This window comes from Ictidomys tridecemlineatus, chromosome 11 (genome assembly GCF_052094955.1).
Source record: "Ictidomys tridecemlineatus isolate mIctTri1 chromosome 11, mIctTri1.hap1, whole genome shotgun sequence".
NCBI lineage: Eukaryota > Metazoa > Chordata > Mammalia > Rodentia > Sciuridae > Ictidomys > Ictidomys tridecemlineatus.
In genome coordinates, this window is record NC_135487.1 from 123,160,871 (window position 1) to 123,409,105 (window position 248,235).

At 41.9% G+C, this 248,235-nt stretch overlaps 6 protein-coding genes, 4 long non-coding RNA genes and 3 pseudogenes across 15 annotated transcripts; 7 read left to right on the forward strand and 6 right to left on the reverse strand.

The window, feature by feature from the left end:
- Nucleotides 1-8,664: 8,664 nt before the first annotated feature.
- LOC144368734 (Fc receptor-like protein 2) lies at nt 8,665-13,369 on the forward strand. The gene is made up of 4 exons (XM_078027851.1): nt 8,665-8,746; nt 11,268-11,525; nt 11,790-12,074; nt 12,875-13,369. Exons 1-4 carry the CDS (start codon nt 8,665-8,667, stop codon nt 13,276-13,278), a joined length of 1,029 nt encoding a protein of 342 aa, XP_077883977.1. The 3' UTR covers nt 13,279-13,369.
- A 16,757-nt stretch (nt 13,370-30,126) lies between these two features.
- LOC144368402 (Fc receptor-like protein 2) lies at nt 30,127-33,465 on the forward strand. Its single transcript, XM_078027246.1, has 5 exons — nt 30,127-30,196; nt 31,067-31,185; nt 31,413-31,481; nt 33,087-33,115; nt 33,212-33,465. Exons 1-5 carry the CDS (start codon nt 30,141-30,143, stop codon nt 33,248-33,250), a joined length of 312 nt encoding a protein of 103 aa, XP_077883372.1. The 5' UTR covers nt 30,127-30,140; the 3' UTR covers nt 33,251-33,465.
- A 43,672-nt stretch (nt 33,466-77,137) lies between these two features.
- Nucleotides 77,138-82,369, forward strand: LOC144368735 (Fc receptor-like protein 2). The gene is made up of 5 exons (XM_078027852.1): nt 77,138-77,347; nt 78,037-78,318; nt 80,518-80,796; nt 81,115-81,276; nt 82,341-82,369. Exons 1-5 carry the CDS (start codon nt 77,251-77,253, stop codon nt 82,367-82,369), a joined length of 849 nt encoding a protein of 282 aa, XP_077883978.1. The 5' UTR covers nt 77,138-77,250.
- A 3,837-nt stretch (nt 82,370-86,206) lies between these two features.
- On the reverse strand, nt 86,207-103,925 carry LOC144368408 (uncharacterized). The gene is made up of 3 exons (XR_013428171.1): nt 99,584-103,925; nt 99,346-99,450; nt 86,207-87,461 (listed from the first exon to the last, which is right to left on the reverse strand). It is a non-coding gene; the product is annotated as an uncharacterized LOC144368408 (long non-coding RNA).
- Nucleotides 87,872-88,317, forward strand: LOC144368409 (uncharacterized). The gene is made up of 2 exons (XR_013428172.1): nt 87,872-87,961; nt 88,046-88,317. It is a non-coding gene; the product is annotated as an uncharacterized LOC144368409 (long non-coding RNA).
- Nucleotides 103,926-104,969: 1,044 nt separating the features above from the next.
- On the reverse strand, nt 104,970-156,449 carry LOC144368416 (uncharacterized). 2 transcript variants are annotated; one of them, XR_013428178.1, is made up of 5 exons: nt 156,383-156,449; nt 151,372-151,428; nt 149,197-149,299; nt 106,207-106,321; nt 104,970-105,887 (listed from the first exon to the last, which is right to left on the reverse strand). It is a non-coding gene; the product is annotated as an uncharacterized LOC144368416 (long non-coding RNA). The 2 variants fall into 2 exon arrangements; XR_013428177.1 differs by lacking the exons at nt 151,372-151,428; nt 156,383-156,449 and having other exon boundaries at nt 149,197-149,437.
- LOC144368412 (Fc receptor-like protein 4) lies at nt 118,301-144,493 on the forward strand. 5 transcript variants are annotated; one of them, XM_078027248.1, is made up of 12 exons: nt 118,304-119,202; nt 120,832-120,852; nt 126,952-127,203; nt 128,240-128,494; nt 128,792-129,076; nt 130,291-130,578; nt 135,586-135,699; nt 137,148-137,175; nt 138,073-138,155; nt 138,400-138,456; nt 142,246-142,277; nt 142,366-144,493. In XM_078027248.1, the coding sequence occupies exons 1-12, from the start codon at nt 119,172-119,174 to the stop codon at nt 142,480-142,482; spliced, it is 1,563 nt and encodes a 520-aa protein (XP_077883374.1). In that variant the 5' UTR covers nt 118,304-119,171; the 3' UTR covers nt 142,483-144,493. The 5 variants fall into 5 exon arrangements, 3 of the variants coding, with proteins under 3 accessions (XP_077883376.1, XP_077883374.1, XP_077883375.1); XM_078027249.1 differs by having other exon boundaries at nt 126,955-127,203; XR_013428176.1 differs by lacking the exon at nt 138,073-138,155 and having other exon boundaries at nt 118,301-119,202; nt 142,366-142,468.
- A 5,453-nt stretch (nt 156,450-161,902) lies between the features above and the next one.
- Nucleotides 161,903-162,945, reverse strand: LOC144368415 (hydroxyacyl-coenzyme A dehydrogenase, mitochondrial pseudogene; annotated as a pseudogene).
- Nucleotides 162,946-163,437: 492 nt separating this feature from the next.
- LOC144368414 (Fc receptor-like protein 5) lies at nt 163,438-172,118 on the forward strand. Its single transcript, XM_078027251.1, has 6 exons — nt 163,438-163,577; nt 165,890-165,910; nt 167,141-167,386; nt 169,322-169,576; nt 169,810-170,094; nt 171,597-172,118. Exons 1-6 carry the CDS (start codon nt 163,499-163,501, stop codon nt 171,890-171,892), a joined length of 1,182 nt encoding a protein of 393 aa, XP_077883377.1. The 5' UTR covers nt 163,438-163,498; the 3' UTR covers nt 171,893-172,118.
- Nucleotides 172,119-172,446: 328 nt separating this feature from the next.
- Nucleotides 172,447-195,345, forward strand: LOC144368736 (Fc receptor-like protein 5). Its single transcript, XM_078027853.1, has 9 exons — nt 172,447-172,543; nt 172,617-172,895; nt 176,066-176,344; nt 180,095-180,373; nt 182,769-183,047; nt 185,703-185,981; nt 188,875-191,389; nt 191,587-193,320; nt 193,398-195,345. Exons 1-7 carry the CDS (start codon nt 172,447-172,449, stop codon nt 189,183-189,185), a joined length of 1,803 nt encoding a protein of 600 aa, XP_077883979.1. The 3' UTR covers nt 189,186-191,389; nt 191,587-193,320; nt 193,398-195,345.
- Nucleotides 195,346-222,318: 26,973 nt separating this feature from the next.
- Nucleotides 222,319-222,926, reverse strand: LOC144368737 (COMM domain-containing protein 2 pseudogene; annotated as a pseudogene).
- A 12,484-nt stretch (nt 222,927-235,410) lies between these two features.
- LOC144368738 (endoplasmic reticulum chaperone BiP pseudogene) lies at nt 235,411-238,407 on the reverse strand (annotated as a pseudogene).
- Nucleotides 238,408-238,600: 193 nt separating this feature from the next.
- LOC144368417 (uncharacterized) lies at nt 238,601-241,262 on the reverse strand. The gene is made up of 2 exons (XR_013428179.1): nt 241,165-241,262; nt 238,601-239,434 (listed from the first exon to the last, which is right to left on the reverse strand). It is a non-coding gene; the product is annotated as an uncharacterized LOC144368417 (long non-coding RNA).
- Between the last annotated feature and the right edge of the window lie 6,973 nt (nt 241,263-248,235).

Genomic DNA, 248,235 nt, shown 5'->3' on the forward strand with positions numbered 1-248,235 from the left:
AGCCTCTGTTTCTTCTGTAAAACCCACACAGGTATCATTAAAACAGAAAGTAGAGAAGCTGCAACTGAATTTTCTTTGATCCCCTAGGGGTCCCCCCCAACCTGCTGTCCCCATGGAGTGCCACCCACCTGCCGGAGGCATCTTCTCCCACAGAGGGAGGGCTGCTTCCTGTGGCAGATGCTGCTGTAATGTCTTCCAAGAATCATGATATCTTCCTGCCCCTGCCTCTCCTCAGACTCCAAAACCGGATTCCCCTTTATTCTCCACCCAAGGAGTAGCAATGCCTTTTTGAACCAGCGTATCATCTACACTATTGAAGGAACTGACACTCTTCATAAAGTAATTCATAAAAATTCATATAAACCTATAAAAGACACAGAAACTCTGTATAACTCCAGCCAATACAGAAATCATTACCTGAAAGCACAAGTTTATTCTTGCCATTCTCTAATTTCTTGGAGCAAATATGCAAATGCAAGGTTTTTTTTTGAACTAGATCTCTGGGGCATGTCCTTCTTCCTCTCTGCCAGAGAGGGGATGATTGACAGCTTCCAGCCCTTCTTACGCAGTTCAAATTCCCTATCATGTATTTGGTCTGTTCCGGGTCTCCACTGTAGCTCTACAAATTAATGAATGACACTGTAGAGGATCTTCTAGGTAGAAGGGACTCAGTCTGCTTAAATAACATTTAGAAAGTGTCTATGGAGATAATATCTAGATTTCTTCTGGCGAATTCTGCTCTAGGAGTTCTCCAAACAACAGTATCACCTTTATTGTACCTCCAGAAGTATACATTTATTTATAACTTTGGGCATGACATTCTTAGGTCAAGTCTCATTCAACAAAGACACAAAATGTTGTTGCAGGCAATTAAAATTACTGTGACCACTACAACCACGACAACTATGATAATCAGGATTATGACTACTCTATTGCCATTTATGCAGCACTTATACTATGGTAAGTGATTTATATACAATATGACATTTAATTCTGTCATAGTGGCCCTCAAACCCCAAGTTCAACTACAGATATCTAGGGTTCCCTGAAGTTAACTGCACCATTTTTCAACTTTAACTGTAACTGTCCTAGTAATCAACCTCTTCAGTTGGGAAATGTGATTTATTTGGCCCTGACGTATAGTTCCTGAAGATGCTATTTGTTTCTGTCTCAACCCTAATGTGCCCCAACTTGGCATTGTTATTTTGTATCCTATTCAAGACACTGAACACGGTTCACAGAGAAGACTGTTTCTGGGCCCCTGTGTTCTTCTGTATGCTACCCACGGTGGAATCTCCGAGTTAAGGATCTGCCTAGTGGATCTAAGGGGCTTTTTTTCATTTATCTAATGCTGATTCCCTGGATATCTGTGACTCCAATCTGTCGGTAGATAAATATCCTTGGATAAGAAGTATTGTTTTCTCTCACTTTAGCCAATTTCTCCATAAAAAATGTCATTTCTACACTTACAACGTTAATCATCAAGTTGCTTTTCCCCCCAAGGAACTGTCAAGTTTCTAGTCTCTGGTTGTGGTTCTAAGTTTGCATCCAACTTTGGGTGTGTTTTCAAGCTATTTCTATACACCTATAAATGTCTACTAGCTGTCTGCCAGTTGGCAATACTCAGAGGGCTTGCTGTCACCCTTGTTTCCTACCATCTCACTACAATAGCCTTGGTCTCTGACTCATTGGTCTCTTCTCTACCTGCAACACTCCTTTTAGACCCAACCGTGAATTCTACCTCATACCACTTTGTAATGCCTGAGGAAATATAAATTCTCCACTGAAGAGGCCACATTGTTATGGATGGCATATCAGAATGAGTAAAGGACATCATAGTTTGAATAATCTGTTAAGATGTCTATGAAAATATAGGTACTTACCACCGACTCTCCACCGCCTTCCGCGTGCTCCTTCCTATATTCTCTCCTCAGTTCACTTCCCGTCAGAATGCCTTCCTGGCTGGTGAGATTGAGAGGAATGACAGACCTAGAAGCCTGAAGCCATCCAGGAGGCACAGCCTAATGAGAAAAGTGACAGCTCTGTCCCCAGGGAGAGAAGAACCTGTTCTCTTCCAAACTCTGATCGCCCACTCACCTGTGCAGAATGGCGTTGTTTGAAACACTTTGAGGGGAGAAAGACCACAAAACCCATAGCTTACTTTTCAAAAAAAATACACAAATAGCAGACTTTTTTTTAAGAATACTAGAAATCACTAATAAACAAAGTTAGAAAAATAAACATCACTTTAAATTCCATTATTCAGATATACTTACACCAACTCTTTGGTGCTTACTGCACAAGACACCTTTTCTTAGGGTGGGGTTGAGTGGTGTACAGTAACTGGATTGCACTCTGCGGCCACTTTTCCTTAAGAATATATCCTAAGCACCTGATCTTTTTAATTTTTTATTAGTTCATCACATTTATTCATAATGGTGGGATTCGCTATTGAAAGGAAAGTGACCACAACACTCAGAGCAACCAAGAGATCTTTATTGCAGCAGTGCAACCGAGGAGAAAAGAGAGAAAGAGAAGAGAGAGAGAGAGAGAAAGAGAGAGAGAGAGAGGGGGGGGGGCAAGAGAGAGACAGAGAAAGCAAGAGAGAGAGCAAGAGAGAGAAGGGCCCAGCAGGAGGGAGTTTTTATAGCCCAAATCTAATGGGGTCTCTGGGTCTGCAAGCTGCCTTGTTGGCACAAGGGGGGTTACGTGTTCGGCCTTGAGGGGGGTGGTTGAGTGTTCAGTCTTGAGCGGGGGCTTGGGCATTTGGGCTTGAAGCAAATAGTTGATAGAGAACCAGACAGAGGGTTTGAGTGGCCAGGTCCCCCTGCAGCTAGCTTTGTTTGGCATGTGCCCTGCAGACAGCTTATGCAGCCTGTCCTGCACCTAACAGCTATGCCATGTTTATACACGCACATAACATGATTTGCTCAATCTACTTCCTAGTGCCTCCCTCTCCCTCCCCTCCCCCCACCCTCCACCATTGGCATCTCTCCATGGATCTCCCCTTCATCACCATCATTATGCAAAGCATCTTATCTTGCTGTGAGATATTCTTCCACAGAATCATTTTAATTACCGCTTAGCATTCCACATGACTTTCTCACACACTTGTCTTTTAATCTGCCCTTCTAGGGGTCTTCTTAGTATTTTCTCTTTTACTATCATGAGCAAGGCCATGATAAACATATAAATATCATGGAAACATCAGCATTTCCCAAAGTGAAACTGTATTAACAGTGGGTAATAAAAGGTGAAGTGTTCACTCAGGTGTGGTGAGGCTTATGACCTAGTGACTTGGGAGCCTGAGGCAGAGGAAGCCAGCCTGGGAAAATTAGCAAGATCATGTCTTTAAATAAAATAAAATAAAAAGGGTCTCAGTGTGTAGCTCAGAGTTAGAACATTCCTAGTAGCAAAAAAAAAAAAAAAAAAAAAAAAAAGTTAGGACTTCACCTGAACCGATGACATTGAGTTTATGACTACTTCCCTATTGGTCAGTCCCTCCCTATAATCTTGTGATTTAATTCATGCTGAATACATTCCCAAACGCCAACTTGCATCTGTCTGGACACAGATGCTGAGCAGGCGGTCACACAGCAGACTCCCCCTCGTTCATGGAGGATGTGTCCAAGGACCCCCGTGGAGGCGTGCAGCCCTCATGGTTCCAAACCCTCTCATGGTTCTAGGTTTTTCCCTGTATCTACATACCTATGAAAAAGTCACATGTACAAATCAGGCATAGTAATAAATCAACATCGATGACTGAAAGTAGAATAATTATTACAATACCCTGTAATTAAATGGCCAGCACCGCTACTCGTACTTTAGAGCCATCGTTAGCTAAAACAAAGGTGACTTTAACACAAGTGTTATGAAACCATGACAACCAATTTGACAAACTAGAGGCTAGGAAGTGACTAAGGGTGGGTAATATATTCTGGACCAAGGATGGATTCATGTTTTCAGTGAGGTTTCATCATGCTCCTCAGAGCAGCAAAACAATTTAAAACTTATTAATTATTTACTTCTGGGATTTTTTTTCATTTAAGGAACGTGGAGAAGCAACATATCTTGCTAATATGTCAGTGATTGAGAGCCAGACCGTAGAGCTAGACTGCCCAGGCTGGAGTCTTGGTTCTGTTTCTACGAGAAATGGATCATGTTGTTCTTGGTCAACTTACTGCTGCTGCCGCCTGAGAGCTGTGTTCCTTGGAGAGCCACAAGTTCCTTCTTAACCCCCAAAGCAATCCTCTGAAGAGGGAGGCCCTCGGGGGATGATTCGATTGTGAGGCTGGAACTCTCATGAATCGGATTAGCGCCCTTGTAAAAGAGGCTTGAGGGGGCTGTTTCCCCCTTCCACCATGCAAGGATATACTGAAGTATCATTCATGAGGACAGACCCTCACCAGACACCAAATCTGCTGGTGCCTTGGTCTTGGACTTACCAGCCTCCTAAACTGCGAGTAATATTCTGTTGCTTATGGATTACGCAGTCTGACATCGTCATTACAGCCGTTCAGATGGACTAAGTCACTTGCCTTTCCTCGTGCTCAGGGGATGGTGCTGACTGCAGAAGCTCGCTGAAGGTCTGAAGTAACCGTGAGCGTCAGGACTCAGAACTGGGTCCCCCTCAGAGAGAGCCTTGTGGAATCAGTAGCTGTTATCATTAGTGTCAACAAGTGAACTTGCTCCAGCATTGAAAGGATCACTCTAATTCTCTCTTCTTTTTTCTCTTTTTGGCACTGGGGATTGAGCTCAGGGGCACTCAACCGCCGAGCCACCACCCCAGCCCTATTTTGTATTTTATTCAAAGATAGGGTCTCACTGAGTTGCTCAGCACCTCACTTTTTCTGAGTCTGGCTCTGAGCTCACCATCCTCCTGCCTCAGCCTCCCGAGCCATGGGATTACAGGCGTGCACCGCTGTGCCCGGCCTCTAATTCTCTGAATGCCACAGGATGAAAGATAATGGCCATTCATTGCTGGGCTCTCTTACTTCCTTTTTTGGCTAATTATACAAAACCTATTCTGAAAGGCACGTCTCATCCTGTGTTCACAGGCCCCAGATGGTGGCTGAGAGATTGCTTCTCAAACAGCTGGATCAAGCTCTCATGCTGCTGTGGACATTGCTGGTCTTCTCTGGTAAGTTCAATAATTTGAATTAGGACAGAGGTAGAAGCAGGAGGAGATTTCCAGCTTCCAATAGTTCTGAGGCTTATCAGAGCCCAGAAAACAGTGGGATAATCGAGTCTCTGTTTCCAGCTTTGACTTCAGAAGCAGATGCAAATCCGGGGCTATAGAACACGAAATGGCATAACATTCTCACCCTCAACATTCAGGGCAGGCTGCCTTGTCATTTTTTGATCATAAGTATGTGTTTTAATATCTTGGAGCTCATCGAGGAATATGATACATTCTTAAGTAAAATGTTCATGATCTCAGACCTTAATAATTGTTTGACCTTGGAATCAAAGGGCTCTAACAGAAAATACGGTCTGAGGAAAGGTATTGATTTAGACCGAGTTCAACTCTCCTGTCTCTCCCCATGTATACATTTCCTGATGAACACTTCGTGAATGTGACTGCATTGGCATGTGGCGATGCGGTGCTTGAAAAACTTGGATATGAGGGAGGGTCCTGGGGTGGGGGAAGAAGAATGAAATAAAGAAGAGAATCACTAAACACTCAATGTCCATTGGACTTGTTCCTAGCAATGCCTCTGGTCATGGGACGAGTTTGCAACTTGACTTGTTTGTTGTTGTTGTTTATTTGCTGCTGGGGATCGAATGCAGGGTCCCATCCATGCTAGACAAGGGCCCCACCGCTGAGCCATACCCACAGCTCACAGCTTGACTTGTGATCAAGGCTAATTGTATGTTTGAGGAAGACTGGATTCCTGGTTGTGAGGGAGCAGGAGAAGAGAGAAAGGGGGAAGATGGAAAGAAGATTTTTGAGCAACCTATGAGAGTGATCTTAATTTCTAAATTGTGTTTAGAAATGTTCTGTGCTAACCTCTGGCTTTTGCTCCCATTACAGTGCCATTCAGCAAACGGGGAGGTGAGTACCCTCTTTTATTGTTCCCCACCTAGGGCACATTAGTCACTGGCCACCACAGGGTTGGGCAAAAAGGACTGTGGAGACGTCCAGATGTTACTACTCCCCTGGGCTGACACACTCTGTGATGATTCACTCTCTGCTCCCACATGGCCAACCCTCCCAGGTGGGTGATCACAACACACCCCTTAAGAATCCAGGTGCAGGGAGAGAGGTGACATCCCAAAGAGGATCTACAGGCTGGCTGCAGAAGAGACTGCATCCAGAACTATCTACAGCTCCTCAGTGTTGTCTGGCTGAGCGCCGAATGTGCTCACAGCTCTGAGGAGGGTTATTCCTAGAGAAAAGCTGAGGGCTGAACACTTCTGGGTGGGCAGACCCAGCCTGCGCCAACAGTCTTGTCTGTGCTGGGTCAGGAGGCAGCAAACTTTTTCCATAAGAGTCCAGAGAGTGAATAGCTTAGGGCTCTCTGGCCACTGGCCTAACTCCTGGACCCTCTTCCTCCCGACAGAAAAGCTGATGGGGATCATATGTAAGTGACAGGGGGCCATGCCTAAGTTCCAATGACACTTTATCTACCAAAACGGGACATCCGTGTCTCACAGTCCATTGCCAACCCCTGCTCTAGATTCATTATTTAGTTTAGTTTTTTTTTTTAAACACATAGTGCTTTTCTAAAGCTGTGTGACTAATTCCATCTCGATCCTTTTGATATAAATCTGTGTTTAATAAAGAGAGTAGGCAAGGAAAACATTTTATTCTATAACATACAGAATACTAAATCGAAAGAAAGAGAGAGTTGTTCTCTTGCCTCTCCAGTGACAGGATCCAGTGGAAGGGGCTCTCTGGGCGCCTGGAAACTGTTGTGGGATAAGCAGATCTCCACTTTCACCCTAAATGGAATAGGAGTGTCCAGGGACACCTTCAGAGTCCTGGCCGGGCCTTCGTCATCAAGTCTCGTCTCGTCTCCTGCATTCATTTTGACCCACGTAAGGCCCCCCCCCCCAGTGCCGTGTCGGTCACTCTACTTCCCTTCCCACCTGTCTGGGCGGTCATGTGCAGAAGTCTCAGCGCTGAGCTGGTTTCTGACAACAGGTGGGAATCCTGCTATTACTCAGTCTCAGGGTGGCATGGAGCAGGCCGCCTGCAGTGACTCACCCTCAGCCTCTCACAGAAGAGGGCACAGTCACTTGACTTCCTGTTCCTTCCCCGTTCTCAGAAAACGGGATGCTCTTCAGAGCACTCAGAGCCCTCCCTTAAAAAAAAAAAAAAAAAAAAAAACAGGGAGGACCTTATTCAGCCTGTTTAGTGAAAAGAGTAGAAGTCACACAGCCCGAGAGGCCAGATTCAAATCATGGCTTGTTGAGAATGCATCCCTGCAAAGGGACAAAGATGGCAATCTGCATAGCAGCCGAAAATGACTCTCTCCACTCAGACCCTCAAGGTGGCCCCCTCTGCCCGCTTCCTCCTTTGGGCTCTCCCCCACCCACCCACCATAACCTGCAGGCACCACCTGGGAACTTCTCCCTCGCATGCAAACCTCTGAGAAATGTCATTTGCCTTTTGCTTTTGCTGCTGTTCGGGTGAAAAGACTTTTTTTCACAGAAATTCTTATAAAAAACAAAAATCAAAAAGCCTCTAAATAGCTTGGCCCTAGTTATACTTTAGTGGTCCCGTTTGTTTGTTCTGCTTAAGGGTTTCTCTGTTCACAGCCTGAGCTCCCCCTGCCCCTCGCTGTTGTTAGCCCAATGCGATTCTCCCTTATCCTCCAGCAGGATTCCTGTGGGTGCTCCTGCCCTCAGGATGACCGTGCTGGGTCTTTATCAATCTTGTTACCCAGCAATGGGAGAATCCATTCTTCTCTTGCCTTTGGTGAAGGGTTTATTTAGCAAAATGAAAGCGGGAGTGTCTGCCCCTAGAGAGAAGGCAAAGCCCACAGCTTCTGGGTGTGGACGTTTATGGCCTGCTGAGGTTCCTCCCCGCTCTATGAATTATTCATTTGGGGGAAGTTCCAGCCATTACCCTCCTTAAGGTCAGTTTCACCCTGCTGGCAATCACCCCAGTGGCCTGCACCTATTTCCTCCAGATTGACAGGGAGCTGTCTGACTGCAAGGAGGTGCTCCCTGGGCAATGAAGTGGCCAGTTGTGAGCTGCCCCGGGGCGCGCAGCCTGCATCTCCTTTCCCACACCTCCCCTGCTCCTGTCCATCTAGTAGTCTAACCCTCCTCGTTGCTAGAGGGTTTGAAACCCCCTGAGGAGGAACAGTCAGCATTAGGGCTTCCTCACGCTGCCCTTCCAGGGCCTCTGATCCATCTCTGTCCACCAGAGCCACTGTACCCAGAATGGACCACACGAGAGCCAAGGAGAGTCGGTCACACTTCTGCTGAGGCTTCCTAATGGCCAGGTGGTGGGCATCTGAGTAGTCCCAGCAACCCTGGGAGCAAGTGGACACAGACTCCAACACAACACAAAAGCTGGGCTCCAGCTCAATCCACTCCCTACAATGCCACTCCTAAGAGGCTGGACTCACCACCGTCCCCCTCAGGCTCCCCGTGCACACCCCATCTTGCAGACTTGAAACCCACTGTTTTGGTTGCTTTTGAAGCGCAGCCATGATATCCTCTTATTCTTCCTCGGTCATCATGGTCATCATTAGCCTCGGCAACAAACCCCTGCCCCTCAACTACCCTCATCGTTAACCGAGGGGTCCGGAGAGGCAAGCTCCGTTCTAGGCTTATTTCACAGAATCCTTAAAACAGCCCGATGAGAGGCCAATATTCTTCATTGTTCAAACGGAGGCAGAGGAAGCTAAAGTGCTCTGTCCAGACCATTCAGCAGACCTGGATTCAAAGCAGTGTGACCCGAAACTTAGCCACTGGGTCAGACATTTCTGACAACTAAAATCGCAGTCGCTCTTGACAGTGAAGCACGCTCGCTGCCCCTCACGTCCATGCGTCCCAGCTGTGTGCCCTCTCCCCAGCGGGCTCACCCTGCTGTGCCCACTTACTGGGCGAATGGCGTGTCTTTACAACCTCTAGTCCCTTCTGCTCTCTGCCCTGTGGCTAACTCTTGGGGCCTTCTGGCCCATAAGGGGTTTGAGATAATGAGTCAACTGACCCAAAGGCTCGCTCCGCAGCAGGCCTCTACCTGCGAGGCTGCCCATTGCACCATTTGTCACCAGGATCCTTAACCAATGACTCAGAATGTTTCCTCCTCCCAACAACTTTCTTTCCCCAGGAATTTTTTTTTCCAGTTTCTGAAGGAAGCGTATACTAGTGGTTTAAAAGAACGATGGATGTTTGAGGTGATGGATATGCTAACTACCCCCATTCCATCATTGCATAGCAGTAGTCCATAAATAAATCCAATTAAACCCACTTAAAAAAAAAGTTGGTCTTCTAATGCCCAACGGGTCATGATGATTTTGCTGGAGCATCCACTAATAAAGCACAAGCTTTCTCAAAGATTATAATCCCCAATTCCACAAGCTCCTGTGGCCTGCTGGCTGGGATTCTGCAGTGGTACTCTACGAGCCAACACCGCACCTTCCTTCCGCTGCACACCCAGAGACAGGCAGGCACGGTACAACCGAAGAGTGCTAAGGGGATTTTTCTTTTGCGATGCCTTAGTGATCTACCTGAAGGCCAACGTTCTCACCTATAATCCTAAAATGTAGTGGAAGTGTCACTAACACAGAACATAGTCTGGTACTGCAAATAAGTGAACTGACAGGAGGTAAGAACCTGTTTGTGGGGAGGGGTACCAGGGATTGAACTCAGAGGCACTCAATGACTGAGCCGCATTCCCAGCTCTGTTTTTTTTTTGTTTTTTATTTAGAGACAGGGTCTCACTGAGTTGCTTAGCGCCTCACCTTTCCCGAGGCTGGCTTTGAACTTGTGGATTTGTGAGCTGGTCTTAGCCTCCCAATCCACTGGGATGACAGGCATGGGCCACCACACCTCACTGGAGGTAAAAACTTTGAGATTCAATTAAGCATGAGATTGGAGCCCTTGGAAATGGGATAAATTTCTTTTTTCTTTTTTTAGATGTTTTAATTTGTTCTAATTAGTTATACATGGCAGTAGAATGCATTTTGATACATCACACATAAATGGAGTAGAATTTCGCATTCCTCTGGTTGTACATGATGTAGAATCACACCAGTCATGTAATCACATTTGTACATAGGGTGATAATGTCCGATTCATTCTACTCTCCTTCCTTACCCTCATACCACCTCCCCTCCCTTCACTCCCTTCTACCTAATCTTAAGTACCTCTGTTTTTCCCTAGCCACCTCTTCGCATTGTGAATTAGCATCTGCGTATCAGAGAAAACATTCAGCCTTTGAGTTTGGGGGGTTGGCTTATTTTTCTTAGAATGATATTCTCCAGTTCCATCCATTTACCTGCAAATGCCATAATTCCATTCTTCTTTAAGGCTGAGTAATATTCCATTGTGTATATAAACCACATTGTCTTTATTCATCTAAGCTGGTTCCTTTTAAGATGAATCTAGAAAGCCAGTGAGTTATTTTTGCCCTATGTGAGGATACAATGAGAAGTCAGCAAGTTACAGCCTGAAAGATGCACCTGACTTCAGACTTCCAACCTCCAGATGTGAGGGACGTAAATTCTCATTGTTGAAAAGCCACTCGGTTTGTGGTGTTTAGTTACAACAGCCTGAACTAAGATTCTCCTGTTAGGATTTGGATCTGGAGTATCCCCCCAAAGCTTGTGTTTTGAAAGTATGATCCCCAATGCGACATGGTTCAAGGGTGGGGCTTTTAGGCAATGACTTGGGCTCTGGCCTCATCAGTGGATTAATCCAGCAAGTGGATTAATCTTTTGATAGCTAACACGAACTGAGCAGCTTTCCTCTATGCCATATCACCATGATGTTCTACCTCACCTGGGGCCCGGGACAATGGAGTCCGTCAGCCATGTACTGAGACCTCTGTAATCTTGAACCAAATAACTTTTCTGCCTCTAAAAGTCGTTCATACCAGGTATTTTGATCACAGTGTCGAAAAGCTGACTAGCACACCCCCTAAGGAAAAATGGTATGCAATGCTTAGTAATGAAGGTCTTACTTTGCACTTTCCTCTTGTCTAAAGATGTAGCAGCTCTGCCTGACACTTCACCACCCAAGAGCAAGGTGGGACATGGGGGCTCCCTTCAGGAATGGTAAATAGAGTTTCCCTCCTTCCTTTGCAGATGGGCTGACCCTCCAGGTGCCCTCTCCTGTCTTTGAAGGAGACAGTATTGTTCTGACGTGCGGGGAAGTAAACAACAGAAAAAAACAGATAAGTTTCTATAAGGACGGGAAGAAGTTCTCCTCTTCCGATGAACTCTCAAGCTTCCCTATACAAAGTGCGCTTTTGAGTGACAGTGGCATTTATTTCTGTACCGCTGCTTCTAAGATCTTTCTGAGATGGGAAACGTCTTCAGAAAAAGTGAAGATCACAGTTCAAGGTAAAAACCTTCACTCTTGTGTGCGATGGGCTGGGCAGGAGGCTGGGGACAGAGCAGAAAGGGTATCTGGCAGGAGGAAGCTGCCCAAGTGAGGGCCCCATGTGCACTGACATAGCGCTGGCTATTTGAGCACGCAGAGGAGACACGGAGGGGAAGGTGTCTGGTCCTGAATCACCTGTTTCCTGCGGCCACTTCTCACCCAGAACTTTTCAGCGGGAACCTGAATCTCACTGCTCTTGGGACTATTGTTTTCCTTCTCTCTAGAGCTGTTCCCGCGTCCTGTGCTGACAGCGAGCTCCTCTGAGCCCACGGAGGGAAGTCCAGTGACCCTGACCTGTCAGACTCAGCTCCCTCCAGAGAGGTCACATGTCCAGCTCCGGTTCTGCTTCTTCAGAGATGGTCAGGTTCTGAGGTCAGGCTGGAGCAGCTCCCCAGAGCTCCGGATTCCCGCCCTGGCGACAGAGGACTCAGGGTCCTACTGGTGCCAGGCAGAAACAGTGAGTCACAGGATCAGAAAACAGAGCCTTCGATCCCAGATTCACGTGCGGAGTAAGTATCAGCAAGGTTGAGCCCAGGGGGGAAAGAGATGAGCACTGGAACTTGGATTTATAGTCTTTTGCTTCTCTGTGCAACGCCTGTCCTGGTGGAATGCAGGAACCCCGATAGAGACATTCCAAGTTGCGCTTGACATCGGTCTTCTAAGAATCAGGAATAGACTAAGCTTCTTATCACTTTTCTCTTCTTTATTAGCAAAGAGCAGTGGTCTGGGCACTTTAAAAAGCAAGACACCTGCTGTTCATTGGCTTTTCCAATGCCCACATGCTGGGTCACAAATCTGAAGGCTATGTGATACTACAAAGGGCTCAATGAAGCCTCAGAGAAAGCAGAGATCCAAGTGAACGGAAGTGGTCAGTGGAGAGGTTGTGATTTCAGCCTTGAAACCAAGAGTAATAGAAGAATTTTTGTTGTGATTTTATTAGAGAAAAAAAAATGCTTTTTGCAAGGGGAGGGGGGACTGATGATACCAGTGTCCCTCTTCATTTTGTGTAAAGGGCCACTGTCTGCAAAGTGACTCATCCAGAAAAAATTTCAAGCTTCCCATCTCATGAAATGGATAATTCATCACAAAATCTGTAATTAATGCTACACCAATGATATTAGCCAAGAACAATGTTCTTCAAGGATATTTCTCATGGAATCCCTATCTCTGTAGGAAGGCTTATATCATGGAGTACAGATGCAATCCCCATGTTCCCACGCCTTGCATTGGAGAGCAGAATCAGCCTATCAGCTGTTCTCAGAGACTCCTGAAGTCAGGGTCTCTCACATGTCATTTTATGCCCATCTAGGAGTCCCCATTTCCAAAGTGAGCTTGGAGACCCAGGCCCCTGGGGGACAAGTGACGGAAGGAGGGAAGCTGGTCCTGCTCTGCTCCGTGGCTGAGGGCACAGGAAACATCACATTCTCCTGGCACAGAGAGGCCACAGGAACCCATCTAGGAAAGAAGACCCAAGGTTCCTTGTCAGCAGAGCTGGAGATCCCAGCTGTGAAGGAGAGCGACGGCGGAAAATATCTCTGTCGAGCTGACAACGGTCATGATGCTGTCCAGAGCCAGGTGCTGAACATTCTTGTGAGAAGTGAGTTGTGTTCTCATTCATCTCTGCTGGACGTGCTAAAGCTAAGTCCATGGTACCCAGGTAGCATGAGGAAATCCCAGGTGGTCTCAGGGATCAGTGTTGCGAAGACAATTTGAAGGTGGATTAGCCAGATAAACTAAGTGGACATCTTTCTTGGCATGGAAGGATTGGTCTAAAATAAACAAATAAATAAATGAGAACCACAAATCACCGTATCTCTAGACAGTATCACAGAACCCATATTCTTCCAAATCTCTAGATACAACTGACCCTTGAACAATATGGGTTTGACCTGCACATTTCTGCTCATACTACAAATCTGGGTTTGGTTTGGTTTTGTTTCTTTAGATTTACAGCAATTTGAGGAAAAATAAAATCCACAAACTAACCATCAACCATGTAGCCTAGAAATATTTCAAAAAAAATTTTAAGTTAGGCATGCCATGAAGGCCTAAAATATATGTAAATAATAATCTGTTTTATTATTTACTATCATAAAGTACAGACAAAATCTTATTAAAAAGCTAAAGTTTGTCAAGACTTGCACAATGCAGGCCGGACACAGTACCATTTGCAGTGGAGAGAAATGTCAACAAATGTCAGGGCGCGGCATGATAGTAAACTTGCGTAAGATCAACTGTGGTGCCTCCTCTAGTGCTGTAGTAACTTCAGAGTCACCTGCTGGGGCCATTGCGGTGAGATCAAGTATTGCAAGTGTGCACTCAAGCACCCTGTAATTAATGCCAGTCAGCTCGTGAGCATCCATCTCTCCAGGAAATTGTGATTTCTCATGGCTCTGGACTATTTTTCACCGTATCAGATAATATAACATACAAAACGTGTGTTCATCGGTGGTCCGTTGGTAAGGTTTCCAGCCATCAGGAGACGACCCGTGGATGAGGTTTAGGGGAGTCCAGAGTGATGTGTGGATTTTGATGGCGCAGGGGTGGGCACACGAACCGCCACCTTGTTCAAGGGCAACTGCACCTTGTGGAGGAGAGTGTCTCTGTTTGGTGCGGTGAGATGTGAGAATGATAAACAGGACCCCAGGCCTGCTGCAGCCCTCGGTGGGTGTGGGTTCTGCTGCCTTTCACAGATCCTCTGACCATCTTCTTGTGCCTCTCAGTTCCAGTGTCCCGCCCTGTGCTCACCCTCAGGGCTCCCAGGGCCCAGGCTGAGGTGGGGGACGTGGTGGAGCTTCACTGCGAGGCCCTGAGGGGCTCTCCCCCATCCTGTACCAGTTTTACCTGGAGGACGTCCCCCTGGGGAACAGCTCGGCGCCCTCTGGGGGAGGGGCATCCTTCAACCTCTCCCTGACTGCAGAACATTCTGGAAACTACTCCTGTGAGGCCGACAATGGCCAGGGTGCCCAGCGCAGCGAGGCCCTGTTACTCCTCATCTCAGGTGGGCTTGTGGCCCCTAGACACTTGACATATTATGATCCATGACTGCCCCCCCTGTCCTTATTGGTAAACACTGGGATTTCAGAAGACAGGAGGGTGACGTCTGTGGTGTGTGGAGAGGGGGCAGGGGAGTCTCCGTGTCTAAAATCTGATTTTCTTTTCCCAACCACAAGAGTACAGTCTACCCTTAAATGGTCTTTTACCTGAATTTGTATCTACCTGTTGTTTTTTTTTTTAATTATTGTATTGGTTCTTTTTAGTTAGACATGATGATAAAATCCATTTTGACATAGTTATTCAAGCATGGGATCTATCTTATTCTAATTCAGATCTCAGTACCTCCCTTTCCCTCCCCTCTATTGATCTTTCCGCTTTTTACCCATAGTTACCTTTTTAATTAATTTCCTGTGTATGTAAATGATGGTGAGATTCATGTATGTAAAGGGGAAACTTGGGTCCCAGTCATCCCTCTGTCTGTCTTTTCCCTGTTCTCTCCCCTTCCCCTCATTCCCCTCTGTCTAATCCACTGAACTTCCATTTGCCACCTACCATTCCCACCCAGCATTGCGGGCTCCAGGGCCCAAGGTTTGACCTTCTGAAGCTGAAGCCCTGGTTTCTTCCCTCAGGACCTGATGGATATAGAAAAAGCCACGTCACAGCCAAAATCCTTGGGGGACTCTTAGGGTCCTTGGCTCCACCGGTGTGGCTCTGCTGTGTTATTGCTGGTCCCACAAGGCACCAGGTGGGTGTCTATGATTTCTTTTTGTTTTCCCTTTCTTGCTATCACCTTTTCCATCAATAATATAGACTGGATTTACAGAAAGAGAAGAAAAAAAGACAAAGAGGGAAAGGAAAGGAAAACTTTCTAAAAGCCAACAATTTCTTCCTGTCCTCCACAACTCTGCAAGGTCCCCTGCAGAGGGCAACACTGCCACCACACTACAGATTTTACAATGTGCCACTATTTCCAATTGTGGTCATTGGAGATAGAAATGCGGACACATTTCTCCACGCTTGAGTTTTAACTTAAAAGTCAGAGCATTGAATACAACTCCATAATTTTGAATAGACATGGTTTATACACAATAGAATAAGATAGACGTAAGGTAGATTTAAAGCAACTAAAACAATTTGGTGTGATCGTTTCTCTTTGATTGATCCATTTCTTACTAGTTACTCTGCTCTCACAAGAGCAGTGACTTCTTTTTGAATTCTTGCATCCATTATTTGAGTCATAAGGAGACAACAACGTCGCCCATGGCCTGTGGTTGATGATGGCTTTGGGTTGGGATCCCAGCTGAGACTGTCAACTAGAGCACACGCAGAAGACCTCTCTCTGTGGATTTCCTCAGAACACAATATCTTCAAAGCAGTCATATTTTTCTCATGTCAGCCTAGACTCCAGAGTGAGTGGGAATGATCTGCCACCATGTTATGGTGGGCTAGTGCCCCACAAATTTGACCCAGATGTAAGAGGACACAGAGCCCACCTCTAAAGGAGGAAATAGCAAAGAATCTGCAGCCATGATTTTAAAATTTCCACATACACCCCCACATATCCCAACCCATGACTGGAATCCACTCTCCTAACCCCAAATGACTATAAAAAACACAAACCTTCGGCTGCCCTCAAGAACCTGCAAGTGTTTTATGAAAAAAGTAATTCTCCCTGAGACTATCCTCCCCAAGTCTTATCTCAGAGTTTCTTTATTATCTTATTGCTTTATTTATTTATTTATTTATTTTCATGATACTAAGAATTGAACCCAGGGGTGCTCTATCACTAAACTACACCCCCAGTTCTTCTAATTTTTATTTTTGTTTTAATTTTGAGACAGGATCTCACTAAATAGCTCAGGTTGGGCAATAGTGAGAGGTCATATGCATGTGCTCTAGTTGACAATCTCAGCCTGTGTCCCAACCTATAGCCAGCATGCTTCTGCCTCAGCCTCCAGAGTAGCTGGGATTACAGGCATGCCCCCCTGCACCATGCTGATATTCATGCAGTCTATCAGATACAGGATAAGCACACCAGAATCTCTATGCAAACTTTTAAGCTTGTGCAAAGCACTTCCTTAGACTTATCTATTAACACCAATTAAAAGGAATTTGGGGAATTCATCAGTTAATTTTTTTTTCCAAGTAGTAAATATTTCAGCCAGTATTTTCAAGTCCAGTGGAAGTTCTATTTTTAAACAGACAACCCAAGATGAAGGAATTATGATACTACACCAGCTTCTCTGTTCCTCTCCACTGCTCTGCTCCCCATATAATTTTCTCAGGCCCTAACGCCTTTCTAGACCTTCTTTTCTTATCACTACTTTGCTTTGGGGGAGATGAAATGGTCTTCCAGGACTTTCTACATGGGCAGAGGATAACAAGTCCTTCTCTGTTTCCTCATCCACAAAATAAGAAAATAGAATCACCTAACTTAACTTCAACTGGTCCAGACTACAAAAGAGGGTATTTGTTCTTTTCCATGGTGACAGCATGGAGTGTCTGTATGAGTCTGCTTGGGCTGCTATAACAACAGCAAAAAGCATGGATTAGGTGGCTTAATTTTCTCCCAGATCTGGAGGCTGGTAAGTCCATGGTTAGGATGTAACAAAGCAGGTTTCACTTGGAGTCCTCTTCTCTTAGCTGATAGGCAGCTTGTAGGCAGCTATCATTTGCTGTGTGCTAACATGACTGCTTAGAGGAATGTGCTGGGAAAGACCCCATATTCTCTCGTGTCTCATATAAGGACATCCATCCTATTGCATAAAGGCCCCACCCTGTGGCTTCATTTAAACACAGTCACTTAAATTTAATTAAAGACTCTATCTCCAAATGTAGCCATATTGGGCTTTAGGGTTCAGCAGGTGAATTTGGGGAGAACTCAAACATTCAGTCTGTAACAATGCCCAACATAGGATTATGAGAACACCTTTCAAGCCTTCTATTGTCCCATTGACCAAAGTAAGTCACATGGAAGTGCCCAAATGCAAATGGAAAAAATAGTCTCTACCTCTTTACTGGGGAATGACAAAGTCACTTTGCAAATCATTGCATACAGAAAGATGGGAACAGACTCGGGGACATTACTGTACTGATGTAGCATGCAGACACTGGGCTGCATTTCCAGTCATAATTCTTTTTTCCCAGTGCGTTTGAGTGTACATGTGCATACCCACATGCAGCTATCTACTTATAAAACTAGGGTGACTGTTTCAGGAGGTTTCAATCTCAAGCACAAGTGGTCATGATTTGGATCCTTAGATATCTGAAATTAACATCCTGTTTCATGGTGGGAGTGAGTTAACTTAAATCACCTACTTTCATTTTTTTAATTTTCAAGTAGACAAACCCAGTTGGAACTACATGTATCCATTGGGACATAATAAAAGAAAGCCAAGGTCTTGACTGTTTGCCCCCCGAGGGTCCTTGGGCCACTATATAAATTAGCCATATTCAAATCATTAATTTTTGAGCTCTGCATAGCATTACAACACATGGACAGGAGTTTGGCTATAGCGAAAACAATGTCTTGTTTTATTTTTGTTAATCTCCTCTCTCCTAAAATGAACCACTCCTATGCTGTCCTCATAGTGGTGCAATTTTCATTTTTTTCTTTAAATCTTTAAATAAATTAGGTAACAAATCCACAGGGCAAAACATTCAAAAGATATCAAAGTAGCTGGGTGTGGTGTCTCATGCCTTTGATCCCAGTAACTCAGGAGGCTAAGGCAGGAGGATCCCCAGTTCAAGGCCAGCATGGGCAATTTAGAGAACTTTGTCTCAAAATAGTAAGTAAAGAAGAGCTGGGGTGTGGCTCAGTCAGTCTCTGGGTTCAATCCCCAGTATCACAAAGAAAAAAAAAAAACAACCCATACCAAAATATACAGTGAAAAGTGATCATTTCTCTCACTCACTTTCCTGGGTCTCTCAGTTCCTTTTCTCAAAGGCTTCCACTACCAGCAACTTCTTGTATATTAGCAATATCTTATGTAACATGCCATCTGCTATGTATAACTTAGCATATTTACGGATATGATTTGGGGATGTTGCATATTAAATACACACATAATGACTCTTCATTTGTTTGTTTATTTACTTATTTTTTGAGATGGGATCTTGCTATGTTGCCAGTTTGGCCTTGAATTACTGGGTTCAAGTGATCCTCCTGCCTGAGCCTCCAGAGTAGTTGGGACCACAGGCAAGTGTTAACCACACGCAGCTTCACAACATCTTGTTAATGACTGTGAAGTGTTTTACTTAAGCATTCATCATAATTATTTTAATGGCCTTTTAATGATGGCTGTTTAGGTCACCTCAAGTCATTTTCCATTATGCACAATGCTACATGTGTCAATAGATCCCTAAGAATAATTCTCTATAACATAAACTGACAATGGGCTGATTAAAAGAGAAGAGGTATGCAAGTTTATTATGTGCACCAGGGTTTCAGAAGAATGAAAAGTGAATAAATACACAAAAAAACAGTGAGATTTAAGAGCTTGTGTAGCCTCTTTATATGGGAGGAGGGAGCAAGGATACAGGCCACTTAGGGAGAGTTAAGTGGTTTTTAGGAAAGATGAATGGGTCCTGTTATATTTTGAGTGCATCTCCCAAAAGTTCATATGCTAGAATTTTTTATATGTTAACCCCCAAAGTCATAAGTTAGTGATATTTAATAGTGAAATAAGAGAGGCGGGGCCGTTGGGAGATAAATAGGGTTAAATGAACTCATGATTGTGGGGATTCCCATGACTGCATTAGTGACTTGGTAAAAAGAGGAAGCTAGAGACCCAAGCTAGCATGCATGCTTGCTTGGTCTTACCATGTGATGACCCCTTTCATGTTACGATGGAGCAAGAAGACTCTTAACAGGAGCTGGCACTAAGCTCCTGAACTGCCCAGCCTCTAGAACTATGAGCTAAATAAATAAACCTTTTGTTTTTTTAATAAACCATCCCGTATTTTGCTAAAGCAACAGAAAACAGACTAAGACAGGCCCTTATAAGAATAGATGATAGATGATGTGTCCTGCTGATTTCTAGTCTTGCTCTCTTCTGATAAGAGTTTATTTTTCCTGGTTTATGAAACTCCTGGGACTGATGACTGGGGTGTTCCCTTTGGAGAATCAAGGGAGTTTGGAGAAAGTTCCTCTCTGCATCCGCTGTTCACCAGGTGCTTTCTGATTGAAGCCGTTGGTATGCTAAAGAAGCACATTTTCTAGGGGCATTTCCCCAGATCCTTCAACACCTTCCTAACCTGATGTCTCTAGTGAAGCATTATTCATAGTGGTTACGCCAAATCACACTCCCACTGAGTGTACTTTACTCACTCTCATTCTTACAAATGCTTAGGAGTCATATTCACAGGAAGATAGGTTTACTCCAAAGCACCTTTCAGGAAGTCAGAGGAGAACTTTCTCTCTCATAACTCTATTTTGTGGGTCTCAGGGGCTGAGAAAACTTTTCTAAGCAAAGTGGGACAAAAGACAGGGGATATGCATATGCAGATGTAGTTAACCAGAATCTGTCATTCGAAAACTCCCTGCTCTCTGTCCTTGGCATGAGGCAGTTTCTGTTCTCAGCATGAGGAAATGCAGGTGACAGAAAAAAGTTATAGGAAGTTGCCCTTATTTTCAGAGGAAGTTTGTTTTATAAGGAGATATAAGTCCTTATTTCATGATCGACTAGCCATTCAATGTAAGTTTTTGATTTTTGTCTCCTTGTTAATTGAGAAACATTACTGCCTTCCAGTTTTGTTGTTGTGTTTTTGGTACTAAAGATTGAACCTAGGACACTTTTTACCATTGAGCAACATCCCTGTGCCTTATAGTTTTTATTCGAATCTCTCTTTTTAGTGAGCTTTCTGCGCATACCATTTTACCCCTTTGAATTTTTTTTTAATATTCTTTTTTATTACAGTATATTGTTATTATTGTTTTAATCTCTTTTTTATTCCAGTTTTTATTAGTGCATTATGAATATACATGATAGTTGTGTTACCCTTGGGATACCCAGTTGAAGTTCAGGTTCTTGATGTCCTGAACAAAGAATTGAGCTGGACACACAGAAGTAACAGAGTACAGATTTATTTAAAGTGAAGATAGCACTCCAGTAGGTAGAATGGAGGGGGCCAAGTGCAAGAGAGAAGCTCAAGGCCTCGATGTCTGGAAATCAGGGTCTTATATCCTGGCACAGGGTGTCCTCTTCCCTGTACAGACCTGATTGAAGACCTTACCCCATTTCTCCCATTGATTGTCTTATGAGATCTGATTAGAAAATTTTCCAATTTCCCCCCATTGATTACTTTAGGAAACCTAATTAGAATACTGCCCACTTGACTTCCTTCCCTCGGTCATTTCAAGATTTGAACCTGTGGCAAGAGTTGTCATGGTGATGTCCTCAGTGGCAAGAGTTGTCATGGTGATGTCCTCAGTGGCAGGAGTTGTCATGGCAATGGGTTTTATGATAAACAGGATCAGGACTTCTGTCTGGTCCTTCACCAGCTTCTTTTTAATACTCTGCCTCTGCCGTCTTGGTGTCCCTGAACCCAACAGTAGGGTTCATCTTGACATCATACATGCATGGAATATAATTTGTTCCATGTCAGTCCCCAGTACCTCCTTCCTCTGCCCCTTCTCCCCGCCCCTGGTTTCCCCTTCTCTACTCCCAGGCTTTTCCCTGCATCTGTTTATGGTTTTTATGAATTTGTTCTTTATAGTAATACAGATGGAATTCACTGTGGCCCTTTTACATAAGCACCCTGCATAATTTGATCAACCTCATTTCACTGGGCTTCCCTTTACCACCCCTACGCTACCCTCCCCCTCCTTCAATCTTCCTTCTCCATTCCTCTGATTCCCTTCCATTTTCATGGTGTCCCCCCCCGCCCCCACCCACAACCTGCTTTTATTTTGCTCTAGCTTCCACACATGGGAAAACATTTGCCCTTTGACTTCTGAGACTGTCTTACTGCACTTAACATGATGTTCTCCAGTTCCATCCATTTCATTCTTCTTTATGGCTGACGAAAACTCCATTGTGTATATAGACCACGTTTCTTTATCTGTCCATCGTCTAACAGACATCTGGACTGGTTCCATAACTTGGCTATTGTGAATTATGCTGCTATAAACATTGATGTACCTGCATCTCTATAGTATGCAGATTGTAATTCTTTGGAATGGGATAGGTGGGTAATACAGTGGTTCAATTCTTAGTTTTTGAGGAATCTCCATACTGCTTTCTAGAGTATGAAATAATTTGCAGTTCCACCAACACTGTATGAGTGTATTTCCCCCCTACATCCTTGCCAGTATTTATTATTTTTTTGTATTTTCTATGATTGCCATTCTGACTACAGTGAGGTGAAATATCAATGTGACTTTGATTTACATTTCCCAGATTGCTGGGAACACTGAACATTTTTTCATGTATTTGTTGTCCATATGCATTTCTTCTTTTAAGAAATGTCTGTTTAGTTCTTTTGCTCATTTCCTGATTGGGCTGGTTTAGGAGTATTAAGTTTTATGAGTTCTTTATATATTCTGCATATTAACCCCCTAATCAGGAGTAACTGGCAAAGATTTTCTCCCATTCTGTAGTCTCTCTCTTCATGCTCTTTATCATTTCCTTTGCTGTGCAGAGGCTTTTTAATTTAATTTGATGCTGTTTCATGTATTAATTACTGTTTTTTTTTTCTTGAGCTTTTCAGGTCTTTTAAGGAAGTAAGTGCCTACACCAATATGTTGGAGTGTCTATGTTTTCTTCTTCCAGTTGCAAAGTTTCTGGTCTAATTCCTAGGTCTTTGGTCTATGTTGAGTTGATTTTAGTGCAGGATGAGAGAGAGGGATCTCATTTCACTATTTTACATATGGCTTTTTAATGGATCACACTTCACTATTTTAAATATGGCCCATTGTTGTTTGTTAAAATGGCTGTCTTTCTCCAACATATTTTTCGGCACCTTTGTAAAGTATCACATGACTGTGTCTATGTGGGTTTGTCTCTGCTTCTTCTGTTCTGTTCCATTGGTCTTCACGCCTGTATTGGCGTGAAAACACCAATTACATGGTGTTTTGTTACTATAGCTCTGTAGTATAGTTTGAGGTCTGGTATTGTGATGCCTCCTGCATCTTCTTGCTAAGGATTGCTTTGGCTACTCTGGGTCTCTTATTCCGCCAAGTGAATTTTAGGATTTTATTCCTAGTTGTAAAGTATGTCATTGGTACTTTGATGGGGATTGCATTGACTCTTTTTAATGCTTTTGGTAATATGGCCATTTTGACACTATTAATTCTGCCTATCCAAGAACACGGGAGATCTTTCTATCTTCTAAGATTTTCTTGAATTTTCTTTCTTCAGTATTCTATAGTCTTTATTGTAGAGGTCTCTCACCTTCTTGGTTAGATTTATTCCCAAGTATTTTATTTTATTTTATTTTTTTTAAGGTTTTTTGTGAACAGGACAGTTTTCCTGATTTCTTTCTCAGCAAATTCATTACTGGAGTATAGGAAAGCAAATGATTTATGCATGTTGATCCGACATAGTGATACCTTACTGAATTTGATTATCAGCTCTAGAAGTTTTCCAGTGGAGTTTATTGGGTCTTCTAGATATAGGATCAAGTCATACGTGAACAGAGATAATTCGACTTTTTCTTTTCCTATTTGTATTCCTTTCATTCCTTCTCTTGCCTGATTACTCTGGCTACAGTTTCAAGAACTATGTTGAAGAGTAGACATCTTTGCCTTGTTCCTGATTTGAGAAAAAATGTTTTTAGTTATTGTCCATCCAACAAGATGTTGGCTTTGAGTTTGTCCTATGTAGTCTTTATAATGTTGGGGTAATTTCCTTTTATCCCTAACTTCTCCAGTGTTTTTAATATGTACAGGTATTGGATATCATCAAATGCTTTTTTCTCATCTATGGAGATGATAATGTGCCTCTTGTTCTTAACTCTATTCATGTGGTGAGTTACATTTATTAATTTAATGTATCTGGCCAATCTCACATTCCTGGGATTAAACCCACTCAATCATGGTGTACTATTTTCTTGATGTGTTTTTGAATGCAGTTTTTCTAATATTTTAATAAATACTTTTGCATCTATTTTTCACCAGGGACATTGTCCTATAGTTTTCTTGGTGTGTCTTTGGTTTTCATATCAGTGTGATACCGGCTTCATAGATTAGATTGAGGAGTATCCCTTCTCTTTCTATTTCATGGAATAATTTAAGGAAGATTGGCATTATTTCTTCTTTGTTTGGTGGGATTTGGTGAGAATCCATCTGGTCCAGGGCTTTTCTCAGTTGGAAGTCTTTCAATTGCTGCTTCAATCTCCTTGCTTGATATTGGTTTGTTTACATTTTTATATTCCACGGGTGAATTTGGGTAGATCATAGAAATTTATCAATGTTTCTTAGGTTTCCTGTTTATTGAAGTATAAACTTTCAAAATAGTTTCTCATGATCCTCTGAATTTCAGATGTATCTGTGGTGATATCTCCCTTTTCATCTCCAACTTTGTTGATTTGGGTCTTCTCTCCCTTTTTTGATTAGTTTGGCTAAGGGTGTATCAATCTTGCTTATCGTATCAAAGAGCCAACTCTGTTGCTTTGATCCTTTGTATTGCATTTGTTCTCAATTTTATTAATTTTGTCTCTAATATTAACTATTTCCTGCCCTCTACTGATTTTTTGAACTCATTTGTTCTTCCTTTATTAGGGCTTAGAAATGTAATATTAAATTATTTATTTGAGATTTTTTTTTACATACATACATGACAATAGTGGAATGCATTACATTCATAATTATCCATTCACAGCACGATTTTTTGTAGCTCTGTATATAAAATATGTTCATGCCAAATTATGCCATTATATATGAACTGTCTTTTTTTTGCATTACAATTCTTAATACACCTTTATACCACAATTTATCATATCTCTGTATATAAAGTATGTTGACACCAAATTCACATCTTCATACATGTATTTTGTATAATGATGACCATCACCTTCCACCATCCTTGTTTTTTTTTTTGTTGTTGTTTTTTTAATGTAGGCCCTCAATTCTATAATCTTTCCTCTTAGAACTGCTGTCATACTGTTCCAGAGGTCTTGGTATGTTGTTTCTCTGTTCTCATTTGTTTCTAGGAATTTTTTTTATTTCTCCTTTGATTTTGTCTATGACTCACTCCTCTTTTAAAAGTATATTATTTAATCTCCAGGTATTAAATGATTTGTTTTTATCTTGTTAATGATTTCTAGTTTCATACCATAATGGTCTAATAAAATGCAAGAAATTATCTCAATTTTTTTTTTTTTTTTTTTGGTAACCGCTAAGACTTGCTTTTTGTCCTAAAATGTGGTCTATTTTAGGGATGGTGAGATTCACTGTGGTATACATGCTCTTTGTCTATTTAGGAAGGTTTTTTTTTTTTTTTTTTTGGTAACTGCTAAGACTTGCTTTTTGTCCTAAAATGTGGTCTATTTAGTTTCAGGCTCAACTGAGAGGAAAGTGAATTTAGTTATTGATGGGTAGAATATTCTATAGATGTTTGTTAGGTCCATTTTATTAATAGCATTGTTTGGTTCTGAAGAATCTTGGTTTACATCTGGATGACCATCTATTGGTAAGAGAGATGTTTTGAAATCAGCCAGAAATATTAAATTATGGTCTATTTGATTCTTTACATTTAGTAGGTTTTTTTTAAATGTGAGTAGATGCATCGAGGCCATTTTTATTTATTTATGATGTTTTATCCAGACTTTATTCTCCTTTCATTAACTATTCTTCTAGTGAAGTTCAGCCATATGCTGGCTTTGATATTTACCTTTCTTTTCTTCTATATGAAATATTTCACTTGGTATACTTTGTAGTGCAGGCTTAGTGGTTACGACTGCTTTTAGTTTCTGTTTGTCTTGAAAATTTTTAACTTCTGCTTTGATTCTGAAGGGTGGTTCTTCTGGATATGGTAATCTTGATTGAAAATTGTTATCTTTTAATGCTTTATATATTTTATTCCAAACCCTCGTGCCTTTTAGGTTCTGGGTTGAAAAATCAGTACAAATTATAATGGGCTTAACTCTAAAGGTGACTTCTTCTTTTTCTCTTCTGGCTTTCAGAACTCTATCCTTGGTCTGCAGAGCAGGCATTTCAGTTATAATGTGTCTTAGAGAGAGTCCTTTTTGATCTTGTTTATTTGGAGTTCTAATTTTCTGTTGCATTTGGTTTTCCACTCATTCCTGAGGTTTGGATTTTTTTTATTATTCATTGAAAAGATTGTGCGTTTTTATTTTAATTTTGTTCCTTCATGGATGCTAATGATTCTTAGATTTGGTCTCTCAATGTTATCACAGATTTCTTGAATATTCTGATCTCAACATTTTTTTCTCTATCATTGACTCCACTTTCAAAGTTACATATTTTGCCTTCAAGGTTTGAGAATCTGTCTTCAAAGTGGTCTAGTCTATTAGTGATTTTTTTCAACTGAATTTTTAATTTTCAGGATTTGTGTTTGGTCCTTTTTCAGCATCTCTATTTCTTTGTTGAAATGTTCTTTCACTTTCTGTATGTTCTATCTTAGTTCCTTCCTTAGATCTTATTTAGTTCATTGAACATTTTATTTATTTATTTATTTATTTTTTTAAAGAGAGAGTGAGAGAGGAGAGAGAGTGAGAGAGAGAGAGAATTTTTAATATTTATTTTCTAGTTCTCGGCGGACACAACATCTTTGTTGGTATGTGGTGCTGAGGATCGAACCCAGGCCGCACGCATGCCAGGCGAGCGCGCTACCGCTTGAGCCACATCCCCAGCCCCTCATTGAGCATTTTAATTATCAACTTTCTAAATTCTTTTTCTGGTGTTTCCTCTATTCTGAGGTGTCCGTGGGATCAGTTATGTTGTGAGGTACTTGGGATAGCTTGCTCTCTTCATTTTTCATATTGTTAGTATTTATGCCCATCTCCTGGGATAATTCTTTCTTCTACTTTTATGGGAGGGATTTTTTAGTGAGTTGTTTTTTCTTTACTGGGTTGGCTAAAGGTCAGTATTTTCACTCATTTTGAACTTGCTACTATGTTCTGTCTCTTAACATCACATTGAGATGAGATACTGGTCCCCAGGAATTATAGCCACTTCAGAGCGATGCCTTCTACTAATATATTTAAAAAAATACTAATAATGTTCTTCTGCAACCCACTAAACTATTGTTCTTGGTCAGTTTTTTTTTGGGGGGGGTACTAGGGATTGAACTCAAGGACACTCAACCACTGAGCCACATGCCCAGCCCTATCTTATATTTTATTTAGAGACAGGGTCTCACTGAGTTGCTTAGCACCTTGCTTTTGCTGAGGCTGGCTTAGAACTCATGATCCTCCTGCCTCAGCCTCTGGAGCCACTGGGATTACAGGCATGCACCACCTCGCCTGGTCTTGGTCAGGTTTTTGAAGTAGGTTTTTTTCTTGGTGTTTACCATTTGTTTATTCTCATCTCTGATCCAAAGGAGTCAAACTTGTTAGGGGAGTCTCTATGTAGAGTTTTACTGCAGGGTTCCACTTCCCCCTTTGTAGGCATCTCAGATCTTATTCCAATGGTTCAAATTCCAAACAGCAGAGCAAATGGGATGTGCCTCTCCCCTCTACTTTTCCGTCTTGCCAAATCTTGAAAACATTATTCATTTCCTGGCTTTTATGATGCCCATGGTTTCCCTGTGGATCTTCCAGCCCAAGCAGAGTAGAGAGACTCGGGCTTCCTGAAGGGCAGCCTAGACATGGATCCAAAGAACCTGATTTATTTTATTCTTAGTATTTTGTGGTTTCTCCTAGTAAATATGTCAGCCTTTCCTTATGTAATAGTAAAAAGGCTTTGGAGTGCTTTTGACTGACTTTCACAGTGGTATTTTTGTTATACAAAAGAAATGGGTTTAGGTAGTCTAGTTTCTCAATCTCTCTTGTGTGCATTTGGGAATTTGTAACGTGGTTTAGCATTCTCCATTTTTAGATGTTAAACAAAAGTCTCCTGTTTTTTTTTGCAAAATTGTTTTGGATTCATATTTATTATCTGTCCAGAAATATTTTTAAGTATGTACTAGGATCAGAATATAACCTACTTTTTTTTTTTCCAGATAGCTACATAGTTGGTTTTATTTATTTATTTATTTTTTATTTAGAGACAGGGTCTCACAAAACTGCTTATGGCCTCACATTTAGTGTAAATTGCTAAGGCTGGCCTTGAACTCATAATCCTCCTGCCTCAGCCTCCTGAGTTGTTGGGATCATAGTCATGTGCCACCACACCTGCCTTTACGGATTTGCTTTTATACCATTTATTTCATAAAACATTCCCTCAGTGAAGTGAGACCTTTATAACATACCATGATGTTATGATATAAGAAGTATGTATTTGGTCTTCGTTCCTGGTTTCTACCCTAGAGCTTCTTTTTTATTTTATTTTTAAAAATTTTGTGGGCTTCATGGGTGTTAGCCAAGCATTCCACTACTGAACTACACCTGCAGCCCTTCACAAGAGCTTCTGAAATATTAGGGTTTGCCTGAATGATGGGAGCATTTTTTTTGTTTATTTACTCTTCTTTCTCTCTCTCTTTTCACCTTTTATTGATTCTTTTTAGTGATATATAACATTGGGGTTTATTTTGACATAATTTTAAAGGCACAGAATATAATTTGCTCTAACTTAGTCCCAAGTATTTCCCCTTTCCTATCCCTCCTCCCTCCTCCTGTTCCTGTCCTCCTACTCTAATGACCTTTCTGCTATTTGATTTTAGTTTTTTGTCTGTCTTTTGCTTTTTCTTTTAGTGTCTTGTGAATGTGCGTGACGGTGAGATTCACTGGGGTATACATGCTCTTTGTCCTTGGTTCCCGGCACAGACTTCCTAAGAGCTCTGGAATTCCCTGAGGAATAATAATAAGATGGTCCTTGGCTGAATGGGAGATGGCTACTAGGAAGATCATTCAGCCCCACCCTGGCCACTGGAGAAGGAACAGGAGGTAGAAATGGAGTTAATCACCAATGGCTAATGAATTCAATCAATTATGCATCCATTTTCTTTGACCATCAACTTTAGAAAACTTCCAGTTGTCAATTTTTTCTCTACCTCTTTGAGATGAATCGTCTCCCTGCCTCTTGCCACTTGTACCACCTAGGAATGTCTATCTCAATGATTTGAGAACCATCCATTTGAAATTTAAGCCAGAAAGATATGGCCTCTATGGCAGTACTGTAAACTTCTTAGAATTACTTTAATTTGATCTAACCATTTTGCTTTATAATTCTAAAATTCTGCTTTTATCTTTTTTAGTTACTGCCTTCTGTTTTCTCTATCCTCATTATTTTGAAAAAATTTGCATATTTAATATCCTGAGATTTATTTCCTTTTTTTTCCTTTTAAGTATAGGCAGAACTGGGTGCAGATGGCATATACCTATAATCCCAGCAATTTAGGAGTCTGAAGCAGGAGGATTGTGAGTTTGCAGATGGCCTCAGCCACTTAGTCAGACCCTGTCTCAAAATAAAAAATCAGGAGGGTTGGTGATACAGCTCAGTGATAGAGTGCCCCTGGTTTTATCCTCAGTACCAAAAATAAAAGTTATGAACACATCTAGACCTTTCCTGGTTTTGTTATGAATTACCGGTTTTGTAACAATCAGAGAATATTTATGATCTATCTACTTTGGGGAATATTTTTAAATCTCTTTTGTGAAACAACAGATCATCAGTTTCTGTTCTGAATGCTTAGATAGTAGGCTGAAGTCCACTTTAAAAATAATGTCTTCAAGAAAGAGTTGCTAGAAACATATACAAATTTCGTAGATGATTTAAAATGTCAAGCCTGATGATTGAATAATAGTTTTGTTTGGTAACAACTGTAGTGATTTTTTTTTTATTTCCCTAAATAACAGACAAATTAATTATGAAGTTTCTCTTTCTTTTAAGCCACGGGAACTCCCCATCCGTGTGGCCATCTGTACGGAGCTATTAGTCTGAGGTCCAGAAAATAGCTCCTCTGAGCACACACCTGGTACATCTATGCTCATAGGCCATGTTTCTTGTTTTGCGTCTCTCTGCAAAGATGAATGGTGCAAGGTATAGACTAATGGATCTTCTGAATGTCAATATCAAGCTTAACCCCAAGACCACTGCTGTAGGCTGAGGGTTGCAAATATTAAAACATTTAAAAATTAAGAATGGCCACGTAGAATCTAAAATGGAAGAATAGCAAAGTAAAACTAGATCCATTGACAATTAAAATATATCTTAGAATAATTAAAAGTAGTATTGTACAGGTGTGTGCCTGGACAAAGAGACAATAGAACACCATAGAAAATTCATCCAGAGATGGATTCATGCAGGAAGCTCCATAGGAAATGGCATTTCAAGTCTGGGTAGGGGGTGGGGGTGGCAGATGAATTATTCAAATAATAACTAACAGTGTTGGAATAAGGAAGCAATCTTTTGGATGAAATACAGTTGGTTCATTCTTCTATATCTTATGTCTTACTAGCTAATTATACACAGATAAGTATGCCAAAGCTTTAAGAGAAAAAGCTTCTGTTCTGAAATGAATGTTCTTTTTTTCTGGTTTTCAGGAGAAAGTTCTGCCATTAGTGCACCCAGGTGAGAACTTCCCAGTCAAAATTGTAACTCTGCAGTGCTCCCTGGATCGAAATTTGGAATACCTATGAGTTCTCTGTTTGTAATAGAGACCAAGGCTATTGGATCACGTGGTGTCTTCCTTTTAATACTCTTGTCTCTTAATACTTTATTACATTTATGCTATCAGAGCTCTGTCTTAGGGTGATCCACATGACTCCAGGTGTTGAGTTATTTAGGATTAAAAATATTTCAATTAATGTACTAACAGATATTAATGATTATCGAGTACCTATATGTATGAGTAAGTTATCATTAGATATTTAGAGGCTAAAAATATCATTATTAACTATGATTATGATTATTATCATTTGGAAGTACTGGGGATTGAATCCAGAGCCTTGAGCAACAGACAAACTAATTATAAAGTTTCTATTCCCTTGAAGCCAGAGGATCTCCTATACCCATCCATGTGCCATCTACATGGAGTTATTAGTCAGAAGTCCAGGAAATAGCTCCTCTAATCCATGCCTGATAGGCAGTGCTCTACCACTGAGCTACATTCCCAGCCCCTAGAGGGGTGAAAATATGCATAGACTAGAGTCCTATGTCCTCAAGGGATATAATATCTTATAGGAGATGTAAGATATGCACAGAGAACAAGGAAGACAAAGATAAAGTAATGAGAAAGATGCTGGTTAAGTTCTGTGAGAGTTTATAAGAGAAAAAAAATAGATCTAGGGAGAAAAAAATATGAGGAAGAGAAAGTTGTTGCCAAGTCAGAGCCAACAGTCTGTGTCATGGGCCATTCGGTCACCTGACGGGGGTGACCTGCACCTGGCTTCTACTCACGCTCTCCCCAGCCTCTTCCCTCTCTGTGCTCTCTCTCCCCAGGGACTACCACGTAGATAGTTCACTTTCTCACAGAGGTGCCGCCAGCCCCAATCCTCAAGGGTTCACCCACCCCGGCCCACTCCCGGACACGGAGGATCTGCAGCCGGAGTATGTCAATGGTGAGTCCCCACCAGGAGGGGATCTAGGGCTGGGACAGGGAGGGAAGCAGAAGAGACAACAAGGCGGTCTTGCCTCTCCAACCTCGGGAGGCCCAGTCACTCCACGAAACCAATGAGTCCCTCAGAGCCACGTGGGGGGTGTGGTCGTGGAGCAGGAGACTGGGAAGGTGTGGCTGATGCTTGAACTTAACTGTGAACCTCAGGGAACGTTTGTCTTCTTCCTGCAGTGAGCCCCAGAGGAGATGAGGGTGTGATTTATTCCCAGATCTACAGCAGCCAGCAGCCAGAAGGCTCAGGTAAGAAACTTTAGAGGGATTCCTGTCCAGTGGATGTTCCTTGGAAATGTGCATTTTGTGCACAACAGGCTGCAAGATATCACTTACCCTTGGAATGAATCAGGAAGGATCAGGAGGTACCTGGAGGCAGGCTCTTGTGGACAAACTGAACTAAAGAAAAAAAAAGCAGAAGATCTAATAATTCTTCATTTGAATAGGACTAGACAGTTAAGGAGTATCCAGGATATAAGGAAGAGAGAGGAGTTAGAATTTCTAAAGCTATCATATCCAAAGTCCAGGAAGAATTCCCTTGGTTGGAATGGGTCATTGCGAACCCTTTTTTTTTTTTTAAGTTTTCTGTTTTAATCGGTGTATATTATAATCACACATAATAGTGGGACTGAAAATGCCATATGCATACATGCACATAACATAATTTGTTTAATCTCATGCCTCATTATTTTCCCTTCCCCTTCCCTCCTTCTTCCCCATCTGTTGATCTGCTCTATTCATCTCCTATTTTTAATATTATCATCATTATTATTTACCATTATTTAAGTGAGGTATCTTAATCACACACAAAGGCGGGACTTCTTGTGGCCTATTCATGTGTAGACACAACATGATTTGGGTAGTTTGTCCACAGTACCTCCCAGGCTGGTAAATGGGTGGAGATGGAGAACATCATGCAAAGTGAAATAAGCTGTGCCTCTCTTTAAGTGCCTGAAGACTTGGGATGACTCCACGAATCACCTGATCTAGACAATTGTCACTTGGACACATAGCTTTGCAGGAACCAAGAGGACAGTTCTGTGGCAGTGCAGAGTGAGAACTTCCAGCTGTGGCCCTGAACCTGCCCTTTCTTCTGTGCTCTTAGCTTCTGACAGAGCCAGTGGCTGTTGGTAGCTTGGTTAATTTCCTGACCTGTGGTCACTCAACCTTTGTCCTCTGAACCTGTGAAGCTAGGTCCTCTGTTAGTGTGAATTAAAGTAGTGCCACTGTTGTTTCCTTCTGGGACCAGCCCAGCAGAACAGATGAAGTACAGTAGGGTCTACCGGGTGTTCATCTTCCAAGCTCTTGAGGTGTGGATCTGAATTAAGGAGAAGGAGGAGATTCAGTCCTACTATACACTTTGAAAGAAGGTGGAAAGAGACAGACAGCAGTGAGCAGACCCTGCAGCCAGACTCCAACTGCTGGGTGACTGGGATCTGTCATCCCTGAATGTGCATTAAGTATCCTTCTCTATGGTAAGGTGAACCATCCATGGTGGATTATCTAAAAACACATAGAGGAATGACAGAAAAATGAGCCCTGGAAGGATATTGTAATGGTCAGAGAAGCCAAAAAAATAAAAAATAAAATAAAATAAATCATGAGGATAATAGCTCACAGGAAGTTGCATCAGAGAGAGGGAGAGCTTTGTTAGTAAGTGTTGGTGGGGACATGGGGCTTGCAGTCTTATAGGAGCTCAGAGTGAGCAAATTTAATGGATGGATTTTACGGAACAGGAAGGGTTGGACTTCCATCCATGAAACGTAGCAGTTCTCTGCCCTGCCGCACACAGTCTGGGCGTAGGATATAAGCAGAGACCCAAGTATTCAGTACCATTTTTTTTGGCCTCCACAGCAAACATCAGGACGTCTCTGGAGAACAAGGTGAGCTAGAGCCTTTGGCAGTCCCTGCGTCTCGACTTTCTTCGCCTGATTCCTTCTCTTATGCTGGTATGTCCCACTGTTTTGTGTCTCTCCCAGGATTTCCGAGTCATCTACTCCTCTGTGAAGAAGGCATAAAGCTTGGCAGGATCAAGAGCAGATGGCTGCAAAGATAGCGCCTCACTATGGATTTGATCAGCCCCTATGCAAATGCTCAAGGCTGACCCCCTGTCTCAGCAAGAATGTGCCCCAGGGACTCTAGGCCAGCCACCTCGCGTCATGATTTTTATTCCCATCAACTTCCCTCCCCAATATTTTATCTTATTCATTAAATATTTCTTGAACTGCCACTACATCCCAGGTACTGTGAAGTCAATGATCTCTAGATCTCAAAGCATCAACGTGAAAAGACTTGAACCTAAGAGGCAAGGCCTCTCCTTCTCCTCCTTTGAAGTGAGAACAATAGAACCATCTAGGGGCTTCTTTTTCCTTCCCAAACTAGGACTTGGTCACCTTTTGCCTCCCCAGAGACCTCACTTACAAATGGAATTGTCTCTTGTTTTTGTGAGAACTTGACGGGGGACTCTGGGAGGAAACGGCAGCCTGGGGTACTTGCCACCGTGTCCAGGTTCTGGAAGGTTTGATTTTACATCAGTTTAAACAAACTAACAGGGGGGCTTACCATGTTTTGAAGTGTTCAGTGTTGTGCATCGATTCCCACAGTGTGGGCAGTAAGAGCACAGCGCTGGAGTCCTGCGGTGTGGCCCCAGTCCCATTCCCTTCCAGTCGGGCAAACTACTTGAACAAACTACTGAACCTTCTTGGGCCTGGCTTCCTCGATTTTGGATAAGTATGACCCACAGGGTTACCGTGAGGATTATGCAAACATCCATTCATTGCTTGACACCGTTTCTGCCCTATAGGTCACACTGCTGAAGTTCCTCATGTTCATGTCAGATACACAAAATGATCACTCTGCCTTCAAGTACAGTCCTAAAGCTTCCAGCTTAATTAAGAAATCTAAGTAATGAGGAACTCAAATCTAATGACTGTCAAGGGCAACTAGCAAGTTTTCACCACTTTGCTTTTTAAATGAATGTTTTATATAATTTCATGCCCTTATTTCTGTCACGGTAAAATAAGCTGCTTGGTAAGAAGAAATTTACTTGTGTTCTTGCTCATACCGTTCATCCACGGTGTAATTGGCAGGAGTAGCACAGTGAGCACAGATGACAGGTCCGAATGCAGAGTGACAATCTGTTCCAGGGAGGACAAGTTACTTCTCTTTATATAATTCCTTCTCCTGGCAAATGCAGTTCACCAACTGGAAGGATGTAGGTGGCTGTGGGCTTGGAGTTGGTATTTAAACAACTGAAAATAATTCAGAATGTATGAAGTACATAAAGTTTGTTAGAAAAAATAATCCAGAGTGATTATGGCTGTTACTATTTAATTTTTTATTGAAATGATTATAGATTATCCAGAAATTGCAACACAGTGAACCAAGAGACCTGTGTACCCTCAACCCAGCACCTCTGTCAGGTAACACCTTGAGTAAATCAATGTCGGTGTCATCCACAAAATGTCTTCAGATTTCACACATTCCACAAACACTCACTGTGCGTGTGTGTGTGTGTGTGTGTGTGTGTGTGTGTGTGTGTATGTTTCAATACAGTTTTATCCACAGTGTAGCTTTGTATAACAGTCTCCACGGTGATCAGGATTTAGAGGATTGCTTTCACAGAGAGCTCTCTGTGGCCACTTGGTCTTGTCTCCACTCCCAATCTTTAACGTCAACCACTAACCTGTTCTTCATGATTACAACTATGGTATTTCAAAGAGGTCATTTAAATGGAATCTTAAAATATACAGGTTTTCAGATTGAGTTTTTTCACTCAGCACGTGCCTTGAGAGCCATCTTCAAGTCATTCAATAATTTGATTGTTGCTATTGCTGAGTAGTATTCCACGGCACAGATCAGTCATTCATCTACTGGAGGACACTGAGGTCGGCTCCAGGTTTTGACTATTACCGATCAAACCTCTATGATCATTTATCAACAGGTTCTTACTGAGCACGAGTTTTCATTTCTCTGGGATAAATGCTTCAGAGTGATTTCTAGGTCTTAATGGCATGTGCATGTTTAATTTGGAAAGAAAATGCCAGAATGGCTACTCTTGTTCATTTCCCAGCAGTGAAGGAGTGATCTGTTCTTTCTGTATCCTTGCAGCATCTGGTCTCATTGCTATTTTTCATCACAGCCATTCTGATAGCTGTACAGTGATATCCAATTGTTGTTTTAATTTGCATTTCCCTCAGGACTAATGTTGACCTTTATATATTTTTATTACCTGTTTTTCACAGGTAGATCCTCATTGAGAAAAATATCATTCAGGTTTTTGTCCATTTCCTAATTGAATTGTTTGCTTTTGCTGTTGGATTTTGAAAGCTTTTTATATGCTCTGGATAAGTCTTTTGTTGGATATTGGGTGCCAATACTTTCTCCCAAGTCTATACCTTGTCTTTCCATTTTCATAATAGGTCTTTCACAGACCAAGAAAACTATTTTTAATTTTAAAGAGGTCATATTTATCGGGAGGCAGAGGCAAAAGGATCATGAGTTCAAAGCCAACCTCAACAAGTTAGCAAGGTGCTAAGCAACTCAGTGTCTCTAATAAAATTAGTGTCTCTAATAAAATAAAAAATAAGGCTGGGGATGTGGCTCAGTGGTCAAGAGCTCCTGAGTTCAATTCCTGGTACCCCTCCCTCCAAAAAAGAGGTCAAATTTAGTGATTTTTTTCTTGTATGATTCTTTTCTTTCCTTGTGTTTTATATCAAGTCTTAGACTCTTTACCTATTCTCAACCCACATAGGTTTTCTCATGTTTTTTTTCCCAAATTTTTATATTTTTACATACTACATTTAAGTATGTGACCCATTTTTATATTAGATATGAGGCTTAGGTTGAGGTGTATTTTCTTCACCTCTGGATGTCTCATTGCTTGAGTATTATTCATTGAAAAGGTTATCCTTCCACCTTTCAAGACTTTGTCAAAAATCACTTGGGCAAATATGTCTATTTCTGGGTTCTACATTCTTTTCTACGGACTTGTATTTTTTTTTTTTTTTTTTTGGTACTGGGGATCGAACCCAGGGCCTTGTGCATGCAGGGCAAGCACTCTACCAACTGAGCTATGTCCCCAGCCCCAAATTCTATCTTTATTACTGTAGCTACCTAGTACTTTTAGCTTTCAGTGCTGGGGATCAAACTGACATGCTAGGCAAGCACTTTACTACTGAGCTACATTCTCAGTCTTGTAATTCTCTTTAATATCCAGAAGAGCAATTCTTCCAATTCTCTCTTCCAATTTCATTATCAATTATTTTTAACAAATGCTAATGAGAAGAGTAGCAGCTGTAATAAAATAACATGTTTTCATCTCTAACATGTGCAATTAGCATGATAATGGCAGGAATATGTAGACCAAATATCATGACAGAATTATAGTAAAGAATATAGTCAAGAAGGAAAAAAAGGGGGGCATCTGTATAGGTTTAAAAAAATGGCAAAGAAAATATCAAGAGAAGAGAGGTCTCCCCTTCCAGATTATTATTCTAATTACTATTTTTATCCTTGGGTTGAATTTTCTTTTTTTTCATATCACAATTAAAATGACTGAATAAACACAAAATTAGGGGAAATATGTGTATTGGCACATGCCACACATAAAATAGAAATCACTTCAAAATATTATGCAGGTGAAAGGGAACAAATAATAGAAATACCTACAAGTATGCCTTCAGGAGCCGCAAATGGATTATGGGTCTATGAACTGCCCAGAGACAGAGGTGCCGCCCCTCTGGAGAGCTCTCAGCACCAAGGGCCCAGCGGAGATTGCCCAGTTGCCAAGGGGAATTCCTTGCTAGCTAAGGAATTTTATCGGTTTACAACCTTGGATTCCAACACCTGCTGCCCAGTAGAGAGTCATGGGCACACGCTGATAAGCCCAAACTGGGCTGTTTTAGCCCCAACTTCAGTTTGGTTTATCTTGAAGATCCTTTCTCACAGTAAATCCTTTTGATGTCTACACTATATAATAATCATGTGGCGCTTGCTTGTGGTCAGTCTTCCTCCACCAGAAGTCGGCTGAAGCACCGAGCCCCAACTTTTTCTCTACTCTTGTGTCTGTTCATCTTTTCTTAATCCCCTCATTGCCTGGTTTGGGAAACAGTAAACAGCCGTGCAGGACGTTAAATGAGAATGAAATGAGGAACGTCTCTGGTATTGAAGTCTGAGCATGGGGACTCAAGGTGAGCATGTTTCATGGGGCTGTCACGAGGTGGGTTAGTATAACCTGTACAGTTAACCCTGGGGAATTAGCAGGTATCGGGATACAAATTTAAGGTGAAAAATACTAAATGTGAACTTTAAAAAAAGAGACAAGAGGGGGCTGGGGTTGTGACTCAGTGGTAGAGCACTCATTTAGAATGTGTGAAGCACTGGGTTCGATCCTCTGCACCACATAAAAATAAATAAAGTAAAAGTATTCTGTCCAACTACAACAAAAAATAAATAATAAATAATTTTTAAAAAATGGAGACAAGAGGCCTCAAATCAATTGACCTAGACAATCACCCAATCTGTTCTTCCTAGACAATCAGGCATGAATCAATGGTTCAGAAAATCTGAAAAGAACTTCCAAGCCGGACCTGGTGCCACCTTGTGGTGATGAACTATTATTCACTATTGTTTATGTCCAACCCTTCCTGAGGAAGACGGCACACTCCCATTATTAATAGCTGCTTTGAGGGGGAACATATTAAAGTGTGCGTGGGAACATGGGTAACTTGCTGTATCTCTGTTGAGGAGTGCTTGCCCCAAACTCACCCTTCTCCCTTAAGAATCACTCATCTACCTATTTGGGGTTTGCCAGAAACCAGAGGAAATTGTAGACGTTCACAAATCCCAGGTCTGACCCAGTGACCTCTCTGATCTCAGGTGGAGACTCTCTGATGATGTCATTTGACCAATCAACTCTCCTCTAATTGCTTAACAGCCACACATATAACCTGCTTCTGCTGAAATCTCAGAGGACTATCACCTGGACCCTTGGGAGCTGAGAAGAGCTACAAGAACCTATGTGGAGTGTGTGTGTGTGTGTGTGTGTGTGTGTATTCACTATAGAAAAACTAGAAATAAGTCAGAGAGAAATAAAAATCACGAATTGTCATCACTAAGATGATTGCTATTTTCTATGCATGTGCTCACACATACATGAATATATGCTATTTAAAATATGATAGCATTTTTTATTTTAATATTATTGTTATGTTTTCATACCATTCAATATTGAAGTAAGATATTTGTGTGGTATGTTTGGATATATAGTAACTTATAAATGTCTTATTTGAGGGCTGATTTGACAAACAGTTTTGCAGCGAACCTCCTTGTCTCTAAGTCAATATTCTGGATAGCATCACTAGTTTAGATAAATGAAACCTGTTATTCTTGGTTGTTTTCATTTGTTTGTTTGTTTTGTTTTGTTTTTTGACAGTACTGAGGATTGAAGCCAGGGCCAATAGCATGCTCTCCACCACTGAGCTACATTCCCAGCCCTTTTCTATGCAAAGTCAGACAATAATTTGGCAACATTTTTCATGAGATATCCAGGGTCTATTGATATCTACTATCAAGATAAAGAACAGAAACAATCTGATTTCCAGAGAGAGAGAGAGAGAGGAGAAGGATTTCTGTTTTCTCAACAAACTATTCGAGCAAATAGAAACCAGGAAGGGGGAAGTCTTTCCTTTCTTGCTTTCTATTTAGTCAAATGTTCCAAAGAGTGGAACATCCCTGCCCCCTGTTACTTTTTGGCTAACCCTGTCAGGTCAATTGCTGGCACAGTCCCCTCTCAATGGCTGAATAAGGAGGCTTCAAGGTACTGGGTCTTTCTGTTGGTGTTCATGTTGGACAACCTGGAACAGGATCTAGGGCATCGACAGGATGGGGACCCAGCATCTGGAGATCTTTGGAACTTTCTTAGAGCCTACCTCTGGTCAAAGCCTAGCAGGGAGGCCGAGTCTCACTTTTAGTCTCTAGTCCTCCATTTGGGAACTGAGAAAATGAAAAGACGTAGATTTCCAAGAAAATATAAAAGTGATACACTTCAATTTATAAAAGTGTCTTTGCAGTGAATTTCATTCTGATCTCATAGGTAATTTTAAAAATGATGTAATTGGGATTTTTTCAATATCAAACCCTAGTATTGAAAATGACAAAATAAAAATCAACACTAGATAAAGGACCAAAATTCACCATAGGTTCTGAGACCTCTTGATAGGATTTTATTTCCTAATAGTAGACAAGAGAAGCTGGGAAATTTGTTAAGGAATTCTGATTCCTTTTCTGTGCTCAGACATTCGGTTAATTTTAGAATGAAGAAATGGATTCTTAAGCCAAAACTGACCTGAAGTTGGGAAGAGGGGACTTGCACTTCCTGCTGTTATGGTAAGACTGCAATAAATCACCGAGTCAATCTTAAAGCAGGAGACAGAACCATCTTTATTCACCAGCTGGTGGGTCTAGATTCACCAGCTGATGGGCCAAGGGGCAGGCTGCAAGTCTACACCCTCTGGGGGTTGAGTACACCTTTTATACCATAAGGAAAGCATGTTGGTACGTTAATCATAAGTGGCTGTTGCTAGGATTCAAGACCATAATCAAACATCATGAGATCTAAAATCATAAGCAGAAGGGGAAGTGAGTCAAAATGACCCTAATTGAATACAAGTTAAAGAACGACTACTAACGTCTAGACAATCATTCTCTGATAGGGTGCATTGGTCCAAGAAAAAAAAACAACAACAATTTTACATTGTATAAGAACTGCCATTTTTTGTTATGGAACATGCTAAGCAACTGCTCATGGGTACAGAGGTGGGGTGTCCCATGGGAGAAGCATTTCTTACATGGCATGGAGTCTCTGGGTAAAATGCAGTCTGTTTGGTCACTGCCCACCTAGCCTGGGCCATAACATTACCCAGTACATGAGAGAGAGAGACCCTTCTCTACATTCTATCCCTGGCTTTGGGTCTTAGGCATATCAGGTCCCTGAAGCTGTGGAAATAGCAGGGAGAATAATGAAATCTGGAGATGCTGAACATCCTGGAAAGGGGATCAGCTATTAAAGGAAAGTCAGGAAGCATAGTGTCAGTATCTGCATGATGCAGGTGTCACAGGTAAGAAGAGAAAACTTGTGGAAGAGGAAGAAAGGATTTTACAAAATCAGAGAAAGATGAAAGATTTCACATGGAAAGCTATCAAGATAAAAATCATTTGCTAAGCTAAATAGGAAAAAAATCCTAAACATTAAAGGATAATTTAGGAATATCAGAACCAAGGATAACTCTAAAATAGTCAAGAGATCACAGGAATAAGAAAGACCTCAGACTTCTTAACAATAACATTCAGTTTAAGAAGCAATGCAAATAATATTTTCAAAGTGTTCAAGGAAAAGAGTCAAACCTATTTTGTATCTATCTAGACTCTCATTTAATTCTTAGGGTGAATAAAGATATAATCTGATAGAACAAGTTTCACACATACACACACACATACACACATACACACAACACATAGAGGAAGTCTCCAGTGAGAAAAAAAAATACACACACACACACACACACACAGGAATATTCCACCAGACACAGAAAATGAGTTTCTGTATGCAAACTAGTAGGACTTCACTTGAATGAACAATGACAAAGTACATAGGATGAACACAATGAAATAAATAAAATTCTATCACTTAAACTCGAGAGTATGGTAACATGATTGAAGGGTTGGGAGGAAATCCATTAGGAGAAACAAATGCGCATCGTTATTCATTTTAGTAAGTTAGTAATTTCCACCCAAAATGAGAATAGAATGGGCAACTCTCGGAGCAGCCTAAGAAAACTCAACCTTGACCCCTGTGGTAGCGACACTGAGCTGGCCACCACCTTCTCTGAGCAGAAGGTGCCTCCCACCTACACAATCTTGAAAATCTGCCGGGGATGTCCCTCCCAAAGGCTCTGGGTCTGGCCTAACAAAAGCAGATTTGAAAATGAAAGCTGAGCCCAGAATGGAATTCACAAGCTCCGTCTCAACTGAGGTTACCAAAGTGCCAGATGGTCTGGAGATCAAGTACAGATGGACCAAATAATGTCCCTGTGGTCTCCATAGATAAGAGGACCACTGAGAACACACTGGGCCCTGACGTGACCAGGAAGACCAGTTTGCACGTGGCCTGAGGCGGCTCTGTGTTTCATCCTTGCCACCTCACACTGGGGCTCAGGGAGGAGGCTAAAATCAATACACAGGACCAGTGGGTGCTGACCGGCCGGTCAGCGATGTGGATCTTGACACCTCCCCTCTTCCGTCCAGGGTGATCTGAGGCTAAGTGAGGAAGGCTGGTTGTCTGGCTACCAGATGAATTTTGAGACAATTAAGTCCCAAGCGACCCAGAACAACTTTGTAGTTGGCTGGAAGACTGGCGAACTCTAGTTTTAGACTAAATGAAGGACAGGACAGAGTTTGGAGACTCCATCTACCAGAAATGAACAAGAAGTTAGAGACAACTGTCCATCTTCTGGACAGCAGGAGAGAGCTACACTCACTTTGGAACATCGGCCAAAAGTCAGATGGATCGATCCCCACGTCCATTTCTTAGCTAACGTGAGTAACCTCCAACGGATAGATTTGGGATACACTCAGACTCAAGAAAGCCAGGTATCAAACCAAATACGTCAGGTCTACTGACTGAATGTCAATGTCGGTGGCTACTTGGTCTACGACTGGAATCTTAAGCATAAATGAACACTGTATAATCACTTAAACTCTGTTGCAGCATAGTTACCTTCATGATTTAGTGTTTCTTTTAATGTTAAAAGCCTAGAATGCTTTAAGTATCACTCAACATCTTGAGAAACCTCCCAGTTAAAGATGATTCAACTTTCAAAAGTACAAAAATGAACCCTGTTCCACCTGTAAACTTGGGGAGCATTGGTGGTCCCTCCAGAGATGTCAAGTTTCTATTTTATCTAGAAATAGCTGCAGGTGGTAATACATAGTGACTTTGTAAATCCATATTGAGTAAATGAATAAAACTGTGACTTCTGTAGATCTGAACCTTAGCTTTGTGCCTTAACTGAAGAGCGGCTCACTGCTTCTCTGTGTGTAAAACTCTCCTGAAAGGGCTAAGAAAAGTCCTCAAGATCTATTTCTACTCCAAACGCTGAATTCATCGCTCCACCAAAAGTAGTCTGCAGGGCACGGAGACTAATTTGTTGGTGCCATTTTGCAGGCAAGACAGTGTGTGTAATGAAGCAAATAATGAAGGAATTAATTCCCTCTGATGTGGCTGTCTTTTGTCCTTGCTCCAAAGTAAGAAAGAGCCACCAGGAGCTCCAGCCACAAGCTGAGAAATGTCCCCTACCGCTGTAATAATGCAGTGACAATGCTCCAGATCTAAATTGGACTTGTGCTGAATTCTCATCATTCGATTTCTTTTTTAGCAGTATAATGGGCTCATTTTAGAGGCGTCCACCTTGTGTGAAATTAGCTCTCTTCCTTCAAATGGTGTAATTCGTAACATTTAAAATAGAACTTGAATAAAATATTGAGAACCTCAAAAAAACCCAGAAAATTCAGCTTCCAGAATGAAAAACAGTAGGCAAGGGGAAAGAAAAACAAAAAGAAAATACGAGTAGACAGAAATGAAAAAGTAAAATAATAGAAACTAGGTCCCAATAGCACAGTAATAACAATAATTTTAAGAGGGCTAAACTTAATCAAAAGGTATGGTCCCAGATCATATTTTTTTAAAAATTCAATATGTGCTTATAAATATATTTATAATACAGTACAAAATAAAACACAATATTATACCATTGCAATTCGATCTCATTCAATTCAAAACAATGCTATTTGAATTACATTGAAAATAAAACTATTTCGGTCTCTGATTTTACCATTAAAGTGAATTTTGTGTTGATAAAATTCTCCTTCTCCTAAAATTCAAATAAGTCTCATGTTTTTTCCTTCCCACTCCTAGGTGCTAGGTAATTGCATATTTAATGCTCCAATTATAAACTAGAGTGTTAAGCACAAGGTACTTAGTCAAAATTCAGGTCTGTCCCCCTTTTCTTTGCATTACATTGATCCCCCTCCTCAGTCTATATCTGTGTCACGCTGGAAGTCTGAGAGTGTGGACTGGCACGGGAGCAGGCCAGGCAGGAGAGGAGCAGGCTTCACTCATCTGAACACATGTCAAAGTCCTGAGACGCCTGTAGCAAATGTCCAGACCCAGGCAAAGAGGCTTTCACCCCCAACCCGCCCTCCCACTGTGGAAAGTAAGGAGGAGAACCCAGCACATCAGGTGGCCCACAGAAGCATATTCCCCAGTCTCCTCCGACTCTCCCCGTCCCCTTACATTCCTCAACCACATAAGGAGTTCAAGAGCCATGGAACAGATTCTCAGAATTTACTTTAAAAGTCACCTATGACTACTTGCCAACTAGTGATGGAATTTTACAGCTATTGAATCCTGATGCCTCGTCAAAGCTTTTAATAATCTGCTGACAAGGATCTGAAAATGTACTGTCTTTGGAAGTACACACGGAACATTCAAATGAATAAATCATAAATTCAATAAAAAGCCAACATTGTGTTTTCAAACCTTTATGCAATAAAATTCAAAACAGATTTAAGCCAAGAGTGAAAACCGCATCGTGTCTCGAGAAGAAACAAGAACTTACTCAAAATAGCCCTGTAGTTAAAGAGGAAATCATAAAGAGTATTATAAAATCACCAGGCTGGTAATGCAAATATAATGTGCAAGATACAGAACCCAGCCGGGGCAATTCTTGGAGAGAGTTTTATTGCATTCATTAACTTTTATTTATTGAATTAATAAAAAAATGATTAAAGTCAAGAGACCTACCATTCAATTTAAAAAGCCTAGAAAAAGCAACAATAATATTCTCCCACCAAAATGGAAGCGAAAAAAAATACAAAAATAATAAAAGGATGAAAAAAAAAGAATCATCCAAACCAGTAGCTCTTCCTCTAAAAAAAAAAAAAAAAAGGAGATAAACAACATCTAGCAAAACTTATTAAGAAGAAAATGCAGAAAAACAAAATACAGACTATTAAAGGGTAACTACCTAACAAAAGATATAAAGAGTAATCTCGTATTAATAAATTTGTGAGTTTTACGCGTGACTATACCAGGAGGTACCCTGAAGAGATTCTGATTTCCAGACACACTCTTCTCCCTTCCCTTCACACGCTAGCCGCCTTATGTCTACCTTGAACAACTAGTCAGTCATTCTTGTCAACACAGCAAAACTGTTTGTTTCTTTGGTTTTTGGTCTGTTGGTCCATTGACATGAAGAGCCCCAAACTGCCAGGCTACAATTCAGTTCCCAGATCACTGAAATCATTGAGTGGAAGCATTTTCTAAGACCTCTAAGCAAAGTATAAACCCATAGGAATGATAAGAAAATGTGTTGCCACGACACGGTTTCCAGGTGATGGGTAAGTCATACAAGCTGACATTTGGTAGAAACTAGCCCCCCATCCCCTTAGTTCTGTCATTGCAAAATAAGCTGCTAGATGAGAAGAAATTTTCTGTGTTCTTACTCACACAGTACATTGATGGTGTACTTGGCCCAGATGGTAAGTCCATATCCAGAACAACAATCTGTTGCAAGGGAAGACAAGCTACTTCTCTTCCGTTATTTGTAGTTGATTTGCTACCAGCTAACTAGCAGGAAATCTCCCTAGTCTCTACTCCCTGGAACCCAGTAGATTATTGTATTAGCTTATCTTGCATTTCTACAATGAAATACTGGAGGCAGGATAACTTTATAAAGAAAAGAAGTTAATTTAACTCACAGTTCTAGGAGATCAAAGTCTAAGGTCAGCCAGCTCTGTGGTTTTGGCTTCTGATGAGGGTCTAATGGTAGATGGCCTCTTCTCATGGTGGATGGCAAGGGTGGAAACAAGTGATCACATCCTCAAACTGGAAGCCAGAGGAAGACCCATACTTCCTTACTCTCTTCCAGTGGGCCTCAGAGATCTCCCACCTCTTAGAGATCCCACCTCCTGGGCTGGGGATGTAGCTCAGCTGGTAGAGTGCTTGCCTCACATGCACAAGGCCCTGGGTTCTATCCCCAGAACTGCCAAAGGGGGAGAAAAGAAAGAAAAGAAAAATCCCACTCCTCCTTCCATGGCTGCTTCAAGGTACTGGCCGTGTGGGCTCTTATTGGAGCTCTGGCATATTTTCCTCTCGGCCCACTTGCAGCTCTCTTAGGCTATGACAGAATCCAGCTCCTTGCAGTGACAGGACTAAGAGAGCCACTTTCTTGCTCACTATCTGACAAGGGATCCCCTCAGCTCCTTAAGGCCACTACACTTGTTCCTGCACGGCTTCTTCAATCCTCAAACCAGCAATGGTACACGAAGCCCTTATTTTTCTAGTTTCTCTTACTTCTGCTACAAATTGAGAAACCCAGTTTTAAAAGAGTTTTGACATAATTAGAATAAATCCACTTAATCCAGGTATTCAAAGTTTGGAAGCCTGATAAACCCGCCCCTTTTTTTGGTTACAGACCTCAAAGGACTCTACTGCAGATATAAGAGGGAATTTACAGTAGCGCTCACACAAATGGACCTAGAAAGTGATAGCTTTATGAACTTAGATTAATGTGGTCTCAGACTACTAGTGACTCCAGAATCCTGGCAAAAGGAAAGCAAATACGCTTGGGAAAAGGTAAGATGTAATATTCAGCAAAATGAAGATAGGCACACAAGAAAGAAGACACCATGAATAGCAATCAGAAGAAATGACAATGGACAAGTGAAATCTTTGGTTGATCAAGAAAGAAAGAAAGGGAGGGAGGGAAGATATGAATAACCCATATCTGGAATAAAAAGCAGGATGATTATATATTTTGAAATTATTACAGATAAAATCAGAGGTTAATAAATAATTTAATGCAGAAAAAGTAAAAATTAGAGGATTGGAGAAATTCCTAGAAAAATTAAACTTCTTTTTTCTTCTGGAAGGAAATTTTTTAAAATTCTGAATTTTGAAAACACTGAAATGAACTGAAGAAATACAATCCCCTAAATAGGGGTATAATTGTTAAAGAAATTATTGAGACAATAATGAAAAACCTTCCACAAAGAACACTGATGGCCCCAATAGTGATACTGGTAAGTTTTGTCAAATAATTTGAAAGAAGTCATGCCAAGCCTACACAAACACTTGGAAGTATTTGGAAAAAGTAGAAAGTTTCACAAGTCATTTTATAAAGGCAGGATAATTTTATATCAAAACCGAATCAGAACACCATGGGAAAAAAAATCATAGACTGATCTCACTAATAAATAGAAGGGGATTTCTTTTCTCTGGGGGGAAAAAAAAGAAAAGAGATATTTATGGAAAGAAAAAAATCCTGCAATTAGCATTATAGTTGATGGGAAAATGTTGAAAAAGTGCCATCAGGGATGGGGCCATGGCCCAGTGGTAGAGCACTTGCCTGGCATGTGTGAGGCACTGGGTTCAATTCTCAGCACCACATACAAATAAATAAAATAAAGATCCATCAACAATTAAAAAATATTTTAAAAAAAGAAAGAAAAGAAAAAGTGCCATTAACATTCTTAAGAATATTGCCTAATATATGATATAACAAAGTACATAAGTGTATTCTACTGTCATATATAACTAATTAAAACAAATAATTTTTTTTTTAAAAAAATAATATTGCCCAAGATTATTTTTGTTGCAAAAAGGAAGAAATTTTAAAAATCAGAATTAGTATTACTTGTAAATGATGGGATTACATATACATAGCAAATCCAAAAGAATGTGTAGATAAATTATTGAAATCAACACAAAAGTTTAGAAGGATTACTTAAAAAAATATGAAAATCAAAGGATATCTTTATCACATTAGCAAAAATAAAATGAACACAAAATATCATATGCAACATCCTGGGAACAAATTTTTACTCCTCACACTTCAGATAGAGCCCTAATATCCAGAGTATACAAAGAACTCAAAAAATTAGACAATAAGATAACAAATAACCCAATCAACAAATGGGCCAAGGATCTGAACAGACACTTCTCAGAGGAGGACATACAATCAATCAACAAGTACATGAAAAAATGTTCACCATCTCTAGCAGTCAGAGAAATGCAAATCAAAACCACCCTAAGATACCATCTCACTCCAGTAAGATTGGCAGCCACTATGAAGTCAAACAACAACAAATGCTGGCGAGGATGTGGAGAAAAGGGTACTCTTGTACATTGCTGGTGGGACTGCAAATTGGTGCGGCCAATTTGGAAAGCAGTTTGGAGATTCCTGGGAAAGCTGGGAATGGAACCACCATTTGACCCTGCTATTGCCCTTCTCGGACTATTCCCTGAAGACCTTAAAAGAGCATACTACAGGGATACTGCCACATCGATGTTCATAGCAGCACAATTCACAATAGCTAGACTGTGGAACCAACCCAGATGCCCTTCAATAGATGAATGGATAAAAAAAATGTGGCATCTTTACACAATGGAGTACTATGCAGCAATAAAAAATGACAAAATCATAGAATTTGCAGGGAAATGGATGGCACTAGAGCAGATTATGCTTAGTGAAGCTAGTCAATCCCTAAAAAACAAATACCAAATGTCTTCTTTGATATAATGAGAGCAACCATGAACAGAGCAAGGAGGAAGAGCAGGAAGAAAAGACTAACATTTAACAGAGTCATGAGATGGGAGGGAAAGGGAGAGAAAAGGGAAATTGCATGGAAATGAAGGGAGACCCTCATTGCTATACAAAATTACATATAAGAGGTTGTGAGGGGAATGGGAAAATAAACAAGGAGAGTAATGAATTACAGTAGATGGGGTAGAGAGAGAAGAAGGGAGGGGAGGGGAGGGGGGATAGTACGGGATAGGAAAGGTAGCAGAATACAACAATTACTAATTGGGCATTATGTAAAACTGTGGATGTATAACCGATGTGATTCTGCATTTGGGGGAAAATTGGGAGTTCATAACCCACTTCAATCTAATGTATGAAAATATGATATGTCAAGAGCTTTGTAATGTTGTGAACAACCAATAAAAAAAAAAAAATAAAAAAAAAAAAAAAAAAAAAAAAAAAAAAAAAAAAAAATATCATATGCAACAGTAAAAAAATTACCCAAGAATAAATTCTAGTGCATTATTACATCAAGGGACAATTACATATTTATAAAATGCAATAAGTATATTGTATTATATAAATGAAAAGAGCTATAAGAGCAGATTTTAAATGTTTGAGATGATGAGTAACCCACATACCCAGGAGACGGTCGATTGAGAAATGAGAGACGGAGATCAGGCAGAGATACACATGAGACAGTTTATTTGTCAGAGCTGACAAACAAAGGCCATCTCTCCATAGATGGAGAGAGGCAGGACAGGCTTGGATCTGGGGGCGTTTACAGGCCAGGCTCAGGAATCAGAACTGGGCGGTCCTAATGATTGCAGCTTTACTGGTATGTGGCAGTGGTGACCCTTTCCCAGAAAGGTCCTTGGGTGGGAAAATGGCAGCTGTCACTTAAAATGGCCACCCAGATACCAAGCAAGGACCTTACACAAATATACCCCACTTCACCCCATACTAAATAGGTAGTATTATTATCTATTAATTAAAACTAGATTAATTTTTAAAAAGGTACCTAAGAACAAAGGTAAAGAGACATTTAAGGCATCTACCAAGCAACTATAAAAGCATTAGAAAAAAAATTAAACAAGAAAATAAAATTTAAAGATAAGAAACATTATTTAGTGGTTGGAGTTTTCAATATAATAATCATCTCAATATTCCCCACATTGATCTATTGATTTGATGAAATCTCAGTCTTAATCTTAACACATTTAAATTTTTTATGTTTTTTATGGAATCTTAGAAGTTGACTTAAAAAAATCACATGATACCCAATTAACAAGTCAAATATTATGTCTTATGAATGATTTTTTAAAAATAAAGTTTTAAAAAAGCTCAAACCAAAGAAAATTGCTATACAGCTATAAATACAAAAGGCAAAGAGTAGCAAGACATTTTTTTTTTTACAAAAAGAGAACAAAGTGGGAATGCTTTATCATATTAAGAGGTATTTTGAAGTTACAACAAGTGGGAAAGTGGGTGGGGGTGTAGTTCAAGGGGTAGATGTCCGGCCTTGCGGGCCCTAGGTCCCAATCCCCAGCACTGATATAGGCAAGAGGCACATGGGAGGGTGGGAATATGAGGTTAAAGGGGTAATTTTACAAACTGGTCCACTGTGCCGATCCCACATGCTTTCTCCAAAAAAGCAACTCACCTGCCTCCCTGCCCAAATGAAGTCAACAGGACATGTTCCACCCCTCGGCAGCCACTTGTTCTGCAGGAAAAACGCAGGCCTGAAGCCTCCACTGTACCAGGTTACCCTGAAGAAGGGAACTTTTGTGACCCTCACGGCGACCAGATCCCAGAACCCAGGGAGGTAAGGATGATTTTCCCTGACCATAAAATCTCTAAGGGTCTCATCCAATGAGAACAGATTGCAGGGGCCAAAGTGAGGCAGAATTGCCTTGGGCTTTGCTGTGCGCGCTGGGGACTTGTAAGTCTGATTCAATTCTACTATCAGGAAAAAGTTTGCTGGCAGTTTGCTGGCAGCTGGCAGTCTTCTGGGGCCCCCTCGGCTGTGGCTCTCAACACTTGAGGGTGTCCCATTTGCCTCGTTTCCTGTCCTTTCTCACGAACTTTTCTCTTCTTTGCTAAGTCTTGCCTAGAACCCTCTCAAGGAAGAGCATGACAGTCCGGGTCAGGGCCCTCACAGCTGTGCTCAGGCTCTGTGGGCAGGTCTCCTCGGCATCCGCACTGAAGAAAGGAAAAGCAAGATACGGGCACAAAGACACAAGGATAGACTCATCAGCTAATGCCACCGTAAAGAGAATCCAGACACTCATGGCACCATGCACAGATCCAGGCTTGCGTGTACCTGTCATGAAGGACACAGGAGTGGGGAACACGTGAGCTTGCTGTAATTGATTCTGGGACCATTAGGTATGCAGATGGAGGGGGGAAAAAAAAAACATTTTAAATCTTTTCCCTACTTCATACTCAAACAACAATAAAACCTATTCCAAGAGAACTAAAAAATTAAATATTAAAAGCCGAACAGACTTTTAGATGACAACTTAATACGGGATCATCAAAATTCAGAGACAGGGGAGATTCCAACATGGCGGCGGGTGCGGAGAGATCAAGTCTCTGACCTCTTCAGCTGTGCAGGCATAGGGAGTCGTAAACAGCCTAATTCTGTTTGCTCAGGATCACTAGGCAATGCTGAACTGACGTGGATCTGGGGCGAGCTGTTTGGGCCTCTCAGAACACACACTGAACCTGGATCGGCTGAATTCAAGCTCCCGTTCGCCTGCTTCCTGCAGACAAACAGCTGTGACTCAGCACTAATCCATCCGGCTGAAACAACCGGTCAGCCCTTCTGATCCTACGGAGGTAAATGCCAACCGAGCCTTCATAGGTAGTGGCCACAGGTTTGAAACGGGGCTTGGGAGAGACAGTAAGGACCCACCCATTGCATTGGTCACCCGGCAAAGGGAAACGAACTGTCGCCATTTGCAAGAGACACCACCATGGCAGACAACTGACGTCAACAGACTGCGGCGGAGGAGATAACTTCATTGAAACCTGCGGCTACAGGTGTGTAATTCCCTAGCCTTCCCTCTCCACACATCGGGGAAACCTTAAGGGCCAATCTCAGCTCTCCTGTAAGGACCCCTCCCAGCTCTCCCGTGAGCACGGTAGCCAGACCGAGGGAATTAGAGGTGGCGTGGGACCCGCGGAGCGGGACTACCGCTCCCACCAGTGCTGACAGCTGAGGTCTCTTGCACCAGCTACCGGGGGTGTGGCTACCAGAGGGGCAGTAAAATTCGCTGAGGATTCTCAGCCCCAAGCTCTACAAACTTAGGGTCTGAGGGAATGGCAAACTGGAACAGTGTGCCCAGTCATTCATGACAACAGGGCTCCCGGGAGCAGCAGACCTGGCGTGTACCCAGTATTGTGGTGAGCGGCACCCGTGAGAGGGGCCTGGCTAGAGGAAAAGTGGGGAAGTGACTAGACACAAGAGGATGCCCTAGGCACCCAGGATTGGAGACTCGCCCAGTCTGGGAGGAGGAGCTGCTGCACAGTGATTGGTTTCCGAGTATTGATAGGAGAAACTTGGCCTGGTGGTCACAGCACCACCTACTGGAAGAGAAGTTAATCAAACTCTAAGACTGCATTTATTAGTTTTGTTTTTTTTTGTTGTTGTTGTTGATGTTGTTTTTTTGTTGTTGTTGTTGTTGTTTTGTTGTTGTTTTTTAATTTTGATTTGGGGTTTTCTTTCATTTTCATTTTTCTTTCTTGTTTTTTTAATTTTTTTTTACAATTTTTTTAAATTCTTTTTTCTTCCAATTTTAATTTTTTTTATTATTTAAACATTTTTTTTCTTTTTTTATTTCCTATTTTTTTCTTCTTTTGTCTTTTCATTTCTTTTCAATTATCTTATCTCCCCTTCCTTGAATTCTACCTGCTTACTCTCATTCTCTTTAGTGACTTTTTCCCCTCCCTTCTAATACCTTTCCTCCCAAGCATCAAATAAATTTATAGGAGTAAACAGTAACTCAGCAGTCAAACATAACAAGAAGTAACATGAGCAGCTTCAAAAAGCAAGGAAGAAAAGGAGTACAAACAATGCAGGACAGCCTAAATATTCAGGAGGACTTAGAGTCATCAGAAAAATGGTCATATAAAGAACTCAAGGAACACCTTAGACAGATGGAATGGAACCTTAAAGAGGATACGAGACAGCAAATTCAAGCAGCGAAAGAACACATTGAGAATGTATTACACAAACAGATAAAAGAAGAAGTTAAGCACCTTTATCAGGAGATAGAGATTATAAAAAAGAATCAAACCATAATCTTAGAAATGAAGGAAACTATAAACCAAATTAAAAACTCAATTGAGAGTATCACTAACAGAGTGGAGCAAGTAGAAGCCAGAACGTCAGATAATGAAGACAAATTATTTCATCTTGAAAAGAGTCTAGCCAACTCAGAAAGGCTGGTAAAAAATCACGAGAAAAACATCCAAGAGTTATGGGATAACATAAAAAAGCCAAACTTACGAGTCATTGGGATAGAAGAAGGTACAGAGATTCAAACCAAGGGAATGAGTAACCTGCTGAATGAAATAATTACAGAAAACTTTCCAGAAATAAAAAAGGAAACAGATATACAAATTGAAGATGCATACAGGACACCGAGCACACAAAATCACAGTAGACCAACGCCAAGACACATTGTTATGAAGATATCCAATATACAGAACAAAGAGAAAATATTAAAAGCTACAAGAGAAAGGAGACAGATTACATTCAGGGGTAAACCAATAAGGTTAACAACGGATTTTTCATCACAGACACTGAAAGCAAGAAGGTCATGGAACAATGTATTTCAAACACTGAAAGACAATGGATGCCAACCAAGAATTCTGTATCCAGCAAAATTAAGCTTCAGGTATGACAACGAAATAAAAATCTTTCATGATAAACAAAAGTTAAAAGAATTTTCAGCCAGAAAACCAGCATTGCAAAGCATTTTGAGCAAAACACTACACGAGGAAGAAATGAAAAACAATAACCAAAACCACCAGAGGGAAGTGCCTCGGTAAAGACAGAGGGCGAGGGGAAAAATAATCATGGAGAAACAAACTAAATTTTTTTTTAAAAAAAAAGGATAAATAATCAAACATGGATGGAAGTACAAACCATATATCAATAGTAACTCTGAATGTTAATGGCTTAAACTCTCCAATAAAGCGACATAGGCTGATATCATGGATTAAAAAAACAAATCCAACAATATGCTGCCTCCAGGAGACACATCTGATTGGAAAAGACATACACAGGCTGAAGGTGAAAGGATGGGAAAAAATATACCACGCACACGGTCCTCGTAAGCAAGCAGGGGTGGCCATCCTCATATCGAATAAAATCGACTTCAAGACTAAGTTAATCAAAAGGGATAAAGAAGGACATTATATACTGTTAAAAGGAACCATTCACCAACAAGACATAACAATTATCAATATTTATGCACCTAATAATGGCGCTGCAACATTCATAAAACAAATTCTCCTCAAGTTCAAGAATCAAATAGACCACAACACAATAATTATGGGTGACTTCAACACACCCCTCTCACCATTGGACAGATCCTCCAAACAAAAGTTGAATAAGGAAACTATAGAACTCAATACCACAATCAATAACCTAGACTTAACTGACATATATAGAATATATCAACCATTATCAAATGGATGTACTTTTTTCTCAGCAGCACATGGATCCTTCTCAAAAATAGACCATATATTATGCCACAGGGCAACCCTCAGTAAATATAAAGGGGTGGAGATAATACCATGCATTTTATCTGATCATAATGGAATGAAACTGGAAATCAATGATAAAAGAAGGAAGGAAAAATCCTACATCACATGGAAAATGAACAATATGTTACTGAATGATCAATGGGTTACAGAAGACATAAAGGAGGAAATCAAAAAATTCTTAGAGATAAATGAAAATACAGACACAACATATTGGAATCTATGGGACACAATGAAAGCAGTTTTAAGAGGAAAATTCATTGCCTGGTGGTCATTCCTCAAAAAAAGAAAAAACCAACAAATAAATGAGCTCACACTTCATCTCAAAGTCCTAGAAAAGGAAGAGCAAAACAACAGCAAATGTAGCAGAAGGCAAGAAATAATTAAAATCAGAGCGGAAATTAATGAAATTGAAACAAAAGAAACTATTGAAAAAATTAACAAAACTAAAAGTTGGTTCTTTGAAAAAATAAATAAGATTGACAGACCTTTAGCCATGCTAACAAAGAGAAGAAGAGAGAGAACTCAAATTACTAACATACGGGATGAAAAAGACAATATCACAACAGATGCTACAGAAATACAGAAGACAATTAGAAATTATTTTGAAAATCTATATTCCAATAAAATAGAAGATAGTGAAGACATCGATAAATTTCTTAAGTCATATGATTTGCCCAGACTGAGTCAGGAGGATACACACAATTTGAACAGACCAATATCAATTGAGGAAATAGAAGAAGCCATCAAAAGACTACCAACTAAGAAAAGCCCAGGACCGGATGGGTATACAGCGGAGTTTTACAAAACCTTTAAAGAAGAATTAATACCAATACTTTTCAAGTTATTTCAGGAAAAAGAAAAAGAGGGAGCTCTTCCAAATTCATTCTATGAGGCCAACATCACCCTGATTCCAAAACCAGACAAAGACACCTCAAAGAAAGAAAACTACAGACCAATATCTCTAATGAACCTAGATGCGAAAATCCTCAATAAAATTCTGGCGAATCGAATACAAAAACACGTCAAAAAAATTGTGCACCATGATCAAGTAGGATTCATCCCTGGTATGCAAGGCTGGTTCAATATACGGAAATCAATAAATGTTATTCACCACATCAATAGACTTAAAGATAAGAACCATATGATCATCTCAATAGACGCAGAGAAAGCATTCGACAAAGTACAGCATCCCTTTATGTTCAAAACACTTGAAAAACTAGAGATAACAGGAACGTACCTTGACATTGTAAAAGCTATCTATGCTAAGCCTCAGGCTAGCATCATTCTGAATGGACAAAAGTTGAAGGCATTCCCTCTAAAATCTGGAACAAGACAGGGATGCCCTCTATCACCACTTCTATTCAATATAGTTCTCGAAACACTGGCCAGAGCAATTAGACAGACGAAAGAAATTAAAGGCATAAAAATAGGAAAAGAAGAACTTAAATTATCACTATTTGCAGATGACATGATTCTATACTTAGAAGACCCAAAAGGGTCTACAAAGAAACTACTAGAACTAATAAATGCATTCAGCAAAGTGGCAGGATATAAAATCAACACGCATAAATCAAAGGCATTTCTGTATATCAGCGACAAAACTTCTGAAACGGAAATGAGGAAAAACACTCCATTCACAATATCCTCCAAAAAAATAAAATACTTGGGAATCAACCTAACAAAAGAGGTAAAAGATTTATACAATGAAAACTACAGAACCCTAAAAAGAGAAGTAGAAGAAGATCTTAGAAGATGGAAAAATATACCCTGTTCATGGATAGGCAGAACTAACATTATCAAAATGGCGATATTACCAAAAGTTCTCTATAGGTTTAATGCAATGCCAATCAAAATCCCAATGGCATTTCTTGAAGAAATAGATAAAGCAATCATGAAATTCATATGGAAAAATAAAAGACCCAGAATAGCAAAAGCAATTTTAAGCAGGAAGTGTGAATCAGGCGGTATAGCGATACCAGATTTCAAACTATATTACAGAGCAATAGTGACAAAAACAGCATGGTACTGGTACCAAAACAGGCGAGTGGACCAATGGTATAGAATAGAGGACACAGAGACTAATCCACAAAGTTACAACTATCTTATATTTGATAAAGGGGCTAAAAGCATGCAATGGAGGAAGGATAGCATCTTCAACAAATGGTGTTGGGAAAACTGGAAATCCATATGCAAAAAAATGAAACTGAATCCCTTCCTCTCGCCATGCACAAAAGTTAACTCTAAATGGATCAAGGAGCTTGATATCAAATCAGAGACTCTGCATCTGATAGAAGAAAAAGTTGGCTCCGATCTACATATTGTGGGGTCGGGCTCCAAATTCCTTAATAGGACACCCATAGCAAAAGAGTTAATAACAAGAATCAACAAATGGGACTTACTTAAACTAAAAAGTTTTTTCTCAGCAAGAGAAACAATAAGAGAGGTAAATACGGAGCCTACATCCTGGGAACAAATTTTTACTCCTCACACTTCAGATAGAGCCCTAATATCCAGAGTATACAAAGAAGTCAAAAAATTAGACAATAAGATAACAAATAACCCAATCAACAAATGGGCCAAGGATCTGAACAGACACTTCTCAGAGGAGGATATACAATCAATCAACAAGTACATGAAAAAATGCTCACCATCTCTAGCAGTCAGAGAAATGCAAATCAAAACCACCATAAGATACCATCTCACTCCAGTAAGATTGGCAGCCACTATGAAGTCAAACAACAACAAGTGCTGGCGAGGATGTGGAGAAAAGAGTACTCTTGTACATTGCTGGTGGGACTGCAAATTGGTGCGGCCAATTTGGAAAGCAGTTTGGAGATTCCTGGGAAAGCTGGGAATGGAACCACCATTTGACCCTGCTATTGCCCTTCTCGGACTATTCCCTGAAGACCTTAAAAGAGCATGCTACAGGGATGCTGCCACATCGATGTTCATAGTAGCACAATTCACAATAGCTAGACTGTGGAACCAACCCAGATGCCCTTCAATGGATGAATGGATAAAAAAAAATGTTGCATCTATACACAATGGAGTACTATGCAGCAATAAAAAATGACAAAATCATAGAATTTGCAGGGAAATGGATGGCACTAGAGCAGATTATGCTTAGTGAAGCTAGTCAATCCCTAAAAAACAAATACCAAATGTCTTCTTTGATATAATGAGAGCAACTATGAACAGAGCAAGGAGGAAGAGCAGGAAGAAAAGACTAACATTTAACAGAGTCATGAGATGGGAGGGAAAGGGAGAGAAAAGGGAAATTGCATGGAAATGAAGAGAGACCCTCATTGCTATACAAAATTACATATAAGAGGTTGTGAGGGGAATGGGAAAATAAACAAGGAGAGTAATGAATTACAGTAGATGGGGTAGAGAGAGAAGAAGGGAGGGGAGGGTAGGGGAGGGGGGATAGTAGGGGATAGGAAAGGTAGCAGAATACAACAATTACTAATTGGGCATTATGTAAAATTGTGGATGTATAACCAACGTGATTCTGCAATCTGCATTTGGGGTAAAATTGGGAGTTCATAACCCACTTCAATCTAATGTATGAAATATGATATGTCAAGAGCTTTGTAATGTTGTGAACAACCAATAAAAAAAAAAAATTCAGAGACAATGTCTTAAACAAGATCGCAAAAATAAAGGAAAAGATTGACAAGTTTGACTGCGTTAAAATTCAGAACTTCTGTTTATCCAAAGGCAGGAGAAAGAAAGTGAAAAGGCTGTGTAGAGAAGGAGAAGATATTTATATTACATTAACTCAACCAAGAGTTTGTACCCAGAACTACAAGTCACAAAGAGCTACAGACCCACAGAAAAAAAGCTAGACAGATAGCTCAATAGAGAGGACCAAGCAAGCACTCCACCCAAGAGCAATTCCACCTGTAAAACTGTGGCCGATCTCACTAAAAACAAGAACACAAAATAAAATGAGAGTGAGATACCACTGAATAGGTATGACCGTCAGAGAGTAGGACATAATAAGCAGGCAGCGAGGGAGATGAGCCCATAGGCACGGCTCTGTGGAAACATTCCAACCACCAAAACCCTTTGACCCAGAGGACTGGAAAAGGGGGAGGCAGGCCTGACCAGAGTGGGAGCTACAGAGAGTTCCAGACTCAACAGCCGAAAGAACACACCCCTCAGAAGGTCACAGCATGACCAAGAACAAGTCACCTTCCAGATGCCTAATTCTCATAAAAATTAGGCAGCTCCACCAGCCGGGTACATGAAGGCAGGTAGGGAGAACAGGCAGGCAGAGCGGGAGATGGAAAGGGTGGATAAGGAGGGCAGATGTCAGGACCACCGTTTGACATGTTTGACAAGTGTCTACCATTTGATGTGCTCCAGCCTGAAAAGTCTTAACTGGACTTCTCCAAAAATTGTCACCATGGCTGATTTTAGGACTGTCAGCAAAAGAGTCTCTGTAGATAAACTTCCCATTTTCGTGTTTACTGATTTTAGGACTGTCAGCCAAAGAGTCTCTGCAAAAGAGTTCAATGTAGATAAACTTCCCATTTTCTGTTTACTTGGCCACTGGCCGGGAAGATACCAGCACTCCAGGTGCTGGACACCCCTTACTAGTTTTTCACAAACGTATCCAGTAGAGTACTTTGAAGAAATGTGCAAACAAGGCCTGTGGCCTTGAGCTGGGCTTCACAGAGATGTCTACATTTTTAAGATAAGTTACAAATGGGCTCCATGGTAACAGCTGGCAGAGAGAGGAAAGGAAGGGAAGAAGAAGCTCTCCCCTTCTCAGGTGTTGTCCTTGAAGAGTTAACTTGCCCAGAACAGTGAGAGAAAGAGATGCTTTTATGTGAACTTCTACAGACTGGGAAATTCTGAGCCCCTCTCCTTACATGCTGGGTATAAAACTCTGAAACTCCCTGAACTCGGGGCTCAGGGGATTGATTGATTACAGCAGAAGCTGTGCCCCCTGAACCTGGCTGCAGCCAAATAGAACTGTTTCCTGCTACCTTCGGTGCCTTGCCTTATTCCTACAACAAGCCATCAAATAACAATATCTGTTTCTCCAAAGGGACCAAGAACTCCATTCTTACAAAAAAAAGACAACTGTGCATTTCAGCCTGAGCACACACAACAATTAAAATCTCAAGGACAGGTTATAAGGGAGTTAGCCAACTTCCCCTGTGCACCCTTACTCTCCATGGGGAGCCTCCTTACACCTCTGAACCCTAACCTCTGTCTTTAATGAATTCCTGCTGGCTTACTTCAGCTTTCAGGGTGTTCATTCTTCCCCTCAGGGGAACAGGTTCTGGATCCTGATTTCTACCAATAGCCAAAGCCCCTAAGCCCAGCAGCTCCTCAGCAACCCTCTCCCTGCCCTGTCTTTGTGGGAGTCTGGTTTCTTTTCTTGCCTGAGCAAGCCTTACTCTTTCACACTCACTCGCCATCATCTGTGGATTTCATTCTTTGAGTTTGAAAGACAGGAGCCTGGAAAGGGATCCCTGGTGGCAGGCACTGCTTTCTGTGGAGCTGAAAAAGCTGTCATGCAAACAGGCCCTGCCAGCCAGGATCGGAACAGCCCAACATCCCGTGTCACCACCACACAACAGGGGGAATGGCTTTAATTGACGTGGAGCAAGATGAACTCAGCTCAATATAAGTGAGGTCAACCTCTTGGGAAAGCATATAGGCACCGTCTACTGAAGTGGACATGCATATATATTGTCCTTATAATCATCTATTCAATTTCGGTATGAATGTGTGCTTATGTATAAAATGTTCACAATATCTCTATCACTGCAATACGCAGAAAATGTGAGTCCATTCAAGTGGCCATAATCGAGGAATGTATGAATAGCAGAGTGACACATTCACAGTGCAACTTCATACAGCAATAGAAATGACAAGCTGGAATATGTGCATGGATAAATGTCATGAACATAATACTGAGTGAAAGAAGCAAAACAGAAAAGAGAGTGAATTGCATTGGTATAAAATTCAGAAACGGGCAAAATTAAAATACTGTTTAAAGATGGGTAACAAAGTGAAACCAGTCTTGAACATCAGGATCCAGTCCTGATTCCCCTGGTGTTGAAGATTAAACACTGGAGAAACACCCAGGCAAGAGCAAACAGTTTTATTTAGAAACAGAACGGGATGGGGAGGGGAAGACAGCCAGGCTCCTCCAGAGAGGAGGGGGTCCAGAGCTGGTGCCTGCAGAAGTGGGGGTGTCTGTCTTGTCCTTTATAGATTTTAGGTTTCCTTTCTTTTTCTCCTCTCTTATCTTGCCTGCGTGGCCGAAAGGGCAGGAAGAGACCCATGAGGGGGTGATTGCTTGTGTTGGAAAATGTGACCCTTCCCCTCCCCCCAGAGGTTGTTAGCAACCAGGTGATGGGGAAGTGCTATCTACCATTTCCCTTTCCATGATAGTTAGCTGCTTTCCATAATTAGCTCCCTGGTCTCAAAAGTGAAGCCATGTTACCATTTTACCAGGTAAAACACAGTAAGGGAGGGCATTGTGATAGAGAAAGAGTAGGCAAGGCTTCCAAGGTCCTGCTAATACCTTATTCCTCTATCTTAGTAATGATTACATGGGGGTTTGTTTTACAATAATCTGTTAAGCTGGACACTTTTGTTCTAGGCATGAGGTAGGGGTGTGTGTGTGTGTGTGTGTGTGTGTGTGTGTGTGTGTGTGTGTGTATGATATTTAGCAACACAAATTATTCTTTAAAAAGAATGGGGATGTGGCTCAAGCGGTAGCGCGCTCGCCTGGCTTGCATGGGGCCCAGGTTCCATCCTCAGCACCACGTACCAACAAAGATGCTGTGTCGGCCAAAAACTAAAAAATAAATATTAAAATTCCCTCTCTCTCTCTCTCTCTCTCTCTCTCTCTCTCTCTCTCTCTCTCTCTCTCTTCTCTCTCTCTTAAAAAAAAAGAATAGGTCAAAAGTGAAAGGTGGGGCTAGGGTTACGACAATAAAAAGACAAGTAGAGTTGAGTGTAATTCTATGAGACAGCATAACAGGACTGCTTGTCACTCTCACTGGAATTTAAGTTCATCCACTAGAATGTTATTATCCGCTTTGTGAATCAAGGAGGGAGGGAAATGTACAAAGAAAAAAGAGGAAGAGAGAATGGGAAGTCGTCAGGAGGCCAATTTGAGTGAGTGGGGGGACTTGGAGACTGCCCCCTGAGGGACTGAAGTGCCTTCGGAGCCCCCCCCCATCAATTTAACAGTCCCCGCCCCAACCTGTTGCTAAGGTAACCCTTCTCAGGAATTGCCCCTCCTACGTTGAATTGTAAAGGTTGTTAATCAGTTTGTCCTGGGCTGCTCCATCCTGCCCCACCCCCTTCACTCAGCCCACCTGTGTCCCACCTTTTGGCCATCCCACTGAGCTTTTCCTGTAATCAAGAAGGAGAGAGATCAGGGGAAGGGGGCCGAGAACAAAGGAAGCCTAGGACACATGAAAAAGGCAGAACCCCTCGCTTCTTGGGATACCAGCTATGGCCCCCTTCTCCCTCCTGGGAGAGGCCTATGTTACCCCTTTTGAAATAAACCCTACTTCATATTGGGTTTGCCTCAGAGTGCTTCTCTAATGTTCAAACTTCAACATGTGGGGAAGCAGGACTCGTCACCAAAAATTGTTGTTATCGGTATTAAATGATTAAACTGTATTGATTATTAAACTTTGAATTGTATTGATTATTACAAATCATTGGATTGATTATTAAACTTGCAAATATTGTTAGGAGGAGAAGATGGGGTTAAAATGTCTTGTGTTATTGAAACTGGTGTTTGGAGATGAAACTCAATTTCATGCTTTGCCAATTTCCTTCTGGTTTCTTGTCTTGCAAATTTGAAAAATAAAATCCACGGACAATAATGGAAAGGAAGAGTGAATGATATAGGATTTATTTAAGTAAGAAAAGATAGAACTCCCCCCCATGTGGGAGGAGGCCAGATGGCAGAAACACCCACCCTGGTGCCCTAGCTTAGGGGCTTGTATGGTTCTGGACAGAGCTCAGAGTGTTATGCTGGAATTCGGGACCCCCCAAAGACCACCAGAGACCAAGATCGATGTAAACAGCAAAGAGGTGTTTATTACGAGCTAGCTTGGTCCTCCGTGTGCACACAGCAACTGGTGACGCTGAGAGGCCCCGAGCCCAGGGTTTGCAGCAGTTTTATAACACTTTTTACATACATCATAGCATCTCTTAGCAGGTCATCACACACCATGGGAAAATTGTAAAACAACTCTAAAACATGGTTAGCACATTCACTGGTGGGAACAAGTTGGGTAGGGGTGATTGGTTAGTACAAGAGGGGGATTCATTTGAACTGATTGGTTTAAGCCAAGAGGGGTGTTCCTGCTGAACTATAGGGTTTCCCAACACCATAAACTACTGGGAGGGTCATCTGGCATCCCAGGTATTTCCCTGTCTCATGCTGATTGGTGGCTGCTAGGGGATTGCTATGGGTCCCCACCTAGCCTGACTGAGTCAGGGACACCTGGTGCAGCAGATCTCATTTGTAGATAAACAACCTTGCAGGATGGGAGTGTGCCTGGGAGTGCTCTGTGGGTCTTTCCAAGGACAAAGGTCATGTCCCTTCCTTGGACAGGCTTTGCTCTGAGGTAGAGGCTGGTTTTTCAAGAGTGGAAGCTGAGGGGCTGCCCTAAACCCATGACCTTACCTTACCGGCATCAAGCATGGAGACTGTCCCCTCCCCTGGCCTGTCTAGCACTGAAAGGGAAGTGACCACAACACTCAGAACAACCAAGAGATCTTTATTGCAGCAGTGTAACAGAGGAGAAAAGAGAGAAAGAGAAGAGAGAGAGAGAGAGAGAGAGAGAGAGAGAGAGAGAGCAAGAGAGAGCAAAAGAAGAGACAGAGAAAGCAAGAGAGATAGCAAGAGAGAGAAGGGCCCCACAGGCGGGAGTTTTAATAGCCAAATTCTAATGGGGCTCTGGGTCTGCAAGCTGCCTTGTTGGCACAAGGAGGGTTAAGTGTTCAGTCTTGGGGGGCGGTCTCAGTGTTCAGTCTTGAGCGGGGGCTTGGGCATTTGGGCTTGAAGCAAATAGTTGATAAAGAACCAGACAGAGGGTTTGAGTGGCCAGGTCACCCTGCAGCTAGCTTTGTTTGGCATGCCCTGCAGACAGCTTACTCAGCCTGTCCTGCACCTAACAGGCACGGGCTAACCAAATCTGTGTATGTATGCCTTTTGCTCCACCTTATCCCCTCTGCAGGCCAACTAACCCTACATATGCATATCTTCTGACTTTTTTTGTCTACAAATTGTAAGTAGTTCTGTGGGTCAGGCCAGAGAAGTAATCTAATTGATAAAACTATGTCAAGTTCATTTTCCTTTTTCCACTTCTGCCTATTTCTTATGCAGGTGGGTGGCTGAATCCAGCCAGCTGAGATCCAGGCAGAGCTCCTAGGCTCGGTTGCCAAAAACCCAGAAATTATAACTGACATTCATGTTCAGGGATGGCTCTGCTCCTGTGGGCATCCTCATGGGACTTCTGATGGGCAGTGATGTAGAATTTTCTAAGAAAATTCAGAGGAAAAAAAAATGTTAATTATATGACATCAATGTCATTTGAAAAATTCCAAACCCATTAAAACTTTAAATCAAATTATTTTATTTTAAGACATCAAAAGCAATCATAGTACCTACAGGCCCCTGATTTCTTTTTCTTTCTTTCTTTTCTTTTTTTTTATATTGGGGATTGAATTCAGGGGCATTTTATCACTGTGCTACATACTCAATCCTTTTTATTTTTTTATTTTGTGATCAGATTTCACTAAATTGCTGGCCTCATCCTCCTGTTTCAGCCTCCCCAGTATCCAAGATAACAGGTGTGCAACAGCCACCATTGTTTCTGGGGAAACAGACCAGTGGGGGGGGGTGGGGCAGGGAACCAGACCAATGGAGAGAAGGAGAACCCCGATCTTTATTTTACATCAGGAACTCATAGGAGAATCTGAGTCCGGATCCACTTTCTCACGACATTTTTTTCTTTAAAAAAAAAAAAGATTTCTGATCTACCGGACTAAAGGCCTGAGGTGGGGGCGACTCTAACATAAAGCATGCTTACAGAAACAGGTAAGAAGAAATGGCTCTTTTTACTGGCAGTGATTTAACAGCTGGTTTCAAAAGGGAGTAGCCAGCCTCCTAGAGACAGTTACTTACAATCCAAAAGGTAGGGACCCCAGGTTAGTGAGGTTTCCTGAAGAAAGTCTCTGGAAGGGCAGGAGAACTGACCCTCTCCCCAGGCATTTGTTTGAGCCGATGTTCTTAGAATTTCATTTTGCAGCTGAGCCTGACTTTGCTGTTTCACCACCACCCTCAGCCTGGCTCCTGGTTTCTTATTCTGGTTCATTTCGGCTAAGAAGGGCTCCGCACCTGAATGGAGCTAAGGTTGTTTCTGCAGTCACTATTTCCATAACAGAGATCCATGCACCTATTAGAAAAGTCATCAAATTCTTGGTTTAACTTCAGAAAAATGCCAGTCATTTGATGCCTGTCTACTGAACTTTTTTTTTTTTTTGTAGCAGGGATTGAACCCCGGGGCCCTTAACCACTAGCCACATCCCCAGCCCCTACTCAGAGCCTTTTGAACTTAAATACAACCGTGAGACATCTCCCATTTCAAGCTTGATATTGACAATAAGGGTTCACCACGGGGAACTGGGTGGCCACCACTTCTTTGTGCCCTTCTTTTCAGCTGCATCTATTCAGAACCTCTTTGTTTTCACTTCCTCTTTGAGTGAAGTGCTTCTGACACCTGGAGTTTGAGCTCTGTGGACGATCTCTGAAATATCAGAGTGTCTGTACCCTTGGGCAAGCAGAGGGGCGATGGGTTGGTCTGGATCGCACTGTTCTCATTAGCCAGCCTCCAGGGGGATAGCTTCACCTTGCCCCACTCTAGTTTCAGTTAGGAAATATATCTCAGCCCATTCCTGCAATGAAAACGCAGGGTGAGTTTCTGAAAACTCCCAGTGAGGCCCGATCCTTCCCAGTGCAGAAACATGCGCTCCCTTTTGAATTCCTTGGGTGGATCAGCCACATTCCTGTGCAGCATGAGCAGGACTGCATGCCCATCTAAAGCAACGACACGACCTCAAGGCTCTCTGTGATTCTTTAACTATCTTCTACCCTTGAACCCAGAAAACACCTCAGGAATTCAAGAGTGCTTCCTCTAGTGTGCTCCTGGGACCTGAAGGCGGGGTGAATTGGGGGAGACGGATAATAGGGATCCTTTCAGGGCTTGGCCCCGTAACAGGGTCCACTTTATGCTTTGACTATAGACAGCCCTTGCTGCTCTGCCACTGTGACTTAAATGGACCAGTTTCTTTCTCTTCCTCTCTGCCTGCTCCCCAATCTCAGGAGAAACCTTTCTTTCCCAGCCTAAGCGGTTATCCGACCTTAAGCACACACCCACCATCTCCACTAAGTAATTTAAACTTTGGGGAAGGCACCAGAAGAGCTCAGAAATGACTACCTCCCAACTTAACCAGTGAATGGCAGCCCCGACCGACCGAGAACCTGTGGAATGCAGCTTTTGAATCTGTTTAAAGGCCCCAATTCTTGCTGAGGGGCACAATCAAAGCCTCTTTCCTTTTTTTTTTTTTTTCAAAACTGTGTTCTTGTTCTTGGATTCAGACCCAAGGACCACGCTTTTGGTCCTAGTAATTTTTGACAATATCTTTATTGGAGTTTTGTACCACACAAAGATTCTTACAGATAAAAACATTACCATAGTCATCAGAGAGACAGGCTGAAATTGGGGCCCCTCTGAAACTGAAAGCAACTTCCTCTTGCCCCAAGTAAAGGACAGGGTGGGGGGGTGAGGAGGGTGGGGGATGTGCTGTCCCCACCCTGTCTGGAGGAAGCCTAGGAAGCCCAGAGGAGACTGTCCCTTGGCCAGGCCCATGCAGGCTAACTATATCTGCATAGGTACATTTCCTGTCTTTTATGCTATTTTTGCTACCTTTTCTTTTTGAAAGTCTTCTCACTCAGAGCCTCTCACAGATAGAAATTTGAAACAAAAGTGTCTTCTGTTTTCCCTCAAAGCTGGCTTTGAGTAAACTCGATTTTCCTACCAATTTGAATCTGAATATCGGCAAGGTAGCTTGGACTCTCCCCTTGGGTGGTAACTGAAGGGAAAGTGAGGAAAGAGAGACAGGAAGACGCAGACCAGCTGACAAATAAAGGCCATCTCTCTGCAGGAGAGAGGGGCAGCGCAGGCTTGAGTTCTGGGACTTCTAATGGGGGAGGCTCAGGAACCAGAGCTGGGGGGGCCCTAATGTGGGTGGTTAAGAGTGGGGTTGGCAGGAGGGAGTGGGGAGCCTTTCTGAGAAAGGCCCTTGGGTGGGAAAGTGAAAGTTTTTCCTTAAAATGGCGGCTGTCACTGAAGATGGCTGTCCAGAGGCTAAGCAAGGACCTTATAGTAACAGTGCCACTCAGTCACACTAGTACCTACCAAAGATATCGAGATTTCGACTTTTGCTAAAAAAGACTATCTGCTTTGGCTGCCACTGCCTAGGAAAGTGACTCAGGCTACCATGGGCCCCCAAATTTCTGCTGTTGTAAGGCAACCATTGAAGCCATTCGTGTGCAGAGTGCCCAGAGGTAAAGCTTGCTCCACCTGCCCCTGCTTACAGAGGACTTGACAGCTTTCTAGAAATCCCTTACTGTTGCCTACTACTAGGCCTTAGTGATAGAAAACGGATGTGAGCAGTGTGAACACGAGGTTAAGGGGACAATTCTAGAGGCTGTCCTGACCTCCACGTGTTGTCTTTTACAAAGCAATTTAGCCCCAGCCCTGTCTGGCTTAGGTCAGCAGGATATGCTGCACTCTGCAGCGCACAGCCTGTTATCTGCAGGAGAATCGCAGGCCCCAAAGGCTCCTCTGTGCCCATAAGGGGAACACTAGTTACACTAAAGAGGGGGGCTTCTCTGGCATTGACACAGACTAGATTCCACAGCTCAGGGGAATAGGATAATTAGAAGCAAAGTTCCACAACCATGAGATCTGTAAGAACAAGTTCCAATTAGAACCAGAGCTTGGACCGAGTGACCCAGAGTTGCCTTAGATCTTTTCCATGCATGGAGGACCTGGAGTCGAAAGCAATCCTGCAGTCAGTCAGAAGTCGACAAGTGGACCCGGGTGGGATTCTCTGGAAACTTCCCTGGGACCCTCAACTGGAGGGCAGGAGGGGTACACTGTCCTGCTCTTTGAGAGACACCGGTGATGAGAATCGGGGCCAAGTCCCATTCGCCCAGCTGTGAAGACGGAGCACCCAAGAGACACTGAGGCAAGAGCCAAAAGTTTTGTTTAAAGGATAGAAGAGAGAGAGAGAGAGAGAGAGAGAGAGAGAGAGAGAGAGAGAGAGAGAGACTCCTCCACAGAGAGAGAAGAAGGAGTCCAAGTTGGAAGTTGGTGCCTGAGGAAGTGAGGGTGTCCTGCCCCTTTTATGGATTTTAGATTTCCTTTGTTCTCACGCCCCTCTTCTCCTCTGATCTTGCCTTCCTGACCAGTGACCAAAAGGTGAAGTGATCCAAGAGCAAAAATGAATTGGTGTGGGAGTCCGGGCAGGAAGGGAGAAGCTTAGGGGGCATTTATTAACAACTCCTACAACTCCCCAAGGGAGGATTAATCCCCTGGAGGCAGGTAACCTTAGCAACAGGCTGGAGGAGGGGGAAGGGCTCTGGAGGTATTAGCATTTCATTTCCTTTCCTTTCCCACCAGCCCATTTTCCTTACCCGACCCAATCAGACCCAATCATTGGTTACCTACACTGACTGGCCTTTTGCACCCCCCACCCCCACCCCAAGGGATCCACTTTCTCTGCTTTCCTATCCTTTTTTTTTTTTTTTTCCTTTTTGCTACCAGGGACTGAACTCAGGGGCACTCAACCACTGAGCCACATCCCCAGCCCTATTTTGTATTTTATTTAGAGATAGGTTCTCACTGAGTTGCTTAGCGCCTTGCTTTTGCTGAGGCTGGCTTTGAACTTGTGATCCTCCTGTCTCAGCCTCCTGAGCTGCTGGGATAACAGATATGTGCCCCAGGATCCTTTTTAACAAACTTACACCTGCTACTCTGAGCCACACATCTAAAATCTTTCTTTCATGATTGCAAGAACCAGTAACAGAGAACCTGTATTCATTCAGTGGCTGCCTTGACTCTGCAGGGGGTCCTTGCTCTGTAACATTGCCAAGGAGATTTAACAAACCAGATCCAGTTGCTCAGCCAAAACAAAAACAAGCAGATTTGGTACTATGTACACATGGAGACTTGGTACTATGTACACATGGAAGAAAACCAGTGTCCCTCCAGCACACATCATTCACTAAGTCTATTCAAAAACATTAAAAGTCATTCTATTCGGTTACAGTTATCAGATTCAACAAGTAAAAATATGGGACTTACAGTTACATTTGGATTTCAGATAAATAATAATTAATATTGTATTATAGTAAAATTATTATTTTTGATTTGAAATTCAAATTTAACAGGGCACCCTGTGTTTTATTTGGCAATCCTATATAAAGTGTCAGGCAGTGTTCTGGGAACTGGTATTAGAATGTGACCACTACATGGTCCCTGTGTTAGGAGACAGATAGATTAGGAGGGTGTGAACACAAGGTTAAGAGAGTAATTCTATAAAATGAGACCAATGTGTTGACCCCCACATGCTTTCTTTTCCAAGAAGCAATTTACCTGTAGCCCTGCCTGGCCTAAATGCACAAGGTATATTACATTCCTCCCTCAGCAAACTACCTGTTATCTTCAGGAGAAATGCGGGCCCAAGATAATGTCAATGGGAGGAACCCAGGAGACTTTTGTGACCAGATCCTGAAACTCTAGAGAGATAAGAATAACAACAAAATCTGTAAGAATATGTGGTTAAGAATCAAATTTGAGGGCTAGGGATGCGGCTCAAGCGGTAGCGCGCTCGCCTGGCATGCGTGCGGCCCGGGTTCGATCCTCAACACCACATACCAACAAAGATGTTGTGTCCGCCGAGAACTAAAAAATAAATATTAAAAATTCTGTCTCTCTCTCTCTCCTCTCTCACTCTATCTTAAAAAAAAAAAAAGAATCAAATTAGAACAGGTCAGCATTAGCCAAGGTAACCTACAGTAGCCATGGCAGTGGGTACTTAAAAGTCTGATGTCATCTTGCTGTTCAGTCAAGAGTGAAGAGGTGGCTCTGGGCAGGACTCTCCGGAAACTTCTCTGAGATCCTCAGTCAAACTGGACACAGTAGAGGTACACTGTCCCTCTCCTCTCCGAGATGACCCACTCTCTCCCTTTTCCTATCCCTCAGTAAACTCATGTCTGTTACTCTGAGGCACAGGTCTGAAATCTTTCTGACTTTGTTATGAGAATTGGGGTTTGAAGGGAAGGTCTTCCTGATGCTTCAGTTTCTTGGAAGGCCCCAGCTCCGTAACACCTGCCTTACTGAAAGAAGGATAGACCTCGGGTGGAAATAAGATTCAAAAAGCTGCTTTCTGAGCACCTCTTTCCAACCACAAGAAATGACTATTAATAGAAATGATCAACATCCTCACCTTGGACCATGGGATTCATTTGCATTCGTTTATGGTGTAGAATTAGTCAGACAGACTACATCTCAAAGTTATCCACATTCAACTCTGCCTTCCTTCTGTTTTATTAGCTAAATGAATTAATCTGTTTTTATTTTTGCTTTTCCCTTTTTGTATCGGTGCATGATGGTTGTACGTAACGGTGGGATTTGTTGTTACAGATTCCTGTGTGCACACAAGATATAGAACAATATAATTCACGGAGCCTTCATTTGCTTGATGGCTGCGTAGGCTGTAGAGAAATCAAAAGCGAGCCCGAGCTCTTTCTTTCCCTCAGAGTGTGGGTAGAAGGAGTTCAGGGACACGGAGATGGTGGAGACAGGGTACAGAAGTCACTGGAGGATGAGACAAGGAGATGAGTCCTGAACATGTTTACAAGAAACTTCATCACTATGACAACCGCGGCCAGGGAAGACTTATCACCATGAGGACTCTCTCCACAGGTTCAGATGACCGAGGGGGTGGGAGGGGGATAAGGAGGGCAGTGTTCTAATTCGGTTTTCTAAAGTAACCAATGGGGGCCAGGAATTGGAAAATATTCTAATCAGGTATTATAAGACTACCAATGGGAGAAAATGGGGTAAGGTCTTCAATCGGGTCGGTATAGGGAAGAGAACACCCCACAGTTCAGGATACTAGATCCTAATTTCCAGACACTGGGGCCTTGAGTCCCTCTCTTTCCTCAGCCCACTCTCTCTACCTTACTGAGTGCTACTTCCACCTTCAAGTTCAATAAATCTGAACTTTATCTGTTACTTCTGTGTGTCTTGCTCAGTTCTTGGTTGGAGACACTAAAGACCTGGACTTCGACTGAATATCCCAATCGAAACTAAAGTACAAAAGTATTTGCACTACTCAAGGACACTACAGGCCCTCCACCATGATGAGCTCTGTAGTGAAGGAAATCATCAATGCTATTGATGAACAGGAGAGGAAAACCCAGTCCAAATTCAGGAGCTCAGAGGTGCATCCACACTGCAGAATTAGCAGTCTACAATGATCCTGTGCTACAAATGAACTGAGTACAATTTTAGGAAATAGTTTGATCATTTCAATAAATAAATGCAATCAATACGTATCCAGAATATTGGTGATATCTTCAATCAGGAAGGAGTAAGGAAATCACTTAAACACATTGATCTTTTTCAATGGCCATCCTGCTGTTTCTTGTTGGTCAGCTATTCAGTCATTCAGCCGTACTGATGGACAGATTGGGACAAATTTCTACGAGTGTTCTAATGAGGCACTGAGACCCAAACCAGACTCACTTCCAGCCCCAGTGATCCAGCAGGCTAACGACAGAAATAGACATTCCACATCACATAATGGTAAGTTCTATGGGGGTCACCCTGAGAGCTTGGTCCTTGTCCCCAGTGCTAATCTGATTAACAAGGACAAGGCTTTAAAAAAAAAAAAAAAAGGACAAAGAAGTCTAATTGCTTTGCTGGCAAAGGAGAAAGACAATAGACAAACTGAAGTCTCACAGCTGTCACCCTGACTGCTATAGGGGGAGCAGAGGGCTTTGAAAAGGGGACTGCAGAGCTGTTTCCAGGTATTAGCAGTAGTTGTAATTAATGTTTATCCTTAAGAGCTGTTTCTCATTTCCTATGTCCAGAGAATCTGTCCAGGTGGGCAGTACACAGAAGGACAGATGGCCCCTCTTAGGATAGAAAGAATGTTCATCTCGTTTTCCCCTCAGTCAGGGAGGGGAAGAGAGGGGGCAGGGAGGGGAAATGTCTGTTCTACAATGAGCTGCCGGTTGTGGAGCAGCAGGTTAATACCCAGCTTAAAGGGGGCCCTTGTTACATGAAAGGGACCCTGTTACAGGAGAGGGGGTGAGGACCCTTGTTACATGAAAGGGACCCTGTTACAGGAGAGGGGGTGGGGAAGTGCTACTTGGTTCAGAGAGAGAACCTCTTCGCAGCTCTTTACAATACATGCTCCCGGTGGGCCTCACCTGCTCTGAGATCATCTTCCACTTATAATGCAGAGGTCTCCTTGAGCGGTCCCGACTTTGTCCATGCAGTGACATTGCTGAGAAAGTCGTCTCCCTGTCTGCACCGTACATTCCAACAGGGGTGAGGTCATCCTCCAGGGGGCAGATATTGGTTCTTGGGAAGGTGAAGGAAACAAAAACCTTATTATTTTTTTTTTTTAATGTATGAAACTCACCTATACATATAGCACATAAAAAGATGCACACATATCTGTGGGTATTAACATTTCATGGAGGAGGAGGGCAGCTGGTAAAAAAAAAAAACACTGGGGCTGTGGCTCAGTGGTAAAGCTCTTGCCTAGCATGCATGAAGCACTGGGTTCGATCCCCAGCACCACAGGAAAATAATAAATAAATGTATGTCCATCTGCAACCAAAAAAAGGAAAAAAAAAAAAAAAGGCTGGTCTTGAGTTCCTGATGGCCCATTTCAGCAGTCCCTAAAAAATACCAAAAGATCCCAACTTTCCTAAGAACTGTGAACTAGGAGAGGCACAAGGGATGCTGTAGTGGATAAGACAAACATCGGGCCCTTAAATGTTAGCAGGGGCCGGGCACAGTGGCTCACCCCTGCAATCCCAGTGCCACCGAAGGCTGAGGCAGAAGGGTCACAGTTCAAAGCCAGCCTCCGCAATTTAGCAAGGCCCTAAGCAACTCAGCGAGACCCTGTCTCTAAATAAAATGCAAAGAAAAAGGGCTGAGGATGTGGTCCAGTGGTTAAGTGCCCCTGAGTTCTATCCCTGGCACCAAAAAAAAAAAAAAAAGTTAGATGGGGGGAGACACACATGCAAAGCAAGAACATGGAGAAAATATTCGCCAGTTGTGACTTAAAAAAACATTACAAATAAAAAGCGGGACCTCTTTGAGTACAAAGGGAAGGATAGCCTTTCTCAGAAGGGCCTTGCCTTTACAAACAGGGGTTCCTGTTTGTACGCTTGCTCATTTACATCTTGATTTGCACAGTTCTGGGCCCTCCTTAGCTAACCTGTGTAATTCCACTATTTTCCCATTCAGAAGCTCCATGCCAACTTATGTGACAGTGAACAAGTCTTTTGCAACTGCTCTGATACCTTGACTTTGCATGACTCTTTTGGGATGCCCTTAACCTAAGAAGGGCCTTAGCCTGAGTAACTCCATTTTGAAATAAAACCCCAGTGCCACGGCTGGGGTAGTGGCTCAGCCGTAGAGTGTTCACCTAGCACGTTTGAGGCCCTGGGTTCGATCCTCAGCACCACATATAAAATAAAGGTATTGTGTCCAACTACAACTAAAAAATAAATATTAAAAAAAAAAAAAACTACAGTCCCCAGCAGGCATGCCTACAGAGCCCTCCCATATGGTCACCAGGCACAGCCTGATAAAATAAATCACTTTCCACAACCCTGATAAAGCTCAGAGTGAAGTCTCTGTCATTGGCCTTCGCCCTGATAAAAGCCAAAGGCGAGAGATCGGGGCGCAAACCACCAGACCAGCTGATAGGGATTGGAAGGGTGGTCAGAAGCCCCCAAATTTAGCATAAATGATGCGGCAAATGAATAGACATTCAGCCAGCCAGCACTGACGCCCACATGCCGGAGAGCCTGCCCGGAGAGCCTGATGAGGACCTGGACCGACATCCCAGCTCTTCTCATCGTCTGCCTGATCCTCTGCACCATCCTCACGGCTCTCAAACTCTACAGCCCCATCTTGACCCTGGTGAGCAAGGCAACGTCTCCTTAAGACCCTCTCCTCAGCCAGCCGCCGGCTCCACCCCAGGAGAAGCCTCCATCGGTTCCTGACCTGATCACTGGGGTCTGAGTGAGTGTGCACCGCTGGACTTAAGGCCTAAGAGCCTCTAGTTCTGGCCCTGGAGCTCAGCTGCCTCTAGAGGGAATGTCTGCCATGATTAAGAGTGTTTGCAGTGCTTAGAATTAACTTAACAATCGTTTGCTTTGAATTGATCATGTCTCTTGCAGTGCCCAGAATTAAGGATCGTCATTTTCTTGATTAAGAACCTAAAGAGTGAAATTGTGTTGAGCGATCTGAGTGAATAAAGCATTGAAAGGGGCAGAAGCGCGTGGACATTCTTTAGTTCTCCCCTCGACTGCCTACGTGACACTTTTGCCCATCGTGACCGGCTCTCACCACCAAACGCATCAGAACACTGAGCCGGCCAAGCACGTCGGTGCTTGATCTATGTTAGGCACCTCACGTGGACCTAGAGGATGTATGAATTTGAAGAAATGCTGGGGGGTGAGGGGAAGTTGTTTCCATTTGAGAAATGACAAGTTATTTGAATATAAACAAATGTATGGCTTGGCATTTTCAGAGAGCCCAGGCACAGCTTTGGAAATATATATAAAAATATTTTTTGTTTTTCTGAGAGGTCTGAACAGTTGGAAGGTGGCCCTCAACATATGAAAGCACACAGCTACCAGGGCTGAGAAACAGACATCTCTTAGGAGGGCTGTCATGTCCATGTTTGAAAACCCAGGGGTGAGACGGGACACCAAGTTCTTCTACTTCCCCTTTTCTAATTTCTACCTATCTTATCTGAATATGACCTCCCATTTTTCCCTTGTAGATGGGAAATAAGCCTGCCTTTTGGTGAGACAGACATGCCCTGCCTGCAGCCAGGCCTGGTTCCCATGTTTCTGTGGCTGTTGCTGCTGATCCTAGGTGAGTAGAGGGACTGGGATAGGACAGTGGCTTCAGTTCCTACGGTCAGACAAGGGAGCCTCTGTCTCTTCTTTTACATTGGGGTTCATAATCACATATCAAGAAAAGACAGAGAAGGCCCGTGTTCCCAAGACAGCCATAAAACTCCAAATACAGCCATCCCAGGAAGCCAAGGATTGGCCCTTGGTTTTGTATCATTGCTGGCTTTTTTCTTTTTTTTTTTAATCCTATAGGAGATTTGGGCTTAAATTTCTGCCAATCCACAGCTCTAAATTCCTTCCTTGAACAGCTCCCAACGAAATAATTTTTCAGACAAGCAGTAGCTTCCCAAATCTAGGGGAGTCAGGCAAGGTCTACTGAGAAACAAGACCTCCTTCTCCCCTGTTTTTAAGCCAAAATTTAGCCAGAGTTTTAAAAAGTAGAAGGAATAAGAGGAGGCCCAAGAAAGTGAGGGGAGGATAAGCCATTTCTCCAAGTGGTTCCTGCATGGGCACTGTGAGTTCCCCTGGGAGAAGAAAGGAAGGGAATGGAGCAAGAAGTTGTCACGCAGGCGGGTGCAGAGACGAGCCAGGCCTGTGGATGGGCACTGCGTTTGTAAAGTCAATCGTAGACTGAATGTTTTCCTGATTGTTTAGGAACTTTGGGTAGTAAACAATGGGTGCCAAGAATTGGGAGGAAAGAAGCCATTGTGCGGTTAGGTTGTCAGGAAAGTTCTCCTAAAGCATCTGATTGAAAAGATTTGAGAAACATCCTTCTATGCTAATAACCTTTGCTTCTGGATTCCCTCACAGCTCCCGGAGGAGAACAATCACGTAAGTTTCCACTACTTTCTGTTCCTCTCAAGTTCTGATCACTCATCCCCTCAGCCAGCATGTTGGGGCTATTCGCCCAACACTTGCAAATGAGGTCATTGGGGAGATGCCAACATCAGTTGCTGTGCTGGGGTCACACCTGTTACCATGTTGGGCAAATAGCCCCCAGCTTCTCAGTTTCTAGCTCATCCCACATTACCAGGACACCCCGGTGCAGAGAGGGAGCAAGCATGAGCAGAAGGAAGGGTAGATGCAGCAAGCAACTGTTCAGAGACTCTCGGGCCTCATCTCCTCCACCCCCGAAGTCATTTCCTCTGTGTGTCCAAGTTAGTGCTGCTACCAAAGGAAACAGGAATCGCTTCTATTCACAGAGGGTAATGACACAGTAAAACCCTTCTATATTTCCAAAAGAAGCTCATGCCTCAGCTTCCGGTCCATCAGTGAGCTGCAATCCTAAACACAAGCCTGATTTCCCAAGCAGCCCGACCTTCTTACTTCAAATTCTTTATATGCCTTTGTTATTGATTGTGTCCAACTTAGATGGAGAGTAGAGAAGAGTTGCCTTCCCTGTAGATTCTCCAACTAAGCAAAGTTTAAAAATAACAAAAGTAAAGAAAGAATCTTGTTTATTACATGTTTCAAGTCAAGCCCAAAGTGATTTTTTTTTTTTTTTTGAGTCTAGAAACTGCTTTTGAACAGCCCAGGTTCACCTTCATCTTGAAAAGAATGAATAGAACAAAAATATCTCAGAGCCTACCTTCTGGACTTAGCAGTCTTTGTACAATGAGAAATCTTTTTTTTTTTTTTTTTTGTATTGGGAATTGAATCCAGGGGTGCTTTACCACTGAGTTACATCCCCAGACCTTTTTATTTTGAGACAGGGTTTCCCTATGTTGCCCAGGATGGCTTTCAACTGGCAACCCTCCTGCCTCAGCTTCCCAAGTTGCTGGGATTACAAAAATGTGCCACCACACCTGGCACTAATCATGTCTTCTAGACTGTTCTGAGCCGCTGCCAAGACCCCCATCTCCTACGATATCCCCTTGCCCGTGTCCAGGGTAGGCAAAGGATGAGGAAGAACAGGTTCTCTCCCAGGCATTTTTCAAAGCTGTCTCTGTGCCATTTCTAACCCCAGTCCCAGGAAAATCCCCAGCTGCAAGGCTGGCCCCTCCCATGTCCTCCGCCCACCCCTCACTAACCTGCCTTTGTCCATTTCCCATTTAGAAGTACCACCCAAAGCTGTACTTCTGCTCCATCCTCCATGGTCCACAGTCTTCGAGGGACAAACGATGATTCTCACATGCGTGAATCACCAGTTGCAATCCCAGGAAGGCGCATCTTGGTATCGGAACAATAAAATGATTGACAAAACATCTGGAAGAATCCTAATTGAAACATCTGGTTCTTACCAATGCAAGACCCAAGGATCCTCCCAGAGTGACCCTGTACATGTGGAATTTTCATCTGGTGAGAAAAAGGAGGAGTTTCTAAAATCAAACCTCTGGGCAGAATATCTGCGAGCTGGGTTAACACGGGGAACCCAGATGGCACTGTGACAGGCATGGGCACGTGTGATGAGGAGAGCAAGAAGCACGGCAGCAGCAAAGTGTGGTGCTGTCCACTTCCTCATTCAGAGAAGTGTCTGCACCCCAGGGCCACCAGGCAAAAAGGAGGCCAGGTCTGATGGAATTCCTCTTTTAAAGATGGGATTTCTCAAGAAATTAGTCCCCTCTTCCAGAACAAGGAAGAATCTAGTATGGAGCATGTGGAAAAATTGGTGGAGGACATTTGCAGGTGTGTACAGGGCTGTAGCTCTTTTCTCATGGGGAGAACGGAGAGCAATGAAAGAAATGAGAGGGAAGAATTGAGTATGTCCTCCGCTCTTTGCAGACTGGCTGATCCTCCAGGTGCCATACCCGGTCTTTGAAGGAGATGATATAGATCTGAGATGCCTAGGGTGGGAAGAGGAGAAAATACATAAAAAGATTTACTACAAAGATGGAAAACAACTTCCTGATGGTGATAACTCAGACTTCATCAGATTACATTCAGTCCGCCAAGACGAGAGCAAATATCATTGTGCTGTTTCTAGTTGGAATTTGTTTTGGAAAAAAACTTCAAAATCCCTAAGAATCCAAGTTCAAGGTAATGGTTGAACGCCTGTGGGTTTAGGTTTTGGCAGTGAAGCTGTGAGGATCAAGGGAGGGTGTTTATCAGTGGGGATTTCAAAAAAAGTCTCCATGGGCCATGGGAGGAAGACGGTCCCCACTTCCGGGTGCTGACAGCACAGGTAAATCTGTGCCTCGTTCCCTAAGGATTGTGTTCCTTCTCTCTAGAGCTCTTTCCACGTCCTGTGCTGAAAGCCAGTCCCTCCCAGCCCATCGAGGGAGGCCCATGGACTCTGACCTGTGAGACGCAGCTTGCTTTTCAGAGGTCACAGGTCCAGCTCCAGTTCTGCTTCTTCAGAGATGACCGTACCCTGGGGTCAGGCTGCAGCAGCTCCCCAGAGCTCCAGATCCCCACCATGGGGAGCGAAGACTCGGGGCTCTACCGGTGTAAAGCAGAGGCAGCAACTCCCAGAATCACGAAAATGAGCCGGGTGTCCCGTGTGCTTGTGCAGAGTAAGTGTTACAGGGGCTGCTTGCTCTTCCAGAGCTGGGGAGAGGAGAACAGTTCAGGACACCCCCTGCACCTAGGGTGGTTGATGTCCAGAGAGGCTCCAGCGATTATGGTATCTTTCTCTCTTTGGACTCAGTATTGGACCAACTTCCCTAGGACCCTCTTTTCCATCTAAGCCAGGCAATAGTAATTATCGATCAGTTACTGGGTGCCCAAACCGGACAACTAGAAGCACCATTGACCAAATGCTGTCTGAGAAGGTCCCGATAGTGTTTTCATAGTAGACTTAACCTCACACCAAAATCATCAGAAAAGGGGAAGATGACTATGGACTGGAATAGTCAGAGAAGAATGTGGGGGCATGGAAGAGAGACTGGAGAACCCTTAAAGGATGGGGAAAGAGTTTGGATTCTGAGAAAAGTCACTTCAGTACTCTTATTCTGTTTATAAAATGTGATTGCAAACAACACCGGGTTTAAGATCATGGGCCTGGTGCCTGCATTTCCCAAGGATAGGACCTGTTGTGGGAGTGGGAAGGGGTACTGATCTCTTTATAAAATTAATTTCTTCTTTCCGACTTTGGACCCATTGCATCTATGACTACTGGCCTATTCCTGGCGGCTCCAGACTTTTCCTTGACTCTGAAGTGCTTGCCATCAAAACCCTCCCGTGTTACCTTGTGTCTCCCCAGGAATCCCTGTATCTGATGTGAATCTAGAGATCCAGCCCCCAGGGGGGCAGCTGATTGAAGGAGAAAATCTGGTCCTTATCTGTTCAGTAGCCGCGGGCACAGGGAATATCACATTCTCCTGGCACAAAGAGGGAACAAGTCTGGGCAGAAAAACCCAGCGTTCCCTGTTGGCAGAGCTGCGAGTGCCCGCCGTGCAGAAGCGTGACACTGGGAGGTACTACTGTGCGGCTGACAACAACCACGTCCCCATCCTCAGCAAGCGGATCACCGTCACCGTGAGAAGTGAGCTCCTGATTCCTCCCTACCACCCTTGTTTTGCAAGCCAGAGCTGAAGTTCTCCATCAGCCCTGAAGTTTTGGAAGCAGGCAAATAAACAGAGGCGAAGATCCAAAAAAACGACCCCTGCCGCTACAAACGTGGCAAAATGAGCAGAAGATGCTTTGCTCCATGGGGAGAGGACTTTGGGATGATGGGGACAGAATTCTCCAGGGCTACTTTTCTGGGTTTTAGGACAATGCTTCTGATCCTTAGATTAGGAAAGTGCAGGCAGTGGGGAACAGAAGTGATCAAGGGATATATCTATTTCTAAGCTCTTCTGACAGCCCTTCTGTCTCCCTCAGGTCTTGTGTCCCGCCCTGTGCTCACCCTCAGGGCTCCCAGGGCCCAGGCTGTGGTGGGGGATGTGGTGGAGCTTCATTTCGAGGCCCCGAGGGGCTCTCCCCCGATCCTGTACCAGTTTTACCTGGAGGATGTCACCCTGGGGAACAGCTCGGCGCCCTCTGGGGGAGGGGCATCCTTCAACCTCTCTCTGACTGCAGAACATTCTGGAAACTACTCATGCGAGGCCGACAATGGCCTGGGGGCCCAGCGCAGTCATGGAGTGAGTCTCCACGTCCTAGGTAAGCAGGTTGTACACACAGTAGTCCAGACACATTAGAACTCTGCTGGACTTCTTGCCGGCATGGATTCTTTCCTGTGATTACACATTCCTTTGTTTTCCTCTGTAAGAGGCTACAGTTCCCATATTCCCCACTCCAGAGGAAGTTCAAAGACTCCAAAATTCCAGATACACGAGCTGCAGCGATTACTGGCAAGGAAACATCATTCCCTGCCCTGATCATGATTTTTTTCCTGCCTGCATGCACCTTTTATTTTATTTTTTTAAAGGTGGTGGTGCTGGGATTTGAGCCCAGGGCCTTGTGGATGTGAGGCTAGCCACAGCAGAAGCCATCTTTCTTGCAGCCAGTGTTGGCTCATATTTCAGGTCTAATCATTGCCATTCAATGAATGGTCCCACATCCACACTCCCTCCCCTTGAGTCAGTCTGTAACACAAAGCAGAGCTTAAGATCCTTCCCAAGCGTCTCTTGCCAGTGAAACACACAGCTTCAATCTAAAGCACTGCACACAAAGAGAACTATCTCATTTAAGTTTCTTCACCACTTAGCAGAACCAGCAATCTTCTCGTTCCTATTCCACATGAATGGTTTTTCTATTCTCATTTGCTGTCCTATCTCTAGAGTTCTCAATGAATGTGGAATTATTGTTGCTAGTGCTGTATCTGGATATTTTGGGGCCAGTCTGGATCAATTAGTTCGGTAGCCAATGATTGGGCGACTATTGAATGTCATGCAAAGTTTCAGCAACTGGAAATACAACACAGGAAAGATAAATCCCTGTTCTTATGGAACTTAAATTCTATTGGGGTCATCTGATATATGACAATGATAGACGAATGGATGAAGGGATAGAGGGATGGATGGATGGATAGATGGACGGATGGATGATAGAGGGAGGGATGTTACACAGTGCTGAATAGTAACTTGGAAAATGAAGTCAGGTAATTGGGTGGAGAATAATGAGGTCCTAAATTAGATAGATATGGAACCATGTCTTGATCTTAGAGCTAAGATTCAGCAATAGGAATATCCTAGAAGTAGGATTTTAGTTATATCTGTTAATAATGATAGCTTGCATTCATGGATCACTTTATATACATGATTCTTATTATAATAGTTTGAGATATAATTTATTATTAGCTCCTTTTTAGAAATGAATAAACAGACTTAGAGAAGTTAAAGTTTTTAAAAATCAAGATTACAGCCAGGCATGCCTATAATAATACCTGACACTCCAGAGGCTGAGGCAGGAGGATTGCAAATTGGAGGCCAGCCTTTGTAACTTAGGAAGGCCCTGAGCAACTTCTCAAGATCCTGTCTCAAAATAAAAAATAAAAAGGGGCTGGGAATGTAGCTCAGTGGTAAAACGCCCCTGGACTAGATCCTCAGTACCTAAATAAATAAATAAGTAAAGTAAAAGTCAAGATTAAAGAGTTAACAAAGAGCAGAATCAGGATTCAAACCTATGTTTTTCTGAATCCAGGTTTGTGTTCCTACTATGAACTATGCAGAATACTCTTTTATTACAGTTTCTTGTACACATGCTTATACAAAACTGCCAATGAACTATTTTCCTCTCTCAGTTCCAGTGTCCCACCCTGTCCTCACATTCAGGACTCCCAGGGCCCAGGCTGTGGTGGGGGACGTGGTGGGGCTTCACTGCGAGGCCCTGGGGGGCTCTCCCCCAATCCTGTACCAGTTTTATCACGAGGACGTCATCCTGGGGAACATCTTGGCTCCCTCTGGAGGAGGAGCATCCTTCAACCTCTCCCTGACTGCAGAACATTCTGGAAACTACTCCTGTGCCGCTAACAATGGCCTGGGGGCCCAGCGCAGTGAGGTGGTGGCACTCAGCATCACAGGTGAGTTAGTGGCACCTGAACTAGAGGCCATAGCAGTAGGCAGTAAAACATTCCTCCAGTGGATGGTACAAATTCTATCAATGGCCAAGTTTCTGAACACGCCCACCAAGGTGTGGAGCAGCTTGAGATTGATGCTGATTTCATGTGGGAAGGGGAAAGGGAATAAATTTTAACCTTAGATGCTGGTGACCACCTTTAACATGTCATTGTTTTGAAAATCACAAATTATACTAAAGATAATTTGAATGGAGAAATCAGAAACTGGAAAATTACCTGCCCTGATAGATCTTAGCTCCACTTGCATGTTTTTTTGTCTAGATCCAAAACTTTTGCCCTTGAAACTCAAGTATATATCTTGGCTCTCAGGGAATTCCAGGAGAAGAATTGTTCTTATGACCACAGGAGTCACTGGGGGATTGCTCCTCATCCTTGTCTTTGCTGCTACTTGGCTGTATCGCATCAAGAGCCAAAAGAAACCAGGTAGGTGTCTCTGTCTTAGCCCTTAAGGCTGTGACTTTGGCCGTTGCTATATTGATTTGGAGTTGGGTAGTGCATCCTGTAAAGGCCAATTATTCCTCCTAAGTACTAGTCCCTCAGTTTTACAGGCAATAGTAACAAAAAAGGTAGCATAAAGTTTTCAATGGGATTTTTTTACCTCTTGTGTTTAATTTGAGATGAATTATGTATCAGAGCTTTGCTTTCAATTAAAATTTGGAAAATTAAGCACTTTACTGTTCTACCTGCATTCCAAAGCCTACTGAAAACAAAAGGGCCCCCAAACCCCTCCACCATTTGTAACAAAAAGCAGGTGATCGTCAAAAGTGCAAATCATAAGCCAAGATATATTTGAATAGCAGTCAACTATAATGAAATTTGGATAAAACTAAGAGAGAACAACTGAGAGGAGATTAAAAATCCAATTGCTGATTGTTGGTTGTACATAGATACACAATTGCCTTTTGCATGTTAATCGTATACTCTGCAACCTCACTAAACTCCTTACTTAGTTCTAATATCTGTTTTGTAGGTTTCATAAAATTGTCTATCTAGATGGCATGCTGTCTGCTAATAAAGACAGTATCACTTTTTTCCAGTCTTAACCTTTTATTTTTCTTTCTTGATTGCACTGTCTAAAACCTTTTATATAATGTTGAATAGAACTGGTCAGAGCAGACATCTCTGTCTTGTTCCTAACCTTAGGTAAAAAGTATTCAGTTTCTCACAATTAAGTATTTTACCAACTGCCGGATTTTTATAGACTCACTTTATCTGGCTAAGCAAGTCCCTACTAATTCCTAATTTGTTTAGAATTTTTACTGGCACAGATATCTGTCAAGTGCTTTTTCTGCATTGATTAAAATAATCAGGTGATTTTCTGTTTTCAGTCTATTAATAAGGTTAACTTTGAGTGTTCGAGCCATATTATATTTCTGGGGTCTTTATCATGATGGTTGGATTTGATTTGCTAAAATTTTATTAAGAATGCTTGTACCTGTGTGTAAGAGGGAGTTGGTTGATATCTTTCTCTTCTCTTGCCTTTATAGGATTTGCTGTCAAAATTGTAGCCACCTAGCTAACCCTTTCAATATCCTCCATTCTTCTTTGTGTGTTCACATTTCCATCTCGTATCATTTTTGATCTGCCAAAAGGGATTCTTCTAACATTTCTTACAGTAAGTGTGCTGTCATTACTAAATTCATTTATGTTCTTACTGATTTTCTGTATACTATCAATTGTTGAGATAGGGAATTGAAATCTTCAACTGCAAGTGTGAATTTATTCATTTCTTCCTGCAGTCGTATCTAGTTCTGCTTTGAGGATTTGATGCTCTTTATGAGCTGTGTGAATATTTAGAATCGTTATGTGTTTTTGATGAATTGAAAAAATTTATCCTTACAAAATGACCCTCTTTACCAAACCTCCCGGATAGTATCACTTACTTTGAAATAGTTCTTGTTTGATACTAATGTAATAATGAACTATGATTAATACAATTATAAATGTTAGCATGTTAACAAATATAATCACTGCTAACATGGTATTTATTTCCCTGTCCTTTTGATTTATCTGTGTCCTATACTTTAGTGTATCTTTTTTAAATAATTAAAATGTGATTAATTCCTTTTTTTTCCTTTCATCCAATATGAGAGTCTCCACCTTTTATGAAAGGTGTTTAGACCATCTGTAAGTGAGATTTTATTTTATTTTAATTGTCATATAATACTTATACTTATTTATGGATACAATATTATAAGTCAATACATGTACATGATATGTATTGATCAAATTAGGATAACTAGCATTTTCATCTCCTCAAATATAACAATTTATATGTCTGGGGAATTTTCAAGTACTTCTGTAGTTATTTCTAGAAGCATAATAAATTGTTGTAGGCCATAGTTACCCCACAGTGTTACACAATATTCTAATGAATCCCCCATCTAATCTCTGTCTAACCTCCCTCCCCACTACCTAGAAGAGGGCATTAGAATCTCACTGTTGAAGTGGATAATGTTCAAAAAGCAGACTATTCGGTCACCACGACACCAGGAAGGAGGAGTGTACTGACTATTTTATGTGATCCATATGAACAGAAGGCCAGGGGGTGTTCTGTCCACCAGGTCTAAAAGAATTGCTGTTGTTTTGTTTTGCTTGTGGTGCTGAGAATCGAACCCAGGACTTCATGCATGCCAAGCAAGTGCTCAGCCCTTCATTGGCTTCCTGAAGAAGTGTATTAAATAGCAGACTCACCGAGAAGTGGTGACAGTTCACCAGGAAGAGGGTCTCTGTCTTTCTTTTCCCAAAAATCTTGACTCCTGAATCCTCCACCCCATGGCAAAATTCCCTGTCCCGTTATTGACCATTTATCTCAGGAAGGAGCTCAAACTTTCCACATATTTCTAGAAGTGAAGAGTTCTACTTCTTGCCTGAATAATTCCTACAAATTATCAAAAGAGGTAAAAATGTGTCAATTCTATATTCAAACTACTTGGGTTAAAATTTTAGTAATGTCAATTGCTAACTTTTGTTTTTTTGTAGTTATAGATGGACAGCATGCGTTTATTTTATTTTATTTTTTTTATGTGGTGCTGAGGATCGAACCCAGTGCCTAATAACGTGCTAGGCAAGCACTTTGGCACTGAGCGACAACCCCAGCCCATAACTTGCTAGCTTCTTGATATTAGGAAAGTCACTTATACTCTCCAAACCCCAGTGTTTTTCGTCTATGTAGTGGTCATAATAACAGTAGCTACCTTTGACAGTGTAGGCAAACTGCTTAGTAGAGTTCCTGGCCCACATGTCCTCAGGGAAGACATGGTAGATAGCCACCTCTTTACATTTCAGTTTTCTTTTTACAGCGAGGAGATAGACTGACTTCTAGATCCATCCTTACAGACAAACTGCCCAGGGAAGACACTGGCTGTGGGTGGACGTGGGTTCTCATTTTCCTGAGGACAGAGACACAGGCCTAGGTCATGATCACACACTTTCAGCCTAACTCAGGAGGCCTGGCCCCCAGGGACTGGGCTGAAGGCATCATTCAGTTATTTATCAAAGGAATCGGGGCTCGGGGTATAGCTGAGTTGGTAGAGTGTTTGCCTCACATGCACGAGGCCCTGGGTCCAATCTCTAGCCACCGAAAAAAAAAAAAAAGGGAATCAAGACTGGTGTGCTTACTCTGTGCACTGACTGGTGTGCTCTAAAACCAGTGAGACAGATAGACTCAGATTTTTAAAAAGGCAAATGACAGAGATGTGAAACTGGGAACAAGTCCACACTGGGGCACGCCAGAAATTTTTCAGAATTTCAGTGATGAAAAACTTCCTTATTATAACTAAAAAGAAAAATATTTTTTTAAAACTGCCTTACTTTTAAGGCTGATAGAGTAGGCTTCAACATTAAACTCACATGCAATCAATCACCTATTAGAAAATTGTCAATTTGTCATTTTTTTTCAGTCCTCGAGGTATATACTTTAATTTGCTCCATGGTTTAACCAACCTTTATTGAATATTTTCAACTGTTAGGTATGGCTCTGTGAATGCAAAAAAAAAAAAAAAAAAAGACTCAAGTGGACAATGTTCAAAAAGCAGACCACAGGAAGGATTAAGGGAAAACCAAGACACAGATCATGATAGTACACGTAATAATTAGTTCTTACAATATTACCCACTTCTATGTGCCTGGATCTAGGTAGAGTTGATGCAAAGCTCTGATGCAAAGGAGGAAAGATAAGTTGAAATTATCCAGGTGAAAGAGACGGAAAGAAAAGGGATGGAGAAACTGCCGAGTGCCCAAGTGACGTGCGGTTCAGCGTTTCTGCAGAGGATCTGCAGGGGTCACAGTTAGAGAAAAGCAGGGTAGAGCGTACCATGAGAGTGCAGTTTGGTGTCAGGTCAAGCTGCAGTCACAGTGAACAAGTGGGTGTGGAGGAAGACCTGGGCCCCGAGTTAAATATCGCCTCGTCTCACTTCTGCTTCCTGGCCACAGCTATTTAGAATTTCTTTTCGCATGGCTGTTACGGATTGAAAAATGATTCATAACGAGTGTGATTCTGGGCAGATGTCCTCCAAGACCCCGCCTTCCCTATGTGTCACATACAAGGTTATTCCCCAAGCTTGGCCATGTCTGAGATCTCACAGAGAATCTGACTTGGAGGAAGGAGTGTTCTGTCGCAGCCCACTGTCCACACAGCTCTCTCACCCTCAGTGTTCCTTTGTTCCTTTTGTAGGGAGACTTCCGGCCACGGGGACACCTAGGTAAGGTCTCGGATTCTTGTGCTGCTTGGTTCATTTGCATAATCTGTTTATAACTAGGATGATGTACATTTTTAAAGTTTTGAATGGACTTCCTACCAACCTTGTAACCTTCTTACAAAATTTAAAAAAAAATGTGATCAGAAAACCAGTCCCACTCCTCTTTGGGGACAATATTGTGTCAGCTGACATGCCGAATGCATGCTGTTGTCTGGGTTTATTTATCGACCTCCGAGCTGCAGCACAGAACTGACCGCTGACGTCTTAATGACGTCACCCTGCATAGGGCCACCGTTCGTCCACTCCCTGTTTCTCTCATTCCTTCACTCATTTAGGAAGTGACACTAAACGCCAGCGTTAAATTAACAGCGCACAAGGAGGTGATGTTCAGAAAAGAGCCCACTTTTCTGAGGAAACTTCATAATATCTTACAGGGAAAGTGGAGTCTTACCACACGAGGTAGAGAATTAAAAAAAAAAAGACAAAGGTCAAGTTACACGGGAATGCAGAAGACCCTGCGTATCAACGTTTAAACATTGATATCTTTAAAAATAAGCTTAACAATTAGACAAATATAAGTTTTATCCTCTCAAAGGGACCCGAAGACTGAGTGGCTTCTGCCCTTGGACTTGGCCTCAGCTAGCTTCCCCTGGGGTCCATCTTGCACCACATTGTTTCTAATATTTTCTTGAAAGAGTCATGAAAAAGTGTCCGTAATAATTTTTTTAATGTAAATCCTGCCAGGCTCTAGGTCTTCCTGGATACCAATTTCTCTGAGACTCTGTGTAACTCACAAACACTCTTCCTCCATTGTCTCTTTTTGTCACAGTTACAGTCCCAGTGAACATCAGGAGACTTCTGGGTTTGGGCTCTCCAGCCTAGATGCCCAGGAGCTCCCCTACTCTGAGCAATTAGCCCAACTGGAGCTGCAGCCAGTGTATAGCAATGGTAAGGACTTCTTAAGGGACAGAGGGTTCTAGGGAAGTACCAGTACACAGGAAGGACTGATCAACAACTCAGGGCCCTTTCATAGCCAATTTAAATATGACATGCCTAACATTATAGGGATTAAAAGGCAGCTATAAATTTGGTGGCTGTAAAGGAGTATTGGTCTGATTTTCCTTACTATGATGAAATACCCGAGACTGGGTACTTCATAAGAAAAAAAGTTTTATCTAGCTCATATTTCTGGAGGTTCAAGAGCATGGCACTGGCATTGGCTCTGGCGAGGATGCATGGCAGATGGCATCACAATTTCAGGAGTGCACATAAGCAGGGAGATCGTGTGGCAAATAGGAATCCAGAGTGACGGGAGGTGCCCCTAAAGACCTTTCCCTAGACCCCACCTCTTAGAGGTTCCACTACCTCCTCACGTCACAACGCAGGGGACCACTCTTCTGATAGATGAACCTCTGGAGAACAAACCAAATCCCAAACTAAACCATAGCAGGAGACTCTCAGAGGGGGGCCATGTAACGTCTTCTGTTTTCTCACAGTGAATCCTGAAGAAGGAAACCTGATTTATTCTCAGATCAGGAGCATCCCGAGCACAAACGGAATTTCAGGTGAGATACCTTTCAGACAAGAAGAGGCGAGGTGGTAGGTGGCAGTGTTCTCAGATCCAGCCAAGGGTCTTTGATCAAAGAGTCGTCTCAAATGTGAGCTTAACATGGGAGACATGGCCTGCTTCTCCTGGGCCCAGTGCCTCTTCTCTGTCCTTGCCGACCTTTCAGGACGTGACTCTCATCATCTCTCCCCACGATCACTCTTTGTGGCAACAGCAGAGTTCAATAGGCATTTCTGGAAACCTGTTGCATTGGTTTCGATGTCCGTTTCTCCTTTTCGAACTCATGGGCTCCTTGGTCATATGGACTGAGCTTCTGTCATCTCTGCCTCCTTGTAATGTACCTAATGTTTAATAAGAAGCCACTTTTCAATGAATGCTTGTTGGCTGAATAAATAAACAAGAGAGACACAAACAACTCTTTGGAAGGACAGAGGAACACACAGTGAATTTTCTTAATGCTCCACTGCAAATCTTTGGCTTCCTGGGGAACTGCTGTGTGGTTCAGACGGCTGCTCTCTCCTCGAGCCTTCTCCAAATTCCCTGTGCAAAGAGAAGTGAGTGCTGTGGGCCCCTTCCTCCCAGATGGTCAATACGGCCACAGAGGTGCCTTGTTTTTTTTTTAGTGTGCATATATCTTGTGTGTGGAGGGGAAAGAGTGCTTTTTTTCTGTGAGGACCTAGAAAAAGTCAGCAGAGAAAACAGTCAAGAGATGAGCAGGAGAGGTGGAGTGGACTGGGAATGTACTGGGAATAGGCTGTAAATTTGAAATGTAGAACTTAAAACTTTTCTTTGCTATCCCCATCCAACAGCCAATTCACCGCGGACGCCTAGGAACAGTAAGGTGAGATGCATTTCCTGGCCCTCTCTCTTCTCTGCTCTTCCTCATCTGTATTTAGGTACTTAAAATTTGTGGGTTTTCCACCAGGAACCTGTGGTCGTTTATTCAGAATTGAAGAAGGCACACCCGGAGGACTCTGCAGGACCGGCCAGCCAAAGAGGCAGTGACCACGAGGACATTACAGAAAACTATGAGAATGTCTCCTGGGCTCCAGCAGCCTCGGAGCACTAGCCCCTCACCCAGAGTGGCCCTCAGAGAGCCCAGGGAACAGCCGCGTGCCGTGGACTAGAGGAGGAGGACCGCCTAGCCAGGGTCACAAAGGCTTTACCTATAGAATTGCAGTAAATACACAGAAATCATTCTAAGGCTTAAGCATATAACTTCTGTTTTGCAGAAGAGGTCCACAAAGGTTAAATAGGCCCAGAGAGGCTGACCAAGGTCATATGCAAACAAAAGCAGGATCCAAATGCAGATGTGATGGGCTCTGAAATCTGAGCTCTCAACTACTGCCCTACCTTGTTTTCTCATGAGGAGGATGATAAGAGAATTCAGAAGGATCATACATGATACAGAAGGTGAATTACATGCTATTCACCAAACAGGTGGCTTAAGCATGTATAAGTGATATTCAGAATGGACCGTAAGCCTGTAATCCATCCCACCACAGAGTATTCGGCTTCTGTTCTCTCATTGTCTTGGTTTTGCATTGTTCATGGGTCTTTTTTCTCTTCTCTCAGTGATCACTCTGTGTGCATTTTGCATCAAAATGTTATTTTTTCCTTCTGTCAGTATCTGAATGTTATTGGCAAAGTTTTCAGTCACCCTGGTTGACAGTGGTTAATGTACTGAATTCGTTGATCTCCTGTCACAGGATCCATCATGAGGCCGTCCTGTAGCAGCTCAGTTGTGCCACTTAACTGCAACACTTACAGTTTGAAGCTACTGAAGCAGCAGTGCCAACCCCAGAATCTCAGGAAATCCAATGATTCACAGAACTAGAGGGCAACCTTCAGGAATTCTTTTTTTTTTTTAATTGTTCTTTTTAGATATACAGGACAGTAGGGCGTATTTTGACATATTCCATTGTTTATAGATACCACATCTTCTTTATCCATTCATCTGTTGAAGGGCACCTTGGTTGGTTCCATAGCTTTGCTATTGTGAGTTGAGCTGCTTTAAACCATTGATGTGGCCCCTTCAGTGCAGTATGCTGACTTTAAGTACTTTGGGTATAAACCAAGATGTGAAATAATGGGTCAAATGGTGGTTCCATTCCAAGTTTCTGAGGAGTCTCCATTACTGCTTTCCATTCACTCAGGAGTCCTGGTTACCTGAGCTGACAGTGGAGCAGAAGTTGCCAAACATTAACTTGTAAGCTCAGAGCAGAACTTCTCATCTGTCCCCCAGTTGGCTGAGAAACATTGTCTTTCATGGACTCGGAATAAAACAACAACATGCTGTTGTGCTTAAGTTTCAGGAGAATGGACAAAATCACTTAAAATTTCTTCAGAGGCAGAAAAGGAGTAACTGAAATGGTTAGCCTTGATTACCTGGCATTACACTTCTTACAGCTGTCAAAACAATAGGCCTTAAGAAGAAGAATCTAGTGAATTCCCTAATGCATGTGAATGGATCAATTTACCAACATCATGGATTCTGCACCACCCACTGTGCGTCACTTTATGTAAAAAACACAAGAGCACTTTGAAAACCTTGAAATAGTTCAAGCATAAAAGTCCACAGTGTAGTTCAGATTTATGCCTGGGGTGTCAATAACGTAGACAATAGAAAGAAAAACATGCAATCTAATTTGAAGCTTTTAATTTTAGCCTAATGAATTCAACCAGCAACTGAAGAAAAAAATCCATTTTTTTTTCTTGTTGAAGAAATGTGTATTTTTTATTATGAGAGAAGGGCTTATATATTTTGTTTTCATATTATTAGGGGCAAAACACAATCCAGGACAGGGGCCGGGCCTGTAAGGGGGATCAAATAATCCAAGTGGAATCTGTGTGTGCTTGAGTTTTCTCCTAAGGCCTTTCTACTGGGGGCTCCAGGAAGGATACATTGTTTAGTTTGAGGGGGAAAAGACATGTCACTAGGCGCTTGTTGTAGGAAACCTATGATAAAAGGAGAAAAATTCTCCCATTGACTTTTGAGAGATAAAAGGTCTAGGGGAGGAAGTTAGGAGAGAGGCAGTGTGCTACTGACATTCTCCAGGGGAACGTGTTGGTGGTGCAGGTAGCACCAAGGACAGCAGCCTTTGGAAAGGAGAGAGTTGGGGACAGGAGGTGGGGGAGCTACTGTGCACAGAATAGTTCTGAGCATAATGGGGAACCTCCCTACCAGAAGACCTTATTCAGATCCCCCAAACCAAGGCAAATAGTGGCACCTGTACGTAGTCAGGGGGAGTCTAAGGAGTGTTAGTGGAGAGTCCCTAGAGGAAGCTGTTTCCAGCTAGTCAACAAGGTGACATTAGAGATTTTGGTATCAGGGGCATTATTAATTTCTTTCTTTGCATTCTATTTATTTTGTTTATAAGTTTATTGAATAACAATTTATGCAAAATAAATTACATGTATTTAAAGTGTACACTTAGATGAGTTTTGACAGATGAAATCACACGAACGTAATCAAGATCCCAAACACTTCTATCACCTTCACAGCCCCTCCCCCTTGAGCAAAGATTGTTCACTTTCACCTCCATCCCATTCAATTACTGCCATGCTTTCTTCCGTCATTATAGATTATATTTTCTAAAAATATATATAAATGGAATCATATGGGATAGCCTCTTTGGTACCTGGCTTCTCTCACGAAGCAAAAAGATTGTGAGGTTCATTCATGTTGTTTCATTATTTATTTTTAATTCCTGAGTAATATTCCATTGTATAGACATATTTGACGATGTATTTACCTGTTGATGGACGTTTGGGTGATTTCACTTGTCATTGTTAAAAATAAAGCTTGATATATATAAATTGTTTTGTGAACATGTTTTCACTGCCCTTTGGCAGATCCTGTGGAGTATAACTGCTGGGTCACATAGTAGATTCATGTTTAATTTTCAAGGCTGCATGTTGTTTTCCTAAATGGCTGCACAATTATACATTCCCATGAATGGTGCATAGGCTCAGTTGCTCCACATCTGTCAATACTTGAAATTTTCAGTCTTTAAATTCAGTCATTCTAAGGAGTATGGAATGCAGTATAAGGTGGCGTTATGCTTTATCTTCTCTTTTCCCGGATGTTGAGCATCTCCCAAGTCCTTACTGACTTTCTGTAGATCTTTTGTGATTTTTCTGTTAAAACCTTTCATCACTTCTTTTTTGGTAGTATTTTTTTTTATTATTTGAGTTGGGTGAAATCTTTATATATTCTGGTCTGATTTACATATTTATGTATAGCTTGATTTTTATTCACCTAATGGTGTCTTTTGATGAGCAGATGTGTTCAGTTTTGATGTCATCAAATTTATGAATCTTGTCTTTTATGAGTTATGCTTTGTGTCTCCAATGTGAGAAAATTTGTTAAGCTCCAAATCAAAAGACTCTTTCTAGAAATTTTTCATTGTCACTTTTACATTTAGGTCTAAGATCTCTATATAGTGAATATTTTTGTGTGTATGTGTTGTGTGCAATGCAAGGAAAATTATTCATATTTTTTCTTAGAAGTTTCCACCACTTGCCTTGGTAGGTGTTCATAGCTTTTTTTTTGTGTGTGTGAGGTTTGAGGGAATAGCAAATGCACATTTTTAAAATTTATAATGCATTATATAATTTTATCAGATCCATGCTTGTCAAATATTTTCTCTCAGTTTATAACTTTCAAAGTTCTAAATTTAATTAAATTTTCCATTTTTTCACTTATAGTTCATATTTTTTATATCCTGTTTAAGAAATACTTATCTGCCCAAATGCTATAAATATTTTCTTCGGGGCTGGGATTGTGGCTCAGTGGTAGAGCACTCGCCTAGCACGGGCGGGACCCGGGTTCGATCCTCATCATCACATAAAAATAAAGGTATTGTGTTGTGTCCATCTACACCTAAAAAATAAATATTAAAAAATATTTTCTTCTAGAAATTTAATATTTTTATCTCTTGTGTTTATATGTGACACATTTCAAGATATTTTTTGTATGCAGCTTGAGATCAAGGTTGATATTAATTTTTTTCCTATTCAGATATCCATGGTTACAGGAGTCTACTTGAAGAGCATACCTTTTCCCTTTGAATTATCTTGCCATCTTTGGCAAAAACCTATTGATAATATAGGTGTGAGCCTACTTCTAGACTATTTTGCTTTATTTATTTTATCTTGGAGTAGATCATAAGGCTCTCTCCTTAAGCCAAAACACACAATTTCTTGATTACAGTTCCTACATGTGAAGCTTGAAATCACTTGGTATAAATCACCGATTTTGTTCTTTTGTTTTTCCCAAAATGATTTTGGGTAATCTGGGTCTCTTGCCTTTCCATATACATTTTTACATTGACTTGTCAATTTATTTAAAAAATTTTTTGATTAGCATTACACTGAATTTCTACATCAATTTGGGGAGAATTTCCATCTTAACAAGACTGAAGCTTTCAATCCATGAATTTCACATGACCTTTCCATTTCATTAGGTCTTATTTAATTCTCTTTCACATATCTTTCATTAAATTTATTTCTAATGATTTTATGTTGTTTGGTATTATAAGTGCAGATTTTAGTTCATTTTTTAATTGCTTATTGTTAGTGTAATTTGATAACTTCTCTAAATTTTTTGAGAGAATTTGCATAGGATTGATATCTTTCTTGAATATTTGATAAAATAAATATTTGATAAAATAAACCAATGAAGCTGTTTGAACTTAATTTTTTTCTTTGTGAAAAAAAATTTGATATGATGGTGTGAGGGGGAAGAGAAAAAAGAGAGAGAAATGTGTTACAGTAGATTGGGTAGAGAGAGGTGAGAGGAGGGGAGGGGAGGGGAGGGGGGATAGGAAGGGCAGCAGAATACAACAGACACTAGGATTGCTGTATGTATAAACGTGGCTGTATAACCAATGTGATCCTGCAATCTGTACACGTGGAAAAATAAGAATTCATACCTCATTTGAATCAAATGTATGATATGTCAAGATCATTGTATTGTCTTGAGCAACTAATAAAAAAATTTTTGATAATGCAAGCTCTTAATAGATATACTACTACAAGTGGAGCATCCCTAATCTGAAATCTGAAACGCCCCCCCCCAAATCTAAAACTTTTTGAGCTCCCACAAGTGGAAAATTTCATATCTTGATCTCATGCCACAAGTAATAGTCACGAAGAAGGCACACCAAAAATATTGCACACAACACTTCAACAACTGAACCCAGGGATACCACAGGGGAGGAAATGTCAGAGGAAGAATTTAGAAAGTTCATAGTTAAAATGTTTAACAAGTTAAAAGAGGGTGTAAGGAATGAACTTAGAGAAAAAATGCAGGAAAGATCATTTCAATGAAGAGAAAGAGATTCTGAGAAGGAATCAAGTAGAAATTCTGGGAATGAAAGAGCCAATAAATCAAATACAAAATTTAATGGAAAGCATTATCAATGGATTAGACTACCTTGAAGACAGATTCCCAGGCCTAGAAGACAAGATATATAATGTTGAAAACAAAGTCAATAAGAAAGAAAAGATGTTAAGAGACCATGACCAGAATATTCAAGATATCTAAGATAATATTCAGAGACCGAATTTAAACACTATTAAATGGGTCAGAACAAAGCTTTGAAATACAAACTAAAGGAATGCCCAATCTTTTCAATGGTATAGTATCAGAAAAATTTTCCAAATTTTAGGAATGAGATGAAAATTCAAATATAAAAGCATATAAAACTCCAAATAGGCAAGTTCAAAAGAAATCCTCTCCAAGACACATTATAAAGAAAATACCTAACATACAGAATAAGAATAAAATTTTAATAGCTGCACGTTTAGAGGCAAATCAATTCAGATTTCAACTGATATCTTAACCCAGACCTTCAAAGCCAGGAGGGCTTAGAATAATATGTGCCATACCAACCAATATTAAATGGGTGCCAACCAATATTACTGTGCCCATCTAAATTATCCTTCAGAATTTAGAATGAAATAAAACATTCCATGATAAGCAGAAATTAAAAGAATTAAAAAAAAAAACTAAGCCTACACTGTGAAACATACTCAATGGAATATTTCAGGCAGAAAGACTCCATTTACAATTTCTTATAGTTTTTTGGCAATGAGTCTCTAAGGGTTTTGTTTTGTTTTTAGTTTTCTGCATTTGTATTTGGTGTTTTGTTTTGGGGTACTAAGGATTGAATTCAAGGGCACTCGACTACTGAGGCACATCCCCAGCCATGTTTTTGTATTTTATTTAGAGACAGGGTCTCACTGAGTTGCTTAGTGTCTCGCTTTGGCCAAGGCTGGCTTTGAACTTGCAATCCTCCTGCCTCAGCCTCCCGAGCTGCTGGGATTACAGGCTGCACCAGCACACCAGGCTGGATGATACTATTCTATGTTTGAAGATTTTGTTGCTGCCATTATTATTATTATCATTATTATTATTATTATTATTATTATTATTATTATTAGGTACTGGGGATTAAATTCAGGGTGTTTAACCACGGAGCCACATTCCCAGCCCTCTATTGTATTTTACAGGGTCTCCCTGAGTGGTTTAGGGCCTAGCTAAAGTGCTAAGGCTGGCTTTGAACTTGGGATCCTACTGTCTCAGCCCCCCCCCCAAACAGCTGAGATTACAGGTGTGCAGCCACTGAGCCCAGCTGAAGCTGTTGTTTTTGCTGTGTATAGAAAACTGGTTTGAAATTTTTTTCTTTCAATGCTTTAAAACGTTGTTCCACTATCTTATTGTGCCAATGTTTTCCAAGAGAAGTTTGTGTTATTCAAATCATTGCTCTAAAAATAATACAGCATTTTAATCTACTTTTAAGATTTTGTATTTAGCTTTCAGCAGTCTGATTATTATTGTCTTGGCTTGGTGGTGTTTGAATTTATCTTCTTTGGAGTTCATTAACCTTTTCAAATTGGCAAATGGATGTTTTCCACAAAATTTGAGAATAGTTCAATTGTAATGTCTTAAATTTATTGGTTTTTTAAAAAAATTATACATGACAGCAGAAGCCACTTTGATATAATTATATAAGGATATAATATATCCTTTTCCTATTCCCCTTCCCTATTTTATGTCTCTATTGCCTCCTGCTTCAATTCCAATATGTATATGTTATACTTTTTTATATTGTCCCACATATCCCTAAGTTTCTGTCAATTTTTTCGACTTTCTTTCAGATCAAATAATTTTTTTTTAGGGGTGGTGCTGGGCCTTGTGCCTGTGAGGCAAGTACTCTACCAACTGAGCTACATCCCCAGCCCTCAGATCAAATAATTTTTATCAATACATTTGCAATTTCACTGGTTCTTTCCTCTGACCTACCCATTCTGTTGTACACCCTATTTGATTATTTTTTAAAATAACAACTATATTTGTAAAATCTGTTTCTCTAAAATTTGTGTATCTCTACCAAGATTTTCTGCCTTTTCATTCATTCTCTGTGTGTTTTCTTTCACCCCATTGAGTGGCTGTTATTAAATTCTTGTCAAATCATTTTGACCTCAGAGGCATTTGACGTGGTTGTTACAAGTCATCTTTATCCTAGAAAATCGATCACATTTTCCGTGTTCCTTCTACCTTGTATAATTTTTTATTACATCTTGGATGTTACAAACGTTAGGTTGTGTGGCTTCTGGGTTCTGTTACCTTCATCAGAAGAATGTTGGTGTTGTTGTGTTGGCCAGCATTTAATCCAGTTAGACTCTGTCTTTCCTTCTGTTGGTAGTAGCTCAAAGCTTAATTCTGTTCTTTTCATTCTTTGCCATATTGCTCTGAGACTGTCCTGCACCTGCACTCGGAGTCAGCCTGGACTTCAGCACTGTTCATACAGAGAATTATGGGGCTTCCTCCGCTTCTCCCTTTTCCAGAGTCCTACCCTCACTTCCCAGTATCTGCAGTTGACAAGCCTCCTTTCCTTCGTTCCTTCAGCTAGAAAGACGGTGGGATTTCTAGCAAAGTGTTACTCACCTTCATTGTGCTTCTTCATGCTACAACCTGCACGCAGGTGAAACCCACTAGAAACCGTAAAACTCATCTGCGTGCCAGTCACTTCTCCAAAATTCAATTCCTCTCCACAGTCTGGCTGCTCTTTTTAGTTCTGCAGAATCCCCAGGTGTTTTCTGTTTATCCAATTAATAATTGTTACCAGCTGTTGGGCTTATCTGTAGTTATTTGACAAATATCATATCAGAAATGGGATTCCAGCTTGAATATAAATGAATATATTTCTATTCTCTGGATAATAAAGCGGTGATTCAGGATATATATTTACATACCCACTTGGACTTCATCTGTGTTAAATACTTGTTCATTTAATGTGTCTGGACATGTTTCATGCTTTTAAAATCATTTTCTAAAACATAAACAATAGTTTTATAATACTATATCATATAGATGTATCCCAATTTATCATTCTCCTTTTTTTTGTATATTTTATTTTCTATTTTTATAAAAAGTTTAAGATGAAATTTTTGCATCTCTTTACTTCCTCACAATAAAATTTTATTGAGAAACAAATTACAAGGAATTTTAAAGATTCTTTTTTTCTTCCTTTCCTTTTTAAAAAAATTTATTTATTCTAATTTGCTATACATGATAGCAGAATGCATTTCAATTCATAGTACACATAAAGAGCCCAATTTTTCATTTCTCTGGTTGTTTAAATACCTTTAATCCAGAAAACTTTTACACTATGTAGTCCCAAAAATATTTTTGAAAGTTCCAACACTGTGTGGTTTTTCTTAATTTTACAAAAATGTTGACAGAAATTAAATTTAATTGCTTAAATTATAATTTATTTGGTGGTTAGTAAAGTTTAAGATAATTATATGCATTTAAGGCAATGTACTTTATTAAATCAATAGTTCAGCATAAGAATTTTTCACATTTCAAATAAGTGAAATATTCTTTTCCTAAAGAGTTACATGGGTTCTTTATGAACTTAGGACATTAATCCTTTATCTGTTAGGCACTGTGTCTTATTTTCCATTTTGCTGATGGTATCTTAACATGCCAAAGTTATCCAGTAGATCACAAATTTGTGTTCATGTACTAAGACAGCTCTCCTAGCTCTCCTCTCTTAGTTAAGGGACACATGGACGTGAACCAAGACTTCTCTAAACATGAAACTAAGTCTCCATCTGTATCTGAGAGGAGGAGAGGATATCCCCATCGAGTATCATAGAAGACAAGTCACTTGTCAGTTGTGCTCTCAAAAGCAGAGTATTCTGATGGCCAGAACAGCCTGATATTAGGTGTTGGAGAGAATGGATTAAAGTAGGGATTGCTAATAGCAAAGGGCCATTTCAGAATCACAGACTAAGGTTTAAGAAAACCAGAAACCTTGGCTGCTTCAGGCTAGAGACAGCTTCATTTTTCCAAAAGTGAGTATAATGGACTATAGATTAAAACACCCAGGATTTTCTTAATGTACTGTACACTTAGAGGAGAAAACCTCTTGATCTACATGGTCAAAGCAGTGCCTTGCTGATTAAGAAAGAGACAGGCACATGGAGACATAACTGACAATGCTGGACCCCCTTTCAGGTCCCTGCGGGTCTCCACTTCCTGTCCCGACTGTCCTTTTTTTGTCGGTGAAATACTATTCGCACAGTATTTTTTTTTTCTCTTGACAAATGTAACTTCTTCACTCTCCCGTCCTTGGACTGAAGGAAGTTGAATGGCCTCCCTGCGCAAACTGCTCTTGACGTGAAAATGTCCCCTCTTCCCTGTCAGTGGGCAATGAACAGGATCCTTCTTCAGCAACTCTCATTCCCAGCCTACCAGGAGGACAGGGCTGCTTTACATGTGGTAAGAAGAGTCAAAAGGGACCCAGGGAAGTAGTCACCAAAAGACTCTTTAGTTTTTTGCTTTTCTCTCTCTCTCTCTCTCTCTCTCTCTCTCTCTCTCTCTCTTCTTTACAGTTCCAAGCAGAGGAAACAAGTCTGACTCCCTCTGCAACCTCCGCCAGGACCCGGCTCTCTCTGGTGGGCACAGGGGAGGCTTGTGAACGTGCTCTGCATCTCTCCTCCGACAGGTGCAAGAGTGTGGTCCCCATGGCCTCGGACCACGGAAGCTCTGTGGCTACACTCATCTCCCTCCTGGTCACCTGTTTGTCATTCTGTGTGATCAGAGCTTGTCCTAATAAGGTAGTTGATCTGATGAGGAATGCCCATGAGCGACAGACTTTCTAGGTGGCTGCTGATGGAACAATGTCTGAGCCATAAATCTCTTCAAGGTACAGCAGTTGACCAACTCCAGTGACATGGTCCCTGAAAACAAATCTACTCAAGAAATTCATGTTTCTTGTTTAGAAAAAAATTAATATCGTGCTCATCATCTGTGAAGCCCTGTTACTCAGCTTCAGATTCAAGTTGACCAGGTCCCTCAACTATTTCTTCGTGAACACTCCACTGCCCCTCAGTACCTGATGGAAAGAAAGCCCCCCCACGCCCCACCCCCAGTGCTAATTCTTTTCATGCAGGTTTAAATCTCCTGAAAGTGGGAATTGCTCTTTTATCCATTACGTAACTATCTATTTTCTGGTAGCAGGGGACATGGGCCAATATCTGTGACCTTAAGTAGAAATGAAAATTGATCATGAAGGAAAAGGGGGTGGCTTTTAGAATACCTGGGCAGAAAGGTGAGCAGCAGAAGGTGGAGTGTTGGTGGGAATCTTGGGACTACTCCGCCTTTGCATCCAGACTCCTCTGCCTGCCATCTGTGCCCTTGGACAACCTTCTCAACCTCCCTATGCCTCGGCTTCTTTATTTGTAAGATGACAATAATGATAACTACCTCATAAGACTGTTGTGAAGACTGAGTGCATTAACACAAATAAAGGGTGTGGAACTGCACATGGGATTTCCCTACCCCTCGAACCACTGTTGCTGCTGTCTCATTCTGTGTGACCAAGTGTCTTGATTTCTTTTTTCCTTTTTTGCCTTTGCTTAAGGGGAGATTTTGTTTGGTTTTGGGTACCAGGGCACCAGGCGAGGGAACTCAGGAGCACTCAGCCACTGAGCCACACCCCCAGCCCTATTTTTTATTTATTTAGAGACAGGGTCTCACTGAGTTGCTTAGTGCCTTGCTGTTGCTAAGGCTGGCTTTGAACTCGCAATCCTCCTGCCTCAGCCTCATGAGCTGCTGGGAGTACAGGCGTGGGCCACTGTACCCAGCTACATGACTCAATCTCTATTTTATTTTTAAGCACAGAACTTTCCACTTTCTGAGATTACCTTGTTGATTTACTTGTTTGTAGAATCCGTCTTCTCCACTGGCTTATGACCGACTCCCTTCAGTACCTTTGTTATGGTTTGGGTATGAGGTGACCCGCAAAGCTCCTGTTAATGCAGAGATATTCAGAGGTAAGAGCATTAGATCATGGGAGCTGTGACCTGATGAGTCCATCCTAGTGTGAATGGACTAATTGGGTGGTAACTGTCAGCAAGTAGAGGTGAGGAAGAGCTGGCTCACCAGGAGTTCCTGAAGGGTCCGTCTTCCCTCTGCTCCTCCTCACCGCTCTCCTCTCTGCTTCTCCACCATGCTCTTTTGCCATAATGTTCTGACCGCCCAGGCCCAGAGCAAGGGACTCAGATGGCCATGGACAGAACCTATGAGACCCTGAACCAAGGTAAACGTTCTCTCCTCTAAGTTGTTCTTAACAGGTGTCTCGGGCACAGTGATGCAAAGCTGACCAACACCACTTCCTTTCAAGAACCATCTAACCTGGGGTTGCGATGCTCTTGCAATCTGCTTCCATTTCTTGCCAGTATATCATACAAAACCATCAGGAAGCAAGCCCCAGGGCTGGGGTCGTGGCTCAGCAGCAGAGCACTCGCCCAGCATGCGCAAGGTCCTGGGTTCGACCCTTAGCACCACATAAAAATAAGTGAATTTTTTTAGTTGTGTCCAACTACAACTAAAAAATAAATATATATAAAAAAGAAGAAAGCCCTAGTTTTCCTTCTTTAGTTAACGAGTTATGTGAATATTGTTTAGCCATAAAGAAGAATGCAATAGTGTCATTTTCAGGGAAAAGGATGGAACAGGAGATCATCATGTTAAGCAAAATAAGCCAGATGAAAAACGAGTATTGCATGTTTTCTCTCATATGTGAATTTAGAAATTAAAAAAAAAAAGTGGGGGGACTGTTAGGTAAAGAGAAGGCCAGAGGGAAGGGAGGAGAAACAGGGAAATATGCAGGTATGAAATTGTCACAGTGCATCTCCTTATTTTGTACAATTAATGTACACTAATAATCATAATTTTTTAAAAAAGAAATTCTACGTGAGGCTATAGGTGCGGACTGAGAGAAGAAGGCTATGCAACCTATGTATACATACATACATACATATCTATTTCCTTTTGAAGAACTGCCACTCTTCATGCACAACCTTGTGGCTAGGTAACCCTCACTCAGGATAAGCCATACAAGTTGCACGGTCACTTGATATTCCACGGCCAAGGATTAAATTTCTAGTAAGATAGTGTCGAACTAGATAGTATTTCTCAAAAGAATGTTTATTTCCAGAAAATAGAAGAGTTTGTTCTGAAACTCTAGGAGTCTGCGCTCTAATCCTCCTCCATTCCTCCTTTCAACATGCCTTGACGTGACACTTCAGGTGACACCATATCTGCCACATCATAAATCTCAAGTGGTAAGCTGCTTCCGTGGCAATCTAGAACACTGCAGAGCTCTCCCTTGCCCCAGGCCTCAGTCAAAACTGAATCAAATGGGTAAGAGAGCAGTACACTTCAGTGAGGAACATGTTGCCTCCAAAAAGACCTTCCGAGTATTGTACCTCTTCTTTAGCAATAAAGGGGCACAAGGCACAGCAATTTTCTTTAATTTTGGAGATGTCTTGACATAGGAATATAATCTCACTTGTGGGAGTTTATGAGGAGGAAATGAGATACTAAGTTCAACCCATGACATTAAGTAAGTGCTTAATAGATATTAATTGTGATGATGTTTATTATTGTTACTATATCTGAAATTTAAGCATGACTACATTAAAAAAAAGGACTTTCAGACCTTCAAAATCTCCCTTCCTCCCGCTCGCTCCTGACTATAATTAGCAAAGTCAGAGAAGAGCAGACCTAACATCCAATTTACAGATAACTGCATCCATATCTCTTCATAAAAGGCAGTCTTCAAATTCAAGAAGCTAGCTCATATCTGTGCAAACAGCTCTTAGGTGTCTGCATCGTTTTAAATGTAGCAATCTGTTCCAGGGAAGCCCTAGACTGCTTTATGGTTTCTACAAGAATCCGACAGGAAACATCCTCAGTCCATACCTGCTGCATCCATGCGTGTGAATGTGGGGCCGGGCTGTGAGGGAAAGGAAGGGGGAGTAGTGATTTTCAGGAAGGAATACAGGCTTTGGGGTTCCTAGGACTGAACTCTTCCTGATCTGAGAAAGAACAGACAGGGCTCTTGGGTTTCTTTGAGTTAGTCCCTCTGTTATGGTGTGGATCTAGAAGGTTCTCCAAAAGGCTGATATGTTGAGGGCATAACCCCCAATGCAGCAAGGCTCAGAGGTAGGATTTGGGGATTAGAGCTCCAACCTTATTGATGGATTAATCCATTGGTTGAATGAACTACTAAGCACGTAGGGTGTCGCTGTGGAGAATGGATCATTGGGGGACATGGCATGGCCTTGGGGACTGTCTGTCCCTGGCCCCTTCTCTCTCTCTCTTGCTCTCTCTTGCTCTCTCACTTTCTCTGACTCCTGACTGCCATGAGCTGAGCAGCTCTCCTTAAGAGATAAACCCAAATTTGGAGAAGGGAATGAAGATCTCAAGTTCAGAGGGCAAAGGCAGTAGTGGAAGGATCTGGAATGAGAATAAGGAGAAGAAAGGGAGGCTTTAGGTCAAGGAGGGATGTGATCATCTGCTCCTGAATAGATAGAACTCTTCAGTATCCTCCTGACCCTGTTTCTAAAGACCAACCTGTGTCCCAGAAAGTTCTAGAATGAGTTGACTGTGGACTCCACTACTGGGAAGGGTGTTGTACATCCAGCAGTATGCCTAAGCAGAGGACCCACCCAGGGGCACTTATTCCCAAGGAAGCTCCCCTGATACTGACTGGGATCAGTGTCATTTACAGGCTTCGGGTATGGAACACTCATTTACTGTCGAACTGACACAGGACACACCCTGGGATACTCATGAGACCTATGGGATCACTGAGACCCACTAGGTAGACAAGGAGCTAAGTGCATATACTCTGAAAGTGGATTAGAATAATTTAGTGCATGCTGAGTTTGAGACCGGTGGGCATGTCTTTTCATCTTTTTATTACTTATGTGTACCAGTCACCACTTTAAACATTTCAGATATTAACTCAATTAATAATGATGAAAAGGTTAAGATTTCTGCTCAAGGGGAAAGCCAATGGGCTTTAGAACATATGAGTATGTGTGTTTGCAAGGTAGGGGCAAATTAGAAACTATAGAGAATGGACAATGGCAGATAAGAAATACTCTGCCAAAATGCATGGTGTTAAGGTTTTGGATGCTAATGAGACTGCAGAGGGTATGCTGTTCTCTAGAAGTCTTTCTTCAGTCAGCAGGGGAGTATCGAAAGAGAGCAGAAATCAAGTAAACTTTGGACAACACTCTACAACCAGTGAAGTGAAACTCAACTAAATAGACCAGCACGCGAGACAGGAAATACTCAATAGAAAACTAATAAACGTGTGAGTGAACGATGTCCTTCAGACACAAAAGCTGAGACTTGAACTGTTAAGAGAATAGTAAATCTTAAAGTCCCAGGTTAGCCATAATATTGCCCTGTATTTAAGCAGATCTGAAAATATTTCCTATCCTTCGGATCCATAATAGAGGAAGTGGCAATTAGCAAATACCAAAACCTTGACTTCTCTTTTAAAAAATGTCTGGCAATGTCCATCGGTCCCTCAGAGGACAGCTTCTGTCCTGAGACTTGAATCGTATGGTAATTACCAAAAGAACCTTGCTTGGAGTCTCCTGGAGCAGAACACCATGCCACTGTATTTTTGGGGGGTGGGGGTGCTGGTTCTAGGTGAGCAGGTGCCAGGAAGCAGGACCTGGATTGGGTGGACCCTCTGCCTTCCCCAGAGCACGAGTCTCACTCAGATGCTCCTGAAAGCTTCCCTCCTGAATCTTGCCCTCAGGGCATCTTTAGGCTTGGGGAGGGGGGGACTGGGCAAGCTTTCCTTAGATGATGAGCTCCTAACCTCTTAAATAAAAAAATTAGCAGCACATAAGAGTAAAAATAATAATGATAATAGAAATACTAACATTTATCGAAGGCTCACTAGCAATGACGAGCGAATCATGTTCATCTCTATGCTAACTACCACCAAGTAAGATTCATACTAGAATTGAAGAATATATGGAGATCTACTGTTATTTTATAAAATCGCACATCAAAATGCTGGATAAAAGAAATCATACGATGTCAACAGGTGCCAAAGATATTGGAATAGTTATTAAAAAATCAGTATCTAGGGGCTGGGGTTGTGGCTCAGTGCAGAGTATTTGCCTTGCATGTATGAGGCCCTGGGTTTGATCCTCAGCACCACATAAAAATAAATAAATAAAGCTATTGTGTCCATCTAGAACTAAAAAAAAAAAAATTTAAATAAAAAAATCAGTATCTATTCCTAAAGAAATCATCTCATAATTTGAAAGAATATTTACTTAACATGATAAAGAATATACATTCTAGGGCTGCGATTGTGGCTTAGCGGTAGAGCGCTTGCCTAGTGTGTGCGAGGTGCTGGGTTCGATCCTCAACACTACATAAAAATAAATACATAAAAATAAAGATATTGTGTCCAACTACTATATATATATATATATATATATATATATATATATATATATATACACACTCACACACACACATATATAAAAAATATGCTTTCTAAATTGATATCCAGTGTTACACATAAAAAGATAGAATTTAAAAATGCTGTCTAAAATGGAGGGAGCTAGGACCAAGATGTTTACAATTATCATATTCAATAGCTTTTAAATCCCAGCAGACACACTAGATTGGGAATAAAAATAAAAGGCATGCCTAGTGGAGATTAAGATTTTAAAAATCGTTATTCATTCTTTATTCATCTCACCACACTTCTTTAACACTTGCTTGTTTGCTCTTATCGCCATGAACCACCTGCTCTTGATCATGTCATCTATGTGGAATAGTTAAAAACACATGAATTAGGCCAGATGTGGTGGCACATCCCTGTAATCCTGTGACTCAGGAGGCTGAGGCAGGAGGATCACAAGTTCAAGACCAACCTCAGCAACTTAGTGAGACCCTGGCTCAAAAGTTAAAAATTAAAAGGGCTAGGGGTGTAGCCAGCAGTAAAGTGTCCCTGTATTTCATCCCCATTACCTCCAAAATCTGAAAATCAACCAAAGAAAGCACAAATACACATTAATTAGAAATATTCAAGATAAATTTAAAAAAAAAACAATGAAATCCTTGAATATTATTCATCACCAGTTTTAGATTATAATAAAGAAGTTCCATCCAAAATAGCAATAAAAGTGAAAAACAGTGGAAATGTTATAAAAATGTTGGTTCATTTGAAGTACATTTGTACCTTCTGTAGAATTTTGAACTACCTGCAGAGTTTTCCTTGGAACTCAATAAAATATTCAAAAGTCTACCTGGAAAAGAACATGGGTGAGAATGTCAAAGGATAGATTATTTTAAAAGAACAATGATGAAAATCTACTTCCATATAAATATACATCCATGGAAAATAGTCTAAACCCAGAAATAATAATATGAATAATATAAATCTAGAAATAAATCTAATTATATATTCCTTAATGCATGATAAAGAAACATCACCAAACATATATTTTCAGGCTGTACTATAAATTTAAAAATAAACTTTGGATGATTATAAGATAAGTAAATTCTCTTTTTAATTTTCTAAAACCTGATGGAAAATTAAGGCTATTTTAAAATAGATTATCTTCATAAACATTGATGTTGTAGAAAAATCAGAGATTCTATAATGTAAAAACTAAAAAGTTATGTATTAAAATAACAGAACTAAAGTAGAAACTAATTTTGTGTTGGAAAAAAAAATTACAGCAAATAAATCAAAGAGTTGAGATAGAATATAAATAATTCATATAAACTGGTAAGAACAACTTGAAAGTGTTGCTGAGTAAATGGATAAAGAGCATGATTATACAATACAAAACCACTCCCGCCAGCTGCTGCTGAGCTGACAATGAGCTTCACACGAACCATTTTTTATCCCCCAAACCTATCAAAGCATCTAGCACATACCTTACAGTCAATAAATATTTCTCATATGAATGAATGAATCCATTCAAGAAATAGGAATGGAGGTGCAATCTACAGTCATTAAATTTACAGCATCAGCAACCACTCCAAAAGGCTAAGTGCTATTTAACCAGTGTAGGGAGATTGGCTGAGACTGGCAGATTGCAACATTGCTGCTGGCAGTGCAAACGGTAAAGCTCATTTGGAAAGCCAGTGGGCAAGTATTTTGACACAGTAATCTCCGTACTGAGAATCTAAAATAAGTGTGGAGAAAAAGATATACATAAAGATGTTCATTATAGTTATTATGATAATACCAAGGAAATAAAAGCAGAATCCTGTATCTTAACACTCATTAAAACGAGATTAGGACAAATAAAAATTTTTAAGAAAACTAGATTATAGAGATAGAGATATGGTTGAGTGGCAGGGTACTCGCCTAGTGTGTGTGAGGACTTGGGTTCAATCCCCAGCACTGCAAAAAATAAACATAATCTAGGTTAAAAATCATACATATACAAATAGCAAAACAGTTCATGAAACAAGATGAGCTACAAAATTGAGACTGTTTTACTTTTTAAATGTAACTAATATCTAATGTACAAAAAAAAATGGTCTCAAACGTCATCATATTAGGTTTAACATTTGGACTCTATGCCTGTAATATCCAGGCTGCACAAATGGTCTTTTCTTAAACAGTCAAAGAGCAGTTGCATATTCTCTTCAGTGCTCCTGAAACCCCCTGTTTCCCACTGCCGTCGTTCCATCACACTGGATTATAACTGGTTTCTTACTTTGAATTTCCTTTGTTAGAATGTAAGATTCTTGAGGGTAGGGACAGTGGCTCAGTCTTCTTGGTAACTACGATATTCACACCCGGGATGGCACAGTAAGTATTCATTGATCCATCTGTTAAAGAATGAAAAAACATGAAAATTGTCTCCACTGAGTGCTCTTGCAAAGTTGCTGTACCCCAGGTAAGATTTTGGTGAGACCGGACATCTGTCAAACCCTCCTTTGGAAAGTAAAGCCAACCAGCAGTGAGGAAAGACCACCTGCCAAGAAAGGCGAAGGACTAGACTTCATTCTCCATTGTCTTCCTATCTCTGTGCTATTCCACTTCAGTGCTGGGGACCAAGAGAGGGAAATCTGAGGAACCTAGCAGTCCTGCTGATGGACTGGGGAAGTATCCGTCAGCTGTCCCCTGCTTCTGGGTGAAGGATAAACCTAGAAAGGAGAAAGATGCAATGGTCTCTGGGGAAGCCATGAGCCGGTGAGTTTTGTGGGGAAAAACGGTTTAAGATATCATCCACTGTGGAGAGGATATCAAGCATGATATCTATGCAAGGTTTCATCAAGCAGGGGAAAATCAGGGAGAGAATTAAGTGTCCTCCGTTACACACCTGCTGGTTCTCCAAGTCCCCCTTCCTAACTCTGAAGGAGACAGAGCGATTCTGAGATGCCAGGCAAGAGAGAAAGAGAAAATGAATGAACTATTATTTCAAGGAAGGGAGAAAGGATGTTCTTCATAAGAACTCAAGTTTCATCCTACCAATAGCATCCTCAAGCAACGTAGTGGCCTCCCAACCTTGACCTGTGTGTGTGCACTGCTTCTTGGGCAGGTTTCTGTATGGAGCAGAACTTCAGATCTACACAGATCCAAGTTCAAGGCAATGGCTACCCGCTAGGTGACTGCATTAGATGCAAACAAAGCCTGTAGAGGGTTGGACGACAGAGTTCCCATCAAGGTCTCTGACTGTCCAGTTGGGCCACATCCATGGCACATTGCTTTGTTTCTAAATGACCTTCTTGCTGATGCTGACTGCACCAGGCTTCCTTCAAGGAATTCTGAGTCTCAGTGTCTAGGGATTGTCTCTTCTTTCTTCTCTCTTGAGCTGTTTCCACCTCCAGTCCTGCTGCCAGCACTCAGGTCTACCACGGGGAGCCCAACGTGACCCTGAACATGAGATTTGGTTTTCTCTGTACATCAAGATATCCAGCTCCAATCCCACTTCTTTGGCAATGCCTGAGCCCTGGGATCAAGCTGAAATAACTCCTTGGTGCTCCTGGTCACCACCATACCGGGTGAAGACTCAGGGTCCCTTGGGTGTGAGGCTGAGCAACTTCCATGTCTGGAAACATATCAGAGAGCCTGAATTCCTGTGCAGAAGGAGTTTGATGTGAGAAGACATTGAGACTAGAAAGAGAAGAATAGAGCATGGCTATCATTTGGATGTTAGTTCTTTCTTTGCCTGGAAGGTGAGAACAGAGATTTATTCCAAAGATTACTAAGTTTAATTAGGAATAAACATCTTTGTTTATTTTTAGGAATACACATTGCAGTGGGAATACACACAATGTAGTTTACTATGAGCACATTCAAGAAAGTTGAAATGGGGGGATCTTTTAAAGGTAAAATGGGGACTGTTATATAAATTGTTTTGAGATAATAATCCTTGGCTATAAGGATCAATAACAAGGGTAATGTGCATGTAATGAAAAGGCCTTTGATAGTTCGATGTCCTTGCAGAAATAATTTCTGTGTGAGATTGAAGTGGCCTTTGTGCAGGGCTAGGGTTCTAGGGGAGTCTTCTGTGATCACTGTTACCTCATATGTGTATGAATAAGATCTTCTCCTTTATAACCTCCCAGCTTTAGTTGGTTAGTTAGCATTTGGCATAAGCAACTCCATTTTTATTTTGACAACTCTCACACCCTCATGAGTCTCATGTAAATAAATACACTAAACATAATAATGTGGTGTAAGTAGTTTCTAACTGGAATCGGAAAACTAGTTGTGAAGAGCAAACAGTTGAGACCACACTCCACATCCACAGTGGCCTTTTATATGCATCTGCTTATGCTATAATCATGGAATGACATGTGCTGTACTACATCAACATAGCTTGATGACATGAAGGATTACTCAAAGCCATTAGGTTTCTGGTTAAAGGGTTTCCCTTCCTGATTCTGCACCCTCTGCTTCCCATTCCTGGAAAGAAAAAATTCTTTTGTCGTCGTTGTTGTTTGCTTTTTTGGACTAGGGATCAAACCCAAGGGCACTTTATGTCTCCAGTCCTTTTTATTTCTCATTGTGAGACAGGGTCTTGCTAAGCTGCCTACTCTAGCTCTGAACTTGATTTCTTCCTCCTGCTTCAGCCTCCCGAGTCACTGGGATCACAGGTGTGGGCCACTGCACCAAGCAGGATAAGTTGATTCTTAATACAGCTTCTTGATTAACTTTCAACTTGACATCAACTTAAAAGAAAAAAAAATGAGCATTTGACTTTCTTAGGCAATGTGGGCCTGAATATTTTTCTTTCTTTGCCTCCACACTCCCTCCAGCAGAGTTTGTCTCTGTGCTTTGAACTTAGCGATCCTGACATACTGTCACTGGTCAGCTCCAAACCAATAAGACATGAAAACAAGATGAGGGGCTGAGAACAGCTAGTTATGGGTGCAGCGTTAGGAAAGACACCACAGAGTCTTGAAGATACCATGAGGTCTGTGGTGTGTACTTAGGGATAGATTTTTTCCCTCTCTGTTTTCACAAGAGTCAAGATGTGGCAGAACAAAAAGAAAACAGGATTTGGCCAAGCAAAAATTCCAACTGTTGCTTACTAGTTGTTTGATCTTAGAAGCTTGTTGTCTCTCTGAACGTCAGTTGTCTTATCTGTAAATTGGGAATAATTGCTCCTCTCTCATCAGGATTGAAAGATTGCATGAGACCCTTCAAAACATGTCTGTTGCAAAAGCAGTAAATGATAAATGGTACCTGTAATATCCAATCATTATAATTATTATTATGGAAAATATTGTTCCTTATAGAATTTCTAAATTCCATAAGAATTTAGAGATTGCTAATGACTTTAACCATGTTGCTGCCACCACATTTTTTTCCATACTGAATCTCCAAACACAGAAACACAGGTGGGGTCCTCATATGCACTCATAGTCCTAATCAGGGGCACAGACTCTGCAGATCTTCAGATATTCAGGATATTTTAGTTGGGTTTCTTGGGTCTAGCAACAGAAACCAATTCTGGCTGTCTTTTTAAAAGGGGGATAATTTACTGGAAGGACCTCAAGGACTCAGAAAATTGGAAGAATAATAGGCTTTAAAAATGAATAGAACCCAGAAGGAGTTGACAGCCCAGGCCGCAGGAACCCTGCAAATGTCATGCTGCAGAAAGTTGGTCTCCACATCATGCAGATCCATGCACCACAGAGGCTCCACACCTTGATGTCACCAGCTCAAGCTGCAAAGTCCTGGGATAAAAACCTAACTGGCTAGGCCAAGGTTCCATGCCCAGGCTTTGATGGCATTTGGGTGGGGAGTGGAGGAATCTCACATGCTACACTATTTTCCACGAGCAAGGTGATACTGCCTGAAAACAAATAGAAGTGCTAATTGGAGGGCTGTTTTGTTCCCAAGACATGGAGTAAGTAAATGACAAGAATCTGCTAAAGACAGTGACCTGGGCATCTAATTCTCTAAGTAAATCTGTAGTTTTAATTATATTCTTCTTCTGTCCCTGGGCATCTTAATGAAAGTGCTAAGCTATGGCTAGTTTCAGTTCCCAGTCTTTTTTTTTTTTTAAATCCACAATAACCTACTCATTCCATGATGTGGAGATGATGATACAAAAGAGGTTACTACAAAAAGCAGCTTGGGAGTCTGAGGCAGGAGGATCCCAAATTCAAGGCCAGCCTTAGGAATTTAGTGAGGCCCTCAGCAACTTAGCAAGATTCTGTATCAAAATAAAATAATCAATAACACGAAGACAGAACCTACAGAATGGGAGAAAATCTTTACCACACACACCTCAGAGCACTAATCTCCAGGATATATAAAGAACTCAAAAAACTTAACACCAAAACAAACAAACAAACAGACAAACAAAAACCCAATCAATAATGGGGTAAGGAACTGAACAGACATTTCAAAGAAGAAGAAATACAATCGATCAACAAATATATGAAAAAATGTTCAACATCTCTAGCAATTAGAAAAATGCAAATCCAAAACTACTCTGAGATTTCATCTGACTTTAGTCAGAATGGCAATCATCAAGAAGACAAGAGCAGTAAGTGTCAACTAGGATATGGGGGGAAAGGTTCACTCATATATTGCTGGTGGGACTGCAAATTGGTGCAACCACACTGAAAAGTCTGGAGATTCTTTAGAAAACTTGGAATGGAAGCACCCTTTGACCCAGCTATCCCACACTTCGGTTTATACCCAAATGACTTAAAATCAGCATACTGTATTGATATAGCCATGTCAATATTTATAGTAGCTCAAGTCACAATAGTTAAACTACGGAACCAACCTAGATGCCCTTCAACAGATGAATGGATAAGGAAAACGTGGTACATATACACAATGGAATATTATTCAGCCTTAATGAAGAATGAAATTATGGCATTTGCAAGTAAACGGATAGAGCTGGAGAATATCATGTTAAGCAAAATAAGTCAACCCCGCCCCCAAACAAAAGGCTGAATGTTTTCTCTGATAAGCAGATGCTGATCCATAATGGGGGTGGTTAGGGAAGAATGTAGGAACTTTGGATTGGGCGGAGGGAAGTAAGGGAAGGAGAGGGGGTGAGGGGGTGGGAAGGATGATGAGATGAGATGGACATTATTACCCTATATACATATATGATTATAAGATCCATGTGACTCTGCCTCACGTACAGCCAGAGGAATGAGAAGTTGTGCTTCATTTGTGTAAAATGTATCGAAATGCATTCTGCTGTCATGTATAATTAGCAGGAGATTGCTAATGACTTTAACCATGTTGCTGCCACCACTATTCTAAAAAATAGAATAAAATAAGTAAATAAGTAGAATACAGAAAGTGCTGGGGATATAGCTCAGTGGGGAAGTGCCCAAGTCTTCAGTACCAAAAAAGGGGAGGGGGGTCCAAAACGTTAGGGTCCGGTGGCAAAGAGCTTCTCTATTCAAGAGGGAGAATAGCTCCTCATGCGGGGCTGAGGGAGCTTTGGAGAGAGCGCTCTTTTGAAAATCTCCTTCAGAACACCTCTGCCTCTGGCCTTTCTGCCATCTGTCTTCTCCTTTTCTTCCCTGACGTATTCCACAAATCCTGAAGCTGGCCCAAAGGTGAGACATGGAAGGGTCTTGTCCTTCCCTACCTGTGCCCCTATTAAGGATCCTATTCTATCATTTATTCAAGCATTCATTCAACTTGTCTGCGTTTGGACCACTTTGCTTATTACTCTGTATCGACTCTGGGGAAAATATTAAGTTCCTACTACACACGTTTTCACAAATGACCACATTGCTGGCTCATATGATAATGCATACATTATTTACAAGTTAAAAGTGAAGAGGTTTAATATAAAAATACATACTTTGAAGTTCTCTTAAAAATTGGAAAAATCAGGTAATAGCTGATCTTCAGAACATGTGCTATTATCAGCTATTGATAGCAATACTTGGAAGCCGAATCACAGCTGCTACCTTTAAGTGGAGCACACGTTCTCCAATTGGCCATAGTCTCTGCCACTCCCTATTGCCTCCCAACACTGAAGACAAGTGACAATTACCGCTTATTCTCACAAATGTCCAAGTGTTTGACTTTCAATAGATTGAAGAAGACAAGAGCTTTTTTTATCTGTACCTGTGAGAGAATAAAACAAAACAGAAAAACTTGTGGTTTCATGAAAAGAAGGAAAAAGATTGTTTCTTTGTGAAAGCAGAAAAAAAATGTTCATATATATATATATATATATATATATGAAGCAATTATTGTTAAAGAATTATGACTAGAGAAAATGACTGTTGAAGAGCTTCATGAACTAAAAAATGAAGAACTAAACTTTGAACTGGGTTTCTATAACGTGTTTATATATTAAATATAGCTATGATAAAGTGGATTTATGTATTAAGTAAAAAAAATTCCACAGAAGGTAAATCTATAATCTATGTCTGTTTTTAAATTTTTAGTGTTTATTTATGACACAAAGATTATGCTTTAATATATGTATGCATTTTGAAGTGGCTAAAGCAAGCTAGTTAACATGGGCATTATCTCATATATTTAACTTTTTTAAGGTGAGAACCCTCAGAACCTATTCTCCTAATGAAAAAAACACAGTAAATCCCTCCATTGTGTACATCCATAAGAATGGAGTCCTAAATAGAAAAAAGATATATTCCATACTTGTATAAATATATCAGAATGGACTCTGTTATTATATATGACTAAAAAGAATGGATAAATGAAAAACAAATTTTCAAGTATACAATGTATCATTACTAACAGTAGTCACCACGATGAACTGTAAATCTCCAGAATTCATTTATCCTTTTGTGAAATTGTGAAGCCTTTGAGCAACATCTTCCACCCTCTCCACCCCAGACTGGTACCATCTTCCCACTCTCTTCTCCGATGAGCTTGAATGTTTAGAGTCCATATATGGGTGAGACCGTGCAGGATCTGTCTTTCTGTGCCTGGCTTGTTTCACTTAACATAATGTCCTCCAGGTTTATCCAGGTTGTCACAAATGACAGGATTTCCTTATTTTTTCAATAAAAGGCCAAATACTTCTCCATCGTGTGTTTATACTACATTTCCTTTACCTGTCTCTCCATGGACAGACAGACAGATTGATTCCACAGCTTGGCTGTTGTAAATGATGCTGAAATGAACATGAGAGGGCAGATCTCCCTTCAACAGGCTTACTTCACGTCCCTTGGCCACACACCCAGGAGGGAGACTGCTGGGTCACAGGGTCATTCTATTTTAAATTTTTCTTAAAAATCTGCACATGTGTTTCTACCATGACTTTACTAAAGAATGTCTATTAGCAGAATTATGATTACAGGAGGGAATCAACCATTGGCTGATACTCGGGAGATTGAAAATATGACTATAGAACTAAAAGGCTAAGTGTGTGAAAATTTTAAAGTAATTCATTTCATTTTTCTATTGCAATTTATTAGAATATAAATATAAACAATAATGCTTAGGTTAACTATGTTTATCTCAATATCATTAACACTCAAGACGGGACAGAATACTTTACTCCTGGTGACCATAGCACATTAAGGTAAGTCTTTCCCGTTAATAACTGTGTGTAACCACACCAAAACTTAGTGGCTTTCAACAACAGCCATTTGTTTATCTCATGATTCAGCCATTTGGCAATGTGGGTGGGGCTCAGCTGGACAGTTAACTGGACTCTCTTGGACTCACTCATGCATTTATGTTGTCAGCTCACAGGTTCGGGCCATCTTGCTTGTGATGGCTTCCTTTGGATTGGCGGAGGTGACTGGGTCCTCTCTCCAAGATCTTTCACCCTTCAGCCTGCCAACCCAGCTTCATTCACACAGTAGTCAGTGTCTTCCGAATAGTGAAAGGGAGGCATGCGGGCCCTCCTGAGCACCACATTCAGAACTTTCACCACATTGCTTCTGCCACTTCTATTGGCGAAAGCAAGACTGGAGGAAAACTGTTCCGTTCCCGCTCTTCTTACCCCAATTGTGTGGGTTTCTACACCAAGCAAACTTCTAGTTCTCCACAGAAACAAACCGGGTGTCCTACAATTTAATCTACCTCTAGGTAGATTAAATTGTAGAGCCCCGAGATTAAGTGTTCTGTCCAGTGAGAATGCTCCGCACATCAGATGCTACTCACCTATATTAGTTGTCCAGAGTACCCACACTTCTGTCCAACATGGCTACAAATCAGCTTTTCATCGCTGTGACCAACAGATATTATAGGAGGAGGGAAAATGTTTGTTGGGTCACAGTTTCAGAAGTTCAGTTCCTGGTCAGCTGACTTTGTAGCTCTGGGCCTGAGGTGGGCAGACATTCTTGGCAGAGGGGTGTGGTGGAGGGAAGTAGTTCAGGACATGGTACCAAGGAAGCCAAGAAAGAGCTCTGCTCGCCAACCAATGGCATACCTCCCTGTGACCCACCTCCTCCGGCCACCCCCCACTTCGCTACAGTCACCATCCAGTTAATCCTTGTAAGTGCATCAATCCACTGATTAGGTTGCGACTCTCATAATCTAATCTCTTCATATCTAAACGGTCTTGCATTATCTCACACATGAGCCCTTGGGGAATCCTGCATATTCAAACCATGTCAGATTTCCACAAGCCCCTCAGAAGAATTGTTAATTTGCTAAAATGGCTCACAGAACTCAGTCAGGGAAGCACTTAATTTACCTTCACCAGCTTATTATAAAGCGTATGATAAAGAATACAGATGGAGAGCCAGATGAAGAGGCACCTAGGGTGAGGTCTGGAAGAAGTCAGAGCACAGGAGCTTCTGTCCCCGTGGAGTGGAGATGGGCCACCCTCCCATCACCAAGGTAGTGGCTCTCTGAACCCTGTACCAAGGGGGTTTATGGAGCCTCACCACATCACGTGGTCTACTATTAACTTCATTTCCACTCCCTCTTCCTTTCCTGGACTAGTAGGTTGGGTAAGCTTGGGAAGGTAGAATTGAAAATTTAGGCTTTGATTTATGACTCAAGGCTTCTAACTAGATCCTTTCCAGATACCATCCAAGAACCCATCAAGAGCCACCTTCCTAGAACAAAAGGTGGTCCTAGTGTCTAGGAAATTTCAAAAGATTTAAGAGTTTGGTGTTGTGAGCTGTAGCTAAAGAACAAATATTAGAATAAAAGATATTCCTAGCTCCCCTGTCATTCAGGAAATTATGAGTTTCATAAGCTGTGTACCAGATACCAAAGTATATTTATCATGTCACAAAAACACAAGGTCAAACCATGTTTAAGAACTATAAAAATGGATTCAACTTTTTGGGAGAAGCTGCAAAATTACACTGTAAGCATATGGATACGGGGAGGGAAATAACTTATGGCAGAATCTAGATGTACCCCTACCATGATCTGTATTATCATTGAACATGTTAGGAAGTTTAAATTCAAGATGGCAGTGTTTTGCCATGACAGAGGATTTAAATCCATCGTCACATCATCCAAAGCCATCACTCTGTGCTAACACTTTAGATATAGAATAAATATATCTCAAACTCAGTAATAAAAAGGGGGCATGAGCTAGATAAGTTCTCGATGTTAGAGCCACAGAGAGATCAACACTTTATGTGATGAGTAAGACGTAGAATATGGTGATCAGCCACACAGGGAGTTTAGGAGGTACTATGTCACTATGGCTATCATTTGAGGTTAGTTCGCTTTTTATGGCTGTGATACCTGCACAAAACAACTTAGAGGAGGAAAGATTTATTTTGGCTCCTGGTTAATGGGTGTCAGCCCATGATGCATTGCTTTGACTCTGAGGTGAGGCAGAGCATCATGGTGAAAGGGCACAGCGGAAATATGCTTTCAGCTCGCAGCAGCCAGAAAGCAAAGAGAGAGCGGGGAAGGGCCAGAAAGACGACCAACCCTTCTAGGGCCCGCCCCCAGTGAGTTTTTCTCTCAACTCGTTTCCACCTGCCAGGAGTCCATTCAACCATCAATCAATGAATCCACTGAGGAGCCCAAAGCCCTCATGATCCAGTTGCTACCCAAAAGCCCCCCCTCAGAGCACATGAGACATTCCAGATCCAAGCCACAAGAAGTGCCTTCCACAGGTCCAGGTTTGGAGGACTGGGGATAGAGCTCAGCACCCGCTCAGCATGGGAGAGGCTCTGGATTTGATCTGCAGTATCAATCAATCAACCAATCACAAAGGTATATATATGGGTTGGTCTCCAGGGTGGAGATATTGGCAAGTGCCGTACTGGGAGGCAGGTCTCTCCAAGTGGGAGGTCCTTAGGTCACTAAGGAAGTACCCTTGGAAGACAGTTTTCATGGGACACATTGGTAGTTCTCATGAGAGGACTGATATAAAAGCCCAAGTTTGGCTCTGCCCTTCCTCTCTCAGTTCCGGGCTTAAGGTGTAACCTTTCGTTCTGACACAGCTGTCCCTGTTGTTGTCCTCTGCCGCCCTGACCACAAGCAAGCCAGTGAGGTGCTGTGCCTTTGAACCTCTAAAAACTGTGAGATAAACAAATCTTTCCTTTACAAGTTGGTTGCCTCGTGTATTACTTTGTAGTACAGGTGGCTTACTTGCAGCACGGTGAATTAAAAGGAAATAAATGGTTTATGTCATCCACTGAGCAATCTTCTTACCAAAGACCAAATAGTGGGACCAAATAGTGGGACTTTTAGCGGACAGTGCCTCCCCTTTCGGCACGTTGACTACTTCTGAGATAAGCATTTGTAATTACCCCAAATTAGGATCCTCTTCATTGAAATCAGTTTCCAGAAATAAAAGGAAAGGATTGAACTACGTCTCCCAAATTGTGGAATCGAAAAGTGAGTTCAGAAAGGAAAGATCTGAAAATAAACCAGTAGGGTTGAATTTGCTTTTTTTTAAAATTTTTATCAATTAATATTGATAGTGAGCCTGAAGAGTCACAAATAGAAATAATTGAGGAGTAAGGCAACACTGAGGAACAATGTGGCAATGGAGGACTGCCAGGATTCTACAAAGAAGAAGTCCTCCCCAATATAAAAACGATTGTGCACAGTTCCTTCCCACGGTCAGAAGTGCCTACATTTGCAAATAATTGTTTGCCTTTAGAAAACAATAAAACTAAATATGGCAACCGTTTGAAGAACACAAAGCTGAATCCTACGTTGCAAATACAATATGAAATGTAAGTTCTCACTCACACTAATTTTTGGTGCAGAAGAGGCGATGTCAGGTTTCCAGTTCCTGACTAAAAAAAATAATGACTACTGAAGGAAAAAACTTTATGTCTGCATGACAATCTGTACTTTTCAAGTTTGGATTGAAAATATAGTCTCTAATACATTCTCATATTGTTACAAGTAAAAAATAATTGAATTTCATTGCATTCTGGAAGTTGATTATTCTAACATGTCATTCCCTTCTCTCTACATTGCTGATCCGGCTCCCACAGGCTTTGAATTTGCAAAGCCTATTTGAAATAGACTAAGTCGGATTAAAACAAATGCCAGGGGCACCAATCTATGAAAAGCAATCAAACCAGAATAAATCGGGAAAATGTGAACTCACTCCACTCCCATAAAGTAAAGAGGACCCTCCAGTGTAATTTTTTAAAATAGGCCTTTCTAAAACGGGCTTTTTGTTAAATATCTTTTTTTTTTTTGTGGTGTGCAGTTCAAGCTAAAAATGGGTTGTCACAGACAGCATTCAGACGTCATTTAATGCACAGTTTAATGTTGTGTCCTGGTGAATTGGTGATTTTACTTTAGTCTCTAAAATTGTAAGTTCTTTTATATTCGGTTTTCAACAAATTACCTGATTTGGTAAATCATAAAAGCTAATGAAGGTTATAGTTTTAAATGTTCTATTTTGGCGATCCTTTTTCAAAACTTATCTTTTAGCCAACGGAAGTGAAGTAGTAAGAAAGTCAGTTGCCCCATTAAATAAAAGTTCATGGAAAATCAGCACCACCTCTTTGCTTTCCTGTAAGTGTTATGTGCCTCCCTAACTTTTGAAAGGGGCCAGGGCGAGAGTAAAAATGGATGTGTACACGCATGTGTGTGACAGTATATATGGCTATAACTTCATAGTTCTATTAGAAAATACAGAGTGCTCCTCATTTGCTTCTAGATCCATCATCCTTCCTTACAAGAAGGCCAAGGGTCATTTATATGGAGACATGTGGGATGATGGTAATGGGGATGGTGACTGCCTTCCTCCTTCAGCCACGCTGACTCCCAGTTCAAGAATGACATGCCTTCAGGTTGAATGCCTCTTCCACTAGGAAGGCTCTCCTGATTCCCCATCCCAAGCCAATTTCCCTCTCATCAGAGCACTTTCACTCTGTGTCTCATTCCCTATTGACAGTCTGTCTCCCCCACTAGAATAAAAAGCTTGTTGAGTCCAGATTTCTACTCTGCTCCCGCACCTGGCACTCTAGCTGGAATACACTTTTATAAACAACGTTATCGGTCAAGATATTCCTGTGGCAAAACTCAGATTCTAGGACCTTAAGTGGAAATTCACAGTCTCGTTATCTAAGAAGAGCAAGATGGGGCTTAATTTCCTTTTCAGTTCATCTCTTACTCAGATCACAGGTCGTGGCTTCCCCTGGGAGAGATGAGTCAGGATATTTTCATGCATGTTGGAGGTTAGAGTTGTCTTGTGACTAAGAAATTCATCATGTGTCTAGACAGCCAGCTGAAGGGGTGGGGCCAGCAGAGGCAGTAGGGTCAGGGGAGGGCATTTCTGACCAAACGGAATGTTCTCCATCTCGGGGTGTTTCAGGTACATCCTTGGATGATGCGAACCTCGGGAGGACTTCGGTCTTGCCTGATTTCTGGTATCAGAGAGGATCCACCTGTGTTCTATCTCCTGGAAAGACAGAGCCAGAAAGTTTTGGAAATGTGACAGCTGCAGCTGGAGAAACTCCCCCTACCAGGATGCGAGTAACAGCAAACTCCTCACACCAAGACGTCAGAGCAAAGCTTCAATCCTCCTGTCAAATACTGACTTTCACTTTCTGGGTTCTCTTGCACTGGGCAACATGGTATTTTAAGAAAGATCGCTCCACTTCTGTTTTTCACTTCATTAAGCAACTAGCTCTACTCGGAGAACCACTCCTGAACTTGCTTCTGGGAGCGCACAGTGTGGATACACGCTGAACTCCTGAACTCGCTTCTGGGAGCGCACAGTGTGGATACACGCTGCTTTGACCCTCTGGGCTGACCGGGCGTGTCTCCTGAGATCTGCTCCTTGTCCAGCTGCTGGGGCAGGACTCCATGCTGCTGTGGGTATCCCTGCTGGTCCTCGGTGAGTAATGAACAGGTGCCCGACCTGAGCCTCATCCCAAGCAAAGGGTCCCCCCTCCTGGCTAGTGAAAACTGCAGAAAATGAACAAAAGGGAAGGTGTTGATTTAATGCTATGAGGGAAATAAACAGAAATTGATTTCCAGAGATGTGATCTTCATCCACTTTGGCTTTTAGTTGCCTGTGGGAAATCCCTCCCAATTTTTGTTTTCAAATGAAAACAAAACAAACAAACAAACAAAATAACTAGATTTGGTTACCCCCTTCCCATGCAGCTCATGAAAACCCAGAGAAAAATACAATCTGAGATTCTAAGGACCATATATATTCTAATTGTGAGCTGGGGCAATTGATGCTTTGCTGAGAATAGCTATTTCCTTCTCTGTATCCTGCAATCAAACCATGAGAAAAGAAAAAAAAAATAAAATGGTTTCCCTTGGACTGCCCCGACCCACGCCCCTGCTTCTGTGTTATTTGACAATATTTGTCCATGTGAGACACTGAATTCCTAGTAGTTCACACTTGGGAATTTAAAAAGTCAGTCTTGTGTATTTGTTAAGTGTGTTTGTCTTGCTCCAACTTGGATCCCCCGACTCTAACTTGGGGAAGATTTATTATTAGTGTGATATGCACCTCATGGGATCAGCAAATAAAGAATGGATGGATGGTGTCAGCACAGCCCAGAGCGGAGCACCTCAGAGAGTAGAGAGGCCTGGAGATCACAGCCTCCACCCTCAAGAGCTGACACTGATTAGAGCATCAAAGTTCCAATGCAAGAACCTTTGACCTGCCAATATCAGAGAAGTGTTACACACTGGGTCACGGCATGATGGGTGATGATGACAATTGCTTCTTGCTAACCCCTATGTCTTGGACACCCTTCTAGGAATACCCCCATATTATTAATCTATCCAATTTTTTAACGACCTGTAGCTTGGAACTATTATAACTCACATTTACAAATGAGGAAACGAAGGCACAGAAACTGTGGTCTCAATACTAAGATTCATGCAGCTAGAATTAGTGGTGGTGTCAGGATTCAAACCCATCATCTGACTTCGGAGACTATGCATTTAACCGTCACCCCATACTGTATGTTCAGTTCGGAGCTTCAATAAGCTACGATTGTCAGCGTCCTGAGTCAAAAGAAGAGAGAGCTTGCTTCAGCCTCTAGACACCTGATAAGGCTTCATGGAGCAGGGAAGGTTCATTTGGACCCTAACGCATGGATGTGACTTGACTTAACTTGGTACTAAAGGAGAAGAATACTCCAGGAGTCAAGATCATCAGTAGCCCCATACTTAAAAAAAAAAATTGACAGCAGCCATTAATTGAGGACTTACTAATTCAATTCATTACAATAACACCAGGAAGTCACTTCTATGGTCCTCATTTTTTAAAAGAGGAAACTGAGATGTGGAAGTTTATGTGGTTTGCCCAGGGTTTACATGGCTAAAATGGAAACCAGGTTGTCTGAGTCCATAACGTGAGATTTTGGCCACCATGTTACGTGGAACTGCATGTGTTTCTCTTCCTCTTGTTTTGTAATAGAATGTGGCGTGCGGGTTCTCAGGGAGACATGGTTGGAAACACCCTGCCTTTATTGATACCTGGCTTTTTACTCTCTTGCAGCTCCAGTCCATGGACAATTTGGTAAGTCCCCCGTTTCTTTTCTCTTTCACATCTGCAGATACTCTAATAACTAGCCTCTAACTCTCGTAAGAAAGACCACCTTGTCTCCTTACTTTCTTCTCTGAGCACTGCAGGGACATAAAAATACCAGTTGTTGTGGTGATTCTGATGCTAAGCATTAGACTATTCGGAAGTACCTTTCTCCATCCAAACCTGCCACGTGTTGGATGAATGTGGAGGGTTGGGGCACGTGTCACTGGAGTTCACAGGAGGTGGGGGCATCCCCTCACCTGATGTGGGATTCTGGCCAAGGCTGATGTTGGAATGCATAGGATTTTGAGAGGGAAAGATTTTTAAAAGCCATTATTACAAAATGGGAGGCTGGAGCTCCAACTCTGTCCCTACCCATGTGTAACTAACTTTCTGTGGACACATTTTTCTAGTAATAGCTCAAATTATGATAACTCTGACCTCCCATCCATCTGCTATTCAGCAGAAAGCCAAGTCTGTCTGTCTTTCTGTCCTTTCTCTCTCTTTCTTTTATGCTGGGGATTGAATCCAGAGGTTTATGAATGCTAGACAAATGCTGTACCACTGAACTACAATCTAGTCCTTTTCAATATATATATATATATATATATATATATATATATATATATATATATATATAGAGAGAGAGAGAGAGAGAGAGAGAGAGGGTCTAAGTTGCTGAGGCTGGCTTTGATCTGGAAATCCTCCTGCCTCAGCCTCCCAAGTCACTGGGGTTACAGGTGTGCACCACCGCACCCTGATAGAAAGTCCAGTTTTTATAGGCAACTATCTCACAAATGTTTGGCAGCCACCGTGGGATTCCTTCAAGTGTTCCAAGCACATCCTGGGAATTGCTGGTGGTTGTCCTGCTTGAGCCAGCAGGAGCCACAGCCCCCCGGGTATACACTGTCTCTGTGGCTCTCCCTCACGATGTCATGGACACCAACCATTTCCCAGTCAGAGGGAGACAGGATTTTAACTCAGCAAGACCTTGCTAATGGATCTAGGATGAGGAAATAAACCAGAAGGTCTTACGTCAGCCCCTGAGTGTGGTTGATCTCAGGACCCAGTGCCAGACCTCACAAAGGCCCGGACAAGGGATCTCCTCCTGGTCACAGGACACGGCACTCCAGACGGGCAGTTTACCTGAACCAAAGAAGAATCCAGTTGAACCCATCAAAAGAGAGAAGGTCTTCCTTCCTTCCAGGAAAGGACCTGCTGCCCAAGTCCCTGTTCCCTTGCCCCAAGCTTCCTAGGCACATGACAGGTGTCCCCTAGAAATAGAACATTTCTATTCCCTTCAGGAGAAACACAACACATTCCCATTGAGCACACAGGGCACTCTGCCCAAATATTTAAGAGAAAACATTTTATCTTTTTTTCTATCCGTGCATAATAGTGGAATTCATTGTGGTGCATTTTACATGCATTTTACATAATTTGATCAATTTTATTCCCTGGTACTTTCCCTTCAGAGAATTTTTTTTTTTTTGGTACCAGGACATGAACCTTGGGGTACTTAACCACTGAGCTACATTCCCAGCCCTTTTATCTTATTTTATTATTTTGAAATAGGGCCTCACTAAGTTGCTGAGGCTGGTTTTGAACTCTCTCTCTTCCTGCCTCAGCCTCGTGGGATTACAGGAGCATGCCCCTGTGCCTGGCTGAGAAACTTTTTTTTTTCAAAGTCTGCAAAAATTCTTGAATGTTTCACATTACCAAACAGAAACATTTAACCTCTTCATCTAAAACATGCATTCAAGTGACCTTACAGGTTATTTCCCCCCTAAACACAAGAAAGGCCTTTTTGTTACATTTGGATATCATTAAAAGACATATTTGGGATGTTCTTCTAGGGAAAAAAAAGTTAATAATGCTTAATATCTCCAGCTTTAAAATAGCAATTGCTTATAAGCCCTTAACTCTAGACACTTCCCCCTTATCTGAGCATGAAAAGGTAACAAGACGAAAATCCATGTAAAGTGATTCCACTGCAAATTGGATAGTAATTAGCGGCACCTCAAATTGAGATTTTTATTTTTGAAAAACAAAATAATCGCACTATAATTTGTTTTATTTTCTATTTCACAGAAGTTAGACTATCACAGGCCCTGTGTAGATTGAAGCCTGGACCTAGTATTGGGTTTTCAAATGTGGCATCGAGGCCGCACAGGATGGAGGCAGCACAGGAGGGACTGAGGCTGTCAGAGGATCCCCACCTGCCTCCCTTCCTTCAGCGTAAAGGCAGACTTTCCCCGGATCCCACAGTCCCTGCTGTCCCTTAGTTTTATTCCTCTGACAGCTTTTCCCCAGACCTGGATGGAGTAGCGAGGAAAGCCAACTGCTTCACTTTTCCAAGCCCACGGTGGGGGGGCCAGCAGTCTAGAGGGGGCACGGGACCCACCTCCAGGAACCATACCACTGCTTTCCTTGTGATGCATTTCTCCTTTTTCATTGTTAACAGATCTTGCTTTTCACCTCTGTGTTTGTCGCCAGCCATAGAACAGCGGTTCCACATGACTTTTCCAACTTCATGAAATACTGCATCTTAGGCACAATCTGCAATAGCCATCCATTTTCACTTTATACCCATTGAAAGATTAGCTTACCAAGCCACTCATCTTTAAGCAAGCCAGAGAAGAGCATTGCATCCGGAGGGATGTTTCTAATAATGGATAATTTTGTTGTTAGCTTCACCACCTCAAAACTACAGGACTCAGAAAATAAACATTCAGGTTCAAAAAAAACCAGGAAGCCTCAGTAATGATTTCTTGTCAGGGAATTAGCATTAAAAAATAAAATCTCCCAACCCAGAAATCTTCTCTATAAATGGTAATAGATAAAGGAAAACACTTTATTATGGAAGAAGTGTTAAGCCAGAATGGAATGCACCTCATAGGAAAACCACTAAAAGAGCAAAGACAGAAAGGAATTCCGTTCCTCTATTTAGTCAAGCAGATAATCCAAACATACGTGTTTTCAACATAAATAATAATTGGTTTTCCAATAAAATAACCTGACACGTAGTTTATCTTAACTATGGTAATTGGGAGGACCACCTGTGTTAGTGGATTGGCTTTTATCATAGGAGAAACAAACTTCTCACATTTTTATAACAACAGGTAGTTTTGCATGTTGGCGTCGGGGGAGCCCAGCAAAGTTAGACTCAGCCTCCTACAGAAACCGGGAGACAGAGGAGCGTCTTTCCATATGCCCATCTCCCCCAAACCAAAAAGATAGCATGTCAAGTTCATGACCCCGCTGTGCCAGGGCAGCGGGCAGGTTGTGAAAAGGCCAAAGAAGATGTCCAGAGATGGCTGTGAGACTTATGATCAGTGACAGTTCAGGAGGCTGAGGCAGCAGCATTGCAAGTTTGAGGCCGGCCTCCAGAAGTAGTGAGATCCCATCTCAAAGTAAAAAAATGAAAAGGGCTGTGGATTAATTCAGTGGTAAATCACCCTGGGTTTAATCACCAGTACCAGGGGTTGGGGCGGGGATAAGTGACTGCTCCAAGAAGAGTTCAGTGGTGACAGGCTGAACAGGCAGCCCCTCCGTCAAGCACGCGCCTCCTCCGTCCCTCCCTCTTGCTGTTTTGTCCAGTGGTGCCTGGCTCGGGAGTGATCTGTATTCTTTCCACGGGGCTCTCAGTTCCACAACTGTCCCTACGCAGAGGGAGGTTTTATACATCAGGTTGCAGCAGCAGTGACATAAGCGGCTTTGGTTTGCTTGCATGAGCAGCATATCAAGGAGCAACTTTCCCAGCATATACGGAAGAAAGGAGCTTCTGACAGATGGCACTAAACTTCCCTGGTTCCCAGCGTGCTAAAGAGAAAGCCAGGTCCTCTAAGATCCTAGGTATCTGCACTTTGCAGCCCAAGGGTGTTAGTGCTGCCTTGGCTTGGCTGAGCTTTTGGAAAAAGAAGGGGGCATCTGGGGATGATGTTTTACTATCCCCCACCTTTTTTTTTTTTTTAAGGATAACACATGGCACCCAGGACTTTCCTGGGTTTGGAGACTGGCCAGACTCTTGTTTAGCCATTATAACATTTATAAACACTTAAAAGGGACAGAAAAAGAAATTCTGAAAGAAAACAGAAATCTCTTCCCTTATTTTCCACAGGAAGCTAATGCTAATGCTTTTTTTTTTTTTTAAACTTGTTTTTGCCCTGGATTCTCCAGCTCTGTCCACTCATGTTTCAAAGATCTCAGGGTCCAGTTTCATGCAAGGTCAATATTTTCTCGCCCTGAGAGTGTCTTTGAGGTTTAGAGTGTTGGGAGCACCTGTTTCCCTGCAGTCTTACCCTTTGTAGCTGTCTAGACATACTTCACACCTCAGACAGCAGCCTGCTCCCCTCTCCCACTCCTGCTTCTCATTGATATTATTACTTGAGTCCTAGGCCAGAGGCCTGACTCGGGAGACCCCCAAAATTAGGTCCAACCACTCACCCTAAAAACAAATAGAAAAGGAAATGATAGAAAGCATGAAAGGAATTTTAATCAGTGTAGCTCTGCTGGGAAGAGAAGTGGTCCATCCCTTTAGCCCCATCTTCAATAGACTGACAATGACTTTAAGGTTTTTAAAGAGGAGAATGAGAGGCTGGGGCTGTAGCTCAGTGGGAGAGCATGTACCTAGTACCTGTGAGGCACTGAGTTCGATCCTCAGCATCACATAAAGTAAAGGCACCTAGTTCCCCTCTCTTTAAAAAAGAAGAAGAAGAAAAGAACAAAGGCACCGGTGGGCGTTTGCATAACTAGAAAGTTTGCAAAGATACCAAAGCAGGTGATCCTGATCAGGAGAGGTCTGTCTCCATATTATCTCATTATTTCAAGATTGGTCAGGTCTGACCATGTCAGGTTTTAAAAAAAAAAAAATTAATGTTGCCTGGCAGGTAGCTTCAACTCATCACAAGATGTTTACTGGATCAGATCCGATTCTGGGAATCAAAGGTGACTTGGAGCAATGGGAATAGATGTGAAATGGAGGTGGGAATGCCAAGTCTTTAATCTTGCTCTTAGCCACCCATCAAAAATTTGCAGGCAGAAGTGAAGAGTTAAGTCCTTGTTAGAATATGAGTAAAAATACGATTTGGACTTTTTAAATACCAGCATAATTAATCTCCAAATTTTTGTATTTCTTCCATCTTTAAGTCCAGTCCCAATATAGGCTCATGCCACATGTAAGGGAGGGAAAAACAATTATTTTTGCTTCGTCTCATCTTAGGCTCACTAGCTGGGGCTGATGAATCAAACTGGTAAAAGATTAAGAGGAGAAAAAGTAAGCTTTAATTACACATGTACACATGGAAGATCACAAAGTCAAATGTGGCTCAAGGAAGCAGGCAGATAATCGAGGTTTACATATCATCTTAGGCTAAACAACGTTGAGGGGTTTGAGGATTCTGGAGAGGGAGAAGCGAGTTATGGGCGGTGACAAGGAAAAGCGTGGTAACAAGGGTTGTTTAGTATGCTTTGTTGTGCAGATCTAAGCCAATATCTTCTCTACTGAGAAGGTCCGACAGAAGGAGATGCCTTTATCAAAGCAAATTTTCTTTAGGAAAAGAAAATATATGGCCTATTTTTAGATTTTTCCTTTTTTTCTGGTAGTTCCCAATGGTCTTTTGGTTCAAAATAATTCATATACGAAAGAAACATATTTGGGGATGACATGTGCTGGTACCCTTCACACACACACACACACACACACACTCATCTTAGAGAGGAACTGTAACATGCAGTTCCCTGGAGGAAGGAATACATGCTGGAGAAATGCAATGCTCAGTTATGTCCCTGAGGATCGGCTTCACCTGAGAAGGCTAGAGGATTTGTAAACCTCCCATCATTGATCAGTCATGAATGGATCCCGCTGGGGTTGCCCTCTGAAAGGTCAGTCTGCTCCTGGAAACCCCGGAGCAGCCACGGCACCTGGCAGTAAGGCGAGCCCAACTGGAGAACCTGCAATTTGGGGAAGCAGTAGCTCTCCCCAGGACCCAGGGGATTCTTCAAATCCAGGTCCTCCTGTCATCCCCACAGGAACCTCGGTGGCAGCGATTGCAGGGACCACCACCTCAGACTCATTTCTCTTCTTCTCAGCAGCTGCACCCAGACCTGTGATTTCCCTTCAACCTCCATGGACCACAGTCTTTCAAGGAGAGACAGTGAATCTGACTTGCAGTAGGTTTCATTTCCATGCACCAGAGAAAACAGAATGGTACGGGAAATATGGACACACAACACGAAGAGAAACCCCAGGAGATACCCTGCAAGTCCGTGAATCGGGAACTTACAGATGCAAGGTCCAGGGCTCACTTCTAAGTGACCCTGTATCCTTGACCTTTTCTACAGGTGAGAGAGAAGGTGAACTGGTTAAGATCGTAGCTCTCTGCAGTTTTTAAGCACTGGGGTCCTTCCTTCCTCTCTCTCCCTTAGCCTTAGCTGCTTACAGTTTTACACTCTTCCTCGTTGTCTGCAAATGTTTTTCACTTGAAATTCGAGTTGAAATGCTTCATATTAATCAGCATACATTCTCACACATTTACATTGTCCAGGAAATTTGTTTGTTTAGTCAATACGAAGAGGAAGCTGTCTGAGATGCTACCCTGTGGAACTTCACAGCCTCACAGGGGAGAAATCACACACACGGACATGCTGAGCATGAAGGAGAAAGTCAGAGATTTCAAACCTCTGGCCTTTCATCCCTGCCTGTCCTGGTATCTGTCCCTTCTTCCTTTCTATTTTTTCATCTCCAATTTGCAAAATGCCCATATCCCTTCCCGTGCAATTCTACCTCATTTACACATAATGTTCTGGATCCCCTTCACAGACGTGGCTCTCTAGGAGGAGGTATTCAGGATCTAAGATGGAATTGATACAGCTAACCTCAAGTCACAGCCTGCACAGCAGGAAAATTTCCACAGAGGACCACATTCACAATCAATCGAACCTAACCTTGTGTCTCTGAAAATAGTTCTTCTCTCTAGCATCCCCCAATGCACTGCCATGATTCCTTGCATATTTCTCCAAAGGCTTCCTCTTTGATAGCACCTGCTAGGAGATTTAGTGAGCAGACTGGTGTTGATTTTTGCTCTATTGTATGATGACAGAGATTTTGATCACACCTTCTTTGGTTTTTCTTCTCCATATTAAAGTCCTTACATTTTGAATCTGTCCTTAAATGATTGAATACATGTGTTTAGAATTTGTTTAGGAGTTGTATCTGAAGAATGCCTCACTGAGTTGGGAGGAAATGAATAGACTTTGGTCAGGAGATTAACTTCTGATGGGGGCAGAAAGAAAACAATAAAGCCTTTGTAATTGAAGGGGCAGGGGAAAAGGAGGTAGTGTCCTGAATGATGGTATCTTATCTCTGTGTTGTTTCCAGGCTCCTTAATCCTACAGGCTCCTTATTCTGTGTTTGAAGGAGACATATTGGTTCTGAGATGCCAGCAAAGGGGAAAAGAGAAGCTGACCTCCGTGAAATACACTTGGAATGGAAAATTCCTTCTGGTTTCTAACAAAAGCTTGGATCTTTTTATCCCAAGAGCAAGTTTAAATAACAGTGGCTTTTATCAATGCATTAGATTTAGGAACAAAAAATCGGCAGATACGTCAGCTACCAAATATATTGGAATTAAAGGTAAATCCTTCATTTCCTATAGATTCATTTAGTAATGTCAGGGTGGAGAAACTGGGCAGGAGGGATTTATAGGGGAATATTGGAACCCTGAATACTGGAGACTTATGAGTCCCTCCCAGAGGCAGAGAAAGTGGAGTGATTGGACTTGAATTGTCCTAGGAAAGAAAAACATAATCGAGAGCTTGATACATTTAATCTTGTATGTCTGAAGTTTCCGGGGACAGAGAATCCAAGCCTGTTCCTCCCAGAGTGCTAAATACCCTCCTGCTCAGAACTTGATTTTCCTTTTCTCTCTAGAACTATTTCCACGTCCGAACCTGAAGGTCACAGCCCTTCAGCCTACAGAAGGGAACTCTGTAAACCTGAGCTGTGAAACGCATCTTCCTCCAGAGAGACTGGACACCCCTCTTCATTTCATCTTCTTCAGAGATGACAGGATCGTCCTGTCAAGTTGGAGCAACTTCTCAGGGCTCCAGATCCCCACCATCTGGAGAGAAGACTCGGGAAGGTATAGATGTGGGGCTGCAACTGTGACCAGCAGCATCCAGAAGCTCAGCTCCCCCCGGGAGATCCTGGTACAGAGTAAGTAGGCAGGGCCAGGGGGCTGGGTGGGACTGAGGCATCTTTCCCACATCTCTGGGCTCCTTCTGGCCCGTGGGTATAGGGACTATCCAAAAGAGATTCGTTTTGTCATTCTGATAGGGGCTCAGGCTTAAAGTAAGAATCAAGGAACTATATAATAAAAGAAATAGGGGATTTCATTTCTACCTTCATTTCCCTAACAACTTAGTCTTCCTTTCAAACTCTTTCATGTTGGAGTGATAGAGCTGATGCATGGAGTTCAATTCAAGATCTGGGGTTAAAAAACAAGAAAACGAGGTTCCCTGTTATTGAGTTGGCAGATCCAGCATGCCAGAACCCAGGGCAAACTATTTAGAAGACAAATACCCACCTCTTCCTAATCAATAGCAAAAAAACAATATACTGTCTGTGAGGTGTGCTGCAGAGGTGAGGGAGACATGCATACAAAGGGAAATACACTAAATACCATCTTGTCTATGTTTACAGGTGATTGGAATTGGACTTGTATTTCTTTAGAAGAGTTAGTAAAGACAGAATGCAAAAAAGGGCCAGGATTTGTTGTTGTTGTTGTTGTTGTTGTTGTTGTTGTTCTTTTGTTTGTTTCTAAGGCAGGGTCTTGCTAAGTTTCCCAGGCTGGCTAGAACTTGCAATCCTCCTGCCTCAGCCTCCTGAGTTTCTGGGATTACAGGCATGTGCCACTGTACCCAGAAATGAGAGGGCCAGTTTCATTAAACATTGCCTTCTCAAAGAAATTTTCTTCTTAAGGGACCAAAAACTTGTATGTCCCTTACATGGTGGCCTATTTTTTCCCCTGATATTAAATAAAAATAGTCAATCAGCCCAAAAAGAAAAATATCATCTTGTCTTAGGTATCAACCCAGGACTTCAGGAATCAGGTGTGGTCCAGCTGAGTCCCATAACAACCACTATTTCTATTACCTATCTCTCGAAACAATTCAGACCACCAGCTAGGTCAGACAGAGCTCAAATGCTTCTCCAGGAGTGGTCGATTTTTCTCTCCTGGGGCTTTGTGTGTTAGGCCGGAAGGGTTAGCACATTTAGTGATGTTCTAGATTCAAAATCCATAGTCCATTGATCACAGCACTAGTATCCGCTAACGGAGGACACCTTAAGTCGCGTGAAAAGTGACTCTATCTGAAACCAGTCCTGCCTTCCCCACACCTGGCCCTCAGCTGCTGCTCCTGTTCCCGCAGGGGTCCCTGTGTCTCAGGTCTCCTTGGAGACTCAGCCCCCAGGAGGCCAGGCAATTGAGGGGGAGATGCTGGTCCTTGTCTGCTCTGTGGCTGAAGGCACAGGGGTCACCACATTCTCCTGGCACAGAGAGGACACATCGGAGACTCTAGGGAGGAAGACGCAGCATTCCCAGAGAGCAGAGCTGGAGATCCCAGTCGTCCCAGGGAGCCACAGCGGGGGATTCTACTGCACAGCCGACAACAGCTACGGCCCTGTGCAGAGCCAGGTGGTGAACGTCACCGTGAGGGGTGAGTCTTAACCACCACTGATCCTGTGTATTCTGAGGGTATTTTTTCAAATCAGGAGTGGGCCTCACCAATGTTAACTTTCTGACTCATCTTTTTCCGACTTCTTTTTCCATCCTCCCCATGACCGACAATCTCTTTCCATCAGAATGTTAACAAACCAATCGGGTCAGTGGAAAGTAATACGGTGAGGTAAAGCTGGCCGGAAGCCATCTTTGCCTCTTGGAGCTGATTTTGTGTGTCTCTTCTCTGATCCTCTGTGCGCTGATCTCAACGAGTAGCCTTACCTCACTGGCAGCGTTGTAGCTCTGTCACCTAAGTGTCACCTATACTTCTCCTTTCAGTAAATGATTCATTGCACATTTGATCCGTGTCCTCGAGGGGACAGAACCAAAGGCATAAGGCAGCCCTCTGCTTGGTACCGCAGGCCTGAGGGATTCCCAGCTTCACAATTACATGCAGAAAACGCCTAAGTCTGGTGAGCAGATCCAGAGCCAGCCTTGTCCCCTAGGCAGACGAGCCTTGCTTTGGGATCCTCCAGGCCTAGTTCATGTCGTCTTGTGTGCCCAAGAAGCCACAATGGGCCAAGCCGTGTTCTCAGTCAACACTGGGCACTGAGGATGTGGTTTCTCCTGGGCTTCAGCTCCTCTCCCACCCGGGCTCAGTGCCTCCCTAGGCTTTCAATAAACCGTCCATCCATCGAGAAGCTACTGGAAAACTAGATTTCCTTGCTTTCTTTTCCAGTAAAACTCCTCAAAAGGAGTTCTCTCTACTGGCTCTCCTCACTTCTTCCATTTCTCTCAAACCCTCCGCTCTCAGGCTTGGCTCACTCCACTGAGTTACTCTTGTAAAGGTGACCAATGACCTCTAATGACCTCCATAATGCCGAGGCCGGGCGACGCTCGGTTTCCATTTTACTTGATCTTCCTCCAGCTCTTGTCTCAAATGATCCCACCTTCTTGAAATACTGTCCTTAACTTCTGGGGCACAGCTCTTAGCTTTTTATCGGACACTCCTTGTAGGTTGCTTTTCAGAGTCTCATCATATTTCCGACTTGTCCATTCTGGAGACTCCTCCTGGGGCTCTGTTCTCAGACACTCTGTGCCCAGACTCTCCATCATCTCACCCAGTCTCATGACTTTAAATGCACTTGTGACTTCCAGGTACTGAGGACTCCCAGACTCAGCCTATAGCTAGACCTTCAGTCTGACCTCAAGATCCATCTACCCAAGGACTTAAACCATGCACTTCACAGTTCCAATTGGCATCTCAAACTTAACTTGAAAGCCAAAAACTTACCCCTGAAACCAAACTCTTGATTTTCACCTGAAACAGGTTTCTGCTTAGAGCATCCTCCTGCGACACATGAAGCTTCCTCTCCTAGTTTCTCAGGTCAAAAATCCAGACCTCATGCTTGACTCTTCTTTTTATTTCACCCTCCATGTAATCCACCTGCACGTTTTAACAGCTTTACCTTCAAAATAGAGCAAACGCTTACTACTTCTGTGGTCACCACCAGGGCCAGGCCACTAGCCTGGATTCTTGCAATAACATTCTAATTGCTCTTCCACTTCAGTCACTGCTCTCCAGTCTAATTCTTTCTACAGCATCAGGAGGAGAACTTAAATCAGATCACATTACTCTTCTGTTCAAAATCCTCCTCTGGCTTCCCATCTCTTTCAGGATGACAGCCAACATATCCCAAAGACTCACCAGGCCCTCCATGATCTATCCTTCCTGTCATTTTGAGCTCATCTCCCATTACTCTCCTGTCTCCTTCACTCTGGCCACCCTGACCCTCTGTTACTTCCTCAGATTTTCCAGGAACATTCCCCGCTCAGGCCTTGCACAAAGCTCTTCCTTGACATCCTCGGCTGGCTCCCTCATTTGTTCCAGGGCCCTGGTCTTCTCAAGGAGTCCTTCCCCCACCATCCTTTACAACAGGGAGCCCTTCACCGCAGCACTCCCTCCTCCAGTCCCTCTTGAGTCTCCCCCGACACGCTCATCACCAACTATCATGCGCTTCTTTGCTGTCCTCTCCCCTCCTCTGGCCTTAGCCTCAGGACAGCAGATCCATGTTCTGACCACTACAGTATCCCAGATGCCGGAAACAGAGCTGGGTAACTCAGCCATTCCATCAATGCTTGCTGAATGAGTGAATTTCTCACCCATCCTCTCTGTGGATTGTACTAAGAGTCCGAGAAAATAAAGACATGACCATCTGCATTCTACCGACCGGGAAGGCGGAGCTCAGAGAGGTCTTGTCGTGTGCACAGTCACAGGGTTTAGACATGGCAGCCCAGATTTGAACCTCTGCTGTCAGAGAGACGACAGCAACGTCAACGTTCTCCCGAGGCCACGCTGTGGAGTTCCTACACTGTCAGCCATGCTCCATAAGCAGTCAGCTCTGACAGGCAGAGCCGTGAACCTGAACAGTTTAGACAGAGGCTGCGGGAAAGGGTGGCTGTGCTAATGGCCCAGCTGCTGCTCAGTTTTCTCTGTAGCTCCCTTGAGGCAAGTCCTGAGATGAAGCAGGGGTCCTCCCAGGTAGGGGACGGACGTCTTCCCAGAACAGAAGGAGCTGCATCTCCGTCTTAGAACAGCTTCAGGACCTGAAACACCGGGTGTGATTCCTGGCAGACAAGGACCAAGACGGAGTAGGTGGCATTTCAAGAATCAGCTTGGGAGAAGGGAAGAGAGGTCAGGAAAACTGAAAGCCACCAGATCACACTCGAAAGACTCCCAGGTACCCTGGAATCCAGAGTGGCTCTGAAGGCAGGAGGTGCCACTTGTCCAGGAAGCCACCTGTCCTGAAAAGTTTGCCCGGGGAGCTGAGGTTGTGATCCCTGTGGAGGGTAGACGTCAATCCATTGGCGACTGACACTCAAGTGTAAAATTACTCTTCTTGCTTGGGGGGTTAAGGTAATGGGATGGATTAGGCTTCTCTGCTCCAGGGAGTGAGCTGGTGGCTTCACACAGGTAATTTCATTTTCCTCTCTCACTTCCCTGCATGTGTGGGCTTGGCTACTTTTTCATATACGAGGGAAACATCATCTCCGAGAGTTAGACAGACGGCAAGGATGCAGTTGATGTTCGATGGAGTGAGATTTCCTTCTAAATTTGTGGACTTAATGCCAAAATCTCTGTGCTCAGAAATGGGCAAATTTATAACAAAACATTAATTCTGCAGTAGGCTTAAGGTAGGCTGGGGCAGCTCAGGTCACCATAATAAAATTCCTTCGACTGAGGCTGGAGTTGTAGCTCAGTGAAGCTTTTCTACTAACTGTCTGTGTGGTATGTAGCCTAACATGCATGAGGCCCTGGGTTCAGATCTTACTACTCAACATCTCGTCATACGTGACTTAAACCACAGAAAGTTATTTTCTCACTGGTTTAGAGGCTGGAAGTTTGAAATGAGGGCATCAACAGGGTTGGGTTTTTGTGAGGGTTCTATTGCTGATTTGCAGATGGCTGTCTTCTTGCTGCGTCCTCACGGTGGCAAAGAAAGAGGGAGGGAGGGAGGGAGAGAAGAGCAAGTTTTCTAATGTCTCTTCTTAGAAAGGTATTAATTCATCATGAGGCTCCCCACCCACATGACTTCATTGAAGTTAACTACCTTCCAAAGGCCCATGTTCAAATATGGCCACCTTGGGGTTAGAGCTTCAACCTATGAACTTTGAGGGGACATACTGCAAGGATTGAGGTTGGCTTCTGTGGTGCTACAGGGGAGCAGGCTTATCCTGTGGGGTTAAGAGCTCATACTGAGGAAGACATAGCTCTTGCATGGTAGGCACTGTTTGTTCAAAGCACTCAACAATATTAACTCGCTTAACCCGCCAACAACAGTAAATAGATGTTAGGGTCCCCATTTTTTCAAAGGAGAAAACAGAAGTCCAGGAAGATTAAATTATATTCCCTGGCCACACAGTTATTAAATGGAAAAGCTGGAATCCTAACCCAATAATCTGGTTTTAGAATCCTGGGCCTTTCTAAGATAAATTTCAACTACATGCTCAAGAGTAGCCATTTCTTCTAGGAAACTGGGTTACCAGAAAGGAGGGATAATTTGCTTTCTATCCATTAAATCTTAAATCCTAGGCCTGAGTATGGTTGAAATTCTGATTTTGCTCAAGTAGATGCCCCGGCAGGCAAATGAGGAAAGATTCTTTCTTCCACTCTCCAGCCATCTTTAGCGGTCGAGATGAGGAGGCTGGGCTGGCTGCCCCCTGAACCCTGCTTGTAGGCAGAACCACTCATGTGTCCAATGGCAGGTTTGTTAGATTGGTCAGGATGGAAAAATAGAGACAGAAATTTCCCTCGCTGGCCGCCAGCCACTGATTTTGTTCTGAGAATCATAAATGAAATAATTGGAAATTACCATTCGCATTGCCATTGTTGTGACATCAGGGTGTCCTCTGTTTGAACCTGAGACACTTGTCCGTGTCTGAAGTTGACTTCCCTGGGGACCTAGAATCTGTGTGAAAAGCCCCACCCACTCCTGTCCTTCCACCCTGCATTAGTTCTGTGGCCTTTATAAATTTGTTTACTGTCTGTCTCCCTCACTAGACCACAGCTCCAAGAAGGCGGGACCTTTTCTATCATTTTTTCACTGCTGTATCTTCGAGGTTTAGATCAGTGCCTGGCGTGTGCTCGGCACGTTCTTGGGTGAGTGGAAAAGCTGAGTGGAAATCTCTCTCGCTGTGGATGACAGGGTAGGAGAGTGGGCCCTAAGGAAAAATCAGAAACGTCCAACAACTCACTTTGTTGCATATGAAAATATGAAAAAATTCCATATTTTCTGTGTTACTCCACCCTGGACCACACAGGGTGAATCTTTCTGGCCTTACCCTGGCCCATAATTTCTCTCCCCCACCCCACTTTTAGACCCATAATTTCTCATCCCTCTTCCCCTCCCAGACAAGTTAAGGAAAGTTTCCAGGATGGGAATGCGTGGTGATTCCAAACCCTAAGCCTCTCCTGCCCCGGCCCACACAGCCTCTCTCCCCTTAGTGATTCCCAGCAACAGGAATGTCCTCATCGCTGGAGGAGCCGCTGGGGGACTGCTCAGCTTTCTTTTCCTGCTTGGGGCCCTGCTGTTTTTCCACTGGCACAGGACAAAATCAGGTTTGTGTCCTCCTCTTGCCTTTGCCAGGGTCCCTGCCCTGTTCTTGCGTCAGACACCCCAGCTTTGGTCAGCCTCAGTAACCACTAAGCCACTCTGCAGGTCTCCTCCTTACAGCGCAGTTCCCCAGTCAGACCAGTGTGTGAGGGCTGCTTAGACCTAGTCTAGTTCACTAAGTCTCAAGTGGAAGGAAGGAAAAAGAGAGAATCTTTAATGAATAAAGTTTCAAAAACTACCTTAACGGCTCTGGGGGGCAGTTTCTTTGGTTCATACAGGTCAACCAACTAGATCATTCAGCCCCACCCAAATCTATAAATGGATCTTCGAACTAAACTGAAAGGCTCTGGAGAAATGATTGTGAAGGTTTCCCGGGCCTTATTGGCTTGAACCTGCCCTGGCCTTGCTCTCCATGGGTCAGCCTCCCCTACTTTGGGAGAAGGTCTCTCCCAGGCACTGTCGACCATGTGCTCCCAAAGCCTTCTTGCTCAAGACCAGGTCAAACTAGTTTCAGATGACAGAAAACATGGTGTAAACGACAGGTGCAGAGCCGGGCACAGTGGGGTACACCTGTAGTCCAAGTGACTCAGGAGGCTGAGGCAGGAGGATTACATATTCAAGGCCAGCCTTAGCAATTTAGCGAGGTCCTAGCACTTAGTGAAACCCTGTCCTAAAATAAAAAATAAATAAAGAGCTGGGGATGTGGCTCAGTGGTAAAGCCTCCTGGGTTCAATCCCCAGTACCAAAAAAATAAAAAATAAAAAAAATAACAGTGAGGCTTTCAGTTCTAGAAAATTACCCACACCCTACAACTCTTTCTCTTAATTCATTCAATTCAATTGAGCCCTCCAGATCCTTGGGAGCCCTTCCACATACCATGTATTGAGCTGGAGGGGGGGCACTTTGGACCTCTGATGAGTCTCCTTAATATGCTTGAGGCAGAGCCTGAGGTTCCTCTGGACACAGCCACAGATGTTCCTTGAAGTCTACCCTCAGCACTTCTCTGCGAGGGTGATGATTTGGTTACATTTAATATTTCTTGAGTTACAGTAACACAGCCTTGAACCCTAATAAAGTCTCATATAATGTGACCCAGGGATGTGTAGCACTGGCCCCAGCAAGTTCCGTCCTTTTATGCTCTGTTCCCATCCCTTTTCAAAGTATATTAATGAGAACCAGGACTTGGCTGGTGTTTAAATGGTGCCTCCTACACACCTCCCCCCTCCCCCCACCCCCCACATCTCCCTCTCCCCCACCTCCTCCCCTCACACCTCCCCCCCACTTCCCCACCCCCACCTCCCCTCCCACTCCCCCCCCACTCCCCCCCACACTTCCCCCACTCCCCCCCCACTTCCCCCCCTCCCCCCTCCCCACCTCAGTAGCTCCTGAATGTGAAGTCTTTGAGAAAGAGCTCCCTCTGCTGACATGAATGTGCCTTTGCTTTCTTTTGCAGGAGGTGGTTTCTGGACAGCTGAAACCAGGTGAGACCTCAGCTTCTGCAAGTGCCTTTTTTGCTTCCCAGGTACACAATATGCAAAACTGTGTGGTTGCAAAATTAGGTCAAGATATTTTTCTTAGATCTTGTGGCTAAATGCTTCCATTTGCATGTTCCTTGAGTCAGTCAAAAATGAGCTTCCTAAAGCCATTCTGTCAGCTAAAAGTTATTATTATAGATTTTATGTATATTTGGATTGGTTTCTTATTTGAAATTGGCACATTCATTTAAACGGATGATACCAAAGGTTATAGATTTTCTTGGGTGGGTACAAAATACTTCTGTACCAATAGCTCCAGAGTTAGAGCATACGTTATTAAATATATGTCCAAGGGTTAGATTCTAGATTTTTTATAAATGTTCTAGATTTTCTGGAGGTATATGCTTTTATTGATCTTATTTTTCTCCCAGACATACAAAGGTATTAATTAGACCGTGTTCTTCATTTCAGTTTGGGAAATATGGTCCTCTTCTGTCAGTATCTCAGTCTTAGGTTGCACCCAGGAACTGGAGTGAGGATCGTGTCTAATTCCTTCTTAAATTTCCCAACATAACAATGTGAAGGCATTTGGCCACTGCTTCCTGAGGAGAAGACGGGTTCTTATCCATCCTGTCTATGAGACAGTGATTGTCACTGTGATGTCAAAGACTTTGGTCTTGTCCCAAGGTAGCCTTCCATACTAAAGTTCCCCAGTTTCTTTCAAAACAACAATTTAACTTAATATGGACCCACTGAAGCTTCAGTTAAACTCTTCAGGGTTCCCAGTTCCCTACAGACTGCTGAATTCCCTCCAACCCACTTTATCCACCACCTCTGCCTAAACATCTCACCCTCAGGCATGTTGGAATGCTCCAAGGATTATCATGGATTTCTGTCCCATAGGAGTCCTCACACCCCCGGCCTGGGACAGTCCTTTCATTACATCTGCTCTGCCCAGGTGGAACCACACGTCTCCTGTGACAATGGTGAGGTTTCCCCTATAAGAAGCTGCTCCTAAGACTCCACCAGGGAAAGATAAATAGCTTTGAGTCCCCTGGGAAATGCCACTCATCTCCCTACAGTACTCTGGAGTCAGATATTCCTAAAGAATAATCACTTCATTGTGTGCCTAAAGCGAGTGGAGGGAATGCTTGGGAAGAGGCCTCTGCAGAACATAACAGGCAGAGACAGACTGGTAATATTGTCTTTTCTTTCCAATGCACCCCAAAGAAGGAGGTTTGGTATATGCTGAGATCCAGACTACTGACCCAGGAGAAGAAGGAGAAGGTATGTTTTTAAACGATTACAGCTACCAACTATACTCATTCATTCAGCAAATATTTATGGAGTATCTCCCGTGTGCTAGGTGCTATTATAAGTGTGGAGAGTTGCTCAGCAAACAATTCCCCACAGTATGGAGCTTAGATTCTAAAGACGGAAGACAGACATGAAAAAATATATACTATAGCTGAGGTTGTGGCTCAGTGGCAGAGCACTTGCCTAGCATCTGTGAGGTACTGAGTTCAATTCTCAGCACCACATAAAAATGAATAAATAAAACAAAGATCCATGGACAACTGAAAAAAATATTTTAAAAAATACATACTATATCTTTGCTGATGATCAGAACAAAACTTCAGCATCCTTCTGATAAATATTGTGATCTTGATGGTTTGTGTACTAAGGTGGCCTATAGGTCTGAATGAATGAATATTTGCAACATACGTACTACTACAATAGGCATTGCATTGAGAACATTTAAATATAAAGTATTGGATACAAATTTACAATGGAGTTATGTCCCAATAAGCCTGTCATAAATGGAGAATATTTTAAGTTGAAAGTCTATTTAATATTACTCTACCAAACCTCAAGTTTAACAATCATTCTATGGTGCACCATAAAGTACCCATTGTTTACCCTCCTGATTTTGTCGCTGGATGGGAGCTGTGGCTTCCTGTTACTGACCAGCCTCACAAGATAGTATCATGGGTGAAACTGTCTTGGCTCAGTGGAAGAGTGTTTGCCCAGCATGGATAAGGCTATGGGTTCAATTCCCAGTGCTGACAAGAGAGTATCATACCACCCAGCACTAGCCCAGGAAAAGGTAAAAATTTTAAATCTGAAGAATGGTTTCTCCTACGGTTTGTGCACAATTGTAAGGTCAAATGATTGTAAGTAGGACTCTCTCTCTCTCTCTCTCTCTCTCTCTCTCTCTCTCTCTCTCTCTCTCCCTCTCTCCCCCTCCCTCCCTCCCCATAGATGATGACAGATAGAAGGCAATTTTTTATAGGATGCTGAAAATGTGAATTTTACCATTTAATATTCCTTAATTTACTATTGAACTTGGAATTTTGTTCTGGACAAAGTTAAGTTACTTGGTACCAACTGGATCCTTTCAAGGCTTGTTTTCTTTTTAAATTTGTTTTAATTAGTTACACATGACAGTAGAATGATCTTGACATATCATACATTTGACTCAGACAGGGTATAATTTCTCATTTTTCTGAGTGCGCAGGTTGCAGAATCACATTGGTCATGCGGTCTCAAGGCTTGCTTTTAAGCTTCATTATGGCAGGTCCTGAACAATCTTTAGAGGAAGGCTAATCTATCCCTAATACCAAGCAACATTTCTGAGGATTCTATACCAGTTGCCCCATCTATCACGAGATCTGCACGAGCATCTGGGGTTATTTTGTCCGTTCCTTTCTGATGGTTCTTACCTGGCCCAAGATAGTTTCCTCTCTCATATGTGGTATTAATATTCAGCCAAAGACTTGAGGCTACATACCTGTCTGGAGATCTCTGGAGCTTTTGATCTGCCTTGCTGCTTGCTGTCTCTCTAGTACTCTGTCCTAGAAATTCTAGCGACTAAGTTTATCAGGACTGTTGGTCTCTGTCACTTGAAGTCAGAGAGAGCAGACCAGTCTCTATTAGGGCTCTCCAACCTGTGCTGCAGGGTAGAAACTGCCCCCAAGTGGCAAGACTGTGAAACTGCAAGGCTCCGCTGTCTACTGGCTTTCTTTTCTGGCTCTGGGTCCTGGACTGCCTGTTGTCAAATGCCTGATAAACATTGCATTATCTGTTTGTTTGTGTTCTGGTGGTTGAAAATGGAAAGGTGAATCCAGTCCTATTAGTCCCTTTTGGCCAGAATGAGCAGTCCTTCTTCATTTCCTTGAATCTCATTCAGATCCCATTTCAAGACCCTCAAATGAGTGGAGACCTGCTGTTGGACATTACTGTGGTCAGCTGTAACCTGTAGTCCACTTTGGGTTTGTTTTTTGGTATTCACTATTTATTTTCCAAATCAGGGAAATCACTTTTCAGTTTCTAAGAGGAATCTCTGAAGGCTCCTTCACCACGCTGGGGGCTTATAAAGTGTCATTTCCCCATTCCCTAAACACACACACACACACACACACACACACACACACACACACACACACACACACACGCTTCTGGGTAGAAACTCATTGCACAGAAACTAATCTCTCCTTCTAAAGAAATCTGTTCAACAATTTTTTAAAAAAAATCTCTCTCCATATTTCGTTAATTTGGTTGATTAACCCAGACTCTTAGAGTCAAAGAAACAAACTATTATTTTTTAATAAACCTAAATATGGTATCTCATCTAGTATCTTTGTGCCTTGTGGGAATTTCTCTCTCTCTTTTTTTTTTAAGAGAGAGTAGAGAGAGAGAGAGAATTTTTTTTTAATATTCATTTTTTAGTTCTCGGCAGACACAACATCTTTGTTTGTATGTGGTGCTGAGGATTGAACCCCGGCCGCACGCATGCCAGGCAAGTGCGCTACCGCTTGAGCCACATCCCCAGCCCTGCCTTGTGGGAATTTCATTCATAATCTAACACTGAACCTGTTTTGCAAATGAAGTGGTGGTTAATTCCTTTCCCAAGGTCACAAAGCCTGTGAAACACAAAGATAAGACAAAGTCTTCTGTCTTGATTAAATATTTGCTGCTTGTATAACCGATTCCTGCTTGACCAATAATGTATCACCTGATCATCTGCTTTGTCTCTTTGCTCCCTGAGCCAGCCATTGGCCAGGACCCTCTGAATAGTAGAATCAGAACCACTATCAGTTTGTTTGGGTTGGTTGAGTGCATCTGTCTTATACAGTTTCCTCAATCATCTTTCCACTCTATCCTTAACATATTGGCCCAAACACCATTTTTATTAATGGATTGGTTATATTTCAGGCACTTGATGTATTAATCAGCTGTAGAAAACCCTTTTTACTTGTTCCTTCAGATTTTCATAAAGGCCCTGAGATCATAAGCAAAGCTCTTTCCATTTGCAGGAGGAAAGTGTGCATCACTTTTATCACTTCACTAACAATGTCTGTAATTCCATAAGTGTATGGGTAAGAACACGGTGAAACAGAAACTTCAGGTGCCCCAAGATATATCTCCTTTTCAGGTTCTAGTTTTCCATAAAATTATTATGGTGCTTTAACAATTTACCTTTTTACCCGAGACTCTTAAATACCAATATTCGTGATCCAAGAAATCACATCTGCTAAACTTTCTTTCTCTGTGACTCCACCTCTAAAAAAACATATAGCAATAAAATCAAGAACTAGAACATGCTAATGTGAGAGTTTTCCTCACCGGGCAACACATATGGAGAGTTTTATGAGAACTTGCCAAACCATCCAGGACAGTGTGGTGGATGTACTCTAAATTAAAAGTACAACGAATTAAACAAGGAGAAAAATATTCTCTCAACATCTGGTAGAAGAAGAAGTGAAGTTTCTTCATGTGATGAGAGAGAGTTTTACAGATCAATGAAGCTTGAGAAAAACTTGCAGAGGGCTTAGCTGAGAAATGGTAAATTAAAAAAAGAAATGGTAAAATACCTAATGCTATGCATAGCTAATAGGATGTGAGCCAATAAGAAAAGAAAGAAAGAAAAAGAAAGGTAAAATAGAAAATCAAAAGATATGTTGGGGTGGGGAAGACACGACATTGATGGGGAGGGCCCAGTGACCCCCGGATTTAGGAAATACGTTGGCAGACTGGGTTCTAAGGGAATTCTTATGGTTCCCTTGTCCTCCACAGGTAACACCCCCTGGATGCCTCCAGAGGACAAGGTGAGCCTCATTTCCCTCTGTCACCACCACCTCCAGCCCTTTCCTTCTCACCCTTTCAAGTTCCTCCGCTGTCTTCTTTCCGTCCCAGCATGCCTTGATAGTCTACTCTGAGGTGAAGACACAGCTGCCAGTTAACTCAGTTGGAAAAGTCGGTTCCAATGATGAAGATGCAGAAGGATATTATGAAAATGTCGTACTCATGTGACTTGACCCTATCCAAAGCCCCAGGCCCAGTGCAATCCTCCAGGCCCTCGGAGCAAGCAACAGATGCAGCTTTCCGACACTTACACCACATGCACTCACCCCCAAGAGGCCTCATTGTCCACCCTGATGTAATGATGGGATGCCCTCTGGCAGCCTTTGCTAAAATGACTGGTTCTTGTCCAGATCTAGAAGAAGACTCTGTACACTTGCTCTGGGTCTGACCTAATGTGTTTCCAGAATCTGATTTAGGGAAGGAGAATAAGGAGAGAGAGAGAGAGAGAGAGAGAGAGAGAGAGAGAGAGAGAGAGAGAGAGAGAGAGAATGCTCTTGAAAAATAGAAACATACATTTTAGTGAATTAGGACTTGTACAAAGATAGAAAAGACTGAGCAATGTGGTTCTCCTTTTAATGCCTTTGTGATTCCTTCAGCAGAGAACCCTTGACATCCTTTGGTGTAGCTGTGAGCAGTTGCACTACAGGGACCTGAACAGCAGTTTGCCCTGTCAGGTTCAGTTGAAGATGAAAAGATCCACTTCAAATGGTTTATGGAGAAAGGATTTTTTTCCCCAAGATTTTAAACACTTACAAAATCTTCAGGAGAGCTAGAGAAGCAGGCTCTAGGCTAAACTTCCCAAAGCAAAAGGGATTTATGTTACTATCATTTGCAACACAACCTTATAACATTAGAGAGAAAAAGATATAATAGAAAATTAAAAAGCAACTTTGCAAACCTAAATTTGAATTTGAAATATCAATATGAATTCATGATAAACTCCGCATTTTTTTTAAAAAAATGTGCACTTCTAGGTTCATCCACTGAAAAGACACAATCATCAGTTGAACAGCGATAAGCACCCCTTGCCAAGGTTATAGTCTCTAAACACCCTTTCCTCCTCAAGTGAAAATAGGGCTGCCTTTCTTGTAGGAGTTTTGTCTTTGAGTTATCAAATAGTTACTGAGAGAATAATTCTTCCAAAAATTAAGAAAACAATGAAAGAAAAAGGAAATCACTATTTCTCGTGGATGTTTCATGCTGCCCCTACTGGTTAACATGAAAGAGAAAAACCACAGCCAAACAACAAGTGGCTTCTGGTGGAAAAATACAGTATAGTACCACCTACGAAGTACCGATGTCCCAAATATCAAAACTGAATCCCAGGGTTGGGGATGTAGCTCAGTTGGTAGAGGGCTGGCCTCTCATGTCTCATGCACAAGGACCTGGGTTCAATCCCCAGCACCAAAACAAACAAACAAACAAAAAAACAAAACAAAACTGAATCCCATCAAGTCTTTAGACTTAATTACTAGTTTATAGGAAATACATGAAACAAAGGAACAGGTTAGAATAGCATCAGGGGATTGCAACCAACAAAATGCAAACTGTGGGAAAATTCTACAGGATCAATGACTTGGTTTCCTCACTAATAATGGGAAGGAAGGGAGGGAGGGTGGGAAGGAAGAAGAAAAGAGAGAACGTGAAAAAAAGAAGAGCAAGATAAAGAGAAAAGGGAGAAAGTCATAAATTAAATGGGACTCGAGACCTATCAACCAGAAAGAATGAGCAGGCCCCGTTTGGAACCTGATTCAAACAAATCCAGGGAAGAAAGGGGAAAAAAAACACCTTATGAAATACTAAGAGAAAATTGGATGCTAATGCTAAGAAATTCATGTGTTTTGGATAGAAGTGATAGTATGGTTATATTCTTATAAAAAAAAAAGGCACTCGTTTTTAGAGCTTGTGTTGAAGTACTGAGTGCAAGGTGTTAGCATAAGTTCAATGCACATTAAAGAAGTGGACTAAAAGACAGATTTGACTTGAAGGAATCGATGGGGGAGGGTGGGGAGAAGAGGGCAGGGGTAGAGGATCGGTCATGCGTGCCCCATCTCTGAAGCTGAGTGATGGGTGTCTTGTGTGGGGGAGGAAGTGGGGTTTATACTATTATTATTCCTGCTTAGACTATTTGATTCTTTTTGTGTTTTTAATTTTCCACAATAAAATGTTAAAATCTCTATGCCCAGAAAGCCACCTCCTTTGTCACTCCGTGATTCAACCCCTGACTGAGGCAACCCTCACTTCTACTGCAAGAGTGAAGGTCTCCTCTCTTTGTTCCTTTCCTCCCCCAGGGTTTATTGACTCATCCCTCATCCCCACAGTCCTCCGGAGACTCCTTGCATGAGGCCACAGGGCTGCATGGTGACTCCAGCTGATCCTGGCATATCTAAACCAGGATAGATATTTTTCCCTCTGCCAACTGATCACGGGAAATTTACCACCAAGCCATGGTTGTGGGGTTAGAGAGCAGCACAATATGAGCCAGTCACTGTTTATTCAATTTACTGTTGCTTTTGGGTCATGTCAGAACCCTGCCCATTATGTCCACATAAGGAAGGAATGATCTTGAACATGTGTGACTTTTTGGTTTTTGGATAAGAAACTTCCAGTTTGAAATGAGCAGGTCAGCTCTCTAGTGAATCATGGTGAAGCATTCAGTGATCATGACAACCCAATTCTAGCCAATAGCTTTCTCTTTTTTTTTTGAACAAAATAAAGACAGTTATTTTAAGAGGGCACAGTTTTGCTTCAAAACTATAGGGTCTCCTCTCAAAGCTTGCTGCAGACTTTGCACAACATCCTGAATAGCCACTGCACTCCTGGGTCTTTTCCATATGCTAGATTATAAAAGCCCAGAACAGAGGTGGCAGCACAGTAGCCTAGATAAGCTAAAGACCTCTTGTTTGCTCAAGGGCCCAATCAGAGACAGTAGTTTTATTCAATTGTTGAGACTGAACAGGGCAAGGCAACCAAATGTTACCCAGAGACCTTTCAAATTAGGGTTTCTTTCTTGATAAAATGGCAACAACAACTTAATTTTCTTTGAAAGCACTTTTCCAACCAGTTGTAGAGAGCCAACTACATAGTAAAACCAAAGAGAAAAGGGGTTAAATAGACTTAGAAATAAAAAATAATTTGCTAACTTATAGCAGCAAAAATCTGGATATTTTGCTAAGAATAAAATACCAAGGATGGAAGAATAGAACCCTGTTTGAGGTTAAATAAATCAATAGACTTGGAAAAGATTCTGAATGCTAGTACTGGTTCAAGCATCTAGGAGAAACCTTAATTAGTTGCTTTCTTGGTGGATCAAAACCTGTACTCAATGGTGGCCTGAGATGAATTCAGCTGAGATACTAATTCCCTGGCTTAATGTAGAGGAAAGATTCAAAGATGTATAGAGATGAGATTATTGAAGTGAACCCATCACCTAGGACCCATTCACGTACACCCTATGTTCGCTAAGAGTACATTACTTTCCACACAACCCTGAAACATACTTTGGTGATGAAAAAAAAAAATCAAATACTAGCCTCTTTGAAAAGCAAAACAGAAACAGGTCAGAAATAAAATTAAAGATGCTGCTACTAAAGTGGACTAGGGGGCCCACGGCATAGCTACCATAATAGGAAACAAGGCCCAGATAGCAATCAGAACACTGGACTGACTAGGACGTCGTATGACGGGATCAACAGGGGCCAGCAGGTCTTATCTGTATAAATGGAAACCAACTCAAAGCCCGGCTCCAATCTTCAAAGTCATGACCACCCCACTTTTGTGCCAATTAGTATGAGTCACGGCCCAGAGCAGACAATGGAATCCAGTCTAGCTGACTGAGGAGGAAAAAGACTTAATGCAGGACATTGAGGAAAGGGCTGGAGGGTGGGGTCCTAGGCTGAATGAGCCTCAAGGAAAACTCCCAGGAGCAAACTGCCAAACTGGGCTGGCAAGAGAGCAGACACCGTCACCAGCTGACTCAAGATCCACAGAGCCTCTGCTGCCACTAGGAACGTCCCCAGATCAAGAAGCTGCTGCCGCTGCTGCAGCTCAGCACCTCAAGATTAGAGACGGACCAAGGAATGAGCTCAGAGGAATCAAAACACCCACATCTATCACCCAGCTTCCAGAAGACCCACTGGGTCCAAACACCATATTCAAAGCGGCTCTCAGTCTTGTAGATGGTCTCTTTAGTGGAAGAGAGGAGACATGCAGGAACCTGGATGTACCCTTCCAGTCCCCGTTGAATAAGAAGCCACTCTAGAAAGAGGCTGGGTTGGTCTTTAGAAAGCCATTCTTCAGTTGTAATTCACAATGATTCTTTTAGAATGGAGTGACTAACAAAAAATGCAGACCGAGGGAAACTATCAAGATAGAACATTGAAGGTCCTGGGGAATAAGATTGATTGAATTATGCATCCATGTGGCATAACGAATCCCACTGTTATGTATAACTATAAGACATCGATAAAAATTTTTAGAAGTACAAGATGGTCTTTTATTTTTTCTATTATTTTTAGTTAACACACGATAATTGTACATTAAATACATGGATAAAATGTGTAATATGATTCAATCAACGTGATTGTCATATCTATCACCCCTCCCCCCCAAAATTCATCATTTCTGTTGGACATTCATCATTAATGTTGGACACATTAAAAATCCTCCCTGCTAATTGTTGTCAGCCACAGCTACCCTGCTGGGCTGTTGGACATTGCAAGTTATTCCACCTGACCCACGGTTCCCTATACTCACAGTTTCAGTTAGCTTTTTGTAGCTCTGACCAAGATATCTGACAAGAACAATTTAGAGGAGGGAAAGATTTTTGGAGTTCGTGGTTTCAGAGGTCTCTGTCCACAGATGGCCACTCCATATCTCTAGACCTGAGGTGAGGCTGAACATCATGGCGGAAGGATATGGCCCAGAAAAGCAGCCCAAGACATGGCAACCAAGGAGCAGAGAGTGCAGTGCCTTCCACTTACCAGGGACAAAATATAAACCCCAGAGGCACACACCCCTACCTGTCTACAAATACCACCCAGTTAATCCACATCCGTGGATTAATCCACTGATTAGTTTAAGGCCCTTGCAACCCACTCATTTCACCTCTGAAAAATTCCTGCATTGTCTCACGCATGAGCTCTGGGAGGATCCCTCATATCTAAACCATAGCATTCTGCTCCTGGCCCCCCCAAACTTATGCCCACCTCACAATGCAAAGTACATTAGTCCATTTCCAAGAGTCTTCGGAGTCTTAACAGTTCCAGCATTGCCCCAAAGTCCAAGATCTCATCAGAGACTCAAGGAAAACTCTTAGCTACAAAAGTAAAGATTAAAAGCAATTTGCATATATCTAATATTTAATGGCACAGAGTAAACGTTTCCATTTCAAAAAGGAGAAAGAGGGGTATAGAAGGAAGAGATGGGATCAGAATAAGACTGAAGTCCAGTTGGGCAAACAAGTCCTGTGGATTCATGGCCAGCATCTAGGGCACATGGCATTATGATGCTCCTTCCAAAGACCTTGTGTACCCACTAACAATCCTCTCCCTAACCCTCACCCTTCCCAGCCTCTGATAAACACTATTCTGCTCTCTGCTTCTAGGACATCACGATTTTAGCTTCCACATAGGAAAATATACAGCATTTTTCTTTCTGTGCCTTGACATATTTCATTTAAAATCATGTCCTCCAAGCTCACCCATGTTGCTACAAACCACAGGATTCTCTCCTTTATATGGGTAAATAGTATCCCAGTATATATACAGGCCATATTTTCTTTATCCATTCACCTGTTTTGTATAAGTTATTGTTTTACAATCTTTATTGGTACATGATTGTGAGATTCATTGATATGCACACCTCCACATAACATAATTTGATTAATTTCACTCCCCAGTATCTCCCCTAGCTATCCCCTCCTGTCTCCTGCAATGACTTTCCTCTGCCTTCTGATCTCCCTTAGATTTTTATGAGATCCCCTTGTTCCCTTCTTCTGACTCCCACAGATGAGAGAAAACATATAACTCTTCACTTCTCAGAGTCTTGCTTATTTCATTTAACATGAACCTCTCAACGAGCAGGAGTTTTTTGAGTCAAGGTATTCCAAGTCCGTAACGTGTTGCATGTTCGCTTTAAGCTCTTAGACAAGTTACAGGTTAATTTTCTGGGTTCCATTTCCTGCTCTGCAAAATGAAGGTCATGTCTGCCTCATGGAGTTCTTGGGGGAACATGCCCCATTCAGTCTTTCGCACTTACTGTTCCTTTTCTATGAGGTCTTCTATGACCTCCTGCTTAGTTAGCAACCTGCCCAACTCCCATCAATACCTCTCATCCATATTCATATTTCTCCAAGGACATTTCAACTTCTGATATTCCATTTTTTTCTTCTTTATCTGATTTCTCCACCAACAATTGGTGCTCTAAAAGGAAAGGGACTTTGATCTGTTTTGTTCCCTGATGTATTCCCAGTGCATCTTCTCAGAAACCAACACGCAGCGAGCACTTAGGTAACATTTGTGAATTATGAGGATTATATAAAGCAAGAAATGCAAGTGCCTGATAGGGAACTTCTCTCATATAAGCACTCAATACGTGTGAATTGATAGTATTACTATTATCGCACTCACATTTTGTAACTCAACAAATATTTATTGAGCACTTAGTAGGCATCAAACACAAAGATTGGTCAGAAAAAGTGTCTCTTCTTAAGAAGTTTCCAAAGTAATGTACTGAAAGAGATAGATATATTTTAAAAAAACTTTCACATAACATAGAAGTAATATTAGTGTGTACTTAGCCTGTGATTTAGGGAAAATAACATTAATAGTTATAACTGATGACCTCAGACATCTCAGGAGCTCTCTAAAACAAAATACCAACCTTTGCATCCAGGCTGAAGGGGATGGTTCTGCTCCATACCATCATCCTGGAACCCAGGGTCCTTGCATCTCACAGAGCCACTCTGTTCAGGGTTCCAAATTCTCTGCAAAAGGAAAGAGTGTGTGGACTTTACAGGTCAGCCCTGAAAATGGTATGCATTCCTTCCTCCCACATTCCCTCTGCCAGGACTTAGCCACAATTCCCTGCCTAATGAAGATACAGGTATGATCAGCACCCTAGTTAGTCGTTGCCACATTCAGCCAAGGGAAATACTCAAGGACATTTTCCTGGGGGAGGCAGCAGACACAGAAATCACTGACGTGTGGAGACAGGAAAATATGAGTTCAAAGCTAGGTCACAGTTAGTAGCTCTACAATCTTGGTTAGTGGCTATGTGACCTTGCTGAAGTTACTCAAATTCTGACCTACTTTCTAGCTCAGAAAAAAATGGAAAGAACGATAGAAATTTAATTGATGTGAACTCAGAGAAACACATGAAATTTTAAGAACAGTGCCTGGAACATAGTATTTAATAAATGTGTGAAATAGATAATGCATCAAGGCATAAAAGAGCAAAATGTGTTCAGGACAGTGCAGTTGAGTAGCAGAGTTGCATAATATACTGCTGCACTCAGGACCTTGGCTTGTAACTACCCAGGGCCACTGGAGTTTTAAAGTCAATCAACATTCAGATTAGCCCTTCAGACAGGCCCTCCTGGTGCCTGTGTAAAAGATAATTGTAAGCGGGGAAGACCTGCTGGTGACAGGGAGAGATCACTATCATCAGGTTAGCTGAAGGGGACCAGAGCCAGAGGTGTGTCAGAAAGGTCGGGTGCAAAACTTGTTTTGTGGGAAACTCAGGAAAAGCAGTTGGTTGATTGGAGGTGAAAGAGGGGGTTTAGAATGACTCCCTGGACTAGGTCTTGCGTGACCAGGGAAATGAGAAAACACAAAGAGACAAGCAGAATCCAAACCCACGGGCCACCCTGCCCTTGCGCTTGGTTCAGATTGTCCCAATCAGCTCCCACAACAATCTTGAGATGCCCTTCAGCTTTCTTTCACCCGGCACGTTACTTTGTGGCCTCATTTTTGTTTTTTTGGTTTTTTTTGGTGCTTTGTACATAATATTATACATAATAGTGGGGTTTATTATGCTGTATTTGTACATGCACCTACTGTCGTTTGATCTATTTCATTCCCCCTTTCTATTTCCCTCTCCTCCTTTCTTCCTTGATTCACTTTCTTTACTGATCCCTTTCTATTAGTTTTTTTTTTTTTTTGTACCAACCCAGGGGTACTAAACCACTGAGCCACATCCCCAGCTCTTTTTATTTTTATTATTATTTTTTTAAATTTAGAAGCAAGGTCTCACTAAATTGCTTAGGGCCTCCTTAAGTTGCTGAGGCTGGCTTTAAACTTGCAATCCTTCCGCCTCAGCCTCCCGAGTCGCTGGGATTAGTAGAATGCACTCACTCTGCACCCAAACTATTATTATAATTTTAATGGGTGCCTTATAATCACATACAAAAGCAAGATTCGTTTCGATGTACTCGTACCCAGATGTAACGTATCTTGGTAGATTTTTGTTCCTCAGTACTTCCCCGTTTCCACCCTCAACCTTCCTCTAGATCCCTTTGCTCGGTTATCTCACTTCTGTTTTTGTGAGATCCCCTTTTATTGAATTCCTTTTCTCTCTCTAGCTTTCACATGAGAAATTTTTAAAGACTTTCGGATGCTTCTGACAATTCCTTGCCTTTTACTCTTGAGCCAAGTTAGAAAGTTTCCCTGTATAATTTCTATGATCCTTTTAGTTCCTAGGTTTCAGGGTCCCCTTTTATCACGACCTTCCTCTGTACCCAGACACTCCATCCCAACTCTTGCTGGTCCTGTGTAATAAAATCTCTAAACTCAAGTATGAACTTGAGGTAAGATATAAAAACAGCCCCCACCCAAACGTCGGTTCAAGAGCCACAGAAAGAGGAACCCCAAGATAAATATATCTTTCATGTTTATGCAAACGTGTGTTGGGTCATCGGACTTCCCAGAGGCATGGAAAAATAATACCGCAAACATTTACATAAGCTGGAGGGTTTAGTGGAAAGCCTCGAACCCACGGGCTTCTATTACTTTCTGGTTTAAAAATCAGGATTTTCATTAGAAAAGGAGATTGGCTCACCTGCACAGGGTCCTCCTTTCAAGAAGCCACAATTCCTCCCAGGAAGCTGCCCAGGGACTACAGAAAAGATAACAAAATTAGATGCAAAACTGGTTATGTAATTTTTGGGGCCTGGTGTGAAATTAAAATGCAAACTCCCTCGTTTAAAAGGCAAGAAAATAAATGTACCATTGAAGGCACTAAAATATAACAGGGCCTGGTGGTACATGCCTGTAATAACAGCTACTTGAACCCAAGTTTGAGGTCAACTTAGTGAAACCCTATCTCAAAATAAAAAAAATAGAAAGGGTGAAGAATGCAGCTTTGGGGTAAGAGGCTCTAGCTCCAGTACTATACACTCACAAAAGTAATAAAATATGAAGCTTTTTCCTTTTCTTTCTTAGACCCTCCCTTGACTTGTCATAATCCTTTTATTTCCTATCTAATGTCATCCTATGAAAAGAAAAAATAAAATTATAAGTCATCAGCATGAATGTTCCTTCAGTGCCAATTTTACCTGCCAATATAAGAGCTTTTAATTAATATGTAGATGGGTTAGTCAGCTTTGTGTTAGTGGTGTTAGATGTGTTAGTTGCTTTACCAAAACCTGACAAGAACAATTTAGAGGAAGAAAAGTTTATTTTGGCTCATGGTTTCAGAGACCCATGGTGGAAGGGCATGGTGGAGGGGCATTGCTCCATTCATGCCTGGCCAGGAAGCAGGGGGGCGGGGAGCCACAGTGAAGATGTACCTTTCCAGGACATGCCCCAGTGACATACCTCCTCCAGCCCTGCCCCCAGTGAGCTGCCTACAGGTAACCACCCAGTTAGTCCACTCCAACTAGAAGGGACTGATTAGTTTACAGCTCTCATAATCCAGTCCTGTCACCTCTGAATATTCCTGCATCAACACCGGAGCTTTGGGAGGGCACCTCGTACACAGACCAAAGCAGTGGAATCACCAAAATTAGTTCTTATTTTATACTTTGTACAGACAAAATGCATTTTGTTCTTATCAGAAAGGTAGAAATGCTGCAGATTTTAAAAAATACTCAACTGTTTATATTCCATTTCTTTAAGATGTTAAGAAACATTTTTCTTTTTAAATTATATTTCCTATTCCCCCTACCAGACTTTTTAAAAATACTTTTTTTGTTGTAGTTGTAGACAAATAGAATGTCTTTATTTTATTTGTTAATTTTTAGGTGGTGCTGAGGATCAAACCCACTGCCTCACGCATGCTAGGCAAGCGCTCTGCCACTGAGCTACAGCTATGAGCACTTTCTGCCTTGAGTTTTCTGATGAGTAAGAACTGAAAGGCAAAGCCACTCCAGCTTGCCCTGTTTTCCTTCTGTGTTATTTTCATCATAAGCAATTAACCAATGCAGAGAGGCAACATAAAAAGGGACAGGAAATTGACCTTTCGTTGTTTTCTAGAATACCATGTCCTTCTTGCTCTGTGGTGAGCTAGTTCTAGTTCCAATGGAAAGTGCGACTTCCCCGGGCTGTCAATCATCCACATTCCACGAAGAATAGTTCTGAGGCTCCTTGAACTCCCATGCAAGCTGGGTCCACCTGGGATTCTGTGGCCACAGAGTATCGCTCATGTCATTTGCAAACTGGCAGCAGGGGAGGCAGACAGGCATACTGCAGGCACCTCCTCAGCACACGCCCAGCCTGGTCCCCGCAGATTTCATTTACAAAACACAAGTTTTCGAAGTTAAAACTATTAGTAATTTCAAGATGGCAGCAGCAGAGTATTAAACCAAGCTTGGGGTCCTCCTGAGCATGGGGTCCTATGGGACATGCCATATCCCATGAAACTAGCTATAGTTAGACATTTTCATCAAGTCATGAAAGGCTGGTCAGAAGCCTCTCCAACAGAGAACTGCTCTGGAATCCAACAGGCTCTACACAGCATTATCTACCCTCAAGCAAACAAGTTTCTCTACAAATTCTATAACTAACTGAACCTACATTGGAATATTTAAGTATGCTAGTTCTGGGTTTGGAAGGCTAACTGGACCCCCCAAAACCCAGACTAGAAACAGTTTTGACTAAACAGTTATGTGAATGAGAACAGCTAAAAGCAGTGTTGGCAGGCTGACAAACTTCATAACTGCCTCTCAGGCAGCTCTTTGGGGTATATTTTATGCACATATTATTTAATCCTCTAGGCAAGTATAATGCCAATTTTATAAATGAGGAAACTGGGGCTCAAAATCTTGCAAAATTTGCTTGGAGTCATTCGAATGATAAGCAACAGAGCTAAGACTATTTCATATCTGAATAATTCAAGTATCCAAGTTATTCCTATACAACAAGCTTCCTCACTGGTTTGTTCAAAGAATCAGAGTCTGATTTTAAAAGGCTGAGTTGCAAAAGTACTACAAAAAGAAGGGCTTAGAGATTTTAGGTGAGATCCACCTTGGCAGATCCAGCATGTATTCTAAGAGGAGGGGAAATCTGCCTGAGAAACCTAATGATAGGTGCCTGTGTCAATTTTTTTTTTCTAAGTACAACCAGGTAGCCAAATTATCTTTTTGTTTGTTGGTTTCAGTGCTAGGGATCGAACCCAGGGCCTTGAACATGCTAGGCAAGTGCTCTACAACTGAGCTACATGCCCAGTCCAGGTAGCTAAATTAATAAGGAATACAAACAGAGTGATGGGTGATATCCAGGAATTGGCTTAGGTGGGAGAATGGGTACAGATCAGAGAAGTAGCAAAGAATTTGAAGGCTGGAGACTTATGGGCCCTGGAGACCCATGCAATTAAGCAAGAATAGAGTACACAAAAAGCAGGTCCAGTATTCAGAGATAAAAGTTAAGGGTCAGATTACTCTGACGTAATATCCATCTGGATGCTGTTAGGGAAACAGTAGCCAGAATGCAAAGTGACCCAAAAGCATAGTTAGCTTGCCTGGAAAGAGCAGCTGCTGATGGTGGATATCAGACATTTTCTTTCTTCCTTTTCTCTGTTATCCTTATTTATGAACCTTCGATTGCGGTGGGCAGTACCCTAAAGACAATTCCACTAGTCTTTAATAAATCTTGTTGTACTGCTCAAGAAGATTCAAGCTACGACATACACATCAACAAAGCACCGAGGCTTGCTCCGACATGAACAGACTAAGGAACATTTCACCAAGTGAAAGAAGACAGACCCAAGAGAATCATATACTGTACCAATCCGTTTCTATGCTCATAATAGGCAAATCTACAGAGAAAGAAAGTAAATTATTAGTAACTAATTTCCTGGATCTGTGGGTGGGGGTTGAAAGTGATTGCAAATGGGTACTAGGTTCTTTTTGGGGTAGAGAAAAATGTTCTAAAATTAAATTATTGTAGGCTGGGGGATAACTCTGTGGTATAGCATTTTCATAGCATTGCATATGGCCTTGGGTTCAATCCCCAGCACCATAAAAACATAAAAATGAAAAATAAAATAAAAGTGAATTGAAATTGGTTTGCGTTGATAAAAACAAGGAGCTGTATTTTAATTAATTAATTAATTAATTTTTGCAGTGCTGGACATCAAACCCAGAGCATCATGCACACATGCTAGGCTAGTGCTTCACTGATGAGCTGCATTCCTATCCTCAAACAAGTGATTTTTCTCATTAAAAATTATACCTCAATAGAGCTGTTAAATATATATTCATTCACTCAGTTATCTTTTAACAAAAGCATCCATCACCACCAGGTAAAGGCAACTTGGTATAAAGGTTAGAGAGGAAAACGTAAATAGATCTTTGAAAGGGCAACAGATTTTGTGTCACCTACATTCAGGTTCCAAACAGGCAAGGAAAACATTACCAGTTTTGATTTGCAAGGAGGGTAGGTATGTGGCACCCATTTTAAAATGAAGAAAATCACTGCAGTAATTTGTCCAAGGTCACCCAACTGGTTGGTGGCAGAACCTGGTGACGGAGCCTGTGTTCCTTTGCCCCTCTGTCATGATAGTACATTGTCTGTAAGATTTTTCCTCCAGAAAATGATGCAAAATCGTTTAAGAAATAATGCCTTTTCTTTGTTCTGATTTGGTTTTGCTGCCAGGATTTTCTCTTCTGTATCGACTCTCTCTCCCTCACTGTATTATATGACACTTGTCTCCTAGCCACTATGCCAGAGCATCTTCTTTGTCAACATTTAAAATTCTCCTCATCACTCAAAGAGCTCCTAAGAGGTTCTGGCCCTTGTCCAAATTGATGAACAGAATTCTAAGAGATATCCCAGCCCCACCCAATGATTATGAGATTTCTATGGCTAATTTCCTACCTCTTTCTTTAAATATGCCCTCCAGACATCTTTGAGTATTATCTGTATGTTTTGTAAATAGTTCAGTGTTCATTTTTAAACTTCAGAACACTGAGTTTCCATTTCCTGTCACCAAAATAGCCCTTAACAATTGCTCTTGAGAGGTAACTCTTCAGCCATGAAAACTGTCCCCGCTACAGCCGGCTTTAAGACTTGCATTGCATCTGAGTTCCTGTTCAAATGCCTGTGACTGTTGTATCTTTTTATTGAATTTGTTAAGGCTCGGGCAGATCTGGATTCTGGTCTTGGCTTTGCCATTATAGTCCACAAGTCTTTGTCTTACAAAGCCAGAAACTGAGAGCTGAGGTAAATAAAAATCATACAGATATAGATTTGAATAACATGATTAACAAACTTGAGCTGAAGAAAAAGACTTTAAGAAAAAAATCATTATTAAGAATAAGAATATATTATACATTTATAAGCTATGGATAGCAATATCCGCCTGAAAGAACACTGCCTGGGTTATTTTGCTATTTAACTTTTTTAGTGTGGAGGCAAAGATTTCAAAAGGTAATCTTTACAAAATATCCAATGTGGTTACAGTAATCATCCAATCAACGTACCTATTATTGGACTAAGAATCTTTCAGTTCAGAATAAATGCATATCTACCACATTTTATTTTTCTGAAACCAACCACAAACGACAAAAAAAGAAAAATGAAACTTTATCTTCAATGAAACTTTTTAAAAGCCACATCCCCAACCTACTTACTCTGAAGAACCAGAGGGAAATTCAAACGAAACCAAGAGAAGAATGAAGTTGACAGTGTGTTATTTATTTAGCTTCAGGATAGAAGAATTTAACACACATTCAGTGTGGTCACTTATTAACTAGGTTGACTTTATAACTCTAGTATTCTTCTGGCTCTAAAATTCTAAGATAATTGCAAAGATACTTAAGCAGTCCTGGAGCACATAAAAAAATAAAACTAGAAGGATTCTTCCTTAATAAAAGTCAGATTCATTTTGAATGAAGAATATTAAAATGATTTCCAGGAAGGCTGGGAAATGTATGATAGTTTAGAATTGTTCTGATAGTATGTTTGAGGAAAGGACAGTTTGTGTAATGTTAATAATAATCAACCCCCAAAATTGAGTGAATCAACACATAAAAGCTGACTTTAATCTCAGTTTCATGTCCAATGTGCCTCAGCAGCAGACCCAGGCAGCGAGAGGCTTCACCCTTTTATGAGTCCACTCTCTGAAACACACACGCTGTGGTCCAGTAGCCAGGGAAGGGCTGATGAACATTTCCTACCTGTTCTTGTATATTTCAGCCTGGAATCAGGATGTACCACTTTCACCCACAGTTTATTGGACACACAAATCATGTGGTTCTCTATTATTAGGGAGCTGGGAAATGGTGAGACTACGGCTATTCCACGAGCAGTAAATGCCTCTGCCATATAGTACCAGGCGATGAATAATCATCAGGAGAAATAAAACGTCATAAAAATTGTTAATGCACTCAAATTAAAACATGCATGCATAAAAACCAGGAACCATAAAAGGCATACAAAAAATTGAGAGCTGAGGTAAACTAAATCCATAAGGATATAGATTTGAAAAACATGATTAACAAACTTGAAGAAAAAGACTTTAAGAGAAAAATCATTATAGAGAATAAGTTCATTGGAGGGTAGGGGTACTAGGGATTGAACCCAGGGGAATTTAACCACTGAGCCTCATCCCCAGCCTTTTTCGTATTTTATTTAGAGACGGGGTCTTGCTGAGTTGCTTACAGCCTCACTAAATTGCTGAGGCTGGCTTTGAACTCAATCCTTCTACCTTGGCCTTCCAAGCCATTTGGATTACAGGCATGTACCACTGCTTCTGGCTGGGTTATTTCTTAATGATAAAAAGGACCTTCTTAAGAAAGATAGAACAAACCCATCCCCGTTAGCTCTTGCTGCCTAAAAAAACCACACAAAAGCCAGGTGACTCAAAGCAATGGTTCTATAATTGGTCATGCTCAGCCAGGCACCTGGCTTATCTGGGGGTCATGAATGTGGCTATGTTCATCAGGGAATATAACGGGGTGTAGGAGAATCCAAAATAGCTTAAGTCACATGGTCAGTGCCTTATCTGAGTTGGCTGCACCAGCTGGGGCTGGCTGGGACTCTCCGACATGGCAATTAGATTTCTTACATGATAATCTGGGGTTCCAAGAAAACACAAAGGCTCTGCCAAGCTTCTAAAGAATTTGGTTTGAAATTTGCCCAGCTTCATTTCTGCCACATCCCATTGGTCAAGCGAATCATAAGCCCAGCTAGATCTAAGGGCGATGGATACAGCCTTCCTTCTTGATGGGGGAAACAATATGACAGGAGTTGTTACTAGTCATCTTAGGAGACAGTGCATTCTCTGGCCACAAACGTTTACATTCTCTTCTGTAAAAACAATGGACTTATCACCTCTAGAGATACCCAGACTCATTCAATCCAACATCGGTTTCAGATTTAAAGGAGAGCATCCAACCATCTAAATAAAGCCCAAATGTAGATGAGATTCCTCCAAGGTGACTCCTGGGCAAAAACACAGAGACTTTTAATAATGATGAGTCACACTGTCACACTCACACCGAGGTAACAATTCTAAATGAGAATGCATCTCATAAAATAACTTCAAAAATACAAAAAAAAAAAATTTGACAGAAAAAAATGAACAAACAGAAAAATCCAGAATTATGATGGAAAGCGATAACATAATTCCTTTGGTAATTGATAGAAAATCATAAAGAAATATTAAGAGTATAGAATATTTGAACAATTCAGAATAGAATATAGAACACTCTAAATGACAAAGGACATACTGCAGCAACACTTGCATAATGCAAATTCTTTTTTAAAGAAAATGTAGAATATTTGTAAAACTTTTCAGACACTAATTTATAAAGCAAATTTCAACAAATTTCAAAGACAGATTGAACTACAGAGAGATTGAACTAGAGATCAATGATAAAAGAAAAAGAAATCACTAAGTGTTAGGAAGTGAAACAATACATTTCAAAATAATCTATGGGTCAAAAAAGAAATCCTAATAAAATATTTAATCATTTTGAACAAAATCATCATAGAAATATGACATATCAAATCCTGCATATTGTAGCTAAACCCACATTTAGGTTAAAAAATATATAGCATAAATATATATATATATATATATTAAGAAAGAAAAAACTATAAAAATCAAATAGCTAAATATCCCTGTAATAAGTTTTTTAAAGACAAATTAAATCCAAAATGGTAGAATGGAGAAGATAGAAAAGAGCAGAAATTATTGAAAAAGAAAAATAAACCTACAGCATAAAAAAAGTCTGTAAGACCAACAATTCTTTGAAAAGGCTAGTCCCCCTGATAAATCCTTCAAAGACTGATCAAGAATAATAATTTTTAAAAAAGAGGAAAGAAAAAGCACAGTTATCAATATTAGGAATGAAAAAGGGAATGTCACTACAGATCTCAGAACTATTAAAAAATAACATGAAGACATTATAAATAATGTCATTATGTTTGGAAATGTAATTGCACACATTCCTGGAAATATATAACCTATGTAAACTAGCACAAACAGAAAGTATCTGAATAAACCTGTTTGGATTTCAAAGTCAAATCTGTCATTAAACATACATTCACACACACAAACATTCCCCAGAGAAAATTCAGGCCCAATCAGCTTTACCACTAAAACCTTCAAATGGGTAAGGAAAAAAATAACAATAATCTTAACACAAATTCTTTAGGACAATAGAGAATGGAGGAACTTGTTTTATGAAACCAACATAATTTTGATATTAAAATTTGTCAAGAAAGAAAAAGTATAGGTCCACCTTTCTCATGATGAACACAAATACTAAAATCCAAAACCAAATTAAAAGTCAAATCCAGTAATTCGTAAAAAAAGAACAACTCCTCATGGCCCAGTTGAATGCAGAGATGATTTTACATACATCATGGTCAATGTGATTGACCATAAAAAAAAAGAAAAACACGATCATTTCAATAAATGCAAAATAGGTATTTACTGTGACTCAATGTCCATCATGTAGGAAAAAAGAAAAATTCTTAACAAACTAAAAATGGAAGTAAACTTACTTAATCTAATAAAGACTTTCTACCAAAATCACCTAAAAAAATATACAATTTAATGGTGAAATATTGAGAACTTTCCCTGTGTGACTGGAAGGACACCTGTTATCACCACTTCATTCAGGATTATGTTGAATATTCTAGCCAGTGTAGTAATTCAGAGGAAAAATTATTAAATACTAAAAAGTTATATATATATATATATATATATATATATTTCTAGATGATAATCTACAAAAATATCTTCAGGGTCTTAGAGTAGACAAAATCAGAAGGGATTATACAAATATCTAACCATAAAGGAAAAGATTGATGAATTAGACTCCATCAAAGTTTAGAATGATCATTAATCAGAAGGATCTATCAACGAGCAAGAATAAAAGCCCAGACCGAAGAAAGACATTTGCAATATCCAACAAAGGATCCATATCTAGAGTTTAAAAGAACTATAAAACATAAAGACCAAAAATAGGTAGATATTTGAGCAAACATTTCACATAGAGAACAGATATCTAAATCACCAGGGACATGAAAATTAAAATCTTATTAAGACGAATCCAACAAAATTGCTAAAATTCACACGATGGCAATACTTGCATTAGCGAGGACTAGAGCATTGAGAACGCTCGTGTTGCTTGGTGGAGTGTGAATTGGCACAATCGCTTTGGAAAATAGCATGGCCACATTTTCTAACCTGGATAGTGTCTAGGCATGCCTGATGAGCCGGTAATTCCACTTCCAGGTATTTACCCCATAGAAATCCACGCACATGTACTGAGATCTATAGAAGAATATTCACAGCTGTTCTATTTGTTTTAGCTCCAAATGCAGGCAGAGACTCTGTTCCCCTTGAGGGTCCCCTACTGAACTGAGATGGATTCGTCTCTGTTTACCCCATATGTTTTCCTCAGGGCACGGTAGTTCTAAATGTGACATCATATGCCAAAGGCAATGTGCATTATTAGATACAAAGTTAAATGTCCCTTTAGGAGGACCAAGGTGTGAGTCCAGAGAGAAAAGGTGGGGAAAAAATATTTCAAAGAGAGAAACTGACATTCCTTATGGCAGCTAATGTCTTAGGGGCCTTGGTTGACCTGTGCACCAGCACAGAAACCTGACTTTTAAAAAATTATAGAAGCAATTCATACACATGATGCATATAAAACAGGATAGATACACACAATGAAATGGCTCTTTCCCACCAATAATACATCAAATATAACCATTTATTAGTGTTTTCCATGAAAAGGTATATTTATACTTACAAAAATACATTTATACACGTGTTCAATTTTTTCCATCTATAACAAAGAAATAATACTGCAAATGCCAATCAGCACCTCATGTTTTGTCCTCTCCCATTAATCAGAGTGGTCTAATCTTAGCACGTGGAGGTTTGCCTCATTTGGGGGAGAGGTGTTAACCAGGGACTGAACTCAGGACACTTAACCACTGAGCCACATCCCTGCCCTATTTTGTATTTTTTTTTAAATTTTAAGTTACATGTTTATTTCCAAATTTTCACAGATTAATAGATTGCATTTTCTTAGAAGACAATTTACAGGAGTTTGCAGCTCTGATTTCTTATTAAAAAAAAAGAGAGAGTAATGATTAGGATTTGATGATTAGGATTTGTAGATATGAATGATCATGAAAAGACGTCTTCCTGGAAACCAAACATACACAGATATTCCCACCCATCCAGCAACAGTGTCTTGATGATGAGCCAAATAAAGACATAACATCTTAGGTCACACCCAGATGCAGGATAAGGCTCAAAGCTGCAGGCAGCAAAATATTCTCAGAAAGGCAAGATGCAGGCATGGATTGCTGTCCCTCACAGATGCCCAGTGTGCGTTGCTGGCTCCTCATAGGAGTGCACAGCAACATGAAGCCAGCAGCTCACTCTGGGAGGAAGGGCCTCTCCTTTCTCAGTGACTCAAACAATGCATTACATAAAAGACAAGGTTCGAAAGAAACATTTGCTCCAAGGCACTGAGGGTGTGAAGTTTTTTTAGAAAATACATAAAAAAGAACAGACTAAAAAAAGAAGTTAATTATCAATGGAAGAATCTATCATTACTGTGACTAGTGAAATAATTGCCTCAGATAGATTATAATTGAAATGCACATTGAACAGACTGCACAGAGAGGGATTGCCTGACCAAAGCGCATCCCCATGGCTCTCGGGGCTGGTTAGAGCACACTCACGAAACTTCTTCCTGAAGCCAGAGAAGCTGTGCATCGTTTGTATTTGTAATATCCTTCTCCAGTCTTCTTGCCCAGCTTCTTCTCTGCTACCAGCTTATTTAGTGATGTGCTGGGCTGAAACAGTGGGTTCTTGGCATCCATTTCATGCCACCCATCCAGAATGAACTTTGTAGTATCCAGTCCAACATAATCAAGAAGCTCAAATGGACCCATAGGGTATCCAGCTCCCGACTTCACTGCAGTGTCAATGTCTTCCTTGGATGCATCTCCTCGTTTATGCATCCTGATCGCTTCTATAAGGTGTGGCACCAGGAGACGGTTCACAATAAACCCAGGAGTGTCCTTGCAAGAAACAGCATGTTTTCCCAAGGCTTTGCTAAAGTCCACCAGAGATTCAAATGTCTTCTGGCTTGTCATTGGTGTTTTAATGACCTCTACGAGTTTCATCAGGGGCACTGGGTTGAAGAAATGAAGGCCGGCAAATGGGTCTTGTCTGGTGGTGGCATTGGCTATGCTTGTGATCTGCAAAGAGGAAGTGTTGCTGGCAAAAATTGTATGCTCAGCAGAAAACTTGTCCAGCCTTTGGAAGAGCTCGTTCTTCACCTTCAGGTTCTCCACGATGGCCTCCACCTCCAGGTCTGTGCTGTGGACGACAGATGCTGCATCTGTGCAGGTTGATATGCTGCTCAGGGTCTTTTCCACAAACTCATCACCAGCCTTAGGATTTTCTGCAAACTTCTTCTTTGACATTTTCCTAAGGTTTTCCTCAATACTTTTTTTGGATTTTGCCAGGTGTCCTCTGTTTGGTCCACCAACACTACTGTGTGGCCACTTGCTGCAGCAACCTGGGCTACGCCAGGCGCCCATCAGCCCGCTGCCGATGACCGTCACATGCTTGACGATAATTTTCTTCGCCTCCGAGGCCAAAGGACAAAGAAGACAAGGAGCGCACAAACTGCCTGGTTACGAAAGCCATGAGGCAGGGACGGCTCTATTTTGTATTTTACTTAGAGACAGGATCTCACTGAGTTGCTTAGCTTCTCACTTTTGCTGAGGCTGGCTTTGAACTTGAGATCCTCCTGCCTCAGCCTCCCAAGCTGCTGGGATTATAGAGTTGAGCCACCACACCAGCTAGGTTTGCCTCATTCTTAATAGTTTGTCATTGTATAGATGGATTGGAATATTCTTAAACAGCCTCATGCTTCCAGTGTGCAGGTAATAATGAATAATGTTACAATAAATATTTTTTATAGAACTATCTTCACATACTTTCCTTAAGGTAATTTCCCAACAAGAGAAATATGAGGTCAATGGCATGTATTTTTTTTTAAGAACCCTAATCTTTATTTTCCCCATTTGATCAGAGGACAGGAAATCCTGATTGGTAGTTAACCATGGGTACTCCCACTTCCTTGTTTCTAATTTACTAATGCATTTTGCTCTTTTCAAAAAAGCATGTTCTCAGATGTGCTACTTGAGGCCGATGTGAACAGTGTGCTGACTGTAAGATCAAGACCAAACCTGCTTTTATGAGAAGACTTGTCTTTGGGTCTCAGGTCTTGGTGGTTCCGGTCTTCATGCTGCTGTGGGTGACTCTACTGGTCCTGGGTGAGTAGATGACTCAACATGAGCCTGGGTTGGGGTCTGGGGAGCTCCTCTCTCCACCTGGCCCTGGCCCCTTCTTGGAGCCCAGCACCTGCTCAGTCTTTCCCACATAAAGATACTGTATTTTAATGTTTTACTGTACAGCTCAGGGTTTCCTCTAGTGAATTCAAAGAAAGTGGTCACGGGTGGAAAACAATTCCTTCAATCTTACAGAGAAGAAGCCCATAGCGCTCTATGAAGGTTTCACTTACATTTCTCTTTAACAGACACTTCATGAAGCCTTAGAAAGATATGTTGTGTCTGCTTGTTCTTAGTGTTTGATTCTGGGAACAGTCTACCCTCTTTCTGCAAAGGAGATGCATTTGTTCCTTGTATGACAAGGTCAGATCCTGGTGCTGGGCATGAGAGGGCAAGTCACAGCAGTGATTGACAGATTAAGAACACAATAGGGACAGGGGTAGACAAAACTTCAGACACATGACATTCTCATTGTGCGTGTGCATAAGTCTCTGTGAAGTCATAGCTACGAAGTGGCTAGTTTTTGGTTTTTTTTTTTGCCAAGGTTTAAAGGTCAGAATTAAATGTTTATAGATTTGTTTGGAAAAACAAAATTTCAGTTATTGTCTATGGATAGCACTATCCCAGGTACTGGGGAATGATGAGAGGACATGGGAGGTACCATTTCTTAGCTCAGGAAGCTCAGCTTTAGACGGGCTCCCAGCGTAACCAGTGTGCAAGAAATAGCTCTGGAACAGGATCCCAGTGAAATCATTGTGGAGGCAGAGTTTCCAACTGATGGTGCAGGCGATAATAAACTACCCAACAAATGCTGATAAAGACTTCATGAGACTCAGAGGGACAGCAGGACGAGGAGGCGGAGGCAGGAGGGACAGAGTGGATATGATGGAGGAAAAGAGGACCCTACAGCTAGAAGGTACGTGGGATGCTGGAATGTTCCAGAGACAGAAGCACTTCCTGGTGTGGCACCACGTGGAGGGAAAGGACAGGAGAATGGCGAGGGGCATGCACTTTGGGTTCAAAACGCCATACTGTCACCTATTAGCTGCTAAGCTTTCTGGCCTGTAAAATCTTGAATAATCAAGAGAAAGGTCCCTTACTGGATAAGCAATCTGGCAACATTGAACATCAGCACTCTCGCCCTGCCTTCTAAGGTGCTGCACATCTTGTCCCATCAAAGGGTACTCTCTGTCAGAGTGCTCCATCTAAGTGTCCAATTCTAACCTTGTCACAATCCTCCTTGAAAACTTTCCATGGCTCCCCGTGGCTTCTATCATAAAAATGGACCTGCCTTCTCAGGCCCTGCATCCCTTTTTCATCTCATTTTCCCCGTGGTGCCTTCCAGACACCACCACCCCGTCCCTCCCCAACTACCCCACAACTCCTGTACCAGTGTCGCTCTTCACTCCTGCGCCCTTCCTGTTTTGATTACTCTTCCCACCATCTGTTGCCACACACAAACACTAACCCTCCCCTGGCTGATTCTCATTCATAGTTTTCTCCTCCTCCAGGCGCTTCCATGATCCACTCACCCTCTTCAACACACACACACACACACACACACACACACACACACACACACACACACTCCGCACCGGGCTGGGTAGCCTTCCATCCTCCAATACCTCCTGTGTAATTCTGTTGTTGTACTTAGACCCTGGGTTATATCACCCGGCATCACGATGCTGTTTCTCCCACTGCTCAACGTTTTGCTAGAAGATACCATTTTTATTTGCTCTTATTAGTTATGCATGAGAGTAGAATGTTATTTTGACATATTATGCATATATGGAGTATAACTTCTCATTCTTCTGGTTGTGCGTGACTTAGAATTACATCGGTTGTGAAATCATATACGCACATAGGAAAGTGACACCCGGTTGATTCATTGTCCTGTCTTTCCTATTCCGACCCCCTCCCTTCCCTTCATTCCCCCTTGTCTAGTCCAAAGTATTTCTATTCTTCCCTACCCTCCTCCCTTCATGTGCACCCTCATATCACAGGGAACACCTGGCCTATGGTTTGGGGGATTGGCTTACGTCACTAGCGTGATAGTCTCAGATACCGTTTTTAAATTTATGTTAGACGTCTAAGCACTATGTTGTATGTGAAGACGTTTGAAAGATAACAATATTTTAGACATAATTTTCTTTTAATGGAAGAAATAATAAATGGATTGGGGAAAGGTATTATCCTTGAAAAACTGAAGAATCCATGCTCTGTGCTCATCTCTGGCTCTTTATTTTTATTGTTTATTTATTTATTTACTTACTTATGTGTTTATTCATTTATTGCAGCTCCTGTCAGTGAACAACTTGGTGAGTTCTCTCTTTTGCTCCTCAGTGTGTCTGGATAAGCGTGTCTCTCTAACATAAAACATTTGCCTAAAAACCCCTCCTATTTTCCATTTCTTTGCCAAGGCCGGCAAAGATGTGAAAATGACACCCGGTCTCTTGGCATTGCGCAAGGGTTAGCATATCTTCATGGTCACCCTCTGCCCCTCCCTGGGTGAAGTGTTAGATCCAGTCACTGACCTCGGCTGGGCCCTGAATTTATTCCTACTAGAGCTGGACCCCACTTATCCACGAGGCACTCCTTCCACTCCGTGGTCACCGTGCAGGGCTGGGGGTAGGCTCTTCTCTAGTCAGCCAGCCAGGAGAGATCCTCTGAAAACATCCCACTGTGAGATGCCAGCAGGAACACCCTAACCTCCACAGCTCTGGAAGTCCGTCCTCCAGGAAATGTGTGGGGACCAGGCCAGGGCTGAAGGCAGACCGCCTGTATCAACGTTTACTCTAGTTGTGACTCATCCCTCTTGGGGCCAGGGGGTGTCTTGGCTATCTGAGAATCCATGAATAGCAAGAACTCCCCACGTTTCCTCTCCTCCTCCCAAATCAGCTGCTTCAACTGCACCCTAGGTCACCTCTGGATCCCAATAGATAATTTATCCATTTCTTGTCCTTCCATAATTAGCTATGCTGGGGGTTTTCTGGACATTTGAGTTATCATTTATAAAACGAAGCTGTTAGGCAACTTGATCTCTTAAGCTTTTCTCGGTAGCAAAAAACCCTCGATAGAATTATCTATTCTTTTAGGAAAAGTGCAAAATTGTGATTTTAACAATGCCTGTGTAAGCTCTGCCTGTAATCAGATAGGGAACGGGAATTAGCTGAGTTTTGAATTTAAGATTAAGACAAATGAAATTATCTACATAAAACTCATTCAGCCCATCGGGCAGTGACTCCAAGTAGCATATCCAGAGGATGTAATTGTCACATAACAGCTAAAGGCTACAGACACAAACACTACAATTTCTTCAAAGTGAATTAATGTCTCTAAACCTGTGGGGTGGTGTGTGTGTGTGTGTGTGTGTGTATGTGTGTGTGTGTGTGTGTGTTTGCACACGCACACACACATTCAGGAATGTGATGACAGGGGTGAGGGTCATTTTCCCATGACCCACTTCCACCACAGGTAACTACCCACAGACATTGCAGTGAATCCTCTTGAATTCATACTGTTCTTTGCTACTCTCTCTTCCTCCTCAGTAACTCCATCCAAATCCATAATTTCCCTTCAATTTCCATGGACCGTTTTCTTCCAAGGAGAGAGCATGGATCTGACCTGCAAAGGATCTAGTTCCCACTCCCCATGGACAACAAAATGGTACTTTAAGGAAAAAGAATTAAGAAGAACCCCGAAAAGCACCCTAAGGGTTCGTGACTCTGGAGACTACAGATGCCAGGCTGATGACTTGCCTGTGAGCGACCCTGTGCACTTGGAATTCTCTACAGGTGAGACAGAAGTGAAAGAAATAAAAACCTTAGAAGTTATTTCAGACCATTTTCTCTCAGGCTGCTGACACCATTCACTTGGGTCGGCTCTTGAATGGACATTTTTGATCCACATTATAGTAAAACAAGGAGCGTGTTCACAGGCTCTGTGTGTAACCACACAGGGAACAGAATTAGCTTCTTAAGTTTGAACCTAAAAATTAAGAAAATTGATACTATCCAGATAAAATTCATGTAGCCCAATGGGCCGAGACTCCGAGTAGTGTATCCAGAAGGATATCATTGCCACATAACAGCTAAAGGTTATGGATGACCCTGACACTACCATTTCTTCAGAGTGAATTAAGGTCTTCACACCCAGGCAGGGTGTGGAAAGGGGGTGTTGTAGTTTCATGGTTTTGTGGGGGGGTTGTTTGTTTGGGGTATGAGGGAATGGAATCCAGGGCCCTCTACTATTGAGCCACGTCCCCATCCCTTTTTTTTTTTTTTAATTTGGAGACAGTGTCTTGCTGAATTGCTCTGGCTGGCTTGAACTTGCATTCCCCCTGCCTTGGTCTCTTGATTCACCGAGATTACAGACATACACCACCATGCCCAGCTAACCCTGTGGTTTTCAAAATTTGACCTCAGTCAGAAAGCCTGGGAAGGTTTTGGGCTTGGGGTTTTTTTTGGTGTTGTTTTGCTTTGTTTTCGTAGGGAGTGGGTACTGAGAATTGAATTCAGGGGCATTAGACCACTGAGCCACATCCTCAGCTCTATTTTGTATTTTATTTAGAGACAGGGCCTCACTGAGTGGCTTAGCACCTCACCATTGCCAGGACTGGCTTTGAACCCTCAGTCCTCCTGCCTCAGCCTCCAGAGCCACTGGGATTACAGGCATGCACCACCATGCTGGGGTCTGGGAAGGTCTTTAATCATACTCAGGCCCTACCTTATATTTACTGAATCAATATGTGTAGACTTGCAGGGCACAGGGGCCCATGCCTGCAATCACAGCTACTTGGAAGAATGAGGCAGGAAGGTCATAAATTCAAGGCCAGTCTGGGAAACTTAGCAAGATCCTGTCCCAAAATAAAATTTAAAAGTGCTGAGGATGTTGCTCAGTGGTAGAGTGCTTATCTAGAATGTACAGGGATCTGGGTTTATTCCTCAGTATTTCAAAAGAAACAACTTATGGGAGTGCAGTCCAAGAATTAGTATGTTTTATAAGCTGCTCAGGTGAAAGGAAATTTGGGTTGAAATTCACTTGAACAGTTCCTATACATTAAGGTGTGTAGTTTTAAGCCATATTACTTACTTGAAATAACAAGTGGCATAATGATTTGTCACATTTATAGCTATAGATGAAGAATTTCCTGTTTGTCCTAAGACCACCTGTTATAAAGTTGAAGTCATATCATCCCAGTTACAATGTCCTTTAATTTAGTGAAAAAGGAAACAGTGTAGTAACATAACAATTTCCCTCTTAAACATTTACCTATTAAAGGGATCATAAATAAACATCCCCCAAAATGAAAGACCCTAAGTGACCAAGAGACGAAGATTCATTAAATGAATTACAATGCTGCCCCTAAAAGAAAACTGTCACCCATTGAAAATCAAGCTCAGTAATGAGGGAAAATATTCTGACATAGTAAATAAAAGGCAATTTATCAAATATATAAATATTATTTCAATTCGATAAAGGAGAAAAAAAATACACAGAGACGCTCACATATTTGAATACGGAAGAAAAACAATTGGAAGCATCTCTGGGCAGCGAGATGGTAGATACTTTTTACTTACATTTCTACTTTCCAGCTTTTCTCAATTGCATATGTTCGTTTTAAAATCCAGGGGGGAAGTGATAAGTATTTTAAGAATCCTTGGAATAATAATGAAAAGAAAGAGGAAACAGTGGGATGAACCAAATAACTGGTCTTATTTTTCCTCCAGCTCCACTGATCCTCCAGGGTCCACCTTATGTGTTCGAAGGAGACTCCGTGCTTCTAAGGTGTCGGACACAAGCAAAAATGGAACTGAATACTGTAGCATTTTTTAAGAACGGTGAACGCCTGATATTACCTAATAATAGTTCTGATCTGCACATTGATGATGCCGATCTGGCGCACAATGGTCACTATCACTGTGGTGGCTATATGCACACGTGCTGTACAGCTTCTTCCAATAGAGTCAGCATCCAAGTCCGAAGTAAGGCTTTCATTGTTTTGTGAGTGGGCTGGTGAGAAGGAGGGCACCTGAGGTTGCAGAGGTAGACTAGGAAGAAGAGGGTGGGCTGGGGTGCCCGTGAGAGAAAGTGCGACTGTGCTGTTTGTGCTGATGGACGGCAGAACTCAGAAATGCTGGTGCCACAGAGGCACTTTTCCCTCCGGTGCCTTTCCAAGCCTCACTCTTCTGGGGACTGCTGTGATCTTTCTTTCTAGTGCTGTTTCCACGTCCCGAGCTGAGCAGCAGCTCCTCTGAGCCCACGGAGGGAAGTCCAGTGACCCTGACCTGTCAGACTCAGCTCCCTCCAGAGAGGTCACATGTCCAGCTCCAGTTCTGCTTCTTCAGAGACGGTCAGGTTCTGGGGTCAGGCTGGAGCAGCTCCCCAGAGCTCCGGATTCCCGCCCTGGGGACAGAGGACTCAGGGTCCTACTGGTGCCAGGCAAAGAGAGTGAATTCCCACGTTCTGAAAGAGAGTTGGAAGATCTCCATCCCTGTGAGGGGTGAGTCTCAGTGGGTCCTGGGATGGACAGGGGACGGGACTGGGAGAGTTGTGTGCAATCGCACATCAGTTTGGTTCGTGTGGAACGTGCTTCTTCCACGTGTGAGAATGGGAGCTGTGTGACAGAAGAGACCTCAACTCTTGTGGACATCTTAGAAGAGTTTAGAGAAAAAAAAAAGTCCAGGAAGAGAGACAGGGCTCATTTTTCTTTCGCTGCCTTTAGATACGACTCTTTTCTTCTCTGAAAACTCTCTTCCCTGATGCCCTGTGTTTCCTGCTCGGTCTATAGTCATGAGCCATGGCTGGGCTGCCTGGACTCTGCTCAGCCAAATGGACAGACTTGGAACACTAGGTGCCTGGAGCAGAGTGCGGAAAGACAGGGAAATCCAAGGACAAAAGGTTGGGGAATAAACGGTTCCAATTTCATGTCCCTGGGAATGGTGGTGTGCCATTTTCATTTTTCCCCAAGTTTCTAAAATTGTAGACATTTTCAAGCATGACTCTCATCCAATGGCCCAATGGTTCCCTTTATGAAATTTGGTCTGTCTCATGGAAAATATATTTAAGCATTAGGAAGGGACACGTGGCCTGTGGTGCCCAAATTCCTGAGTGAGCCGGGAAGGAAAGTGATAGCATTTCCCGTAAATTCATCCCTGTTCCTAAGAAAAACAAAAGTTCAATGATACTTTCTTCTAAACTGACTAAATCCTATTAATCTTGCAGTTCCAGGAAGCAGAATTTTTTAGGGTCACTAGCTTAAGGACAAACAGTCCAGCAAAGGTGGAGAGGGGATTTATGGTCCAATAGTTAAAACGCAATAATTCCTGACAAAGTTTTCCCCCAGCCTCGGGTTCTTCTCCCCTTCAGTTTAATGATCTTCCTTTGTTCTTAAAGCCCTGAGGATAACTCAAAAAGCACTGCCCTAAGCCAACATCACGACCAAAAGCCCATCACAGATGAGCCTACTAGACGGGACTGTCCGGGGTCCCAATCCTTTGACCTTCTGTGTCACATGCTACACAGGTTAAGAAGGGTGTGCTCCAGGGCAAGCCTACTAAACACGTCAACAGTGTTCCTTTCCAATTAGCTGTTGCTGTCACTGAATCCCCAGGACAGTCTCCTTTGATGCCAAGTCTCCCTGCCCCCTGCACACCCTGGTCATTTTACTCAGCTGTTTGGGCAGCAGATATCACCTCTGGGATGACTGACCATGTTCTATCAAGGTGTGGGTGGGCATGAGAGCAGGATAGAAGACGGGGCTAACTCTATTCCTAGGCTGGACTCTCCACAAGAACATTAGGAAGTAGAGGACCTCCCTAGCCAAGCAGGGACCACAGCCTCTCCAACCGTCTCCCTGTTCCCAAGGACAAGGTAACTCCACTCCAGGCTAACCTCATATAGGGAATCAGCGGATTCTGCCATTTCCAGCCTGTGACTCTCCTCTGTCCACGAGCACCCCACTGCCACGAGGCTCACGTCTATACATTTTTTTTAATTTATTAGGAATTACTGTCAAGGTCAAAATTCGCACTGACCCAGCCTTAGGACCAGTGTTTGAAGGGCAGAAGTTGACGCTCATCTGCTCAGTAGACAGGCTCCCGGGGTCCATCACGTTCTCCTGGTATAAAGTCAAGCTGGGGAAGGAAACGAAGATTCACACATCCTCAGAAGCGGAATTCAAGATCTCCATGGTGACAGACAGAGACGCTGGGGACTATTACTGTAACGTCAACAGTAGTCACAAAAGTTTTACCAGCAGGCTGGTGACCATCAAGCCACGGAAAGGCGAGTGCTACTGAGTGTCATCCAAGGAATGGATTACCAAACTGCACACAGGGGTCCTCTGTGCAGACCACAGGCAGTCGGGTGGGAGTGGACATTGGCATCCAATGCTCTGAGAAGCCTTCCGGGAGTTAGTCAGAGTCTAGCAGGAAAGAGCTCAGGACAGAAGGGGCTGTGGGCCGTGGGAGGTTTTGGAAACTCTCAGACATAGAGATTAAAGAAAACGTTCAGTGGTGAGGAATATGTCTGCGCCCTTCATATTCACCAATCCCTTTGCAGTTTAAGCAACGATCAGTGCCTCTTAAGAATGAAAAAGCAGAACAATTAGGATGTTAGAGTCAGGACTGATCTAGGGCCACATCTCTTGACCAGGCCCTTGACTTACGGATCTTCAGGGACCCTCCCTACACACATGTAAACAGAGACGGTCAGAGAATGGGCACGGGCAAAGCCCTGAGCCCTACCCTAATGAAGTGCCCCCAAGGACATCATCTCCTCTGCAAAAGGGGGGCAGGTCACCTGATAAGGGGGGCAGGAGGGAAGAGGCAGGGGTCTGACGGAGAAGGAATAGATGGGAGCAGACCAGATGGAGGATGGGGAGGGATGGGGAGAGAAGCCTGGGAGGTTGCTGGACCACCCTGAGGGCCAGGAGAGACTAGAGTCTGGCCGTTTGCTCTGGCCACAGATGGCAATTACAGGGAAGAGGCAGAAGTGACGGTTGACTCATTTTCTCTCCCTCAGCCGCTGTGTCTCGGCCTGTCCTCACCCTCAGTCCTCCTAACAACCGAGTTCGTGAGGGAACCCGGGTGACACTTCACTGTGAAGTCCAGAGAGGTTCTCCCCCGATCCTGTTCAAGTTCTATCATGAGTCTGTCTCTCTGGGGAGAAGCTCAACCCCCTCTACAGGAAGAGCATCCTTGGGCATCTCTCTGACCACAAAGCATTCTGGGAACTACTACTGCACTGCTGATAACGGATATGGTCCCCAGCGCAGTGAGGCTGTGAGCCTGTCGGTCGCCAGTAAGCCGTGGTTTCCTCCATTCACCCACCCCTCTCTCTGACCCCTCCACAAATGTGCTCCCACTTCCCAGTGTCCTGTGCTTTTTCCTTGGGAAAAGCCGATGTACTCTCCACTCCCCTCTCCAAACCAGCCATCCCCCCTGCTGCCTGTGCAGCCTGGGTGACATCACACCTCTGGATGTCACACAGCTTTCTCTCTCCTGGCCCCTCACCAGGAAGAACCCCCAATTCTCCCTTTCTCTCTACTTGTCCCGTGGATCTTCCGGGAGGAAAATCAGACAGTTGCTCTAAAATCAGTTTCCAGAGCCCAGAGGTATCTCTTGTTAGTTTACTATCAGACATTTGTTCAATCAGTGTATCAAGCAGCATAAGATATAGACGGGATCCCTGTTATCCAAAATGTCCCTCTTGTTGGAGCATTTTTAAGAGTTGATTAGGCAGTGGTATAAGGAGGCAGAGTCAAGGGAGGGGCTGGACACAGGTCAGGAGACAGCGTGACCTTGGTTTTTTGGTCTAATGACCTGAAGGCTCTTGAAGGTAGTTCTCATATAATTCAAATGGACTCTATTGAGACTTGAATGTCAGTTTTGGGCCATCCACATGACAAAATTCCAGGCCCCATTTTTAGGGAGACAGTGTGATTTGGGGACTGTACTGATAGCAGAGAGTCCACTTTTGGTGAAGTCTGGAATCAGCCTCGATTTGACCTCCTCTAATACAACAGACCCATTCTGGAAGAGAAGGCAGAACCCAGTCCCTCTCACAATAGATGTGCAAGTTATGAAAGAAAGGACCAGGGAACCCTGCAGAGAGATCTCACATGGCAGAGATAAAGAGTCTGTGTCCCTGACATTCAGAGACCAGGAAACTGGAGACAGGGATACCATTATCAAAGGTGTTTAGAGACGTTTGAAGTGCTCTGTGGTGGCCCATGTGTTCACCTCATATTGCCTGTGGGTGCGTTGCACTGACATCTAAGGATACATCAGGCTGTGCCAAGTGCACCCATCTTGAGGTCTAATAGCAGATGCAGATGAGTCCTAGGACAAACGTCAACCTGAGGGACAGAAATACCTGGAGGTGGCAGAAGCAAACCTGCAAGGCCCACCAATCTGACTTGGGAGACGAGAGGCATTTTCTTAGGAGAACTAAGGCAACTTGAAAACCCCTTCTGTGTGAGTTGAGACCCTAAGATGAAAGAGAACATTTCAGGAAAAGAAAGGGAGGGCGGGAGGAGAAGTGAGAGGCTGGGTTCCAGGCAAAGGCATGTGCTAAAGAACCAATACTCGGGGGGCCAGTAGGAGGTCAGACCCACTGGCCGCAGGATGGAGTGAAGACCGGGAGCGAGGATGAGGAAGGGAGGGCGGCTGGCCCGCCTGGCCCTCCACACTAGGAAAGCCTGTGGGCTTTATGCAAAAGGGTAACCTGGGATGCAGGAGGAGTTTTAGTGCTGGGGAAAATCACCGCAGCTGTAGGATGAAGAATGGATGGTAGAACAGCCAGATTGGGGACCAACGGGGAGCAGATGTAAGAACCCAAGAAGAGAAGGTACTGTTGAGCAGTATCCCCAGGCCGGTCTCAGCTGAGGAGAAAGGACACCAAAAGGGTCCCAGCTGAGGGACGAGATGCTAGGAGAGGGTTCACACAGACACTAAACCAAGATCCTGCTTTAAGCAAAAGATAGTGGGCCAATTCAGAGGAGGCCAAGCTGGAAGTGATGGAAGACAAGAATCCAGCCTCAGGCTCTGCATTTAGCCACAGAGTCCTATTTGGTAGAACAGAGGCTATAACCGGAGTACCAGGGTTTGACTGTTGCCTCACCACTTATTACCTGTATGACAACCTTGTTGAGCCTCAGTTTCCTCATCTGTAAAATAGGAACAGCTACAGTGCTTACCTCAGGGAATGGTTTTGATGGTTAACACATGTAAATATCTACATATTACACATGACAGAGACACATATATGCCAGACCTATAGTTAAAAGAACTCTACTGTCATAATAGCAAGTATCTTTTGTTATTATGAATAGCATCATTATTGTTATATTCATAAATAGGAAACCTCAACTTTAGTAGATTTGGCATAAACACCAGTGGTAATAAGCAAGAAATGAGTTTGAGGTACAGCAGAGAGCCAGTAAATGTAGGTCATCTCTTCTAGAAGCCTGTCCACAGGAAAGAGGAGACAGAAAACACTAAGCGCAAGCAATGTTGCTATTATATTGTTTTGTTGCTTTTCTAACATGAAGAGGGTCCAACAAGATCAAACAACTCCAAATGAGGTTTGGAGAAAGCTGATGCAGGCAGAGAATTTATATCCAGGATAGAGACAGGTGTGCACAGGGTCAAGAAACAGGAGAACCCACCTTGGGCAATCAGAATCAAAATGGAGTCACTTTCGTCAAGCCCTAGGCAAAACAAACAAAGCCAGGAAGTTATGAGGAGGGGGAACTCATGCATGCACGCCTGATAACAACAACTATTCATAAAATGACTCCAGAAACACAGCCTTGCATAAAGATCACTGTACCCTTGCACACAAAAAAAATATTTTTGTATGAGCATTTGCCCAACAACTATTTTATCTTGGACAGACACCACCCTTATTATTCATTTGTATAGTCAAGGGTTACTGTTTCAGAACCATCTTATGTAATTCTCCTCCTTTCACCCCTAAAAACTCCCCTTTGCCTCAGCCTCCTTGGATAGGTTCCTAGTTTTCATGCCTGTGTATCCCCTTGCTGTGCTCTGCTGGTCTCCCATACACTTCATCTCTAGAGAATCTCTCTCTGTTATTTGGATTGACCCAAGGAATAACTCTTCCAAGGTCACAGAGCAGAGGGGAGGAGCCAAGAGCTGATGGGGGTAAGGATGGGGGTCTGGTGGCAGCAAGATAAGGCGACTTCTTCCCCAAGGGCTTCATCTCTGCAAAAGGGGGGCAGGTCACCTGTCAAGGGGGGCAGGAAGGAAGAGGCAGGGGTCTGACGGAGAAGGAATAGACGGGAGCAGACCAGATGGAGGATGGGGAGGGATGGGAGGAAAGCCTGGGAGGTTGCTGGACCACCCTGAGGGCCAGGAGAGACTAGAGTCTGGCCGTTTGCTCTGGCCCCAGATGGCAATTACAGGGAAGAGGCAGAAGTGATGGTTGACTCATTTTCTCTCCCTCAGCCGCTGTGTCTCGGCCTGTCCTCACCCTCAGCCCTGCTGAGAACTGGCTCCTGGAAGGAACCCGGGTGACACTTCACTGTGAAGTCCAGAGAGGTTCTCCCCCGATCCTGTTCAAGTTCTATCATGAGTCTGTCTCCCTGGGCAGCAGCTCAACCCCCTCTACAGGAAGAGCATCCTTGGGCATCTCTCTGACCACAAAGCATTCTGGGAACTACTACTGCACTGCTGATAACGGATATGGTCCCCAGCGCAGTGCGGCTGTGAGGCTCTCCGTCTTGGGTAAGCCCTGAGTTCCTGCTAAGCCCATCCCCGGTCAGAGCCCTCTCTCTCAGGCCCCTTCACAAGTCTGCGGGAACCTTCCTGCTTCCTATCACAGTCAGCCTAACACCCTTCTCGACTCTCAGCAAACCCAGGCCTCAGGGCTTATCCATCCCTGGCTCAACCTGACCCTATGACAGCTCAGAGACCCCCCCAGCTTCTACCCAACACATTTCTTTTCACAAATCATCACTTTGTGCCCTCCGTCTTCTGAGCCAATTTTTCTTCACTTGATGCACAGATGCTTCACCTGTTTCTCCCTAACACTCGTAGTTCAGCTGCAAGCACCGCCATGTGGGCAAATATTGGGCCACACCATAATTTCTCCAAAGAAGTCTCAAGCAGTTACAGCTCTCACAGTAGGTCTGCAGAGGACTGGATGTGAAAGGAAAGAATATGACGATTCCAAAACCAGAGCCCCCAGCCTTAATGCATCCACTAACCCATTATAATGTTTTATTATGTCCTCACACTTAGCAATATCTAAATCCTCTCTACTTCCTGTTCCTTGTCTGTCTCCCTCAATGTCAGTGGGATATAAGCTCTAAGAGTACAGGACCTCATGGCATAGGTCTTCCCTACCTCCCTGAGCCTAACAGTGTGTGACACTGGGCATTTGGAACTTTTCTATTCTTGTGCAAGAATAGAATAGTGTTTATCAGAGGCTGGGAAGTGGTCGGGGAAGAAGATGGTTAATAAGGGTGCACTTGGAAAGGGGGGATATTTCTAATGTTCTATAGCACATTGGGAGGGTACCTATGATTGACAACAACTAACTGTCTACTTCAAAATAATTAGCAGAGAAGATTTTGACGTTCCCAACACAAAGAAATAATGAATGTTTGAGGTAATGGATTAACTAATGATCCTGACCGTATACATGTATCAAAATAGCACACTATGCCCCAAATATAGATATGATTACTATGTCAATTAAAATTTTTAAAATTATAAGGAGAAAAGAAGATGACATAGTACTTTTATGAAGAAGAATTGCTACAGAAAACAGGAAAAAAACTCTCAAATTCTTCTAGATAGTCTCAATACAATTAGAGAAAATATGGACTCAAAAAAAGTTCAAAAATAAATTAAAGAGGTCAAAGAAGAGATGATAAGACGATAAAATAATAAGAAGAGATAAGAAAACCATTCAGCAGAACTTGGGAGAAACAAAGAAAATTACAAAGATGTTCTAGAAATAAAATCCAATGTAAGGCAATAAGAATAGAAGAGATACCCCTAAAAAATGTTAATTGAATGAAGAATCATTATAAGAAAACAATACAGAATGCAAAACAGAAAAAAGAGGCAAAAATATAATATGGAAAGCAGACAATAGATACCCCATGTTTGGATAATTAAATGCTTCTAGTGGAAAAACATTTTTAAAAATAAATAACAGATTTCAAAAACAGATTAGAAAACCACACTGAAGAGAAAAACAAAACTCAAAGATGTAATTTGAAAATTTCCTAAAATGAAGAAAACATTAGCATGTACATAAGACTATCTTCAATTAAGTTTTTGAACTTCAGAATTAAAGTGTGTGTGTGTGCACACGCGCGCGTGTGTGTGAAAGAAAGAGAGAGAAGAGAAGCAGAGGGGAAAGGAAGCGGGGTGGAGTGAGAGAGAGGGTTTTTGGAAAAAATGAGCAGTCATCTCAGAAAGAAAAATATCCAGTTGGTCCTTGACTTTGCACAGTAGTGGATGCCAAAGAGAGAAGTGTGGTGTCCAGACTTGGACCTCGAGGAGAGGCATGAGAACGGAGAATTTTATATCAAACTGAAAAGTCACTGTCAAAAAATGCAGAAACTCAGGGAATTTAGTGCCCTTTAACCATTCTTGAAAAAAAAAATTACTTCTTGAGAAAATCCAGCCCCTCAAGATGTGAATCAACATAAAGGAGGGAAACGTGATATGAAAATACAGACTGAACCTAGTAGATCAGGGTTTCCCAACCCTGGCTGCACATGAGAATCACCTGGGAACTTGGCAAAAATCCTCTCATTAAGCTCCTCTCCAAAAATATTAAATTCAGAATTTCTCAAGTAAGACTTGAGAAACAATATTTTTTAACACATATTCAGGTGAGAATATTGTACCACAAGGTTGAAAAACCACATATTTCGATGCAGAAACAGTGGCCAACCAATTGTGAAAACTATGGTTATGAATAGAAAACCAGGGTTGGGGCTGTAACTCGGTGGTAGAGCGCTCGCCTAGCACGTGTGAGGCACTGGGCAAAACTCAGCACCACATCAAAATAAATAAATAAGATAAAGGTATTGTGTTTATCTACAACTAAAAAATCCGTTAAAAGAAAGAAAACCATTACAAACACTGAAAATTTAAAAAATATATGTGTAATGAAGAAAAATCATCTGGTCAGAAGCAGGAGAGGAAGTAAAATAACAATTATTTTCTTGTGATCACTGTTATTTCATAATGAGCAACAAAAAAGAATTTGACTTGACAATTTTTTTAAATTAATGTTGCTTCCAAACAAATAATCATCTAAGGCGACAAACACACCAATTGCCCTGATCTGATCATTCCACATTGTATACAATATCAAAATGTCACACTGTACCCATAAATATGCACAATTACTGTATGTCAGTAATTAAAATGGAAAACGTTTTATAAAATTAATAACAAATTTCAAAGTTTCCACTTTATAAATCATTTCTGAGTATTTTTAGAAATTCATTAATGGGTTAGTAAAGTTACATGGAAAACCAACTAGCAGCCTGTAGAGTCACACAGGAGAGAATGAGTGAATTATTCAAGTGAAGTGACTAGAAAAAGAGAATAAATAATAAATATAAACCTAACTGAAAAAGGTATGAGGAAACAGATACTTATTTTCCCCTAGTGCAGGTGTTAATTGGTCCAACGTTTTAAAGAGTAATTTATCATTATTTAAACTGTTCATATACCTCCTCCAAGAAATTCTACTTCTAAGAATTTATCCTAATGCATGCACAAATATATAATGATATATCTACAGGATCATTTAATGCAGTACTACACAAATATTTTAAAATTATGACCTAACCATTCATTCAGAAAGAATTGCTTAAGTATATTATAGTAAATAAACACAATGGAATATTCCAAGGTTTGTAAAGTAGGTAATATCTGTACAAAATTTTACATACATAAGAGTTGCACTTTATTGTATATAAAGAAATATACTTTGAGGCTGGGGTTACAGCTCAGCGGTAGAGTACTTGCCTTGCACTTGTGAGGTACTAGGTTTGATTCTCAGCACCACATAAAAATAAATAAAATAAGTAAAGATATTGTGTCCACCTTTAAAAAAATTCTTAAAAAAATATATACATATATATAAACTTTGTTCTTTTAAGTGAATGGTGCAGATCATTCATAAATACCACAGAAAGAGGCTCAGGGTAGGTTGCTAAGGCAGAAAGCAGGTTGCGGAAGAGTGTGTATTGTGATCCGCTGCCTGTGGTTTTCACTGTATTTATGTGTTGATGTAAGTATATTTGTACATAGAAACGGCTTAGAAAGTTATTAACACATATGCAACTGAGGAAATCTCTGAAAAATAAGAATAAGATAAATGATAGAATGTTTCTTATTTATTTTATATAATTCTGTAAATTTAACATTATTTTAATGGGGAACTGTTTGAAATTTTTTTAAGAAGACACTAACGTCAGCTAACATGTTTTCTCTCCTCAGTTCCATTGTCCCGTCCTGTCCTCACCCTCAAGAATCCCAGCGTCCAGCCTGTGGTGGGGGACGTGATGGAGCTTCATTGCGAGGCCCTGGGAGGCTCCCTCCCCATCACATACACGTTTTATCATGAGGATGTCACCCTGGGGAGCAGAAACGCCCATTCTAGAGGAGGAGCATCCCTCAGTCTCTCTGTGACTCCAGAACATTCTGGAAACTACTTCTGTGAAGCCAGAAATAGTGCTCAGACACAACGCAGTGACACAATGACACTCACTGTCAAAAGTAAGTTGGTTTTTCCCACTAACAGCAGCAGAAGGGACAGACCATTGCCCCACCAGCCCCAGTAGGCGAGACTGGAGCTCAGTTTCCACAGAAGCACCCCCTGGGGGCTGTCATGGCAGGCCTGCTGCCTCACAGCCACATGGAGAGCAGGTGTGCCTGGATTCCACAGGTGGAGGAGCGTGCACCTTCCTTTCCGAGCTGTACCTTTTTTTCCCAGCTGTATTTTCCCTTCTCCACCTGTACTTCCCTTTCTCTAGCTGTACTTTCCTTACTCGAGCTGTTCTTTCCTTTTTCTAGTTGAAGAATTATTTCTGAAGCTCTACTGTACTTGCTATAGGTGTTCTTCCCTTTCTCGAGCTGTACTTTCCTTTCTCTCACTGTACTTTCCTTTCTCTAGCTGTACTTTCCTTTCTCTATTGGTACTTTACTTTCTCCAGCTATACTTTTCTTAATCTAGCTGTACTTTCTCTTATAGCAGTGCTCTGCAGCCATTGTTATGAAAACCCACAAATTTCTCCCTAGCTTCTCCTGCACCTCTGCCAGAGCAACCTGGGTCCCATCCGAGACCCCTACTCTTGCTTTTTTACATGCCCCTTTCCATTGAGCAATATCACCAAGTCCCACTCTCATGAGCTGAGCATCTGGTCACATCTCACTGATCCACCTCCACCCATTGCTTCACCATCGCTAAATCTGAGAAAAGACTCAGCTACCGGGCTGTATCACAAAGATCACTAAAGACATCCATGTACTTAGATCCCTTAAACATTTCCATCCCACCATCATTTTATGACTCTAAGAATCACATGTCTATGTCTATGATCAACACCATGGCCTATCCTTTTCCCACATCCATCATCCACCCTACATAAACACAGGCGTCCAACCCTAAAAGACCATTTAAGCACTTACTACTCACCATGACCTCCTGCCCTTCCAGCAACTCCTTCTGTCACTACTGTCCTCAGACCTCAACAGAACTCCCAGTTCAATCACTCTCCTTCTCCCTCCCTCATCCATCTGCCAAGAACACCTCTGACTCCTACCATCAAATTGAAAGTTTGTCTATCTCTCCACCCAATCAGTAACTACGCCCCCTTTCCCCCAGGTATGGAGCAGGGGATTCTTCTCCCGGTGTCAGTGAACATTTCCATTTGATCTCTACATTCCATCCTCTCATGCATCCTCAGAACCTTCAGGAAACCAACTATCCCTTTCTCACTCATGACTCTCAGCATCCCTCCTCATAGGCTCCTTCCGTGGGCATTTGACTTGCTCCATTTCTCTCACAGCTAGAAACACCACTGCTTGATCCTGCTCCATCCACTGCTCATCACACTTGCTCCACCCAAATCCACAAGGCAGAAACTGAGGGGTGTTCCTTGAATCCTCTCTATCTCTATTGCCACCACCCTAGTCAGAGCCTTCGTCATTCAGTGACTTTTAACTACCCCTCAGTTTCACTTCTGCCCCCACTACAGTCCTTTGTGCCAAACAAGGTCAGAATTCTGATACCATTGCTTAGTGAAGAAGGATCTAATTCCTCAGCATGGCGTGGGAAGCCCTGCCTGGCTCTCCAGCCTTCCCTCAGTGCTACCCCACCTATGCCCACCTTCTTGCCAGCCCAGGACCTTTGCACATACTGTCTACCTGCTTCATCTTTCCTCTTTCCTCTTTCCTCCCTCTTCCCATGGTTAATTTCTAATGCCATGAGAAGCTTCCCTGACTCATCTGTGCTAGATCCAGTCCCAGTATTCAACCTTTCTTAGCACCTGATCTTTGGTCTCAATTATCAATGCTTTGACTCTAAATTTCTGTTTTGTTCAGTTTCTGCCTACCATTTCCCCTGCATTGGAAGCTCTGAGAGCAGGGTCTGTGTCTTTCTTACCATTGAATATCCATTAGATACAGCCATTGTGGAACTTATGGATATCCTGTATTCAGTAATTTGTGAATAATTAAATATAAAAATGAGCAAATATACTGCAATGCCCATCCTTTTGTGAGTCCTGTTTCTAATGTAGCTCATACTCAAATCCATCCCTGGTTATATATGCAACAGCTCTCTCCTCTCCTTCACTTTCTGTTGAGCTGGTTTCTCCTCCCCCCTTCATCCTTTGACTTATCAGATGCACAGGTTTCAATTTCATCCCTTCAGACTCCTCAAATATGCGTGGGTTTGTACATCTCAGTGCTCCAAACCACAGGTAAGAACTGCACACATGTCAGTGTTTCCTGAGGTCTGAATAAGGTTCTGAGAATGTGTAAAGGATGAGCTCTCATTCGCGTCTCAAGGTCATTAAAAAACAAGAAAATCACTGTCCTGTTTGAAATGTCTTTAGTGTGGAAGAATATATTCAATCAGAAAGGCTAATGGCTGTTTTTCCTTCCCCAGTTCCAGTGTCCCGTCCTGTCCTCACACGCAGGGCTCCCATGTTACAGCCTGTGGTGGGGGACGTGATGGAGCTTCACTGCGAGGCCCTGGGAGGCTCCCTCCCCATCACATACACGTTTTATCATGAGGATGTCACCCTGGGGAGCAGAGAGGCCCATTATAGAGGAGGAGCATCCCTCAGTCTCTCTGTGACTCCAGAACATTCTGGAAACTACTTCTGTGAAGCCACCAACAGTGCTCAGACACAACGCAGTGACACAATGACACTCACTGTCAAAAGTAAGTTGGTTTTTCCCACTAACAGCAGCAGAAGGGACAGACCATTGCCCCACCAGCCCCAGTAGGCGAGACTGGAGCTCAGTTTCCACAGAAGCACCCCCTGGGGGCTGTCATGGCAGGCCTGCTGCCTCACAGCCACATGGAGAGCAGGTGTGCCTGGATTTCACAGGTGGAGGAGTGCGCCTTCCTTTCTCACTGTACCTTCCTTTGTCTAGTTGTTCTTTCCTTTCTCCTACTGTCCTTTCCTTTCTCTAGCTCTACTATCCTTTCTCCAGCTGTACTTTACTTTCTCTACCTGTTTGTTCCTTTCTCTAATTGTGCTTTCCTTTCTCCAGCTGTATTTTCCTTACTCCAGCTGTTCTTTTCTTTCTCTAGCTGTACTCTCCTTTCTCTATCTGTACTTTCCTTTCTCCAGCTGTACTTTTTTCAACTGCTATACTTTCCTTTTATCAGCTGTACTTTTTTTTCCTCTAGCAGTTTTTTCCTTTCTCTCACTTTCCTTTCCTTTCTCTCACTTTACTTCCCTTTCTCTCACTGTACTTTCCTGTCTCTAGCTGTACTTCCCTGTCTCTAGCTGCACTTTCCTTTCTCCAGCTGTACTTTCCTTTCTGTATCTGTACTTTCCTGTCTCTAGCTGTACTTTCCTTTATCTCACTGTACTTTCCTTTCTCCAGCTGTACCTTCCTTTCTCTAGCTGTACTTTTCTTACTAGCAATGCTCTGCAGCCATTGTTATGAAACCTCACATATTTCTCCCTAGCTTCTCCTGTTTTCTGCCAGAAAAACTTCGGCTCTCATCGAAGAACCCTGCTAGGAAATTTCCCAACTTTCTCACTCTTGCTTTTTTACATGCCCTTTTCCATTCAGCAATATCACCAAGTCCCACTGTCATGAGCTGAGATCTGGTCAAATCTCACTGATCCACCTCCACCCATTGCTTCACCATCGCTAAATTTGAGAAAAGACTCAACTACCAGGTTGTCTCACAGAGATCACCAAAGACCTCCATGTATTTTGATCCCTTGGCCCTCATTCCATGACTCTAATGACCACATGTCTATGTCTATGTTCGTGACCAACACCATGGCCTGTCCTTTTCCCACGTCCATCATCCACCCCACATAAACACAGGCATCCAACCCTAAAAGACCATTTTAAGCACTTACTACTCACCATGACCTCCTGCCCTTCCAGCAACTCCTTCTGTCACTACTGTCCTCAGACCTCAACAGAACTCCCAGTTCAATCACTCTCCTTCTCCCTCCCTCATCCATCTGCCTAGAAAACCTCTGACTCCTACCATCAAATTGAGTGTTTGTCTATCTCTCCACCCAGTCAGTAACTACGCCCCCTTTCCCCCAGGTGTGGAGCAGGGGACTCTTCTCCTGGTGTCAGTGAACATTTCCATTTGATCTCTACATTCCATCCTCTCATGCATCCTCAGAACCTTCAGGAAACCAACTATCCCTTTCTCACTCACAACTCTAAGCATCCCTCCTCATAGGCTCCTTCCGTGGGCATTTGACTTGCTCCATTTCTCTCACAGCTAGAAACACCATTGCTTGATCCTGCTCCATCCACTGCTCACCACACTTGCTCCACCCAAATCCACAAGGCAGAAACTGAGGGGTGTTCTTTGAATCCTCTCTATCTCTATTGCCACCACCCTAGTCAGAGCCTTCGTCATTCAGTGACTTTTAACTACCCCTCAGTTTCACTTCTGCCCCCACTACAGTCCTTTGTGCCAAACAAGGTCAGAATTCTGATACCATTGCTTAGTGAAGAAGGATCAAAATCCTCAGCATGGCGTGGGAAGCCCTGCCTGGCTCTCCAGCCTTCCCTCAGTGCTACCCCACCTATGCTCACCTTCTTGCCAGCCCAGGACCTTTGCACATACTGTCTACCTGCTTCATCTTTCCTCTTTCCTCTTTCCTCCCTCTTCCCATGGTTAATTTCTAATGCCATGAGAAGCTTCCCCTGACTCATCTGTGCTAGATCCAGTCCCAGTATTCAACCTTTCTTAGCACCTGATCTTTGGTGTCAATTATCAATGCTTTGACTCTAAATTTCTGTTTTGTTCAGTTTCTGCCTACCATTTCCCCTGCATTGGAAGCTCTGAGAGCAGGGTCTATGTCTTTCTCACCACTGAATATCCATTAGATACAACCATTGTGGAACTTATGGATACCTTGTATTCAGTAATTTGTGATTGATTAATTAAATATAAAAATAAGCAAATACACTGCAATGCCCATCCTCTTGTGAGTCCTGTTTCTAGTGTAGCCCAGACTCAATTCCATGCCTGGTTATAAATGCAACAGCTCTCTCCTCTCCTTCACTTTCTGTTGAGCTGGTTTCTCCTTCCCCCCTTCATCCTTATCAGATGCACAGGTTTCAATTTCATCTGTTTTCAGATTCCTCACATATGCTTGGGTTTTTACATCTCAGTTCTCCAAACCACAGGTGTGTAATAACTACACACATGTCAGTGTTTCCTGAGGTGTGAATAAGGTTCTGAGAATGTGTAAAGGATGAGCTCTCATTTGTGTCTCAAGGTCATTAAAAAACAAGAAAATCACTGTCCTGTTTGAAATGTCTGTAGTGTGGAAGAATATATTCAATCAGAAAGAGCTGATGGCTGTTTTTCCTCCCCCAGTTCCAGTGTCCCGCCCTGTCCTCACCCTCAGGGCTCCCAGGGCCCAGGCTGTGGTGGGGGACGTGGTGGAGCTTCACTGCGAGGCCCTGAGCGGCTCTCCTCCGATCCTGTACAAGTTTTACCATGAGGACGTCACCCTGGGCAGCACAGTGGCCCCCTCTGGCGGAGGAGCCTCCTTCAACCTCTCCCTGATGGAGAAACATTCTGGAAACTACTCGTGTGAGGCTGAGAATGACCTGAGGATGCAGCACAGTGAACTGGTGACTGTCATTGTCACAGGTGAGCCGGCTGTGCCCACCAGCAGCACAAGCCAGACCTGCGGGTGCCTTCCCTTCCAACCGCACCAGACAAAGGTGCAGCGCTCCCCGGGCTCCTGTCTGGTTGCCTTCGCAGCCTCTCCCCGCCTGCAGAGCCCTGTTGACATCTGAGCTCCCTCCTGAGGTGGTTTAAGGAAGCCCAAGGATTCTGAGGATGGGTTTCTCTGCTCCCCCCAAATATCAGACCCTTCCTTGCCTGGGTTCTTCTCTCCTTGACTTCCAAGAAGCTTCTACTCCTGAGTTCACTTCATTCCCAGGAATAGAAGTTTTATCCATATTCCATATTAAAATCCTCTGCTAACATCCGCACAGCCTCCCAGCCTTTGGGTCCTTAAAGGATGGGCACAGGTGACAGGGGCAGAGGAGGGGACAGCAGGGTGACATGGGATAAAAATCGCCCCCATCAATTAAATTTGTCTTTTCTAAGCTGTCCTTTCACTGCTTGCCATTAAGTGTAATAACCAAAGGAAAAGTGCTTCTTTTGAGCTTTTAATCTGTTTGGCGATGACCTTTAAACCTTGTTTAGGGAGACCCAGGGTAAAGAAAAAGTCTCTTAGGGCTGTTACGATGAATGTTGCAGACTTGGCTTTAAAGATCAACTTCCTATATGACCTTCACCAAGCACCTTTCTTATACTGACCTCAGTGTCCTCATCCGTAAAGTGGGAAATCCGGCTAGATGGAAATCGTGTCATAATTTCCCTGTCCTAGATGGAAATTGTGCCATAATTTCCCATAATTTCCTGGACAGGGAATATAGAACATAGAGACACAAAGTTTCCTAGAAGGATTCGTGCAAAAGGAGAAGAGGGTTGTCCCTACCTCCGGGATTCGTCCCAGGAACGGGAGACTATGCTATGGTGTACGATTACCCCCAGAGTCAGGTAAAGCCAAACCTAGGTCTACACTCTTGGTCTTTCTTGGCTGAATCCCTAAGTATCTTGAGGAATAGAGACAAAGTTAAAGAAACAGGATAATTTGATCCTGCTAGCTCAGGATCCAGTCTCTACTCGAGGTAGCCAGTGCAGTGATCTCCAAGTCCCCGGGAGGTGAACTGATTTGAGGTGTGGTTTCTCCCATTCAGCCAGATCATTTGCTCCTGCTCTATGACCTCCTGTCCCAGTAGCACCTGCCTCAGACAGTTTTCCTCTGAACTGGGACTGTTGATCATCCTTCTCCCCTTGTTCCTATGATTCCCCGGCACAAACACCTGTTATTCTGCTGCTATTATCAACCTAGCTAAAGAGTTTCCTGAACATCCTGGATATACTGTGTGTGAGTTCCAGAGCTAGGACCCAAGTCACGGAGAACAGCAACCACCCAGAAGAGCAGATTGGGAGGCAGTTTCTCCTCTCTATGACGTGTGTCCTAGTTTCAAGATCCATATCATGAAATGTTATCTGAATGTTAAAAATCCAGTATTACCAAAGGACCAACGTTGTAAAGGTCTACTTCTTTCTTTCTTTCTTTCTTTAATTTATTTGTTCTTTCTAGATATACATGGCAGTAGAGTGTATTTTGGCATATTAGACATACATAGAATTAGCATAACTTAGTCACATAGGTCTGGTTCATCCTACTGTCTTTTCCATTCCCATCTCGCCTCCCTTCCCTTCATTCCCCTTTGTCTGTCCAAGGAACTTCTCATCTTCCCCTTCCTTGTTGTGACTTAGCATCCATATATCAGAGAAAACATTCTTTTTTGGGGGGGAGGGGGGACCAGCTTATTTCACTTAGCATAATATTCTTCAGTTCCATCTATTTACCATATGCCATAATTTCATTCTTCTATATGACTGAGTAATATTTCATTGTGTATATATACCACTTGTTTTTTAATCCATTCTTCTGTTATAGGGAACCTAGGTTGGTCCCATAGCCTGGCTATTGTGAATTGAGCTGCTGTAAACATTGATGTGGCAGCATCACTAGAGTATGCTGACTTTCAGTCCTTTGGATATAAACCCAAGAGTGGGATAACTGGGTCAAATAGTGGTTCCATCCCAAGTTTCCTAAGGAATCTTCATACTTTTTCCAGAGTGGTGGTACCAATTTGCAGTTCCAACAGTAATGTATAAGTGAACACAAAGGTCTCTTTCCAACTTCTCTTCCTATACATAACTACCTGTTAACTGTTTCATGAGTATTTTCCATAAATATTCTATGAACATTGAGGCACAGAATTTGTTACCCAAGTAGGATCATATTACACATATAGTTACCCAACTTCCATTTTTCACTTAAAAATACACCTATGCATCTTAGCTATCTTTCGTTATTGCATTACTTGGTCTACTGGGTCATTTCTGATATTTCACTATTGTAGAAATCCTTATACAAACAATTTTGACCTACAATATGTCAGTATCCCTAAGGAGATGGTCCTAGGCATAGTTTTGCTGGGCCAAGCTTTCAAAGTGTTTTAAATTTGGTAGATATTTTCAAATTGTCAAAGAAGTGTCTTAAATTTGCTTTCTCACCTAGTCAATAACAAGGTGCCTGTTTACCTTGTAGGCATTATCCATCCATTTGGGCTGTGCTAATCGGGTGAGAAGGAAAAGGAATTGTATTGTATTCAGGTTGTTTTTACTTGCATACATGTAATGTATTCATAATGAAGATAAAAGTCTTTTTATATTTACTGACTATTTGAAGTTTTCATCACTTTCTACATTTTTCTATTGAATATTACTGTAAATGAAAAGGTATTTATGCATCAAAGTCATTAACTATGGTTTGTTTCAATTCATTTTCAGAGTCTGAGCTCTGACTTTTTCCATTTGTTTATAACACTTTTCTTTTTCTTACAAATATGTTAGAAGTGGAAACTGCCATGGACATTTTGTTTTGTCCCAGTTCCAGTGTCCGGCCCTGTGCTCACCCTCAGGGCTCCCAGGGCCCAGGCTGAGGTGGGGGACGTGGTGGAGCTTCACTGCGAGGCCCTGAGGGGCTCTCCCCCGATCCTGTACCAGTTTTACCTGGAGGACGTCACCCTGGGAAACAGCTCGGTGCCCTCTGGGGGAGGGGCATCCTTCAACCTCTCCCTGACTGCAGAACATTCTGGAAACTACTCGTGCGAGGCCGACAATGGCCAGGGTGCCCAGTGCAGTGAGGCGGCGGCAATTTTCATCCCAGGTAAGTTTCTTACCCCCAGGGCACAGGTGTGAGCCAAAAATTTCCTCCAGGGACCGTCTGGTCATTCTCACGGGCTTTATCAAGAGAGTGCTTCCCACTTGTGGTGGGGGCAGGGACAAAGAGCATCATCGAATTCAGGGTTTACCTGCTGGCTCTTCTCTCACTGGCCACTGTCCATCCTGACCCTCAGCCCTGTCTCAATCATGGCAACGCCCTGCCTCACAAAGCCAGGAGCCATGTCCTGTGCCACACCAACACCCGCTTGGCCTCAGGGATTCTGGGCCTCTAGGCTCGTCCTGTCTCCCAGGCCAGGCACCAGCTTCAGGGCTCAGAGCAGCTGAAGGCCACAAGCCTCTGTCTTGGGCTCACGCATGGGGTCTCCCCGTCAGGGCTAACGGAGAGCCAAAGTGGTCCTGTGGCCCCAGGAGTCCCTGGGGGGCTGCTGGGGACAGTGGTCCTTGCTGCTGGCGCTCTGCTCTTCTACCATTGGCTTTCGAGGAAAGCAGGTAAGAAGCTCCTGGCTCACCTCCGCCTGAGCCCCTCCCTCCTCTGCCTTCCTTCAACCTCATGCCGACTGTGTGACCGTACCCCGGGCTTTCAAAACCTCCTCTCCTTCCACCCCACAATCCTTCTTCACCTTTCCCACTGGGTCCCCCAAAGCCCTCTTTACCAAATCTGAAACTGCTGAAAGAGCCGTGTTAGTGGAGCAAGCCTGGGTGACATGCAGCTTATCCAACCCCCCAAATTGCAACATGCCTCCCTCGGTATCTACAAAGACCCCTAAGCGATGGGAAGAGGAGGACATCAACTCTGAGAAACAGAAGTGAAAAACAGAAGCCAAATAGGAGTTGGTAACTTGTTGATTTTTTTTAAATGCACACTATGTTTGTAGATGATAAAGTCTCTTTTCCTGCCTTGCAGCTATTAAACTGCCTGCCATTTTTAAAGATCACTCTTTAAAAACTCCAAGATAAAGGTCTACAGTTTGTGGACTCCTATTTCACATTATAACCATACTCCTTTGGAGGCCGGGGTTTAGTAGTTTGGGCCCCATATATCACCTCCCTTGGGAAGGATTCAGACTGTATTGACAGCAATGCCTGGTGATTTCTATGTAAGTCTCCTGCGGCTGGGCCCCCTAAGAAGGTCCTCTTTTCCTAAATCAAATACCTCTGTGCTTTCTTTCACAGGGGGACGGACCGCCTCTGACCCCTCCAGGTAAGACCTGGGCTGTGTTTCCATGTAGTTAATGAAATTCCCATGGGGTATACAATGGAATTGAACCCGATTATCACCAAGAGCCCAGTTTCTGCTGTATGATGCTGAGATGGGTGGTACCCGCTTCACGTCGCCACTTCTGTTGGGATACCTCAAGGCAATTCCCAGGACCTTCCCATCCACCACTTCAACTGTAGAGGCCTTCTTCTCACATCAAGTATCCATTACTTTTTATTTCTCAGCTCACATCCTTATACAACCACCCCTAGCTCTTGGCTTGTTTGTCTGAGTGCCCACTGTGCCCCCTGAGTCCATCCATGTCTTGAGATGACTTAGCTTAATTAACCTGGAAAGCTCTGGACTTGGCCAACATAACCAAGACCTGTTGTGATGACAGCCAAGAAGACAGAGCCACATACCTTGGTCACCCAGTGAAGTCACTCTGCCAGCTGAAGAAGGGCCACTGTCTTGGATCCTTAAGGCTGACTTCAGTAGCCACACTGTGGCTTAACACTATCCCCGGGCAACCCCTGGTAGCAGTGGGAGTAGTATCTAAACCATCCAGAGTTCCTAAGACCTTTTCTGATTCTGATCTCTGTGAAAGTAGAGGTTCTGGAGCCTGGTTTGAATTTTGGTTTTTCCCTTTTCTAGTCACATGGTCATGGTCAGTCACTTCCCCTTGTAAAACCTCCATTATTTTTTTTACCTGTAGAATGGAGATAAAATAGAACTAACTTTCTATTGCTCCAAGTGCAGTGCCTATTACATACCTGATGGCCATAAAGTATAACATATGGTATTAATTCCTCATGATTCATAGTCATGAATATGATTCCAGGCTTGTCTGCCCATCTGGGGTAAAAACTCACTGAGAGGGATCACCATAGCCACTGTGTCAGGCCCCTGGGAAACACCAGTGTTCCTGTGTCTCACAGGCGCTCTTCAGACTCCAACCCCCAGGACCCCACCTACCACAATGTGCCAGGATGGATAGAGCTGCAGCCGGTGTACATGAACGGTGAGGACCAGGGACACGCCGTTGGGCTGGGCCACAGGGTCGGTGTGGGAAAGAGCTGGGACCGGAGGTGAGGGGCGACAGCCCACAGACCCAGAAGGTTTCGTCCTTTTGGACAATAAACAGGCTGGGGAGGAGGACAGGGCTCAGCTAAGAGGCAAGCTCCTTCCTGTCCTCTGACACGTCAACTTCTCTCTAAGTAAATTCTAGAGGAGAAGACGTGGTTTACTCCCAAGTGTCCTGCCTCCAGAAGGAAAGCAGAAATTCAGGTAAGAGCAGAGGGAGCACCGGTTCTGGCCAGCCTTCAACGTCGACAGCCTACTGCTCCATCTCCTCCTCCCCAGAAGGACTGGGCCAGCCAGACACAGAGCCAGCTGCCCCCAGCCTAGTTCACTGGGGCTTCTCAACTTGTGCCTACACTGTTTGGGGTTAGCCCAAGCCCATCACATGGTACTGCTCTCTCTGTCCTCAACTGATGGCCTCAGTACAGTCTAACTCAGCATAGAACCATCACCTTGGGATGTCACTGAACCCTCTGTAAAGCCATTTGTTTATAAAATGGAGCAGGACTATTATTCTCTGCTGTCGTATTTTGGGCTCCTATACAGAATACTATAGACTGGTTGGCTTACAAAATAAGCATTTATTGCTCACAGTTCCCAACATGGTCAGGGTCCCCTCTTCCTCTCCCTGGTTTGCAAACAAGAGCTTTCTTGCTACATCCTCTCATGATAGAGGGATCATCTTTCTTGTGCCTCATTTTCTAAGGACGCCAATCCCATCATTGTAGATCTAAGATACATCTAAGATATATATATGTGTGTGTGTGTATATACAAATGATCTAACATATATTTAAGATATAGATTGATGATTGATAGATTGGTCGGTAGACAGATCAAACCCTTAGAACAGGGCTATATAGGGGTGTAAATAAAAATTTTGTATATATAGAAAGAGATCTTAGAGAGAGATACATATATATGATCTAAGATATATATTTATATCTAAGATCTCAGCTATATATTTCCTTAGAACTAGGATACAAATAAATATCTATAAATATATATTTATCATATGTATAAATATCTTAGATATCCCTTAGAACTGTACCTGTAGCATATATAGATATAGAAGGATATAACTGTAGTATACTTGCATATGATAGTTTGTTTTCTTTTTTTTTTCAATATTTATTTATTTTTTTAAGTTGCAGGTGGATACAGCATCTTTAATTCCTTTTTATGTGGTGCTGAGGATCGACCCCAGTGCCTCACGCGTGCTAGGAGAGCACTCTACCACTGAGCCACAACCCCAGCCCCGAGTTTATTTTCTTTAGAGCACTCAGAACTGTACCTGGCACACAGAAACTGCTCAGCACATGACAGATGATAGGAATTATCCATCTAAAACCGGGTGCACAGTATGTGCCTGTATCATATAGATGCATACATCTCTGCAATAAGCCCAGAGGCAGATGACATGCGGATTCCCATCATAGAGACGTGACAAGTGAGGCAGGAGAGGTTGAGTGACTAGCCCCAGACCACCGGGGTGGCAAGGCAGACCCAGGGCTCCGTCCCAGGGAGATAGGACTCAGAATCTTCTCTCTAAAGCCTGCTTCAGACAATGCTCCATAATATGTGACGTGACTCTAGGGTCAAGGGACTACCAAGGTCAAAGGTGAAGCCCTTCTTTTGAGAGCTTCTGGAAGCTCAGAGTGGGGAGCAAAGCGTGAGGTGGTGCTGAGGAGGGGGCTGGTCAGCGCTCCAAGGCTGAGGACAGAATGGGCACTTGCTGGGCAGGAGAGGTCCTAGGGCGGAAAGGACTGGCCTTATAGCACGGGGCACAGGGACAGCTCTGAGTGGGCCTCCACAGCTGAGCGCTCCCCTTCTTTCCACAGCGGCCTCTGCACACAGCCTCAGCCATCAGACGGTGAGTCTCCTGACCTGTGTTGCCTCGCCCGGGGGCCCAACAGCTCTGGCCCCCGCCTAAGTGTTCCTTCCTCCTAGGACTCCTCTGTCATCTACGCCAAGGTGAAGAAGGCACGCACCCCAGCCTCCGGGCCCCACCAGCTGGCCTCCCCGGCTCCTCACAGATGAGTCCACGCATCTCCCCAACTGCTGTCTCAGCCTCTGAATCCCAGTGCTCTCCATGGGGAAGAAGGAGCATTGAAATGGGAAGATTGAAGCCACCCCAGGCCACATCCAGCAGCTTTTGTGTCAAATGCTCTGTCTGCACCGAGCCCAGAGCCCTGCTGGACTCCCACTTATTTCCTAGGTTACAGCGTTGCCCTCGTGGCTCCTTTTTTAATCTAGTGATAAGTTGCTCCCAACTCGGGGCCCATTGCATCTCCAGGCTTCCTTAGTGAGTGTCAGCTGGGGAGGAGGGGGGTCCTGACAGTCCTCAATTCCAGCAGGGAGGTCCTGCCCGCGTGGGTACACTTCTCAATTGCTATCAGCCTCCTGGGACGACTGCAGGAGCCTGCCAGATGGGAAGCACACGCCCCTAGGATGATGGACGCCATATGGATGTCCTTCTAGTGGACTGCACTTTATGCTTTTCAACCTGTCTGAATCTCCAAGGTCACCTGACTTGAGACTAACTCCTCTCCTGCGCCTGTGCCAATATCTATTCATCCAAGTGAGTGGACTTTGCACTCCGGTTCCCAGGTCTTCCCCAACCTTCCAGGATGCCCAAGGACACTGCTAGAATGCATATTGGAATATATGCAAATTACCATTTGACTGAATAAGTGAAGAAGAAACTATGGGTAATCAAACTGGCATCTGATCCAGCTTCAGCATGCTCCCGAGAAAATTCAGGAGGTACTTCTGTTTCCTCTGAGCAAGAAATAAAAGAGAAGCAGCTGGGGTGAGGAATTTGGCTTATCAAGAAAGAGAATTTCTCAGACTTTAATGTGCCTCCGGAATACCTGAGGATCTTATGAAATTGCAGATCCTGGCTCCGTGAGGCTGGGTGGAGCCTGGGATTCTCTGTAACAAACTTCCAGGTGACACTGATGCCACAGGACCAGGAACCCTACTGAGAGCTGAGGTGCAGGAGGCCTGGCTGCCCTCCATGTAACTTGTACACAGTTCACACTGTTCCTGAAGCAGTCCTTCAGCCAGAGCACCGCCAGCTGCTGTGGCATACAGAACTTCTCTGCAGCATATTGTGTTTTATCAGCCACCCTGAGTGGGGGAAGGTGGCTGCCGCCATCTGTGTTTCCCCACACTTTCCCGTGAAGGGTGAATGAACACCCTATGTATCAACATGCCCTCCAGACCCTGCCCCGAGTTGAGAGGTGCTCTTCTCCATTTCCTAGCTCAGCCCTTCTGCAATTCCTTCTCCTGAAAGGCCTTTCCCATCATCTCCATCTACTGTAATTCTGCCCTTTCCCTAAGCCCCACCAGTATCCACCCACCATCTCTCCTTTGGGCACCTATGGCACTTTGACAGATTTGTAATTACCATTGTCAATGTGGGGAGAGAACTGAAAGTTGGTTAGGACAACCCTAATTTTGCAGCAAGAAATTGAGATCTGGGAGGAAACCAGATGATGATGACCACATAGCCAGGTAGTAGCAAAGCCCAAACTAAAGTAACCCAGGGCTCCCAACCTGCAAGACCACATTCTTTCCTCCACATCTCTCTTCTGTTGCAGAAACATGGGGCTGGGGGCATTTCTGGTTCTCCAACAACTTCGAGAGGCCATAAAAGCAAAGCCCAACTCCAGTTGATGTACACACAGAGCCCAGCATGGTGCCTGGCATACAGCTGGCTTTCAATAAATCATTGTCAAATTGAATGTTGGGTAAGTCTCCCAATGAATCTGCATCATCTCCACCAATTTATCCATATCTTTACTGATTAACTCTTATTCCAGGGGAATGCAATTCATGTCCTCAGACCTCAGAATGTTTGGGGATACCAATAAAATAATTTCTATGAGACCAACCTGTCAGTCTGGAGTGGACTTTTTAACTGTTTTTAACAAAACCAGCATTGCCTGCAGGTTGCCTGAAACTCAAGAAAAAAAAATAAATCAGATGAACCACAAATTTTTTTACTCTCTCCTTACTCCTTCCCTCCCCCTCCCTTCCTTTTTCTCCTTTCATCTCCTTCTTTTTAGCTGAAGACACACCTCTGTCCCAGTCACCCCAGCCAGGAGACACACAGCTGTCTCTGGCTCTCTACACTGAATTGGTCACCCAGTCCAATCCATTCTGCTGTCTGTCTTAGGTATCTCATAAATCGTGTTCCCTCGGCCCCTGCCCTGGTACTGGCTCTTGTCAACCATGAGGACTATTGCAGTCACCTGAGACTGGTGTCCCTACCTCCAGACTCTTCCACCCCCATTCATTCCCAGTAGGATCAGCAGGATGAACTGTCCAGCCTGTTGATCCCTCTGCTGGGATTCCCTTGTTTTCCAGAGAGCTCACTCTTTCCTGTGGGCACAAGGCTCTTTGCAGTTTAATTCCAACCCAAACTTCCAGCTTCATCTCCAATCCTTCCCCACCACCACAGGAACAGGCACCCCACGCTCCTGACACACACACACACACACACACACACACACACACACACACACCCCTGATTTCATGTGGCCATACCTTTCCACATCTGTTCCAGTAACTGTTCCCTCTTTGACTTATCTGTGGAAGTCACTTGTCCTGCAAAACCTAATTCCCCTCTCAGGGAAGCTTCTCTTTCTTCCTCTGGGTCTCTATAACTTTTTTTTGCATCTTTTTTTCTTATCATCCTTACAAGAGAGAAAGAGAGACACAGGCACAGAGACAGAGACAGACAGAGAGAGACCCTCCCCAATTCTCACATCACCGCAGCCCACAGTACAGGACTTGGTCAGTCAGATGCTCAGCTCTTAGTGGATAAATGTATAGAATGGGACTTTGCCTGTTTTCTCAGAATAACTCCCGTGGCCCCAAGGCTGAGGTCTGCAGTTGACAGTTACCCACCATGTTCTGAAGAGGAGCTTCTAGACACACCCACGGGACCAACAGAGGGCACACCCGCCCTCGGCACTTCCAGATCCTCAGGCCTCCTCATCAGTGATGTGTGGGGTTCATTAAGGAGATGGTGACCCAGTGAGGGTGCTGGGCACCTGCCCTCCTGACCCAGCCAGGGAAGACAAGACTCCTGGATAACTGCTCAGAGAAATGAAGAGGGTCCTTCAGCACTCAGCTCAGGAGTCCACAGGCCCCTCCTGTGCCCCCGAGCCCTGCCCACTGAGCTTTCAGGAGATCTGGACACGAGTGCCCTGGAGTTTGGGTGTCTGAGGGAGAAGCATTTCTCACACTCCTGATGTCCCCACCCTGCCGTGGGGAGGGAGCCCATTACACCACACCCCTGGTCCCTCTCTGCCTTACTCCCCCGATAAGGAACAGCTACTTAGCTCCCTGAAGAGGATGGAAAGAGAGTGTGGGCATGTGTGGACCGGCCAGTCTGTCTCCCCCTGTGTCATGGCCAAGGGCATCTCACGGGAGTTTGTGTTGTCCTCTGTCCTAAGTTCCAAAGGACCCACTTCTGGCTGCAGATGTAGCTCAGTGGTAGAGTGCTTGCCTAGCATAAGTGAGGCCCTGGGTCAGATCCCTGGACACTGCCCCCCCAAAAAAAATGTTGAAAGGACCCACCTCCACAGATAGGTGCCTGCAAGGCTTCAAACCTTAAGAAACAGGGGAGACTTCAGAAGAGCAAATGCACAGGAAAGATAGAAGTTTCTGCTACGGCCATGGTGGATGCTTTATGCATCAGTGGTATTTACCTGGCATAGGCCACATGGGGTTTTTACCATGATTATTTGCAATAATTTATTTGGAACTGTAATCTGGAGCTGAATTTGATTTTGGCCACTGAAGGCCTCTAAGGCTCTGGCTGCACTGTTTTTTGGCAGGTCACTAAGACTTTGTCCTAAGGCTTTGGTGCTTTTAGAATGCACACACTGACCATTAAGCAATGCTGGGCAGGGGTGCTGGACTGCTCAGGCTGGAGTCTGTAGCCACAGGTCTCACTAGTTCTGCTACTGTGTATTCAGGCTGCTGCATCTGCCAGGCAAGGATCCCAGTTTCTCTTGGCATGTGCAGCATGACCCAATGGCACTTTCCTCATGTATACCATGTGCCCCCACCTCCACTCTGGGCCACCTGCTGGAGGTTGATCTTGACAATGGGATAGTAGAGCCATTGGATGGATTTCTCTCCTTTACCATTCACCAAGTGCACTGCTCAAAGATGCAAAAACTTGATATAGAAACATTCTGAGACCAGGCAATCAACTTGTGGCATAGCTGTGACCAAGTTGGGAAGACACACCTTTAGATGTGTTCTCCTTACTTCCTAGTCTCTCCCATTCTCTCATTCCTGCTCCCTAAGATTAGGCTCATCCATCATGCGGTTAACACATGAACTTCTGCTTCATGCTATTTTCCAGGGATCACGAGCTAAAACAGCAGCTTCAAGCCACAGAGTTACAGCAAGGTGGCAGTCACATGGAGCCCAGCAGTCACAACCAGATATGCAGCCACAGAAAGTGGGAGCAGATGGAAAACCCCTTGGCAGAGCCAAGAGTCTTGAAAAGATGCCCACTTCTTAAACAGATGTTGCTTCCCTAAACAGTCGAGGCTGTTGCGAAGGTTCAACTATTTAAAAAAATTTTGTCATTAAAGTCTTTGACCTGTTGGAATTCAGAGCAGTAGTTCCTGCTTTCAATGTAATACAGATGAGTTCCATGTGTGCCACATGGTGTTCAAGCTTTCTAGTGCAAGGGCCTGTCCTGGATCAGCAGGGCCAGCTCTGCCAACCCAACCCAAGCTGAGCCTTTCCAAAGGAGGCCACATCATGTCACAGGCCTGCACCTTGTAGAGCACAAAGCAGAGACGATTGTCTTGATTGCAGAAATGTAGTTTGCCATAAAGGTGGAGCAGGAGAAATTTTTTCCAAAAGGGCAGGGTTCTTAGGTCTAAATGAAAACCCAGAGAGGACAGCGTAAGGGCAGTTCAAGACTAAAAACTTATTTGCTCACCATCTCTTGTAGAGATCTTGTCACCAAATAGCTCACACCCAATACAGTGCTGAGAAGACTTTTGCACCAGGCTCCAGAGAGGAAATTTAAAAATCCCTCATTAGGAAAGAAAGGTACCTCCTCTGTGGATTTTGACTCCCTGTCTCCAAAATGATAAGTGCACAGGGCAAAACAAACTTGCTGGAAGATTTCTACCACTCGGGTTAAAGTTATGGGGCACAGACTCCAGATCAATGTCCTTCTAATTAGACTAACGTTTAAAAGATCTTTTCCATTCACCCTTCCAGGGAATTAAAGACGAGATGGGTGACTTCCTAGAGCACTCTCCCGGGTGTTTTGTTGACAAAAGAACCTGTTGTTTGCTCCTGAGAGCATTTCCATAAATGCCAGTTCCTTGTGTGGGGCCCCTGGCGTGTCCTGCAGCTCTGGTTACCTGGCACCAGGCGGTTCAAGAGATGAAGGGCAGGGATGGAAAGAGATCAAGGGAGAGAGCTCAGGCTCCTGGCTTCTCAGGGCTGTCTCCTCCACACCCAGCCCCCTCCGGAGTCTCCCTGGCTGCTCTCATTCACACCTTCTCCACAGCCTGAATACCACATCCAGGGCTCTGAACCACAGTGCAAACCCCATAGAAAGTTCTGTGCAAGGTTGGTTCTGTGGCTATTGAAGAGTGAGGGGGAGAGTTGGGAGAAATGAGAGAACAAGGCTGAGAGCAGGTGCCTCTCCCTCTTTCCATGTGCCCAGGGTGCCCTCTTCCAGTGAAGAAACTGTCACCTGCCTGACCAAAAACAGGACACAGGACTGGGTGGGGGGAGGTGCTGAGAGAAGCCCAGCTGCATCCCACCTGCAGGGTCAGGGGTCCCAGGACTGAGACTCGGGCTTTGAGAGGCGGAATGGGCAGGCAGAGGCCAGCTACTTAATTCTCATGGCTCATGATCAGAGGAGACCTGGAGACAGCACTCAGCCTGTGCTGGAATCCTCAGCCCCGGAGCACCCCAACAGCCTGGAATCACAGGAAGTGAGAGTTGAAGGACACCCCTGGTGCAGCTTTAGTGCATGCTGGAGGGGGACGTCTTTACACTTCCTGTTGCCCTCTTTGCACCCTGAAGTCTGTCTGCATTAAGAAGATCCTGCTCCCTGGACTTATCATCAAAAGGCCTCTTCCAACAACTGGACCAGGGGAGCAATCGAGTATGGGGGAGAACGTCCTCTGTCCTCAGGGTCACTGCTGGCCTGTTCTCTGGTTGTGTGCTCAGTGTATACAGCTGAGCCCTTCACACCTTTGCCTTGGCTGACTTCCCCGTGAGCACTTCCCTGACTAACTTATTTATAATTGCAGATGGCCAGCGGCCTCGGAGGGAGGATGCCCAGGGAAGAGGGCACAAGCCATAAGACAGGATCACACCTGACGCGTTTGAGGACAGACAGCAGAGAGCACAGAGTGGAAGCAGACAGACCAGCCAGGAAACCACCATGAGATCCAAGCAAGAGATGATGATGGCTGAGATGAGATGAAAGCGGTGATGGTGGTCAGCAATGGCGGGATACCGGCCATATTTTAACCAGAATTTCCTGGTGGATGAGATGACAAGTACATGAGAAAGAAAAGAATCAACATGACTCCAAAATATTTAACCTGGGCCCCTAGAAGGATGGAAATTCTATCCTAACGTGCTAAACAGCCTGAGTGGAATAAATCCGGGAGAGAGGATCAGAGTTCATTTTCAACAAGTTCCACTGGAGAGGCACAGGGGACATGCAGGTGGAGCTGTCAAGCAGACAGTCCATCACCTAAGTCCAGGTCCAGGAGAAAGGCCTGGGGATGCATCTGTCAGTCACTGGCATAAAGACAGCATGAGATCATCAAGGGAGGCATGGTGGGTACAGTGGCCGAGATAGCCTTTGTGACCACTTCAGAAACATGTGTTGGCTGCCAATTCAACATGGTCAAAGGAGCACTCCAATTGACTCCTCTCAAAAGCCACCACAATATTATTTGATCATTTACTGGTCTCTGTCCTACAATACTGTATGCATTCTCTCAATAGATTCCTGAAATTATCCCTGAGGGAGTGATATTATGCCCATGTTTCAGATGGCATGGTGCTAAGTTCAAACTTTTGTCAAAGATCAAGGGTGAAGTTAGGTTTCAAACTCAAGAGGTCAGCCTCTTTTTTTAAAATATTTTTTATAGCTTTATTTATTTATTTATCTTTATGTGGTGCTGAGGATCAAGCCTAGTGCCTCACCTGTGCTAGGCAAGCGCTCTACCACTGAGCTACAGCCCCAGCTCCAGGAGGCCGGCTCTTAGCCACACTGTTATACAGAGAGAGCATGCATTGTAGCGAATCTAAACTTTAGCAAAATAAAATAACATTCCTAAGAGGAAAATACACAAGACCCCTAAAAATGTGGGTGAAAAACCTTCGAAGGTGACAGCCACACAGCAGCCCTAGACAGCAAGTTGTCCCCAGAAAGTCAGGGGACTCTAAAGGTTGTGTTCAGGTGAACCACTGCTACTACAGGAACTATGCAAACAGGCACTCAAAGTAAAGTTCCTAAGCCATTGCTGATCAATTCTAAGTGATCAGATGAAGATATATGAATTTTAATAGAGACTTTAATGAGAAGAAAAATATTAATTAGAGACCCTGGGAAAAACAAGACAGTGTAAGAAAGAGGTGGTTCAGATTGGATGCAAACTAAAGTATGGGGTAATTGTGGATAATTGATGGAGTGGAGAAAAGAGACCTTCATTCATAGAACATTCTCCTTCGAGTGCCCAAGGTTTAATTACACAGCATCTTATTTCCTTTTCTGTAGCCTAATCACAGTACTTGGTTCTTCAGTGAATCATGTTTACTTAATCATAATGTCTTAAATACCATTTAAGGGTTCAAATCAACCCCAAGCACAAAACACTTAATTACCATAAACATGCTCATATGAAAGTGATAATATGACTGACAGAAATCTTGAGGCAGAAAGTGGAAAGAAGTCTATATATAATAATTTCCTTGTTTTGTGTAGTGGAGAATCAATAGATCTTGTCTAACAATGGTAATCAAGAAGGAGATTTAAGTACATTACTTTTAAATTTTTTATTAGTAATAGTGCATTATAGTTATATGTAATTGTAGCAGGCATTTTGAGCTATTTATAAAAGCATAGAACATAATTTGCTCCATTGTAATTCCCAGAAGTACATTACTTTTAAACATAAGTCTAACCACTAGGAAAATCTAGTAATATTACAGATTAAAACCAGGAAGGTAGAAAAGTTCTAAGTCATTTATCTTTCCCACATGTAGATAATAATACCATCAAAAGTGAATAAATTGAAAGTTTACCTACATTATCATGTTATAACTGTGCTAACACCTGGATGATAAAAAGTGGAATTTTAGGGAGAGATATGGAGGAGAAACTTTACTTCTAGTGTATGTATTTATCTGCTGTTTGAATTTTTAAACATGAGCGTGTATCCTTTATACACACACATGTGCCTACAGGATTTAGTATGTAGGTGAATCCACACAACTACAGCACTTGGAAAAACTCAAGCCCAGCAGGTGCCGGAGGCAGGAGGATCTCAGGTTCAAAGCCAGCCTCAGCCATTTAGCAAGACCCTAAACAATTCAGTGAGATCCTGACTCAAAATAAAGAGCTCCGGGGATGTGGCTTAGTGGTTAAGCGCCCTGGGGTTCAATTTTGAATACAAAAACTAAAACCAAAAAACCTTCAAGTTAAAGCTGAAGTTCTAAGTAATGGCCACGAGGTGTCACTGTCTCATCGTCCTGAGGCCAAAACCAAAAAACCCTTCAAGTTAAAGCTGAAGTTCTAAGTAATGGCCACGAGATGTCACTGTCTCATGGTCCTGGGGCCAAGCGTGAGAGCAGAGCTGTCTCACGGGAGCCTTGACAACCCGGGAACAGGGGCTCCTGGGTGGCTTGCTGGCAGCAGGAGCTGGCTTTCTGCACACACCCAGACCTGTGTCATCTCGGGGTAAACAGCGGAAAGTGCAGGAGGCAGGAGCACATTCAGCTGGCCTCCGTGGCAAAACTGCCTGGGAAACACCAGATGGCATCACCATTCGAGAAACTGCCTGATGGAGTCGGTAAGGGCAGGGAACAACCAGAAACCGAGGTCCTAGAAAAGCCATTGCACGAAGCGAGACTCAGGAAGCTCAAGTTCTTTAGATCTGTGCCTGCTTGCCCTGGTGGTGGCGCCAGTCTGTCATCCCGGGACCCCGGAGGCTGAAGCAGCCTTACTCAGTGGTAAGGCAGCCCTAAGTTCAAATTCCCATTACTACAGAAATAAAATAAAATGTAATAAAAAAAAATCTACATATAGAAGCCTTGTGACCTTGGGCAAGCTGCTTAGCCCAAGAGAGCTCAGTACCCTACCTGGAAGGTGAAATGATAAGAGCAGCTTTCCTAGGTTGGCAGTTTCCTATAAAGTTAAGCACACACTTTCTATACCAGCCAGCAACACCACCCAAGTTATTTACCCAAGTGAAACGAAAACCCGGATGTATATAAAAACCTAAATCTGTATGGTTTTAGCAGTTTTTTGTTTTTAGTCACTCCAAACTGGGAACAACCCAAATATCCCTTCACTGGGAAATGAATGATCAAAATGGACAAATTCTATAAATGGAATCCTATTTAACAGTCCTATCCGGAAACACACAACATGAGTGAACTTCAAGTGCATTATGCTACGTGAAAGAGTTCATTCTCAAAATACTACAAACTGCATGATTCTGGGATTTTATTGGTCCATTATGATTATACATAATAGTAAGTTTCATTATGACATATTTTACATGTACATAACATAATTTATCAATCTCATTCTCTAGTACCTTCCCTTTGTGTGGTTCCATTTTTATGATTTTTTTACAAGACAAAACTGCAGGAACAGCCATATATCAGAGGCCACCAGAGACTATGGTGGTAAAAGAGATTCACAACCAAGGAACACAGAAGAATGCTTGGGGGTGATGGGATGTCCTACCTTGAATACACAGCTCGTTATATGAATGTGTGTATTTGTCAGAGTTCACTGACCATGTCCTAAAAAGAATGCAGATTTATAAATAGGGAGAGAGCTGCCTCTCAGCCAAGTTTATTACTGGCTGGGGGCCTATGCCCTTGCTGTGACCTCGGCTGCAACATTCCTTCCCTGGAGCTTTGCAAACTGATTTCTGAGCTATACTCAATTTTCTGCTCAGAAGCCATTTCCAAGAGAGGTGGCTCAGAGAGATAGAGAGAAAGAGAGAGAAGGGAGGGAGGGGGCCATGTTCCCTCACAGCCCCACAGCCACACACTGGCCAGCACTCCACTAGCTGTCCCTTTATTATGCCTTTAGTTTCCTCATGGAACTGACACTGCATGCCTCACCCCATGAAGATTTGCTTCTTGTTTATCTGCTATCGACCCACTCCAGGTGGGGCTGAGTCTGTCTCCTTCTCTGCACCGCCCCCTCTTGGAGTAACACAGTCAATTCTCATAAAGTATTTTCTAGATGGTGAATGAATAAAATGCTTAGACCAATACCAACACAAGAAAGGAACTCATTTAACCACAGTCACTGCTACTTGCTGTCACTCTATGTCAGCAGTACATGCATGTATCACTATGGTAGGAGTTATAGTTACAGTACATGCTTTGTTAAAATGACAAGGGGCACTGGGGTCTGAAGGGATCCAGGTTGATCTGAGTCCACCATCATGCCCACCAGGGGACACAGGCACACATTTAAACCCTCTAAGACGCATAAAGTCACAACAGTCAAGCAGGCAACCATTTCCTCAGTAGGACTCAAAGCTTTCCCAAAGCTCGGGAAATAATACCAAAACTTCTCCAGCACAGCAAAGGAAACTAGAGTGGGACAACTTCTCCAGCACAGCAAAGGAAACTAGAGTGCAAAGAGAGATTCTACAGAATGGAAGGAAATCTTTGCCAGCTACTCTTCCAACAGGTGACTAATAGCCAGAATATACACAGAATTTGAGCAACTTAATAACAAAAAATAATAAGAATAATAACCCATTCAAATGAAGTAAGAAGACACTTCTCATAAGGAGACATACAAATGGCCAATAAATACATGAAAAAATGGTCCACATCCTTAGCAATCAGGGAAATGGGAAATGCAAATCAAACCTACACTGAGATTTCATCTCACCCCAGTTAGAATACCAGTTGTTGAGAATGCAAACACTAATAACGGTCGAGAAGCTGCGGAAGAAAAGGAACTCTTATATGCTGTTGTAGAAATGTGAATTAGCACATCCACTGTGGAGATCAGTGTGGGGTTCCTCAAAAGACTAGGAATAGAATCACCATATATGGGTCCATCTATGCTACTCCTTCATATTTATACAAAAGAATTAAAGTCATCATACTGCAGAGCAACATGCATATCCATGTTCATAGCAGCACAATCACCATAGCCAAGTTAGAGAACCAGCCTGGGTATCCATCCACAGATAAATGTAATTAAAATGTACATAAACACAACAGAGTTTTACTCCACCACAGGAAAGAACAAAATTATGTCATTTGCAGGAAAATGAATGGGACTGGAGAGCATCGTGTTAAGTAAAACAAGATTCAGAAAGTCAGGGGTCCTGTGCTTTCTCTCTCGTAAGTGGAAGGTAGGGAGAAAAAAAAGAGGGTAAAGAAGGATCTTCTGAAAACAGATGGTAAATTAATAGGGTAGAGGAAAGGTAATAGGGGGAGGAGGAAGGGAGGGAAATGAAGGATATGGGGACCAAAACTGATCAAACTATTATGTACATGTACAAATAAATATGCCACAATGAAACCCGCTATTCTGTATAATTATTATACACCAGTTTTTTTTAAAAATTATAAGATAGTCAGTTGAGCCTTTTGTACTGGGCACTGATACCTGTTTCTCCACTGATGTTCTGACTGTTAATAGTCTTTGGGAAAGTCCAGATGCATTCTGGTTGGCCAAGGTCCACCTCTGTCTAGTTCAGCATGAAAACACCCTATTTCTACCTTGAGGTGCAAGAATCCTCCTCTTGTTGCCACCTAAGACATGCTCTGTCAGTAAGCCCCTAATTGCTCCTTTTTGCAATCCTGGATTTTCCCCATTGTCCTTTGGTCTGTCAGCACCATCCTCCTCTGGTGGCCTGTTCTTGTACACCAGATCTTCCCAAAACAGAGGTAATAATGTCAGTGGACTTTTCTTTACCAACTGAAAGACCACACAGGTTGCAAAGGCTCAGCCAAAGATGGGTCATATTTTTCTAGTCAGCCAGGGCAAGAGAAGTTGCTATAAAAACCATCACACTGTCCTGGGCAACTCCTACCTTCTCCCATGAAGAGAGACATTTCTTGGGTACTGGGAGTTCAGCCATGCCAAGAGGGGACAGGGTCCTAACGGGGCAATTAGATCTCCTGATTCTTTGCTCTCCTCTCTTGCCCTGACTCCAGCCTCAGAGCCCCAGAGATCTTTTTGTCCATCCTGAACTTCTACACACCTCTCACCCACACACGTGCACACCACACCCCATACATACCCATGCATGGCAGGTAAGAGTTCTGATCCCAAAAGGTAGAAACAGCCTGCACCCATACCAAGTAACATCTCTGATGTTGGATATTTTTTTAATGTTCTAGTTTATTGTCTGTGGCTCACACTAAGGTCAACTGATTAAATGAAGTCATGTTTTGAGAAATAATGCAAAGGAAATGTTTATAACTCTAAGGAGGCTTAAATAAAAATACCACCTTTTACCCAAAATATTTTGAGTTGAAACAAGAACCTTATGGCTCATGTAATGAGATAACTGGCACCTTTTCAGCAGATAACCCGCTGAATAATGATTACGAACACTGCATTTGCCAACCTGGCTTCTGGCCTATCTTCCTCTCATATTCCTTTTCCCAGCGTCTCCAGCTTTTCTTTCTCACTTAAAGTCCCCCTGCCCAAAATGTCCTCTCCCCATCCTTCTTCACTCTCCTCCCTCTTTTTGTTATTTTTTTTTAATTTTTTTAAACCAGAGATTGAACTCAGCAGCACTTAACCATTGAGCCACATCCCCAGCCCTGTTTTGTTACATAGGGTCTCGCAGAGTCACTTAGGGCCTTGCTAAGTTGCTGTGGTTGGCTTTGAACTTGCCACCCTCCTGCCTCTGCCTCCTGAGGTGCTGGAATTACAGTGTGCACCACCACACCTGGCTGTTGGGCACTTTGTGATAGTGAGTCAGTAAACTAAAGTGGGTCCATGGGGAGAGATCCTTAGTAAATGGAGACCTCTCAAAACATGACAAAGCTTACTCTATTTGTAAAAGCTAAACAGAAAATTCAATGTATGCTTGTAAGAGATGAGAAATATTATTAACTAGAATGTCACCCACCTAAGGATCCTTCACTATGTGTCCATGAGTAATCAATGAATGGCTAGACTAAGCTTGACCAAAGAGGAATATTCTGAGCTCCAAGCATGGGGTGGCCACCATGGGACTTGATCTCTGAGAGAGTTTGTAAAAATGTTTAAACATTTTCCAAATCAGCAAAATCTATCAACAACGGCTCACCTGTTAGAATCCCACACCCCCATTCTTAAAAATCATGTCTATAACATATATATACAAGATATCATGTGTGTGTGTGTGTGTGTGTGTGTGTGTGTGTGTGTGTGGTGATGTATATAAGATATATATAAAACTCTGGTATATGGCTCAGGTCTAGAAATATCTCTGGAAAAGTTCATGTTTGGAAAGTACGATCCCCAGTGCAGAAATGTTCAGTGGTGAAATGACTGGATTCTGAGAGTGGCAACCTCACTTTGATGGACTAATAATTAAAATGGATCACTGTAGGCAGGTGGGGTATGGCTGGAGGAGGCAGGTCACTGGGGTGTGGCTTTGGGGATTATATCTTGTCTCTCTCTCCTCTTCCTGGCTGCCATAGTTGAGCAGAGTTCCTCCCGTATGGCCTCGGCCATGATGTTCTGCCTCACCTCAGGCCAAGAGCAAGGAAGTCACTGACCACGGGCAGAACCATGAGTCCCAAATACGGGTTGTTATGGTCAGGTATTTTGGTCACAGCAATAAAGAGCTGACTAATACCTGGACATGTCTCTTGTTCTCTCTTCTCTGAGAGGTGAGGTGCACTCACACTCCCTTTGAGTGAGAATTTCTTTACTGTTAAAAAAAATTTAAATAAATTTTTACCTGTGCCTTGCTTACTGGTGCATGCACAATTCTTTCTGCAGCAAATGTCAAGAGCCTGTACGGTTCCAAGATGAAGGCCCCCTCTCTTAGGACCTCCTTGGAGCCCCTCTGGTGACAATAACAGCTCTAAGAAACTACTATGTCTCTTTTTCCATTGGGCCAGTGTTTCCGCTGGTCACGCCCATGGGTGGGTACTAACTGCACCATGCACAGGGCGTCTGAGTGTCCCAACAGCAGCTCAGGAAGCCTGACCCCTACCTGCCACAAAAGCCAAGAGCCCATCCGACTCAGGATCAATGAGCAAGAGGAAGGAAGAAGTCCAAAGTTCCAGAACTTCTGCCCAAGATTTGATTCACACCCCCTCTCTGGTGACAGTGGTCACCTGGCAAGGATCAGGTGGTTCCCAGAAGTGGGCCTAAGGGAGCAGGCTTTGATGGTGACCGTGCCAGAGCAGGATGAGAGAATTCTGCGTAACCAGCCTCACAGAAGGAAACCCGAGGGGGTAAAGTGACAGGAAAGCTTGCTGGGCTCCCTCCCACGGAACCCCACTAGCCCACTGTCCTTTCATGGATGCTGCTGCCCATCAGCCCAGGAACCACTTCCCCAAGGACTTTCCTTGGTCCAAAATGGCGCTTCCTCTTGCCACACCCAGATTGGCTGCATGTCAAGGAGCCAAAATCAATGAGATCCTTCATTTGTTGGGGCTGAGATCAAAATTGTGAACCCAGTGGAAGGATCTACTGATCCTTCCCTGGATCTGCTGCCAGCATTAGCCTGGCTCAGTATCTAATCAAAGTCAGGATTTCCTTGGAGACTGGTGGCATGGGGAGACGCTAGAGCAATGCAGATTCATCTATTATCCCTTTCTGCTGTTCACCACCACCCATGATCCATCTGTGTAGTTTCTGAATAGTCAGCGATTCCAGGTTTTACATAGTTTGTAAATTTTCAGTTTCTACACACTATCGTCCACTCATGATTTTTTAATTAAAGCGAATTAATTCCTTTCTCTGTTCAGCTTTTAATGCTGAGATCCATATTTAGTTTTATACGCTTCTTTTTTTTTTGGTCTTGAATTTTTCTGTTTATCACGGAAATGTAAGAGTGGACTATTAATACATTTAAGTTTAGTTCTGTAATGTCAGGAATTTTTCAAAAAAAATAAAAAGTGGACTGGAGCTTTTTCTTTGTGGCTAGAAACTGGATGCCACAGTGATTCATGTGGGTTTTGTTCCTGTTGACTTTCTGTTATTTTTGTACCTTTTGTCCTTTACAGGACCCTGATTGGGTTTTGAATAGAAGCCTTTATTGCAATTAAGATATTTTCTCCTGTTCTCCACTCCCATGTATTTTATTCACCCTCCATCCTTTCTTCCTACAACCCTGTATTTGTTGCCCCTTGTGAAACCTTATGCTCAGATTGAGGATTAGACTTTGTTAGGACTTAATTGTAGAACAGGTGTGCAGTTCCAAGGTTGGAGACAGCAACCTTACTCCAAGCTTCGCCTCTAACCTCTAGCAGCTCTCAGAACGGTGGCCACAGCAATGGGGTGCGCACCTACAGGGCGCCCTTTCCCCAGGCGAGCTGCAGCACAACCGCTTGCCAAAGGCGGCTGGGGTCCAGGCTGCAGCCACCATCGCGCTCCGGCCGGGCTGCAGCGAGAAGGGGAGGCGGAGGTCCCAGAGAGGCGGAGGCGGTGGTCCCAGTCCAGACCTTGCTGGCCCGCAGCCCCCCACCCAGCTTAGACAGAAGCCCTGGCCATGAGTCTGGGAGGATCTGGGGCTCAACAGAGCTAAGGGGCGCCTGCCTGTGCAGCCCGCGGAGCCCGCGCCTGGCTCTCACAATGATGAAGAAGTTTAAGGTGGACTTCGAGCTCCAGGAGCTCTCCTCGGTACCCTTCGTCAATGGCGTCCTCTTCTGCAAGATGTGGCTGCTGTATGGCGGCAGCTTCACTGCAGAGTCCTCCAGGTAAGATGCCCTCCCTGCCTCCCGCTCCTCCTGAGCCCCCACCTGCGCATCATTGGCTGGTTGCTGAAAAGCATCCCTTCCCTTAGCCCCTTAGTTCCAGCCAGGCAGCCAGCCTCGTGAGCTCCTTGTCCTCCAGAGACCTGTCTGAAACCAGTCAGGAATGTATCCATCAGCACAAAGTGCTCCATAAATGGGTTTATCTAGGATGGCCTTGGCTTCTGCGTTCCTGGCTCCAAATGGTTCCTGATGACAGCTCTCTCCTCCCATTCTCTAGGGATGGGAGCGATGGCCAAAGTGGGAGAGAGGATGCTTCTGGTTTCCCTTAAGACATTTCCATATTTATAAAATACAAAGTGGAATTGGAGCTGTTGTTAAAAACAAAAAAAAAGTTCCCAGATGCTCTGAGTTCCAAGAACAACTGCTGTGAACAGCCTGTGCTTGGTGTCACTCTTCTTTCTGGTGGGCTAGGAGGGGTTTTGCACGACCAGATTGAGGCTGAGGAAGGCCAGGTCGGTCTTAACTTAAGGCAACGGTTCCTAGCACATGAGGCAAGAGTTGATGAGACTGTAGATTGCACCTCCAGCTTCAAGCTAATGCTCATCGAATTACCTGTCTTGAAGTGACCACTGTGAGTCTCCATGTGGGGAACTTAGAACCAGGAGGGAAGCCCAAACTCTGTGCTCATTTTGAAATGAGCCTCTCCCTGTGTGCCCCATGCACTCTCTGGGAGAGACATTAGTAGGTTCCAGAATGCAGCCAGGTGTGGCAATGTTCCTGGAGTAATTTCAGGATTATTCACGGACTGACAGATTTGCCCTAGGGTGTTTTTTTTTCTTTTCAAAAAAATAGGAAAAAAAAAGTTTATAACTGAATTTTTGAGTTCTTGAGGTCAAGGAGAAGGGTTAATAATCTTTGTTTAACCCACATATAGTGGTCACAAACTTTATTTTTACACTAAAAATATTGTACTTTCTTTTTTATCTATCATCCCATTAAAATTGTAAAGGAAATAATGTCAATGGATTGTGGAATTGGAGCCAGAAAATTGTCCACTGTGGCAATTTTCTATGGGAGCCCAATAATGTCTGGTTGGCTAAACCAAAGGATGTGTAAAGCACTATTGATTCTCAAAATTAATAAATAGTCCACTGAGGATAATTTTAAAAATTAAACTTTGGTAACAAATCTGAGTATATTCAGCTAATTAATTATAGTACATAATTTTTAGCACACCTGTAAGAGAATAATGAATGGTGCAAATAATATATATATATATATATATATATATATATATATATATATATATATTTGTGTGTGTGTGTGTGTGTGTCTGTGTGTGTGTGAGTGTGTGTGTGTATAATACCAGCTCCCAAGGTGCAGAAAAGCCTATATCAATTTTGAATGTACTGTAGGTGAAAGTGATAGTCTTGTTTTGCTCCTAGGTTCTACCCTACTACCTGGAGCAGTTAGGTGAGTACTCCTGGGCCAATGGTGATACCTGGTGGTCAGGACACTTGTTGGCTACCTTCTTAAGTCAGTTATTTAGTCATTGCAGGCAAACATGTCCACTAGGCCTTTTGAATATAATTTTTTTTTGGTACCAGGGCTTGAACTCAGGAGTACTGGACCACTGAGCAACATCCCCAGCCTTATTTTGTATTTTATATTTATAGCAGGGTCTGGCTGAGTTGCTTAGCCCCTCACCATAGCTGAGGCTGGCTTTGAACTCACAATCTTCACGAAATATACTATCCTGTTTAATTCTCACAGCAAGCCTAGAGATCCACATTTTGTGAATAAATGATTCAAAATCCCCACAGATGATATGTGTAATGCCAAGATTCTGATACAGGTATAACTTCAAACAGGGTGATGCCAGATAAAGGGGGAAAGTGTGTTCTGTGCTGAAGAATTTCTAAATAGACAGTTTCCTAATGATTTTTTTTTGTGCAGTGTGTATCATTTTATTTGTCCTCTGCAAGACTTGGAAATGAAAAACTATCCTGTGATAAGCTTCACTCTTTCTCTTCCAATTAAAATCTGGCTTTAATCAAGGTAAACACAGTTAAGCATATTGTTTTTTTTTTCTTTCCTTTTTTATCTTTTAGGCTGAGCAGAGAATGGGAATACTCTGATTCTTGATTTCTCCCCCCCCCATAATCAATTCTTTTTCTTTATTTTTTGTTTATTTTTGTTGTTGTAGATGGACAGAATGCCTTTGTTTATTTTTATGCAGTGCTAAGGATTGAACCCAGTGCCTCACACAGGCTAGGTAAGTGCTTTGCCACTGAGCTACAGCCCCACCCCTCCTCCTCAGTTCCTTTCATTACAAATTTGTATTTATGGAAAAAAAAAAGAATAGTGCTTTGTGGTTACTTAGGCTCTCGAAGTTAAAAATCTGTAAAATTGAATCCGTCACTAACACTTGAGGTGATTTTGAGGATTTAGTAAGCTTATGTGCCTAAGATACCCAACAGTGCTTTGGCATCTAGTTGGCACTTAAAGAGTAGATAACAAACTTTTTCAAAAAGGTCTGCTTGCTTTAGATGTTATAGTTAATTCCTTTTTCCCGACAAGTACAAAAATGTTGATTTAAGAAACATTCCTCATTTTACAAGGGAAAAAAATCCTGAAATACCAGTGGTAAGTAAATTATTTCAAAATTGCATAACTCTTACCCAGTGGATGCCAGTCTAGGAATGCAACTATAATTAAATGCTAGGTTTTAATTTCTAAAAATCCATTTGTGGGACCCTTTTAAATCAGAAACATTAAACACTGTAACATTTCCCCCATAAAAAATGTGAAATCAATAATATGTAAAAGATATAATAAAGCACACTCAAGACTGCTGTCTTTAGAAAGGTTTACCAGGTTGTTCTTGGCTAGTGTCTGGGAACCTGAGATCTAAATATTTCTATACCTGATATAAGACTTCATCTAAATGATACAAGCTGCTCAATGTGCCTAGACTGCACAAAGTGTGATTCTTGATAAACATCTTCTGAGACTCATGGCATTTGGGTCCATTAAGCAAAGGGTGCTAAAGTAACCATCCTAATAAAAATCTTCAGCACTGAGTCTCTAATGAGTTTTCCTAGTAGACAACACATGTGACAATTTGATGCTAAATAAATTGTGCCTGAGTCTGCTTTGTATCCTGTTGCTGTAATAAATCGTAGCCATAATACAACTATATGCTGAGTTCTGTGAGTTCTCCTGAGGAATCACCAAACCCAGGGATGGTCTTGGGAACCCCCATACATGAACTAGTGTGAAATAATATTTGTTTGTTAGAGAAAAGTCTTGGAGATATATAGAAAATTCTCTGTCTCTTACACACACACATACACACACACCACACACTTGGCTTTGTATAAAACCTAAACATGCAGATACTTCATTTTTCACCAAATATTAATTGTGCATTTACCAGTTTCTAGCTGTTAGGAACTGTGAGAAGTACAACAAATAAAGGGTCCACAAAAAATTACCTCAATTTAATAAAAATAATTATAATTATTTGTCAGAAGGAGACAGTATGACTTGCTGCCCTGTTCATGGGTCAGACAATATGTGAGGGTGAAATTATAAAGGAAAAGAGTTCATTTACAGCTGTACTGGTTACTGAAAATTGTATTTGCATTTCAGTTGAGCATGCTGGGAGGATGAATTTGCATTGACAAGAAAGTGAGGTGGGAGGACAGCTTGAGCAAGACACTCATAGAATTGGTTCTAGATCATCCTGATTCCACAGAGTTCATATGGAGCAAAAGCAGAAGATTAGAAAAAGCCTTTGAATGCCATTATAGTTTGCTTTCCACTGCTCATAGGATAAAATTCAAGCTAGGATTGAATTGTAGTATGATTAAAGTGATATTTGAGCTTCCTGGCAGGATGATGCTCTTGAATTCAAGTGATAATAGATGAGATGAGGAGACAAATTAGGAGCCTATTAAAATAATGCAGGCAGGAGCTAATGAGATCCTGAACTCAAGTTTCTCATATGAGTGACTGATAAATGAAAATGCTGTGATAGATCCTTGATGCCAGGAGAGAAATAAGGAAGTCCAGACAATTCTTTGTTTTGTGTAAGTGGAATATTGTATATGGTGGTAGAAGATATGAAGACTTAAGTTGATAACACGATAACATGATACATTTGGAGGTGACAGTGGGTCCGATAAGCAGTTGAAGTCACATTTATTGTGATATATGTGTTTCTTAAATTCTAGTCTATGGGAGCCATACAAACTTGCTTATTTCTCATTTAGGTCTTCCTTATACTGTTTTGGCCTTTTAGTGATTGTGAATGAAAATTAATTTTAGAAGGATCCAGTTTCTCCAGGGAATATTTGCTCAGTGAAGAGGTTAAAAAGAAATAAGACTAAAAGGTATTTATTTGTAATGAATGATGTTGTTATTATGAGTTTGGTACTGGGAATTAAACCCAGGGGTGATTAACCACTGAGCCTCATCCCCAGCCATTTTTATGTTTTATTTTGAGACAGGGTTTTTTTTAAGTTGCTTAGAGCCTCACTAAATGCTGAGTCTGACTTTGGACTTGGGATCCTCCTGCCATAACCCCCCCACACCCCCAGTCATTGGGATTACAGGGGAGAGCCACAGTATTCAACTATAATTGTTATTAAAATGGTCAGAGTAAATGGTTAAATTTTACATAAGCATAATTATTATAACATTTGGAAAATACCTAGTACAATTATATTGGTCTATTCAGCTGAAGCCAAATTCTTGCATAATAAAATATTTTCAAATATCTCTTAGAAAAAATATTATATTTTTGAATCTTTTTAGAGTTCTTCTTTTGTGAACATTTAAATCACTTTTGAAGTTTTATTAAGACTGTCAGGATAAATTTAATTTTGTTCTGTTTAAATAAAGAAAGAAATTTTTTCTACATATTTTAGGCCAATTTTTTTCCTATTTCTTCACCTGTGTGAGTGGGTGGGTGCTAATAGGTAAAGTAATTTTCAGATTTCACCTGAGTTTTTGGCAAAAGCTCATGTGAATTCAGGGAATGTCCAGGAAGCTATTGAGCACTTCTTTTTATTAGATTTTTTATTTTGTAAACAAGCTAAAAAGATTTCTCTCTTTTTGTGAAAGACTGTCTTTATGTTTCCAAGATTTTATTTGTTTAACTTGTATAGCAAATATTTGTTTATTATTTTAACTAAATTATATATTTTAATTAGGTATACATGATGGCACAATGCAGTTTATTTCATATGACACATATAGAGCACAATTTTTCAAGTCATTGATTGTACACAAACTATTTCACACTGTTCATGTCTATGTACATGTACTTAGGGTAATCATGTCTAACTCATTCTACCATCATTCCTACCCACTGTGTCCCCTCCCTGTTTTCAAGGTTTTAATTCACTGCATTGTTTATTTCTTTTTACTAATTTTTCCATACTTCAAAAGTAATATAGACTCATGTGGAAAACTTAGAAAAGCAAAAAGAAAAGAACAAAAATTGACCATAAATGAACAATCCAGAGATAAACACTATTACTGATATTTTTCTGTATGACTTAGGAAACTCTATCAATCCCCACATATACATATATACATAGAGGTATATGCCCAACCTCTCCACAATCATCAGATTCTTTTAAAAGAGATCATAATGTACTTAATACATTTTTTACTTCTATATCATTAAATATTAAATGTTAAAGTGCTTTAAAATTAGCATACTATAGCGATCCATGCATACCAATGTTTATAGCAGTGCAGTGCACAATAGTGGAGTAATGGATCCAGTCTAGGTGCACATCAACAGATGAAAAGATAAAGAAAATGTAATATATATAATGGAATTCTAGTCAGCCATAAAGAGGAATGAAATCATGGCATTTGTGAAGTAAACGAGACTCAGAAAATCAAGGGAAAATGTTTTCTGTCATGTGCTGAAGCTAGAGCAAAATAAGGGGGGAAAGGCAGGGGCCCCATGCAAATAGAAGGGAGACCAAAGTAGTAGAAGAGGAGGATTGAAGGGGAAGGAGGAGGGACTGTAAAGGGGAGGATGCAGAATAAATTGACCAAATTTATGATGTGAACATATATGATTGTACCATGATGAATTCCACCTTCATGTGCACCTATAAAGCACCAATTTAAAAAACAATAAATGCATAGAAGGAAGATCAGCAGAGCAGAGGAAGGGAATAGAGCCATGGAAGAGGGGAGGGAAAGAGGAAGTATCTGGGACTGAAATGGAGCAAATCGCATTCTAGTCATGTATGATTGTATCAGAATAAACTCCACTATTATGTATAATTATAACGTGCTAATAAAAACAGAAATGTTTTAAATAGATGCATATCATTGTATTTTATTAATTTCCACGATTTATTGTACCGAACTTTTTGTAGCAGTCAGATTCTTGTTGTTTTGAGATGCTGGGTATTGGACCTCTAACTCTGGTCCACGTCCCCAGCCCATTTTTCCTTTGTAATTAATATTTTTATAAATAAACCACCAAAAGCATCCATATAGCCCAATTTGGTGCATGATTATTTAGGATTAACACTTAGAAATGGAAATATCTAGTAATGCATGCATGCTTTTAAAACCTTTGACATATACTTCCAGTTTACCCTTTTGCACTAAACTGAGTTTTGATGATGGAAAAAACACTAATAAGTATTAAATATCAAAAATAACCAATATTAGAAAATGCTGTTTGACCATATGCCAGATAATTGTTTACACCCTGGTTCCAGCAATGGCCCTTCTGGGTATATAGCCAAAGGCTATTAAATCAGTATGCTGAAGAGAAGTCTGCACTCCCATGTTCATTGCAACATTATTCACAATAGCCAACACACTGAAACAGATAAATGAATATTTAAAATGTTTTATATCCAATGGAATAAAATTCAATCTTTAAAAAGAAATAAATCCTGTTATTTGTGACAAAGTGGATGAAACTGGAGGACATTATGCTAAATGATATAAGCCAGGCATAGGCAGTGCACATGTGTAACATGAAAAAGGCCAACTCGTGGAAGCAGAGAATAGAATGGTGGTCTCCAGAGCATAGAGGTGGAAGGTATGGGGAATTTCTAATTTCTGTTAGAATGAATAAGTCCCAGAGATATATTGTATGTCATCATTATTAGAGTTAATGTACATTTAGAAATTTCTGAGAGTGGATGATAAATGTCCTGACAACAACAAAAATCAAGTGAATTAATGAAATTATTAATTTAATTGAACCATTTCACAATGTACACATATATCAAAACACCATTGCATACCATGTAATAACACATTATGAAATAAATATATAATTGAGTGCACAACTTTTGTGTGTCAACTATATATTAATATAAATAAAGATATAAGAAGAACTCTTTATATCCTCACTGGAAATGGAATCATCAATTCACATTATTATAATAGCTATGAACTACTAGTAGCTAACACTTATTTGAGCACTTTCCTAATATATATATATATTCAATTAAATTATATGTATATGATCATGTGTATGTATAAAAGTACAAATTGCTCATTCATTAAACACCTTTTGAATACCTAGTAGGCACCAGACATTGGGAAGGAAGTTAGGAATCTATAGTAATGACAACATCAATACTGCAAAGGTAACAGCAGATTTTTCTCTGGAGCCTTCTATGAGGTAGGCATGGAACAGGAATCCTCCACCTGATTTAGTTCCCATTTTATAATTAAAGAATAATGATAGATGCTATCAGTGGAAAGAAAAAAATGCATCTCCACTCTTAAGAATATCAGTGAAAAATAAATACATGGACTATAAATAACACCTGTTGACTGTAGTGCAGTACCTTAAATTTGGGGTCAGACAGACTTGGACTCTCAAACACTGACTTTGAATTGTGATCCCTAATAGCTACCCAGCATTCACACATCATTACAAGTTAAGGGATCATAATGGAGTAAATAAGATGGTGTAATGATCCCCTGCCCATCCCTGTTTATCCATACCCTATGATCAATTGGTTGATTCCTCCGTTGGTGAATTTGCAATCCAGAGGTGGCTTCTATTAGCATTACTCTAGTTTACAGTTTAGACTGAGACCACGTTTAACCCTTCTGACTTAAAAATACATGAACTTAGAAAGATGACTGAAATGATGTGCCTGACTGTGATAGCCCCATGTATGTCCATGGTTAGTTGTCCTGAAAATGGAAAATGCATTGCAAAGAAAATAGAAGCAATTTAAGTCAAAGGTAGAGAAACCAGGTCATGTCTCAATCACAAGAGGGTGGTCTGTTTCCATTTATGCTGCACTTGTGGTGTGTGTAGGGTGCAGGGCAGTTGAGTTTTGCCAGGCTGCCATGAAGCCATCTCTACAACCTGGTGTGGCTCAGACTCACTCCTGTGCTGGAGCCAGGCCCAGGCTCTCATTCCTACTACTCCTGACACCTCCTGACATGCCTGTCTTCACACAGCTCCTCTGGCAGACTGAGCAGCTGCAGATACTGGCGCTGAGTCCATCAGAAGGTGCAGGCTGCCAAAGCACAGTTACAGGGAGGCGAGGGGCAGGGCAACCTCTGGCTGGGCTCTGACCTTTTCTGTACTTAGCTCTATTCCAGAGCCAGTGACCTGATAGAGCAGCGGCCCAGGCAACCATCTTCTCCTCATGTGATCTCACAAACCAGAGATTCTTTTCCTCTACTCCTAACTCCCTTAAAAAATCCTGACGTATTTCTGAGCTTAATTTGGCAAACATTTGTGTCTGGGGCTGCGGGGGGAGTGGGGGCACCTGGACCCAGCGCTTGCAGCTCTTCACCCAGGTACCTGTCCGTGTGCTGTGTAGTCAATCTGCAGCTCTTGAAGGTTGTTTCCCATTCCCTGGATTATTCCTCCTCCATCCTAAGAAACTCAAATAAATCATCAGCCAGGAGGAGATGGGAAGTCCATAATAAGAGAGCAGAAAAGAGTGAAAGGAAGTCTTTAAGCCTCACCCTGCCTCCAGAAAAGGAGGAGGAATTGGAAGATTTGAACTGAAAGTTAGATTTAGAAACTTTTGCCCTTCAGTTTCTTTCCAAATAAAATGTGATAATCTCCAAAAGACCTTTTATTGAAGTCATAATAACTAGGCTTTCTATAACTATGTCATGAATTAGTGAAAGATTAAATGTTTAATTTGCTTTTAAATCATCATTAGGTTTATTAATATTAAAATTACTCTGCTAATGAATACCTTTTAGATGGTTTGCTGTGACACTGTGAACTAAGGGGGAAAATGTTATTTGCTAATTACTTTAGATGATAATTCAATAGATCCTCACTTTTGTTTAAAAACAGATAAAATAAACCAAGAAGATGTTCATGGGACTACACCAGCATTTTGGGAACCTGAAGACAGAGGTGAGTGCAACTGGCCCCGTGGAACAACTCATGAGAAGTCTGTGGGTTTCATAGTAACTATCAATCCTGCTCTAGAAAAGCTGTGACACCAATAGACATGGCATAAGGAACCAGAGAACAAAAGCAAAGTTTCCTGAACAGCCCTCTGGGAGGAAACCCATAGATCGCTCATTGCTTTTATTTAAAAAAAAATTGGGGGGGGGGAGTAAGAGTACCAGGGATTGAACTTAGGGTCACTGAACCACTGAGCCACATCCCAGCCCTTTTTTGTATTTTATTTAGAGACAGGATCACACTGAGTTGCTTAGCATCTCACTTTTGCTGAGGCTGGCTTTGAACTCAGGCTCCTTTTTCCTCAACCTCCTGAGCAGATGGGATTACAGGAATATGTCACCATGCCCATTATCACTCATTGCTTTTAACCTTCTCTCAAGCCATCCAATGATTAACAAATATTTTTCTGCAGCAAAGAGTTCCCAGGCACTGCAAAGCTGGCACATCAAAGGGCCAGGGGTTTCAATCTGCTCACCATCACTACTTCCTAATCACATCACATCACTACCTACCTAATCACCAACTTGAAATGCTGGGTCCCACCAGACACCCCTGAGCATCTTCCCCTCTTGGCCTCCACACCCCGCAGTCAGCACATTTGCTTCCAAATGCCTCACCTTTCTCCAAAGTCACCAAGAAGGGAGTCCAACTGCCTTGCAACTGCCAGCCTGTCCTCTTGATCATCTGTCCTCTACCCTCTGCCTTGTACTCTTTGTACAAAGCAGATCTGGTTGTGCTCTTCACTTGCTTGAAACTAACTTTAAATCAGAGCTCAGACACCTGCAGCCTGAGAGCATCCTGTCCCGCAGGGAGTCCCAGACCTGCACTGAGAACCCCTTGGTGAGCCTTCAGATATGTCCTTTTCTAAACTCATTCTAAGGCCAATAAATGTGGATGTCTGGGGGCGAGATCCAGGCACTAAGAACTTCCCAGGTGACTCCAGGGACAGCCAAGATTGCACAGTTCTGTTCGCTGGTCAGATGACTGAAAAATGAGCACAAGTGTGGGAAAGTGCCTCTCCTCAGCATGTGGCCTGTGTTTTCCTCTTCCACCTCCATCCACTGCCCCCAGAAATCCATGCACATCATTGAAACATTGATTATTAATTTTCTCATGTTTCAAAAGATATCAGATGCCAAAGATTCAATTGCCCATAACTAACATTGATAACACACTTACATTGTCCATACTGGCCTGCTTTTATTAAGTTTTTAGTTATTTCTCATAAACCTCCCTTAAAAATTCAAGTGTAACAACTTTCATGGAAGTATATGCTTTCCCCTGCCTCCTTTCACCTTTAGGAGTTCTTATTCTCTCACTTTCTTTGAAGTTTTATTGAAGCTGTTAGTATTCCTAACATTATATGTGTATGTGTTTGTGTGTGTGTGTACAAATGCATATAAATGTATAACATTTTAGTGATCCTTTAACAAAATATTCTGTTGAATGTATCTGCATTCTGTGTAGTCTGGGAAGAGATAAGGAGAGAGAGAATGGGAGAGAGATTAGTTTTGATGTGTTGTTTCATATTATGGGAGCAGACCATCCATGGCACTTGTCAGCAGGCTGGAAATTTAGGACAAAGTAGATGCTGCAATCTCCAGTCAATTCCATAAGTTAGCAGGTTGAAAACTTAGGTGAGTCTTCTATGTTTCAGCCTTGAGGATAATCCTTTCTGCTTTAGGAACCTCAGTTCTTGCTCCTCAGGCTGTCAACTGATTAGATGAGGTCCACCTACACTATAAAGTGTGGCCTATGTTACTCAAAGTCAATGTTAATCACAGCTAAGAAGTATTTTTCCATATCTAGACTGATGCTTAATCAAACAACTGGGGACCATAACCTTGCAAGCTGGACACATAAAAATAGCCATCAAAGAGTGGTGGTCCTTAAACTCACCCACTGTGCTCACTGGTTTTGACTGGAGTCAGCCTGTGGATGTTCCTGGTTGCCTTGCTCACTCTCCTGCTTATGCACTTTTGAGAGTTTTCAGGTTTAAGCTGCTCTGAACCTCATTGCTACGAGCTTCAGGCACAGGCCTCCCTTGTGTGGGACTGTCCGTGGTATATGTGCTGGGAATGTGGCTGCTGGTCACAGGGCATATGAGAGGTCAGCCCAGGGACCACACCCAGCTCTCTTCCTAGAAGCAGCAGCAGTTGCTACAAGTGTTGATCACATGTGAGATGCCCTTGGTCTAGTCTCCCTGGAGGTGTCCAGGCACTTTCTCACAGTCTCTTAGCTGTTGGCAATAAAACCTTCAGAAGCTATTTCATTATGAGGTCTATATTTATTGTTATTGATAATGTTACATTCCTTTTCTGTGTATGATAGTCATTTGTATTCCGTTGTAAAATTTCTGGTCATATATTTTGGTCATTTTTAACTAGATTAATTATATTTTTCTTACCAATTTGTAGATTATCTTTACATATTTTTAATTTTCAAGTGTGTTAATTATATTGAAACTTTATCAGTTATATTGAAAATATATTCTTAAATTTCTAAACATTTTTAGTTTAAGACATCATTTCCCCCCCATATAATAAAGCATTGATTACATTATTCTTGTATCCATTATTTACAAATGTAAATGACAGTGTGTCTCTTAGTTGCTTTGGGTATATGGGAAAAATTAATCCTTGTGAAAATATTATTAACAATCACACAAAATTGAGTACTACTTAAGTCAATGAACCATAAGTCAAACTTCAGCAATATGGTAAAAACTACTTATGTTTACATTCAAAGAAAAATGCATGAACTTCCTATAACAATATGGGCATATAATTTAAAAAACTCATACTCACTTTACATTATTCTGTAACTAGTAACATCATGAGATGCTTTTAAAAGTCATGTACAATTTGTAAATACTCTGATTAGGAAAGGAATTAGCTGTAAATTTTATTCTCAAAATTGATCAATAAGGAGGAAAATGCTAGTTAAGCAGACAAAAATGTACCAAAACCAGGGTATTACTCATATATACAGAAGGTATGAACAGTATAGATTTATTTCTAGTTGATTCAATCCTATTTACACATTTAAAATACAAAATTCCATTTCAATCTGTCAAGAAGCTGACCACATTTAGCACCAGAAAAGGAACCTGATTGAGCTTCTGACCATGACCTCAATATCCTGGAAGAGGAAAAGGAATTTCATGGAATCTAGATGCATTTATCAACACCAATTAATAAAAATTAATTCTGAAAAGTAATTCCTGAATTTCATCCATTCACAAATGAGTCAAAGGCATTAGGACCTTAACACTTGGTCCTCCTTGATGTTGTGACCTACTCTCCTACAGTGGTTTGTTTTCATCTCCTCCAAGGATTGTTAGAGTTGCTGAACTAAATGCAGTAGGGTGGCTGAGTCTGCCTGCAGAACTTTGGTGTTGTGGTCTCCATTCTGATTTAGGTGTAGTTTGATAGTCACTGCTGGCTGAATCTGTTGCCTGAGACTTCTGCTTGCAAGTTGTACATGTAGTCGCCACTCAAGGCTGTGGTAACTGGGAAGGCTGGGTGCCATTTCACCCAGAATAGTCCTGATCTCTTTTCTGTTGTCCAGGTAAAGCTGAAGCAATAATTTGCTCAGTTCTTCAGAGAATCCCAGAACAAAAACAGAGTCTTGGAAATCCACTTCAGAAATGATGAGTTGGAGCTCTCGGTGAGCAGGTAGGTCAACCCTTCCACACCATGCTGGACAGTGTTGCTGCTCACGTTGAGCTTCCTGGGGGCGCCCTCGTAGACCTTGGGCATGGTCCCTGGCCTCAGGAACTCCACTCCCGATCCACTCAAGCTCCACTACCACTTCTGCAGGAAGGCCAGCTGCTCCTTAGGCTCTTCCCACAAGTCCAGCAGCATCTTCGCTGGGCACTCTTTTCCCCCCGCAGCACCCCGTCTTCCTGTTTAAGACATCTTTGGACATACAGATGTCTTTAATGTTTTTAAAAAACATTTTTTAGTTATAGTTGGAAACAATACTTTTATTTTATTTATTTATTTTTATGTGGTGCTGAGAATCAAACCCAGCACCTTGCACATGGTAGGCAAGCACTCCACCACCGAGCTCCAGCCCCAACCCCAGATGTTTTTAATTTTATGTGCTCAAATTAATAATCTTTTCTCATGTGATCGTGTGTTTTCATGTGTTTTAAAAGCTATCCACAATATTTCCCACTAATCATTTTAAAATTTCCTTTTAAAATATTAACATGGTTAATATATCTAGAGTTGACCATGCATATGGAATGATGTAGGAATGCAAGTGTGTATTTTATTTGTGGAATGTCAATTCTCCAGTCCCATTTGTTAAGTAATTATCTCTTTTCCTACTTCTCTATGATGCCATCTCCATCGTGAATCCAAGTTGTCCATGTGGACAGTTCTGTTTCTGGGAGTCTTAAGAATGTGTTGATAAACTTGTATTTTTATTCTATTTTTTTTTTGCATCTCCTATTGATTTTATTTATTTTTTTTAGTCTTGTAAAAGTAATGTTTATATTTTACATTTTTATATAAGGCATTACAGTTGTAGATTTTTTTAAATTGTTGGTTGTTCAAAACATTACATAGTTCTTGATATATCATATTTCACATTTTGATTCAAGTGGGTTATGAACTCCCATTTTTACCCCGTATACAGCTTGAAGAATCACATCAGTTACACTTCCATTGATTTACATATTGACATACTCATGTCTGTTGTATTCTGCTGCCTTTCCTATCCTCTAGTATCCCCCCTCTCCTCCTCTCCCCTCCCCTCTTCTCTCTCTACCCCCTCTACTGTAATTCATTCCTCCCCCTTGTATTATTTTTTACCTTTCCCCTCACTTCCTCTTGTATGTAATTTTGTATAACTGTACTTTCAGGGATCATTTCTATAGTATGTTTTTATTCTATTGATAAATGATTCTTGCTACATCGGTTGAGAATGTTTCCTTCCACTACAGAGTAAAAAGAAAAAATATGATCATAAGACATCCACTTTTATAGAAGGGTAATAATAGTAACCTGTGTGATAGAGTTTTCCTTGGGAAGAATATATGTTGGACATATTTTTTTTAATGTGAGAGTATCAGAACACTGATTATAGAACCCACTCAAAACTAAGTAGCCATGAAGCAGAGACCTGTCCCCCACCGACGGACAGCTCTCTTTGTTTCATGACATCTATTCTGACCCTATGAAAAGTCTACCCAAGTAAAATAATTACCACTTAACTCAGTATTGTAAAGAGAGTTGTGAGAGACTCTGTGTCTAAAAGAAGAAATAAATAGGTCTTAATCTTCATCATGTGAGATTAGGCCCCAACTTCCTTAAAAAGACTCTTACTGTACAAGAATTAAAACCAATAATCAATAAATGGGATGGAATCAAACTAAAAAGTTTCTTTTCAGTAAAAGAAACAATCTGTGAGGTGAACAGAGAGCCTACATCCTGGGAGCAGATCTTTACACCTCACATATCAGATAGTGCACTACTCTCTAGGGTACATAAAGAACTCAAAAAGCTAAACACTGAAAAACAAATAACCCAAACAAATGGGCTAAGGACCTGAACAGACACTTTATAGAAGAGGATATACAATCAATCAATAAATATAAGAAAAAATGCTCATCATCTCTAGCAATCAGAAAAATGCAAATCAAAACCACTCTAAGATATCATCTCACTCCACTCAGAATGTCAGCTATTAAGAAGACAAATAACAATAAGTGTTGGTGAGTATTGGGGGGGGAGAAGGTACACTCATACATTGCTGGTGGGACTGCAAATTGGTGCAGCCAATATAGAAAACAGTATGGAGGTATGGAACCACCATTTGACCCAGCTATTCCTCTCCTCGGACTATATCCAAAGGACTTAAAAACAGCATACTACAGCGACACAGCCACATCAATGTTTAGAGCAGCACAATTCACAATAGCTAAAGGAGGGGAAGGCAGGGATGTGGGGATAGGAAAGATAGTAGAATGAAATAGACATGAGCCAACCTAGATGTCCTTCAGTGGATGAATGGATAAAAAAATGTGGCATATATACACAATGGAATTTTACTCAGCATTAAAAAAGAACAAAACCATAGCACTTGCATGTAAATGGATGGCACTGGAGAAGATAATGCTAAGTGAAGTCAGTCAGTTCCCCCCCACCAAAACAAATACTGAATGTTTTCTCTGATATAAAATGGTTGACTCATGGTGGGGTTGGGAGGCAGAGCATGGGAGAAATAGAGTAGAGGGGTGGGAGAGAAAGGGAGGGGGCAGGGGATTAGCAAGGATGGTGAAATGTGATGTATGAAGACTTGAATTGGGTGTCCACATACTTTATATACAAACAGAAATACAAAAATTGTGGTATATATGTGTATTAAGAATTGTAATGCAAAAAAAAAAATAGTGTTACCTTAGGTAGAGGTAAGTGAAAGAAGGGGAAGGCAGGGGATATGGGGATAAGAAAGATAGTAAAATGAAACAGACATTATATATATGTGACTGTATAACCAATGTGATTCTACAATATGTACACTCAGAAAAAGAGAAATTATATCCCAATATGTATGATATATCAAAGTATATAAGTGCATTCTACTGTCATGTATAACTAATTGAAACAAATTAGAAATTTAAAAAAGAGAGAATTGTGGCTTTGACCAATAGCATTGCCCTTGCATCTCCCAAAAGAGATGCATGGCTCTTGGAAAACTCCCTCTGCTGAGAAGTCTCGATTACCTTCAGTCTTGTCCTCACAATTGACCTCTTACACTGTTACTGAGAAAGCCTAATGTGTGCATGGGAGTGGGTATGTCATGAGGAATAGAATATTCAGACATTTAGATTGTATATTGCTTCCATTCTGCATTCTTCTTGCACACTACCCTAGTGTGTGATTTTGCAATGAATTTCCTCTTGCATTTTACTGAACATTTTTAAATTCTTCAACAACTCTGTGATTCTAGAATGCTGAGTTGTTTTGTGAGCCTCTGTGTTTCCATGCAACATGGAATGTCTAATTGATAGGAGATTGCTGTTACATCAAAGTAGTTTTGTACTTAATGTAATTTCTACATATTTGTACTTAATATAATTTCTACCAGCATTATACTATTTTAATCAGAACAACTTTATAATGACAATAGCTTAATTATAATTATAATAATAATAGCTAAATAGTTAATTGATAGGCCAGACCCACTCCAGGTTCCTTTTTAGATATCATGGTGTTTTAGCCTTCAAAATACTTTCTTTTTTGAGGGGGAGGATGTACTGGGGATTGAATTTAGGGGCACTCTACCATGGAGCCACATCCCCAGCCCTATTTTGTATTTTGTTTCAGAGACACAGTCTCACTGAATTGTTTAGTGCCTGCTTTTGCTGAGGCTAGCTTTGAACTCATGATCCTCCTGTCTCTGCGTTCTGAGCTGCTGGCATTACATGTTTGCACCACCACACCTGGCTACCTTAAAAATACTTTTAAAAATGGCCTAGACTAAGTCTTATATTGCCAAATGAAGTATATGCCTTTATGTATTTATGTTCTTTTGAACATCCCTTAATAGAATTTTATAATCTGTCTACGGAAGTCTTAAGTCTATTTTTTGATTATTTAGGCAATTTCAGTCTCTGATACTATTGCAAATAGTATATCCTGTTCAATCACAATTTTGAATCAGCATTATACTATAATTGGAATATAAAACTTTATTTTTACTTTTATACCTCAAGCTTTTATTCAGGAACCTTGACAATTTCTATAGGTATTTCCAATAATCTTTCTGGAGATTATATATTTTTTTTGAAATATAAATAGTTTGGGCTGGGAATGTGGCTCAAGTGGTTGTGTGCTCGACTGGCATGCGGGAGGCACTGGGTTCGATCCTCAGCAGCACATTATAAAAATATAATTAAGATATTGGGTCCATCTAAAAATTTAAAAAAAAATAAAAAATATTTAAAAAATAGTCATCATTTGAAAATAATGCAAGTTTAAGCTTTCTATATTTTAGTATTCCATTCTTCTACTTTCTTTTATTCTCATTATATTTTACTCATGAGGATCTCCAATACAAATTTGATTAAACATGGTGACACCGGATATGATTATTCTGATTTATAGTAAACATTTCTAGGGAGGAGACATGCTAGCAAGAAGTCTGACTGGAAGCCCTACCATCCTTCCTCCCACAAAGACAACTCCCCAAATAAGCAATGAGTTTTGGTGAGGGTGAGTGAAGAGAGGCTCAGAGCACATCTAAGGATCAGCGGAAGCCAGATAGAGCATGGGAACCTGGGCTGTTCACACAGAGTAGAGGACACACTTAGTGTCGGACACGCCATCAACAGCCAGGAGCAGCTCAGAACAAGGGAGCCTCCTCCCTGTGTGGACTAATCAAGCAAGAGGACCCCAGGGCTCCCACCCAAACCTTGGACACCTTCCATCCTCACTACTAGGACTCTTGTATTCTCATGCCCCTCAGCTCCCCCGAGGGCACTGCCTGGAGTCCACACATCTGAGCTCCAGAAGAGAAGGAGGTGACCGTGTCCCCCACTCCTGTGGCCAGCACAGCTATGAGACCATGGCACCTGGGGACTGGAAATACTGCTGGATTGTGTCTTGCTCAGGTGACAAACAGCCATGGCACCCCATCTTCCCTGAGACTTAGGCACTGCTAAACCACCCACACTTGGTGGCCTGCCACTCCTGAGCTCACCCCCTGTCACAGCCTAGCCCATGGGGCCAGGCTGCAGTAAAGCCATACATCAGCGCTCCCAGTCTCTGGTGCACCCTGCCCCTCAGGGCCTGGGCTGGGACTGTAGGCTGCCTCCTGGAAGAGGCATCTGAGTGCCCACAGCAGTCATAACCCATGTCTGACTGAAGTTTCACATCACTTCTTGGGACCTAGCTGAGCAGCCAGACTTGCAAGGGCTGAGGTGAATGTAGTGCCATGGGTTCAGAAAACAGAGCATTGGCTCAGCTGCATCCTCACCCTACAGGTCAGAAAACCCTACAACCCTGGGTAAGAGCCAGGACCCTGCAATGCTGGAACTGTGTGAGCTTCCTAGACCTTCCAGTCCTAGAACTGGATAGGCCTCTGTGGGGGGCTGGTGCATTTTCCTTCCCTGATTGGTTGCTGCTCTGTCAGTCACTTCCAGTGATCTGGCCACATTCAAAGTGGCCCTCCATGGCTGCCCTGATCCTGGAAGTAGCAGAATGTGTCTTCATGCTTAGGCGTGCCTTCCATAACCCCAGGGGTCAAATTACCTTACCTGTCCTTGTAACCCTGCCCCTCTTGACCTTTTTTGGATGGAATTTTCTGAAGAATGAGGATCTCCCCAGTAAAAGTCCACTCTTGGACATGCTCACTCTCACCAGCCCCTGGAGACATTCCTTGCTCTCCCATTGGGGGAGCTTGAGGCAGAGGAGCTGTCCTGGGTGTTTTCTTTGGCTTCCTAGGAAATTCACTCAAGCAACCTTTAGTTTGGCTGCCTGCGCTGCTGGGGGCAGCAGGCCTCCCAAGATTCTGCAGTCCTGGAACTGGATAAGAATCCTAGACCCTACAATGGAGTGATGTCCCAGAACCCTGCAGTTCTGGAACTAGGTGAGTTTTCTGGACCCCCCCCCCATTCCTGGAACTGGGAGACCCCCAAGCTGCTGAGCTGCTGAGCCACTCTGCTCCCTAAAGAGGAGTCATTATATATATTGTTTCCCTTCCCTTTGAAGTGCAGCACTGTGGGAGTCCATCCTTGAACTGACTGAGTTTACTCCCTGGCTAAGTGTGAGGTGCTCAGACACTTTTAATGTAGCAGAGCTCTCCCCACCCTTTTTGGGTTTGAGAGATTTTCTATGTGGAGGCGTGTCTCATCACTGCTCCAAAGATCCAGTCACCGCACCTGACCTTGCCCCATTGCCCCCCCTTGACCTTCATAGGATGAAATTTTCCCCAGAATTTTTTGTTCCCCAATAAAAGTCCTATCCCTAGCATATTCTCTCTCTCTCTCTCTCTCTCTCTCTCTCTCTCTCTCTCTCTCTCTCTCTCTCTTTCAGTAAAACCTCACTGCCCCCCTGGGGAGCTTGAGGCTGAGGGTTCAAGGAGCCATCCCAGAGCTGGTTTAAAGGTAAAATGGTGTCTGTGTCTTTAATTTAAACTCCCTGAGGATTTTCCCACGTGACCAAACTGTTCACACCATCTGCACTGGCCCTGGACTAAATAGCACCACAAACTCTTCTTGCAATCATAGAATGATCTTATGTAGATCAACTAGGAGTTCCTTTGAGTTTGTTGAGATGAAAAGTGCTTAGAACAGTAACTCACCTAATAAATTCTCAGTACACTTCCCCATCACCTGGTTAAGATCAACATTTCTTATTGTGTACTATATATCCTGAGATAGTGGAACTGTGTGCCTTTCCAGTGGTCTGATGGCTTTCCAATGGCCCTGTTCATAGCCCATGGTCCTCATCCCTGCCACCTGGTCCTTCTCCCACATCCTTGGGCAGTGGTTTGCAGACAGGTGCACACCAGCATCATTTGCAGGTCATCATCTCATTTGACCTCCTTCTTCACCTGAGGCTGCTGGCCTCTCTTCCCTGGCTCCCAGGCACTGCTCATGTGATTTGCTCTCCTGGGCCCTTCTCCACATTGACAGAAGGGAGCTGAGCCATTGTGGTTGGATGGTAAACACCAGAACATATTTACAGTCCTGCAGAACTTCTAGCACCATGAAGAGTGCAGGCTCTGCAGCCAGGTGCCTGGGTGCTGGCTCAGCTCCTGCTGCAGTTCTGCCCTGGGCAAGTCCACTGCACTAGCCCTACCTGCCTTCCTCTGTCAAGACTGACTCCTGTGTGGAGATATGTTGGCATGTGGTCTTAATGATCTACTAAGGAACAGGCTTAGAATTACTTGGTATGTAATAAGCAGTCAAAACTAAAAATTTTAACTTATCTTTTCTTAATATTCCTCATTAGGTGCTCCAGATCTTGTGATAGTAAAATTAATGGAAGCTAGCTGGGTTCAAATTCTGACTGAACGACTCATTTGGAGCATATTATTAAACTAAGATCAGCCTGTTAGGCTATAGGATTAATACTACCTACTTCATAACACAGAGTTGTTACAGAAGTAAATAAAATAAATGGAATTAAGCACTTTGTATAATGCCCAGCATGTAATAAATAGGAATTACTAAACTTCAGTGCAGGGTTTTTAGACCCTATGATTACTGATACCAGATTTAAGATCAAAGATATCATATAGGACCCTATTTTCATATATCAATTGGAAGTTAGCTCTACTAGTATATAGAAGTGCAGTAGCAAGAAGTAGTTTTTTAAATCAGTGTTTATGAACTCTTACAACAAAAATATATTAGAAAAAATTGAGTGAAATATAGTTAAAAAAGTATATTCACATATGTATATTCACTAAAGGCAGACCACAGTCAAAAAAAGTTAGAAAGTTCCTTATGAATTTCAAAAGTCTAGTTTGACCCCTGTTGAGCAGTTAGTCAAGAAAGAACTTTCACTGTGTTAACACACCCCTCACTTGGCTTTGTTTCATGGAAGAATTTCCAGTCTGTTATTTTAGTGCTGTGCTATTATGCATTAGATGAAGGAGTTTTCCTGGTTGGTTTTCTATTTGTAACATTCAATTGATAATCAACCCAGATTTGTATACAAGAGTTGGGACTTTTAAACTCATTACGATGCTTTTTTGTATATACACAGCAAACAGGCTACTTTCCAAATGATGTTATTTTGCCAACATCATGAATGAGATGCTGCTGATTCGACTGGCTTGTTAAGAAGGTCCTTTTTTTTTGGTTTCAGGATTCCTCTTGTAGGTCACAATTTGCTGTTTTTTTTTTTTTTAACATGTATGGTGTTTAATTTTATTGACTATTCTTTAACACATCCACAATACCAGTATCTTGATGTGATGCTTCCTCTTTATCAGTGTGTCCAATAGACCTTTCTGCCATGACAGATATGTACAGTATCTGCACTGCACTGTCAGGTATGATAGCCACCAGCCCATGTGGTTACTAAGCTCTTGAAATAAGTGGTGGTACTGAGATACTGAAATTTGATTTTGTAGAATGTTAATTAATTTAAATAGTCATACAAGGGTTTTGGTTCCTGTATTGAATGACTAATATGTAGGTTAGCAGAAGACATTTTAATTGGTGTTCATTATAATTTTTTCCTGATCTTTTTCCTTACCTGCCTTCCTTTCTTTAATCCTTCCTTCCTTCCATTCCTTTTTCCTTTCTCTCTCCCTCACTTTCCCCTTTGCCTTTCCCCCTTTACTCTCCTTCCCTCCTTCCTTCCTTTCTTCCTTCCTTCCTTCCTTCCTTCCTTCCCTCCCTCCTTCCTTCCTTCCTTCCTTCCTTCTGTCCTTCCTTCCTTCCTTCCTTCCTTTTTTCCTTCCCTCCTTCCTTCCTTCCTTCCTTCCCTCCTTCCTTCCTTCCTTCTGTCCATCCATCCTTCCTTCCTTCCTTCCTTCCTTCCTTCCTTCCTTCCTTCCTTCTGTCCTTTCTTCTCTCTGGCACTGGAGCTCAATCCCAGGGCCTCAGCATGCAAGGAAAGTGCTCTACCACTGAAACACATCCCAGCCTTCAGGAGAGTTTTCAATTAAAGTCTCCTGAAAGAAAGCTCGCTGCATAAATATGATAATTACAATTTTAGGAATGGGAGGTCCATGCCTTTATTCCCAGAGGCTTGGGAGTGTGAGGCAGGAGGATCATAAGCTCAAAGCCAGTCTCAAAAAATTAGTGAGATCCTATCTGAAAAAATAAGATCTATGAATGTGACTCAGTGGTTAAGCTCCCCAGGGTTCACTCTGCAGTTCCAAGGGGAAGATAAGAATTTTACAAATGGGAAATAACATTTTTGAAATAATACAAATTACATAATTTTAGCTTCAATTTAAAAGTTTACTCCTATTCTCAGACTTTATTTACAGGACATTCTGCTATTTTTTTCTTGAAAACATGGTACTTAAACAAATCTGACTTTTTCAAATGTGAAAATAGAATCCACTGAGAGTTAGCGCCCAATTCTTGATAGTATTTATTTGTAAGTTCCACAAATACAGAAAGGTTTTTTTGTTTTTTTTTTAGTACTGGAAATTGAAGGCATAGCCTTGCACATGTTAGGCAAGCACTTAACTGTGAGCTTTATTCCAGCTCAGTAAGTGTGTTTAAAGATTGTCTTGTCTCTGTTATCTAGCATAGTGATGGTATATAGTAAATTGTCATTAAATGTTTGTTTAATTATTATAATTAAATATCAACAACCTAAAGCTTCAAACTACACAACAGTCCTTAAATCCTACAATCCAATAGTGACATCAGTTCATGTTAGCAGCGAGAAAAAGATGGGATCAGGGCCACAGTGCAGTGATCCCTGGCTGGTAGCTGAAACCTCAGGATGCAAGCTGCATCAGCACAGTGCACTGCCATGTGTATGGACACATATTTGGAAACAGCCCAACTAGAATCAAGGTCTATTTATCCTACAGACTTAGGTTCAGAGTTAGAAAGGACTTTCCACATGATTTAAACCAACATTCTTTCCCCAGAAGGATTTCTCTTTACAGTGTATTAAACATGGTTGCTATGGTCTGAATATGTTCTTCCCAAATGTACATATTGTGACAATCACCATTGTGACAGCAGCAAAAGGGACAATGAGCCTTACTATACTTTCAAAATCAACTTAAATTATTTCTCAATTCTAATGATATATACATTTTCACTGGTTGATAGTACAGGTAGAAAAAGTATGGAATGTGATTTATAAGTCAAAACATGTGATTAGGTCATGGGGCTCTATATTTTTTTAACAGAATGAATGCCCTTATATAAGAGGCTTCACACTTCATTCACATCACTTTCCCCGCTTCTGCTTTCTGTCATCCAATGACGCAGCAATACACACCATCTTGGACAATGTGAATATACTTAGTGTTACTTAAGTGTACACTTCAAAATGGTCTAAATGGCAAATTGTAAGTGTATTTTACAACAAAAACATCGAAAGATGCATTTTCTATTGTTCAGTGTTTCCTGCTATTATTTAGTGATCACATTCATGAAGAGCACTAACTAGCCAGGCACATTGGCTCATGCCTGTAATCCCATTGGGAGGCTGAGGCAGGAGAATTGCAAGTTCAAAGGCAGCCTCAGCAAAAGCAAAAGCAAGGTGCTAAAAAATTCAGTGAGACCCTGCTCTAAATAAAAAACAAAATAGGGTTGTGGATGTGGCTCTCTGGTACCCAAAAAAAGAAGCACTAATCAAAATTTCACAACCCTGTATTTGAGATTCAATTCTGCTTGCTGCATCTCTGAAAACTAAAAGCATGTCACTTAGCTAAGCCTCAGTTTCCTCATCTGTAACACAGGAATTATAAAATGCTTACTTACCCATTACAGGTTGCTGTGAAATTTCAACTCGGTAAAGTGTAAATACACAAAGAAAGCTCAATAAATGTTAAATCTGATTTTATTTTTAAGTTTTCAAACCAATTTTATTCTTGTACTTTGTATAAGGAAGGCTACAAAATGTCTTTACCATTAAAAAGGCCATTTGTTCATTTCTACTTAGTCATTAATGTTATGGAGAACTAGAAGACAACATGCCCTAAAACCCATTTCATACCATAGTCAAGTGATGAGCCCATGTGTTGACCACTGGGTCAATAGTTAATAATCTTAAAGTATCATACTCCAAGAGGCAACAATTTCAGAGAAGCCACAATAACTTACTGTACTTGAAATAATTTAAATATAATAATGTGTGTATAAACCTGTACATATAATTTTTATCATGTATAATATGATCATACAAAAAGATTGACTCACAATATAGTTCACACATACCAAAGAAGGCTATTTTATTTTTGTCCCTTTTACATCATATTTTAGGCAAGATGATGAAACCCCAAAAATAACAGAAATGGACTAGTTTCTAAAAACTGGGTATTTTATAAGTGAAACACATTCAGTCATCTACATCTCTCAAATTGCAAACAATGTGACTTACTGTACTCTCAAAATGAAGTTAAATGAATTATTGCTCAATTCGAATGACATATACGTTTTCACTGGTTGATAGTCCAGGTAGAGAAAGTATGCAACGTGATTTATTAGTCTAAACATTTCATGCAAAAGGATTTTTTTGGGGGGGTACTGGAAATTGAACTAAGGGACACTCAACTATTGAGCCGCATCCCCGGTGTTATTCTGAATTTTATTTAAAGAAATGGTTGCTAAGAGTTTTGCCATTGGTAAGGCTGGCTTTCTACTTGAGATACACCTGTCTAAGCCTCCCAAGCTATTGGGATTAGAGGCATACATCCAAAGCATTTAACCAAACGCTCATAATGTCAAGAGAAAATGCATTGAAATTAAAAATATCTGAAGCAAGCATTTTTAAAGACCATTTTAAAAAATAAATAAAAGGTTAAAAATATCATAAAATAAAAATTTATACAGATAAAGTTAAGAGGTTAAAAACTATCAAATGTATTAAAATCATCCAAAGTCAAATAAAATATATTTTATGTATATAATTTAAATTATAATATTATATAAATATATTATATAAATATATAATACATATATAATACAATTTAAAAACAATATAATTATATAACATTCTAATTTATATTATATTATATATAATACATTTATTTTATCATATATAATAAAATAAAAATATATAAATTATACATATTTTATGTATATTAATATATAAACGTATTATATATTAATGATAATATATTATATACAATTTATATAATATATTTACATAACATACTTATATATTTATATATAAATTATATATATTAATATATAAATAGATAAATAAATATTATATAAATTATATATATTACATATCAAAATGTTTATGATTCATATTGTTTTATTTAATATAAATTATATATAATATATGAAATACATATGTATTATAAACACATAATAAAATAATATATAAACTTAATATATAAATATTATTTTATTATATATAACATTTATTATATATCATATAATATATTTAGATTTATATTAATTTATATTATATTGCATTCATTGTAATGTAATTATATAATAATATAATTTCTATTATTAATATGATAATAATTCAATTATTATATTAGTATAATTTATATTTATATAATATATAAAACATAAGGATTATAGTATAATTATAAATTAACAACTTATAATATATCATATAGATATATGTAAATCTATAATATGTAGTATATAATATATAATATATAAATGTATTATAATTTAAATTATATAGTTTAGTTATTTGGCTTTAGATGTTTTAATGCTTCTGATAGTGTTTTATCCCTTAGCTTTATCTGTACAAATTTTTATTTTATGACAGTTCCAAACTTTTAGTATTTTTTTTTTAAATAACAAACATTTATTGGTGTCACTTATGGTAGAAAAAAGTTCCTACACCAGATTTCCATGACCCAATCATTAAATAGAACATTTATGAGGTGAACACACATCCTGACCCACATTTTTATATCCAGTTTTTTAAGATAGCCAATTCCTCCCCTCTCTCTCTTCCCCAAAACATGTGAGCAACTTCCAATGGAAAGCGGTAAACAGCCACTTGGGCTATAGCATTTTCAACTCCACTTTGAGGTGAAGATTCCAATTACATTGGAGACTTAAGTTCTCTCAGTTTTCTCCTAAGGAAAGTTCTGAGTCTAGGATTTACAACATTACAGCACTAGCAGATCAGTGTCTTCAACTCGTCTCTTTCTGCTGTATCCTCTTCACCAGTTGGGGGAGGGCCTCCACTTTCATTGAGTTTGCTGATAATTGGCTGAACAATTTCTTCTAGTTCCTTCTTTTTAGTTTTGAAGTCTTTAATGTCAGCTTCTTGGTGGTTTCCAGCCATTCAATCTTTTCCTCTACAGCTTTTTCCATGGTCTCCTTATCTTCAGAGGAAAGTTTGCTTCCCAACTTTTCTTTATCTCCAATCTGATACTTTAGAGAGTAGGCATAGCTTTCCAACTCATTCCTAGTATCAATGCACTCCTTGAGTCTTTTGTCTTCCTCAGCAAACTTCTCACCATCATTAACCATCTTTTCAATTTCTTCAGGTGTCAGGCAATTTTGGTCATTGGTAATTGTCATCTTATTTTTGTTCTCTGTACCTTTATCTTCAGCTGTCGCCCAAAGAATAACATTCACATGTATCTCAAAAGTGACTTCAATCTGGGGGACCCCACAGGAGGAATTCCAGTGAGATCAAATGTACCCAGAAGGTGATTGTCTTTTTTTCAGGGTCCTTTACCTTCATAGACCTTGATTGGAACAGTAGGTTGATTATGAGAAGCTGTAGAAAAGATCTGAGACTCTAGGTGGGTACCACAGTGTTTCTTGGTATCAGTTTGGTCATGACTCCTCCCACAGTTTCAGTACCAAGTGTCAGGGGCATACATCAAGCAGTACTAGGTCACCTGTATCTTGATCATCAGAGAGTACACCAGCCTGGACAGTGTCACCATATGCAACAGCCTCCTCTGGGTTTATGCCACAGGATGGATCCTTGCCATTGAAGAACTCTTAACAAGTTGTTGATCTTTGGAATTTGAGTAGAGCCACCAAGAAGAACAATCTCATCAATATCAGACTTCTTCAGGTCAGAATCCTCCAGTACTTTCTGAACAGGCTTCATGGTAGACCAGAACAGGTCCATGTTTTCTCTTCAAATTTTGCCTAAGTCAGGGTTTCAGAAAAGTCTTCTCCTTCATAGAAGGACTCAATTTTCATTCTTGCTTAATGTTGAGCAGACAGGGCGCACGTGGCCTTTTCCACTTCATGCTGGAGTTTCTGCACAGCTCTGTTTTCTTTCCTAACATATTTGCCAGTCTTCTTTTTGTACAGCCCGATTAAATGTTCCATAACACGCTGGTCAAAGTCTTCTCCACCCGGATGAGTATCTCTATTGGTGGCCATGACTTTGAAGACATCAAATTGTCAATGGGGAGAAGAGACACATAGAAGGTTCCACCACCCAGATCAAACACCAGGATGTTCTTCTCTCCCTCCCTGTTATCCAGGCCATAAGCAATAGCAGCTGCTGTAGGCTCATTGATGATCCTCATAACATTCAGGCCAGCAAGAGTTCCAGCATCTTTGGTTGCTTGCCACTGGCATCATTAAAATGGACTGGTATAGTAACACTGCATGGGTAAACTTCTTTCCCAAATAAGCCTCTGCAGTCTCTTTCATTTTAGGGAAAATCATGGCAGAATTTCTTCTGGAGCAAAGGTCTTAGTTTGCCCACCTCCAATATCAACCTGAATGTATGGTTTAGGTTTCTCTTCAAACACTTTGAAAGGCAAGAACTTGATCTTTTGCTGCACAGAAGGGTCATTCCCAGTACTGCCAATGAGCCACTGGGCATCGAAGACCATGTTCTCAGGATTGGAGGTGAGCTGCTTCTTGACTGTATCGCGGATCAGACGTTCTTCTTCAGGGATGAAGGCCACATAAGACGGCCTGATGTGGTTGCCCTGATTCTTGGAGATGATCTCCAGTGGCCGTCTTGAATACCCCGATGCACGAGTAAGTGGTCCCCAGGTTGATGCCGACCAGGGTACCCATGTCCTTTTCTTGTCTTCCTCCTCAGCCGTGCTGCACAGAGCAGCAGCAGAACTGCGGCCACCAGAGAGAGCTTCATCTTGCCCTAGCTGTTGGCCACTTGCTCTCCTCAGCAGAAAGCCAGAAGTCACAGGCAATCCAGCAACAGGCCACAGCTGAGCGCAGAAAGGTTACAAGTCTCTTACGCTCAAGATAACTCAACTCTGTCTGTCTGTGTTGTCTCTGCCAATGTCTCAAACTTTTTAGTATTGAATTGCATTTTCTTTCTACAATTTTGTTAATTACCATATGTAAAAATTAACAAGTAGAATGCTAGTAAACACAGATTCGCAAGCTTTTACGCCACTATGTAAATATTAACAAAGTTAAGTAAATTGCCAATGCTTCCATACATGCTATAACAACACAAGTGTTCAAAGATGCACTAGAACATTATGTGGGAAAAAAATATATTCATACCCAATCAAGATTTTTCAGGCACTTGCATTCAGAAGCATTTTATGAATCAGCACAAGGTTTGCTCCAAAATAAAGCTCATTTTTCCCTACTGCCCCTATTTGTTGAGAACAATATTATACATTAAAGATGCATTTACATGAAACATTTTATAGAGAAAATTATTTTAAATTTAAAATTATAATACTTATTTTATGCATAACTTCAAAAACACAGAATTTAAAGACAATACCAGTGAGCACTCTCATTCTATATGACTAAAACACTACCATTCTATATGACTAGCAAAGACAATACAAGGCCAAAAGGCAAAATATACATTTTGGCAATCCTATACAAAAGAAGTTCTGTTACAATATTCTATCATAAAATAAACAAAATGCATAAAAATGAAACAAGAAAAAGAAAAACTGAATTTTGACAACTACACAAACTGTGGCATTTCAAATTCAAGGTCTTGTAACTCTTCCATTTGTTTGAGCCTGAGTCCCTGGCACATTGGATTCAGGTCAGGTAGGCCGATCTCCTCAGAGTTCTCTTTAGGCTCAGCAGCTGGCTTCAAAGCATAAGCGGATGTGCTGTCTGCCTCTGGGACAGATTTCTCCACATGACTCAGGGGAGGAAGAGCTGTGCTAGGAGACACTGCTGCTGAAGGTGAAGCTGGTCTCTCCTCAGTCCCCCTGACTTTGCTGGTCGGGGTGGGTGGTTTGTAAAATGTTGTCCCAAGATGGGGCTGCAGTATTCTGGGTGCTCTTGCAGGAGCAAGACTGTGAGAATGAGAGGACAGTCTCACTGGTGCCTCTCTTGCTGCACTGGCTGGCGTGTTGGGCTGTGTGGCACCGTTGGAATGGTCACCACTAACCTTAATGCTCATTGTCACTTTTTCCTGGAGTGCACTTGGCACAATCACTGCACTCATGCCAGTTAAGTTCTTTGGTTCACATTGTTGTCCCTGAGTTGTTTGTGGAATCTGCTGATCAAAACCATTAATTTGGGAGCCCAAACTAGTAGGGGTATCTTTTCTATTAAGTCCTCCAAAGGTAAGATTCTGGCCAAACTTGTCTGAATTGACAATTCCCACATTTCTGCTGTTTTTCTCATTAGGGGAGCTTGCAAGATGGAACCTATCTACAGGCAAACAGCAACATCTGATCTTGGGGCTTGGCATAGGCCTCTGTATATCATTTGTTGTCACATCAGATTTCAGACTAAGTGGTTTCATGGTTTTACACATATTGTCCATCTTTTGTGATGATGATTCAAGTTTTTTGTAACCTGGAAAAGAAGAGATTGTTTTTAACTTCAAGAAGCTTGGTTAATAAGGAAGTGTGGTTATTTGTGAATGGGCATTCTCTCAAACAACAGAGTCTTACATATTTTTTCCAACATTAGTTTCTCAGTCATCTATGCAGAGGAATTAAAAATCCATACAATATTAAAGGCACATTTTTAATTAAAGCATTACTTTTAAGATTTATCTTAATAAAACAAATAGTCATAAAGAAAATAAAATTTAAAAAACACTTCCTGTAGTAACTTGTTTTAATATACTACCCATGAATGAATATTTTCTGTGTTAAGCCTTTCCTGATTTCAACAGGCAGACTATGGTAACTCTAGAAGAGTAACACTATTCTGCACACCAACAAACGCCATGTCCTGAATCCCAAGGACTTTGCCTGTCACTTAATCTGCTTTTCAGCTACATTCTGTCCATACTGAGGGCAACACACCAGAGAGGACTTGGATGCTCTTTCAGCTGATCCACTAATACAGTCCTGCAGAACTTCTAGCACCACTTCTAGCTGCCTGGGTGCTGGCTCAGCTCCAGCTCCATTTCTGCCCTGGGCAAGCCTAGTGCACTAGCCCTACTTGCCTTCTTCTGTCAAGACAACTCCTATGTGGAGATATGTTGGCATGTGGTGTTAATGATCTTCTAAAGAAAAGGCTCAGAATTACCTGGTATGTAATGAAAATGTCAAATATTTTAAAATTATTTATTGTTATTACTATACCTACCTGGGAATCCAATTTCATTGGACAGCGAAACAAGGTTACATTTATGAATGAGAGAGGATGAGGTTCAAACCCTGAATCAACAATAATTTAGGGACATGACCCTTGGCATTATTTACCTTCCTCAGACTGTTAGCTATGGCTTACAGGAGGCCAAGGATCATAGCACAGAAGTGCTAATAAGATCAAATCATATAAATGGAATCAGTGAGTCCAGTGCTTTTCTTTGCAGAGAGGTAATGGACTGTCTTTGTTTTCAGACTTTCTCAGGCTACACTCATTGATATTTCATTAATTTTATATATCAAATTTAACATTTATGGCTATATATTAAAAAATTCGGATTTAGATCTACTAAAGCAGTAATGAATGAAAGGTTTTCAACCCCCTTACCAGAAACCATTCACTGAAATAAAGCAATCAATAAACAGTGAACAAAAAGACTGGAGCCGAGAAAATGGAAGACATGTGTGCTTAATGTGCTAAAGTTAGGCCACAGGTAAAGGGACATCAAAAAACTTTAGGAGTCTATTTTTTTGAGTTTCAGGAGTCCAGCTTTTTTCTGTTTTGACTTTAATTGATGACAAAGAAGTAAAGGTGAAAACAAATCTCAGAAAGGGAACAAAAATAATTTATGAATTTCAAGATATCTTTTTACAAGAAAGAAACAAAGGATGATATTCATTTAAATGACATCATTAAACTTTCTCCATGGCTAGAAAAGTTAACTAATAAAACCTTGAAGTTTGAACTTACCTCAAATTAATACACCTTGTTTTTTTTTAAAGGATGAGTATTGTAGATGGACACAATATTTTATCTTTATTTATTTGTTTTATATGGTACTGAGGATCCAACTCATGGCCTCACACATGCCAAGGCAAGCGTTTTACCACTGAGCTACAAGTCCAACCCTCACCTTGGTTTTTCATCACGACTTCTTGGCAAAGTTTGAAATATGCAAAGATATATGGTACATGACCACTCACCAATGAGACATGCATCCCATTTTTCCAATGCATTTTGCTTGCATTCTGATTCCTCAAATGATGTAGCCAATTCATAATTGTTAATTTCGATATCTGCAGTGTGGATATCCTATTGATACAAGAAAAGTTTTAAACTAAAAGCAAAACACATCTCAAAAACAAACAGTTCAAAGACTATTAACTTGTTAACATATACATCACATATTTAATCCAATTCTGTAATGGTCAAAACTCACTTGCTTTGTAGAAAAATATTGTGACTTTGTGGAATGTTCTGTTGATATTACCTGTTTGGAAGGAGGGCTTTTATCCACACAAGGTGCAACAACATCAGTACTGGATGAAATATTTTGTGGCTCTAAGGACCCATCGAAGATCATCTGTGCATTGGTAATTAGAAACTCTACTAACAGGGCCTGATTGTCATATGCAGCAATAGAGGAGGAGATGGTACCAGGAGTGGTTGTAGGCCTGGGCCTCATCACACAGGGTCCAAATACCACCCCCAAGTTTTTTGAGTTCATCAGGTTTTCTTCGGAGTGGTCTACAACCCTGAAAGGAAGAACACATAAAGTGTATGAGATTTGCCTAATAGATGTCCTTAATGGTAGTTTCCTATGACTTGAGAAGGGTGGAGAAAACTCGGGCTATAGAAGACTACAAAACGTTTGTCAAGGGTCAAGGTTGGTGCGTCTAGGGAAAGAATCCTTTGTTTCATTATGATACTTACCACACACCAAACTGAGTTTCAGAGTACTATTTTAGGATAAAATGCATGTAAGTCGAAGGAACTACTGAACTCAATAGCAGAAGGAAGAAAAACACCTCTAAAAATTTAGATATATTCCCCGTTTCTTATACTGGAATCAGAAACATCACTGTCAATTTCTCTGTCACTGCTAGTTAGTTTTCTTTTTTAAAAAAATAATTTTTATGTAGAGATGGACACAATACCTTTATTTTATTTTTTTATTTTTATGCAGTGCTGAGTATCAAACCCAGTGTCTCCCATGTGCTAGGCAAGTGTTCTCTCACTAGCCACACTCCCAGCTGCCCACAGCTAGTTTTCTAGCTTAAATGATTCTCTCTCCTGAACATCTCTCTGTTCCATTGCCACTATCAATGTTCTGGTTTTACTTCAAACACTCTCAGCTTGTTATTTCTATGACTATCTAAGGAAATCTGTCTCTGCCTGGTTTAGCTATCAGGATGATACTAGATTCATCTAGGGGTAATATATCACAGCTTTTTATATATATAGTGAATGGGGTAGTTTTGCTATTTGTTTTTCAGAGGATTCATCACTGATGTATAGAAATGCTTTTGATTTATGGGTATTAATTTTGTATCCTTCTACTTTGCCAAATTCATTTATTATTCTAAGTTTTCTGGTGGAGTTTTTTGGATCCTCCAAGTGTAAAATTATTTTGTTGGCAAAGAATGATAATTTGAGTTCTTCTTTTCCTATTTGTAGTCCCTTGAATTTCTTTCATCTAATTGCTCTGGCTAAAGTGGCAAGGATTATGTTGAACAATTTTTAGATGGAATACTTCCAATTTTTCTTTATTTAGAATGATGTTAGCCTTAGGTTTAGCAGAGAGAGCTTTTACTATGTTGAGGTATATTCCTACTACCCCTAGTTTTTCTAATGTTTTGAACATGAAAAGGTACTGTATTTTGTCAAATGCTTTCTCTCCATCAATTGATGTAATCATAGGATTCTTCTCTTTAAGTTTATTGATGTGATAAATTAAATTTATTGATTTCTGTTTGTCGAACCCATCTTGCATCCCTGGAGTACACAACTTGATCCTGGAGCATTGTTTTTTTTCATATGTTTTTGTATGTGATTTGCCAGAATTTTATTGAGAATTTTTGCATCTATGTTCTTCGGGGATATGAGTCTCAAATTTTCTTTCCTTGATGTGTCTCTGGCTGGTTTGGGTATCAGGGTGATACTAGCTTCACAGAATGAGTTTGGAAGAGCTTCCTCCTTTTCTATTTCATGGAATAATTTGAAGCCCTTCAAGATATGAAGAGTTTAAAAAAAACCTGTGGTACATATACACAATGGACTATTAGCTTTACAAGAGAATAAAATAATGGCATTTACAGGTAAATGGAAGGAGTACATGAATATCATGAAGTAAGTCAATCCCCCAAAATCAAAGGCCAAGATTCTCTCTGATAAAGAAATGTTGATTCATAAATGGGTCTCTGGTGGTGGAGGAACATTAATTGGGCTCAAGAGAGGGAAGGAAAGGAGGGGTATGGGTTGTGAATGATGGTGGAATGAGACGAACAGCATTACCCTAAGTTCATGTATGATGGCACATGTGGTATGACTCTACATCATGTACAGAGAAATGAAAATTTGCGCTCCATTTGTGTACAATGGATTGAAAAGCATTCTGCTGTCATTTATAACTGATTTGAACTAATAAATTTTTTTAAATTTTTATTTAATTTATTTATTTGTATGTGGGGCTGCTGTTCGAACCCAGGACCTTGCACATGCTCTACTGCTGAGCTACAATTCCAGCCACAGAAAATAAATTTAAAAAAATTTAAAAAAGGAGATCTTAATTGCTGTGAGAAAGGTGTAGCAGGCAAATCTGAATATGTGAAGTTCCTGATTCCAAGTTCTTTAGTGGGTATAGAAACTACATGGTCAACTCATCTGCCAGGTCCGTAAGATTTTTTATCAAGTCTCTAGGAAGGATAGCACAGTTCCTGCTACTGCTTGCTATATTGTAGCCTAATGAAATCAGATTTTCCAAATGCAAAATGCTTTCTTGTGTCTCAATGTCTGTTTCTCTCTGCCTCGTATGCTCTTCTTCACATTCTCTACCAAATCATCCCGCAGTTCTTAAAGTTGAACTCAAGGGCATTTGCCTCTTCTGCTCTGTCTCTATCCCCAAAACTTCCTCTGCATACCTACAAGCTGTGCACAGCTACCAGAAAAAGGAGGATGGTGAACTGTGGTTATGTACAGATCTGTACCCCAAGAGGATAAGCCCACAAATAGCAGAAGACCTATGTTTCCATCCTTGTTTAACCAGCCAGAGCCTGGCACACAGGAAGCATCTGAGGGAACCATGTTTGCTGCATGAACATATAATCAATGTATCCCTCTCTCAACACATAATAAGAACATCCTAAAAATCATTTTGAAAATCATAACACAACAATATAAATGTACTGAATAGTATTACCCTGTTCAATTAAAAATGGCTAAGATGGTATAAAAATTCTTACCTCTTAAGATGGATGATAAGGTAACGTAGAGTGTTAAAATTGAACGGTGGCAATTTTCTTAGAAGGTCCTTGGTTTTGAGAATAATTTGGTTGATTTCCATACACATATTTGGAGATGTGTTGTCTTCAGAGTTGTCCCTTTTGGTGTCCTGCTCTTGGTTAAAATGTTGGATGATATTTGAAAGCTCCATAAATTCCTGGTACCATTGGAATAAAACCAATGGCTCTGGTAGCTAAAGAAAGAAAATTATATTAAAAATACCTTTGGGCTGAGGTTGTGGCTCAGAGGTAGAGTGTTTGCCTAGCACATGCGGGGACCTGGGTTTGATCCTCAGCACCACATAAAAATTAATAAATAAAATAAAGGTATTGCATCCCGCTACAACCAAAAAATAAATATTTTGAAAAAATCTTCTGCCTGTTTTCTTTGTTAAAGTCAAGTATAAGTGAGAGTTACTCAATTAATTTTATGTCCCTTTAGATTAACAAAATCTAAAGTCAATCTGTATTTATTGATATCTTTTTCAGTACTGGAGATTGAACCTAGGACCTCAAGCATGCTATGCAAGCACTCTAGTACTGAGCTTCATCCCTGCCCATAAAATAAAAAATATATGTTTGGTAGAGTAGTGACTTAGAAAGCAAATCAAAATCTTGACTATAAATTATATTTATGTTAATAACAAATTAATAGATAATGAGTGAAATTCTAAACTTTCAATGAAGTTTAAGCTTTAAGCTTCATCATGGGATTTTAAAACTCTTCATCTCTATCCTAAACACATTATATTCACATCTGCCCCCCAAATAGCATAATCTTCAGCTGTTTTACTGGAACAAACATAGAATAGTGAACAAAATCTATAAAATGAATCAGAAACCCATGGATTTTATGAGTAAGGGGTAAAAATATCAAAGTGCTAAAGAGCATAGATTTTACTTGGGAAGAATGAAGATTAGCACAAGATAATATGACCTACAAAAACATACTGTCAACATCTCATGAAACTTTAAAACAGGCTGATTTGCCATGAATAGATCAAAAAAAGAAGTTCTTACAACAAATATCCACTGCCATAATGAATGTCAATGTTTCTACTGATCTACAATAGAAAATTCAGTGAACTGTTAGCTACCTGATGTCCTATAATATCTGTGGGGAGTGAAGGTGTTGCCCTGTGATCTGTTTCTATCTTCACCACTCTGGGATCTGAAGCAAGTCACTTCACCTCTTGGAGCTTTAGGTCAATGAGTCAGATAAAGGCTACTCTCTAACACTATTGCAAGAATTGAGCACACTTTCCAAATGAAAGTCTTAGACATACAAAATTCCTCAACAGAATGCAAGTTTATTGTATTAGACCCAATTCATCTCCTCTCCCTAACTGACTAAACAAGATTAAGGATGACACATTATGAGACTTCCAGTCATTCAAAGGTATCCACCTTCATTTCTCAGTTGAGGGGTCTGTAGAATGTGATTAAAGGGTTATCAATGGTTTCCTGGGCTAACTTTGTAGATCAAGCAATGTATACTTAATTTCTTTCCCTCCTGCAATTCCACTTAACTACAGTAGGCTCATAAGGACTAGGAAAATAGAGAAAACAAAAAGCAACAATTCACAAGTAGAAGAGCAGATGAATAAGTCCTGATGCAGCATTTCCAAGAGAACTGACCCTTTGTCACTCAACATGTTTTTCAGAATCCTAAAGGGACATGGACAATCATTACCAGGTCCTCTGATCTTGGGTTAGGTTGCAGGTGGGCCAGCTGAGAAAGCTTAGCTCTCTATAGAATCCTATCTCCACTTTATGTACTAGGGCAATCTCCTTCCTAAAGCTCTAAAAATTTTTTCTCTGGGCAATGGGATACAGAGGCTCTCTGAATCGAGGCATTGCCAAACATAAGGAACAGAGAGGTAACTGTCTTCCAATGGGGATATGTTGGCTATATACACACTGAAAGCACAGATCCTACAGTCTTAGTAACCCTGGCTCCCACAGTATTGGTACTGTATCTCTAGGAAAGGAAAAAACAAACCTTTCCTAGGGGACTGGAGCTATGGCTCATGGTAGTGCACTCATCTGGCATGTGTGAGGCACTAGGTTTGATCCTCAGCCCCACATAAAAATAAATAAATTAATTAAAAGTATTGTGTCCATCTACAATTTAAAAAAATGCCTTCCCAAGAAGATCACACCAGTCCCAGAAAAGGGAACTAGACATGTAACTAGGCACATACCAAACAGTCCATCTAGACCACTTTATAGTAAAGTTCAAAGTTTTAAAAAAGCCTTGATGTGTTCAAGTGCTTCCAAAGTGATTTCAAGTCCAAATTCTAATATATCTAGGCACCATGAAAGACAAAAATCAAAATGAGTAGAAAAAGAACAAATTGAAGGTGTAAAATGATGCTATTGATATACTGTCAACTAGTCAGATATGGAGAAAGAGCACTGGAAATGTAGCTGATCTAAATTGAGATGTGCACTAAATGAAAAATAGACACCAGATTTCAAAGAAGAAGAGCTGCAATGCAAATAAATAAATAAACAAAATACCTCATGATTTGAAAAACTAGATATTCAAAATGTTCAATGATATATTAAAATTCACTTCACTTTATTTTTAATTTTTATGTTGCTATAGAAAATTTAATGTTATATATGAGGGTCACATTGTATTTCTACAGAGGTTAGAGGCCAAATAGAGAAAAGAACCCTTAATGAGAAAAATCTATGAATATCCACAATAAAAGAGCATCATATAATCATTTAAAAAATGTTATCAAAAGAATAGAAAATCAGACTTCTTGAATATTAAAACATGATCTCAGAAATGGAATAATTTACTTATTGAGGAAGAAAAAGACAAGGAACTGTCTTAGAAAGTTTTTGAAGAAAAAAAGAACAATAAAGAAACGGTAAGGGAATTGGAGAACATGTATGCTTGCCAAGCAATTTCAAGACCCTGAATTTTTAATCCCCATGTGTACAAATAACAAATTTATAAATATTTATATACGTGTTTGTGTATGTGCACACACACACATCTCCAAACAGGAGCTTCAAGTGCAAATTACAAAGACAGATGGTGGGTGGGAGAATGGCAATAAAAATCAAGAAAAGTTCCAAGAACTAAAGCGCTCACAACTGATGGAGCTCATGGAGTGGCCAGAATACTGGATGGAAATATATCCACATCAAAGTACATCATTATAAAATCTTAGAATAATGAGGGGGGTGATGCCATAGTCTATACCAATGAAAAATATGAAATATAAAATATTTTTGCTGTTTGCATTTGATGGTAGGTTTAGAATAAAACTTTAACCTTTTGAATGTAATATTTTAACACTTCACAGATGTCATGTGATGAAAATTGGGACAGATCTACTAAATGCCTTCCATTTTCGAGAGCTTGACACAGAATTGCGATTTTTGCCTTGCTGCCACTGACTCGGTAAATTCCCTTGAAGAGAAAAGAAAAACAGAATGCAATATTTTACTTTAGTACAAAGGGCTAAATGCAGACATGTAGACAGAGTTGATGTATCTACTTCAATTTTTATTAGTATTTAAAAATTATAAGTTGAAGTTAAATAAATTAACCTTTTCCAAATAAATGTGAATAAATTTAGTTATTACAAATGGAGAGTGCTGATTTTCTGAAAGTCTCTTTTTCATTAAAACAAATCACAAAGGCATTTATGTTTTTAGAGTGTTAGGAGTAAACAACATACTTGTAAACACAAGGCAGTCTTTTCAATTTCTAAAGTACACATTTTGATGATGAAAGGAATGCCATCTGGC

Bases quoted from the DNA above. Each gene is read 5' to 3' on its own strand.
- LOC144368734 (XM_078027851.1), top strand. From the start codon at position 8,665: ATGATATCCTCTTATTCTTCCTCGGTCATCATGGTCATCATTAGCCTC. The intron at 11,526-11,789 runs GTAAAAACCTTC...CCTTCTCTCTAG, and splicing joins AGTGAAGATCACAGTTCAAG to AGCTGTTCCCGCGTCCTGTG. The intron at 12,075-12,874 runs GTAAGTATCAGC...ATGCCCATCTAG, and splicing joins ATCCCAGATTCACGTGCGGA to GAGTCCCCATTTCCAAAGTG.
- LOC144368402 (XM_078027246.1), top strand. From the start codon at position 30,141: ATGAATGTTCTTTTTTTCTGGTTTTCAGGAGAAAGTTCTGCCATTAGT. The intron at 30,197-31,066 runs GTGAGAACTTCC...CTCTCTCCCCAG, and splicing joins TCTGCCATTAGTGCACCCAG to GGACTACCACGTAGATAGTT. The intron at 31,186-31,412 runs GTGAGTCCCCAC...TTCTTCCTGCAG, and splicing joins GCAGCCGGAGTATGTCAATG to TGAGCCCCAGAGGAGATGAG.
- LOC144368735 (XM_078027852.1), top strand. From the start codon at position 77,251: ATGGGGAGCGAAGACTCGGGGCTCTACCGGTGTAAAGCAGAGGCAGCA. The intron at 77,348-78,036 runs GTAAGTGTTACA...GTGTCTCCCCAG, and splicing joins GTCCCGTGTGCTTGTGCAGA to GAATCCCTGTATCTGATGTG. The intron at 80,797-81,114 runs GTGAGTTAGTGG...TTTTTTGTCTAG, and splicing joins GGTGGCACTCAGCATCACAG to ATCCAAAACTTTTGCCCTTG.
- LOC144368412 (XM_078027248.1), top strand. From the start codon at position 119,172: ATGCTGCTGTGGGTATCCCTGCTGGTCCTCG. The intron at 119,203-120,831 runs GTGAGTAATGAA...ACTCTCTTGCAG, and splicing joins GGTATCCCTGCTGGTCCTCG to CTCCAGTCCATGGACAATTT. The intron at 127,204-128,239 runs GTGAGAGAGAAG...TGTTGTTTCCAG, and splicing joins ATCCTTGACCTTTTCTACAG to GCTCCTTAATCCTACAGGCT.
- LOC144368414 (XM_078027251.1), top strand. From the start codon at position 163,499: ATGAGAAGACTTGTCTTTGGGTCTCAGGTCTTGGTGGTTCCGGTCTTC. The intron at 167,387-169,321 runs GTGAGACAGAAG...TTTTTCCTCCAG, and splicing joins GCACTTGGAATTCTCTACAG to CTCCACTGATCCTCCAGGGT. The intron at 170,095-171,596 runs GTGAGTCTCAGT...TTAATTTATTAG, and splicing joins GATCTCCATCCCTGTGAGGG to GAATTACTGTCAAGGTCAAA.
- LOC144368736 (XM_078027853.1), top strand. From the start codon at position 172,447: ATGGGAGCAGACCAGATGGAGGATGGGGAGGGATGGGGAGAGAAGCCT. The intron at 180,374-182,768 runs GTAAGTTGGTTT...TTCCTTCCCCAG, and splicing joins AATGACACTCACTGTCAAAA to TTCCAGTGTCCCGTCCTGTC. The intron at 183,048-185,702 runs GTAAGTTGGTTT...TTCCTCCCCCAG, and splicing joins AATGACACTCACTGTCAAAA to TTCCAGTGTCCCGCCCTGTC.